This window comes from Erithacus rubecula (genome assembly GCF_903797595.1).
Source record: "Erithacus rubecula genome assembly, chromosome: 9".
Classification (NCBI taxonomy): domain Eukaryota; kingdom Metazoa; phylum Chordata; class Aves; order Passeriformes; family Muscicapidae; genus Erithacus; species Erithacus rubecula.
This window is the reverse complement of record NC_136660.1, coordinates 5393658-5609965: the sequence shown is the minus strand read 5'-3', so window position 1 is coordinate 5609965 and position 216308 is coordinate 5393658. Positions and strand designations below refer to the sequence as shown.

General features: G+C 39.6%; 2 protein-coding genes and 1 long non-coding RNA gene across 18 annotated transcripts; 1 reads left to right on the top strand and 2 right to left on the bottom strand.

The window, feature by feature from the left end:
* Positions 1 to 844: 844 nt before the first annotated feature.
* LOC306805225 lies at positions 845 to 17878 on the bottom strand. The gene is made up of 2 exons (XR_013775157.1): positions 17765 to 17878; positions 845 to 1195 (listed from the first exon to the last, which is right to left on the bottom strand). It is a non-coding gene; the product is annotated as an uncharacterized lncRNA (long non-coding RNA).
* Positions 17879 to 18020: 142 nt separating this feature from the next.
* Positions 18021 to 33617, top strand: NRBF2 (nuclear receptor binding factor 2). Of its 4 annotated transcripts, none has more exons than XM_079313264.1 (4): positions 18021 to 18179; positions 28195 to 28279; positions 29662 to 29702; positions 30600 to 33617. In XM_079313264.1, exons 1-4 carry the CDS (start codon positions 18126 to 18128, stop codon positions 31314 to 31316), a joined length of 897 nt encoding a protein of 298 aa, XP_079169390.1. In that variant the 5' UTR covers positions 18021 to 18125; the 3' UTR covers positions 31317 to 33617. The 4 variants fall into 4 exon arrangements, with proteins under 4 accessions (XP_079169390.1, XP_079169391.1, XP_079169392.1 ...); XM_079313267.1 differs by lacking the exon at positions 18021 to 18179 and adding an exon at positions 26006 to 26028; XM_079313265.1 differs by lacking the exon at positions 29662 to 29702 and having other exon boundaries at positions 18032 to 18179.
* A 4535-nt stretch (positions 33618 to 38152) lies between these two features.
* Positions 38153 to 201356, bottom strand: JMJD1C (jumonji domain containing 1C). Of its 13 annotated transcripts, XM_079312717.1 has the most exons (27): positions 200611 to 201347; positions 148874 to 149038; positions 94185 to 94298; positions 77047 to 77152; positions 72230 to 72354; positions 70842 to 70985; positions 70538 to 70724; positions 69504 to 70450; positions 68787 to 68885; positions 65552 to 65724; positions 63037 to 65234; positions 60236 to 60437; positions 58371 to 58585; positions 57282 to 57434; positions 54439 to 54528; positions 53101 to 53228; positions 52707 to 52920; positions 51181 to 51395; positions 50638 to 50913; positions 50070 to 50238; positions 49579 to 49669; positions 49345 to 49475; positions 48117 to 48239; positions 46935 to 47074; positions 44561 to 44737; positions 39393 to 39524; positions 38153 to 39059 (listed from the first exon to the last, which is right to left on the bottom strand). In XM_079312717.1, exons 1-27 carry the CDS (start codon positions 200749 to 200751, stop codon positions 38970 to 38972), a joined length of 6945 nt encoding a protein of 2314 aa, XP_079168843.1. In that variant the 5' UTR covers positions 200752 to 201347; the 3' UTR covers positions 38153 to 38969. The 13 variants fall into 13 exon arrangements, with proteins under 13 accessions (XP_079168843.1, XP_079168832.1, XP_079168837.1 ...); XM_079312706.1 differs by having other exon boundaries at positions 68787 to 70450; positions 200611 to 201349; XM_079312711.1 differs by lacking the exon at positions 54439 to 54528 and having other exon boundaries at positions 68787 to 70450; positions 200611 to 201352.
* Positions 201357 to 216308: the final 14952 nt, after the last annotated feature.

Below are 216308 nucleotides of genomic sequence, written 5' to 3'. Positions count from 1 at the left end.
CTGAGTATTACAGCAAGGTTGGCACAGGTATTTTGTCAGAGCCTTCAATGCTTTATGCCCTATAATATGTTTATGGCACATACATGCAAGTGTGGCACCACAACTCAGCAATTTGGCAAGAGCTGGGAGAAACTGTCCAGGAGCCCGCTGGTACCCTTCCTCACTTTCCAGCCCAGAGACTGTCAAGTTCTCCCAATGAAAAACAGTTTTTGTGCCACTGGCTTGGCACAGGTGTGAGTATCTGGAGCTGGGTATGGTCTGCAGTGGGTAGGGAGCAATGGTTATCCACATGATTGTGCTACCATGTCCTGTGTTACAGATGCATTTCCGTGTGTACCTGAACATCTATTTAGGTACCACAGCTAGCTTTATTTTACCTTTAGTCCAAAAACCTTTCTGGATTGACACTGGATGCACATTGTTAATGTTGTGGAGGGAAAAGGGGCACCCTAGGTACAAGAGAAGCTTTCAGAATAACAAGGTTATTACTATATATTTGGACACAGCTCAGCTATCAACAGAGTTAAAGCAATTTTATAATTTTAACCTACTACTGATATTTAGCATATTTGCTATAGATATGATTATTGCAATTATCTCTATTTAAAGTGGTCAAGAGGGACCACTGATCATTGGTCTTTCTCCTGCTTCTTTTATTCTGGCATTTCCTTCCTTAAAGCATACTCCAAATAACCTAATGCTAATGGGTGCAAAACAAGTGTGAGGAAGAAATTATTATAACATGTAATAGAGTAATCTATTACAGTGAGTAATCAGAATTTCAATGGATAGTGTCTGAAGCAGGGAACACTGTAAATGACTGAGACTCAGGCTCAGACCAGCAGGGAATTTGAATCATTTATTCAAAGAAACAAGCTGGGTTTATACACTTCTTCAAGATACAATATTTCCCTATACAGCAGTCCTCACTAAGCGACCTATCACACATTGCCATGTCAGCAACACGATTTCATACTGCCCCTATATGGGGTGATCACCCACTAGTCAAGGGTCTATCAGCTTCCAGCAGGCTCCTCTCCACAGTAGTCTGCCACATGACACCTCCTCCCCCCACAGTCAGGTGGAGACAAATTTCTCTGTGCTGCCATGTACTTCTCTAAGCTGCCATGATGTTCTGCAGGTGCACCCCACAGCCTGTAGCTCAATTCTATCCTTACAGAACACCAATAAAACACTATAAAAGAGAAGGAGGATACAAAAAACAGTGATTAACTGACCAAATGGTGCCATTCCAGGATCAGTGACATCTCAAACATACAAAAAACACACAAGGACTTCTAATTGGCTTCAACGCCACAAATATGAAACAAATCATTAACAGAGTACATTTATTAATACCTTGTACATATAGTGAAAATGACTCAATATCATCAATAGGTGTGAAATTACAAATTTCAAGATACATAGCCAAGTACAAATTTGTCTGCACAGGAAACATCTCAGAGTGTAGCAGAGTAAAGCACAGACTAAGCTTTATTTGTAGCTTTTCGTGTACTTCCCCAAAGCCAGAAGCATTTTTGAAGTCAAGGATAATATGATGGGATGAAATTCTTCAATGGATTGACACTTAGATGTATACACTGTGCAAAGGTGCTTATATTAAGACATTTCATATTAAAAAGAGCAAGAGAGAATATACATATTCATCAGGAGAAAAAAAACCAAACAAACCATATCACTTCCTTTTTCTAAGATGGGAACATAACATGGCCAAATCCAAAATGGCAATTCACATTCATCTAGTTCCCCTACTCCATGGCCTATAAGCAGATCATTTCCCATGGAATTCAACCCTTACCAACCACAGGAAAGCAAAATCCCAAATGGGTTTAAGAACATCAACTCCCTGTTACCACATTGCTGATTAAGCAATACCATTTAATCTTCATGCTGTGACTACCACACACAAGACACTCTAATTCTCACTATGGGTTTTTGACCCATTATACAGAGGACTTAGCCTGTATCCTCTCCTATCTGGCCTCATAAAGTCATTATTTAACAGATGCACTAACAAACCTCATATATTTTTCAGTTTTCTGGAAAAAAAAACCCAACTTTGTTTACCGTCTCTAACATCTATTCCTGTCACCTCAGCTAAAAAGGCATGTTTCTGTTACAGTTAGTTCATAATTGTTTTGGGAAAGAAGAAGATATTAATTTCCATGGTGGAAATTTATTAATAAACAGCACCCTCAAGAGGATTAGAACTCATTTCCTCTACTGTTTGGCTTAAAAACCAAATCAAACCAAACCAAAACCAAACCAAACAAAAAAAACACCCCACAACCACAGTTGCCAAGCTACCACTTTTTAATACAGCCAGAATAATAATGGTTATTTAAGGTGTTTAACTACAGAGAGGATAATGTGCAGGAATCCAGGTATGTACTAATATCCCCTCATCACTAGTGCTTCTGTGGTGGCCCCTGAGGTATCTGCATGGTTTAGTGTGAACCATGAGGCTCACCAAGATCAAACAGGAAATCAGGCCCCATTATGAGGTGATCCTTTAAGGAGGTGGCTTTGGAAAGGGATGAGGAGACAGGCAGCTTCAGGGCTCCCTGTTACTCTGCATATTTGGGAAAGTCATTGTGAGAAAAGCTAATGTAAAAGAGCTCTCATGTTTTTGAGGGTGAGGAGTCCCATAGTCATCCTATTTGTGACCTGAAGGAATGGGAGCACACCTGGACTATTTCCTTATGCTACACTGGTATGACACCCAGACACACATTGTGGGACACACATTGTGGGACACATATTTGGGAAGGAAGCATAACCAACTATACCTCAATGTGGGTAATGGAAGGGCTGACTGGAAAGGCACATTGCTAGTGCCCCTCTTCCCCAGGACAGACAGGAGGTCACAAGTTGGGGGCAGCTGCCAGGAAGATTACAGCCCTGTAATTCTCAGCCTAAGCTGAGTCATCTTTAAAAACTTGAAGGAGAGCAACCTTGTGTGAAATGTCTGGATCTAGTAGTGAAAAGATCTTCAAAACTATGACTCAGGACAGAAACTGAATGTGCTGAGGACAACCACAATTTGCATAGCATCAGAAAAATCCACTCTGGTGCTTCATTCTGCCTTTATGACAGAGGGTACATATTTTCTTCGCAGAGGTAACAACTATCCAGATGTCTCTTCCCTCTTCCATATATTCTTTCCAATTGAACACACATCATATCAATACCACTAAAACTGATTTGCTGGCATTATTGTCCTAATTTCACTGAAAAGGAAGACTTTCAAGAATGCCAGAACACTCAATGTTAAATATAGCTGCAATTTATAGTGCGAATAAATTTGATTCTCTCCTGGATGTTTCTCTCCAATGTGTTGCCAATGCTCAGGTAGCAGAAATTAGATCCTTGTTTGTAGGTTTAAAAAGAATCTTGCAACAATAAAATAAAACCTTGAGAATGAAAAGGCAACTAGATAATTCAGAATAGTTATTTTACACTTAATTTAGTAAACCAACTTTCAAGGGGTATGTATTGGATTCTCACTCTGCTGTGAACATATTGGCAAATGCTGTCATTTGGCTTTTTTGTTTTAATAGTTAACATTTTCTATGTGATTATCAGTTTTAGGAGGATACTTACATGTTAAAAAATACCCTTACTTTTTAAAAACTCTCTGTGAGCTAAGGAAGCCTAAGCAAGTATAGCCTTCTGATAAGCAGCCAGATTCATGCCTAATGTTTTAGAAGAGTGCAAATTCCTAGAGATGGAGTACCTAGCCAGAAACAAATGTGACTAGAGAGCACATTTAATCCATATGCCAAAAGGAAGGTGCTTTTTCAATTCAGAAGTATTTTCACAGTTGCACTTTGGTATGAAGAATTATTTTTAAATCACTTTCAAAAGGCCTTTTTACTATGTTTTTAATCTAGATGTTTTTTCTGAAGCTAGACATGAGATGGTAAGTATATACTGAAGAAAACTTCGGCAGAAATAACACACATCTGATCATTATTATTATTCCCTGGAACAGCAATAAACACTTGCTTATCTGTGATTATCCTAATTGGCTGTAGCATGAACGTAGAAATAAAAACTTTCAAATTACATTACTATAAGCTCCACAAATTATCTGTTATACAGACATGAATGGTCCTGGTCCCCTTATTCTGAGATAATTCATTTTCTCCTCTTCTCCCAAGTTTTACTGCCCTTTCTTATAACGTCTGGTCAGTTTTCTCACATGAAAGCCTTACTCAAATATACTGATTGTTTACTTTACTTACCATGTACTGCAATTTTGATTAATTATTTTAAAATCCATGTATGTACAGCTCCATATATAGGCATGAATAATACAGGATAACATATAGAAATTAACTCTATCTTCTAATTGCTTTATTAATTTTATTTTATATAAAGTGGGGAGGGAATTTTTGCATAGCTGTTAATTAAAATTTCTTTTTCACCCTTCCCGAGTAGTATAATATACTGGGGTAGAAATACAGCTTAACATACATTCCATACTCAACCATATTCTTTTTTATGCTACAGTTAAAAACATGTTCATGAATCAGCTGAAAATCTCATTTTATAGCTGGATGACACTTACAATCTTCAGTTACAAATGCCAAACAGGAAAAGCACATCTGTGAAAAACAAGCCTCTTAAACTGAGCAAATGAGTAACAATGACGTGTGGGTTGTGCTTTCTATGCAGCAAACTCTGGGAACACCTTTCTGTGAAGAGCTATCTGAGAACAACTGGAGATACTGGTGTTCCTATTCACCTCCCACAGCCCTTTGTGTCAGCAGCTCAGCAGAGAGAGTCTGATGGCAAGATTCTTTTGTCATTTGAAATCTCAGGTACTGTAAGTCAACTCAGTGCTGCACAAATGAATCTCTACTGAGTGGCTATGCATTTCTACAGAAGAGAGGAATTTCTCAATGAAATTTCTCACTCACAGTGTGCAGCATGAATTGTTATCTACCAGTTATCCCAACTAAATCATTCTCTGTTAAGAAACTTTCCATCACCTTGGTCTTCCTGATTTACACAGAGCAGCACCCTCATTTCCACATAAACAAACTAAAGCTCTACAGCATCTACCTAAAGTCTACCTATGTTGTGCACAAAGACCTATGATGCATGCAGTTTGTCTCCCAGTTAGTTGCAAGGGTGAGGAGAACCTGCACTTAAAGCACCACTAGGTTCTCCAAGACCATGCTGAAAAGGTGCAAGTCCATAAAAATGGAAATTCCAAACTCAAAGTTCATCTTCTTATCCAAATCTTAGTATAAGAGACATTTCCCCATCATTCTCATAAGCCCATCAGAGACACTGGATATGAATATAAAAACACAGAAGCATGAACATGAGCAACTAATTCTCAACTTCCAAGGTGCACTCAGCTGCAAACAATTCCCCATTCCCCCTCCCTTTTTTGTACCCATAATATTAAGGAGTAACTAAAAGTATTTGCAATACTTCAGTCATCATATCAGAGACAGCTGCAGAAAGACAGGGCAAGGACATTAGCATTGGCAAATTCACATTGCCCTTTTTCCTCAAGTCTCACATCAATACTTACATAATTCAGCAACATAAACTCAAGGAACTGTCAGAGTTCATTCCTGAAAAAAACGTCCTTTAACTGCTAGAGGTAGACTTCCCTAGGCCAGAAGAGCAGATTGAAGCCATGTAAATCTTCTTAGATCAAGAACAGGGCTATACATTTTAGATAGACGTAACAAACACTTTCAACTTTGAAGAAAGTTCTCTCCCATCTCAGCAGAAGGCAAGTCCTCAGATACTTCAATGACATGAGAAACAGGCTCTGATCTGCTCAATTTCTTTCTTGCCAAAGCAGACTATGATTTTCAAAATATGTAAGACCATTTTTTTCCCCAATCACATAAAATCCCAGTCACTGGAATCAGAGTCTGACAACAGTTAATTTATTTGGACTCCTTCTACCTCATCAACATGCTAGAGCTTCAGGCTGTAGCATAATCTCAATATTTTCCTCTCCTGAAAACAAGATGCCACTAGGAGGAAATAACTTCGTGCTCTGCATCAATTGTCACATTCCCAAAGACAACTTCTCATGCCTTTCATCAAAAAGAATTACCAAAATAGAATCTTTCTATAGACTCTTAGGAGTTCCCATCCGTGGCTTTCAATACCTACACTTGACACCATTTGCCCAGCTATAACTAAAGATGAAAAGAGGAAACACCATTTAAAAATCACCAAATCTCTGATGGGATTTCTTCTATATGAAATCTGTGAATGTGCAGGAAAAAGAGCCTGCTTTACTGAAAAGATTGGGAATGTATGTTATATTCAATGTGCTGTTTCAGTGATGAACTGCAGTGTCTAAAAGTCAACCACAGGTCTCTGGGGTACAACCCCCTGTTTTATTACTGCTACCTGTATGAGGGACACTTGAATCCTATATTTCTGATTTCCCCACCTGTAAAAAAGTGAACAAAGAACTGCTTAACATGGATGTTTCAACATCCATTGCCTTAGCATTTGCAAGCCTTGACTGGTCCTAGGCTAAAGAACACTCAACAAAAGCTGAAAGTAAAATTAGTTTAGATCATATTTTCTGCATTTTTTTGTCCTACTGTTCTTAATTTTGAAGGACAACTGCAATGGCACTTCATCCATTTAGGCTTATCCTAAAGTCATTATTTGTTATGATGCAGTTCCTGCCTTCAACTACAAAGAAAATTACTATCCCTCCCCCCTCACAGGCAGGATTAACAGCCACAGAAAATGAGTTATGGTTACTCTTGCTGACAGAAACTCAGAAGCAAATTCATTTTCAAAAATCCACCTAAGCCCAAGAAAGAATTCTGCACCCTGTGTCTTCTTAATTCTTCTTCACAGGTACATAAGGAAAGTACACAATGTATTTTTCTTCATCACCAGTCTGCATACTCAAGATATATGCTAAGATTTATTGATGCCAAAGGCAGTATGTGAACTAGGTGGTGTAAAGTAAGTAGTGTAACAAAATACAGAGCCTGTGCTCTCACATCAGTTTTTTTATAAAGCATGTATTTAAAATATTGCAAGCACAGGTAGGTAATTTTATATTTAGATGGAATAATAATTATTTTACTTATGTCTCTGTCAGTCTCCAAGTAAGCAGGTTCTGTATAGTGCTCAGTGAGACTGTTTACAAATACTAAATTGGTAGTAAACAGCCTCAATTTCTCTTTCAATACATAGTTTCACATTTCTTAGCAGAACGGGTACCAGATGCAGGTACATAGGCTTATTTTGCCTGACTTTTGTTTAGAAGAGCCATAGATCCTTTATCAGTTGATTGGCAGGCATGCTCACCCACCTTGCTCAGAACTAAGCTGTTACCCAAGTACCCAGACACTGCTTTTGCCCACTAGACACTACTGAAGAAAGCATCCTTAAATCATTTGAAGACAAGACATTGTAGGATGAAAATATAAACTGGATGCCCCTTATACTGCACAGTGCTTATACAGATCAACACCACACAACAGCCATCTCCAAGCACCCTTCAAAAGAGATAGTATTTCAGTTTAGAGATCAGCATCCAGCTTCTAACCACACATATTTCAAAATCACAGGCCATATTAAAAGACAAATGGCAATAGTGTTCTGAAACTATTCTGAAGACATCTGTTTTTCTGAAGTTGTAGTGTAAACATGTACTTAGCTACCTGCAGCTGTAGTGAAAAAAGTGATTGTGTTCTCTATGATTCACAGTAATCAATACATGAAAATTAAATAAATTGAATTCTCACCAAAAGAGAGACAAGATAAGAGACAAATATCAGATATATAACAGCTGTAGCTTCTCAAACAGTACCTCTAGGACACACTCAAGTGTGCTCCATGCTGTATGCAATGAGGGACATGTGCACTGCAAATCACTGGGAACATTCAGCACTGTTACCAATGAAGCACATGTATTCTAATCTGTTCTGTTTCCAGCCCTGAGTCCAAAAACACATGACTCAAGAGCCACGTGTGCACTGCTGCCATGACAAACAGCCCCAACAAGATCCACCACACAATAAAGAACTTCCTACATGGATCCAGGCTGTAGGATTATTGTTTTAATGGTTTCTTTTCACAAATATCAAGAAAACAATGATATATTTCTCAAAGCTTACCTGAAGAACAGGTCCTAATCCTGCTTCATGAGCTGAAGCCTAAGCATTTCAACTTTTGTTGGGATTTTATTAATCTAAAATGTTTGCATATGTTTAACAAAATAGTTATGAGTATGAGCTCAGGTGTTACAGTTATCAATATCTCCTCTACCAAACTGGAGTAGTTGCTTTGCTAGATTAGCTCATATATAGCTTTGAATATTAAAAAAGTAGATGGAAACACCAACTTACATTTATTTTAATATGATTGTGTAAGTTGAGGTTTATAGAGCCATGCACAAAGCCTTTGTTGTTTCACCTTTAATAAAATTGATCCATTAACTCTGACCATATTTTTAGTACATAGTTTGCTACAAAAACATTAGGACACATTATGAATCATTCTGGCATTATGAGAGTTAATAGAATAGTATATATTTTTCAGGATTATTAATATTTAGTGTCATTCAGTAAATTAAAAAATCAAGTTTAACTAAGGTTAAAAATATCTGATGATACAGTACGTAGATTATTGTAAATGTATATTAATGAAGCTTTACACAATTGACTGGATATCTTTTCGTTAATCACTCACAAACCCATGCCAAACATATATCAAAGACTTCAGCTCCTTTTTCATCCAATCTTCCGACATTTCATTATTATAGTTACCTGATTAATGGATGCAATAATATATGTGGCATGATATGATATGTTCACATTAAATTTTAATCAAATATTACTAAATTCAGAAAACATTAAGTAAATCATGACTGATGAGGCAATATTGCTGTACTGTTGTATTGATGGCTAGAGAAACTCACTATGGAGTTACAGATTAAGGAGGAGAAGTAAATCTTATGAGGAAATAGAAGTATCTCAAGTTTAACTAGTTGGTTCTTTTAAAATTGCCTTCCAGCAAAAGGATAAATATTAGATCCATCAAAAGTATTCCAGTGTCTGTAACTAGATAGCATTCTGGTATCAGTGCTGTGGGTTTTTATATTGCAAGTTGTTTCACTCTTCAAAAAGCACGGATTAACATATACTCTGCACAAGGGCCTTTACCAAAAGATGATATAGGAGAAAATGCATGATTCCCCACTGCAGCTGGGAAGAATTAGTCCAGTTTATTTAAAATCTTGCTCTGACTTGAGCAGCAGAGTGTCAGGCACATGGAATGCACTTGGCCTGTTCATTTTTACCGAAATTACACCTTTGTGGCTTTGCAGGAGGTGTGCAGAGAGACAGATGAGGTTCATGGTGACAGCCTAGATCTACAAATGCAAGATGGTTTCACTCTGGAACACCAGAGAATGTGCCTTTACTGCTGCAGACAGCAGCTTTCTTTTCAGCTTTACACCAGTTGTTAACATGTTCATATGAAAATTCGGTACTAGTATTTGGCCATAATTCTATATTGCACTTTTAACTGACAGACAGGAAATAAAACACTGAGCTGTCTTTTCATTGCTGTGTTTGAAGCTGTGAGAGAACTAATTGTATTCATTTGCTTACATTTCCCATTCTAGCAAAATTTCAGATGGGAACTGCTTTTGTTGTCTTATGTCTGCCTTGAATGTCTGCCTCCCCACTCCAATAACTGAAAGATCCAACTTATGATTTTGAGGATTACTCTTTATAACAAGTTATTTATGCAGAGTAAAACTCCACCTCATGAGAGTTAGATGACCCTTTAGAAGCTAAATGATGAATCCTAAAAACCAATTCCAGAGGGAATAGCTAAAAGACTGCAACAAAACATTTCAAGTATTAACCTGTCCTGAAAAACTTATTCCAAAGAATTTAAAGCTCCTAGAAATAGCTAGTCCGAAGTGCTAAGTAAAAACTTGCAGTATAATAATCTATTACTATTCTTGTGTAGAATTACAGTCCCATGGTACAGACTAAACAGGTCTCTTTCTGTTTATATCTCATGTATAAAAATAAAAGGGAGACAGTTATGATATTACCATCCTTTTGGTAGACTCTTATGCCAAGATATCAGATGTTACTGGATCTAATTTTGATTATGTGAAGTAGCATACAAGTCCTGCTTAACTGCATAATTAATTGTATTCACAAATGAATGCATTGCATAGTACATGCCACAAGACCTTTCCAAAATACTGTTTGCTTCTTTATGTCCTGGTCTCACTTTCAATCTCTTTTCTTGTTTTGAAAGATTACAGGAAATGTAATATTGCCTTGTATTATGCTTACCAGCATGGGAAATCTCAGTGCTACTGAACTGCAAATAAATACTACTCAATTCTGCAGCGATACCCTGAATATTAAGAGCAATAAATATTTAACATACTTAGCTGGATTTTTTTTTTTTTTGACAATTTGCTTTTTGCTAGAAGTCATTCTATATAAAGGGTTTCAAAGAAAAGCATACAGATAATAAAGGCAGAAAAGGAAATTAAAATGCTTGAATGAAATTAAGGACCAAATGGGAAGAAACACACAGTACTGAGGTATCTTAGTAGCTCAGCTGAGCTTATTACTGGTTAGATGTATGCCACAATAATTTCACTTAAACACCTTCTTGCTCTAAAAGTATGTTTGGAAGTTTTTAAGTGTGACTAGCTCATAAAACCTAACATGAACAGCTATGAGAATAATTAAAGCAACTCACTAAAGTTATTCTCTTCCATACCCAGATAAGTTTTGTACAGTTACAAGATTAAAAAGCACAAAATTCCTGTGAGTGTAAGGCCTAATAAAAATGGAAGAATATATCCAAACCCACAGCTCTTACCTCAGGCAAACTCCCACTGGTGTTGGCACCTCATGCAATACAGAGAAGAGTGCAGACACTTCAAACAAAATTGTCTGGAAAGGTTTGATTCACTCTCACTTGATTAATTGAATGAGTATATATAAGCCAGTCTTGCAGCTCTTGCTTTTCTCAGGAATGGAAACATACCAGGGGAAAAAAAAAAAGAAGGTAACTTAAGGTTCTCAGTAAACTTTAGATCAGAGCATGATGTTATGGCTCAGACCATTTAATGACCAAACAGATCTTTGTAGTCTACAGATTTGTGTCAAATACCAGACCTCTTGTCAGAAAGAGAACTTGAAATGGGCCTATTTCTTTGCATTACAGTCTCAGAAAGGAAAAACAAAAGAATCCAGAAATTTTTTTGACTGAGCACTCTGGATACGTGATGTTCACTGTATGTTGAAAACATGTCAATTTCTAAGGGCAAAGAAAGCAATAATGTACTGTCCAGAGAAAAACACAGCTGTGGAGTTAGGATAAGAGAGCCAGTTTGGAGAAACAGAATCAGTGCTAGTGATGCAAGCATACCTTCATACCCTTTAGCAAAGTAAAGCTGCTAAACAAACCTACTTTTGTCCAAACTTTTTAAATCCCAGAAACCAAATCTGAAAGGGTCTTCTATGTTGGTGGATAGGGCCAGCTGAGAGAAGCCTGTGGCAGCATTTAGGAAGGCAGTAACAGAAGCACATATGCAGCTCAGGCCCTTTCAAAGAGGAGTGGAGCAGCAGGTGTGGGTTGAGGAAATAGCGGCACGCCTGTGGGTTGTAGGTGAGAGAAGATGTGTGGCAAGGGTGGGAAAGTGATGAAAGGGACAGTGGTGGCTTTACAATAGAGCTGTATGAGAGAAAATCTATTAAGAAATGTTAGGAAGAGACTTGAAGCAATGAGGCATATGTGAAAAACATGGAGATCCTCACATTTTTACTTGTCATCACTTTCAGATGGCCAGTTCTTTTTGACCCCATTTTTGATGCCAAAAATATGTCAGCCCTATTCAATATAAAAGAAAAAGTCAGTGTATTAACTAATTATCACTATGCTCTCACAAAATACTGAAAACAGGAAGGTTGCTGCTCAGCTTAATACTGAGGGCTTATGAACACAAAGTTTTCCTGGTATTTTGCACCTGGACAAGGTAATGCAAAGGAATACCACTTAACCTTTAACCATTCCCACCATCTCTTTTAACTAAATTAGTTATTCTGAGCAAGAAATCACACTATAAATATAATTAGTTACTTGGAACCTGATCTAAAGTCTAATGAAATCAGCATAAGGCTTACAGAGAGAATGAGCTATAAAGAAAATATTAGTTTGATTGCTGTGGGCAAAACTACTTTCAGATCTAAGCAGAGGATTTAACTATTTTATTCTGTAAGCAATGAGAAAATATCTTCTTGATTCTAAAACTAGAGGCCTAATTAATTCTAGAGCACCACAGCCATATACATTACTTCTTAATATGCATGAATCCAATAGTTTCTTTTTCAAACAGGAATATTTAAGAAGGATTTAGGTGGTTGTGGATCCCCATTTCAGTAAACACATGTGAAGGCATTCATTGTGTTTAAATATAATAAATACAGCTAAAATCATGCATCTGGGTCAATCCTCTGCATGTAATCAGGATTATGAAAATTTAGTTTTTCTTATCTTTCTCAATAAATGGTCTATGTACAGACAACTGGAAATTTATTCAGACATGGTCTTGCTGTGTTCTTGTTTTTAAACTCACCAATTTTTCCTCCCTGCAAATCTGACTAATTTCAAATCCTGTCCGTTGCTCTAGTAGCTAAGAAAAGTGTCAACTGTGGTTGCTGATTTCTAAGCTGTGCTTAAGTTCTTTCAGAGACAAAATTCTCATGCCAAGGCATTGTAATAGCAAGTTCTCCGCTCATTCTAATGACTTGCTCTTTTGGCCACATATAATTATAAAGGAAAAAGTCACTGAGGACCTTGAGAAGGCAAAATCCAAATAGACACAAAAGGGATAAAGGCAACTGGAAAAGGTTTTGATTTAGTTTACACCTTCTTCTCCAAGATTTCCCTGCCCTGAAACTCCCAGCCCTCTGAATGAGGTTCCTTCAGCCCTGGTTGTCAAAGCCCTCCTTCACCCACTGCCTTGCCCACAGCTCCTCTCAGGCATTCCCCAGAGGCAACCCAAAGAGTGTGTACACATCACATGCAGCATCTCCCAGGGAGAAATCCTAAAATCTGATTATTCTGAAAAATCTGGCAAATGGAAGGAGGCCCATCAGTTTGATGGCTCTGTACATGTGTGGTGGGAAAAAAAAATTGTCAGAGGCATAGGGGAATCCCTTTTTGTTTCCAAAGTGCTTCTTCAAAGAAACAGACATCCCTATCTCTCTTTGAGGAAGGCACTGTGTGGGAGGCTCTTTGGGCCCTCCTACAATGCCGTGACTGAGAAGCCTGTCTTTAACTGGAGCTTCACTGAAAATGCACAGTCCAGATAAAATGCAAAGACACAAAGAATAAATAAAGAAGTAGTCAATGCTGAGGAAAGTGTGGGCCGAGGAATTTTGCCTCCTAAGGAGGTGACAGTCAAATGAAGCTGGCTCATCATGTATGTCAAAAGCAGCATCAGACAGGTAAATAGCAATTCTACACTTCCCTCCTACTCTAAAATTCCACCCTTAAAACAGAGGGTATTTTAGGAAGCTTCCTGCTGACAGGCACATCCTGCCTAGAATTACATTTTAATAGTTTTTCTTTTAGACAAACATTTAATTTATACTTATAGTCAACATGCTATTCCCATGCAGTCCCTTGGGAGGAGCAAAACATGCAAAACACAGAAAGGATGATAATGAAAAGAAATAATCAATCTGCATTCATTGATAAATTTGCAGATAATGTAGTAGAGCATTTACGATAGTTTTTGTTTGTTTGGGGGAGTTTTTTGTTTGTTTGGGGGTCTTTTGTTTCTTTGTTTTGGGGGTTTTTTGGAGTTTTTTTTGCAGGGCACATTTTTATCTTTTGGATCAACTCTGTAGGCTCTGTCAGAAAACAGGAGCCATTTTCACTCCAGTGCAGCTGAGGTTGGCATGCCATCTGGAGTGAATATGTGACATTCAGCACTCCAGGATCTTGGGATTTTGGACAAAAATCCACAAAGCACCCCAAGATTATTCTCTAAGTAAAGAAAAACTTCCATATAAATATAGATTTTTTAAAGTAGCAATAACATCATTACATAACATTACATACAAATAATAATTACATTAAAGCTAATTTTACGAAGATGAGGTTACTGGTTTTACTTGCTTTCTGCAGCCACTTCAGGCCATTGCAACATGATGCTTCTAGAAGAACCAGGGAACAATGATATTTTCATTTTTCTAAAGACAAAAAGTACTACCTATCCACACACTGGCTTGATTCAAAAACACAGCCTCTAAAACCTTCTGTTGATAGAGATCCCTTAATCCTTTAGCTCACATTCCACAAGTGGTAAATTGGCCTAGCATCTTTCTCCTTTTTCCACTGAAGATAATGTGACTTGAAATGAACATTGGCTGTCTAAAAATGCAATAAATTAAATTGTCTTTCCTCAGGTAGCAGCAGGAGTAATGGAAAGCATTTCTCAGAAGTAGTTTGTTTGATTTCTACAGAAGTGTTTGACCTAATGATCTGTTTTAGCAAATTGTTATGACTTACAGATAACTGATAAGCACACAGCAAAAACCAGCTATGCAATTATCTGTCACAAGTCAAATATTTTATGCAAAACTAAAGATTATACACAAATAAATCAGGAATACAGTTTGAATAAATAAATTAATTAAAATCTCCAGTTCCCTCACAAAGGATGAAAAAAAAAGTTAGTCAAGCAGCTAGAAATAACAGCTTGACAGTATGCAATTTAACTTCCAGGGCATTGAAAATCTCATTCTATATAGTATTTAACAAGATCATCAACATCTGCCTCTGGATTAATGCAGTATGGAAAAAGATAATCAGCCAGCTAAGTGTTAGATCTGATGTTTAGATGCAAGAAAATCAGTAAATTGTGACACATTTAATTCAGTATAACCTCATTAGCAACTGAGCAACCAAGCCTTATGCTCAAATGTAAAGACCTTCGGCAAACTTTTTTTTTTTTTTTTTTTTTTTTTTTTTTTTTTTTTTTTTTTTTTTTTTTTTGTAGCATTGCCAGAAGAGAGAGGAAAAGACCAGGCTGCAGAGGGCTAAGTATTAGAGAAGGGCTTGTCACTTTGAAGAGGTACAGTGACCAAGTGGGATGGTCAAAAAGGGTACGATACTCCCACAGATAAGAGCCAAATATTGCTTTTTCATATGTGTGTACTCATGAGCTAAAAGGAAGGGAAACACAGTTCAGTGCAATGAAACAATTCAATCTAATCACCTCATGTCTGAGTGTAAGTGCTGACTGTGGAGTGCCAACTACCCTTTCTCCCTCAACCTTTAACAGCTGATACAGACAACTTCACCTATCTCCTATTCAATCAATTGGCTCTTCATCAAAACCCCTCTGGACTACATGGGATCTGACTTGCTGATATATAATGAAACCAAGTGATAGATAAATTCTTGCAAATGAAAATGGGAGCTAGCAAGGTGTCTTTGGGAAACTTTGTGCCAGAAGAGACTATCTTATCTAACCACATATGTTAGAAGGAAAACTCCCCCCAGCACTCCCATGTTGCAGAGCCAGTCCCTACAGCACAGGCATAGTTGAGAGCTATGGCATATCAGGCCATGTGGGCTCCCTCAGAGACCCATGGATGTCACTCACCTTTGAGGATTGCAGCTACAGAGGGCACAAAGGGAACTCTGACTTTCCTTATTTGCTGCTAATTAGCTATTTATTTCACTTCTTATCTTCTGGATGTCTGAGCTTCAACCCTATCTTCTTTTCTCTCTCCCTTTTTTTTTTTCTTGCCTTCTTTCCACTTTCAGACTATTATATGAACTCATGCCACCCTTTGTTCCACTTGACAAAGCTACACACAATCCTTCTCTGGTCTTCACAAAGCACAAAGTTGTGTGGACTACAACTCTCACCATGTTCAGTGGTGCTTTACTGGTCCCCCTCAAGACAGTGATCTTGAATAATTAATCACAGAATCATTGAGGCTGTGGAAAAGGTCAAGTCCAAGCATTACCCTAAAACTGCCAGGTCCATGACTAAACCCCAAGTACCACGTCTACAAATTTTTTTAATAATTCCAGGGACTGATGTTCCATCACTGCCCTGGGCAGCTTGTACCAAATGCCTGACAGCCCTTTCAGTGAATAAATTTTTCCTAATATCAAATCTAATCCTCCCTGGGTGCAATTTGAGGCCATTTCCTCATATTCTATCACTTGCTAAGTGTGAGAATTGACACTACTGTGAAGTTAGAACACACATGGTGACATGGCAATAATAGTACCAACTGCCATTGTCACCTGTTTCCATGCACTCCAATTCCACAATGAAAAGCCATGAGGAGCCTTGCACTTTTACTGCTTCATGAGTCTTCTGGGGAACTTTTCCCCATAGGAATCCCATTTACCCCTCATCACAGCCCTTGGGGTCTGCCCCTTAAGCCTCCACCTTGAACTTTTAAAGTGTCTTTTGGAGGTCCCATGGGATAGAAGTGTTTAGTAGCATGGCCTTTTTTATTACCCTCAAAGTTTGCTCTATTCCCATCAATGAGCACCGTCTGGAAGAAAGAGCTATCACAGTAACTTGAAGCCAGAGAAAAATAGCAAGAATATAGCCAAAAAGTGAGCAAGATAGTTCTCTTTCTAAAGTCTTTCAATTAAACTCACTCAGTGCTGGTCTTCATTTATTAAAGACCTCAAAATGCTGACTTGATACTGCACAGAATACGATGCAACTTGAACACAAGTATTTGTTACTCTTTGAGAGCCATGTCACCTATTCCAAGGCAAGCTTTTGACTAGACATTCATATTTTCATGTGTTTCTTTAAATCTTCTCTGTGCAGCATGGCAAAGGCACTTACTTAACTAGCATTGCACTAAGAACCTCTATGGGCCATGCTAGGGGCACTTTTCCCCACTGACACCCCATTCTTCCCCTCATCAAAGCCCCAGCAGGCTCATCATCAGTATTACTTAATGTCTTCTGCACAGGAGGATGGCACAAGACATTAAGTAATACTGATAATGAAGGCATTAAATAATATTGGACCCAGTATCATATCTTGGGGTATGTCACTAGCCACTGGACACCAGTGAAATTCTGGCACTGGTCATAATGAAAGCAAGCCCTCTGAGCCTGGCAGCTCAGCCAGCTTTCAGTCTATCTCTGCATCTGTTTATCTAGATCATACTTCATCACTTTCAATACAGTTATGTTACAGAAGATAGTCAAAGCTATACTAAAGTTGAGATAAACATGCATACATGGCTAGAAACTTGGATTGGAAATTCTCTGTAAGACTAATCATCCTTACAGAACAACCATTAGCGCTGAAATACTTTAAATGCAGATCATAAACAGCAATGCCCAAGGAGCAGCTGAGGTCACTTGGTTTGTTTAGCCTGAAGGAGACTGAGGGGAGCCCTAATTGCAGCCTGCAACATCCTTATGAGAGGAAACTGAGGAGCTCGAGAAAACAGAGCAGGTTAATTAGGGGAGGTTTAGGTTGGATGTCGGAAAAGGTTCTTCCCCCAGAGGGTGGTCGGGCACTGGAACAGGCTCCCCAGGGAAGTGGTCACAGCCCCAAGCCTGACAGAGCTCTAGGAGCATTTGGACAACGCTCTTGGGCACACGGTGTGATTCTCAGGGTGTCCTGTACAGGGCCAGGAATTGGATTCGATAATCCTGATGGGTCCCTTCCAACTCAACATACCCTACGATTCCAAGATTTTCTTCTCTCTTCTTTTTTTCTTCACCATTTTAGGGCTTAACTACTCCAAGAAGCAAGGAAGGTGATGTTTTTCTTTATTTATCAGCAGCCTCGCTGCCTGGCACACCCTTATGGGAAGGATGAACAAATCCTTCTCTATTCCGCCTTCCCCACAGACACGCCTTTCTGCCGTCAGGGCTGAGGCGCGCCGCCGCCCGTTGCCCCGGCGACGCGGTTCCGTAGTCTCGCGAGGCGGCGCCCGGCTCTCGCGGGCAGGGCGGAAGCGGCCGCCGTGTTTACACCCCGCGCTGGGGCCAGGACGCGCCGGGCCGGGCCGGGCGCACCGGCGGAGTCCCCCTCGCCCATGTGCCCGCAGCCCCCGCCGCCCATGGAAGTGATGGAGGGACCCCTCAACCTGGTGAGTGCGGGGAGTAGAGGGGAAGGGCGGCGCGTCGGGTCAGCCGGTGCCGCCGCTGCTCGCGCCTCTCAGACGGCGGGGAGCGGGTGACACCCTCGGCTCCTACCCCCAGGAGGTAACCAGGCGGAGAGGCAACCTGAACCTGAATTTTGCCGCCCTTCTTTCTCCGCCGCCCCAAGCACCTGTTCACGTCTCGTGTCGGGCCCTGCCCGGGCGGGAGCGGGGCCCGGCTCCGGGAGGGAGGGGAGCGCGGCCGGTGCTGGCCCGCCGAGGCAGCGCCGCTCCGTGCCCGGGAGCGCGGCGGGCGCGGAGCCACCCTGGGCGGCCTGGAGGCGTGTGTGCTTTCGCCCTGCGAAGGCGAGGGACAAGGAAGTTGAGGAAGGAAGCCTCTAGAGGAAAGGTCTAGATGACACAGGCCATGTCCATGAGAGTATCAAGAGTTTTGGAGGCTCGTCAGGGCCCACTACTGGCTAAGTGCTTCCTTGAAATGTTTTGAAACCTTAAATCAGTAATTGCTCTGCTTAAACTAAATTTCTAAGGAACCTGAACTGAAACACAGATGGTCTAAAAAATGCTTCTTCACAAGCTAATTAGATGTTAAACAACCTATGGGTCTGTGTCCCATAGACAAGATCTAGGTCAAGAAGAGTTAATTGTCTGCTACCTTGTGGATTTTACCCAAGCTGTATCTTGGGTATGTGGTGATACACAGAGCATTCCATTCCCTTAGAAAACAAGCTTTGGTCCAACAGTCCAGTTAAACAGAGGCAGCACACTGAAAATACAGCTGCATTGCTTCCAGGAATGAGTTGGATCTAGGAATTGTTTAGACATTGCCATGCAAACCTCAGAGACTTGTAACAGCTTAGGTTTTCATCAAATCTTATTTATGCCAGGATGGCGTCAGCCCTGACAAATTCTTGCCTACAGAATCAGTCAGGTATTACTGGATTGCTCTCCCTAGTTTCAGAAAGACTCTCATTGCAGACCACCTATGGAATTAGGGCTGACAGATGGTCTGTTTAGATCTGTAGATTGTGCAGTGAAGCAGACCTACTCGGGGTGCATTATCATCACACTGTCTCACTCTTTACTCTGTTTACTGAAAGACTAACTGAAATAAGAAACAGCAGGAAATCTCTTGTGAGCTGTTGATATCACGAGGTTCAAGTCAGGCAAACTCACAGCATGGTAATGCAGAACAGCTAAACTATAGCTATTTCATAGACATTGTAAAAACCTTTTAAAAAGTAGGTCTGGTGCATAAGAGTCTAAAGAGAAAATTATAATTGTATATTCACTAGTAAATGTCTGAAAGTAGCAACTTTTTTGGCAATATCACCAGTCAGTAATATTTCTTACTGGGACCACTTTGAAGGATTGTGGGAGTGACATGACTGTGACTAAAGGCTGGTTTATGATCTTGTGACCACAGTAGGAGCATGCAGTTACCATGCCTGTCTAGCTCCAGGCTGACAATAAGGTCAAGACACCTCTTTGTAATGGATGATACAGGAAAAAGAGTTGCTTTACACACTTCATACACAAAATTATGAATTTGACTGTGAATATGTTCCTACTGCCTGAGAATGTCCCAAGTTTTCTTGAAACTGCTGTGCAATATAGTAATGGATCATCATATACAGAAAAGTGACACATCCATTCAGGTTGTGTCAAGCATCATGGAAACTCCTTATGGTAAGAGGGTTGAATGGGTACAGTGTCATGCCTACATTTTTACAAGGATGTAAACAGGAAGGAGTAACTAAAATTTTGCAAAGCTCTTCTGTTTACAGCCCCTCTCTGCTATGGAGCTTTAGATTGACAGCAACATTCAGGGAAGGTGCCAACTTCCAAAATAAGAATGTTCATTTAAGTTTTTGATACTATCCAGTGTTACCTGTTGCACTCTTTTCCCATGAATTTCTTCTCTTACCTAAATGTAGTTCCTGTGAATTGGAAAATCACAACTTTTCCCAAAAATGCCAATGAGGAAAAAAAAAAAATAAAGCTACAAAAAAAAAAAAAAAAACCAAAAAAACAGGAAAACCAACCAAAGCCACCAAATCACCCAACACCTAAACTACAAAGTGATTTTTGGATACAGTGATCATAGTAATTTAATTGCTATCAATGGCTTAAATACAAGATACTTTCTCTCTCCCAATATATCACGGCTTGCCAATTTTCACAAAACTGATTTTTCATCAGTTAAGGCTTTTCATTAGAACTTACCACAGTACTTGAATCTTGTTTTGTCTTGTAAAAATTGTTCATTAATTGTGAATTGGAGCATCTAGTCTTAGTTACTGGAAAGCATGGATAAAGTCCTCATTTTCCTGGCCAGTTGATCTGACCTCAAACCCAAACAAACAAACAAAAGTAAAAAAACACCAAAAGGATAAAACAAAACAAAAAGAAAGCAACCTACATTCCACCCCTTACACTTTAATGCCATATCTTATATTCTCCTGGCTTCAATTATGCTATTTTTCTGAAATTTCTGAATGATACATTTCCCTTAAAATAATATTTTACCTTTTTGGAACTGAGTCTTCTTCAACCTCACAAATAAAATTTTTAGGTTATGCCATGGAACTTAAAACCAGCATGAACTAAGTGCAGTCCTTGTACCAGCAGACAGCCATATAGCAGGTACCTAGCCCAGTTGTTTACTTATTTCACACATAATCCAGATGCAAAGAAACTCAACATTATTTTCACACTGTAAAAGTGTGAAGATAAGTGTTTTTATGAACAATACATGTTTTTACAGAACATCTTGATTACTTCTCTCTGCTGCTTACTGTAGGGGCAATTCCTACTGCTATATGATTTAGGCAAAGAATTTTGATCCCACATCCAGATCTAATTCTACCCTTAGGTGTAGGAGCAAAAGTTACAAGTCAGGAAGCACAATCACATGCTGTTGACTGTCAGAAGCTTGAAAGTAACACAGTAAAAGTGAGGTAAATAGTATTAACCTCAGAAAGAGACTAGAAATTGCTTCTTAAACAGAGTTTGACACCCAGGACTTCATAAATCTGTAGATTCTACTTTAACAGCTCAGAATTGTCTTGTATCTAAGGAACCATACCACCTCTACCTTGTATTCTTCCTGTAAAGTAGTAGTATTTGTATGGTTTATAATAAAATGCAGTCCAAAATCTGGTGAATATTTATCACCTCTAAGTTTGCTGAAGCATAAAGGACCCAGCTTGAAGAGCTGCTGTTTAAGTGAAAACCAGAAAGCATAGACCAATAGCTGGAGTGAGAATAGTGCAAAATGTGTTTTCCAAGAATCTTTATAATGAAAGCTTTTAATATTAATACTGCTAGCCATTGATAGCAACCATTCTAGTGCAAGCCAATCAATGGTTTACTTTAACAAATTATTTCAAAGTGAGCTATTACTACATACACACAAAGGCAAAAGATCAAGCAGAATCAATGTGCAATATGGAAGTGAAAGAGGAGAAAATAACCTATGAAAACACCTATGAAAGTTTATACTGGAGACCAAAGAATTTAAACCACACGTGCTAATGTGTTTGAGATTTAATGCCAGCTACACGTCTGTTATTTTCATTGGAAAACCAGGAATATTATGTTAATCTACAGAAACATCCATGGAACCCCACTTGTTTTCTTGGATTTTTTTTTCAGTCTTAACCTGACAGCTGCTATACTTGATCTTCCAGTGTAAAATGAAACAAAAAAAAAAGGCAGATGCACTCAATTCTGGACTCAAATTAGAGAGAACAAGCTTGTAAGGTAACAAAAGGGGACATATCACTAGGTAGACATGCATAACACAAAGTCTGTTTTTAACGTGGTGGTGGGAGAACCGAAGGGTGTAAATCCATAGACACAGCAGTGTATCTGAGTAAAGGGACTGGAGGTGCTTCAGATACTCAGCTGATCAGCCAGATCAGATTTCCACCTTGGAAAAGCTCGACCATGTTGTTTGCAGGCACGTAACTGCTGTAAAAGCACAACACAAAACTATTCCTTGAGGCACATAAAAAACAACTTGCAGCAGCTCCCAGTCAAGAACATAATTAGCTAAGTGATGGGTGGTTGACAGGTATTATTCCTCACTGTACCTGTACTGTTTGGGTACCTACCAGCAGTGCCTTTCTGTTGTGTCACACTGGCATTATATGCCTGTCATCAGGCCACAGAGTTCAGCTCTGAGTAAGCACGACCTGCAGTTTAAAGGCCCAAATGAAGCTGTCTCAGAGAAGCTTGGTGAGACAGACTGAAGGCGCGGCTGAAGCCTTTCTGCCCCACTTGTTTTGAAACTGTTGCTCTTGGAAGCTTGTTTACTGGACAATTTGTTGTAATAGTTCAGATGCTCCTATTGAGAGATAGCTCAGTTGCTGTAACAGCTTGAGCCTTGTGGTTTAGGGCTATGTACAGAAGCCTAAACTGGTTTTGTTTATCAGGGCAATGGAAGGGTTCTTGCTTAGCTTGTAACCTGCAGTTAGCAAGACTTGTGTAGCACCAGTTGTGACACATTATACATACAGGGATAAGAAGAACATTGCAGAGGCAGCTGAGAACTGTAGGCACACAAACTGTCTACAGGGGGAGGTGATGGAGTCACTGTCCCTGGATAAGGAAAGACTTGACAAAGCTTTTGATAGTCTCAATGCTATGGTCTAGGTGACAAAGTAGTGTTCAGTCATAGACTGAACTCAATCTCACTGTCTTTTCCAAGCTAATTCATTCTGTGAGTCTGAAAATGGCTCTGAAAAACAAGTTGAAGCATTTAGTGCTTTTATCATACTAAGTGGATGAAAAGGAACTGAATGAGCTTGGTTTGACTATGCAGTAGGTAAAGGGAGACAACACCTTACTGAAGGTGCAGGTGACCAGGGAAAGGGCTGCAGCTCTGCCTGTATGGTGTTTTGAAGACTCCAACTAACTTGGGCAGTATGAATGCAAGCTGGGTTCATTCCATATCTTTTAATTACATTTGCATGGTGAGGAACTAATTTTATCTGAAACTTGGAATGTGTTGTTAACACACATGTAGTCAATTAGAGCCATTCAGTCAATTAATGGAAGTTGCCTAAACAACTGGTTGCTTGTCTGCCTCTATATTTAAAGTCTAATACTACTGCTTACCTGCAAGTTAAACTTTAACATCTTTACAATTCAATACAAAGTGAGTGAGGAGTCTGTATTCTCAACATTAATAGTCTCATGAGAGTGTCACATATTTGCTTTGCTCTTTAGGTACACTAACCTATCATTACATAGTTGAGTCACTCTTCTGTCAACCTGGCTACAGGCTTTCATAAACAGAAAATTGAGCTAACGTGCAACTAGTGGTCTTGGTTGAACAGCCACAATGGGTTCTGCCATTTTTTGGTTGATCTTTAATCGTTTTCCTCTACAGAATACAAGTATTTAAAAATGGGGGTTTGCTTCTCTTGGTAAAGCCACACCATTACCATTTCTTCAGTCTTACTGCAAATATATTCTAATTATTTAGCATAAGTTACAGTACAACTCTTTTATTATTTTTACTTTTAGTGCAACTGCCAGTAAATACAAGCATTTTCCATTGTCACCCTGATCAAGGTTGCACTTTTTACAATAAATGGATGGCCATAGTTTATTCTTGGACCTATCACATCAGGTTTTGTACTTGTAGTCTCTCTTCATTACATTTTTTCACTGCATTTGAGGACATACACATTCAAACCTTTCTAAATTCACCATTTCTAGGTAAGAAAGGGTTTGAAAGAGGCTTCTGTCAGTGTAGCCTCTGACAATTGTGTGTGGGATGGGAAGAACCATGGTGCATCACCTCATCCCACCCTTTGTGGGTGCTGCTGTAAACACCCACATGGAAAACACTTAGCACTCTTCTGGATAATAGAGAAGCAATGCAGTGTGCACTTTGACTGTTTAAAATAGAAATCAGACCTATATACCTTAAGGAAACAAATCCTAAAATGGATCCCTCATCTCTCAAAAACCCCTTTCCTCCTTGTTTTCAGCAGTAGGAGAGCACAGGTATTAATATTTTCTGGCAAGAATAACTGGTATGCACAGTCCATAACATGAAATAGATGACAGCAACATCAAACCATGGTTTCATTTAAAACATTTACAAACAGAAACTTCTTTGCACTTTCATCAGGCCCCATCATTTTATCAGCTGTGTTTCTCCTGCCTTTGGCATTTTTAAGTAAAGTGCTGTTATCTGTGCTCCATAATTCCATTAAAATACATCATTTTCTGGTGAGTCCTTTGTAATATACAAAGAAGGCTGTAAGCTTAACATCTTAGGCAAGGCTTTGTCCAGTGAAGAGCTGTTCCCATTAGTGGAACAGAAAAAAACAAAACATGCTTGTCTCAGCTACAGGACCACTGTTGCAAATGACTGCTCTTAGGAGAGGACAGTAGGCTACTCTATTTGCAAATGAGTACTACTAAATCTGCCTTTTAAAAATAGTGTTGAATCAAACAGGCTTTTTCCTGTTATGCTCCTTTCCACAATAGCTAGCCATCAACTAGAATTATGGAAAGAGTGGCAGCTTTCCCTCCTTATCCTTGCAACCTAAGCCAGAATTATACTGTGGTAGTCCATTAAGTCCTAACAGTGTGCTATGTCTAGAAAGAAAACATTGATATTTTTTCCTTTGAGGGAGCAGTAATAAATCTGGCAAGTGGGCCTTGTGGATTTATTTCTCACAGCCTACAGTCACATCATTATTTAATCTATAGTGGGGAAAAAACCAACAAAGAAATGGGGCATTAAATTTTGGTTAAAGAAAGATGAAGGTAAAGATGAGACTCTCATTGCTGTTCTAGAGGTTTGATTGGGGTTTATTCTGCTGTTCAGAGATTACATAGGTAATGGTTTGGGCTAGTCAGGTGGAAAGATCAAATAAGAGCACTTCCCTAGAATAGCAGTACAAACTTACTAAAGTAGGTGTCATCTCTCAGCATCTCAACTGCATTTAGAAAGTGTGTGGGAAAACATCTGCCTTACCTTCTGCAGTTAGTTCAGAATGCTTGTAGTCATACAGCAAGGCTTACACAAATCTCTCAAGTACCAAATATATTGTAGCAGGGTGAGGAAACTTTTTAGCTTGGCCATCCTTTGCTCACACTTGCTTCCTCTTACAAGAGTCAAGTTGTTACACTTGTCCACTGGGCCTGCTGGCAATTCCTGCTCACCAGGGTTGGGAGGGATATTTGAGAGTAGTTGTCAACCTGCTTCCCCTTCTCCATTCTATAGCTTTTTAATAAATTATGATTATTCTTACACTTCATCCTACATCAATTTCCAGCACTGCAAGTAGAAGAGGAAAGAGAAATCAGATCTGTAAACCCACCACAGTCAAGCAGCAGGTGTTTCTGTAATCACAGCAGTGAGACCATAGTCAAAGCAATCCTGCTTGAATCTGCTGGGAACCAGCATTACAACTCCAGCATTGTTGTGTAAATACTTTCCTCTAGCATGACATCAGACCAGGGATAAATTTGAGAGTAATCTTCTCTTTATGACAGAGGACGAGTTCTTCCATTGCCAGTTTTATAATGGGATGCAGACCACTCTAAGTTCAAAATAGATATTCTAACAGTGGTTGGAAGCTGCATGGCTGAGTGTAACTGAGCACTAAGACTAAACCCTCAGAGTAGATAAGATGTAGAAGCTCATCCATGATAATGGCTAGTAAGCATCTACTTCTGTTGCAGCTTCATCACTTACTGCTAGGAAACAGCACTACTACTTTCTTCAAATTGTTTGTTGTTAAATAAGCTACTGTGAAAGTGAAAGAAATTCCTTGGTCCTTCCACAATCAACTGATTGGAATAAACACAGGTTAGAATAAATGAGCAAGTATTTTCTTGTCAACTTGTCAGGAAAAGATAGAAAAATAGGAATTCCTTGCCCATGACTGACTGCAAAACAGCTAGTTTTCTCACAGAGGGCTGTGCTTAAAACTGATATTTTTCTGATATGGCTCCTGTTGTTTCCATTGGGAAATCTGTTGCATCGGAGTAGGATGGGCTGATATGTATATTTTGATGTAAGGGCAAGAAAGGCATTGTGACCTTGTCATTAGAGGACCCTAGGTTTTGGTTTAGCCAACATCTATGGACTGTAGTTTTCCTCATTTTATTCAGAGTTCAGCCCAACTTCTTCAGACTCCTTTCAGCTTCACTGAAAGTTCATTGAGAATGGAAATAATTGCTCAATCAAATAAGAACTAAATGTCCCCAGATGTTCTGCATATGCATAAGTGATTTGAATAAGATCATACTCGAGCTGTTTAAAACATACATTAATAATCTTTGAAAACAATGGGACTCAAATTCTTATATGTAGAAACTAGTAAATGGAACTTTTCCTCTGACTTGTTGAATTGCTTTCTTAGCTCTTCTGTCTCTGGCTATTCTGTTTCCTCTTTCCTTGTTTTTTTTAGACCTGCCCATGCAGTTTGCAGAAGCAGCTGTATCAATACTAATTTACTGAAAAATTGTTTTGCACAGAACTAGCTCAGGTGTTTTTATATCCATGACATAACTATTTGTAATAGGACAAGCTGCCAGGGAATAACCAAGGACATGGCTCTATCTGTGCTGATACTGTTTGTTCTTGTCAACGGGAAATAAGTTATCTTTCTGCCATATGTCATTTGTAGGAGTCCATAGAAAAAGGCCATAAAACAGATGATTTTCCAATAGAAAAACTCTTTCTCTGCTAAGATTATTTAACCTAATGGTAGAAGAAATGGGAAATGATGACAATGCTCTGATAATTCAATGAAAGTGAGGAAGAAGAATACAACAAATTATATTTCTTGTGAAGAATCAAGGAGTTGTGTTTTAGGTTTTTTAAGTACATACCATATTGGCATATGAAATCAGTTTTAGTGAAGCCAAATGTCTTCATGGTGTGATGTAACTTGCAGAGATTGCTTAATGACAGCTGTTGCCCAAACAGGTGTTTTCTCTACAAGTCATTCTCTTCTGTGATGTCAGAGTTGTTAAGATTCTGGTAGAACTCTGGACTTACTATAATACTGTAGAACATAACTCCACTTGTCAGACAAAAATGACAAACTGGCTTGCATTTTGGGATTTGTATTTTAAATGGATGTTAATATCAGTACCATGTAAGTATCAGTACCTGATGTCTGTTTACTTCAAGCTCAACATGTAGTAAAGCAGTCCTGAGCTGTGTGTGTAACTGACAGTCTCACCAGCTAGCACTTGTAGCTTTTCACATTATGCAGCTTGTCGTGGAGGAAGGGACTTAAAATCAACGTCTTGTAGTAATGACAAAGAAGATTTGCTTTCGTGAATGTTGCAGTGCTGGTTATGCAATAGTTTCTCACTGAGCATATGCAAATACTTGCATCAAATGCTTGTTTTCAGCAGCATTAGTCTGTGTTGGTTGTTTACATTAGTGGTTTACAAATACTAGTATAGATTTAACTGTTGTACAGCAGCAACCTGATTTTGATACTTTTTACTGTGGCTGTGCTGCTACCATTAATTTTTGTAAGGTGCAGACAAAAAAAAGCAAGTTATTCACCCGGGGCAAAATGTCTTGGGGCAGCAGAAAATGTCAAATCAGCTCTAAGGTGTAATAGAACAATTCAAATATCTTGCATTCTGCCAGGCAAATTGGTCCAAAATACTTAAAATTCCTCATAACTTCTTTTGGCCTAATATTCTTTTTGCATCACTGTGGTAAATATCTGCCTAGAAAGGCAACATTTGCTTTCTGAGGAGCAGCTTCAAAAGTATTTTGTTGTGTACACAACAGTTTTGCTGCATTAACAAACTTCAATAGACTCTTGTAAGATAGTATTGAAAAAGTTCAATTACAAAACTTGGAAGGGAGTGAAGATCTGAAACTAAAAGCCTGAGAACTGGAATCAGTACAGGTTTTTCAGATATACTGGTTGCTTTTAAGACAGGTATAACTATTTGTCCCTTAACCCTCATAGATGTAATGGTTTTTTTTCTTAATTTTAAGGCTCACCAGCAAAGCAGAAAAGCAGACCGCTTGTTGGCAGCAGGGAAATATGAAGAAGCAATTTCTTGTCACAAAAAAGCTGCTGGTGAGTAGGTTATTTCTCACATTTTAGCTCTAAAAATCAGTTTCTAGATTTGTATGCACCAAGTCTGCCTTGAGTTCAAGAAGTGCTTGTACAATGCTCTCAGGTAGATGGCATTCTTAGGGTGTCCCTCACAGGGCCAGGAGTTAGCCTTGATGGTCCTGCTGTAAGTAGAATGTCTAGTTACTTGCAAAATTTTTATTTTTAAAATGTGAGTTTATTTTTCAGTCCAGATCAAAAATCCATTTGAATTTTTTTTCCTTGTCTGAGCAGCTAAAGTCAGACATTTCCAAAGTTGTTTTGATTGGGGGTGATTATCACTGTGAAGGCAATTTTTGACTGAAGATGAAGCCAGTGCCTTGTGGTATGCACAGGCTGAAGTTGTGTACCTGCTCTAAGCCAGTTTCACTGTATACTTTGCAATTTCTTTACTGCTTTCATGGGCCAGGTCACAGTAGTAAAGGACAAATGTTTGCTTACAAAACTTCCCTTTCCTAATGTCTGCATCAAGGCAGCTAAGAACAGGTGATGAGCTCCCCAGAACTCAAGCAAAGCAGCAGATTGCATCACAGACCTCAACACTGCAGGGACAGTCTGTCCCCTGTGCAATCTTTTGTATTTACCTGTTCATTTAAATATCCTGCTTAATTTTTTGTGCTGGAGTCCTTCAGCTCTCTGACAGTGTGTAGCTACTTGGCAGAAGAATAAAGGAGGTCTGAACTGGTGCAACAAGTAGGACATTTTCAGTGATAGGGCTTGTGTAGAGACAAAGTAAATGGCTGCTCTGAACATGGTAATCTAGAAACCAGGCATTTTCACTCCATTCATAAATACTAGAAAACCCTGTAAGGTGTGAAACTAATAGTTTCTTTGGTATTTATGAATACTTAGAGTGATGAGGGGTTGCACTTACATTCTAAAATGCATACTTTTTGTTTTCTTTCATTTCATATGCCAAGACAAAACCCATAAATACACTGGATATTTCTTGCTTTTCTTTGTCTGGTGGTTCTATGCCATTGTTTTGCATCATTCTAAATTTGGTTGAGAATTTTTCATACGTTGTCATTTTCAGCACTAGTAAGATATGCTCAAAGCTTTTCTGGAAATTGCTGCTGTTCTAAAAACAAACTGGAGTGACCCAAGCCAACAGGATACCATAGGAAAGGTGTAGTTGGTATTACAAGGTCTTACAGTAATTTTTTCAGACTTCTGAAAAACAGCAGGTGTTTCTAGCCACTGTAACTTGGTAAATACTTTCCCTCTAGACTGCTGCCTTTATGTGGGGATTGAGCACACAGGTCTGAAGCCTTTTCTTAGCTTTTCTGGAAGCGTTCAGGTTTTTCAGCCATGCCATAAGTGCTGATGGATGTTCTGTCCCACAGGGTACCTAACAGATGCAATGAAGCTGACCCAGTCGGAGCAGGTGAGACCAGAGCGTGGCAGATGCCAGAACCAGCCACAGCCCCGTGGGCTGCCCATGTGTCCCATTGTGTCTGATCACACCCCTCCTGGGCATTAGCCTCTGCAACATTTTCTGAACCCTTGGCAACTCCACCAGGAGTTTCACAAGTGTGGTAATACTAATCTTCATAGACAGTTTTTCCAAGTTCATGTGGACCACCTTTAGAACAACAGCCCTGATACCTTTTTTTATTCATTGCACAAGTTTTATCCATAGATGTAGTAGTGTGGTCTGCTCACGAGTTCTGTACCAGCAGGCTTTGAATTTAGTCAATATTATGAAATCAAATAACCCTTGGAGATCAGACACCTGTCTTTGCTCTAATGGGTCATTCTTGTAGAAAAATGGTCATTCACCCAGGTGAGTTAATAACTGCTGTGCCACTTCCTTCATTAAATATGGCTGAATCACTTGGGACCATACCTGGCCTTGGTGCAATTTGCTGCTTCATTTTGGGTGTTATTGATATGTCTGCACAGATACCATCGTAGAACCCTACAAAAAGTTAGCATTGTTACATCAGAGTGTGGCTGTGCATGCCAAGTGAATCTCTTCATTCTTGGTGTTGGTCATAGGTCAGTTAAACTCTGGGTGCCTCTGCCCAGAGGAATTGTAGCCTGGTTAATGGTTATACAAACAAAAAGACTAGTAGTTATGCTAAATTTGACATATTTGAATCTGTTGCACTGTACAAGCAGAGAGCACTTCCTGTTGGATTTAATAACAAAAGCTCCCCCCCCTCTGGCATGTGGTGATGCTGTTTATGTAAATATTTGCACACATGTATTTCAGTGTGTGTGAATATGTGGGTGGGATTAGGGATCATTAACTAAATTGTTTAATCTTGTTCTTACTCAGGCTCAGCTATCACTGGAATTACAAAGGGATAGTCATATGAAACAGTTACTGCTCATCCAGGAGAGGTGGAAAAGGGCAAAGAGGGAGGAAAAGCTGAAAGCCCAGCAGAGTGCTGACAAGGAGGCAGTTGCACATCTTCAGACTTCTTACAAGCCATCTGTTGAAGACTCTGATGATCAAAACATACTGGTTCCTGTTGCTCAGAAATATCGCTCTTCCACAGAGAAACATTCACAGGATATTCGGGGTGTCTTTGACAGGGACCCAGATACACTTTTATTTCTGCTTCAGAAAAAAAAGGAGCCAGTGGAAGCATGTATTGGAAGTAAAGCGCCAAAAGATGACAAAACAATAATAGAAGAGCAAGCAACCAAAATTGCAGATTTGAAGCAGCTCATAGAATCTCTTATAGCTGAAAATGAGAGATTAAGGAGAGAGAATAAGCAGTTAAAAGCAGAAAGAGCTAGACTCCAAAAATCTCCAGTAGACAAGGAGTTGGATGTAGACACTGACTTTGTCGAGAAGTCAGAGTTGTGGGGTCTACAGCAGCACTCAGAATCTGCTTCTTCAGCTGCAACTTGGCAGAAGTTTGCAACAACTGCTGGGAAGGCAAAGGACATTCCAATACCCAATCTTCCTCCCCTGGACATCCCGTCCCCTGAACTCCCCCTACTGGAACTCTCTGACGATATACTGAAAGGACTGATGAATAGTTAAAACCCAGGAAAAGTGCTCAGTCTAGTTACCCAAACTTCAGAAAAGGGAAAACCACTAGGACAGTGGTGATCTGAGGGCAGAAACATTTACCACAATCCTACTGTTGGAGAAAAGGCATTAAGCAACTTTGTTACTGTGAAATACACATCATATCTGATTTACTTCATGTAAGTTAAAGGTACCATAGTTGGTATAACATGGTGAGCTCTTTAGTCTTTCTCCCAGTATTTCAAACCAAGTGACTGCCTGGAGAATGTTTCAAGTAACACAAACCTTCAGGGTTTTAAAGTATGCCATAAGTAATAGTTATCTATAATGCCATAAGTCATGGCACAGAACCTAACTGTTATGGTTGCCAGTCGGCCGCCACTTCATATTGATAAATGCTTTCTAGCATGAATTTAAACTGTGCATTTCATTATGCATAACTTTGTTAATTCAGATACAGTGCAATTTATACACCTCCTAGATGGATTTATGTGCCACACTCTGTATTCCTGACCACATTAACCTCAAGTCAGGAGAGATTTTAATTTCCATTCTATGAAGGAACCAACTTATTCATTCTGTCAATGTGGGGTTTTTTTTGGGGGGTATCTGTTTACATAACTAATCAGGGTGCATTGAATCTTGCTATTGGTTTCTGTATAAAGTGACATTGTTTAAAATGAAAAATCTATACTTAAGGTGAAATACCCTTTTTGTTTTCAGTGATGCATGAATGGAGTAATTCTAGCTGGCAGTATTTGATTGAAAAAGAAATTGTTTACAGCTTAACCTGATTCAAAAAGGATAGGAAAATAAAAGCCAGGTGTTTTGACACCGTCTGTTACATCTGTACAAATGTTGCCAAGTATAAAGAACAAATTAAGACTTCTGCTACGTGTTAGGATACATGTACAACTAAGCTTCCATGTTTCTCATCCAGCAAATTCAAGAAAGCTGGGATGAATTCAGAGGACCTTGCCCACCTGTGGAGTGACCTGGCTGACAGCTGTGTTTCAGCCCTGCAGAGTGCTGGAGTGTCAGCTTCATGGGTTTGCTGGGGTGCAGCCCAGCAGGAGCTGTGGGAACAGTGCTGAGGGTGCTGGGTCTGAGCAGAGCCGTGCAGCCTCCTCACACTCTTTCCTTCCAGCATGGCTCAGTTGCTGCCCTGGAGCCCAGCCAGGGCTTTCCCAAGAGGTTCCAGTATATAGTGGAGGCATTAATTACCTTCTGCTATTCCTGATTAGTGAAGTGTTCAGTATTGCAAGCTATGCCATATTAAGTTATACTTGTGATGTTAAATGTGCTTTCTAAGAGTGCATTTTTCTTTCAGAGTAGACTCAAAAGTGCAGCAAGAACATCTTAGTGCTGTGCAAATTCTCCCCTTACCTCTGTATGCATGGTGTCTTCTGTGCTTGAAGGAACATAGGGACTGGAGGTTAGAAACAGAGGTAAGACAACTCCCTTAGAGGAGGTACCTTGTGCCGAATTGTAGCTGGAATCTAATCTTGCTGGGGAAATAAAAAATAAAAAGCTATTTTTCAGTTGGAGCAGCTTAGCAAATAGCTCTCTCTATCTGAGATGAGGTGACCTGTTCCAGGTCAGGCCCAGCTCTCTGCTCCCACCAGTCTCTGCTGGCCCCTACCTGGCTGACTATTCCAGAGGAGCATGGTGTTTCTAGTCATGTAAGTAAAGCAAATAAAATAGCATGTGCTCACAAGATGGAAATAAAATTATTTAAGCACCTACTCATGCTACTTCTGGATTGGTAGCTCAGAGTTAAGTACAAGACTAACATGTTGGTGGTGTCTGCAAATGGCAGCTATAGGAGCTGAAGCAATTTTTAAATCTGTTGAAGTCGGGATTCTTCAGAGGAGGGAGTGTGGGAATTACAAGCTCTACCTTCTTGATTTTAAGACTAAATTGTCCCTTCATGTGTAACTGCATAAACAAAATACCAGATCTGAAAGAAGCTGCTTCTCTGTTGGAAGGATGGCCAAGTAGGGGCAAAACTCCAGACTGCCACTTCTGAAAGTGGTGTTAAAACCTTTCTCCTGCAGTGCAAATGTTTCTTTGCTCTTGCAGTGTGCATACTCAACTGCTGCTGAATCCCAACTCCAGGTAGTAAGGCTGAGCACGGGGCATGTTCCACTCTTGTAAGTAACGCTGAATTTTTTTAAGTAAGGGATTCTTCAGTCTGAATCCAGAGCTAAGCAATTAGTGCATTGGAAGAAAGGTAGGTTGTCCAGAGAATACTCACCACTAGAGGACAGGTTTTACAGATTCATAGCAATAAACCTAAGGAAATTCTTCTCCCATGGCTGTCAGCAATTAATTTGTGTCATTACAATGTAAAACTGTTTCAAGTTTTTAAACCTCCGAGCGGGGTGTGGGCGGGCACGGTTCCACGGTGCCGCAGCCGGTGTCCAGTGTCCCGCCAGATCCCGCAGATCGCTGCAGCCTTTGTCTGCCAGCGGCCGCCACCTGGTGGAATCCAGCGCCTGGCTCGGCTCTGCCACGCCACAGGGACCTCTCTCTCTGGCCATGCCCCCGCTTTTGTCACCCCAAACTGATGGGCTCGGTGCCCAGCCTGGAGAGAGTAAGGAAGAGGTGTGCTGCAGGAATGCAGAAGGCGACCCATGCTCGGAGAGCTGTAGCAGCAGCAACGGAGCCGTGAGACACTGCTTGTCACACGCCGCGTCACCAAAGCCTGGCACAGCACACAAACATTCCCGGGGTGCTGAGTCTGGGCTGCATTGTTTTATAATGGACAGAATTAAGGAATCCTGTGGTCTGTTATTTCCAAGTGTCTCACCAAGAACCAATTTTAAATATATATCCAGACGCTGACTTCTATTCATAGACTTTGCTTTAACCACAGAAACCACCCTTGTCTTGGCACACAGAAATACTGGCCCTGTTGCATATTGCCAACATATGCTATGCCAAAAGAAACTGTAATAATCCATCCAGTCTCTGGCTGTATCACCACAAAAAGAGAAACCAAAGAAAGGCAACTGGGAAGCAATATGGAGTCTCTTGAGAATAAAATGTGCAGACTTCACCACTAGCAGTTGCTACTTAAAATGATGGCTAAAACCAAAATACAGAAGTGTTGGGTTTTACATTTTGCTTTTTTTAAAAGGGGGAAAAAAAGGATTTTTTTGACTGCTTCCTCTGAGAGCATTTCCATGTTCAGGAGCTCGGGTAGCAAACTCCTTCCTACTGTCCTCTCAGCAGCAGCTCTTTAGCCATCTGCAGTTCCTGGTGACCTACTTTCAGTGACAGGAGCTACACCTTACCTAGACTCCCTCCTTTGCCACAAAAGGTTGGATCTTGAGAGATCCCTTCTAACCCAGCACTGTACGTGGAAAAAAGCAAATACAGCCAAAACAGCTAATAACATCCTGAGCTGGGCTAAAAGGAGAGTAGAAAACAAAATCAAACTTCAAAAGCAATCAGAGCAGTGGTGTGGCTGCCAGAAGCCAGGTACAGGCTGGATGTTACTTGCCACACCTTTCTGCCTGAGTATGAGGACTGTGCAATTGACAGTTCAATTGTATAAAAAGTTCATTGTTCCCTAAAGAATCAACAGCAACAGCCATCTTTTCCTCCATATCCTTTCTCTCTCATGTTTGTTTTACCAGAAGTAACTGCAACTCAGTGAGGGCTTTTGTCTTGTATCATTTGAAGTGTTCCCTCAGACTCATTTGGTGCAGGACTTGAGGTATTATTGAGATCAAACAATATGAAATCCTTAGAGCTGTGAGAATGCAGGATTTCCTGCATCAGGACTAAAGCCTACTCTATTTTCACTGAGGTAGCACAGACCCAGGGACTGGAAACAGTCACCTGGGACAAGACTGTATAGCCTTGGCATGGTTGGCAGGTACCAGAACAATTCACTTTGAAACTAACACCAAAAATCCCTCAGGCTACCACTTACCTTTAGAAACTGTAGTGCATGTTTAAAATGCAACTAATTGCACATGACACATCAGGTGAATCACATCTTCAGTTTGCTATGAGGCAAGATTTTCCTACCAGCTATTTATAGATGGTGACTTCCTTTTCAAAACCAATAAGAACAAATGAAAAAAGTACAGAGGTTTGTTTGTGTGTGCTGCTGATGCCACAGGGCATTTGCTCCTTGGGCAGTTTCCTGGGCTACCCTGCTGAAGTGGGAAGAAAAGAACATGGTGGTAGCCACTGCATCTGAAGAACCCCCTGAAGAGCCACTGCATGCTCTGCTGCCTGCTGGGGCACACAGACCATGGCAACACCACAGCAGGAAGGAGATCCAGCACTCCTGCCAACAAAGCACAGGTAAAAGTGTGGAAAGCAGGAGCCCAGTGCAGAGCTGACACTATTTGAAGCAAAGCTGGGGGTTAGGAGGGTAAAAGCACAGCAAAGCTCCACTCCAGGAATCTCAACAGGGTGAGGCAGCTCATCCAGCATGGATGTAGGGGAGAGCACAAACATTCTGCTCTGGAAAGCAGCAGAACAGGCAATGGTAGTTGTAGAAAGAGGAAGGAAGGAAATTTCCAGTTACACGCACAGGGCAGGGAAGGCTGTCAGCTGTGAGAGCAGGAAAGAGCTTGACAGGATGTCACAGGAGAGGGTACAAACACAATTACCACCTACCAAAAAAGTCAGAGAGCATGAGAATGTAGTGCTGATCGCACGGGGGTTAGGCTGCACACACAGATCTAAGTAACTTGCATGAAGCTGGGGGAGTAGAATAAATGGATTTGCAAATCAGACTGTTCTAAACTCCTGTGTCTGACCTCCACCACAGGGACCACTATTTACCTGCCAGCAATTCCAGCTAAACTACAAACAGCAGCCGTCTGTGCTGAAATACTTCAGGTCATCACAGCCCTGCTTCATTTTCTGCTAAAAACTTAAGCACCTCTGCAGTTACAACAGCAAAGAAACTGCTATGGCCATTTACTGTACAGCAGTGCTGAGGATAGAGATGATGATATAAAGAGCTGGAAAGGTGTGGAGAGTAGGGCTTACAGTTTTGATGACTCTTGAGGTATGATATTTTGAAGGACAAGAAAGGAAAAAGGAGTTTCATGGAGAGCAAAGCAGACACATAGAGCTTGTCCTCAATGGGAAGGTGGCAAAAGATGACGCACTGTTTCACATCCATGTTCTTGCAGTTGCATTCCTGCACTCAAACAGATTCAACTGATCCCACTGAATACTTTTGGCTGTATTAAAATAATTAACATCGTAGAACAGAAAACCTAAGAGTTTTTAGCAAAGGAAGATGGGAAAAACGTGCCCAGTAGCACCTCACAGAATGTGAAATGGTCAAGAGGGAAAAAACTGACCTGAAAACAAAATACCTTCCCACAAACCCTTCTCTGGTGTCAGATATTAGTTATGAACACTTCAGGTCATGCTCACAGCCACAAGCACAATGCCAGCCCCACTTCCAGCTCCCATTTCCTGCAGGGGAGCAGGGAGCTTGGCTTTGTTGTAACCGAGCCAAAAACCAAAAACCTTAAGGTACTAAGTAAGCAGAATGTGCTACACTAAGAACTTAAAACAATTTTTTGGTGTCTTTTAGTAGTATTTGGAGAACCTGTGAACTTCAACAATTTCTGGTACTGTTCAGTCACTCTTCCTGATCTCCCTAAAGAGGGAAGAACGTGTTTAGACAGGGATCCCTGGCCAGGTCTCTAAGCACTCTGGGGTGGCTGTCAGTGGGGCCCAAAGGGTGGTTACCAAAGCTCAGACCTCAAGGCACAGGTGCTGTCAGCTGTACAGGCATTGGAGAAGAGGTAGAGCAGGAAACCCACGGCTTTGCTCAGGGCAGACATAGCAACGTGACAGTTTGGGACAGTTACTCAGGGGACACCAACCCTGCCTTCCCACTCAGCTGCCCAAGACACACCAGCACAGGGGTGAGCAGTGAGGGCAACCATGGCCCAGGCACAACAACTGCTCTGAGTTGCAGGAAAAGAACCAAGGGGAATGGGACTCTCTGCAGCGGGAATGATAATTGCAGCATCCCTCAGAAATTTCATGTGTTAAAAGTACCTCACAAAAACTCAACTGAAGACAGAAATACTTAAAGAATAAAAGCATTTACAACTAGAGTCTACTTCTCATTAAGCAAATGTACAGTAGCAGATCCTCCACTTTCAGCCAATGCTCTAAGGCTGCAGGGAATAATAAAGATGATAATGGATGGAACAGGGGACAAAGCTAAGAAGCAATTGCTGAGTGCAGCACCTTTAACTCCCTGGTATTTCTCTGCAACTTGACAAATTTCAAGTTTTCAAGCCAGTTAAATATTTTGACTTTTGGAATGAGAAATTGCCTTCACACTTAACTATTTTGAAAGGTAACTTATATGGGGTTTGGGGTTTTTGGTGACCCCCCCCGTCTAGACGGATGTATCAGACTGGGAGCAGTAACCAGACTACTTACTATTCCCTGCTGGCCCCTGGCTCTGTCTAACATTTGGTAATCAATCTAAGTATTTGAACAGTTTTAATAACTTCAAGCACACTTCTTGTGAAGCTTTTCAAACCCCCTCCAAAATCTAGAATTCTCCTCAACTACTAACATTTATCATTATTAAATAAAAAACCCAAAAAATACATTTTTTAAACATCCATTATTTTGTCGTATTACTTGAACTATTAAAGGCAAGTTGTTAAAAAAATAATAATTCTACAGAAGCCTTTCCCCTTCCTGCAGCAGCAGTTCTGATTCCTAAAGGGCAAGGGGGGAGGGGTTGAGACTCCTGGCAGCACCTCCCTGTAGTCCCAGCTGCGGCCCGCAGAGGGCAGCGCTGGTGCCAGCAGAACGAACAAACCCACACCATGACATCTGACAAAGTCATTTTAATGGAAAATGTAAAACCCCTTTCAACTTCAATGTACAAAGCATGTGTAACACTTGCACTTTTAACAAATTAAAGCAAGCCAATGTTTTAAAAAAATACATCATTGAATGTATATATGTATATATTTACACAGCATATTAAGTTTAATATTTAAGCTTTAAAAGTTCACATAAATTTTACCAAAATGAGACAATTTTTAAATAAATTACACCTTTTGAAAACGTTTAATTGTACACTGAATAGCTTCAATAAAATACTGAAGTGTCTGTATTTAACATCTACTTTATATATTTTATATTTTACAAAGTTTACAATTATTTGGCAGTAATTTTCAGGTTATGACATGACTGCTGTGCGCACTCAGCAAGATCCCAAATGCAGGCAATAGCTGGTGTTTGTGTCCTACTCTCACAGTAACTGTCTCAATGAAGTGAAAAAGATCTGAATTATTTTAGCAAACTGTACAAATCACATTTACATTTGATCAACAATATAGCATAGAATTTTGTTGTTTTTTTCCAAAAATAAATACATCATCTTAAATCTTTTGACATTTCACAAACTTCATGTACATTATAATACAGACAGCAGAACGCTGTTCAACTGTTTGCAAGTGGATGGAACATGGAATCACAGCAGCTGCGATATGAAGCTCTAACCCATTGCAGTGTCATTAACAAGTAAATACAATGACTTTTCTTGGCACTGATGGTTTGTGAAGCTTAAATTAGTGTGTATACCATTCCCAGATCAGGTGAAATAACCTCTGGGTGACGCTACCTCCAAAAAGCAGAGTGGGCTCAGTTCTCATCCGTATCTTCCACTTCACCTTCGTGAATCTTCAAAGCTCTCACCATTTCTTTAACTGCGTGATACAAAATATTTTTAACCTGCAAGAACACGGGACAGATTTTAGTAAGGCCTATGACCTGAGGAACTCTGAAAAATTTAGGACTGAGCCCTAAGCTTAGTGGATAGAAAAAAGAAAGGCTTCATAAAGCCCGTGCAAAAGGAACAGCTTTTTACACATTTTAAAATGTAATGTGAAATAAAGCCAGCAGCTCAAGAGAGAGTCATTTACAGCCCTGGCATCCGTGCTGCTGCTCATTGTTATTCTGTGTGAACAGCAGCAAGGAAGTAGCTCCATGCACTGCTCAGCAATTCAATAAGCCTGAGCACACCCTGCCTTCCCAGCCATTTCCAGAGCAGAATACATTTCCTACCTGCAGTTTATCATCATAATTGATTTCTTCCTTTGACAGCCTCAGCTCCTGCGTTAAGTGAAATGACTGTACAAGATGTTCTGGAGACACAAAGTCTTCTGTTACTTGAACACAGCTGTGAAAATTTTGCACCTATCCAAAATAACAAGAAGAGACTGATAATTAGTATTTGGGGTTATTCTTTGGCAGAGGTACCTGATGAAAGAGTGGTTCTTGAGATCCCTTAACCACAGGCTTATTGGACTAATGGGCATCTTTACAGGTAGAGAGCAATTATGTGTGTTTGACTTATCTAAGCTGGCTTCTGGCAAAAGGCACACTTTCAACGCTGCTCTGGCATTAATCCCACACCGTTGTGTGTTCCTCCCTTTAGCAGCTGCACAGGCACTGCTGCTGCCACTACAGCCTCCCCAGCACTGCACAGACACTGCATCTGCCAGCCCACCTGGGAGCAGCCCTGCCATGCAGAACCTGGTTCCTCTGCTCATGCACATGCACACTGGCACATTCATGGAAAAGGAACTGCCAGTGGAAATACTTGAAAGAAACTATTATGAACAGAGAAAGGGGGAGGCTGAGAACTAGCGGGAAAAGGGCACTTTCTCTGAACATTTATTCTTACTGGTATGAGATAACTACTGAGGAACAGATACCATCTCTGGCCACCCAGGTCATACTTGGAGGACAGGTGAAAGGAAAATTTCTTCCTCACTGTGACCCAACAACCAACTCCAGTTTGTTCCCTTCAGAAACATTTGTGTTTTCACCCCTAAACCCTTACAAATCACATTGTTACTTGTAATTCAGCATGTCAAAACCCCCTTTTCCCCAAACTCCAACAGCTCCTCGCAGGTGTGTAACATCAATTCAAATTCCCAAAGCCTGGGGGTGTGGAGGCAGAGCCTCAGCCATCAAACACCCATCCCACTCTGCTCAGGGTTGACAAAGATCCACGTATTTTAAAGTGAAACCAAGCAAAATCTAGAGTTTTTAAATGCATACTCTAAAATTTCCATTATGGTATCTGATATTGAATTAAACCACTGGGGTCTACACAGTTGAGGAACAAGACTTCATTTAAAAATTACTTTCTTCTTCCAAACCCCTGCCCAAGTCTGATTTTACACAGCAGCTTGCCCCCCCCCCCCCCCAGCTCAGTACTCATGTTACATGCAAGGCTTCTGATGGCTCAGCAGTAGCAGTGCTGGTCCCTCCTAAGAATTAATCAAAATAGAAGCTATTCTGGACATGAGGAGGGTTTGCTGATGCCACACAGTCTACAAACAGCAGAAAGCCTGGGGTGAGGCAGCAGCTGCAAAATGCCACCATGAGGCTCCTACCAGCACTCAGGGAATCTCCTACAGCTTGGGGTGAGGTGCCTCTGCATTGTGCAGCTGGCAGCTCCAGCACCCTCCCCTCCCTCACCAGCTTCTCATCTCTTTCAAGTCTCTACCTGCCCTTGGTTTTCTTGCCAGCCCATGCAAATCCCACACCACTCATTCACTTTGTCCTCACTAAGACAAGCTTTTACTGACTCCCTATCCCTCCATAGCAGAAGAGGAAAAAATTGCTTCCCTCACACCTTTAATTCTGCTGTGCTTTAATCCTTCTTCTTCCTCCCTTACAGAGCCTATCTTATCCGTGTGAAAAGTTTGCAGGGACAGATTTTACCTGACTAGTCTGGTATTTAGCATGGGAATGCCCCACTGACAGGCCCCAGGCAGTTCTATTTATAATATTTATAACACAAGCTGATGCCGTGACACACACAAAAATGTTTAGCAACGATTCCCCTAAGGTTTGTGGGGCAAGAAGTGCAACACTCCCACATGTGCCACTTCCAGCTGAACTGAGAACAGCCCAGCCCATACAGAGAAGATATTCTCCAGCAGGGCCCAGGAGGCAGCTGCAGTGCTGGAAAAGCCTCGGACTTGGCTGGGACAGGGAAAGGTGAGTGGGCAGGGAAGAAAGGGCCACCCACCCATCCTGATGGCTGCAGGATCAGCCACTTCCTGAGCCACTTCCTCAGCCACTAAGGCTGAGCTCTGAGAGCTCTGCATATGGAACACCCAGACCTTTACCCTGCAATCCTTATGGGAACATTGCCAGGATGTCACATTGCCTCCAAGCATGTTATTTTACAATATAATAATCCTGCTGTTAAATCAAGATAATGCCTCTATAAACAACAACATTGTAATAACTTGTTCCACTATGAACAAGTTTTGCAGGGTGCCTGAACACCACATTTCAATTATTGACTCCAGTATTTCTAGCTTTTTATGTTTAGTTTAAGTATTTTACCAATTATGAGCTACCAAGTTAAATCCAGGGAGGCTATCTCTAGAGATGTCTATGATACAGCATAACCCACAGTGGAGCACCAGAAAGAGTGAATCTTTCAAAAGAACAGTACCAACACCCTTTTTTAGCTGGGGAAGTTCCAAGGAGAGCTCAGGGGCTCCCTCTCACAGTGCTCTGTGCCACAGACAGAACAAAGCCAAACCATGAGCAAGGCAGGAACTGCTGAGATCCCAACCAGTACAGCCAAGAACAAAAGAGATGCCGGGAAGCATCTGCAGAGCTGACCAGTCCAACACTATTGCTTTCTTGATTCTTCTCCCAAGAGAGCAATTCCCTCTACAAGAGGAACTGACAAGGCTGCCCTGCCCATCACAGCTCACAGAAGAGGTTTTACCTCCCATCCCACCCGGGAACAGTTTGACTTTGCCTGCTGCAGTCATCACAGGAAAGATGTGACTGCTGTCTTCAAGTACACAGAGAAGGGAGAAAGCTAGGAAGCAAGAGGAATGCTATATGTTTCCAGGGAATATTAAGAATAACTGACTTTAAAAGCCAGACACGAATCCATAGAACCTGGGGGGGTGGGGGGGGCGATGGAAAAACAATATACAGAAGAAATATGCACAACTTTCTCCATGTTAGAACAGTAAATTCTAGACCAGCATGTCAGAAGCAGCAGTGTCCTAACAATCATAACTGGCTCCAGAACTGAGGTGTCACAGGCAGCCAGGCTCCTTGGCTCCAGCCCTCAGTCTGATTTCTTCTGCTTCACAACATTACTCATGAGCAAATAAATACGTTAATTTACCAGCAAATTTAGCATCAACTCTTACCCAGTTTTAATAATTAAAAGGTTCATAATGTGCGTGTAAATCTGAAACACTTAATGTGTAAACTTAACATGGTATGTATTCTTGTGCAGACTTATTTTTGAGTTTTTAAATGTGCTTTGTATCTCTGAAGTGGTGCTGATCCCTAAGGTCAATATTTACACATCTCTAGAGAGAGAGCACTATTCACATACATGAAAGAACATGATGCTTTTATTTCTTCCTACGTTTCAGATTCAAACTTCTTACTGAAAATGAAAAGGTTCTCATCTTCATCCACTAAGGTTTAAAAACATTATGTTATTAACTCATTGATGCCAGAAGCTAGAACATTACCATTTCAAACACAATCTGCAGTTTAAAGCCAAGGAGATAAAGGTAAGACTGGTCTTATTTTTGGTCCTTAAACAGATAAAGTACAGGGAAGCCTGCAACACTTCTACTGCTTCATGTTTTATATTCTATATGCCTTTATATAATGGCACATGCTATATAGAACAGATTCCCCAGTACATTTGTTATTTCCTTTGGGTTCCCTTTCCACTCTTCTATTTGGGATATATCTGTCCTGTTTCATGAGATCAGAATAAGGCTGCTGAAGGACGCAGTACATGACTCTAAGAGTGTCAACCTCTTTAGCCCAACAGGAGCCAAGAACAGCAGCAATGTCAGATGTTCCTCCACATTTGTGAAACAGTATCAGACTGTGAGTTATTGTACAGGAGAAGGCTGTTTGGGGCTGTCTGGGTTTCTTCTTTCCTGTGCCAGAAAACAAATCTGCATAGACCATCCAGATCTATGTAATACCATGTCAAACCCACCCAGAAACTCAGTGGGATGAGGAGGAGCCTAGCCCAAGTAAGGTACCAGTTGTTTTCAATGCCCACCAATAGACACAGCCAGAGACAGAGCAGGGATATAACCCTGTTTTTCACAGAAAAAACCCCACTGCCCCAGCAGTCCCAACAGGGACATTGTGAGCCATTGCTTCCTCTCTGCCACAGCTGGAAGCTGATCTGCAAATTGGAAACCAAACAGCACCTTCTTCAGTAAGACTCAGCCTCACTTGAACCCACACTGTGATCAATGACAGGTCTTCAACCTCCTCATTCCTTGACAGTCAGCACCCTCATTAATGATACCTGACAGCTGGCAAGACAGCAAGCCATCAGGCTCCATTTCCTGCTGGAGCAGTAAAGAAATCTACAATGGCCCAAAAATATCATCCAAACAATTGAGCTTTCTTCCTCTTTTCACCAAGTAGCAGCAGTTTAAAGACTGTGAGGAAAAAAAATAAAAGGCCTAAGGGCAGTAATAAAATCTTTAGTGCCAGGGGTCAACTACGGCTGACTAACACAAATTCATCCTTTTTCTCCAGAACTGCCCCACTGGTAGTACTTTTCTTACCCAACTACAGATTACATCAGGTCAGCTGCTGCAAAGACTGGCATCACCCTCAGAGTAAAAAAAGCTGCTGAAGAGACAGTGATGACTCCCTGTGATTGATGTACCTTCTGTGTTTAAAAGAACTTATATGTGGCATGGGAAAACAACCAAATATCTGTTACAGACACACTAGAACATCCACTACAATTCTCCTACAGCTAAAGACAAAAACAATGGCATCTGACATCCAGGTGTTTTTACCTGCTCAAGTTGCTCTCCCTGCCCCTCCTCAATTAGGTTAACATCTGGCTTTGAAGAAAAAAATTACTAACCTGACTCTGCCATAACTAGACTCAAGTTTGTTTAGAAATTTGCTACAGAAATGAAGTGGAAAACAATGGTTAATAATGATCTCTTCACTTGTAATTGTAAAGCAAAAAAGGAACTAATACTCAAGGCACTTCAATTTGCTGTATGTTAGTCAGCTACGTCAGCAGATGTACCTTATTTTACAGTCCTACATTCCAATAGATACTAATAAAAAAATAAGATGCAATTGAGCACAGATGTATCCATGTCTTTGGAAAAAGTTCTTTTACAGAAAGTGTGCTATTTAATCCTGTACGTCTTTAGCCTAAGGTACATTACCTGATGAAGTGCTCCTGCTGGTAAAATAATAGCATCACCAAGGAACTGAATAACTGTGCAGGTTTTTACTCCATATTCTTCCAGAAGTCTTTGGCGAAGTTTTTTGTTCACATACCAACTCTGATCTCGGATTGGATCGTGCTCTGGTAAAACTTCTAGGCCTTGCTCCTTTGCTATCTGTTAAGTACAGAAAAGATCCCAAATCATTACCAAAATAAATGAACCTTTTGCTGATAAATTTTATGTATACCCACCTCACCAAGCAATGTCACTCAGTTCCCAATACTCAAACAAGAACTCTAGCTAGGGATTCAAAACAATCCTTAAGGATCTGGGAAGTCTCACTGAACTGAAGACATCTGCAATACTCCCACTCCAAAATGCAGAGCTTTAAAGAACTCAGCACAATAATCTATTAATAAGCAACATGCTCTCTGTGTGATTTCTTTCATCCAGAAAACAAAATCTGAGCTCAGGAGTTGCTGCCAATTCCTCAGTCTTACAATCTTCTTCAGTTTTGACACAGACAAGCAACATCACTACCTTAGCTCAAGAGTTGTAGTCCTGGGAAACCTGTTCCAGCTGACTCTGCAAGAGTACAGGACTGGACAGATGGACCTCAAGGGGTCCCTTCCAACCTCAACCACGCTGAGATAAGAAGCTGCTCTCCTACCCTCCTATGAAGGTACTCAGAAAAAAATTATGAATACATAAAAGTACTTCCTGATGTCAGTAAACGGACTTGCAGGGCCATTCTCATCAAGTGAGCCACAGAGGAACAAATATTAATTAACTACTACTTAAATCAATCCTAGCCACTGAAAGAAAAAACAGACAGAACACAGACCTAATTCACCTGTCACAAATCATGAAACAAGTACCTCATTAAAAACAAAGATTTTTTTTTTTTTTGCTTTTATTAACCAAATATAATATGCAATGCAGAGCTTAAAACTCTCCTTGGGTATTATCACCCTCCTAACAAGACACCTAGATTTTATATCTTATCAGCAGCAAAGCAGTCCCAGTGCTTACCCATCAATTAATCTCCAATACAGTGTTTCCCAAATACTACGACTCCTAAAATACACGGAGGTACACAACTCATTTGGGATACCAGGGCAAACTGTGGTAGCAAATGATCAACTTCTTTACACAGCATTCTAATTGCTTTTGTTTTAAACCTGCTGCTCAAATAGTTTCACAGCTACTCACAATAGTTTCACAAGTGCTCTGAAAGAGGAAATGCTGAATACTCCCTACATCCACCTATTCCTTTGCATTCAAGACTCTGTTCCTAACTCTCTTTTTAGAGCTGAAAAGCCACCATCTAACTTATGAGCATCTACTTTTTGAATGAACAAAAAAAGTCTTGCTGTAGAATTCATGATCTCCTGGAACTAGCTTTGTTTTACTTACCAGTGCTCATTTTTCCCCACAGTTCAGCCTGCCAAAGAGCAAATTTTTGAGACACTGGAGGGCAGCTGCCCTGTTACAGAAACACTTCTTTATTGCCAAAGGGAATCGTCACTGCTAAATTTCTTAGGCTTTCCCTGTTCAGCAGAGCCCTTAGCCTCAGGCTTGTTTATGGATTCCTTTGCTGCAGCCAATTAAAACTCATCAGATCACTCCTCACAGAAAAAGAGTAAAGACACCTCCTCAAGCAATCACTTCAGTGATACTTTGGCATTTTTGTGTCATCTGTTAAGGCCACCCTCCAGAATACACAAATGTACTAAGGACAGAGCACAGAAAATTGCTTCCAAGATGTATCCCTACATTGAATGCATTGATGGATATTCATCCTAGGTAACAATCTGAAAGGTTCTAATGTGGCCCTAACTTGGTCACCACATGCTGCTGGAAGGATGATCTGCAACGTGGCCAGGCAAGTTTGCAGCCCTTGGGGACATTATCCCACTGCTTCCACCTTCACCAAGAGCTCAGCCATGTTCCTTGTGCTTATTGATGTGACAGAGTCCTGGGAAAGACTGGTGGCCACCAGGTGGTAAGGTCAGGAGATTTGGCATGGGAAAATTCACCAAAAATACAGCAGCAGTAAAAATGGATCAGCGACAGAAAAACATCATCCCACCAATTATCTTTTGTATTAGAGCAGGGCAAAAGTAAATCTCCATGCCCTCCTAAGCCTTCAGTTACAGGCCACCTGTCACTCTTACAAAGTAGATATATGTGCTACATATTTTATTTGTTAGTAGTGCAGCACATCAAGTATAATGTATGTACTATAAAGGAAACACTTTTGCCTTCCTCCCTACTTTAACATCAAGGTGGGGTTTGTGGTTTTTGCCAGCTCCCTTTGATTTACCAATTACTTAGGTTATATTTATAAATTACATGTAATAAACCTAACCTTTTGCAGAAACTCTCTTATCTTGTCAGCATCTTTGCCAGCATAAATGTGCCATAAAGCACCAGGTAATTCACTTGAATCTTTCAACCGTTTCCTTAAAAGGTCATCCAAATCTTCCTCTTCCAACTTCTTCAAAACTCCTAGGGTTTAAAAAAACATATTCTTTAAATGTGAGAAGGAAAGAAAACGTTGAAACTAAATCCCTTATTTTCAAATTTCTTTAGTGAGACTGAGCAGATAAAAGTTTGCTGAATACAACAGAAGCCACCAGCTGATCTTTCTGTTCAGTTTTTGTAATTTGTTACTAGAACATGAATGCCATGAATGCCTCAAAAATAAGTTTAATTTTTATGTTTAACTTTTTCACATTTCCTGAATTCAACAGAACACAATCTCCTAGCTAAAAAAACCAAACGGGGTTAGTACTAAAAACATGGAACTACAAAAAAGGTGTTTTCCTGCAGCCAGCACAAGCATTTACCATGCTGTTGTTGCAGCCAGAGCTCTCCCAGGATGCTCAAAGTTGGCTGCTAGTAACTCAGTGCACACACAAGTGAAAACAAAGCAAATGAAAGACAAACCTTACTGCAGCTCTTATTAGTCACACCCAAAATCTACATTTGCTGATTACAGAATAAGAGGACGAAAGAAAAAAGGCCAAAGAAACAAAACTCTTTCATTGATTTAAAGACTGTTTCACATAAGCAATAAACCTCATAGATATGACTAACCTACACCAATTTAAGCTCTCCAGTGAAAAATTATATTACAAACCAAATTCAACAGAGTAAGCACAGTGCATCCAGAAGAAGCTGCATAAACAGAAGGTTTGGCAAGTACATCATCCTGACATAACTGCTGGAACTAATACAGCTTCCAGAGAAAATCCTTAACCCTGCACTTTCATTAGCTATGCCAGTCCCAGCACAGGAACAGTGCATCAATTATATGTAATGGCAAAAAAAGTATAAAGAGTGTGAAATACTATTTCATAATTTATGAACTGCAGTATATTTTATATAGAACTAATGTGTGTGCAAACCACTGAAACAAAGAATCTCCCAGCTGTATGAAAGTTCTTATGGACTTATTTCATTGCCTTCTGAAGAACAATCTCAGTTTTAGAAGGGGCAGAACATTCAGTCCATCTACACCACTTACAGTGAGTGAGTTTCACATTACCTGATTTAGAAAGTACTCCATTTCCTTTGGCTATGCCAACATAAACAAGGATGTTCACAATATCAGAAACTTCAATATGGAGATTTGTGGTTCCTATGTCATGGTCTTTAGTAGCAGCCACACCTATGTTACAAGATAAAATTAAGATCTGTTTGTATTGCATATTCAAATCAGAAATGCAACAATGGAAATTTCTGAAATATACTTTGCATCACTGAGATGTACAAAAATGGTTTTAGTTCACCTGCTAAACAAGAAAACATTACTTTTTAACAGTCTTTGAAATTCTCTCTTAGTCCAGGTACCTGTCCCTGCACAGCATCTGTGTCAGAGCAAAACATTTCAGCAGAACAGTCAGAGACACTTCCTGATCACTACATGCCATTCTTCTTCAACCCTTCAGGTTGTTCAGGGCAGAATACAGGTACAATGAATACACAAGATTATCAAATCTGTCACTTTTATGTCTGGCTGTAAGAGTGTTCTTAATCAAAATAACACCCAAAGAAGAAAATTACTTTTAGTTTTAGTAAGTGGAAATGGACATTCTAGAATAAAAAGGTCATTTTGGAACACTAAGCCTTCAAGCAGTATTATCTCAGAGTGGCATTAATGACACAGTTCTCAGACCCATGCCATTATCACCATTGTTAATATGCTTCTTTCATAGGATATTAGGAGAACTTTTCAAATCAAAGCCACTGTGTCACAAATTACTACTGATTTCTTGTCCTATCAGAATAATTTGTAAAACAAAATTGAACAAAATTCTTTGCAAAAGAAGGAGCAGATAGAAGGTGTCTGAGGAAATCAACCTTTTCTAAACAAGCTTTTGAGTGTACAGCACACAAAATAAATTATGAGAAGTATGATAAGAATAATTTATGACCAGAATTATGAACACAATGGTATTTCATGAACTATTTTGTCACATAGCATTACTAAAGACATTTCTACTGCTGTCCATTTATACAGCAGCTAGCCATTTATATGCTTCAGAATACTCGAGCAGCACAAGAAAAGATGGAAAGAAATGGAGAAGCAAATAGACTCTCATGGCCCAGGTGCATGTCAGACCCAGGTGCACGCCAAGTCAGTCAGTATTTCAACTACATTCAGTGAACAATTATCCTTCAAGAAAGCTCAACTTTGTATCAACCATTGTAATGTGTGATATTCTACAAGTTTAAGGGAAGAGGCAAGTGCTGCACTTGTAGGGCAAACTCACCATATGCACTGCATAGCCTGGGTCCCAAATCTGGGCGGACAAAAAATCCTGGCAGATGAGAAGCCAAGTTTAGTTTTCCTTCTGGACTACAATATTCAGGCAAGGGTAAACTTTTTAGTAAGTCCTCATACCTGGAGGAAAAAAGAAAAAAAATGTAATTGAATTTGTGTTTAAACAATAAATAGAATAATATTAATACTGACTTAAGAACATCTAATATTAAACTCAAAATACCTTGCTGGCATCATGGTCTTGAAATCTTCACCAGAAGGCCAGTCTTTCAGTTTTAGTAGAGCTGTTTCTCCATTTTTCACTTTTTGCCGTTCTGTAAGTAAAACAAAAATAACTGAAAAGTAATATACTGTAGGTTTTTTACTTAACTAAAATATAAACTCTAAACCTGCCAACAAACAAAATTTCATGTATAAACAGGAAATAGTTTATTTCAAGACTAGAGAATGGTACAAACCAAACTCAGCTATTTAAGTAAAGAGGACATTTGTCTGGTTTCTTAAGTCAGACCTAGCCAGTATAATCGTGCATTCTCAATTCTGCAGAGATACAAAAGGCAAGTTTCCACCACATTCTCTGGAAACAGATTACCAAGAACTTTTTTTTTTCAAGTTTCTTCAAAGCCTCAAGATACATAATGGTAATTTTTAACTGCAGTTTCTAACACTGATCATGCTCAGAATCAATACCATAGTACATTTTAAGGAACATACTCGAAACATCTTCAAAACCATCCCAGAACTCCTTGACATTGGTGTTTGAGATAATACTGTCTTTGCAATTCAAGATATCGGCTTGCTGGTTTCCAAAATCCAGACTGATTGACTCAGCTTTCCACAGGCTGAAGTTCATTTTCTTATGCATACCAGACACCAAAACAGGCTGTAAAGAGTGAAACAAAATAATTCTTGAAATCAGAACTTATCCTTCTGCATGGAAACAAATTCTTTAACTGAAGTGGAATACAAATGTGTCTGGAACACACATGGAAGACCTTGGCCTTAGTGAGCTGTTAACACTTCCTCCAGCAGCACCCATATCCAAAGGTGTCACCTCTTTTTGGAATCTGAAATTCCACAACAGAAATGTCCTATTTATTACTACTGGTTAACTCAAGTTTAACTACACAAGGTTAGTATCAGGTATATATGAAAGGTACACCTGATAACCTTTTTTTGCCCCCAGTTTCAAACACGGAGTTAGGCATTTCTGTCCTTTAATACACAATTCCCCAGAGCTCATGCGGATGTCACTTCACCGACCAATCTGCTTAACACTTACCCTTCCTTGCTTCCAGCACTCTTTGAAGAGCTTCCAGTTGTTGCTGTTTTTATGGTCTCTGAGCCATAGAACATGCTTATCACAGATCCACGAATACTGGATATCACTGTACCGTTTACTGCAGTCATCCTGAATACATTTATCATCCTTTGGCTCATCTTTTATTTCAGATTTTACATTTATCTTTGGTGCTCTATTTGGTGGAATCTTGTTTTCTACTACTGAAGCAATTATGTCATCAAGAATGTTTGGCATAGTCCTTCCACTCTTTCCACTCTATTAGAAAACAAATGCATGCTTAAAACAATGTAAAAGCAACATAATGCAATTCCTTTTGAATGAGAATAACATTTCTGATGTTGTATCAATTATCATCATATATAAAACCAAAATGTTAATATGTGTGCACATTTGAAGTTTTAATTAGGAATGAGTATTTAAAGCAATATACCTATCTCAGATTGCTCTAATAGTAATGTGCCAGAACAGACTGATAGAGATTTTCAGATCCTAAGAGAAAAACTGCATCTTGTAAATACTTACTGCTGTTCCTGTAGAGTAAACTGGAGCAAAGGCAATGCCAGCATCTGTAGAACCCAGACGCAGTTTGCCTGCTGTTGTAGTTAACAGATCTCGTAAAGTTGAGCCCTGCTCGTTGTTCTGGGATGCAGGAGGGGAACTTTTACAGTTTGGGGACTCCAAATTATCTTGGTCTTTCCCTTCCTTTGAATGTTTTCCAGAAGGACATTCTTTGTTCTCTAAAACAAAAATTATAATTTCAAGTTTACACTGTTGTATCATGGTGCACACATAGAACAGCACCAACATCCTGCATTTCCTAGTGTTGATAACAGACTGTGCAGCACTAGTGCTTTATTCACCTGGAAACACACCAGAGGATGAAATATATCCTTCAAAACACAAACTATGTGACCAAGCAAAGGCCCTTCCTCAGCTTTTAAGACCAGCTGAGTGAGATATGCTGTAGCTGGCAATACTTCCACAGGACACCATGCATTCCACCCTGAGGATCTTAAGACTGACAGATTCTGATGCCACCAGGGAAAGGCATTGCAGTTTCAAGACTGCAATCAGTAGAGAAAAGAACACTATCTTTTCTTTTTGTGAACAGCAAATGGCGTTACTTTGTTTTATTAATTCAATTACAGAATCACATGGAATCACTAGCTTGGAAGAGACCTTTAAGATCAAGTTCAACCCATGCTCTAACACCACCTCAACTAAACCACAGCACTGAGTGCCACATCCAATCTTTTTTTAAACACATCTAGGGATGGTGACTCCACCACCTCCCTAGGCAGACAATTCCAGTTCTTTCCGTATAAAAAATTTTTTTGTAACATCCAACCTAAATTTCCCTTTGTGCAGCTTAAGACTGTATCCTCTCATTCTGTCAGATGTTGCCTGGAAAAAGAGACCAATCCCCACCTGACCACAACCACCTTTCAGGAAGTTGTAGAGAGTGATAAGGTCACCTCTAAGTCTCCTCTTCTCCAGGCTAAACAAGCCCAGCACCCTCAGCTGTTCCTCACAGGGCTTGTGTTCCAAGCCCCTCAGTGCCTCTTTGCCCTCCTTTGGACACGTTCATGTGTCTCAAGGTCCTTCCTAAACTGGGGGGCAGAACTGGACACAGCACTCAAGCTGTGGCCTCAGCAGGGCTGAGTACAGGAGAAGAATGACCTCCCAGGTCCAGCTGGCCACACTGTTCCCGACACAGGCCAGGTGCCCTTGGCCACCAGGGCACACTGCTGGCTCATGTCCAGTGGGCTGCTGACCAGTACCCCAGGTCCCTTCTGCCTGGGCACTGTGCAGACACACTGTCCCCAGCCTATAATGCTGAAGGGGTTATTGTGGCCAAAATGCAGGACTTGGCACTTGTCAAACTTCATCTTGTTGGACTCTGCTCATCCACCCAACTCTTCAGGTCTCTTTGCACAGCCCTCCTACCTTCCAACATATCAACACATGCTCCCAGCTTAGTTTCATCTGCAACATACCAGTAGTGCCCTCAAAGTCACAGACATGATATGACAATGTCAAACACATACCTTTTTTTTCTTCTCTGGCTTTTTGCTCTGCAAGATCAGCCAGCCAATGCAGTGGGGACTGGGATTCAGGTGGTGTTAACTTGCTGTCTGTGCTCACATCACTTCTTGGACTTGTGTTACCATTTGTCTCAGACTTTTGAGGAGTACTCTGCTGTTGAGACTCAGGCATACACAGAGAAATTTTATTACTGTGGTTAAGGACATTCTGCAAAACCTGTAAAGAACAAATTTATTTTTAACTACATAGCTTCACTTTAATGCATTTCAAAGATATGGCCAGCATTTAACCCTCACATACACAAACTAAAATCAACTAGTAGCATTTAAATTCAAAAATCCACTATAACCAGAACACTTGAACAAGATGCAATATATACATACATTTTAGACTCACCTGAGACACACCATTCATTGCAGGGAGCTTGCCAGCTTGTGTGTTTTGCTTGGTGGTACACTGACAATGGGATTTAATTTCAAATTTTTCTCTAATATTGTGCATAGCATCTAAAAGATCTGTCAAAACTGAACACAATTAAGAAGAAAACCATCAGTAGCTGTCAGTCATTCTGTGACTCTCTTTGCAACACACACACACTGTGATGTTTTAAACTATTAAGAATGCTGAATTTACCCCCAAAAACTACTCCAAAATGACTACCCAGTTTATCTTTAAGCTTGTGCAGAGAGACGTTAAATTAAATAATTGCACACTACTCTTCTGAATAATGTAAGCTTTAGTCTGCATTCCCATTGCATGGAATACATCAGGCAAGCCATTAATTATTTACTTCTCATTGTTCAATGGGTATATAATTGCTTCATTCAATAAAACCATCAGCTACAGACAGAAGTGAGCCACGTCTTGACAAAAAAACAGTATGTAAGCATAAACAAAGGCTATTTGGTAATGGGTATGCACAGAAGAACAAAACTGAGGTTAAGTAGACAGTCCTCATTGTGCTGTTTCCAGATGAGTGGTTCACTTTCACAACTTAAAACCAGTTTCAGTCTAGAACTTGTTCTGGGAAATGTCACAATTTGAATTTGTTATGAAATCTACCCAGCCTTTATTTCTATCTGAACTAACATGCAACAACCCATAGAATATTGGTTTAGTACTTTCAGCTTAAAATAACCTGGGAATTTACTTAGTGCATTTAAGGGCACACTTCAGTTTTCTATCTTCTGGTCTATATCAATGCTGACAGAAATTTTGTGCTAACAACCTCTACACCAGACCTAATGGCACTACTTCAGTGAACTTACTTGGCTGTAAGCAGAATTCTGAATCTAGCTGGGTTTATGATTCCTGCTTAGTTTTTTAATTATCATGAGCTCATTCACTGCATTTTGCTCAATCATCTGAATCAAAACCCTTCTTTTCTTTTTGGGTACAGGATAGACAGCAGTAAAAAACAAATACCCAAAAATCTGTTGCCTCAGTAGTACTATTTAAAAATTTTAACAGCTAACATCAGATTTATTAAGTGCATTCTGATTGTTTTATTCTGCTCTGAAAAAAAATCCCATCACGAAAATGGCCCTCAATTTCTTCACTATCCCCAGAACCCCTTTACACATCTGCCAGCACACTCCTCTTCCTCTCATCTGTGCCAACTGCCCAGAACCACTTGCCTTTTGGCAACATTTTAACCCAATTCCCAGGAAAATTAGAAGTTCCAAGAAACAACACTGGCCCCTCTTCACAGAAAGACCTGAGAAATGGTCTTACCAGAGCCTGGAATAATCTGTGTTGGCATCAGGTGCTTGTGATCATGAGGCTGTCCCTTCACACACTTCATCCAGGCATACAACTCCTTATCTGCAAAATAGTACTGCCAATGTTTTACTTCCCTTATGTTACATACAGACAGAGCTAAGGTCTTTCAGACTGGTTTTTGTTAGAAACATTTCTCTGCATACACAGGCCGTCTGTCTGGGTATCCGGTGTGACAAGGACTTGCATTCAACAGCTACTTTTCACATTAACAAAAAGAGTTTTAACAATACTGAAATAGCTGTATCTGTAACACAGGCCCTCGCCAATTACCTCCAAATTTCAAAGTGTATTCCCTTTACCACATTAAGTCAGTTGCCAATTTATCATAGGCTGAAATCCTTTACAGCTGCTATTAAGGCCATGAGCCTCCCTTGATGAATCCTGCCATGGAAAAGAGACATAATTAGGCTGATTGTATGGCTCATCTGATTTGAGACAATCCACACTCCAACTGGAAGTGCCTGTTTTCAACCCAAGTTTGCCAGACAAGCCAAAAAGATGAACTGCTAACCAAGTCATATCTCTGATTCAGCTTACAATGCATCTGCATCAGTGGTATTGGTGGCACAAAGGAGAGGGAAGTTGCATCATGGATTTATGTCACATTAAAGCATCTATGAAACCCTAAAACTGGCTGAAAATCATTTGTGCCAGTGAGAGGGACCTAAATGAAGGGAGAGAGAGGTTTTCTAAAACGTTTAAGGAAGACTCTCCCAAAATATACAGTGTAAAGAAAACACACAAGAGCAAAAAATGTCTGGACAAGCAACTAGTCACCTGCCTGCTATGTGATTTTGGGGTAGAAAGAAAGCAATTTCTCACTCAATCCCCCGTCTTGTGTCCTATCCACTGAACTGCTAATTTTAAGACATTTTCCCAAGCCTTTTACCAGTTTGCTCACTCCAGCAATTTAAACTAAGGAACACACCATAGGAAGCATTTAACACATTTAAGGCAATTTTTTTAACACTGTAGTAGGCACACAATGTTTTCAAATGTTCCTTCAGATAAATACTAAATTTATAAGCTATTCAGTAATTTTTGAAGCACCTAAAACATCTAAATATCCGACTGGTCACAAACATAAGTATATCAAGACAACAAAACAGTATGTATCTACTTAATCTATTTTCTCACAGAACTGTTGTAACATGGCATCCCAATTGATGGTGCCATGAACTGTCTGAAGGTAACAATGATTGCATATTCATTCACATTCCCTCCTATGATCCTGAAGTGATAAGTGAAGTCATGGGTAAGTATCTGAATCTGGAATATTTAAACCTCTAACATTCCTACTGAAGCAGGGAAAAACCAGGGGATTCTCTGTTACATTCAGCAACTGTAAAAACAACTACTGGTTCCAGAAAAAATGGTGCAATATAAAGTCCTCTTTATATAGAGATGGCTGAGTGGTTCAGGATGTTTTTTAAGAGCATGCCAAAGAAGCAACACAGTTTACATGAATCCTACATCATCAGAAACTAAGCCACAGTGAGGGAGGCTCTCGTACTTCTGCTTTCACATGTAGAATTGCAATCAACAGAAAGGAGAAAGTCCTCCTTGTAAGAAAACGGAAGAGAAGCCTCCTTCTTTATATTGCTTGTTCAGACATCTGAGACATTTTACTAAAATTTTCCTGGCTGCTTAACACATACTATAAAAAGCCTCTGACTGTGTGTTCCCACCAGGGTAAATAATGTTTGGCATATATCCCAAGCCATGTCAGATGGATGCACACATATGCGTGCACACAGATTTCAGCCAGTGAAGCGCTGCTGAAGCAGCGTCCAGCATTAACAGCTGTTCTCAGTAAGGGAAAATACTGACATTAGCTCCCTAAAATCTTCAGTGTAGGAGGCTTGTCACTGCAAGTCAGGGACAAAATGGCTAAGTCTATCCATTTGGCAAAGATTTGCCACCTAATAGTTAAACTTGATTTTGCTAATTCTTCCCATCTGTGACATTATGCGACTATGACAAACATGGAACTGCTTTTCAAAACAGCATTATCCTTGCATCACTTCCTGGCACAGCATGTGACTGCAAAACTGTGCCAGGGCACAGTGCCTGCCTCCCAGGGAAGGCAATGCATTCCACCAAGCAGCCTGCACACCAGTGTCACAGCCAAAGGCTCTAAGCCCAAATCAATCCGCCAAGTAACTCCTCCTTTCAATTGCAACTCAGCTGGGTCACCCAGAAATCAGAGGTTTGCAAGCCAGTCCTGTTATACTTCCCTCTCTCCAAACTAAAGTAGACATTCCCATTAGAGCACAGGATAAACCACACATATGTGTAGGCTTATGGATCGTGGAACTTCCATTAATACTCATTTTAAATACCACGCAGATTATTTATCTCCAACTCTCTTTTTTTATGATGAAACTACAAAATAGGATGTTACCTCTTCCAAAGGGAAGACTTCAGAAAGCATTCAAATCAAGGCAAGTCTTAACAGCAACGAGTTACCATAAGCAGGGAGATGTGACTGAGCACTAGTCTCAGAAATAAAGAATAAGATTTAACCCTGAGGAGCAAGGCAGAAGCAATCCACAACAATCCACACAAAAAGACTGAAATGTGGACAAAGAGCTAAAATAGCCCCCACAGCAGTTGCTTTCTGAATGACTAATTATGTATCTACTGATAAAAAAAGGAGGCAAAAAAGATCTAAGAGAAACCAACACACACAAGAAGTAATTTAACACTTTAGAGAAAGACTTCTAGTGGATCAGCAGGCTCTGCAACAAATGAGAATAAACAGCCTATACAACACTAGTTCATAAGGAACTGACCTCTAGAACTTTTCCTTTCCTTTGCTTTGTAACAATCTAGGCAGACCACAAATCCACATTTTTGGCAGACCCAATGAATGTTAAATAATGTGGCTTCACATGCATCACACATCTCACGGACTCCTCTCACTGCTCTCTTCCATGCAATTTTGGCTGAAATACAAAATAAGCAGAATAAAAGGACTGAAATTTAAATGCAAAGCACAAAATTAATAGTCTTTTATAGATGAAGCATTCGTAAGTTTCCCCTCACACTCAGCTGGGTTTTGGGGGAGGAAAGTGATCCATCATGAACAGGCCATCAAAAGCCACCCCCTTGGTTCTATTACAAACCATTATCTTTCAATGTTACTATCAACACATTATAAAGAAATAAAGCATTCAGAAAACACAGACTCAAGTAACACAGGAAAGCTATTGCTGCAAGAATGAAGAACTTTTCTAGCACATACTTTTAACCCCATGCACTCAAGAGGGTTTTTCACCTGACTGCCCACAAAACATGTTTGATCTAAAACAGTGAGCTGGACAGCTGAACCTGAAAGGATGGGAGGCAGGTGCCTGTTCAGGAGACCTGGCTAGTATGTGATTTCTGCTCCACTTCTTCCTCATACAGCCTGGAACTAGTAGAGCCACCAGTCTGTGCCCATCTGCTGTGGGCCAGAAGGATGGACGGTGGCTTTGGTGGGGAGGAGGTGGCAATGTTAGCACATGCTCTGTGGGGCCCACGCTGCTGCACTCTTCTCCTTTGTTTTGGGAAAGAGACACATCAGAAACACACCATTTGTTGGCAGCAGTCAGTACCTGGCTCACCACAGGCCTTGGCTGGGAGCTGGCTGCTCTGGCTGGAGACCAAGTTGGGAATGGAGGCTACTCCAAACCGAACAGGAGCCTGGCCCTGGCTCAGCAGAGCCAGCAGCACAGCAAGGGGATCAGGCTGGCCCACTGAGGAAGGAACCCTTCCCAGAATATCCTCTTACCAAACAGCCTAGAAAAATCCAACAGCCAGGGGAACAGAGCTATGCAAAAGGAAGCAACAATCATCCTAGAAAAACCACAGAACACTTCAGAGCTTTGAGGATTCCTTACCGTCTTTTTTCACCCAGGACATGGCTGTTTTCTCAGATGTTACCAACTGACAAAATTTATCCCCTATGATATCTAGAATGTATTTAGAAGTTTCTAGGTCCAGTTCATCATCTTCATAGTTTTCATGTGTCCATAAACTCAGTGCTTCATCATCATATTGATCAGGAGAGGAGAAACCATCTATTCTAACCACTCCGTTCTTACTAAAAGACAACCTAAAAATGAAAACATAGTTTGACTGCATATATCATTATATTCTGTGACTTCCAATTTACTTGCTACCTTTCCTTGCTGCTTAGATCTTACAACATCGAAGTTTTCTTTTCACCTCATTAACCTACATACTTCTTTAATTTTAAAAAAGTCCTACTGATGAAAAGAGTTTTAAAATTATCAATAAGGAAGCATGACAATTAAAACAGACCTTTTAGGAACTTTTTTGCATCCCATTCACTCATCATTATCACTCTCTAACCTTTATTACTCCTTTAAAATTGCACACAGATTGTTTTGGTGGGTTTTTTTCCCTCAAAGTTTGGTTGTACCTACTTTCCTTCCTCACTTTCAATTTTTGGAATGTCTGTGACAGCAGTCACTCACCCTGACTTACATTTCATAGATTTTTATACCCTACTGCTCTCATACTGAGAAAATATAAACATTACATTTAAAATTTTCTAGGCACAACAAATCACCAATAGAAGCTAACGTTTTTATATCCACTAAACTGACCTGTAAAAGGCTTTCCTGTTACCCTACCCAGGGCCATTCCACTAACCCCAGCTATACTTAGCCTATTTTTAAGTGGTAACAATTGATCATTCCATCTTATCCAAACAGGATAAGTCATTATACAGATATGATTATAACACTTAAGGAATTTATGTCAGCGAAACAGTCCTGAATTCAGAAGTACTAAAAGTAACATTTAGATATGTATTCAAATGAACAAGATGAAATTATCAACTTTCAGCTTTCAAAACATTAACAATTTCCAAAAGAAGCGTAAACTTTTGCAATTTAAGACCTACTATCTAAACACAATGAAAAGAATTAAACTGCTGTAAAATTTCCTACAATTATGATAAAAAAACCCAAGTTTTTTAATTCCATACATTTTTTAAAAAATATTTATGTTTTCTCCTTTATACAGGGGGAAGAAAATCAACTAAAATTCCAACTCTGCTAAATGTGGAGGCAAACACTCTTACAGAGAAGATATTCAGAGTCCAGCCTTGAAATTCCTATACATCTACTAAGTCCTGTAAATAGAGATTCATGACAAAAAATTAAACCCCATTTAGGAAACAGTTTCTTGTCAATAACAAGTTTGATTAATACTGACAGCATGATTCATACATAAATTCAAGTTGTTTTACCCTTTCTTGGCACCTCCTGCACCCCAGGAATTTTTTTCCTTGTGTGTTTCTTTGAGGGGCGATTAATTGCAAAAAATGAGGTCACAACTCCTCTCTTGTCCTCAGAAAACTCCCAGAAAACCCTGAGTAACATTCCCACCATATACTGGCATAAGTGCAACTCTGCGGTTGTATGACTTATCCTGAAAAACTGAAGCTTGCCTTTTAAAAATCCCACTTCAAATGTCAGACACCTGTGTAATGGTGATGTGCAGTATTTTCTGCTTGCCTAAGGTACACCAGGCAGATGTTCTGATGTCTCTGCTATAAAGCTTTAAACAGCAATGAAGTCAATCCACAAAAGAAATGCAAATGTAAATAGATGCTGTCTTTTATCAAGTGGACTGAACCAGAAAAATGAGACATGCTTTCAAGTATGCCAGTCCTTTGTCAATATTATTTTTAAAAGCTGAAGCACCACATTACCAGGAAACTAGGCATACTTACCGCCGAAAGTAGTAAAATCTACAAAATACTGGTGAATGAGTTGGTTCTTCTCCTTTCTTACTTCTTATTAACCTACATTCTCTGCATTTTTGCAAATTTGGTCCTATTTCAGAACAAGAATCATCCTGCAAAAAGGACTCTCCTGTTTGCTTCAGCTTCTTTACTTTGCGCCAGTCTTTTAACACTGAGCGAGGTATACCAGCTGCAAAAATAAGGAGAGTTTCAGATGAGGCACTGGCACTGCTTCCTCACAGACCACAGTCAAGATAGTCAGCACTCAACATTTTTTTTTTCTGGTACATTTGTTACCTGCATAACGTATTTCATTTTTATTTCCACCTGCCTGCCTGTCAGCACCAAAGTTAAAAAAGCAAAGGGACCAATTAAATTTACACAGGCAGGAGCACAGTTAAGTAACTGCTAAGCTGCCAAGACACTACATTTTCCCTTATATTAAGTGTATAATTCACCAGGTATTCTACTAAAACCATCATCAGAATCTCATTCTGACAAGAAGACATACAGTACTGCAATAAAGGTTTGAACTCTGTTTCGAGTGAAGGTACAGTCAAAAAAGGCCACAGTTTAATAAATAAAAAGCAGAGCTTTTAAAAACCACCTTCTAACTCCTTCCAACCAAATTCCAACTCCTTCAATTTTTTTTTTCCTGAAGTTACAGCTCTGACTACAGAATAGCAGCTATATTCACAGAATCCATTTACATCCTGTATGGTTTGTTGGCTTTGCAAGGCCAAAGAGTATAACTCTATTTTTCATGCTGAAGTCAGCAAATCAGACACCAAGTAACAAAAGGAGCAAGTCTACTGAGTAATAAGTGCAATTTTCACATACAGGTTTTGAAACTGAACCCTGTTGCTACTTAACCAAGCTTTCATTTTAAGGAGTCTTGAAAGTAGCACCACCCTTATCTGCAGATAGAGAGAATTATCTGTCATTTCATCTACCACTGCTCTTGAAAGTTCATGCCCTGTAAACAGGGATCTGATGTAGGATGATAAAAGGGTCAGGGTGCTAACTTTGGACTTGGTACCTGAGTTCAGATTGGTATTTTGCCAGACATGACTTGTACAAACTTTGCAAGTGACAGACTACCTATGCCTCAGTTCTTGGCCTAGAAATCCCACACCCAAGGCATGACAGTAACTGTATTAAAACCTATAAAGGCTCAAGTACAGGTTTATTAGTCCAAAACAATGTTTTCTGCCTTAGAAGCAGAGATTCTGGGTGTCATCTGGAAGCTGCTAGACTTCAAGATCTCTGGGTAGGCACTTGGAAGACCCCCAACACTGGCAGAGCTGTGAAATGCTTTGCTTTGCAGGAGGGAGCTTCACAGCCTGGAGCTCTGAGGGCTCTGGCTAGCACAGGAGTTCCCAGGGAGCTTTCTGAAACAGCAGCAGGACAAAGCACTCTTCAACCCTGGCAGAATCCACATATCACCCATGCAGCAAAACTGCCAGGGAACCCCAGACCCTGAAGCAGACTTAGTTATCTTCAGCCACCTACAGAAAACATAGGCAGCTGTTCCAAGGGAACATCATCATTCCTGAAAGCTCCCTCGAGGTTGACTATGATTTTGTGTAAAACTCTGTGGAAAGTTCTTTTTGAAAGCAAAATCTCTGACCAGCTGTCTTGCAGGAATTTACCACAAAAAAAAAAATCCTTTGCAACAACAGAAAGGTCATAAACACTTAACATGTTAATTGTATATGTTCACAGTTTACTTTAAGGGAAACTGAAAAAGATTTTACAGGTATGTTAGCCTTGATCCTCCCTTTACTTGGGAGCAGAAAGAAAAAGTAATACTATTACCACTGGACCAAATATTCAGAATACTTCAGACAGACTACAACACTTTCAGCACCCAGTATAATTCAGGGATCAAGTACTGTCAGGTACCAGAATAACTTTATACACCAGACAGTGAAAAGCCACAGAATGCAATTACAGGCAGTACTGCTCATTTTCTTGCTACCTGCACTTAAAATGTCTTATGGTAGACTCTCTAATACCTAACCAGATCAAAGACAAAGAATAATAAATTGAGATAAAAAACGAGGCAAGTTTTTAAATAAAATCCCTTATGTTGGCAGACCAGTTTCTCATTTCAGATTCATCTAGTTACAATCTGCTACACATTACAGTATTATATTTAAATGGAAATTTGTATTCCCCTCAATCTTTTTATTCCTTAAACAAAGAGGGATGTTAACACCATGTACTACACATGTTAGTTAGGAGTGCGAAATTATTCTCCCTTAAACCTTCCATTAACCAAATTTGGTTCAATTAACCAAATCATAACTGAGTGGCATCAGGGTCTCAAGGAACTGCCTCTGGCTTTCTGATCAAAGGAGAATTAGAATTCAACAACAGAGAATCTTTCCCTCCAGCAGTGCTCTAAAATTAAATGCATTAGATCTTAAAAAAACCCCCAAATATATGTGTGTGCATACATATATATATATATATATATATACAGTTCAATACAAGTGGCACAACTATATGCACCAGCCTGCTCAACTCTGATGGACAGCATAAACAAGATTGTTTATGGCTTATTTTTAGGCGAAAAACCAGTTTGTAAACACATGCACAAATGCTCTATTTCTTACACCAGGATATTTCAAAAGACCTCAAGACAGATAAATCTGGACCTACTCATTTACACAGGCATGTTTTTTAGCTCTTTTCCCAGCTACTGTGCATGACAAACCCTCCAGGATTAACAGTGTTGGACTTCACACACTTCTGCGTCTTCCAAATCAGATTAATATACTCACTGCTGTTACTGCCGCTCTGTAACTTCAGCTTGCTTTTTTCTTTGGCGCTCCTGCTAAGAACACCATTTGGTCTCACTTCTTCCTCAGCATCACCCTTTTTTTTCTGCAAATCATTTTGTTTCTTTTTGTAAGTTGGCTTGGGTTGCCGTTTAGTCCTTTGCTCTGATTTGCTCCCGCTTTCATCAGAATCACCACTTTCAGAGCCAGAGTCGTAAGCTCGTTTTCCTTTTCTCCTTGGGTGCTTATCTTCCTTTACAAACTTATCTGCCAAGATTTTGCTATCTATGTTATTTTGCAAATCATTTGATGTAGAAGCTATTAAATTGACAGTACACGGCTTAATAATTTCTGAAACACTGTTCCCTGAACTCTCTTTTTTATTAGTGTTTTTATCTTCCTCTGAATGCCTTGTTAGCCAAGCCTTTTTCAGTTTAGTGTGGTAGTTTGGCTGACTTGTCTGGGAAGTCTGCCCACTGCCTACAGAGTTCGCTTTGTTTATTGTAGTACAGACGATAGCACTGTCTAGGGAGAGAGAGGTTGAAAATGTCTGATTTTTCACAGAGTTGGACTCTGTCTCAGTGGTGCTACTACTTTTAAACTGAGCTGCAGCCAGCGCTGCCTTGTGCTTTTTCAAATGGACAAAGTCAGTAGAGGTGGAGAATCCCGAGCTGGGCTGAGCAACGCTGCCAGCAGCGGATGTAACCGGAGCTGGAGTGTTGACCTTGCACTCCTGGGGTTGCGCCACTGCCTGGCTGGCCGCTCTTGGGACTGTGCACTCCAGCAGTGGGCAAGACACTGCACTTGAGACCGAGTAAGTCACTTCAGAGCTCCCTTGGCTCGACGTGCTGGTCATCATTGCTGCTGATGCAGTGACTTCCGTTTTGGTGCTACAGATGATAGTTGTGGTAGGGGTGACAGCACGAGGAATGCTGCCTTGCGAGACAGCTGCAAACCTCTTTTCATACTGCGTGCGAGAACTGTCTGAGCTCATATTTGGCAGTATGATTCTTCCAGTCTCCCTGGCTTCCGCCATTTTCAGGCAATCTGCTAGATTTGTCACAGCTGAAGATCTCTCACTAACTCGGTCTTTCGAAGCAGACTGCATTACTGGCACATTCTCATATTTTGTGCTAGAAGGAGGACGCACAATAACAGATGCTGTAGCGGACTGCGACTTTCCACTCATTTTTTCGCTGTGCCAATCCACTTTTTCATTATTTGGGGCATTATTAGACTTCCACATTTCTGACAAATTCTGTTCAGAAGTGCCCTTGTAACCAGTTTGGGCTTCCTTGGGCTCAGGTACTAAAGTTGGCGGTTTCTGTAACTCCTGCATTTTGCCACCACCAGCATTAACAGGTTGAACAGGGGTTAGAGTTGGAGGTGAAAGGCTGCTATAGCTGCTCTCCTTCTTCTCCAGGCTCTGATGCACAGGAGGGTGAAACACGGGGGCCCTATGCAAGGCAGGCATACTCCGGAGTGTATTTGAAGATGAGACTGACAACTGAGTAGGGCTCCTGCTGTCACTTCTGAAAGAATTTACAGAGTGAGACTGCACTGACTGTGAAAGCTGTTCAGGAATCTTGCTCGTAGAGGCTTCGCTCTCTGGTTGGTGCTTAATTAAAGGTGGTGGTTTTGAAAGGGAAGAAATGTAGGAGGGGATAGCCTGAGGACTAGCTGCTGTTGAAGGACAATTAGTTTGCTTATCAACATATACACCTGAAATTTCCTTTGACGGGTATGATCTTGGTGGTTCATTTACTACACTGTTAGACAAGGTAGTGAAATAATTACTCTGTGGCAAACTCTGTGGAACTGAATGCTTAATTTTATACAGTTCTGACACAGAGCGTTCATCATCTTTGTCATATTTCACTAAATGGCTTTTGGGACTTGAAGATAAAGATGTTATCCTGGAGTAGTTCTCTCTCTCTCCCTCCAGTGCCTTGATTTTAGCTGTAAATGGAGCAACTTCAATACTTTCTTGGAGTATCCGTCTGTGTTCTTCTTTGTATTTGCTCAGTCGCTCCCCAGACTCCTGTGGTGGCCTTGGCAGCTGGCTCAACATTGGATCTGCATAATGTCTGTGCATATGGCTCTCCTTTGCTGTCTGCGTTCTGCTGTGCTCCAGCTCACTCTTCACTGGTGCAGTGGTAACAGAACGCAGAGGTTCCACAAAAGCTTTCCTCTCCAGTTCTCTGTTTGAAGAAAGGTTAAACAAACTCAGGTTAGGCTGAATGTAGTACAACATGCTAGACAGAAGACCTTTCTTCCCATGCCCTGAACGAAGTTATCTATTAACACAAAATAAACTTTCCTCTATATTAAGTACAATTTTCAGAAATCTTTAAATGACTCATGAACTCAAGTACCATACCAAGTCAACAAGGCAACACAATGACAAGCCTGCGTCTCCCACAGGCATCCATGTCTACAAATAAACTAAAAGGAAGCTAAAAGGAAACATCACTTGCTGATATGTACCCTCACACACAGAGTTCAACAGCAAACTTACTCTTTGCGATGCTCTACAATGCTTTTGGACAAAGGTGGGCTGGAATGGGTTGTCAGTTTGAGAGGCCGAAGGGGATCTGCGCTGGATGGTCGCACAGGAACGTGACTCCGTAAACCAAGGCTGTCAGCTGAGGTCACTGGGGTGGGCTGGTGTAACCAGGGGCTGGGAGTATTCTGTTGACACCAACCAAAGCAAAAAGTAAAATCAGGCTTCAAAACAATCATGGGACCACAAGAGTAACTCTACCAGGTCCTACCAATGAAGTGAAGTGATGTATTTCAGTATCAAATCATAGATAGTAAATAAAATTTAACATTAAGTTCCTTTTTTTAACCAACAAAAACACAATTGTACTTTCCCTGGATTTCAAGCATACAAAACAGATCACACATTTCAGAAGCATTCTTAAAACAATTTAATTTTCAAGTACCCAGCATGAGCAGTTAATTCTAAAACAGCACCTCAAGCTCATCAAAATTCACAAACCAATGACAACCTGACAATACTTAAATTCAGTTAGCAGTAAAAAGACCATTACCTCTTCAAAAAATTGCAACAAGTATTTCTTTAAAACTACAAATATGGCTTTATATTTCTGCAAGCAATTTTATCGGCAGCCTTATGACAACTCTCAATAAAAGAGATATAAGTATTGCTTTCCTGGATTGTTCTTCTCCTGCCCCAACCAAATGTTTAAGTATGATAATCCTAATTAATCTGCTTTATTTAGTCAGGCACTTTTATTTGGCTTGATCATCATCAAAACACTATCAAAACCCTAAATGCACACATTTGCCATACTGTGCAGCATGACAAACACACAGCCCAATTTTATGCTGTGTACCTAAACACTCCAAAGGTGGATCTCCTCATTTAGACACACTGGTAAATCCTAATCTATGAAACTACTTTTTAATCTACTACTTTGTTAATTTTCTGTTTTCTTATCTTTACTGAAATTTGTGTAACAGCCTGCAGAAAAGACCAGGAGCAGCTCGCTCTCTCCTCTTGCCCTATCTCTTGCTTCTGCTTAGGAGACCTGCTCACAAGAAGTGCACACAGCAGAGTGGAAAAGCAGAACAACTATTCAAGTGGGGCTCAAGTGCTGGACAAACCTGGAAGGGACTGGGGACAAGAGTGAGCTTTTGTGCACACCCTAAAACCCTAGGATTCTTTTCCATTCCTATCTTCTTCCCCTCCCTACACTCCTCACCAGTCCATACCTATTCCTTTTCCCCCAGATTTGGCAACCCCAGTTGGGAACTGCTGCAGTAGAAGGGGAGCCAAGAGCTCTCATGACACACACACACAGCACAGAATAGATCTGCAGGTGCTACAACTTTGAAATTATGATTTCTGTGGTTTTGAATATTTAAAGCAGCTACTTGGGCTTGTGCTCACAGTTTTAGTGCATGTTTCCTAGACCAGGATTTCCCACGCTGTGTAAGTTCCCACAAACAGCCTGTAAGCTGTATTAAAGTATTATGCAAAGAAGGCCTGTCACCTTCTTCCTAGAGGAGCGAGGCAACATCTACCTGAGAAGCCACCATTGCTCAAACAGCTTCATGACTCCACCTGCAATCATCTACTGTCCAGCCCAAATCCAGGAGCTGCCACAGCCACTCAAGGACAATAGGAAAAGGTGGGCTTTGGGCATGCTTCCTTCAGCTCAGAGACATGGCTCAACCATGAGCCAAGGGAGGATGCTGCTGCTGCTCCTACCGCTGAAACACTGATCCCTTTCTGTGATTGTGGCATCCTTGCAAAGCAACCCTGGAAATGCCCACTCCAGGTTTCTAATTAAAAAGGCCTCCAGTGCAAGAGGCAGAAGACAAGTCACCATAAGGCAATTGCCACATATCAATGTAATTAAAAAGTTACACGCCTCAGTATGCAGGGCTGCATTCATCAGGCACTCAAAGTGAAAACAACATCTATCCTGAGTTCTTTTAAAATGGACTTCTGTATGGGGTGAAGCAGGCAGCAACACAAAAAGACAAATCCACCTATCCTTTCCTCTTAGGCTTTTCTTCACTCCTACATTTTGATTTTATCACATTTTAGATCAAACTCACTTCATATTACAAAGGCAACTCAAACTAACTGTTTTGGGAAAGATTTAGCCACAACAGTTTGGCTTTTTTTAATAATGAATCTGAGAAGGGACAGCCTTCCCCATGGTGAAAAAGAAGAGAAAAATCCTTCTTACCATTCAGAACACTGCCAAGCTTTGACACAAAGGCTTGCAATTTGGCAGAAGGACCACTGTAAGTGACATGCCTTTTGTGATCCCTGTGAAAATCTGACCAAATTAGGCCAAGTTGAAAGCCTCTAAAGATCAGTATGCACATGCTCAGTGATGGTTTAATTGCAGCTGGCACTAAAGCTCTCCAAAGTTTCTGTCTGCACTATACACGCTGCATCTTACACTATTCCTCTATAAGGTGCCTGCAATGAGCATGCCATATCCCAAGCCTTCAGGAGCTAAGAAAACTTCTCCTGTAATTGCCACATCTGCCTGTCAAACCACACCACTGCACTGGGCATTAGGCTGAAAAACACAAACCATTTCTCCTGAGACTTCAGTGATTACACTCAGCAAACACACAGAGAAGTCACCCTGACTTGAATACAGAGGAGTAGAAAGCAGATGGGAAGGCAGAGATGAATATCAACAGAAACAGAAGGGGAGAAAACTATATGCCAAGAAAGGGTACACAAATAGGTGTAAAGACAAGAGAAACGGGTATACAGTGTGCATGAAACATTTGTAAATTCAAGAGTACTTCTCTTCAGAACTTCCCACTGGATTTAGTATTCCTTCCTTCTCTGTCTTTCACCAATATTGAGCTAGCATGCACAAAAATCTCACTATGAAGATGACTGTCTTGCCTCTCCTAATATTTCACTTTACACAGTTCGAGGTAGCAAATACCCTGTGAACCTGAGTTGCCAAACAAGCTAGCTGACCTCACTTTTAGTCATAAATTAAAATCAAACATTTCATCTTTCTTTAGAATTCTTAGAAATCGAGGTCTGGAAAAACTCCCTGCACACATCCACCATGAGACAGTGGCTACTGCTGCAGTTCCATTCCTGTTTCTCTGCATGCTCAAAATCCCACCATCACAATACGCTCAGTGTGACACAAACTACCACATCTGTACCTAGGAAATCACTGCTGGGAGACACCAAGCCTAGCTAAATATATAATTAAGAAAGGATCTTAACTTACCCTTCTCAAGGAAGCCTCCGCATTAACAGGAGTTTCTGGGTGAACCCATTTGGAGGAGGGCAGACCAAGTCCTGAGTAAGCATGTGTTCCATTTGGATACTGCCAAATAATTGGATAAAGCCCTAGCTGATTATAGGAAGCAGAAGGATGAGCTTGTCCAAGAAGATGTGGAGACTGGTGTTGTAACATCTGTTGCTGCTGCTGGTGCGCTAATGCCAAATGGCTTAAGCTGCTAGCATGAGCAGTCTCTAGTCGCGGGTGGGCACCCAGCAAGGAGGCAGCAGGCACTCCAGGCAACACTGCAGGAAGTAGATGAGGGTGATGAACAGAATGGTGAGATGCACTACTAAGAGGGTGAGTGTTAATAGCAGACAAGGGAGCCTGAGCTGAAGACCCAGCGAGCAGATGGGATGAACCAGTTAATGCAGGATGATGTGCATTTGGGTTTAAACAGGATCGGTGGGATGAGGAATGCAGAGGATAATTATGCTGATGCAAGTAAGGTGTAATGTGATTAGTTCCTGTTTCTTGTCCAATCAGAGTGGGGTCCCTGTATACTGTGAAATGTTCATTCTTGTCAATGATAAGAGGACTCTTAGTGGCTTCTAGAGCACTAACTCTAGCTGGAACTGGATGAAAACTAGACCTAGGCAAATCATGATCAGTTTTATTGGCTGACCTTGTTAATCCAGTAGCATGGCTGTTTTGGGAACTAACCTTTGACTTCACAGTATCAGAAGATTGGGTGAATTTAGGTTTAGCATCAGGTGACTTTGTTTTAGGATGATCAACTGAAGCACTAGATTTTGCCTTCACAGAATCGGGGACTGGACTTTGTTTACGCAGTTTACTTTCTTCTGCTAGAGAAGCTACATTTAACAAAGACATAAATGAGCCATACTGCACTTTTTCAGAGTTTAAGTGTTCATTTACTGGTAATGGTTTTACAACTCCAGGTTGTACCAAATCCGTTTTACCAACACTGTTAACCCAACTTCGATCAGCTTCCTGTTTTCTTGCTTCAACGAAATTTTCATTTGCAAATTGCTGCTTTAAATCACTGCTGTGAGATTCTATTTTCTGAACTGTTTGCAAACCAAAGGTACTTGCAGCATTATCCTGATTCTCCTTTTCAGAGTTGTTTTTATTAGCAACATCAACAACACACTTAGGAGTAGGAGGTCTGGGTAAAAATTGCTCATTTTTAAACTCCATAGTATGATGTTTTTCTGCATTACACTCTTGAACAGGTGGATCCTTGGCATTCTGCTCATAAAGTGTTGGCTGCTCCGCTGCATGGAGTGAAGACTTGTCCTGATGATCCATGACTGATGACTTCAGTTTTTCTGTCTCTTCATGGTTTTTATCCTGCTGTAATTCATTCCATGGAGACTGTCTATCTGTTAGTGTCTGTTCCACTTCTTCAGTAGTTTGGGATTTTCCTTCTCCATTAACCTTTGAGGAGTTCTTGCTTTTTAACTCATTTTCTGAATTTTGCTCCGAGGATGAATCTGTTATTCTTTTATTTGAAATCTCCGAGTCACTGCTCTCAGAATAATCTGAGATATTGTCTGTCCGCAGTCTCTTCATATTTATTTTTTTTTCATCCAGCTCAGGTTTTCTTCTTTTATTAAGAAAGTGTTTATTTTTGGTTTTGGGATTTTCTGCAGAAGATAAAAACACATCTATCAGATTTTCAGTCTAATACAGTTTTAGGAAGCTCGCCCTCCCTCTTCCTTAACCACTTTTACCTCCTCGACCTATATAATCATATTTTTCATCTTTTATCTTCTCTTCATCAGGCATGCTGCTATCAGAGCCTTTCCTCTTATTTGGTCGAGTATTCCTCTGTTGCTGGTGAGAGTTCTGTCTTGGTGCTGCAGTTTGGGAATTCATTGCTGGTCTGGGACTATTTGCTTGTGCACGAGTATAATGACCCTAAAAATAATTTGTTATTAATAGACTTAAATGCAATATTAATTAGCGTCTTTAAACATGCATTTTTAACATTTGCAATATACAAAAATACTTAGTTAAAAATATAAATGTATCTACATGAACTGTGTTGCTGTTCTGGTTGGAACGAGACCGCCGGCGTGAAGTGATGCCAATATTTTCACCTTTCAACAAAGAGTGAACAACATCATCAAGAAAGGTCATCTGAACCATAGAAGGATCAACATTCTGAGGTTCTAACACCTGGTTAACAAAAAAAAAAAAAAAAAAGAAAAAAAAAGAGAAAAAAATAACAATCCACAGATGTTCAGACAATGCCTAATCTGTATTTTCTGTACCAGTGTTCACCAGTCTATTTTGTGTGCTAAAGACTAATCAGAGAAAAGCTTACTTAATCCTGACAAGCAGAACTGACATATGACACAACAAATGCTGGGATCAGCGTCATAGCAAAGCAAATATGTCTTTACATGTCATTGTAAAAATAATTTTATTTTAAAAGCAAAAAGTACCCCACCACCCATTCATTTCCCCTTCACTGACCTGCAAACTTGAGCTTTAACAAGCAATTAGAATAACCCCTAAGTAGTAATTATAATACACAAATATTTTATAAAGTTAATTTAATACATTATAAATTATACTGCAGAAGCACAAAGTACTGCTTTCAACAGAAGCAAAACTGTTACAAGAAGAGAATCAAAATTACTAGAAAGAAGAATGCTAGAACTGTTGAGTGTTACTAAGTGAGAAATACTTCGTAAAGCAGGAAATACTAACCAAATCTTCAAAGGATACAGCACAAAGTGAGAAAAGTAATATTTGGGGAATATTAATTTGAGCAAATTAAGGAAAAGAACTTATCTGAGTAATAGACTAGTCTTAAATTCCTATTGTCACATGGTTTTGTCAGTCATTTCAAGGCAGATGGTTCATTCACTCTATTATTGTTGAGTCATTACTCTACTCTCTTGAAATAGAATTCATTACTGCCATTAAAAGTACCACTATTAACTCTTCTTGTAACATCAATTTCTGAAATAAAACTAAAACCCACCACAGCAAATATAAATTAGGGCTGCAGTAAATGTTTAATTCAATAAATTGCAGAAAGTGACTAATTCAAGTGCTTGGGAAAAGTAGCCATTATGGCAGTGCTGAAAGATTTCATTATTGTGAAAAGAAATTCTCAACAGGACAGGAAAGACCGGTTTTTCAAACTGGATTGCTTCACTCCAAAGACTTCACTAGTCAAACAGCAACAACAGAACAAACTGTAAGACTAGTATTAACCATATCACTGCACAAATGCTTAGCTTCAGGAGGATTTAACTGATAGTCCAACACAGTTGTGCTGTAGTTTCCGTGCAGTGATACCTTCAGCTTGCTGGAATTGAACCAACCTTCTGATTGCTACCAACAAAAATTAGAACCCCAAGGCATAGTTTACTTGCAGCTTGTTTTCTGAGTATCATCCATCAACTCACCTGGTCATTCATAACCACCATAGTGCGGGTGAAGAGATCATGGTGAGTAATGATGCCAGTGAACCACTGGGTGGCAGAATCCTGTCTGTACACTCTCACCCTATAACCATTTAAGGAGTACGGACCTTTGGAAGGGGAAGAAATAAAAAAGCCATTGAGGAATGCAGGGGAAAAAAAAAAAAAAAAAAAAAAATAGGCATACATGTATTTTCCTGCCTTTTTTTTAAGCTCCTCAAAACATATAGTGCAAATGGCATGGACAGCTAACCACAGATTCAGGAAGACATTCTAAAATGCAAATGGTCCATGTAAGTATGCTTTAAGGTTAATTCTGCTAGTATTTTCAACACACCATTTTCTTATCTAACTAAATCTTTCTGCAACCATGTGCCTCATGTTGGGAAAATTCCTGCCTACAAACAGCAAACACAGAAAAGTAATCTGAAGAAAGTGGCGGCAGCAGCAGGTTATACAAAAGCCATTACACAGGTTACTCACATGCCCAGCTGCTCTGCTGGCTAAAAGATTTACATCTTGGTGGTTAGGTTCTGCATCTGCCAAGTCTTTCCCATAAGTGACCACACAGCTTCTCTCCATTACAACAAGCAGAAAGGCAGTACAATGATCCCATGACTGCTATGGCCACACAGAACATTCAAGCACACACACCATGAAGACTTCAGCTCCTGTTCTCAGACATACCATATCCAAACCTCACAAGTTTTGCAAAGCTCAGTTTAGTTCACCTCCAAAAGCCCATGGGAAGCTATTATGATACAGTACCAATTTCACAGTTTGTTTCAAGACGCAGAAATCAAAACTTAACAGTTTCATTCAAATTCAGTGTCTCACTTCATCACTGGAACTCTTAAGTTTCATTGTACTTGGTGTTTATATAGCATTTTGTATGATCAAACAACACTGCCACCAAGTTCAGTTCCAACTGTGTGGCTTTTGCTACTTCTGCAATCAAATCCCAGGTCCTAGGTAACGGCAAATAGGAAGGGAGGGAAAACCAGCCAGTGACAACCTATAAACTGCCTAACTTAAGTGATTTAAGACTGCTCAGTTACTGAACCAAACAGGCAGGGCCAGAATTCCCCCACCTTTCCTAAAGATCAGTTTTTCCAAGCCCTGCCCAGCACATTAAGCAAGCTCAAACATCTGCAGCAAACAGGGACCTCACAGGTGACAGCTTTCTCTAGTAAAAAATATCCAGGATCACACAACTGGATCTGTGATATCCTCTGCATGTGACAGTGTGCTACTGCAAGCATTATTTTAATGCCAACATTTGAGAGCTCAAGAGAAGTGTAAAAGCAGTAATTATTTAGTAATTTCCAAGTGGCCTCTAGAAATACTTTTTGCATGTGACTACCTCATTTTTAAAACCAGCTGGGAAGAGAAACACCACACCATTGCAGCCTTCTTACCCTCATCCACATCATGGCACAACTGAAATCCCAGACCTCCTGAACCCCCTGAGCCACCAGCTTTACCTCATGCCAGCAGCACAGACAAGGACCAGACGCATGTCAGCACAGGCACTGCCAATCACAGGTATATATGGGCAGAAAAAGAGGAAGAATCTACAAGCTTATGTCTCATATTTCTGGTCTTGGACCAGACAGAGTTCCCATGGGGACACATTTCCTGATGGCTTCTCTCCAACCCCTACTCCACATGCCCCTGCAAAACGCCTCCAGATCAGCTCCCACACTTCTAACTGCCTGACCCAACCACATTCTCCACATCCTGAACTTTTAATGGCTGTCCCAAAGCTCTGCCTTATTCAGACAGACTCAGTAAAAATCTGCCTGTGTCTCTTCGTGCAAGTTTGCCACTCCTACTTTTGTATCCAAGCTCCTGCTCTCTTGAATCCCACTAACTCCACAATGATTTTCAGTCTCTTGCATAAGCAGAGCCAGCATCTCCCCAGCTTCTTGTCTCATTTTAGCATTTCTGTGACTCCAGACCACTAGCTTGTAAGTCCTTTCCTCCAGTCTTCTCAGCTTACAAGTTCCACCCTTCCTTCTCCAACAGCTTCCAGCTTCTCCAACTCTCCCCCATACACTGAAACAGTGCCAATTTCTTTCCTCTTACTCCTTGTTCTAATTTGTGTCTGTCCTTCATCCCAGCTGTTACCCTATCTATTTTTAAAAGATAATTTATCTACCTTTAAAACCAGTGGGTTAGGCTTTTTTCTTACATGATGGGGTGACAAGACAAGGGAGAAAGATTATTCTGCAGTCACACAACACAGACCAGCTCAGCTCCAGCCCAGCCCAGCCACAAGCAGCCATTACAGGAAAAGCCTGGCTTTGTCTCCAGTCCCTGGCTGAATCACGCCAGATACACATTGTTGAACAGTCTGTGCAGTACTATGAAAAATATGTTCAGAGCTGAAGCACACTCAAGTGTTTCAAGAGGATTATACATGCAGCCTGAGATTGCAATGATAAAAAAAATATCTAATTGGAAGAAAGAAATCAAATATTTTAATTGTTAAAAACCAAAGACACTTCACTGTGTTCCTTGAACCAGTTTTATTTGTCCCAAAAGCTTTCAACTTGGCCAAGTTTGGAAGGAGTTTCATTTTTTTATTAAACAAGGAATAAACTAATTTCCTGCCAAAGCTATAATCTCTATTGCAAAGCATGCTGCTGTGACTGCTGGCCAAGGGAAGAGTTAAATGGGCCAGCTTTTTCTTTAGTCTCATTATTGTAAATAAGTGGACTGGTTTTGACTAAAATTCTCTCTCCTCAAATTGGCATGCTTTTTTCCAAATATTTGGAACCAGATTTTAATGCTTCTATCCGATTCTCCTCTTTCTTCAGATAAACTGTGTTTTAACTGCAAGAGTCAAAGTGGAAAATACTAAGTTATGATATGAAGGTTTCAGCATCACAAAAAATAGAAAAGGCTGGATTCTAAAAATGTTGTAGAGGATGAAATATGAGAATGTGTTAAAAACCTTAACAGATGCATCTAGACAAGGCAGAACCAAAAATGTAGCTTAAATTGCAAGGAACAATAAAATGGTAATGGAGAAGGTGAAACAAACCAGAGAAGAGAGAAGAGAAGGAAGAAAACATGACTAGATTAAAGCAGCTAGCACTGCCAGAGGGCTGCCCATAAGCCTCTGGAAGGTTCACATTAAGTCTGTGTGACCAGAAACAGACTGTGCACCTGGAGAATGTGACAGCAGTCTCAGGTGGCTGACCACCATTCTGTGGGGTGGAGGTGGTGGCATTGACACGGCCCCCGTGAGGAAACATGTGTCTCCTCAGATACATCAGGGGAGCAAGTGATCTAAAGCTTCTCCTTAGATGAGGAGAGCTAGCCTTCAAGGACATTGGCATGAGATTCATCTCATTATCTATATTACTCTTCATTTGTGCACTTCTAAGCACAGAAACCTCTGCTCGAGAATTTAGGTCTACAAAAACAAAAATACAACTCCTGGAATGATGGGAGTTGTGTGGGTGATGGGCTGGCAGTCTCATTTAGATGACTATTTCAATATTGCTGGACTTTTGCTCAACTATTGATTCTGTACCAGCTTAGAGAGAGGCTTTTACAACAGCTTTATTATTGTTACTCTAATGAAATACAATAAACAAGCTCAACTTCAGTTTCCGTTTCATATAGCCCTGATTTGATTTGTATTACCTCCCAATCCAGTTTTGCCTGCAAATTTCATCAACAGACTATTAACTTCTATTGCATCTGATGATAACAAAAGTAAAATCTAAAATTACTAACATCAACACATCAACTTACTATCTATGCAATTCCACGTTTGTTTTTTCAGCACTCTTTTTCTGTGGCACATAAGAATCACGTCCAGTCAAATGACAAACTCCACAGAAGGAAAGATACAAGTTTTTTTTAATCTAAGTTCAGTGTTCTACTTACCATATTCCTTTTGTCTTCTGATCTTGGTTTTACCAAAGAGACTAGACAGCAAGGAAACCTCAGAGCCATCCTTAAAATATCTGATTATTTACAGGTTCCCCCCTAATCTTCATTTATAAGATGACTGCTTAAGTATTTTTGTTCTGAAAGTGCTTTCCTGGGGATTTTAGCCCAGACCCGCGGAGGTTGGTTTCTTCCTCTTAGTAATAGGAACTCCTCTGCAGAGCTTCCTGAAACTTAATGAATATACTGCAAATGCATACAGTATTTCTACCATCAGCAAGATAGCAGCAAAATAATTTCTTCAAATTCATACTAGTTTTTTTATAACTTGTACCTACAGTGTAAATATTATTGTACACAGTTTTTCCTGCAACCTTCCCACATTAGAATCAAGTTACAAATTGTAACTGATTTGAAAAGAAATTTTCAGTCAGCGGGTGAGAGCGTTGGGGTGGGCATCTGAAAGTATTCTTCATCTGTGACAGAAGAAGAACTGTGAAGAACTACAAGCACAGACAGGTATCTCAGAAGTTATCACATGTAACAGTAACACTAACAGAGCACAGAACGTTTTAAACATGCCAAAATGTGTGTGGATGCCATCAATACACACTTGTTTTCACAACAAACTTTATAAAATATCTACATTCAGACGAATGATATCCAGCTTTTGCTGTAATCACTAAAACATCAAATAAGAACAGCCTGAAGCAAACACCAACAGCTTCTTACAGTCTTGTTTTCTTGTATTAACAAGTACTTCCAAAAAAACAACTTCCAAGTAAAAAAATATATTCTCCATTGTATCACAAATGCTATGGGATGAGTCCCACACAAGTAATGGCCTTAAACTAGCTAACACAGAATATAAATAACATAATTTCCCACATAATTACCTTGCATAAAAATCTCCTGAACCTTTTGTTCCTTTACCCAGGCTTTTACCTCCTCATGTAACTGCGGGTTATCCCTGAGAACTGGGTTTAGACTGTCTACGTCGTCCTAAAGTAGAGATTAAAAAAAGAACCATATGTTATGTTTACTTGTAACATTTTTATTTATTTTCCTAGATGTATTTTAAAATACAATATTAAGTAGTTAGATGCTAATTTTACTGATTTCCTATAAATCCCTGTACTACTTTTAGAAAAAACTTAAAAGTGTAACATAGTGCTAGAAGTTATTTCATGGGAACACAGCATATCAGATCCCACATGTAGCCAGACTTGTAAGCTATTAATAGGATCACACTTTCATACTGTCTTACTACAAGCTAAAAACACCCTCTAAAGACTTAGATGTTCACAGGTGTGCACAAAAAATTGTTTAAACAATAGTTAGATAAATAAAAAAAATCTGTTTTATTTTCCATATCTGTAAAATGTAAGATGGACATGTTTGAGCATAAACAGGTATCAAACCAACAAATGTAACATATAAGCAGTATTTTAATAGAAACAAGCATTCTGAGATAAATACCATTGCTGATTTTCAAATATGTTGGCCTTTGTCAATGTTTTGGTTTTCATTACAATCAGTTCTCCTGGAAAATATTATTTTCCAGTATTTTGTATGATATAATCTGACAAAATAAGATGCATTCAATGGCTCTGTCTTTCTAACAAGAAAAAAATTAGGCACGGAATCTGTGTATATCCTTGCAAGCATGGCTAAAGAATCACCATTCATCTCTGGACTCCTAGAACACCTATTTCTCTATTTCAGAGCAAACTTGCTATTTCTGTCTTTGAGGCTGTGGCAGAGAAAAAAAGCCTCACACAGAAGATGGCCTTGAAAATCTGTGAACAGCAGCAATATTAATTTATACCAAGAGAACTTCAGATAGCTAAAATAATGAGTGCAATTCTCCACATACAAAATGTAGAATGCTTTCAGTACTGCCATAGAGACAAAGTAATTTCTTTCCTTGATCCAAGTTACTTGATGTTTCACAAGTTATTATGAAGAGCTCCACCCACAGAACACAAAGATACAAGCAACACCCAGTGAACTGTGCATTGCTACCAGGCCCTCCAGTGACACAAGCAATTTCTCTCTGTTCACCTGAATGAGATTATTCCTACTAACCCACTGATCACAGAATATCTATTTCAAATCCAAAAGTCACTTCCTGACACTCAAGAGATCTGCTGTGCTCCACTATGGAGATTGCACCAATCCTTTGGTTATTAGAGAAAATTACTCACTCTATCCTTATGCTTTTACAAAGGATATAGCCTTGGATTGAACAAATGGTCAAGATGACCATTTTAACACATGTAAATTGGAACAAAGTGAAAATTAAGATCAACAGTACCTCTACCACAGAGTTCAAAATACCAACCAGATAAGTATGCTGCTAGCCTTATCAGAGGCACAAGGTCATAACTAATATTTATTCAAAGATGACCTCTCCAAAAGCAGTTTACAAAGGAGTATTAGCTATTCTGTGTATCGTGAAAATCCATTTGTGCAATGAGCACACACGCAGAAACACCACGACCAAAAGAGGAAATTATTTGCCAGGGCAACATAACAGATCCTGGAACTGGAGCTGCGTGATGATCAATCATCTGTCCTCCTTCCCAACCACTTTCTTTCACTTCCACAAGACTCCTGCACCAAATATTTGCCCACTCAGATCCACATGCACAGGATCTAAGCAAGAGATTGAGGACTGCAATACTGAGTTTGGCTGACTTAGAAATGCAGTTAACATGCAAATCCTGTACATTTTGAGTAATCTCTTCAGTCGCATCTAAGAAAATCTTCATTATGAGATTATACACATTAAGTACTACGAAATCAAAACTGTTACTCTTAATATTATACTATTTTCATGAATTCTTAATACAAAGTTTTTGAGTCTCTATGCCACCTTAAGCCACTTTTGATTTGTTTCCTGAAGGAAACACATACTGGTGCTTTTTTTGGTTTTAGATTTCACATCCTTCCTAAGCATCTTGGCCTCCTTTGAACTTGACACTGAAGATACTGTCCATCCTACATATAGTACATTTGAACCTCTACCTCCTATTTAGATATGTGCCATCAGCATCTTTGGCTGAAAGTGCTTCATGTGAAAACTTAAAAAAAAGAGACTTCGAAGTCCATTTTGTATTTATGTCCTCACTCTTGGAAAAAGATAAGCTCAAAGATGAGCTACAAAAGGCCCAAGTTAGGTCAAACACTCATTACACAAACTGCATGCAGGTGTGACTGGGATTATGTGGATGATATCAAACAGAACCCAAAGTTTCTAAATATACACACAATACACATTTAACATATCAAGCACAGGGTAGAGGGAAGATAATAACAGAGCAAGTTTCTGTAATCTCAAAAATTCTGGATTTTTGTGTACATGTATCTATGAAAAACTGCATGCACCATGACTTACCTTTTTCCATCTTTAGTTTTAAATCTGAGTATCTAAAACCCAGGAAATTAATTGCATAATGTGTTAAACTATAAAGCAGTGGCCTTGACCACACTGTTTCAGCACACATCACAAACTCTGGCAAAAGCAGAGAGAAGACAACAGGCAAGGCTGATGACTTGGGATCTCTTCCCTAGTTTAGCACTGAAGACAAGAAGATGACTTCAGTTCCCAGTTCTTTTCCTTACCCTGCGTTTATACTGCTCAACAAACAATTACTGTCTACAGATTCGAACCTTGGCAATTGTAACCCTCAGTTTTCCTCTTCTTGGTTGATGTAGCATGATTGACAGATTAACCTCCAGAAAATTTACACACCCTGCAGGATTTTCCTCCAAACTTTTCCTTATTTGAAATTAGTTTTAAAAACAAAAGTATGGCACCCTCTCCTAGACTAGTTTTTCAACAAGTCCTGGAATACTTCCTCCAGAAGGATGTTAATACTGGTTTGAAATCCTTACGCAAATCAGGATGCAAATCAAATAAAGAAGGCTGCTATATTCTTCTTCATGTCTACTGTAGGAAGCTCTTTATGTACTTCAAATGGCAGTGCTCCCTCCTCCACAACTGACTATACACAACTCTGGGAAGAAAACAAAGGGCCTATGGGCTAGAGAAATATGGTTCAGATTACCCCTCCTGCCCTTCTGGAAAAGAGTCACATGAGGGAATGTGACTACCAGAAGCTTGCCAATCTATGACAAGTTTTTTACATATTTGCTGATACTCATCTTTCTTTCTAGATCATAAGAGGAATTCACTTCTGGACTTTATCCTTAATTATCCAAAGAATTGGGTCAGCTGCATGTCTCTAAGTGATCACTCTTACCTGCTGGGGATGTGCTTAACTCCAAGACGTTCTGAGAAGAATAGAGTATGAAATCTTCCCCCAAGTATCAAAAAGATGCTGTGCTTTTCTGAGTGCATCTTTACAGTACAGTTCCTTATTCTTGTGCAAAACGATACAAGCAGGTTGAAACCATAGACCATCAGGTTAAGATACCACACTGGTCTAACCAGGAAGAAATTTTTGTTCAGAGCAGCATTTTCAGAGTTTATTCAGACAAAAATAATTTATCATACAGAGTCACAGGTGAGCAAGTGTTGTCATGCATCGAAATTCCTTTGAGATTGTTCTGGTTGATGTTGTGACTAGCTCCTCTCCCTGCCCTCGCCATGGAGCTCCCGGGCTGCTTTAGCTAGGCTGCTGTTTCTGCTGGCCCTGCTGCTGCCCCCCACTGCTTTTGCTTGCCCCTGGCTACCCCTCTCTCCCTTCTCTTCATCCCCAAGATTTGCACTGGCTCCAGAGGAGAGGAATCTGAACTTCAGAGACCGCCTCTGGAAATCTGCCAAAGAAGCTCTGCTGCCATTCCCAGCGAAGATCAGCAGAGTTCCTCTCTCTCTCGGTGAAATTTTTTGGTCATCTGGGTCTGTGGTGGGAAGTGTTTCTCTTGTGTTTTTGACAATAAATAAGTTTTTTCCACTTTCCCCTGCAGAAAATTTTTTCTGAGCCCGGTGAAGGAAGGAATTGGGGGGGGAAGGGGGGGGTCCTTTGGAGGTCTTTCCCCAAATTTGTCCTAAACTTGGACAGAGATGAAAAAGTAATTTCAAGATAGTACCCACAGAGAAACAAGTCAAAATCCTAATGAGAATTCTCCTACTCACTCTACATCCACAAAAAATATATTGTCTAAGACACTGAGAGCCATCCCCAGATGTGCTGAACCTACCCATTGCCCAAAGACTATACAAAGTGCTCCGAAAGGCTCAAATGACCAGAAATTCCTTTGCATTTTGGGCAGCCAGGTATGACTGTGCTAGGACAGCCTATATATTTACACAGCTACCTCCTCCACAAGACCTGAACTACTGAAGCAACACATTTCCTCAGCGTTTTAAAATACCCTTCCAAGTCATTGTTGAGAAACTTAAGGGGTAGAAATGAGTTCATTGAGAGACAAAACCCTGGAGCAAAGAGGAACAAAAAAAGTGGATTCCAGTAGCTGCTCCTACCCCCAGTCATACAGCATGCACACTGCTTATGGAAGGGTACACACACAGATCAGCTGTCAGCTCTCCACTATCAGCAGAGAAGAACTGACAATACACATTCCAGGTAAGCCAGTCCTAGAAAAACAGTGGCTTTTGGCATTAAAATGCTTAAATCAGAGCCCTGAAGACTACATCTCAACATGCATCACACATTAGGAACCTTCATTTGGGAAAGCTCCTTCCTTGGTCATAGTGTCTCTGCATTTGGATTCATGCATCAAGAACATCTTTCTAGTATCAGTAGGAATTCATTTCAACTAGTGTTTTCCAGAGAAAGACTAAGTAGATTTTGCAGTCCTCGCAGAGGTCAACGCCACATTAGTCCTCACCATCTGTGGCTTAATTAACTATAGCTTCCTCTGGCTGCTTAGAGGTTTTCTGATAATTTAGGACACGAATTAGATGAAAACTAGTACATAACCAACTTGACAGTCCTGTTTACAATGTCTACACAGTCTGCACTGCACACTGAAATACGTATTTTGTCAGAACTTTAATGGTAGAGGGACCACATTTAAATTCAAACCGTGCAAAAGAAAACCTGAGCGATCAAAGTGCCGTGAACCTTCAGTTCTGTTCTTGTTTCATAAGTGAATATTAGCTTCTATAAAATGAGCCCCCAACCCTTTTCTTTCCTTTTGCAGCAAGTCATTTGGGCAACTGCACTGAACTTCAGCTGCATAGAAATTAGGTATGAGAACTGCAGTGTGAAAACAAGACAACAGTTCCCTACTGATTGCTGCAAGTCTTTAGAGCAGAACAGTGGAAGCAAAAAGCACTTTTTAAAATCTAAACTGCTGAGAATTTATACTAGTCCTCTAATGCAAAATTTTGATTATTTTCTCCCACCCCAAAAAACTAAATATTGTACCTGCAACCCAGCCTCAAACACATTCATGCCAATTTTTGCCTCTCATTTGAAAGCAGGCCTGTACCACTCTCTCCTTATTTTCATTTCTTGATAACCAGCAAAATCCTTTTATTTTTCTTTCATCTTTCACTGATCATGTCACCTGGCATATGTGATTATGTCACTGATCTCCGATCTCTTTCACCTACTGTAATTTTTAAGAAACAAATCTTAACATTTTCCTGCTTGACATCAGAGTAAGGAAAAACACATAACATGCAGACAGGCAGAATACCAAATATCATAACAAGAAAATTAGCTATGAACGTACAGTATCCCTCTGCCCTCCTACCGCTTTTTTTCCACTGGCAAAAGATAAGGATCTAATTAAAACACAGAAAAACTGGCACTAACTGACAGCATTATCAGGCAGGCAATTTGGCTGCCACACAGACCACACCAGAACTTAAGAGGGAAATAACCAAATTTAGATGCATAAATACTAAATACAGATCTTTTGTAACTTCTTTCTAGACACATAGCATGCATAAATCACTGGTAAACAGTATATTCCCAATTTCTCTCTGAGAAGTGAAAGGCTACCCCAGCTGCCGTGCCACTGCAGCTGGCAGGCAGGTTAGAGAGGCACGGCAGGGTTGCAGGGCTGTGCACAGCCAGAGCAGCAACGCCTTTCCAGAGGGGACTGCTCTGGGGAACACAATGACCCCAACAGGGAAACCTCCCTCCCACTCCACACTTCTCACTGAGGGCAATGCCACCCGCAAACACCAAGGCTGGAAAGCTAGAAAGGCTAGAAAGTTTTCTGGGAAGATTGTAACTTCCTAGTTTACCTTAAACGGCTTTGTCTGAGCTGAGAGAAGAGGCTTAGGCTTACCAGGCGACGCCAGTGCTTTCTATGTAAACCCAACCCACACTTGACCTATTTTCTGCTGTTCTGAGCGCAGTCACAACTTACCTCATTCAAACCCAGCAGCTGCTGAGCTACATCTGAACCAGTTAAGTCAAGCTTGAAGGCACAACCCTGACCCCTAAACTAGAAACAAAGTCGAGCCGAGGTCAGTCCTGCTTACACGTGCGCAGAGGCATAGCCACAAGGGGAAAGCAGAGATGGGCAGCGATGCTCGCCCTGCATTCAGGGGCCAGGACAGGCAACTGGGATAACTAATCCCCACCCAGCCAAGGGGCTCTGAATGCACTGCTCAAGGACAAATGTTTATAGATATTTCAGACCACCAACATTTAAAGATTAGGTAAAGATTTGAAGATTATTTTCAGTGTGTAATACGAATGACTACGTTTCTATAAGTAGGAAGTTAAAATTACAAGGGGAACAAAGATGAGGAATTCAAATTTAGTGATTTTCCAACTGTCAGTACAGTTAACATTTCTCAGGAAAAGCTATCAACAATTCTTCTGCTGCTCCCCACTCTTCCCTATGCATGATACTTCTCCCTACACACTCCTACTCCCTTTACTTATTTTACCTCAGCAGTTAAAACTGATTTGAAAAGTTTAAAAATCAGGTTTGAAAATCAGGGTATCAGGGTTACAAATACTACTCCAAGTCCTGATTTCAGGCTTGAAGATGCATTATTACACTGATTTGTTATGCTCCGGAAGCGTAACTGATATACTAACGTTAGGAACATAAATATAAAAGAGGGAAAAAATATGACTTATAGTCTAATAATCTCCATTATTTTAACTTACTAACAAAAATCAACAGAGGTATTTGCCTTTCTGTAAAACTATCAATACCTCGGGTGAAATGGGCATGGTGTAAAGTTTGTATTTTACAAGTCAGTTTATCATTCTCCTATCTGTAGATGACAATCTGGTATGGTAAGGCACAGGGGAAATCAGAACAGCATGAACATACATCAGGAAAGAAAGCAACAACCATTGGATAAGCAAAACCAAACCTGGGCTAGACAAATATTGCTAATAACCAGCCTAAAATCTGCTCTAGTGACACCTAAAACAGCCTTGCACTAGCAAATAGATGTCTCTTATGCTCACAAATTATATTATTCTCTCTCTGAGCAGCTACGACAACATGGGTCAGAAAAGCAGACTTTCCCCCCAAAGTCAGGTATCTTTTAGCATCTAAGACTTCCCCAAAAAAGTGGCTCCTATCCACAAAACAGATGGGCTTTCAGCTTCCATCTAGAACACTGTGGTGACTGTTTGTACTACTTACATTCTCCACATACAGACAAATAAAGGTCAAATGAATTACACTACTCCATGTCCACCTTCTCTCTCATTTTGATGATACAGCTGCAGATATGCTTTTTTTTCATCTTCCACTGAAGCATATTTTCTTCTGCTTCCTCACAGCAGGCTCCACATAATTATCACCACCCCTCTCAGCAATATACGACTTGTACTAATTCGGCATTTTGGTTTTTCTAATTGCAAGAGAAACAGAGAAGGAGTACTGGTCCTAAGTTACTCAGTCATGTGGCAATACTGGAACAAGCCTTTGAGTCACTAAGCAACTCACTGCCATTGTGGGAAAAGAAACCTCAAAGTGCAGAAGCAAGCAATTAGCAGAGGGAAGCTGATGCTAACAAGGAGACCTACTAAGTAAGTAGATCGAAGAAATCCTTTTTGTAAGTTGATACTAAAATTTAAACTGAGATCCAGACATCCTATGAATTGTGAACAGCTTTCAGAAGGTATTCAACACGACCCAAATCACATCAGCTGAAGGGCAAGCAGTATGGATGAAGGCATCTTTAAACAAAAAAGAAAGTACATTCTGTTGATTGCTAGTTGTCTGGATCACTGAGCTGCTAGAAAGGCAGTCAAATCAACCAGAAATCAGGCCAAGACTGCTCAGACACTGCCCATTTTACAACAGACATGTCTTCCTTGCATGAGGGACAGCAGAGGTTATCTGTGGCAGCTGGCAGTGGCAGCTGAAAGGCTGTGTACCATCACCACAGAAAATGACTGACCAGGCAACCCACATCTTAGTTCACAGTAGTCACCTCCAATGAATCTTTTTGCAGTTGCATTACTCAGCAATACCCTATTCCTTTAGAAGACTACTGGTAACTGAGAGCTTACTGAAGAGCAAACGCCTCTCAATTCAGTTCTGCAGAAGAAAACTCTTATGCAGAAAGCTGTCCAATATGTGTCAGTGTGATGACAGATCCTAGAATCAACATTACCTCCTAGAGAGGTAGTCATCAACATATCACTCTGTGAATGACTACCTGCTCTGGACTTTGAACTACCACCAGCAATCATGCAACTACCCAGTCTCTTCTATGGATATCCTCAATCCTATTCACCAAATAGGAACTCTGGAAACATAAACTTTCCAGCTCCTTTCTCTATAGTTCATGAGGATTATGGAAGAAAACAAATAGCTACAAACAACAAAAACATTTTATTTTTTTCTTTTTTAAGGCAGAAAGAATATACCAAATACCATCCAAATGTTCTTGAAACCCAGTGTGTTTTAATCCACTTAATTACATTAATGTTTTATTTTCAAGTGGCTTTCAGGGATTTATTTGATAATGTGTTTCATTAGAATACAAATACATAGATGTTGGCCCACATGCTGGCATTACGAAAGTAGATCAAAACAGAACTCATTTTTCTCACATTTTATAAGTGTCACTGTATCTGCAGAGAACTTTTCAATGTTAATTTCTAATAGGAGTTAAGGTAGCACTGTCCTTTTTTCCTGTACAGAGCTCTGTTATGACCTGCTGGAGCCATTTTAGGAATTTTCCCTATAAATAACAGACCAGCTGGGACATACAGCTGGATTAACACTACAGTTCTCCACAACTCTGGAGAAAGCAGGGGATATGCCTTTTATAGAATTGATGAATAACTGTCTTGCAATGAGGAAAGATTAAATTGCTAATCAGAAAACAGGGATGTTTCAGTTATTGCTGCAATAAATTCCCTGACTTAAGAAAGTAATTCAGAGTTTAAAATTGATACAATAACCTTCTATTTCACAATATTTTTTCATAGATAAATCTCCTAACATGCAGAACCAAAAAAGAAGACATAATTCAAAACTGAACTACATCACTTGGGGAAGCAAAAAAAGGAAAAAAGCTCAAGCCTGTCAAGCACCATAACTTAACCACCAAATCTTATGCATTCTGAAACCTGCTTTAACCTGACTTAATCTGCTGTATACAAAAATGGTGTAACGTGATAAGAAGACAACAAAATGGAAGAAAACATTCAAAGGGGGTAAAAACCCTGCATCTATGCTTGAAATGTAATTTCTAAACTGTTTAAAATTCACAACCAAAATCAAAAAACAAAGTAATCATTAGTGAGATGCACAGAAATTACTATGATTCAAACTCACTTGCTCAGCAAAAACACTAAAATACTGCCCTCAATAATACTAGCAGATACACTCAAGCAGAAGAGGTTACAGGGAAAGAATGGGAATAGTTAATTTAAATTTCATTTGAAAGACAGGAGATGTTTGCTAGATTTAAGGAGGGCGTCAGTATTTACAAATAGTAGTTAAAAGACCTTTTAACACTGATTATTAGTATACTGTTAAAAATAAATAATATTCTGTACACCAAGACCTCTACAAGCCCTTAGTAAAGTTACTACAGTGTCAAAGAAAATAGCAAGATTCATACTTAGTTTTAATTTTAAAACTTCGAGTTGGTATAAAATTACTTGAGTTTCTCCCCAGATGTCTGGCCTGGAAAAAGAATTAGATACACAGACCCAGAACTGCTATAGCTCTCAACCTCTACTAACTGTAGCTTGCTGAAGGCTGTGGAGCAGCTCCCCTGAAGCAGTAAACCTAGACTACAAAACTATTACTTCTAACAGTGTAATTTCAAAAATACATTCTGTAAGAAAAAGATCTAGAGTGGCAGCCAGAACAAAGGGACATTGCATCTAAGGGAGGAACAAAAGCAAACAAACCCATGAGCACTTCACTAAATGAGCTACTGTAATAATCATGTCAAGATAAGGCTTAATTTGGGTAAGAACACATTTTCATGAAACTCAAGATTCCCCCTACCTGAAATGCAGGAATGCCTACTCTCTTCCTGCTCTAGGTACCAACTCCCACCTGCAACATGGCAGAGTTTACTTGTATTCACACTTCTGGGATTCTTAAAGCACCAAGAATTCCCAATCCCAACAAAGAGCAACTTGGGAAACCAAGAACACAGGGGTAAAGCTGCAGCTGGGTATAACATGAAACAGACTTCTCTAGGAGCAGACTTTGAGTCTGGATTACAGAAGCAGGGTTAGTCAAGACTGCCACATAAGAAAAATACCTTAAACTTTCATTTTTAATAGATGAAATGGAAATTTTAAGGACACAGAACCATGAATAAGGCTTCTTCCACTTACTACTGAGTAGTATTTTCCATGAATTTTTACTTGTGAAAAAGTAATCACTAGTGAACAAACACAGGAAATTTTTACCCAGATTTTTAATCTCCGTAATCTCAAGCATGGCTTTTCAGACATACCAAAATACTTTGATATTCACCTTCAAAGAAGAAGCAGGTTTAGTTCCATCTCTTCCTTTCTGAAATCCAAATTTTTAATTAGTTACTTAAATACTACCTCCTAGAGTAGGATTAATGAAATCAAATCATCCAACTGACTGGTTTCTCAGAAATTGTAGGAAGAATATGACTGAGGAAGGAAAACTTTTTCTGTGGACTTGAGTGTCATCTGCATTGTAGTAACCTCAGCTTATCCCAAGGACCTCTCAACTGTTTCCCCCTTCCTCCTTGTGTACCTTCCCACAGCTTCAGCAGCTCCACCTGAACTCCCTCCCATCTGGAGGGGCCACACTATTTGTGGCAGCTACATCACCTTCCTGCTGACTGATGGCCTCCCACATGCTGCTCACTTCCCTAAGGCTTGTCAGATCTGAAGAACTCCACTCCTGCCTCAAACCTTGCTGAGAGACACAAAAAAAAAGTGAGTAGCCCTTACTTCTTAACAGATCAAGGTAAAACAGAAAAGTACCATTTTATTCCACCTCTTTTGAGAAAACAGAGGAAGTTCCCAAACAAGAAGCTCTTTTTCAAAGAGAAGCACAAATAAAGGCTTAGGGCAGATGATCTGCACATCCCTCTGACCACAAATGGAGAGTGCCAATCCCTCCTCCCTTATTCTTCTCCTTTTTCAAGAACTCCAATGAAACTCTTCTGTCCTTGCACACGTTACTGGGAGTGAGGGCTGGAATGAGTCATCTGACCCACTTCTAGAAGCTTTTTGCTTCTCCACATGTTGGAGCTGTACACTTAGATCTGTCGGTAACAAACTGTTTACACCATTACTCTTTACAAGGCTGCCATGGATGCCAGCTGGACTCATAGGTGGTCCAGAGCCATGGGAAAGAATCAAGACAACTCTTCAGCACAATACTGAAAGGAGTTAAAGATGCAGAAAGCTGTGTGTGCCTGGGTTGCCCGTGTAGGAACTGAAAGCAGGAGGGGGAGAACAGAGGTTCCGTGGCTGGCACCCAGAGTTCCCGAGCTGCTTCTGGTAACCTCAAAGGGTGGGACCAACCCCAAAAGCTCCTGCCTGCCTCGTCAGTGGAGACATAAGTTTATGGGAAAAGCAATTTTCAGCTGCAGTAGTTATTTTTAAGCCTGAAACTTAAAATAAAGAGAAGACTGAAAGATGAGCCCACATATAATTATGGGGTGCTTAAAATACAGACAAAAAAATACTATTTTATCCCTCTTTCAAGATGTCTAAAGAATTTTTAATGTGCACATATCATTACTACAAAAGCCCAGCTTACTTGCTCTTACAAGCAACCAAGTCATGGAACCCCAAAGGCATCCAGATCTGAAATATCCAATGTCTGCCCATAATGAACAGAAAAGGAGAGCAGTGGAGATGCCCATAGCCCTTCAGTCAAGTCTTTCTTAATGGCATATATGCCTTGAATTTGTAATAGATCAAGATAAGAGTATATTAGGTCCTGTATCTGATGTACCTGCTTTGTGATTAGTGAGCAAGTTTATTACTTCAACAATCTTTAAGGCGTGTTAGACATTTGACCTGCCAGCACTCAGACGTGCCACACACATTTAGAAAAAGAACTAAGTACAAGCACCTATCACTGTTCATGCAACACCTCCCACGGGGGATTTCTCATTGCCCTATCTTTACATCTGCAACCTTCAGCATAGAGGTAGACAGGCAGACTGTACCATTTTGAAAACTCAAGCAACCACGCTTGCCTTCCAGAAAAAGGAACAAATGAAGTTCTGAGGGAGAGTGTAAGGCCTGAAGAGAGTTTACCATAAACACTCATTCTTAACAAGATTTTTTTAAAAATCAAATAAGCAAGAGGACTTTTTAAAGACTGTTCACCCTTCCATTTTCCTCCCCGAGTGGTAAAATACCCTTTGCATGAAGTTTAATGATTGTGAAGGAAGTTCATTTGAATTCTGTTCTGCCTTCAACTGTGCACATTTGGTCCAGTGCTGTGTGCTCAGAAATCCTTTGGAAATACATTATCACACACAGTATGTACATATTTGGAAGCATATAATCAATCATGCATCCTTGCTCTGCCTGACCCAGACACATAGCTGAAATGCACTCACTGCTTCAGACAAAGCAGCCTTTCCAGATCTTTCCACAAGTGTATCTTACTACGAAAAAACACAATATAAAAGTTTTTTTGTTATTCTTCATATGCTTATCTAAAGTATAATGCAGTTGACTCCAGCTGCTTCAGCCAGCAACAGCAGAATCACACACTTCAGTCCAACATTGTCCATGACAGGCACTGCCAAACACCACCCATACAAAAACACCACTCTGATGAGGTCATGCATACCATATGCTGGGCTTTAATGCTTTACATACCCATCTATATTTCTTCAAGTGAACGACAGTGCTTAAACAAATTAAGGCATGATTAGCTTTGCTGCTGCATAACTTAGTATGTGTACCACCAAACAGTACAAATAACTTATTATAAAAAAACACTTCAGTTCAAAAAGTATGTGATTTAGGTCACACTTGCATGTATAGATTTAACTAACTTTTCCTTGAATTTTTCTCTTCCAAAAAGCTATTTTATTTTCAGACTACAGCAAGAACCATTATTAAACCCACTAACACTTGTGAAGTACATACATGATATATTATAAATGCAAGGTGGAATTCACATTAAGAACCTAATCTACATGTCCATTTCAAGACTACACTTCCTACAGATACTAATTTGACATAAAAAAAAATGCATGTTGTAAACTTTGTTTATTATTTCCTACAAAGAACAGAATTTTCATTCCATTGCTAAGCGAAGTACCACAGCAAACGTTCACATCTGCTTTATTCTCAAGATCCCCTCGTCATCACCATAAAAAGAACTACATGACTAAATGGTCTGACCATCCCAGAATAATGAATGAGTCACTCAGTCACACACTCTTAGGTTTCACATAGAGAATAATACAGTTTACATCCTCCATGAACCAACAGAGATAAAAGCCACCGGAAACAAGTTGTAGGTTGGTGTTCAAGGCACCACACATACAGAATCCAAGCAATTTCTAAAGAGAAGGGCAGGTTTCTAAGCAGTACACACATAAGACAAAAGAAGAATCACATGCACATTTAGGAGTAAAGAGCAAATTCACTGGCAAGCTTTATAGTTGGTATAGCAAGCCTCGTAAACCCATGGAAATGGGCTCATATAATGTAAATGCATACCCAACTTTAATAACGATATTAATCTAGCCCTTATCAAGGTCACTGAATCTTTTAACAATTGAAACATGTTTATTTTTGCAAAGAGCAGACAGGGCACGGGAATGCATGGGTCACAATTCCCCAGAAGTCCTGCCTAAGTCACTTTAATCTTGTTCTGGAAGAACCACTTCTGGTACAACAGTAATTTAGTTCTTTGCCTACTCAAACTTTGTTTTTCCTGCCAAGCCTGAAAGGATGCCAAGTGTGCTGCTTTCCTTGCTTTGAGCAGTTGTCACCTTCACATTGGACAGTAGCACCTTATTCATGAGGCCTTTTGTCCCAAGAGTTATGTGAAACACCACTGTTTCTTGATCAGAACTGATGTGAGCAGAATTATTACCAAATACTCATCTGCTGCCCATTACCAGTATTATGGGTCTATGTAATGATGGGAAAAATTAGTCAGTAGTTAAGAATTGTTATCTATGGAATCTTCCCACACAAATTCAAACTTTGTTTGTTTTGGCAGAAAGATACTGGAATTTTAGGCACTAAGAGCAAAATGCAATATAAAAGTGTTTAGGTCACTATGGTCTCTAAGGACTTCATACTGAAAATGCACAGCAATGTGAGTTTAAACAAAAAATTAAACACGTTTCAGAATACTCAAATTTAACTCATCCCTGCAAAGAATTATTCTTTCAATGATTTCTCTGAAAGTTCTGTCTTCTGCTTACAAGCAGCTCAATGCTATTCCAGACTAAACAAGGGAGCAAAACCACTTTTTATTTGCAAAGCAGATAGTAACAGGTAGTTTACCAAAGAATTATCTGGGACGTGGTATTAGGGCAAAGAAAAGGGAGACCAAAGAAAATGCAGGTCTTCAGAAAAAACATACAAATATAAACTACCTTGCATTAAGTGACTAATGGAAAGGCCTATGATTTCCAGCATTAACAAAAAACAGCATGCAAAAGGAATAGAAGCAATCCTCCAACTCCAGGTAAATAAGTATCAGTAATAAAGCTAATATTTCTGTCTAACATACTGTTAGTACATATAGTTTCTGTTCTCTTGAAGACATTATCATTCAGCAAAGCTCTCTTCTGTACAAATAATTTGTAAAACTTGGCATCAAGATATTGCTAGCCCTGCAAAGAAAAATTCTATGAAAAACATTTCTCAAGCTTTTTATAATCATTCAAATAAAGAAACTTTTGCACTATGTGTCAAAAATAGAGGCCAACAGTTAGGGAGAGCAAGCTTGTGTCTGGAACTATTTTTGACAAGCTACTGCTTTGTAGCAGTTTGTAGAGGTGCATATCTCTTTGAGAAGTGAAATTGCCAACACTGCTAATTTCAGTATTACCAATCAAGATAGTATGAAGCGAGCTGTTCATCTGACACTTTAAAAAATGACACCTTCAACCTGAATGCGCCTTCTCAAATTAAGGTGCTTCCACGTCTAATGCTCTACCAGTTAATATTCTTTCAAGGGCCTAAAATGCATAGAACATTGTTATGTCACTGCCTGGCAATAGCATTGTTTGATAAAAGGCAATCCTCCTATGCTCAGTTTGCTTTGTTCAGATCAGAAATGATCCACTGCCAAAAGGAGATTGATTACTGTTACTGGAATGAGCATCATCAGACACATGAACTTGGCAGATTTCAGGCAAAGGACAGACACTAGCACAAGTATTTGCTTTGTAAAATGAGGGCAAATTTACACTTCACGGCCCAGCTGATTTAAGAGGTTGCTGCTGCCAAACACGGATATCTCACTCTGTGCTGCGTCCTCCTGACCCTCTCCATGGAGGAAGCCACAGCACTAGATGCACCCTGGGCTAATCCAGCTCAGCTCATCAACACCACAGGCTTTTCCCCCGTGCCATGTCCCCCCTCCATGTTCAAAAAACAAGGCTGAGCAAGCTCAGAGGACTGAAAGCACTAGCATGGGGTCTGATAGTAGGAACTGTTGTCTGCAGCAGAGCCAAGCTGTTCTAGCAGCTCCATAACACGTAACCTCACCCTGATGAGAAATGTTCAACTCGTTTGGCCTCCCTACCATAGACACACAAAAGCCACAGCCTTCCATGAACTGAAACTCTCTCTTCTCCTTTCCCTAGGATTCTCTCTCAGCCATTCTCTTTTTCTAGCTCTGTTTGGCATTGAGAAAAAAAAAAACATCTTGGTGAGGCAGGAGGGAAGAAGGGGTGTCAGGACAAAATTACAGCATTTATTCAGGGCCATCTGTTATTCCAAGCCTCTAAGTACTATTTCTGTATCACCACAGTGTACCATCCAAGCCATAAGGAAAAATTTATGGCTATTGTAATTGCAATCAGTTCAGCACAAGTTGATGTATTTTTCTATTTGTCATAAAAGAGATTTTTAGACCTTCTGAAGCAGCAAGAGGGGGATCACTAATTCTCTTGTTCTTTGAATACAGACACATTAATATACTAATGTGTTTCTAATTAATGGAGAGGCATTAAAATCAAGAATGCTGGAAATTTTAGCAGGCTTAAAAACAACAGTAAGAAAAGGGTTTCTTTTTCAAGAAATTAGCATTTTCTGTTGTTCATTTACCAAGAGAACAAAAAAAATCAGTAAGAGGAATATCACTATAATCATGCAAAGACCTGGGAATGAAAAGCTTTAGAAGTAGGGATACCATCTTCTATCTACTCTATAATTAATGGTACTAGTTAACCTTTAAAGGGGTCAAGTATTTTAATGTGAAGTGCTACACTAATATTCGTGGCACAGTACTCCTTGACATGATCAGATTAACTGGAATCATATATAATACCAATATAATCTTTCACAAAACAAGGAACACTCTCTGCCAATAACCAACAGGAAATAATTCCTGTAACACAGAACTTGAACATAAAATGCACTTCAATAATAGTAAAATCATGGTTTTTAAGTTTAATGGATAGTACTTATACACTAGTCAAATTTCTTACCTGATAGGGCTGAAAGGCACTATCTTCAGTTATGAAATCCAGCTGTTTGTCCACAAGGAACTCTACTGCAGTAATTGAACTGTATATACTTTTTCCAACCAAGGGCTTGAACGTCTATCAAGGAAAAAGGAGAAAATTAGGCAACTGAAAAAAACCCTCAGCACATCAAACTGCCAAAACTGTATAAATACTAATGTATTCTTCCATCAAAATAAGCTGAAACAGAATAACAGTTACTAATTATACAAGAAAAGAGGATTTTGTCTTCAGTCGCTTTTTTCCTTTGTGTGGTTGGCAGAAAACCAGCCTAGAAAAGAGAACTACACCATACATACTTCCTTTCCTTCACTATGCTTGAGCAATATTGTTTACCACAGAAGCTCAAAGTACAGGAGCACCATTCCACCCCTGAACACACAGTTCAGCCCACAGATCCTCTCTGTCTGCCTGCAGGACCAGCTAGCACAGCAGTGATTATACTAAGGACAGCTCAAGTGGAAGCAGACGGCAGAGAAATCCCTCCCCCTGCTTCCTGTTCTGAAATCATTCACCTTGCCTCATGTCAACCATCTCATTTCCCTGCCCATGGCTGAACTGTTCTGACTCTGCTGCTGCCGCCTCCGCAGACACTCCTCCCTGCAGCAACCGGCTGCTCCAGCACAACGCCTTCTACAGCGGCAGGCAGGGGCATTTCGCAGCAGGGACAGCAGGTTTCCCAATTCCCCCCGTTTGCTGGGAAAGCAACAAGGAGCTGACCACCCTTGCTGGTAGAGGAAGCAAGAAATCTCCCAGCTCTGCTCCAAAAGCCAGGCACAGAGAAAGGAGAGCAGGGAATCAGAGGCCCCTTGACACCCTGGTACAGTCTTTGCCCAAAGCCCCTGCCCTTATCCAGGCACAGCAGGATGCAGCAGGCCAGCAGGGAGGGTGACACAACTCCAGTGGATCTCCCCTGAGAGGGGACAAGCACAAGGTCCCCTTCCCTGCAGGCTGGGTTTCATGAAACAAAAGCACAAGGAGAGCTGAACTAAGCAGAGATGTACCTACTGGGGATGAGTCAGGTGAAAAGGAAATCCCAGCAGATGGAGGGGAGAGACATGCTCCTCTGAGGACAGACAGGAACAGCAAGAGGAAGACGTCAGTGAGAACAAAAGAAATGACTGGCAGAAAGAGCACACAGAATGAAAGGGGAAAAAACATGGAGGGACAGAAAAAATAAGAGGAAAGTTATTTTACAGAACCAAAAAATAGTAATGAGAGAAAACAGGAAAAGCAAAAAGCCCTCTGAGACCAATTCTAAATTTAAAATGCAGGAGAAAAAGACAAAGAGAAGAAACAAGGGCAGGTCAAACCACATTCAGCACTGCGCAAATGCTACACCAACATCTGTAAAATACTGCTATCACAGCTCACATGCAAAAATCCTGCAGCAACACCCCGCAGCAACAGACCCCAAGTACTTACAAGGAGAAGGCAGGATCACCATGACCTATTTACAGATAGGGAAACTGAGGCACAAAGCAACCCCTTAACTTGACAAAAGCTACTAAGCAGGGCAGCAGCAGAGCCAGTGACCTGCTCTCAGCCAGTCTGCAGGCAGCTCATAAGAGAGCACTCAAGGTTTTATCAGGCTTCATTACCTACTTTCAAAGGTGTTGCCTCGAGATTAAGCTAAATATAACCCAAACGTCTCTGGAGCTTCAGCTTTGGCACTTACTAAACAAATGAGAGACTACTTCATGGGAGATAGATTACAATGTATAATGTATCTATCAAACTTCACAAATGCTCCAACTGAACGCACAGCATTCTTGTTTCCATTTTATTTAACGTTTCACTTTAGCTGTTACTCTCAAACAAGGAAGGAAAAAAAGCCAAACCTCTCCACCAGCTATCTCAATAATAAGTAACTAGATGAAAGGGCTTAAGAAGCAAGAATGTATGATAATATTCCAACTACAGAGTCTAAATAGCAAATAATTATTTAAACTCTAATAATTAAGAAAGGGCCTTTGCTCTTGCGTCACTTTCCTATAATGGATCTTGTATTGCTAATGGTTACAAGAGGGCAGAGTTCACATCACGAAATTGTGAAGTGTTGAGTGTATAAACTCACAAGCAGACAAATTTTGCTTTGCAAAAGCCAACATTTTGGTCTTTCAGCTCTTAATCTGCCCCCATGTCTTTCCTCACTTTTTCCACACTGCCTTCTTTAAAACTTTCTGAGCTCCTATTCAGTCCAAGAAATGAGTTTCCAACTACAAACAACAGGACATACCACATCAGCTGAAATGAAACTGTATGGAATGTGGCTTGCAGTTCTCTCTCAGGATTCAGACAATACTACAGATTAAGGTACATGTGAACCACTGGTTTATCTTTCTACAGGTATTAAAAGAACTAGTTCCAAATATAGATCCGTGCGTGTGATTACTCTGAGAAGAGAAACATAATGCCTTCGCCCTTACTTTCATAGATCTATGCCTCTAGACAAGTCAATGCCCCCAAAATACTCATGTGGAGGATGCAGGCTATCCCACAAGCACAGAGGAAAAATATGTAAATAAATAAAGCAAAACCATGCCAAGTAACACACTTCCTCCTGTGCGAATAGCTGCTCAGCTGCACACAACTTGAGATTTTTCAGACGCTATTAAAAAACATTCCTACTATCAAAGAACAACAAAACGCCTTTAAGTGCCTTCTTGGAAAAGAAAAGTCCAGACTCCATCAATTCCACCAGACAGGCAGGCCACCAAAGCTGGGACAGGTTAGAGATTTAAAAAATTTTAAATGGAAGACATAACTGAATTTCACACTACATATCACACATGCACAAAGAAAAACAGACTGAGAGCACAGTAGACAAGAGTCAGGTATTAGAAGTAAGCATGTGAGGCACATGGTGACATGAAAATCTATATAAGAAGGTCCAACAAGCTCCTCACAGATTTTCAGAGCAAAAGCCCCTGGCAGATGCTCCCTCTTTCCATTCCCAAAGCGGAGGACAACTTTACGGACAACCAAGTGTACTGGCAAAAACCAGAAAAAGCTAAGCCTCTAAATTAAAATCTCCCTATCAAACCTGTAGCTTATAAAAGGAAGCTTTATACATTAACCCAATTCCAAAAAGACCACAATTACTGTCCTAAGTCCTAAGCAAAGGACTTAAGCACTCAATTTTAAGTGACATCTGGCCATACCACTATTCTAACTGGCTGCTTGAAAAAAAACCAAAACAACCAAACAACAAAACCAAAAAAGCAAACAAACAAACAAAAATCTCAAAAAACACCCACACAAAACAACCCCCACTTTTTCCCCCACCAGATTTCCCTGCTTAGCCAAAGGGAGCTCCATGAATGCACACACATTCTCTTCGGTTGCTTTGCTAACAAGTTCCCTGATGCTGAATATAAAGTGCATTTCTTACTCTGCTCTCTTGCCATGATTTTGCCCCAGCTCATGCCAGAAATAACCTGCCTACAAAAGGCAGCTGGCACAGCACTAAGTCTGAGAACTGGATTCTAGACCTTCTAGAAATTCAAATAATTTTTTAGAAGACATAAGTTACCATCACTGCACAGCAAACAACCACAACACTATTCAACAGCATTCATCAAATACCAATACAGCAGATTACTCGGTGACTGCTGTTTCTAACACCCAATAACACAAGTCATCTCTTTATTAATCTTTCCCAAACCCCCACAGTAATCACCCACTTTCCCAAGGAAGCATTAGCGAGCAAGCACATAGCGCATTTTTACCTCTGCCTAGTGCAATTAAGAAGTTGGAGTGATGGTAATCTGCCTTCAGCAGTTCCCTGGCGGCACTGGATAGGGCGCTTCAGGAGCCGCCGCATCTCGACTGCTGCAGCCTCGGCGCTGCCAGGCTGTGACACCCAGAAGGCTCAATGCAGCAAATGCTCGTGTTACAGCTAAGCTCGCAGCTGCTGCCCCTGCTCATCCCGCACGTACCACTGCCTCAGCTGCCTCGCTCAACGCCGAGCTTACCGCCTGCTTAGCCCGGCACTCTCCGCCTCAAGCCTGCTCCCTCACCTCAAAAGCACATCCTACTATGCAGACATACTGCAGTGATCGTTTTTAAAAAAATATATCTTTCTAGAGGAATTTTTGCTGTATGCCCAACACTTTTAAAGAGTTAATGCAATTTAGAAAGCTATTCGTACACTAAAACATTCTATCCTCCTTCCTCTTTAAATTGAAAATGTCAATTAAACCTAATTTTAATGTATTATTCAGCAAACTTTTCCTCTAAACCTTGCTGTTTAGTCTGCAATAGCACAAACACTGGCACCTTTTCATTATGGCACCTCATCATTCCAAACAGCTCTAGCCCTCTTCCAACGCCTGTTTGTTGCTATGGTGTACTCACAGGCAGAATTACCAAGTGGAAAAGAGCGGACAAGCAGTAAAGCAGATCTGACGTTAAAATCGTGCACGGGGTTTCCTCAGTCGCGGACTACCCCGCCTGCAATCCCTATGGAAGCGTCCATTTCCAGGCAAGGCGCTATTCCGGACGGAACTCTCGCAGCTCTTGGCGGGGGGAGGGCAGAAGGAAGTACCCGTCGGGACGCAAGGAGGAGGCAGTGCCAGCCGAGCCCGCTGCCCGCCGGAGCTGCGGCATAGACAGGGCGCACCAACGGCGCCCACGGCTGTTCTAACGGCAGGCTCCATGCCGTTAACGGCCGCCACCGAGTTCTGCCGTTCCCGCACCCCGCCTTAACGGCACTAACTTAACCGAAAAAAGGAAAAAAAAAAAAAAAAAAAAAAAACCACAAAAACCTCAATTTTTTTTTCTGAACTCCCTTTCTCCCATTTCCTGAGGGGTGCTGGACGCCCCGCGCGCCCCCGCGGGTACAAGAGATGCCCGGTACTCACGTCGTTCCGGGGTCGCCGCGTTCCCGTCCCCACCGGGCCGCGCACAAAGCCGCCGTCGCCGGCCGCGTGCCCCCCGCGCGCGCCGCCGCGGGAGCCCGTTCGTCACGTGCGCCGCTCCGCGGGGATAGGGCAGAGAGGGCTTCAGGGCCGCGACAGCCCCGCGGGCCGGGGGCGCGGCCCGTTCCGCCTCAGCAGCCTCGGACGGCAAACAAAGGCGCCCGCCGCAAAGTTAAAGTGTCCGCGCGGGTATGGATCCCACGGGGGTGCCCCCCGCCTCCCCGAACCACAGCGGCAGATTGTCGCCGGCCCCCCACCCCATCGGCCGATACCCACCTCGCCCGGCGGTCCAGCCCGCAGGACCTCCGCGCCCGCCTCCGCCTTTGAACTCACAAGGAAAATGGTTCTCGCCGCGCCGCTTCCGGGTCGGGCCGGGCGGCCGTGCCGGGGGCGGAGACTGCGGAGACGGAGGAGGCGGCGGCGGGGAGGGAGAAGAAGACGACGACGACAACTCACCGCCCGCCCTTAGTGGGGCCGGCGCAGACTATCGCGCAGCTGTGCGCTCTGCGAAAGCCCCGGCGCGTCCCCGCTGCCGGGTCATGGAGCACTGCCGATGCTGCCGCTTACATAAGTGCGGGCGCGCACTGTGCAGTGCTGGGCGGGAGGAGTCGGGCGGGGAAGCACCGGGTTGAGAGTCGGGAGCAGAGAGCACGCCGCGGGAAGAGGCGGCGCTCGGCAGGCGCGGCTCGCGGCCACGTCTCGCGGGGGCGGAGTCCCGGAACCCGTGCGGCGGTGACTCGGGAGCGCGGCCGAGCCACCCGCAGGCGGAGAGCCTCCTGTTGCCGTTGTTCCGCTCTACAATTTCAAAGTTTGTTTATAGCCTCCTCCCCCCGCGAAGCTGAGCCCGGCCTTGCAAAGCTGTTCCCTATCCTTCTCGCGGGTGGGCTTTAGAAAGTTAGCAAGCGAAGGCTGCAGCTCGTCCACGTTCAACCGAGGGAAAAAAAAAAAAGGAATGAAAAGGAAGGGCGAGTCAGGCATGATCTCAGTGGCTGGTTTGGGTCCAGGAGCAGCCGCAGCGGAGGGCGGTGGGTGGCTCCGCTCTCCCCCGCGCTGCCTGCCAGAGCCGGGGTTGCGCTGCCCGAAGCCTTCAACAACAGCACACGGTGCTCAGCGGGGACCCAGAGCCCGGGAGCTCACGGAAAACTCCAAATACAATTTTCTCATTTTTAGTATACAACTTCTTTCTGCCTGACGATGCCCCTCCGCCCCCTTCAAAAAAAAAAAAAAGAAAAAACGAAAACCAAACCCACGTGTTTTCCCACTTTCCAACACTAATGTCACTAACTAGTTGTTTACAGTTCACGTGGAAACTTCAACTGAATAGTCCAGGGGAAAAGTTCAGGGGACAGTTTGCAATGAGAAAATAATTTCCAGAGAGAAATTTAGCAAAAGCACCTGTAATACGCTCCTTGAGCTTAGCTCACATACACAAACGTGGTTAATAAGAGAAAAAAAAAAAATAATCACAATCACAAGCGTGGTTGGGATAGAGACATTTGCTTTCCCCAAATTCTTTAAACGTAAACCACTGTACATTTTTCACTTCATTAAAGAAATAAAAGGTGTGTCATTTGCCAAGAAAGTATAATGGGAAATCAATGCATGACTACATCTCTGTTCTCATCTTCAATTATTCCAAATGATGTAAGCTTAAAGATGCACTGGAATGCTATAACATACTAAGCTCTGAAATAAAATACTTAAGTACAGCTAAACATTAAAGTTAAACTGGAAGGCTCTCTACCCACCACAGACTTTTCTCCAGCAAACTGGCTTTCTTCCATAACATTTCATGACTTTGCATGCACACAAGCAAGGAGAGGAACCAGGCCACCTGCACATGGCTGTTTGTACACCACCCGGCCTATGCTCAAACCACGTAGCTGCAAGACTCCTGGATTTTGCTTGGAAAGGACACTAGCAGAGGCAGTTTATTGTATTGATTTTCCTTTTTTAGTGGTCTTCCATCCTGTCTGGCTCAAGGCAGCTGAGCAGCCTTATATGGCAGCAAGGCTGGAAGGAGGCAGCAGTGCCTTGAGCAGCCTTCATCTATTCCTGACCACCCAGACTGGACAGTTGTTCCTCTGGTTTCTGGCACCCTTGGCACAGCCCCTCACAAGATTCACTCAGGGCTCGCCCCCAGCAGAACATGGCTCACTAACCTTCTTGGTTCCCCCAAAACACACCTCCTGCCCCAGCCATGCCATGGCAGGGCTGCACTGCCTTTTCTGCAGAGAAAAAATTAAACATCTTAGTGACACTATTCTGACCTGATTTCCTTACACTTCCTTTTTCTCCAAACCACTTCTCACTGGTTAGGGGGGAATAACACCTCAGTCACTTTGGTCAGTAATGAGAGGTCATGCAGTAGCAAAGACTAAAACGCAACCTTATTCCAGGTTTGGAGCTGCAATTTGCACTGCTGTTCCCCTTTAGAGTGAAAGTGTGCTTTCTTATCTGCCACCCAACAGCAACAGGGCCACTTGTTAAGTGAGCAGGACAGTCTTTCACAGAATTGGTCCTAGAGAGGCCTCATCACCTCTAAAAAATAAAATTGACCTATCAGTAACAGCTGACACAAGAAAATGTCTTGGAATTCAGACGTTGCCAAGTAATCAATAAAGTATTTTTCCCAAAATTAATTCTGTACTTGTATGATCTTCAATTTCAATTTTAAAGCACATTTTAGATTACCTCCAAGAAGTACTAAGCATCCCAAAGACATACTGCTTCCACCACTAGATTCCCACTTTTCTCATACAATTTTAGGTTTTGTTTTACCATTACTCTTAAGAGCCCAAACACTTAATAGCTATTTCAGGAAGGGCAAACGAATGAAAAATGCCTATTACAGAGCAGAACATACTTCATGCTACTCTTGAACTAATGGTGCTGTGATGGCTGTGTGATATGTAGTGCAACTGTCAAAGCAGGCAATCCTTAATAATATCCAAGACAGGCACTATTAAAATACAAATCACAAGATGGTCTGGAGGACACGCAAGTTTGCCCGTTTGGACAAAGCTTTATTAATAGATTGCAACTTAGTAACAAAGAATATTAATACCCAGCCCAGCACCACCAATTCATTGCCACAGAGGGATTTTGCTAATAATTCTCAAGTTGCATCAGTATGCATGGAATACTAAATCAGCAACTCTATTTCCAAGAGCTTTACTTAAAGACATCCTCAGGAAAAATCCACTATGTGGTAAAACACCTTTTGGAAGTAAAAAAACCTCAAAAAACCAGAAAAAAAAACCAAGGGAAGTTGCTACTGGTACAATCATTAAAAAAAAAAAAAAGTTAAGTACACTAAGGCAATATAAAATGACATTTACATCATTACTATTTACAAAATTTACTACAATATATATATGTATGTTCTTAACAAAACAGAGATTTGCCAAGTAAAGGTATTAACCAATTTTTAATTAAGAATGTTAAAAATTAATGTCTATCCAAGCCTGGTTTTGACATTTGCAAAATACTACTTTAAAAAAGGTTTATTTAATAGTCATATTATTTTAGCACTGTTTTCCACGAGTGTTTGCTTCTTCACACAGTTGGGCCTGAACTCTGTCAAACAAGCCATACTATATGCTTGCAGAACAGAGCTGCCTTTGTTCTTTGGCACTGCCAGTCCCCTATGGAATCAGGCAGCACACTGAACTGCACTCAACAAACAATCCCTGACCTTCAATTACTGGCTTGGCTCACTGCCACAGGGTACATGTATTACTGGTAACACAGCGTGCCCTATTTTGCAGATAATCGCTAGAGCTACAGATAATCATGAAAATTAATGGAAAAATGCAAACATTCCCTTCCTAAAATTGCAGTTGTAACTTCCCCAGTGTACTGCAGCACAGCCCATGCTCAGGCTATGCATGTGAGGATAGCAATACTGCAAGTGTTGTATTTTTAGGGACTGCATGAAAAATTCCAGGTGGTGGATGGCTTTGACATCCTCTGCTGGACATTTTCAGTTTGTTTTTTTATTTGCTTTGACGCAGAAGGCACGCCGTGTTATGCTGGCACAGTTGTGCAAGCGCTGCTCTTTTTTTTCCCCTGCTATTTTTCCCCTTTTGGAGTCTGTCAGGTTTTTCAGTGGAGTGGCGCTAGCCGAGCGGGCAGGGGCTGGTGGCAGCTGCAGCCCTTGCACTTGGGGGCTGGCTGGCAGCCAGCCCAGGTCTTATGGCACCAACCTGGTGGGAGCTACCACCACCAGGAATGCCACACTGGCACTAGGGAAGAGACAGCACACATGGATCAGGCCTTCTGGTGTGACCCCCATTTGTTTCTTGCAGGCAGCAAACCCCTTGAACAACAAACCGTACTCCTTCACACTGTGCCAGAGAAACCCACATGCACAGTGCTGTGGGCCAGGAAAGTGCCCATGCAAATATTGCAAAGGAGTAAATATTTAAAGTTTAAAACAAATAAAGGTTAGTTAAATCGGTCTTCAGCATTTAAATTAGTTTTTTTTTTTTTCCTACTTATCTTCTTCCTGTGTGTGCTGCTGCGCACTTGCTTAGCAAGCAGAACTGTTTCACAGTGATAGTCCTGCAGATATTTCCTGCAGAAATAATGCAGTGTAAGGGCAGAGATACGGTCAGCCTCATGTTAGTGGAGAAATTAATTTTCTCATTACGCATTTGTGCAACCCATCGAGTTCAGACCCTGTACTTCAGTGCAGAAGCCAAAGTCCAAAGGAGGAATTAATGTGTATGAAATAGTCATTACTACTGGAACTGCAACATGTGACATCTAGTAACTGGCATTCAGGTGTCAGTTCATCTGGCAAATTCTTCATTTAACTCTCCTTTTCTGGTTATTGAGGTGGGTACATCAGACATGCAAAAACTTCACCAGGCTATCTTTAGCAATTTTTCAAAACTGAGAAGCTGAGGACAAGAATGTACATGAAGGAACACATGTGACATAATAGTCACAGCAGACCCACCAGATCAGTGCTAAATGATTTACAGTATATTTCAAATTAGTCCAATTTAAGCTTCTATCTTTTTAATGTTTTCAGTCAATGTTTGAAACCAATTTTGTCCTTCCCTGGGCAGGCATCATGGGGTTTAATGCTGCATGCATCAACATGACTGTGCAATTTTCCCTGTAACTGCATCCCCATCTACTTCATCATAACAGTACTGTAAACACAGCTCTGGGAATATGCCCTGTTAGTGATCTGGTGCTATATCTGTGGCTAAATAAGTGTCCCTGCTGCAACAGGAGACCAGTAATTATGGTAAAAGAAAAACCAGATGCATGGCCTTAACATAAATCATCATCATTGTAGTCAATAGTATTGTATGAGTTTTCTTATTTGTTGGACAGTGCTCTACCTCCAGATTTATGTTAAAATACAAAATACTGAGCAGTCTCTCAGGCATCACTTTGTGGATGTCTCATTTTAAGCCCAACATCACTGTAACAGACTTGTGTTTTCCTAAGCCCCCTTCCCTCATTAATTGAGCAAAAATGCTGGGACCCTTGCCACTCACTCAATTGAGTAACATCAATATCACCTTATGTGTGACTTGCTCTCTCACTTCTATGTGCAGGTCTTTGTGCCAAAGCTTATCAATTTTTCTACCCATCCCCATAGTTCGGAGCACCACCATTCGTTCTGCATTTCATTCTGGCCTAATAAATGCACACATATTCCCACCATGCAAAATGCTGTTACAAATACTCCCAGCCCACTCTTTGCCTTCCTTTCCACAGCAGCCTCATCACATTACACTGCACTTTCTGACACAGCATCTTCCAATCCTGGTATCACTTATTTACCAATTTCAGGAACAATTTACTGGCAACACTAGCAAAGTGAATTCACTGACATCTTTCCATTTTCTCCTTAAAACTTTGCCTGCTGTATTGACCTCTGAAACCTTGACAATGACTTGGGCACTGCTTGATGGAAGCCTCATCTTCCCTCATAAGCACTGCCTTCTATTTCCTGTCTGAGACCTCCTGTCTCTGTGTGTCATCTGTTCTTGACTCACTCTCAGATTTTAACTCTGTGTAGAAAGGAAACCTTTTAATTCTATGCTGGTTGTATAATTTATTGGACAAGGGAATACTGGACTTTCATATAAGTTTTTGAGTGCCATGGTAATGTGCCATAACATTCGTTAACCTTGGGACATATTCTGTCTTCTACAAAGCAAGCACAACAGCTTTAAGTTCATAATGTTTCTACCCACATTCTGTCTCTAATATTAATAAAATCCTTTTTAACTTGGGTGCCATCCATGTTTTGCAGTATTCATGCTTTTTCATTTTTCCAGCCTTCTTGCTTCCATCACGGTGATGCCAAACTCCATCCAACTCATTTCTTGGCTTTACTTTCTTCTTCTAACCCTATCTGCGACATTCACAATGTTCTTGCATCCTTTTCCCCTATAATTTACTGGATGTAACATTCATTTAGCTGGCTTTCTTCCAGCCTCACTTCCAGAAAAACAACCTTACTAAGAAAATCAGCCTCAGGCTTCTAAACATCCACCGAATTTCTGCTCTTTGATTCAGCGGCACTGTCGTGTCCCTCTCATTCTTGCCACTAACTGAAGTCCATTACAGAACAGGAGTCCACCTTTTACTCTCCTACTGTTTCCTGTTCCTGTCAGACTACATTCCCAGCTGCCTCTCAGAAGCTCATCTTGCTTCCTGAGTCACCCAGATCTAGCTTTCATAAGGTCTCTTTCTGTTCTTATTCCCCAGAACTTAAATATCTGCCTCACCTTTTTCCATCTTATCCCCTGTATATTTGTTAACTTGGATTTCCAGAGCACCATTTTTTTTTTCCACAATTCTGCTGCTTTTTCAGCTCCTTTGCCCTGCCACTCCCTGTCCCTTGTCTAGTGCATCTTATTCACCAGCTTAGTCATCTTCCTGTCTTTTAAATGGACTGTATTTTATCTTGCATTTTTCTACTTGCTCTTCACCAAAATAACTTGGGAGCATCCTTACCACAGAAAACTCAGCTTCCCACTGAAGTTGAGGCTCCTTGATTGCTGAGGCTTCTGGCAGGCCCTTTGATGCAGGTATGTCTCCTGGAAACAAGCCACTGGCTCCACCGGAGACAAATAACATTGCGCTTCTGAGGGAGCCTCACTCCAGGCATCACTTCCTCTCACAACAGTGGTGAGCAAGCACCCATGCTGGTATTTTCCATTTTCCTATAGCCCCACAGGACTCTTGTAACATCAAATGCTCCCTATATGCCTGATGCTACACCCAGGGCATGCAATGTATTCTTGACACCATGCTATAAAATGGTCATTGGAGTAGTAGGCTGGGACAACTCAGTTAAGTCTCTATGGGGAGTGGAACTGGCTCTTGAAACAGAGCTAGATATGTTTAAACAGGAGCTCCTGTTTGCTATTGCTATTTGCAATAACAAAAGCCTCAAAAACATACAGAAGGTGAAGAAAAATACTGAAAAAATATCAAAACAGAGAGCAGTATTTTAAAAGAACACATATTGTAAAAGCTCAAATAGGGAAATACCTACTTCATGTTACCATGTTATCATGTTATCATGTGAATAAAGTTGCACAAAAAATTTGGATTCAGTTTTTGAGAAACAAAAGACCAGGGCCCTCCTCCAAGTTTACATTTACTCCCATTTACTGATAGCAGTGCATTTCACTGTTTGTCAGACACAATAAGAGCTGTAGAATAAACATATTCAATCTGCAACATACTCTGAAAAGGGGAGAAGTGGACGGTCCAGGGGTGTTGGTGAATAGTTAAAAGGCTGAAACTTCTACTCCTTCCTGCTTTTCTACTTCCACTGTCTCCAGAAAAGCAGGAATCCCATTTGCCAGTTCTTCAGGCTTTCTATGTGCCTGTCTATGGATTCTCATTACAAGAAAAGGCCATTCATGGCAGGAGAAGATTACTCATTCTGGACGCAGTGCCTCTTTGCTCTTAGTCTCAGCTTGTTGGGAGAAAGGTCATACTGGAACATTGGTCTGTGTTTTGCAATATATCTTTTTTATGTTTTTAACATTGCACACTTTACCCATAAGGGCATCTTAAAAGTAGGATTTTCAAATTTCCAAACACTAAGACTTAAGTATTAAGCAACAGTGGTGCATTGAGTTTTAATTATCTTTATAAAAAGCTCCATCTTACTGAGACAATGTGCCAATATATACTCCTCAAATAAAAACACCAGACTGTTCACCTCACCTGTGTGAGGGAGGGAGAGAAACAATCCAATGTCAAGACTACACAGATATGTATTTTAACCTTATTGAGCAGTATTTTCTCTTGCTATGATTATTTTATAATCATACTGTAACTCTGTCAGACCTCCTACACAGATACACTTGATAATACAATGGTTTGATTCCTGAATCTACAGCATAAAAGGCCTGGGAGACCTTCTCAAAAAACCTTCTAGGCATAAGCCACTGAGACGGTGAGGTTAAAAGTTTACATTTGATAATAAAAAGTCTGATGGAACAGACAGGGTTTAAGTCAATATATCCCAGCATCAGGATAATGCTGAAATAAAGTTGAAACACCATCAGTTTATCTAGTAAACAAATCAGAAAATAACCTAAATATCATAATGGATTCTCCTCCCTCACCCAATGATTAGATTCTCACATCTGCCCTACATGCTTGTCCAGTAGCAACCTTGATGGACAAACACTTTTTTCATTCAGGAAAACACAGGACAGATGGTGTTCAAAGTGTTTCCTTCTGAGATAACAAGTTTTCTGCTTTTTATAAATTCACTTATCTTCAAACTGTGACAACTGTGAGTTTAAAAATAAAATCAAAATTATCCAGATCTTGTTCATCTCCTTTCTCTAGGGTCTCTGAAAGGTCACACAAACATGTCTCACTCAGAAATTTTCTACTGAATATGATATGTTTTTCTAAGTTTGAACTTACTGGTATTTTAGAAAGAAGCAATGTATTATTCTGCATTCTTTCCAGGTTATGTCTAAGGTCTGTATTGTGAATTTGGGATCTTCTGGATCTATTTGTATACCATATCAGACAGTAGTTACCTCCAAGATCTATTTATAGCAGTGATTACATTCCCTCATTCCTCCCATCCTAGTATACAAGGCAGTGCTACTAACCTACATTTTCTACTTCCATGTAGGCTCTAATGTTAGATTGTATTCTACTCTTCTGGTTATCCTCATCAAACTCCCCTGTATCCTGTTTGGCTTCAAATTCTCTTTCTCCAGCATGGATGAGAAGAATTATGTCTGTTACTAGAAAAGGGCTCTCAGGGGCAGCTCCAGAGGGACACAAGCTCACACATCCCAAAGTCATACTTGTGATCAGCTCAGCATCACACACCCAGTTCACAGTCCTCCTCTGGCTGGCCAGAGTGCTCAAACCTTGTCCTTGCCAGTGCTTATGCTGGATAAGCTCTCCTCTACATTTGCCATCTGCTCCTAAATCCACCACTTTCTGTTTCATGCAGTGACATTTTGTTCCATTTTTATTACTTTGTTTCTCGAGGATATTAAATTTTAGTTGCATAAAAAACTCTCATCATCTGTGTTAAGGACTTCTCCTGTTCTGCACCGTCTAGTGCTTTAATCAAATAGAATCAATTAATCCAAACATTTTAGTAAAAACGTGAAGCAAGTCATTCCCAAAATGTGATACCAGCTATTGGCAGACAAAATATTTCACCACAACACTCCACCTGTTTCAATACCACATAGCCAGCATCTTACAAACTCATTCCTACCTAATTTACAGTTCACTCTACTAATCCCAGTCGTCCTCTGATTGTTCATTGCTTGACATATGTGGAATGCATTACAAAGTCTAGATGAATGATATTAATTACATTTTCTTGCCTCACAACAAAGCAAACCAAAGTTTTTATTCACGTTAGTCCATGATATAGCATTTCAAGGTGCTGATGGTAAGAGTAGACTGGGATTAAGGGCAGAGGGAGGAAACACAGTAGCTATAATCAGTCTATTTGTGACGACTTTACAGAATACAAGACCATGAGTAAAAGGCAGCATTAAATCAAAAACATCAAAACAAATTTCTTTGCCAAATAGAAGAGCAGACTTGAGAAGCAGATCTATATCCTGATATCCTGTTTGAAGGACAGGTATCTGCCAATAAAGGCAGAAGCTTCTCTTTGAAATGGAGAATGTAAACCCCCTCCCTCCAAATTATTACAGTTTTGAAATTAAGAGGGCTCTCAGACAAAGATATGGGAATTAGGAATAACTAATTTACTAGGAAAATTAAAATAGAAATGTAGTATTACAAAGAACAAACCCAAAACACTGACAGAGTCAGAATCCAAGCTGACACCCTGTCAGTCAGTCAGGGTGGTGGCAGCAGTCCCATTCAATGGTGGCTGCATCCTCCTGCAGTGGCAGATGTGGTTCAGCTGGAACAGTGCTCCTGGAGAAGGTGCAGTTGTCCTCTGAAGGTCCAGGGATGATGTGGAAAGGTCCAGTTTTCCTCTGGAATCCAGTGGAAAGAAGGTACCTTGGTGTCCAACAGCTCCATTTTTATCTAGGTAGGAAAGACTTGGCTCCTCCCTCTGGCTGGAGCATCTCCCAGTGGGATGATGGAATTTTATCAGTCATACAGTGGGATTTAATGGGCCAGCAGCAGATGATATCTCCTGGAGGGAGGATGGGTTGTGGAAAAGATAAAGATGATTGCCTCACCTTATCTTTAAGATGGCCCATTAGCAGATAGTATGTGCCATGGAGATAAGGAAATCACTACCCCACCCAGCTGCAACAAATGGTGATAGAATACAAATTCCTGGCGACATCAACCCAACACACCTGACACTTTGCCTCCTATGATACTTAGGTGTGCAAGCTAAACACATTAGACCCAAATGAAACTAATGGAGATGCATATCAAGAAAAAAGAAGGAACAAACAAAACAAAATAATTCCAACAAAAAAAACCAAACCAAACCAAAACAACAACAAAACCACCTTCAAACATTCAGAGATCACTACTATCTGTCAAAATATGCAAAATATGTATAATGCAGTTCCCGAAGTCACCTACACTGGGTCTGCTCTTACTATATTTATTAGATCCAGATCGTGGAACAGAGACTACATTTACTAAACTGACAACCAGCCAGCTTGATTGGACGGCAAATTATATTAAAGGACAAAAAAACCCCAAAAACTGGACAAGTGGTCTGAGAAAAAAGATGAAATGCAAACACTGCACGAAGGCAGAAGTCAACAGCAAAAACACTGAATGGATAAGGAAGAATTTCACAGAAAAAGAGAGGCTAGGTTCAATTTATGGACTAACAGTATCATGCTATAAAAACAATACTGGAATATATGAATGTTGTACAACCTGTGTTCAGCATTCATAAAGCCTCAGTTATAGCACTATAAAGAGAGCAAAGTTCTGGATATTGCTCTTCAAGATAGTTATGTACAATAAAATGAATATAATTTTGGAAAATATCATAGATGGATACAGACTGAAGAGACAGGGAGGGGAAAACAGCTGGGTGTGTCTCCAGTTATGAAAACAGGATGCTGTAAAAAATAATTTCTTAATCTCTACAGCAGAAACAAGAAGTTTTAATTGCCTTAATTTAGATTAGATGATTTTAAGGTCTTTTTCAATCATACAATTCTAGTGTATCTGCCAAGTTACTTAACTCTCCCAAATCAAACTGCATTAGAAACACATAGCCAAATTAATAATATATGTAAGTCTGCTTTTATTATGCTGTTTTCCTCTCTGCCCAACATCACCTACTTCATGGCTTCTCTCAACAGCAACAAACGATTGTTCCTGGGAGGGCTGTAATGCAAAAAGAGTCTCAAGACCTCACTTCCTGACAGCAGCATTCTGATGCTCTAAAGAACTGGGAGGTACCAGCTTTCCCTTGCTGCACTGATCTCAGCCTCCATATTCCCACCAGTGGAGCTGGAAGATTTACCTGCAGACCTTGGGAAAGGTTCTGGCACATCATGCCTGACCTGAATGCTATAGAGTGGCCTTTCTTGTCTTGAAGATTAATTCTCCCCAAAGACAAGTATAGGGTGAATCAAATTCACTTTCTGAAGTAATATATATTATAGTTTACTTCATCTTCTTTCCCAAATCCTTGACTGCCCCTCACCCACACGCTACAATGTCTTCTAAAGTTTTACATATTGTGAATATAGACTAGGCTTTTAATTGCTTGCCTAATTCTTCCTTTCTCCCTCTTCATGTTGGCACTGCTTTCTCCAATTATTAGCTCCAATTAGCTAAAATAGTTACAATCAACACAAATTTTTTCTTATTGTGAGATGAAAATTTCTCTTGGTCTCTGAGTATTTTACAATCTTAAGTTCCCTCTGGTTGTAGCAATTTCCATTCTCTTATTCTTATACATCTAGTATTTTCCTCTATTTGTCATTATCCTTACTGAATAAGCCAAAATATTTAATGTTTTATTTCTTTATTATGGTTATTCTCTATCCTTCTCACCATACAAAACCTTATTTTTATTTGCTTTCAGAGCATTTGAAAGATCAAGTCTAATTTTTAGAAACAAACCTGAATTAAGTTGTCCTGTCCTCTTCCCCGCCTCTGCTTCCCCTCTCCCCCCACATTGCTTGCACAATTCCTGCATTAATTGTACTATATATTCTCAGGCTGACTATTCATCTATTTTGAACTACAGACCAGGCTGACTTTTTGCTGGGGATTGAGTTTCCAGGCAAGCTTTACATATCTGTAATTTTCAGAAACTGGGTCCTAAGGCTCCTTACACCTGTGACCAGTTTTGCTTATTTAAATTTGCCCCTAAGATTCAAAACATAGATTTCCAAACCAACTTCTCTATATTTTTTTCACATATTTCAAACTGAATCAACCCATGATTACTAAGGGTGCAATTTTACATTCTGTTTCATCTGATGAACTGTAAGCTGCCACCGACTGGGAATGCCTGACTGCCTCACCAGCCTCAAGCAGTGGCTCCAGCTCTCTGGAGGTCTGATCCATCAGAACTCATCCCTGCATCTGACTGACTTATTCCCACTGGAGTCACCTTGCTGATGTAACTGATGTCTTGGCTGGGTGACTGCACAGATGAGCTAGACAGGCAGAGAGAGGGACATCAGCTCTTTCAACAGATGATAAAGCAAAAAGGGAAACTGAATACTCAATCCAAAATTATTTTCTAGAATATCCTCACTGCTTTTCATAGTGAAAGCTAAAATAACACTTTCTTCCTGTTGGTTCAGTGACTAGTATGAGGAAGAAACTTGCCAGCGATCAAATAGTAGCTTGTCCTTATCATTTCCTCTCTTATCTTCACCTGGCAAAATAAACCACCTGATAATAAGGCAGCATTTATCTAATAACACTACATACAAATATCCCTACCCCTACCAGTCTAACCCTGCAGCTAACACAGATTCTTTGCTCCTTTGTCATCTTTATCCAAAGTGATTTTCAACCAAACTGTTTCCAGTCTGACCTTTTTACACCAAAGCCTTTTTTTCTAGTCCATTATATTATTACTACTACACAACTTTTGTTTTTGTTCAGTTATTTCTGAACAGCACAAAGCCTTTTAAACACATCTAGTCCAGTTAGTAAGAGCATTCTACCAATCTTCTGATACTTGGATGTTTTATATCCTGACCTCTATGAGAAGCTCAAATTTCTCCATTTTGTTGTACAGGCTCTCAACATTCCAGTTATTTCATAGTAATCACACACCATTATCCAGTGGAAGTATTTCCCTAGCTGCAATGCCTGCCTATAATTTTCCTTAATCTTGGAACTCTTTTCCTTCTCAGCTGGTACTAGTCTTCTACCCACTGGCACTTTTCCATATGTCAAGAGAGAAACAATGTTTACCCAACAGCTCTCTCCTAAAAACTAAGATCTGAATGGAGGTTGCATTGCTGGTCAAAGCTTTTCCTTACACTGAAGTTCCCAGCCATTGCACTAGCCACTTCTCCAAAGGCAGTTTTTCTAGGTACTTGGGATCAGAGCCTCTCTATGAGTTACCTCTTCAGTGCTCTCTCCACCAGATACCATACTTCCACTTAGGATTGTCAGAGCATCTGCTCTGTCTTCTCCAGGTTGGTATGCACATCTGTAACTCACCACAGCAGAAAATCTACTGTCATTTACACTATCATGAAGGTTAATTATGGAGTCTTTCCTTCCCATTCCAATCCCTTCAGGATCTTAGCTTTCTCCTTCCTCCTTATCTTCTCATTCAGCAACATCAGATGTCCCACCAAGAAATCTGTAGTTCCTCAGCCTTCCCTTAATTGTTGGATCTGGTTTAAGTTCCAGCCTCATTACCAATTGCATCTTGAGCCGCCCTGTTTTTCTGGCTTTTTTTCCTCTTCACTCTTGAACTGTATTAGTAATTTCATGCATACTGTATTTAGCTTTAGTAAATCTGTCATTTTTCAGGTTTTCTCCATTGTTCCCTTGATTATTAACTCTCCTTTGTTTCAAGTCCCTACCTTTAAAAAGGACACACACTAAACTCCCTTGATATACTCACCAGTTACACAGGAACTATTTATCAGCTGCTTGATTTTTGAAGCCTCTTGTCTAAAGAAATTTCAGCCCTTCATTTAGATGAGCAGTGAGTAGCAGCAGGAACCAGTCTTATGCTCAAGTTCAAATGCTGTCCATAAATTACAGTCAAATCAAACACTTGTCACTGGTCCTCAAGAGACAAGATTTGCCTCCTAATGCCTCAGGAGAGGGTGCTCTGTTGGTTTTGCTGACTTCCTCTATAAGCTTGGTGCTTTATAACAAACTAGATGTGTCAAAGATGTCTGCTTTGGTTATTCCCATGGAAGTCTATCCAAATTTAGCCCAGTAAAGACCTTAAAAAAAAAAAAAAAAAAAAAAAAAAAAAGAGTTCACAGATGCGTGACTGAGAAATACTTGCAAGCAAGGTGCTGTTTCCATTCTTGACAATCACTGTTCCTGATTACTGAGGTTTGTGGCCTTAGAGATCAGGACAAAGAGTGCTCCCCATTGCTGGCACCCAGCCTTAAAGAAAAAGGGACACAAAAGTGGAGGAAAAGGCACAGAGGTAGGGAAAGGACCACCAGGTGGGTGAGAAAAAATGAACACACAAAACAACTGCCAATAGATGAATAAGAATAGAAAGCTCTGTGTACTACCACCACACACCCCCCTTTGGAAGCTGGAAGCACACCTAGAAACCCCAGGCAACATTCCTCTGTTCTTGTACAAAAACAACTTACAGCTTCTTTTGTCCCTGGGCCACAAAACCAGCCAGCCAACTGATGTGGAAAATAGCACTTTCCTCTGTAAAATGCTTGCCTACTAAGAGGGATTAAGCTTCTCTCTACCTCATTCCCTTCTCCATCATTCAAAACAGGCATCCTCCAGGGATCCCCCACACCCAAACAGACTGGAAGGAGTGGCTTTTTATTTCTACAAGTACTATCTGCTTGTGACAGTGTCAAAGCAGGTATCATCCACTCTCCTCATACACTGTTCTACTCAACACCTTCCTCTCTTTCCTGGCCTTTGTCACTTCTGAGTATTTTCGCTACTTGCAAGACACTTACATATGTCAGGATAAGAATATTGTCCTTTATTTTGCTTTTTGACTTAGTGTAGTGATTAATTATTTTAAATAATTCTCCTGCTCATGTTCAATTTTTTGTAACAGTATTTCAGTTTACTATTTAAATAAAATTATTCTTTTTTGGTCCAATTAGCCAGGCATAACTGACACAAAACTATCAATAAATCAGATAACAACTTAAAATCTAGAAGTATTCAAAAGTTTGGGGGGTTTACTACTATTTAAGAGAACCTCAAGTTGAGTTTAAAGACATAAACAATGGATAGAAGTTTAAAAACAAAGCTTCCCTTTGCTCTTTATAGTCTCATACCTCTTTATAGTCTCATACCTTTATAGTCTCATGTAAAATGTTTTTAAGAACTTTACTCTCTTTCTCAACCCCACAGTAACAAGACCAGATACTGAGGGAACAGAAGAGTAACTCTCAGTGACAGGTTTTTTTCTCTGAAAGAGAGCTGCATCAGACCAAGACTCACAAATGGAGCTAGACAATAGAGCAAGCACTAAATCTCTAGGACATTTCTTCCCTCACCCCCACAATTTCATAGTGCTGTACCATTGCACATTGAATTACTTCAGGAGACTCTATAAAATAAATTACCCATTTCTGGTCAAAAATCCCTGCTGTGAATCACATAGCCATTTGGCCTATAAAAAGCAAGAAACATAACCTTTCCTGTGCCCCACCACCCCACATCCTCAACCCCCAACCTGTTCTGGTACAGAAAAAAGAAATAAGTGTGATGTTTTCCAATGAATATAAAAGCTGAGAACATTTTAAGAAAGAAGCACAGTTACTTCTAGACTACCTTCCCATATGACAAAATCATACCTGCAGAAAAAAGCTTCAATTCTCTCTCAGTCATTATTCAGCCTCTGAAACATGCTAGGTTTCTCTGTAACTGAGTTATACCTGACTTTCTCTGTAAGATTACTAGTCCTGAAAAGAAAAGGGAAAATGAAAAATACATCCACAGCTTTGAAGTAAAGATAAAGTAAAGATACTTTATACTAAGTGGCTATAATAGTAGTTTTAATAATAGAAGAAACTCCCACACTGGCAACTTTTTGTCTGCCTTCAAGCTAGATAATGGCCAAAGTAACATTATCAATTGACTTCAGCAATAAATACCTCATAAATGTAATGAAAAAGAAATGGTTGTCACAGCAGAATCTAAATTAGGTTTTTGTATTTAGAAGTACCACCTTTCTTTTGAGGATAGTAGTGTGCCTCAGTTGAAGGACAAAAGAACTCACAGGAAGCTAGTGCAGAAGCTCCTGTACATGAGTGAGTAGCAAAAAAAGTACAATCAAAGAAATGTATATGTAACGATGATGCATATGAAATGTAATTATAACACCAGCATTAAAACCAATTTGTAGAAGATGGGAGGCGTATGAAATTGGAAAGTGAAGTTTAATTAGCTGAGTTGTAGATCTTTAAAGAAATTAAAAGGACAAAGCTATTCATTTCATTATCAATTTTTAATTATTTTCAGGAAAAAGAGAAAACCCTCTTGTTTGTTGCATGGTCTGGTAATATCCTGCAGCCCTACTCTCAGATGCAAAAACTTATGATTTATTTTCAGAAGTCATTCCTCTGTGATGCACAGACACACCCCACTGAACTCTAGACTGTAATATGAAATGTATACTTCATTTGAATTGAAATTCTGCTGCACAATCTTACTTTTCCAATCAGAGAACCCTTAGCACTGGGCTAAAAACTATTAAGGATCACAGTAGCTTGTAGCTTGATAAGGATGAGCAAAATATATGGAGAAAAATATGTGTATATGTATATATATAGTGGGTTTTTTTCCCCCATGCAAATTTTGCTGGTGTAGGTTTTGTACCACAGAAGGAAGACCATCATACCTTGACTTGTGGCAGGAAGCAGAGGGCAGAGGCACACCCAGTCTCCCACCTGCTTCTCTGTAGCAGTGTGGTGGAAAGCAGAAGCCAGTCACACCACAGTAACCACGGAGTGCCAGGGTTCCTTTCACCAGTGCTCCTTACTGGAGCATGCCTTCCTAAATAGTCACAGGATATCCACAGGATACCTCTACTGCAGTTTTCAAATTGCAATAAATTAACTTTCTTTTGTTCCTCAGGAACATTTTTAAAACTAAACTCTCATTCAAGAGGAGAATGTTGTGTGCAAGAGGTTGATGCTTATGAATATTTCCTAAAGGATACAGCTCAAATAAATATACTTGAATATATTTTGCCTATCACTAAAAATTAAAAAGCATGGGCATGCCTGTTAGTTTTTCTGCCTATTGCACAAGCAGGCAGTAGAGGAGAGAATGCCTGTGTTTGAAAAGGGAAAGGCTAGTTTCAAGGTCCCTTTCCATCTGCTTCAAAGGAGTTTCTGTTACTCCTTCACTCAGAACCAGAAAGATGAACATCTCTCTCCTACCTCCAATGTCAGCATCAAAACCACTCTCTGGTGGCAAAGGGATTGCTTGACCAAACAACCTTTCCCTAAAAGTTTCCATCAGACATCTCTCTGGTTTAAGAACAGTTTGTTTTATCAAAATGTGCATTTCTCTGTCAACCTCAACCATTTAACAATGATTAATAGTCTAATCCATCTGCTCTGCTTTACTAATTTAAATCAATTTCTCAACTGGTAGTTAAAGCTACTTCGATTTCTACACTGTTATTACAACTGACTACAATTATTGCATTAGAACATTAAATATTATTTTTCACAGCACAACATACTGAATTTTAGAGGGTATCAGCCATCAGCCCTGAAATCTGAACAGTCTTCAGTGGAGGGCAGCATGTAATACAGAGAAAACAGATATTTATACCAAGTTTTGCAAAAGGATTTCAAATGGGCAGTCTGTTTTAACAACAGTTACTACATTGGGACATGTGAAATTACCACAGTTTTTCCCATTCTAAAAGTGGAGCCTGGATGACCATCAGTTTCAGAAGCATTCATGTTTGTTAACTGAATGCTCAAATTATCATATTTACAAAGAAAAGGAGTTAAGTAGGACCAATCAAAACTTACTAAATTAATAATTACATTTATTTTTAAAAATTTAATTATTCCATAATATGTTTTCTTCTAGGTTACACCAAGTTACAGTAAATACTAGCTTTTCAGTGCTTAAAGTAAGAAAAAACTATGCAGATTAATGTGTTTTAGATTTTTGTTCTGTTTTAATAAAAGGCCTACTGTGTTATAGTGTCAATTTAGCTAGCAATAGCTCATGAATGTACATGAGTGGCTCTTTTCTACCCCCCATAATAGATAAAGAAAAAAAGATAGGTTACATTGAAGAATATTAAGTATGATTAAATGCTTTTCAGAAAATTATATACTCCTATACTAAAAGCTGGGCTAACATAGGTCTGGAAAGAAGCAACCAGATTTTTTTTTCCCACATATCCTATGCAACAAAGTTTACCATGTAAATATATTTGAGAATAAATTAGAAATAAACTAACTTCCCTGTCAGATTTGCTTTAACTGTAGGTTATCTACTTTCTTACTCACAAGTGATTTAAACCAATTGTGCCAAGAGTGTCTCAATAAAATTCATCTCTTTGCATCAGAGTTGCTCATGATGCAAAGGTAGCAGCAGCAGCTGGCTTATGTAGCCAACATATTTACAATCCCCTTGTCTGCAAGTCAGGTCTATGAGACTTTGCTAGTTTGGTGACAGAGCATATTCAGGAACAAATTCACCCTGAGAACACAAGCCACACACCCACAGAATATCCACACCAAGCTCCTGAGGAGCTCCCACTGCCACTGGGAGCTCCTACCTGGAAGAAGAGACAACAGCAAGCCAGAGAAAATGCCAGAGCATGCCTTGAGGACATTGCTGTGCTGCTCCACATCACCTGCTCTAGGAGCATTGCCTGTATAACAGCTGGACCCTGATGTTATTGCTTATCCCCACAGGTTCACAAGCTGCTCCAGGTTCCTAAAGCTGTCTTAGCAAGTGTGCTCCTCTCCTATAGAAGCAGAGATAGCATTATGGGGTACACATGTTAAACATGGCAGCATCTCTTTTGTTTGCAGGTAGCAAAAATTCACAGCCTTTTTACCAGCATACTTTTGATGTAAAGAAATCTTAACTTTATGATAAAGCCAGAAATCTTGGGCTAGATTGGTAAGCAATTGGCAAGCAATTGCACCCTTCTTTACCTTACAAGAAGTATCATGTTGGACTGGTACTGGCAAGTTTCCCTGAGAAGTCAGGTGTTTAGGCATTTACTCTTCTAGGGTAGTATATGGTTCCTCTTACAACTTATCAGAAGCAACAAGCAGATGTCCTTGTATTTATTACATTCACACCACATTTCAGGACTTCATTTCCAAACATGAGGTTTCGTGTTTTGTTTCCAAAATTATTAAAGGAAAAAAATTAATTCTGTCTTCCTCAAAACTGCAGGTGTGAGGTAGCAGGCCAAAGCACTACCTGCATCAGCCCTTCACATTTCTCTAGATTTAGAATAGCCTTCTCCAATCATACGAAGATAATCACTCCAGCTGAGAAACCTCAAACAAGGGAACTGCTCCAACTGACAAAAGCAACCCAGGTGAGGCTGATAAAAAGCAGCATTTAATCATAGGTCTCAACATGCAGAGTTGCTATCGCAGCATCCACACTACTATGATAAATCACAAAGCATGCCAGGTGGATGCTTACTTATTTTACCTGTGAAATTCTAGGTATAGTTTATCCAGTGCTGATCCAGTGCATGCACTGCAGCAGCCCACAGATCCACACAAGAATTCTACAGCCCAGTTTCTGGCACAGGAGACAACTTTGGGCTCACTTCAAGAGTTCCATATAAATATCCCTGGAATTGTACCTTGTACCCGAGACAGAAAAAATCTGCCAAGGGTACATGGAGAAACCATGTGCTACCATTCCTTAAAAACAGCTTACAAAAGTATTGTAAGTATTGACAGTAGCATGTACTACCCTTAATTTTGCATTTTTTGCAAAAATAAAAATTGCTTTCTTGTATTAATATCTCAGCACTGAGATTTCAAACCGTCCTTTTGGGAAGGCTTTGTTGCAACTGCTGTGGTGATGAGGTTAGCTGGTACCTCCTCTTCATCTAGAAACCCCACTAATTCTTTTGCTTTTTCTGATGGTTGCAGAAAGATGATTGCACGTCTATTAACTGATGGCAGGAACTCATCTTCAATTCACTCAATTTTTCTGTTCAAGGTACTCAGAGCAGCACTGGAAAATTGTATGTTCCAACCAAATACTCTTTCATAAGAAGTGCTCAGAGCTGACAAGACTCTGTGTGTTCAAGGCCATCAGGGAGCTGGTGAAACACGGGGTTTACCTCTGTATCTCACAACATATGCTAGTAGCCCTCAGCACTGGCTGAGAATGACAGCTTTGAAGCTAAACCTCAGGAACAGCTTTTTGGATTTGTTGGGTGGTTTTGTTTGTTTTTTTTTTTTTTTTGGCATAGACTAATTCAGGCCAGAAAAGTTACCCATTTTCAAAGCCCAAAATGAACCATATCCAAAGATATGGATTACATGGATTTCCTGCAAAAAATAATGACAATCACAAACTGAAAAGTATGGATTATGTTGTCTTGTTGTATGGGTATGTTATTTTTTCCTGGTGAAGTGTACTTCTAACTGGTCAGAGAAGATTTGGATGAGACTTTTATTTACCAGATAGCCACATGCCACGTTTTGAGGTCTTAGGTATGCAGTGCTAATTGACAGGGAGGGAGGGAGGGAGGGAGGGAGGGAGGGAGGGAGGGAGGGAGGGAGGGAGGGAGGAAGGGAGGAAGGGAGGAAGGGAGGAAGGGAGGAAGGGAGGAAGGGAGGAAGGGAGGAAGGGAGGAAGGAAGGAAGGAAGGAAGGAAGGAAGGAAGGAAGGAAGGAAGGAAGGAAGGAAGGAGGGAAGGAAGGAAGGAAGGAAGGAAGGAAGGAAGGAAGGAAGGAAGGAAGGAAGGAAGGAAGGAAGGAAGGAAGGAAGGAAGGAAGGAAGGAAGGAAGGAAGGAAGGAAGGAAGGAAGGAAGGAAGGAAGGAAGGAAGGAAGGAAGGCAGGAAGTAGGAAGTAAGGAAGGAAGGAAGGATAGGAAGAAGGAAGGGAAGGAAGGGAAGGAATGAAGGAAGGAAGGAAGGAAGGAAGGAAGGAAGGAAGGAAGGAAGGAAGGAAGGAAGGGTACAGAGAGAAACTTCCAAGAGGAAAAAAAACAGAAAGAGACTTGGAAAGGCACATCAAACTGGAACAGCATAATCCCTGGCCCCCCTTGCTGACCCCACACAACAGAGCTCCTGGAAGATAACCAAAAACAAAGGATGTTAAAAGGAAAAGAAATCAAAAAGACTAAAAGAGAAAAAAAGAAATATTTCCCAAAGAACTGGTCAAATATTGTCCAAGTGTGTGTATCATAGGAGACAAAACTGCTAACTACTGTTATGTTCCACTCTTTCTCTCACAAGAGCTATGAGCAGTGATACTACGTCACACCAGGTCAGTATCTGGTCTCAGCAATTCCCACACACTCCTCCCCTCCTTGAAACCAGAAAGGGCCATCCAAAATGATCCAGCAGCTCCTGGCAAACAGCAGTTTATGGACTGACTTCCTGAGCAGGAGTCTATTCATTATCCATCACCCTGAGTCTATTCATCCTATTTCATCATCCTCTCCCTGAGTCACCATAACCACTTACCATATCCCTGAACATTTTTTTGCCACTGTGCCACAGCATTCAGCAGCAAGGACATCATGGCAGTAACTATCATTCCCTTTACTGATAAAGTACTTCCTTTTGCTTGTTGTGAACCTGCTGCTCCCACGTTTCACTGGGCATGCATTGGTACTTCCAAGCAGTCATTTCTGATATGCTCCCTCACCAGTATTCATGGCTATACAAAAGGCTACTCTCACCACCAGCCCTCTTCCAAGCCAGAGAACACAAGCCTATTTACAAGTCCTGACAAGAATATTTTCTTCTGGCCTTCTTTACTTCTACAGTTCTAATATACAAGCCTTAAGATAACCTGCATTTGTTATGCCAGGTAGACATGAACTGTTAGTTTCTACTGGAACATGATTTTAAGTTTTGCTTTGTCCTTACACTTAGTCTTTTTCCACTGTTTGTTGTTATTCAGCAGATCACTAGAGCTAAAAACAAGATGGAAAAGGCAAGCCATAATTAAGGCCAACTGAGAACATGTAAACACTATCTGCTCTTTAGAACAATGCTTAAACACTTCATAAACTTGGAGTGAGAATTTAGACATCTCTTTAGGAGGGCTAGTCATATTCTATTACCTAATGTATTTTTTATTTTTTAAAGGCTGCCAACGCATTTCTGAATGAAAGTGTGTCCTGGGGTGACCTTATGATGCTGGATTGTATTCATATGTTTAGCCCAGAAATAAGTTCTGTACCTTTAAAACTAGATCCAAGAGTGAAGGAAAGGGGAAGTGGTGGCACACAGTTTGTGTGCAGTAGCTTCATTCTTGCTCCCCTGGAATTCCTTCTCTCTCCATGCATGCTGTCTGCAGCATGGACAGCAGGAGAAAGCTCTCCATTGCTTTTAGTTTTTCCTAGAGGTAGAGAAGTTCCTTGGACTGTGGCTTTTCTTTTTCTTGGAACTCATCAGCTCTGCTCTGGACAGAAGACCCAGAAGAACAGCAGGAGCTCACACCTGTGACCCACCAGGGCCCAGGACACAGCATTTTCCAGCACAAGGAGAGATTGATAAGAGACTGAGCAAGCCAAGCTACACCCCACAAAAAGGACATCCCTTCAGAACAATGAGAGGTTCCATTGTTTAATGTTATTCATTTTCTCATGTTTTTGAATATTTTGCTTGCTAAATAAACAGTTTTTCCTGCTTTTCTCAAAGGAGATTTGTGTCTCTCAAACCAGTGGGGGGAGGGGCCACTTGAATTTGTTTTCTAGAGGGACCCCTTCAGAGGTTTCCTCCCAAATTTGCCCTAAACCAGGATAAAGAACTTCACAGAGAGGCTTACTTAAAATTGGAGAGTTTGACAAAGAAATTTCTTCACATCGTGGAATTCCAGGGTCATAAAAATTTGAAATTAGAAATAATATTATTTTAGATTAACAGCTGATCTACCAGAATAGTGTATTTCCATTAGTGCTTGACACTGTCAACACCTGTATCAAATAAATGTCTGCCTCACTTGAGAGGTGGGTATGAGCCAAAGTAACAAAACATTTTAAGTTGTCAGTGTTACTCCAGGGTCCTGAAACAATCCTGCTTTTATAAAAACCCATGTTTGAGAAAGAAGGCTACAGTAATGGTTTTGATTCCTTTCTTACTGTCATAATTGAAAAATATGGCTGAGGTAAACACTTTTGATGCATTTATTTGATACATCTCAAAAATATTAAAATTATTTTTGCCATACAAAAACTTTATTAAATTTGTCGTAAAATCTTCATACTGTTACAGACAAAATACTAGGAAAAAGCCCCCAGCTTTAGCAAGACAAGGCTTATAGAGAGAGTATCAAAAGGTGAAACTATAAAAAGACAGTAGACTGAACCTGATGACCCAGAACATCAAGAAAGAATACAGTACCTTTAGACCATCAGAAATCCATACCACTTACCAGAGAAAAAGTAATATTTTTTCCATTTCTGTTACTTTATTTCACAAAGTCTTTGTGGGTTGAAAAATCTTACCTTAGTGTCCTGCACAAACACCAAAACAGCATTTTGAATTATTGCTTTGGGTGAACTTTGCTTGAAAATATTTCCTGAGGCTATTCAAAAGGATGTTTGCCAACAAAGCAGCTTGCACAAATGCAGACTAAGCAGAAGATACTCCGATATTATTTTCAAGATCATACAAAAGACCCATACACACATTAGCCAAGGAAAAGAAAGTTTTGCTTTATATTTCCTGAACATTTAAAGACAGCCACAGGTTCTAGCTGTAAGAGTGCATTCTTAATGGTAGCTACATCCCATTGAGCATCTATCAAAAAATCCCTTTGGATCAAAAGGGGAATCATACATACTTGTCATCAGGTGACTGTATGGTCCTGTATCCCTTTGGTGTGCTTTGTGCACAGGCATGAGTTCTGTAGCTTTAAGCTTGAAAGGGGGGAAGCAGTGAAATTCTTTCAGTGGCTGTATTCAAAACATAGATTACTCAGTCGTCTTTTCCAGCTCTCCCATCCTTCTTTCTCTGGAGAGAGGCACAGAGTTTTTCTTTGCTAGTCTTTTTTCTTTTTTTTTTTTTTTTTAGCTGGTGTTTTAGTTAGTGAGGCAAGAAGCTTTTCCTGGGACTGTGGCTTCTTCTTCTTCTGGAACTGCTCAGCTTTTCTCTGGTCCAAAACACCAGAATGACCCCGAGGGCCCCCTGTGCCAGCCCAGAGACCAGCTCCAGATCCTGGAAAGAGCCGAGCCACACCTGCAGAAAGGACTTGCTTGTTAAATAAACAGGGTTTTTTCACTTTCCTCTAGAGATTCTTTTACAAATCTGTGTGGGGAAGGGGTTGCTGAAATCTGCCTTCTATTAGAGAGACGTTCATTTCAGAACGTTTCCTCCCAATTTGTCTCAAATCAAGACAATACTGCAATTGATTCTCCAACTTAGGTTTTTAGTATAAATATTTTTTTTTTTCTTTTCAGAGCTTAAAATGTGTATGAACTCTACTATACTGGCATAAAAAAAAAATTCAATTAGCCTGATTTCAATTTTATCTGAATACAGCATTACTGATACGAAGTTTATAAAGGATGGCAACAAGGTATAACCATCTTCATAATTAATGCCTTTTAACCAGAAAACTGCTTTGGGCATTGGAAAGTAGAGCAGAAATTATATTTGAGGAGTACTAGGAATAAGCCTTATATAACTCTTGACCTAAAGTAAACATTTTAAAAGTGATGCTTATATTAAAAAGATAACTGACAACTTCTATTTTTATAGCACCAGTGATGGAAGAGATTAATTCCATTCCTGAATAACATTTAATATATCATGTGTTATGATGCTCTCTGCTCAGCTGCCTTTTTTTTGAGTGCAAAAATATAGTCGGAATCCATCCTCTGAATATTTTCAAGTACTTTTATGCAGAACAACTATGAGGCCCTCTAAATTCTATTATGTGTGAAATACTTCAACCAATTATGTCTCAACTAGTCATTAACCTACAACTTATATAATGCTCTCTGATATATTCCCCCATGGAATTTTGTAGAACTCCAGCAAAAATAACTTTTTCATTTGTCTTTTACCCAGCCTAGCTATTAAGTAAACTTTTCAGTTTTTTAGGAACAAGCATGTTCTGGGCAATTCCCATAACTGTGTGCAGGGTAATGGGCAGAAGGAAGAACACATCATCTGCATTATGTACAATTTAAAAAATGCTCGAGAGTTTGACAATTATGGAAAAAGCATAGTGAATCAGTCGGCTTTGGGTAAGGACCATCTTGCACCATTGACAGAAAAACTGATCGATCATCTATCCACTAACTGGTGGATTTTAAGATGACTGAGAAAGAATATTAGAGATAGATACTGTTATCCTTTCATTACATATGCAGCTTTAATTATAATTTTATTCAGCTAAACTGAAACAAAATTCTGAAGTTCAGGAACAGAGGATTGAAGTTTGCACAGACAATTTACATCTCCAGATTCACCCACACATAGGAAAACAGCATTTTCTAGTTTTTCAATGGCTGACTTTGCAACCTGAGCAACAGCTTGAAAAGTACAAGTCTTGGTCTGTGATCTCCTAAACTCAAAATGGAAATTGGTATTACAGAAATTCCATTATATGGGAGCATAGTGATCCCAGAGAGCTCACAATGCTAATTTGAACTTCGTATTTCATTTACTAGCCAAATTAAGTGGATGTGAAGAACAGTAGGAATGGGGCCCCCTGTCTGGAACTACATGTATTCGCCTACTCTAAAATACTCTCTCTTTTAAAACAAAATGACAGCCTGAGATGAGGATCTTCTTCAGCTTCCACAACTTAATACCAAATGTTGTTCTGTTCTGAGCTCTGTTCTTCCCTGTAACTAAGGCACCAGAAATCCCTGGCAGGGTGCCACATAACACAAACCCACAAGACCTTGCTTAAAACCAACCTACGTCGTCAGATGTCTTTTGAGCTAAGGAGCCTGAAAACCTGTGCTGCAAGGCAACCACAGAAGCTGGAAAAGTATTTAAGAGACGACTGTTCAGACCAGTCCCTAGAAGGAGATAAAAGACTATGTAAATGAGTGCCATAATTAACTGGTAGACAAGCTTTGGTACTCAGGATTTGCAGGTTTTATTTTTAGTTCTGAAAGGAAGTATGCTTTTTATGGTCAATCCCAGTTGGCCTCTTTCTGCTTTCCCCGTTCTTACCACTTTAGCAAGAGAAATTACAGTACCTCCCATTCAGCTGCTCATAGGTTTTCCCATAATGGTTATGTGAAATGGGGATAAACTGATACTTGCATTGTTTTACACAGATTTGTACAGCAGAGGTGGCCACAAACAGAATTAATTTCATACTTACGCTTTCTATAAAATTCTGGGGTTTTTTAAGAACAAAATTAGCTCAAGCAGTAAATTCAGATACAGTATTAGGGTTTGTTTTTACATAAAGAAAATGCAAGTTCTACAGAAATGGAGTGGCTAGACTTTGAGCACATTAAGGAAATCTTTCTACCTGCAGACCCTCAGTACCCAGAAATATAACTGACTTAGATTATACGGCTTTTTTTTTCCTCTGCACAACCAGAAATCTTTTTCTTTTCAAGTAATGACACTTCCTTTTTTGTTTTAAATCACTTCCTTACAATCACTCAGAGGTTTGCACTAGAGCCACGTGTCACCTGGCAGAGTGGTGATGAGTGAAGAAGGCACCGCCGTGACTCACTGTACCCTCAAATAACCCCCAGACTGTTCCAACCAGAGCTGCAGCAGAATGCACTGGCTGCTGACTCAAACAGATGCAGTATGGCCTCATTCCCTTGCCAAGCACAGTGCCTTCCCTGTGCCATTAAAAATGATTCATACACAGCACGGTGCCAAAATCAAAAGAACAGATCAACATTAGCAGACAGTAAATTCTAAGTCTGCTCTTCTTTGAATATTACATGTAAATAACCTGGTATAATGCTGCATATAGCAACTTGCCCCTCAACCTCAGTAAGGATGCAACAAATTTACCACCTTTAGTACAAATACACAGTCAGTTTGACCATGGAAGCACCAAAAAGAAATAGAGAAAGAAAAACAAACAGAGATGCCTGACACCAAAGTAAGGTGAATACATGCCAGTGTTTTGCATCAACTGGTATTACAGAATAATAATAATTGTTGGTTGTTAATTAGCAGACAGGTGAAAGCACTAACAGTAAAAGTCCAAAAAATACCTTCAGATTTGAGAGAATCTAGCATTCATCTCTATCCCTCAGAAAAGAAGCCAGTGCCTTTGGATGAAGGGAAGACATGTGACAGAAGAGTTTTTGAGCAATGCTGTCAGACAGCATGGCATGAAGCAGTTCCTGTTTTGACAAAAAAATTAGAGAGAGAGACAGACTTGCCTAGTAATTCCATCCTTTTCAACCAGCCAGGATGTGGTTCTACAATAAAAGAGACATTATTGACTCCATTAACCTACAGTGCTGGAAATAAATAATGAAAAATGCATTAATTTCCACTGCTCATTACCACCCCCAAAACAGCTGCTACAGGCTTACCTATCACTTGCACTATTTTTCCAGAAAATACTGTAATCCAGGGAGAGCAGCATTTCCTAACTCAGTATTTTTTTCTTCAAGAAAGAACACTTCTGTGTGCTAAATCAAGTGTTTTCATCTGCTGATACTCTTATATATGATTAATTAGTCCCTGTATGATGCAGACTCTTAAACCAGAAGAATCCATCTTGTTGCTTAGATTTAAAGGTTTCACTAGCAAGGGGTTTAACTTGCAGTTTTCAGTAATGTAAGCTGAGGGGGGTTCTAGTAAAGCAATTAATAACTTGGTCAGGAAATAAATTTTGAGATTGTTCTTAATATGGAGATCAGCAAGCAACTGTGCATCCATTTTATAAGCTATAATGATTTTGTCCAGAAATACTTGAAATCCATACCATAATTCATGAATATAAATTTACATCTATTCTTTTTTTCCACAGTCAGTCATTGTTAAAAGATCGTGCCAACTGTATGACCAGGACATATAGGTTTTTGCACTCCATGACTTAATAAACAGAAATACCCATTTATTTTCATATCTGTATCCTTCTAGTTTTTTTATTCCTTTCCCCAACTTGGGCTCCATAAAATCAAGATGTGTTAAGGCATTGTGTAGTTTTGGCATTTAGTTCACAGAGCTTTTTCGTGCCTCTGGTTTTACAGATTAATTAATGACAACTTTGCCAATTAGGACAGCCTGCATACTGTAATAAATATCAATTTACAATGGTTTTGCCACTAAAAATACATAACCTGCCAATACTTCACCTTTGTAATGTATTTGTGAGAGCTGATTATACTCATCAAGTAACTTATTCCCTCCAAATCATGATCCTTTCTCTCTCAAACTGAGATGTAAAAGAAGTTCAAACATTGTGTTCAGCATCCTAGGAGCATGATGGGCTTTGTGGTAGTACTCAAGCTCTTAGAAGTTCCCAGGAATGCTCCTCTCAGAGATGTTACTCATTCCTGAGACATGTCAGCACAGCATGTTGGGGATTGCACCACCAGCCCTGAACAGGATTTTGTGAGGAGTTAGCTCCTATCCTGGCAATACCCAAGAACAGCATAGCCACCTGTGACTCTCACTTGACAGCGAGTCATCTCTGCCAGCCTCTCCAGCTATACAGGGACAAGGACACCGACAGGAGAGTTGTTCAACCAGCCACAACCCACTTCCTTTCACTGAAGGTGTTCAAGCAGCTAGCCAAAGTAGCAAAGGAACATGACTAGACATGGGAAAAGCCTTCATTTTAGCCATGGTAACTGCACCCTTGTCAGGTGACTGAACACGAGTTGTCTCATGCAAATGTGCCGTTCATGACTCCAGAGATGCATTTCCTGGAGGCAGCTGCATTCTGTGTGTCCTGTGAAGTGATGTGACTGACCATGTACAGACAATATTGGAACATTCATGCTCCAAAAGGGAGCTGTGGAGAGGAACTGAACAAATCAAACATCCTGTCCTCTGAGAAAAACAAAGACTACATAAAGTACATAAAGGAGATTCTCATTAATAATCCTGTATTCCACAGAAAACAAAAAGCTCTCATTCCACTGTCCTTGGATCAACTCACATGGAAAGCACATCTATAAGAGGGACATGTACCCTATGCAGGAGGCAGGTACCAGCTCCACGAAAACACAGCTGAGGAGCACAAAAGGGGATCAAGGATCCAAGAAAGTGAAGAACTACCAAATGGCTCTCAGCCATTGTAAAGGGAGTAAGAGAAAAGGAACAAATGGCACATTGACACGTTGTGTCTGCATCTGCATGTGAACTTTTTTTTTGTGTGTGTGTCTAGACTATTACGGTTTCAAATTTCTTTTAAAAATTAAGGTTACTGAAGCTGAATTGTTAGCAAACTGCAGAACCTTCCACAAAAGGAGCACTTTTAGAAGGGGAGTTCTGAAACTAGTTAGAAATCTTTAAGAAGAAGAGTCCTAAGAACTGTTTCCAAGACAAAGCTCTAGCAACCAGGACGTGTCACAAGACAAGGTGTCTAACTCTGAGCCTTGGACCTGACCTCAAGAAGCATGTTCTTTACACTGCCCTGAAAAACCAAATTATGGGCACAGGATTCAAAAGTGTGGTCCACAGGGCCTTTTATCTGTTATGGCCACAGGAAGAAACTCTTCACAAGGCTGTTAAATATATCTGTACATTTCCTCAGAATTCTGGTTAGCCTCTTCTAAAACGACTTCAGGAAAAGTTGTGTGGCTGGAAACAAAAAGTTTTCTCTGTGTTACATGGAGAATCGTATCCAGTGTGGCTGAGATGACGTCCCTACGTCATCAGTCTTGTTAAAAAGATCCTTGCACAAGATCTGGCAAAAGGAGGGTGAAAACAGAGGATGAAGAGGAGAATGGACTTGGTCATGTCTCTTACGTGAGGGATTTGTAGGGATCACAGAAAAGGGACCAGTGATTCCTCAAACCTGGATTATATATAACTTCTCTATTATGCAGAAGTGGTGGGAGAGGTTTCCTGCTTTCAGTTTTTCTTTCTAGAGCTATGATGAAAGCTGTAGAAGTACATCACTGGTAATCTGGGGTTCTGCACAAACATATATACCTCTTTCAGTATCCACTCCTCTATTCAACTCGCCACCTGGAATCAAGGCAAGGGATTCTCTCCCATTCTTCCCTCCAAAAATGGCAAAAAGAGACAACATGAAAACATCACTACAAGGAAGCAAAAGGAAAAATGTACTGTACTTCACCCTGTTCTGTTCTTCCATGGCAGCAGTAATTCTCCTTTTGAAGGGAGAATGGATAGAGCGGCTACCACAGGATATTGTATGATTCTATTTATCTTAGCAAGTTGGCTCTATTCTAGTGAAAGAGCAGAATCATTTTAACTACCTTCAGAGAAAACAACAGGGAGAACAAAGACTCCCCCTTTTGACATCAGTGAGCTCCTGCAACAGTTCTCGGACTGGAAGATGATGACCTTATATTCTGACTTACCTGAGAAAGCTGTTTTAGTTTATACCTCATTCTGGCTACTATGGGAACAGAGCAAACCAGCAAAGGCAGGAGACTGAGTCTTTTGTGTTAACAGATTCAATATAGAAAAAAGCTGATGCTGAAACAGAAGGAAAAAGTCAAAACAACCTGAAGAAGTGGTAAATAGCACAAGTACAGAGCATTCTTTCCCCATTACTCCTCACACCCATGGTATTTTTGTTTTTTGACAATGAATTCTAAAATCCCTTTTTTCCTCTGCTAGCAGCCTCCATCCCAGTGCAAGCCCCTCAGACAGCTCTAGAAGAATCAACACTGCTTGAAATGTGATCAAACAGCAGCAGAGAACTAAACAGGCTCCAGTCATAGCTTGGAAACAAAGAGCAGCAGTTTAAGTAGACAACTCCATTGCTTTCACACCTGTTACTGGTGGTATCTCCTTGCAAACAGTGAGATACAATCTCTTGTCTCAAAATATGCAGTGAATCCTTTCTCAGCTGAGCAGCAATCCCAGCAGACAAAGGAATTATAGAACAACACATAGCCAAATTTTTTGCATGACTGCTAAAATCTTACCAAAATTGTAAATCGGACAAATTGTGGGAAAATAATTTATCTTTACTATTTCTGTGCCTCTGAATCATAAGAAATCATAACTGAAGTAATCTCTTGTCACAAAACTACTCAAAAGAATGATTTCTCAAAAATAAAATTATAACTTCAGACTTCATGGTTGAAAGCTAAGCCTTGAACTATGAACAGGCTGCAAATCATTGCTTCATTAATAAGCCAAGCACTACTGAGTCAATGTCCATGAGGTAGGACTCTGGCCTTTCTCGATATACAGTATGAAAAAGAAATTTTGGCTAATGAATTTCATTGCTTGGTGTTTGGGGTTGAGTGTTTTTTTATTACTGTGTCAATTTAAAGAATTTTTCCCATTATCATGCCAATGTAGCTGGCTGGGTTACACCCAGGATCTCTGATGACTCTGGACAAAAGGGCTCCCGGAGGGGCCTCTCGTGTTTCCAGAGGGGGCTCGTGTTTCTGGTGAGCTCGGAGCAGGACGCCCCATCTGCAGCCCCCGCTGTGGAACCCAGGAGAGCCAGAGGGTCTGTGATCACCTGCCCTGCATCTGCCCCGTTCCAGCCTCCTGCCTCTGCGGACACAGCTGATCCCCCGGACACACACGGTGAGCGAGGAGCCGCCGCTCCAGCCCGTTCCCACCGAGACCGGCGTGGCCGCTGCCGCCCCTCCCGCCTGCGCTCCCGCCTGCCCTCGGCAGCTCCGGGCTGGGACCGAGCACAGAGACAGCGTGCCTGCAGCTAAAGAAGGGACTGACACTGAGTTATCTATTCTGTTCTGTTAGCAATTTTAACAACTGCTGTAGTTTTCTGCTTGTACAGTTAGATATATTAGTAAAAGAGCTGTTATTCCCACCCCCTTATCTCTGCCTCAGAGTCCTTGATTCAAACAATTATAATACTTGGGAGGGAGTGGAATTAAAGTCTCTATTTCAAAGGGAAACTTCTGCCTTTACTGGCAGACACCTGTCCTTCAAACCAGTACACTTGGTCTCAGACAGGAACTACATTATTTCCCCCACTCCACAACTGCTCCTACTTGCAAACTCATTCACTCAGAGGGTGACTAATGTGCAGGATAGTTCAATGAGCAGTAAAATGTAAAGAACAAAGTGCACAGGTTTTGTCTGCAAGGCAGAAGACGCAGAAATATGGTCTGGTGAACTCCTCAAAGTCAACAAGGATAGGGAAGGATATCAGAAGATTCAGTGAAGGTGGATCCAAGCTACAGTCTGTGACATGGGACACCCAAAACCCTGCATTAAGAAAACCCAAACAATTCTGTGCACAACAAATTACTTGAAGAGCATGATAAAACCAATGGCCAAGAACTACAAAAGCTGAAAACATGCAGGATTGAAAATCACTTTACATAAGGATTTTTTTTTAACTTCTTTTCACTGCTCTAATGGGCAGACTGCTTGAACACAAGACTGCTTTTAAAAGAAACTCCAATCTTACTAGTCTTACTTATCACAGTTAATTTGTGGGTAATTCATCCCCATCTTCTCATGCCTGCCTTGGAAATTAAAAATAAGGCTCAATTCCTGCTAAATAAAAATTTGTGTTTGCATGCATACATAGTTACCAATATCCTTTGGCTTCTCACAATTTAGAATCACAGTTGGAAACAGAATTTCAAGGGAGAAGCAAGTATCTGCTTTGGCCTAATGACTTACTTTCCATAAGAAATTTGATATAAACATTTACTGGGTTTTCTCCATTTACTATCTATAGTCAAAAAGTTTTTGCTGACCAACATTACAGTATTCATTATTTATTGTGTTTTATAAATCTTGCAATGACTTTCCTGTTATCTCCCATGTTCATCTCACATTCATGAAGATAAACAGATCTTTTAGTTCATTTCAAAGACAAATTCTAAATGTGACCAAAAAAATCTGGCCAACATTAGTTGAAAAATCTATACTGAAACTGTACCAAGAAAGCAAACTGCAGCTTGAGTTTTAAACTCATAATGGAGATGCTAAGACCTTGGTTAACACCAGTGAAAAAGGTACATATTAAAGAGAACCAGTTCCCTGATAGAAAATAACTACCTTTCATAGCATCACCATGCCAGAAACATCCATGGTCAAGTAACAGACCTGTACTTTTCTTTACACAGTTAAATTACACAGCTTAAAAAACAAGCCCATCTGTGTCTCACTGTAAACACATATACTAAAACACATTACAATACCAATAACATATAAAAGGATTGGTTAGAATCCTGTAAAACCAGGGGAAAAGCCAGTCTGTCTTCCCTGCTATCCAAAATTTGATTACAATAACACTAACAGAAAGTCAGTTACTTACAGTTTTCCAGTGTTCTGGGCACATGAGATGTCATCCACACTATCCCCAAAAGCAGGCAAATACAGGAACAGTCAAATGACATCTAATTGCACCAACTTTCCCTGCCTGGATGTTTGGAATGGTTGCTCTTCCTGCTTTCATTTGAACATTGTATGTGCATTTGTAGCATTTTAGGATATGGCACTGGTCATTTTGTCACTGTGAAAGGAAGCTTAGGTTAGATATTCTGAGGAGGGTTTAAACAGCACAATAAAAAGTGCACTGGTTATTCTAATAAATAATCTAGCATACAATCCTATGTGTGCCAATATTGTAATTTGTATTGAAGGAACTCCAAGTACATCTGTCATTAAAAGACCAATTGCAGCAGCCAAAGATGTTGAAAACTTCATTCTACACAGTGGCAGTAATTTCAGAGCTGCGTGCAAAAATGTGATTAATTACAGTTCACTCAGTGTTTTGATAGTAACAAAGGAAAATAGCTTGGCCTAGAAAAAGCACATGATCAATTAAGAATGCCACCAAGCTCCCCTGAAGTATAACCTTCTATTAGTATGTATACACAGCACTTACACAGGTTATCTTCCAAGATACAGTTTTCATATATATAAAGGACAGAAAAATCAAAACTAATAATAAGAGACCTTATGAAAACTGTATAAATTCTTAACAAAAGCTCATCTGAAATTATCCAAGGTGAAACACAAAGTGCTGCATATTCAGATGTACATCAGATCTGCATTTCTGTCATTTCACAATTTTGGAGGAAAAGCAGCAGAGTCACAGCAAGTTCTCTGCATATTGCACAAACTAGTCAATAAAAACCATCCATGATCCCTCCACCTGCAAACTAGATCCAGATAGATTTCTCTCCTGCAAGTGCAGCGAGTCCAGACTGATCAGATACTGCTGTTGCCTGCAGCTACCTTCACCAGCAAAGCTGATAGCACTTGGTGGAGGTTCACACAATTCTGCCTGTCTAGGTGACAGCCTGACATCAGTTTAACAAGAAGTTCAAGAAAAGTTCTGGTGCAATTTCAAAGCTGTAACTGCTTTTTCCACAGGACAGCATCTTACAAAACAGTAGAAAAACATCAATAAGTAAACACACACGGTGATTCTATTTTAGTTTTATCTTATTTTCAAGATGACAGAGTTCTAAAAGACATCTCAGACTTGCTGTAATTCCTCCACAATTATTCATAACTGCCTCAAGTACTGCTCCTATATAAAAGGACCAGGAATCTTAGAAGATGGTGCACACAAATGCCTATCACTCTGCTTGCCAATAAACAATCAATTCATTACCACCTCTCAAACTACCTTGTAAATGTGTCTTACCCAGGAAGTAAAACAGATTTGATTAGGTTTGTCCTAAGTAATCTAACAGGAGATAGTTCAAAAGGGGAGGATGCGGGGGTGATGATGTCCATTTTTCAGAATTAAAAGGATTAGCATCTTGCCTCAAATTTCAATAAAGCATCTGACATCAGCAACATCATATAAGCAGTTTACAGAGGTGTTGATGCTTCTTCATGTACTCTGCAATCATGTACAGTTCACTACTAACAAGATTCCTGAAAGGAAACATCTTATGGTGCATCTTCAAACTCTTTTCTGTAAGCTACGAAGATATAGCTGTCATTTCTGTAGCACTTTATGCAACTACGATGTGAAAAAAAAACCCAGTTGATTTTAAATTTAGAAGCAATGAAAAGAATTAATGAATAATTTGGACTAAAGTACTACAAGTACTAAAAGTACTGTAATTTAGAATAGCAAAAGTACTACTACAAGCAAAAGCATATGTGGAAAAACAGAAATTCTGAAAACAAAACCAACAGGCTTTAGCTTGCTAACTGAGCCTTACAGAACATTGAATCATAGGATCACAGAATATGCTGAGTTGGAAGGGACCTACAAAGATGATTCTATTCCAGCAAATACGCCAAAGCACACAGGAACACAGTTCCCTAAAAAGACAGTTACACTGAAAAAATTGTAGAACTGTCCTACTTTACAATGTAAAGATATGCCCAAAAGTATGTATTCTATCACCATCTGCTGAAACCAGGTGGGGCAGTGATTCTTATCTCTACGGGAGAGTTCCTCTGCTAATGGGTCATCTGTTAAAAACCAGAAGGGGCAATTTTTTTTATCCTTCCCATGACCCATCCTTCCTCCAGGAAGATATCTTCTGTTAACAGGCCATTAAGTCCCACTGCATGACTGATAAAATTACATCATCCCACTGTGAGATGTTCCACCCAGGGGGAGGAGCCAAACATTTCCTACCTTGATAAAAACTGAGATTTGGAACACAAAAGCTGCCCTTACCCACTGGTTTCCAGAAGACAAGAGCTACCAGGATCACTGCTAGGATTTCTATAGGATCACTGCTTCTAGAAGATGCTTCATCTGGCCAGCTACCACCACCCTAACTAGCAGGGTGTCAGGTTGTATTCTGACTCTGTCAGTGTTTTTTCTTTTGTACTATTGCATGTATTTTATTTTTCTTTTTTTTTCCCTATTAAATTGTACTTCTGACTTGGAGTCTTGCATTGGTTTTGCTTTCAAAACTATCACAAGAACACATAAAGAGATTTTGGCTGTATTTATATTAATATAAAGTTCTATTTTTATACTTTCAAAATAACTAAATATATCAGCCAGTGAAAAGAAGTGCTATCACCTAATGTTCCAGTGATTCCAATAACATTCACTCACAAATGGCCCTACTAATCAGTAGTTTATTCCTATTGTGATGGTATTAATACAGTTTGCAGCAATTCAGTATATGCATTTAAAATCTCAGTAGAGCCCTTCAAACAAAATACACAAGAATTTTTCAAAGCCATCTGAAACTAGAGCCAGGAATGGAAATACAATTTTGCATCATTTATTAAAAGGAATTAGGTACTTGCCCAATGCCCTAGTCTCAAAACTAATGAGAAATTTTAAATTAAAATATTCAGTCAGGATTTTTTTCAGAATGATGCATTATATGTAAGAATAAATAATCTTTTTCTTACACAGATCTATTAAAAAATTGGCTAACTAATAGACCAAGACATTTCCATAAAGCAGTCAAAATGGCACACAATAGCAGCTAATAAAAGACCAAAAATTTGAATACAATGCTTTTTCTTTTTTTTTAGCAATGACAGGTGGACCTTCTGAGAGTTGGTAGACAAAAACTAAACACTATATCATTTATTGTGTTAATAATTCACCTATCTGTAAATAAGAAGTCAGATTTGCTCAAGGTTAGATCAGTTCTGCCATATTTCTCTAGTAATGTATTAATTACTGCAAAAGGATATTACTTTCAAACAAAGATCAATTCCCTAATCAGCAGGAGTCTATTTTGATTGCTTACAAAATCACCCTAACGAATACTCTTCTGAAATTGTTTTGGTTCTCCAAGACTTTATATAGCCCTAAATTTATAGTTCTTAACACTCATTCACCTTCTAGTATTAAAGATACTGTATGTAAAAATGTTTAGACATGCAATGTACATTAAATAAGATACAATACCTCAAAGTCTTAATAACAACTATTGTTGAAGTAACCTCGGGCTTTACTGCAAGGAAGTGCAGATTAAGTTAGGGGAAAAAAAAAAAGTCCCAAAACCAAAGTTTCACTGTATGTCCTTCCCCTATGCGTGTGGTGTCACAGCACAACTGGTCTGTAGCTGGGCAAATAATTTGGCCATAAATAAGAAACCCAGTTTAGGTAGCTTGGTCGATAAACAGGTCCCTGGGTGAACAAGGATAGGATATATTCCAACCCAAACAGGGACTTCACCCAATCACATTCTGCCCTAAGATGCAGAGCTCTCACTGGTCAGAGAGCTAGGCAGTCCAAGATCCAACCAAACAGCTGTCTAAACCCAGGAAATTCAAACCCCCTATATAAGAAAGTTCCAAACAATAAAACTGTTTTGTCTCACAATCTTCGGAGTTCATGTCATTTGTCTGTCTCTGATCAACAACCTCATGTAACATATTTACATTAATATATCATGCAGCAGATTCCAGAAAACCAAAAGTGTTCTAAACTCCCAGAAAACAAAGTGGTTTGTTGATATCTGATGATTTTAAAAAAATTAAATGGTTTCAGTGTTGTTTCACTGCTGTTTCAGTGTAGTCCATCTGTTCAGGACAGACATAACCTTAACAGGACAGACTTTGCAAAGAGAAACACAAGCGTCTTCAGTTTAAATTTTTGCTTTTTCTTTCAAGAAGTCATTGGACTTATCTTTGCCATTTCTAGCCCTTGACTTAACTTCCTGATTTAGCCAGCAGCTGGAAGGATGTTAATCCAAAGGTATGAGAAAGGAAGTGGTAAAACAATATGCTCCCAGCCCTGGCCTCTGCATATGCACAGCAAATGGATTTTGAACACACTGCATATAAAAAAAAAAACTGTATTAAGTGAGGACAGGAATATTGCTCAGCAGAAGAAACCAACCTGTGCCTTCAGCAGCTTTCTCCTCTATCCTTCTCTCCCCATCAATACTCCCTCACAATTCCAGGTAATCTGTGATTTGACAGTGACTACATCATAGTCGTCATCATGAATGGTATGACCTGTAGCCAACCAACATTTCCATTCCTCCTGCCCAGCTGGGACAAAGGCAGAGCCACCAAATCCAAGAAGGGCTTTGGAAACAGTAATCATATCTATGCCAACATAAATAGTGCAACAAAAAATTCAGAAAATAATACATGTTCCCATACAAAAATGCACATGGAGGGAACTGGCAAGTACATCAGGAGACTGGTCTTGAGACACTGAAGTCAGGAATAGAGGACATAGAGGGTTTACTACTTCAGGGTTTGTTTTTCAAAAAAAATGCACACGATAGTCACTTTGCTACAAAACTTAAGTTAGCAGAAAGTTTGAGATGCTAAAAATACAAAATACAGATTCCACTCAGCTATTCTCCTCATGCAAATTAAATACTTCAAGACGACAGTCTGTTCCTGAACTTTTCTATGTTCAGTTTTCTCAGTTAAGATAAATTTAAAAAGCAAACATACAAGATGTAAAATGTCAAATTGTTGCTAGAACAACTTCAGCAGTGTATGAGGTTGCTGTGGAAATTTGCCTTTTCCTGTCCTCAAGAAACTGCCATGTACGAAAAAGATTGCTCACGATAAATATATCACTAACAGCCCATTTATAATGCTTCAGCACCTATGATTTTTAACCGAATACTTGATTTAGCCTATTTTAGTGTAGCTGAAGACCTGCAATATCTGTCAGCAAAATAAATTTTTCTTAATGGCAGGTTATTACCAATATCTCATTTCAAAATCTTTTTCAAATGCAGAGCCCTGAGAATGACAAAATGAAGAAAAAAAAATCAGAAGTGATCAAACAATTCAAGTATGGACAATGCATAATAGAAATAAACAATAACACTTCACTCTCACATGTAAGTCTGCTTAGTTCACAAGTGCTTAATGCAAACTAAAAGAAAAAATTCTGTAATGGAAGGGACCGAGATTCTGGATCTGAGACTGTGGTGGGTTTAAGCCACAATGCCAAAAAGGGGAGGTAGCAGCATGGCCCTTTCAGCATTACTAAAAGACCTTAGAAGCAACAGTTGCCTTGACTGCACGTCAATTGTCGAAATACAGGGGGAGCTGAAGGATATGCTTTCTTGGGAATGCCAAAAAGGCCTTCTTCATTTGAAAAATACAGAACTTTTGCCCTAAACTAAGAAAACAGCGTCTGGTCCTGACTGCAACATTTTTACTTTATTTTGACATGAATTTCACTGAAACTCCAATGTCTCAGCTGTATGAGAATGGGAGGAACAGGAATGCACCAGGCCCTATGTATCCACACAGTCATGTAATCTACTGAAGTACCTTTTGCAACAGTACTTCACATTTTGGGTGGGTTTTCCACACTGCTATTTGTGTAAGTTGGATATTGAGACTTCATACAACACATCATAGTATTCACCGTTAAGCACAGAACTGCTGTAATTCTGGGAAAGAAGAATATGAAGCTCATAAAATTCTAATTATGCTTTCCATAACTTATCTTACTCAAGCATAATGAGATCAGTGTTTCACTATTGCACAGCTGACACATTATTAATGCACAGAAACACCAGTGGAGATCTGAAGAGTGGGTGGCTTTTGAAATTAACTGCTAAATGGATCTGATAGTGTAAAGCTCAGCTGCTCCTCCTGCCATCACAAGAGAAACACTGAGCAATATCTGGGGATGAAGGTCTCCTGGCACAACTTTCCTTAAACTGGACAGCCACTGTTGGGATGGAGGACAAGTACCATGCTGACATCTCTCCCTCACTATACAGACTCTCAACAGGTATAGTTCAGAAGATAGACTTTTAAAAATGTTTTTAACATACAGAGACAAAAATTCTGTTTGTGTGCATACCTCATGATCTATACACATGATCTATAAATACACTCTCACACACACATATATATATATATAATGTATAGACTTATAAGTCATAATTTATATAAACAGCAACAAGTAAGACTGAGAGTGATGAGTCTGATGGAGATACACAGTCACCTTCCAAAACTCAAGCTCTGGAAGCTGAATTTCCACAATGCTGTGCTGAAATAACCACCTGCATCCCTCAACCTATATCGTGCTCATTGTCGTATCTTCAAAGAGAGCTTTCTTTCCTTTTTTCACTGAAGAAAGTGCAGATGATCTACACAGCTACAAAGCAATTGGTTTTCTTCAGCACAAGTGAAAATTTTGTTCTCATAAATGCTGTTGGGAAAAAAAAATCAAATACTTAAGTGAATTCCAGAGAATCCAGCATACCTCATGGCTCTTCTACATAAAGAAGCTGTGCAGTAGGTTAACACTGAAGCCATTTTGTGAATACAGTTCAGATACACTGACACTAACTCCTATCCAGCTGACTGGGTTATGAACAGGAGTATAACCAGTCTGGGTTTTAGCAACAGTTATAAATATCAATATGCAAGCAGTCACCCTCCATGAGCTCCCTGCAGCTGTGGCTTCAACTGCTCAGCTTCATTTATTGAGCTTGAATATGGAACCTCAAGATGCTTTATGCCTGTCTTTTACAGAGAGACATGTAAATCATCACCAGCATTTCACTGCTATTTGACTCGGGAACAGGTGCAAGAGACAGAGGCACATAACTGGGAGCATCGCTCAGCTATAGCTGGAGGATGCTAAACATTATCTAAGGTTTTTTAAGTGGCACAACCCTTGAAGAACAAGAAGTGCTTTACAAGCAGGAAAGAACCTGAGCTACAAAGACATCCAGGATGCTGTGACATACTAAAGCAGATTTCTCTGTATGAGCTGCCAAAATGGCAACTCCCAGGCCAGTATAATCAACATGAGTTGTGGTTACAGTTGAAGTCTAGAATATACTCAATTTTGTTTGGAATTCTCTAACTTCTACAAAGGAAATTAACATTAAGAGCTATCCTTAGCACAGCACCTAACTACAAAAAAAATTTTTTTCTTTAATATGCAAGCATGTTTTTACAAAACTAAATCACAAAAAAGCTTACAAGTTTAAAAAGAAAGCCTGCCATTAGCCAACATCTCAAGAGAAAATGCTTTGGAACAACCAATGCAGTAGTGTAAAGTGCACAGAAAGTACCAGGGCCACCTAGGAAACACCACTGCAGTGAGGCTTTCCATCCCATCACTCATTTCCAGAGTGGAAAGCCACAGGGAAACACCCATATTTCATAACAAAGCATCTGGGAAGGTAGTTTATTGCTCTTCATTTGGGACATGTCATGGGAAGGTAATGGCCTCTCCCTAGAAGGTTGCATGGAGAGCAGTGACTCCCAATAAGCAGGAGTTTATAAGAAGCAGGTACCAAAGTACACAGGCGGGATGTGGCACTGCTTGAGATGTTTATGTTCTGTGGGAATATTGCAGTAATGTAATCTCCAACAAAGTAATCTTTGAACCATCTCCAAGTGCTGTTTCTGCATGTTACTGTCTTTCACAACGTAGCAAAAATTGGGTCATTTATGCTCTGCTGAGTCAGTTACTCAAATTTTCTCTTCCCCAAGCATTAAAGTTTTCCATAAGCTGACAGCTTCCAAGCATTTTCTCCTCTATTGCATATATCTCATCTCAAGCACTAGAATTTTGATGCAGAGAATGGAGTACCTGAAAAAAAAACTCACTATCTTTTTTATTGTTTTCCCTGGAAATGACAGTACTTCCTCCCCTCAAATTTGAAATATCTTCGAAGTTTTCACTTATTTTTAGGACTCAGAAGACTGAGTCTTCTCTATGCCTTACTTTGCATATACACAGTAATTCCTTTGTGAATTAATTTCTTTTTACTGCTGGAGTATTTTGAGTGTCTGCTGAAGACTTAATTATAGTATCTAGCAGTGTATATCTCTATTTTTCATTGCACAGAGAGAGAGCAGGCTGCAATGAAGTAACTGAATAGGCAGAGGAACATCAGCAATACCTACAGAAGCTCCTGATTTTGAAAGGGATCCAACTGAGCCATGAGCTCAACATATAAAAGAGAAACTGCAGAGGCCTTGGGGTCTGCCACAGAAATGACAGCTATCATACCTTGGAAGGAGGGACACTGAAGTTGTCGAAGATACACTTAGGGTATGGTGACGAAAGGCTTCTCCCCACAGTCCTTTGCAGGTTTATGTTAATATACCCCAGTTCTGTTCTCTTCACTGGCCCAGACTGGACTGCCCTTATCTCCCCTATACGACCTTTCCCTAGACCGTTCTCCCTTTCCCTGATCCCCACTGGCCTCAGTTTGCTGCAGTATCCCACCCTTATCACCCCATTGGTTTCCCTGGTCCCTTACACTGCATATACACCATTTTCCCCTATTCTCATTGGACCCTGATCCCATTCTCCACCCCTCTTTCCCCATATTGCAACCCAGCCCCTCCCATGCTCCTAGTCTTTTTCCCTAGACCCTTTGCCTGGGTGGAATAAATCTGGCCTTTGGAACCCTATACAAGGACCCTTCCTGCCTCTTCTTCATCTGTTGCCTGAGCTACCTGGTGTGTGGGGTTTTTTTTTTCCCCCTTGTGAGTGAGCCTGTGCCACCAAAGCGACTCTTTCCTTACTGGAGACGCTTTCGGAAGGTTGTGGCACCTCCCCGTCACCTGTTGCAATAAGAAACTTACTCAGAAATGCTAAATTAGATCATGAAGACAAAGAAGAAAATAAATCCTCGAAAGAGTGAAAAACTAGTAGTGTGCCACAGTATAAACAGAAACGAACAAGAAGCCTGTTCTACTTTTCATTATCATACCAAGTATAAAGAATTCTCTCGAGAACCTCTGGAAGCCCTATAGAAGCTTGTTGCACAAACTGCAAACTTTCTTCTTTAATCATGACAGAAATGGCATTAAACTGGCACTTTAAAAGTATTTGCTTCATAGTCCAACACAACCAAGCCATCTGTAGCAGAATGCAGTCTAGCAAAGGGATTCTAACAATTGACAGCTGGAACAGAGGGGCAGAGAGGGAGGAGGGGAAAGGCTACATAAGGTCAAAGGAGTTTTCCATGTATTCAGGAACACTTCTCACATAGTTTATCACTAAGTGCCTTAACATGCAGTCAGCACATGAATATATTTGGCTCATTAACATCTAACCAGAACAAACACATCCACTGCCACCCAAAACAAATGTCATTCAATTCTTCTCTAAGATGATCTCATCATTAGCATGACAGTCAGACTGAAGGCCCACAGTCCCACATGAGCCACTGGCACTGGCCAATGTAAATCAGATTCTCACAACGAAAAAGAGTTCATTATTGCCAGTGAAGATTCAGTCTTTGTTCCTGTTTTTGCTATAAGTCTGGCTAAATCTCTATATTCTTGCAGAACCCCGCTCAGACTCCCAGGAAAGGATGGTTCTTCAAGGTGCTGGTTTAGCAAAGATTTCACTTGTTCCAAGAAAGAGATACATGCAAACAGGCATGCTCTTTATTTTACTGGGGCAGGCGGGACATTGAGTTGTTCTTGCAGCCTTCCTAGCTCAGGAGATATGCACATTCAGGATCTCTTAATGAAAATGTATTTTAGCTTTTATCTATATATTCTTCAGAAACACAGAATTGCAGAAGAACCAGTTCTTGCTATAAACCAGTCCTGAAACTGGGAGTGATAGTTACAGAAGACCTTTGTATTAGTTGAGATCAAAGGGCAAAGTTGTTAGTTTGACAAGGTGAGTACTGTAAAGCTAATGAAGCATTGTCTTCATATTCAGAGCAACAAAATACTATAGGGTTTCTTCTGATTTATTATATATGGATTCATAATGAATTCACAAGCAGCATTAGTTGGTTTACAGGTATTAAAAAAGGCAACACATACTTCACAAACAAGGTATACCCAGAACACATGAAACACTCTGACTCACCATCATGCCAAGCATCAAGTTGTGCGCCTGCCAGCTAAATGTACTATTCCCCAGTCCTGCTTTTCATTATAGAGTCAAATTGTTTCCTCTTTTGACATCTACGCTGCACAAGACCAGTTTCTTCCAAAAGGAAAAGGCCAATATAATACTTTTCTGTTCTACAACAGCTTCTTCCTTTTTTGTTACAGAAGTTTCTCATGCATGCTGTCATTCAATGCATCCACTTTTTCCTATACCCAATTCCAATCCTTTTCTTTCCAACTTCTTGTGTTCTCCTAGATCCATTACCTGAAAGTATAAACTTGCCATAAAAATTACCCACTTTAAACTCATTTAATCATAACTGCATTTTCCATTATTCTTCTTTCCTTCTTTTCTTTCAGGATGATGGAACATGCTTCTTAAAATGCCTGTCTGGAATATCTTTCTTTCATTTTTATCTCTAGACCTTCAACAACAAATTTTCGTTTCAGCGTATCATTCAGGTTTCCAAAACTCTCTTTCCAAAAAAAATTATTAAGAAAAGCCCACACCTTCCTATGCCTAAAACGTGTACAGCTGATGGTGTGAAAAAATGCGAACTGCTATCTGTCCTCGTTTGGAGGACTGGTGTCTGCCAATAAAGGCAGGAGCTTCTCTTTGAAATGGAGACTATAAAATCTCTCCCTCCAAATTATTATAATTTTGACATTTAGGGGCTCTCAGGCAAAGATATGGGAATTTGGAACAACAGTTCTTTACTGTATATATATATACATATATATATACACACATATATATATCTCAAGGCAAACAAAACAGCAACAGCTAGAAAATTAACAGTAAACAGAACAGGAACCCAGTAGCAGTTCTTTCGGCTGTGGGCACCTTTCCCCTGCGGTGCAGTTACCGTCTCGGCTCGCAGGCAGCGCCGCAGCCCCGGTGCGCAGGGGGAGGTGCGGTGATCCCGCAGGGACACGGGGGGTGACGGCGGCTTTGTCCCGCATGGGAAGGGTGGAGGAGAGACGCTGCTCGCGGATCTCAGTGTCGGTCCAGCAGAGTGCGTGGTGGTGGCGGTGGAATGTCCCGGGCAGGGGGTTGCGGGGTCCCCCAGCCGAGGAAAGGCAGCTGCCGGCGTCGGTGTGACAGAGTGCGGTTTTTCCAGCGACCCTTCTCCTCTGAGCCAGGCGAGCAGATGAGCACAACAGCAAGTGCAGCTCCCCGCCACTTCCTTTACCTGCCCGCCCCCCGTCCGTGCTCCTTAGTCAACGGGCCGTCAGCATTACAATAGGAAAAACTCCACAGAGAGAAAAGGGAAAAGGAACCAACCCCCAACACTATCTATGTTTCTACCATAGTGCCATCTGCTAGTAAGTATATCACCTAAAAACTTCTCCTGCACATTATTCTACTATTCTCTAAAATGTCTCTAGCTGCTTCTATTATTTGTCATCTCATTTTCTCTCTCTACGCTTAATTTCTAGATATTTTAATGTGCAATTAGAGAGGCAGTAATTAAATTCAAACTGACAGCTCTCAGAAGCACTCTGTTCAGACCACATTAAAACCTTGGCTCCAATTTGTCACCCTGCCCACACATGTAATTCTATCTCCCCTCTTGGCTGCTGAGGGGATATGACCACATTCCTAAAACTTCAGATTGAATTATATCATGTGCATGATTTTATCACTGATCTCTAACATCACAGTATCCAAATTATTTCTACACAGGTAAATTAATTTACTGTCCCTAAAATACAACTACTCTTTATCTACCTACAGGTAAAAAAATTTCATGTCAATTATTCATCACATCAATTGCTGCAAAGTTATTTCTGAGAATTTCAAAACCCTATTCTGCCTCATTTTGGAAGTATTGATGATTCCCCTAACCCATCACTTCAAGCCTACCACTCCTGTCTTTTTGTATCTTTGGGAAATGCACCGATGCCTTCAATTTCAACCTTATCTTGGCTACTTTTTTAAATCCCTGAAGTGGAAATGCACACCACTCACTTTACTTGCCCATACTTTTTTTTCAGAATCCATACTTCCATTTTTTTCCTATGCTAATGCTTTAGCCAAGAAGTTTTCTCCTCCAGTGACATCTATAAAGCATCTATTACTTTAAGGTAAACAACAAGCACAGTTTACCAAAAATCCTCTTCCCCAACATCCAGGCTACATACACTGACATCGCTTATTGCCATTTCTTTAGGCTTCTTGGCAGTCTTTTCTTCTATGACTGCAAACACCTCACATGCAGGGTGATTTCCAATAATACCAGCTAGGCAGCCAAGACCTCCAGTGCTCCCAGGAAATCATCTCACAGGAAGAAAAAGCATTTGTTTACAGCATGAACAACCTGAGGCACTACAGCTCTTCCCTACTTCTCAGCCTTTGTCAGAGGCAGAGGTTTCCAGTCAAAGTCATCACACGAAGTCATCATAATGAAGCTTATTACTGCAAACAGGGCTCCAGGTTCATTTACAGCCAACTCTTCACCTGAGTGATGAAAGCAATCAGTAACTGTAAAGTACTCAGACACTAGACTGATAACTACCCACAGAAAGCTCCACAGCAGTTGCAGACCTTCTCTTCTGCTCAGGCTTGAATACCATACAGTAAATACAGGGTACATTAATCAAAGAAGAAGAGAAGGTGGTAAGAACCGTATAAATAAACAAGCAGTTTTCATTTACTCCACTGAAGGCAAAGATCCTAGAGAAATACTACATAAAATTTTCTAAAATATTGCTTTGATGCATTTACATTAGCATCCAAAATAAAGCTGTACCAAAAACTTTTATTTTGGCATGATATTTTCATTATCGTTCGCATGCATGGGAATGCTTGACACTCTTCCTTTAAAGGCTACATCAAGACTCCACTTTTTCAAAATGTGCATATTACCATGTCCACACAAAGGATTTCACATAAAAGTGCAAATATTCCTACTGCTGTTTGACAAATCAAAAATTTTTACCACCTTTTTCATGTTTTCTTATTTTTAGCAAGTCTTGTTTTGGAAAATAAACAAACAAAAAAACCCCACAGCCAAAACACACCACACAAACCTTCACGGAGCTCACCCACTCCAACACAGTGTTTTGATAGTCTGGCAACAAAACCCAAAAGTTCCATACCAGTTTGAGCACCCTCATTGTTCCCCATGCCATGGTGTGCTCAGAGTTGCTATTGATACAGAGCAAAACATTGGGAGGTCTCTGTGAAAGGAATCTGCTCTAACTACAGCTAATATCCTGTATCCGAACTTTCCCTCAAACAGGTTTTTTCTGAAATGGATGATTAGAGGGTTTGACTTAGGAAACAACTGCTAGAACATCTGTAGGGAGCCCAAGTACGAATACTGAGAACTTGCCAGCCTTAACATCTGAAAACTGTGACCTGACAAGTGAGTCTCACTTCAGACTATACAATTTCAATGCTTTGTAAAAGCAGGAGGCAGATCTTTTGAAAATCTTCCTTCTCATGCCTATCAGCTGCCTCAAGAATGCAAATATTATTTTTTTTAAAAAAGTAATTTATAAGATAGAGATGGAAGAAAAAAGCTTTTGCCTTTTGCTGGATCAGCACAAGTTTGATAAAGGTGTCTGCTAGGAGAAAGGTTCAACCAAAACACTTTCACACATTAGCAAATACATATTTTCAACTTATGGACAGGATCAGCAGCTAGACTAGAATACTTTATAGAAATATACCCCTCCTAAACCCAAGAAGGATCTCTATCCTAGAGGATGAGATTAAAAGCATGTAAAATAACAGAGTACTTAGATACTAAGATTTTAACAGATTTTAAAATACCTGTCTCAATCAAGGAGAGATGGTGGCTTCAAAGAGCAAATAACATGGCTCTCTAAAACTAAAAATTCTTGCTCAAGGATATACTCACTTGCCTGTACAAGCAAATATATGACTCAGCTTGTACATCCAGAAAGTCAGCTTGCTTTGCTCAAGTACCTTAGCACAAACATACAAGCTGAGTCCCGTAGGAATATTAACTGAAAAGGAGTAAGTGGATCATCTATGCTTTTTTTGACCAGACTGCTTCATGACCTCCAGCATGACTGTTCCCACTTCAGCTTTTTTATTTTTGTTATTTATAATAATAAAAATATTATCCCGCAACAGCATTCCAAGAAATCCATCAGGAGCTCAGAGACAAGAATATGAAGAGTATCTTGAAATGAGACAGATACAGCAAAAGCCAGAGGAAAAAAATATCATCATCTAAATTCATTATGACTGCAAATACCTCAAAAACCAAGAGTAAAGTTACAGATATTAAGCTTATTATCAAATATATCTAAGACTTCCCTTCACCTTTTTCACAAATGTGTTGGAGCCCCCTTTCACCTACCAGTCTGTGAGGAATCTTCCTCAACAGTATACAAAACAAAACCATCCAATACAGTAGGTTCCTAGAATCTCACATCTATTTGAGTCTTTTGAAGACTTTGATAGCACTACTAGTTTATTTGGAGAAAAAATGCATAGATGTTTATTGCTTTTTAGATTATTTCATCAGATATATCTAAAGGCATGTCACACAAAGGCACACAGCCTCCTAGGGGTTATCTTAACAGCTTTAGATGCTTGGGCACCAATCCAGAAAGAATAGAGTCACAAGTATCACCTCATAAACCAGGCAAACAATTACCACTTATGTCATTAATCTTTTCTTATCTTTCTGAACTCTGACCTGAATTTCAGATAACTTGTTTGTGGAAGCTAAGGTTATCACAAGCTTAAGGGTTTATTTTTCACCTTAATTTCAAATCTCCCCAGAGCAGTAAGATGTGTTACTGGTAAGTTTACATAGTCAAAGCATCTTACAAATATAACATAACATTAATCCTATCATGTCACTCAGAGAACACTTCTGCAGTGCTTTAGGTTGATTTAAAAAGGAAGATGGGTGACTATTATCATATCACTCCACTCCTCCAACACAAACAAGCTTTACTAGTTTTTTCTTATCCTTTTCTTACCGTTCTTCCCCTCCATGCTCACCACTTCCCACCATCACTGGAGTAACCTAGACAGTTTCTTAAGGACCAAATTAAAGAGAATTAAATGTTTTAGTAAATGCAATTGTTATAGTATCTTACCAATGCAGGCCATTGAATTTGTTTGATCTTTGATCCCTGAGTCTGGCTTGGATCCTTTCTTTTTGCCCAGACCAGCTGGTACTCCACCAAGAAGGCTGCAAAATCTTCATAAACTTTAACCCATTCTCGCTTTTCCCATTCAAGGTCATCAAATTCCACATATACCTGGGGAAATGTAAGAAAGGAAAGGACATATATTATTGCATATACACAGCATGTGTACATCCACATGTGCTTTTCAATGCATACATTAAAAATTTTAATGCAGGGGGGTTTTTATCACCCATTTTAATGCTATGATTTTGAAATTATATAATCAGTTTCTGCACCACAGAAAACACTTTCATTGGCAGTGCATTTGTGCTGAAGAGAGGAGAGCTAAATTTACTAAAACATTACCACTAAAATTGGGTGTCTTATCTCATGAACATGTGAATTGCAGCAAGTATTTAATAGTTGCATTTAAGCAGTACATACAGCTATCTACATAATCTGTAAGTTTTAAGAATACTTCTCATTTTCAGTTCAAATATATGTCATGCAATACAAACAAACCAACGAAATGGTTTTAAGGGAAAAAGAAGTAAATTGGAACACCACCACAAAGGACATCCTGAGGCTGCAGACCTTGCTACTACAAGCAAGTCCAACACATGGCAGCTCACAGGAGCAGCTCAGTTTCTTGCTGTTTCTGTCTTCCTGCAATCTGGCTCAAAAAACCAAACCAAACAAGAAACAATACCACTACATTTTGTTTCCAGCTATATTAATGTGGATCCACTTTATAACTATTTCATCTTGTGCTATCCCTGTCTCTCCCCAACATAGAACACCTGTACCTTCTTGCCTCATCTGCATTCACTAAACTACTAAGTTAATACACCAAACCTTTTGGCTCGTCTTGTAGAGGGTAGAGGAATCTCAAAGCTATCTAAATACTATCTGCATTACTAAAACACAACTCTGCTAAACCAATTACATTTCAAAGTTACAGAATTTATTTTATATTTAAAAATAACTCAGCATAGCAAGTTGTTCTCTTTGCCCATTTATGAGAAATTTCATAAGAAAAATCTGCTGGCAAAAAACAAAAAGTCACTGCTTGTTACACTAAATGGAGAAGGAGGGAAGTGCTTTCCTGCCCTTCTGAACTTCAGCCCTCATCTGCACCCAAGGCAATTTCCAAAACTGGAGTTTCTTCCTTTATCTGCTTCTGAGAAGTTAAAATCACTGTCACAGAAATATTCTTCTAACTCTGGTTAATTTTAGGTCTATAACATACTTTCTTGTCTAGACTTTCTGTCTCACACTTTCAAACATGTGCTCCTTCTCATCTAGCTCTTCTACCTTCTGAGCACACAACTTAAATTTCCACCAAGGCACTTCTCACTCCCATACCCAAGTTCATCATCCCAGTTTTCCCCCACAGATACTTTAAACCCATATTATCTCCACTCCATTCTCACACACTTTCCTTTTCCTTTCCCTCTTCAAAGCATTGGATCAAGAAGATCCTCTCACCTCCCCTGTTCATTACTACAGCTATCACCTCTTATTTTAACAAAGCAAATAGAAAACAGCAGCAAAAACTGATTTCTAGAGACTAATCCTAAAATATGTACTAAAGTTGCAGAATATTCATTTCTTAATCTAAAGAGTTAAAAGAAACAGTAAACAGAGTAAGACTTTAAAACACTGGCAGGAAAGCACGTCATATCACAAATCATTCTAGAAGCATTAATTATCTTGTATTTGCAGCTACTTTGAACCCTTCTGGAAAAACATTTATTTGTAAATTTTGTCACTTGATCAATTGTAAAGGCAGCCGTCAGTGACAGTTAAAAACCATTCTCTGAATTCACCTTCCTCCTGCCCTCTCCTCCTGCAAATTCCACTCAGTTATTTCAGACTTGTCAAATAATTTTGTTTTAGTATCTGGAAAGACACTTCATGTAGATAGTCTGTAGCAAGACTATAAGAGGTTAAGCACCAGATTTCACACAGCAGCAGATTTTTAAAAAATAGCAGGTGAGGGGAATCAAGTGAATAAATATTTTTGAAAAACACAGATAAGTATAAAGCAAAGTTAGCAGTTTAGAAACAGCCACACTAAAACATACTGTATCTTCTGGACACTGGCCAAAACTTGTGGAAAGCTGTGATACAATCTAGTGTTTGTGTGCAAGTTTTACACCCCAAATAAACCGAAATCCAGTACAGTGAGAGTGGGAGTTATTGCTGAGCTATCTGCAGAGTCTCCTGGCACCATATAATTAGATCTGCAAAGGAGCAGTTCCAAGAAAAGTGGAGAATACAGCGTGGCACAGAGCCAGTCTGTCATTGCTCAGGGCACAATATTTCGCCTCTAGTACGATACACACGCAATACTTGGGAATTACTTCTGCCAGCTTCCACCACTTTCATGTTTCCATGCCAAGACTGCTAACTATCTGCTGGCCTTTTAATGTTTATTTTTGAAAAGCAGAAGCAAGAGAGACAAAATGCAGTGCCCAGTTATTGCACATTGTCTGTTTGCCTGGAAAATTAATTTTTCTAAGGCAACAGTAAAGGCTCTGAAAAATAGAGGCTTCCGCTTTCTCTGCATGCTGACCTCCCACACAGAAACAAGGACTCTCAAACAGCAGAATTTATGAAAGGGAGTAAAAAGGGAAAAAGATGAGGAAAGAAAGAAATGCAGCAACCTATGCCAACAAAATCAAATATAGAGCCAAAGTTAGACCCTCTAAGGAGTGCAAAGCCTAAAAATATTTCATCTTTTTTTCTCCACTGACAGAATTCCATACAGCAAGAAACTCTATGACATTGGCCTCCCTAAGAATGAACGTTCATTTTGAGATTTTTTTGCCAAATTTTGTTTCCTTGCCTTGTCAGCTATTTGTGAATAGATATTTTATGTTTATGTTCCCAGAGTAGCTGAAGTCTTCTCACCACGTATGTGTTCTCTTGAATTAAAAGGAGATACTCCCACTGGTATGATATTGTATTTATAATTGGCATTAATAAGCTTATTTTGTAACTCACTCTATTTTCCAACAGGAAGCAGCACAAGCTTTTAGCATGCTTTTCCAATTACAGCAAGACAACAAATTTATTCCCGGTGGAGTCAGCCAATCAATTGCAACAAAATATTGTTATTTCAAAGCCCAAACACAACAACAATAGTGAAATACTCTACATGCAGTGCTGAGATCCAGAGTTTTCCAGTCACTTCTGGTCCAAATAAATATGCCTGACCAAACAAATTCTGAAATGCTTTAGAACTGTCACAAAACAATGTTGACTTCCAAAAAATTTGACTTAAAATGTTAGAAAGCATAGTCCATGCATCATCCACTTAAATCTTAAAATGACTTGAGTGCATTGTTATCCAAGTTGTTTGCTCTCCTAAGGGAAGACAGCACAGTTTCCCCTTTATCACCTTATAATTGCTACCAAAATGTTTATTTCTAGGAAGAAAAAAAACAAGCAACCTTTCTGAAGATGTTTTCAATAGGGCAAGGAAAACACTACTTCTGTACAATATGAATAGTCTTTCATCAACACCAGTTTGGCTACTGGCTTCAAGGAGAGCCTCAGAGTGCATCACACTGGGTTTCACTCGTAACACTTTTATATTAAAGCAGATAGAATATTATGCCATGCTCATTTATTATACATATATACTTTATAAGCAAATTTTAAGTGTTGAGAATTCCAGACTCAGATGCTAAAAATCCGTGCAATTCAAACTTGTTAGTTATGCAACTTAAGACAGACCTAGACCTCTTAGCATGTAAACAAGATTCAAAAACTAGCTGTCAATTTTCCAACCTTGTGATGTATGGTTAATTAAACATACAAATGTAAACCTTGTATGTAACTTAACAGAAATTTACTAACAAACACACAACTATAGAAAAGCATGTTTCAGTGGCAATAAATAGAGTATTTTCACAATGGGAGGGGTGTTTTACTTTTATAATTTGTGGTACCATCATCAAAGGAAAACAGTTTTCTGTTTGACACCTCCAAGTTATACAGAGTAACCAAAAGAATCAGAAACTACATTACAAGATGTCATGGCAAAATTCAAAATACAAGTCCAAATTAGTTCTTCCCTTTCCATATTCCCCAATGTTAACTGCAACCTGCAAATTTTAATTCTGGGGAACAAACATTCTATGGGATGCTTCAGAAAGGCTTATTCTTGGCCCAGTAAAAAGGGTTCTGGGAGTTTCTTGTTTTTGAAAGAAAAATCTACCTACAGGAAAGAAAATCCAGGCAGCCACGGGAGCAGGCAGTACTTCCTGCTGCTGCCTACAGAGGTGGATGGAAGCAGTGAGTCCAGGGATCCCACACTGAACCACCAGTGGCAGTGATGGAGGTTTGAAATCAGCAGGAATGTTTCTGAGCTCTGAACCCTGGACAAATGTGACACCTATCTTGCTCAGTTCTGGTGTGCTTTCTCAGAATCATGCAGTTGAAAATTAAAACAAAGTACACTAGACTCTGAAAAACTTGTCCATCTCTTGACTGAGATGGATGTGATTGCCAAACATCTAGCTGGTACAAACTAGATATAAGCTAAGGCTAGTTGTAAGTACATAGGGAATGGAGATAGTAAGGATGCTTTTATAAAACTTCATCTTCCCATCCTATTCTCTATATCAAAGACTTCCCAGGTTTTTACAAATTGTTTCTTTCATGAAGATGTCATTGCCCAGCAGTCAAGTCTTTCTGAATATATGTTAACCTAATCAAAAGCACAAGTTACTATAAAGAAAAACAGCTTAATGCACTCTTATGCAAAGGCTACCCATTTTCTCATGGAAAAGTGGTGAAATAGCAACCAAAGGCAGCAGTCAGGATTTTTCTTTAATAAAGTGCTTGCAATATTGCTTTTCGTTACCAAAATTTCCTTAGTATTTCACATTAGCATTTCACAGTTACTCCACAATAAAAAGAGCTCATAAAAAGCATTTTAAAATACATTGGCATTCCCCATATAAGCTAAAAGCAACTGAAATAGCTGAAATAATAGCAATAGATTGGTCGTTAACTAGTCAATATTTTAGTATTAAAAGATGGTGCATACTACCTCCATATATTCTCAAAAATAGCCAGCATTTTTACTGCAGATCAGACATGTCCATTCATTTATATTTGCAGTCAAGAAAGTATCTAGTTTTGATGAAAAGTACTAAACATACCATTTGTTTTTTAGCCCTGGGTGGGTAGATACCCACAATACCACAGAAAGTCTCTAGAAGACCTGAAGATGTTCTTGACAAAACTAGTATTCCACAATTAAAGGAACATAACAGCTTGTCTATAAAATACAAGAGCCCTGCCTCCAACTCTCAAGCACTAAAATAAAAGGTTGTAGAATCAGATGTTGTACAGACATGAACACTGAAAGCTCCTTAGAAAATGGGATAAATTAGTAGTGTGAATTATTTTATGCTATTTCAGCTCTTAAAACATTAAATTGTTTGAAAAAATATTCAAATATGATATCTGTTTTGATTATTTGTGGAGTTTCCAAGAAGTAACAAATTTAAGGGCAGAAGATTTAATTTTCTATTAAATGAGAAGAGAAAGCCCTGTTACTTTCAGATGAGTTGTGGAAATCAAAGGGGCAATTCCTCAAAAATTAAATCCTGCTTGATATACCCTACTACCATGAAACATCATACTGATAATTCTGAAGACTTAAATTCTCTGTTGATTTAAAAGATAATGGAATAAGTATAGTATCCCAGCAGCAGTCCTAAGCTGGAAAGTTGAAGTGTACAAAAAGAGAGGCTGGTTCATTATCTGCAGAGTATTAAGTCTCTATTACTTCAGGATTCACAACTGCTTGGAAACCTCTTGGAAACCTTTTCTTTTTGTAGTACAGCATTATGCAGGAAAGCATCAGGACTTACTTCCTCCCTATGGAGTGAAAGACTACACATAACAGCATCCAGCTACAGCTCCTCAGAAATGCAAGGAGATAATCCCTCCAAAACCACTATTCTCATTACTGGGGGAAGAATAAAATCTGCAGCCACAGGATCATCTGATCAAAACTTGTAAAACTATAGAGGAGCCTGTGTCATTGCCTGAGTCACACAGTGACAGACACACTCAAGCTGAGGCCACATTTTACTGCCAACATTGCTCAATACACTTTTGAGATGGCAGAGTAAGACAACTCTGCTCTCTCAACAGGCTACTGAATAAACCAGAGATACACACTCACTGGAGACATATATGCCATTTGACATATATGTCAAATATATGCCATGTGCAGAAGGGAACAGGGCCAGATGTACCAAATACATGATCCAATAAACATGGATTTTCCAGGTAGCTTCCTTATATTAAGCTTTAAAACAAAAATATCCTACAAATACAGAGAGATCTTTAAACAAAAACAATTATTTATTTCCAGAAAACAGTAGTCTTAAGGTGCATTACAGGGTAAGAAACAATCAACATGTACAATTTATGGTTAATTTTCAAATCTTAATTCTGCATTTCCAAAAATGAATGCTTCAACACTGACAATAAAGTAGCCTCTGCAAAATAAAAATGCAGCAAAAAAAAAGATAGCAAAACTGAAGACAAATAGCAGTACTATTGCAACAGCCTGCTGCAGTCTGTAACTTGAATTGCTAAGCAACAAGCACATTACATAGAACACGAAGTAGATTGCAGAGAAGATGACAACAAAAAAGCATCTTACTTGCATGCCCCAATACCATCCTTTAAAATAAAGAAAACCATCTAACACAAGTATGTGACTTTCATTCCCACAGTTTAAAATGCATATTCTAAACAGAAAGATGAAGGGGGAAAATGTGATCTACATTGAAATAAAAGGAAAAAAAAAAATCCCATGCTTCTTGTATGTGAGTTTTAAACTAATTTCTCAGAAAAAGACTTCCCTCTGATAAAAAGACACCCTACAGGACTGCCAAGTTTTACTTTACAGGCTATCTAAATCATTGTGTTTAAATTATTTGGCATATCTATTTTGCAAATATTTTTTCAAATTCAGATCTTAACAGCAAAGTGAAGTGACACACAAACCAGAAATTAAATCCTGACTCTACTGGACTTAAAAAGAAACCAAAGTCAAGTAGTCCCATTTGAAAGACATTTCCAGACATTTACTGAATTACTTATCCCACGTGAGAAATAGAAATGACTTACTATTTTAAGAAATTACAGTCTACTGAATCATAACTAGGTAAAACATGCACATCACACAAAAACTTCCTGGCCCTTCAGGCTTGAAAAAATCTTCCAAATTCTTTTCACTATTACACAACATAAGAAGCTTTTACTATACTTAAATTTCTACATGATCATGTCTAAATACAGTAGTTAAGAAGCACACATTCTATAGAAAGCCTACACATGCAATTTAAAAATAATTTTTGTTTTCAAATCAGATGTGATTTTAAATAAGGTAAACTAAAAGCCAATTAAAAACTTGAGTGATCTAGATGACTTGTTAAAAGCAATTAATCTGTGCTTATACTTACTTTTGTAATGTCAAGCTAAAAAGACCAATACCTGTTATTTAATAAGGAACCGTTATTGCTATGTTTCAATTTTTAAAATATTATGCTGACTTTAAACTGTATATATCTGTCATTTGAAGATGTGACTAAAACCAACAAAAAAATAACTATCAGACTATACCAAATACTAACTATTAATGTATTTAAGTCAATTTTTACAATGTAATGGCTTATTAATGAAGACACAGCTTGTCTACTAGGCCATCAGCAATCACAATGCATTCCAGGAGGCTAAATTAAAGTGAATGGTGAAAGGAATAGGTCACCTACTAGTCAGAATTCATCAATTGCTATTGTTCCTCATCCCCAATCTGAGATAAAAACAGATATCTGCCTTCCTGAGGCAGGAAACTTAACCAAAACAACCTGGTTGTTGCTTTAGTTAGCAAGGTATGACTACAAAACCACTAATGAGGAAACAGCTCCATTTCAGTCCTGAGAGTCAACATGCACAATCTAAATGCACAAAGCTGGCACTTTTGATCAGGACCTGAGCAGGGAGTCACAGTTACTGGAGTTTTTCTGATGTATCACCCCAGCTGAATAGCCCAAATCTGAAGCACTGCTTAAGAGAATCAAGAGAAGTGTTAAAAGCAGAGGACTTTCCCTATTTCTACCAAGACAATCCAATCAGCCATCTTCAATAGGTGAGGAGCCAAAACAGCAATCTTTCCAATGTTCAAAGGACTGACCCCTAAGGACCTAAAAGTACTTATCAGTACCTACTCAGACAGAGGTTCAACCTGATTTATATGCTGCTAGAAAAAGTGGTGTCCTCCCAAATTCACAATGCAGATACTGATTACACACTGCACTTTGGAGCAAATCTTTATTTGAAGTGAAACAGAAGAGAGACTGTAAGAGAAAAGCAAGGTTTTGAAATGAACTTTTGATACTTCAACTTTGGAAACCAGCCTAGGAAAGATGCCTCTCAGCTGCTCTGCATGCCCATATCATTCTCCAGACAGTAAGCAAAACAAACCAGGAGTGGACTCACAATTTCCTTTTTGTCAGATAAAGCCAGAGATATCAAAAAGACACCAGCAAATCCTTAGCATAGTGACAAATCACCAGAAGAATCTGGCCAGTAGAATTTGTTTGTACTGGAGACATTTTCTCAAGGCCTAGCTCATATCAACAGCAAACATTCCAGCAGACAAATTGACTCAATTCATTGCTTTCTTTGGTCACCTTACAGGTAGTAAGAGAACTACAGAGGACTATTCCACAAGCAACCAGTAAACCAAGAGAAAAATTCAGCAACCAAAAAGAGACATATATTGGAATTTTTATAATTTATTGTCAATTACAAACTGTAATTTTCTGTATTCCAACAACAACAACACAGTATTTGCTCTTGTAACCTAGACTGTTAACCTTAAACAACAAGCCAACCAAATAAATCTTTGCAAGCAGATGAGAAAACAGGAGTAATAGTAACAATAATCATAATCTTCTGAAGCAAGACAAAATGTCAGTGAAATATTTGTCTACTTCATTGACCATCTGCTAAAAATTTTGGAGATATTTTCTAGGCCTCTTTCCCATTATAAGAGGACTAAAATATTTGAGTAGGGAAGTTAGTGTACTATACCAATTACTTTAAAGCTTTATCTCTTATTAGAGGTAAAGTAATTTGCTGTCCTCTTTCCTCCACTTCCCATGCAATCTATAACCACATTCCAAACTGTTTTTTCTAGTCTTGGCAAAACCACATCTAAGTAGAATAATAAAGACAAACAGTTTCTAAGTTCTTCCTATGTTGCGGAGATATCTGACTTAGGTCTTTTTTGCTCAAGTTCTAGTTTTTTTGAAATCTGAATTCTTAAAGTCTTCTCTTGTACTGTTGAGACTATATTCAGTGCTATCTCACAAGCTGAATTACTGTTTTGTTGTTTAAGAGTCAACTTCATGTTCACTCCAGCCTTTGAGTTTCAACCTCCTTTACATGTCATCTTTCAATACTATATCTGTTTCCCTCACACTTATATAGTTCTTCACACTGGAGAGTCATCACTCACTCAAAAAGACTCCCATATCATTTTTCTGATGTAACTAAAAACTTGAAGATACCTGCTAATAAAAGACTAATAAACAAAACTTACTTCTTTCCTATAGGTTAAGTGCAGTATTAGACAGAAAAGTAAAACCTGTACTCAAGAGGTTGAAGCTTCAAAGGGTTAACATAGACTTTTAAGGTCTCTGTGATCTTCCTTTACTTTTCTATCTGATACCAAACTGCAAGGCTAGACTTTACAGAGAAGAACTGGGTCATTACAGTCCATAGTTCACCAGTGCATAAATGTCCACAAACCGGGATCAAAGTTCATTCAACTCTGAATTGAGATATCTACAACCATTACTAAAAGGCCAGAGGACATTAAGAGTGGGCAAACATGACATCAGAAAACAGCCTACCAAAGTTAAGCAACATTTTGGGAGCAAGAAAGGAAATGCAACCACAGCTTCCTAGGGTTTTGGGCAGTCTTAATCATATCCTCAATCTCCTCTTTACCATAATGGCCACTCCTAAGTCACAGATATCTAAGTGTCCGAGCAGAAAAATTACACCTCTGTAAATAATAGGTGAACTATACAGCAATACAGCAGCATGATAAGTAATTTAGGAAATCATCTTTTTCATTTCACAATCTTAAGGAGATGGTTTACATCAGAATGAAGACATTAGCAATATGGACAGTCTGGTCCCCACTTAGTAAAGCACTTATCTTTTGTCTATGTATTTTAAAAGTCTTTTAATAGTAATATGCTTGTGTTTGGCTTTTTTTATAAAAACAAACAAACAAAAACAAACAAAAAACAAACAAAAACTTCATTCACTGATACTGAGTCAGATGCCCTCACTCCATGGCAGCAAGGAAGTGGCAATGTCTGTGCTTCATACCCACCCTCTAGGCCAAGAGTACAATCACTTCAGCCCAGTGTTGCCTCCTCTGACCACAAATTCCTTGGGAACTGAGATTATGTTTACATGACACTGAATGTACTGCAGATCGAATGTTGGTGGGATTTCAGGTGCAACTGAGGTGTTACAAGACAAATCATGCTGGATCATAGAACTACAAAGATAACCAGCTCCTCTGAGCAACTGCCCACTTTGTTGTTGCAGCTGCTAAGGCTACACACAGGAGGAATGGCTTCAAATAGACAGAATTACTAATGCAGAAGAGCTTCAGGAAAACAAGGGTGAAAAGCCCTTAAGGTTACAGAAATCACTCATGACACATACATGAAAATTCAATGTGTTTGTCTACTAGTGTTTTTCCAAAGATAGACTTTTGCTCTGTCATCTAACATCACATTTTGTCCCTGAACAAAATTTCTCAAAAATATGAGGTCATTTAACCTTTTACATCTTGAGCATTAAAAAACTTATTTCAGTATTGCAATTGTCCAAACTACAGAGAAATGTTTGCTTTTTACCTTAATGATTGTTTTATGATTTTTTACCTTTATGATTGTTTTAAAGCTTATAGCATACCTTTTGTTAATTAGCAATTGTCCTAGAAATATCCAAAGTACTTCAACTCAAAAAGTGAAAGCAATGAAACATTATGCCTTTTCAGCTCTCCTAGCTTTCAAAGATCTTTTCAAAGAAGGAAAAATAGATCCATTGATAAGACCAACACAACAACAGATCCAACAGACAGCATAATAAAACCCTTAGTGCTTAAGGCCAGAAGTAAAGACATTAGAACAAAATATTGGTGATGAGTATACATCAAAAGGTGCCTAATGAACCAAATTAATCACCTTAATTACTGCATATCCATCTCTGTGTAACTTTCTAGTGAAAATGTCAGACACTCCTTGTCACAACAAAAAGGGTAATACTTTTGAATAAAGGGCACTTTGAAGAGATTGTGATGATAAATTTAAAAAAAGTTTGTTTATGCATAGTGGTTTTATAGACTGTAACTATCAGGTCTGTGACTAGGATTTAAAAAAAAGTACTCCCTGCAATCAAAAATGCTGCAGAGAAGAGAATAAAAAAGCATTAATTTAGAACTGTACATAATTTTCTTACCATCTGTTCAAGTTTCTGGAACAAAATAAGGTTTACTGTATGTCCAAGACAGCTTTTAGTGCTAGAAATTATACATGCAATAAATGTACCACAAAAGGAGGACTGGCACTCTTTACTTCCTCTTTTCTCTCCTTTATTTCCCCACTATCATCTTGCTTATTTATAATTAAGATATAGAGGTTTTTTTAATTCCCTGAATGAACCATTCCTAGATATAAAAAATGCAGGACAACTTCCCCCAAGTTTTCAGCACCCGTCTGTATTTGCAAGTTTATTTTCTGAGGAGCTTCTTGAATTCCAATAATCACTCACACTCAGAATCTTTAAAAAAAAGTATGAATATAAGCAAGTCCTTTTTTTGTAACAAATGTTAGCACAACTTTATCTTCTCCAAGCTCTTGAATCAGAAAGCATCTTGAAAACAAACAAAACCATCCCACAAACTGCAACTGATTGTGTACCTACAGTTATAGTTACACAGAATACAGACAAGACTTTCTTAAGGACATCAGGAAATTAAGTAGGGCCTTCATGACCTCCAGAGGTAACTCAAGCAACCCCAGCCTTCCTGCAGTGAAGAATTTGACAATTTTACTGCATTATGATAAATCAGTGCAAGAGAAGATAGAGCATAGTCATGTCACATTTGTTCCTACTGCCTTAGGGAATGAGCAATAAAATTACTGCTCAAGTTAAGGGAAATAAGTGTTCCCTTCAGGAAAATGAACACACTGTAAGATGCTATTTTCAACTATAATCATCAGCTGTAGAACTCTTTGTAGTATCAGATAACTGCAGTTTTCATTGACAGTGGTAAAGAAGGTAATCTATTTTCAAAACATATCAGGGAATGACAACTGAGGTTTCTACCTTGCTTTACAAAACACCTTCTGCTTCTCTCTATAAATTGTTTAAAAACTGGATATTATTTCTAAGTCAGTCTCATTTCCTTGTGAATTGTATGCAAAAATACACCTTCCGCTGCAATCAACTTACTGTGTATAAGAAAGGAAGAATTATTCATGCAAAAAACTCCATTTGGCATTCAAGACAAAAATTCAAGACAGAGGTCTGTCTCCTACCCTAAACAAACATTAATACTGGAATACATTAAAGGAATATGCAATAAATACTTTTGAAAGTAATATTCATTATTGGATTCCTTACAGCTTTTTGGTTCATTTATGTCACTGTAATACAAATAACTCACATACCACTATTATGAAGAGTTTTAAGCACAGCCAAGACCCACAACCTTGCAACTGTGATACACCTTGAGTAGACAACAGTTGCTAGCATTTTAGACAAGTACATATACCAATATTAATATTCATACATGCACTGAATAAAAACTGCATGGAGAGGGAGAAGGGGGGGGGAAGGGAGGGAAGAAAAGCAGTGTTTTTTTCCCATGCATTTCACTTGCCACAAAACTAGTAAGATCAAGAGTCTTTCGTCTCTAGCCATTGCATTAAAAATAAAAAAATAAATTAAAAAAAAAGGGGGGGGGGGGGGAATGCCACAGCTAAAACTATTTTCTTAAGTTACCCTCTCAGGGTGAGAAGCAGATCACCACTGATGAACCAGACAAACAAATATTTCACCCACTCGGGGAATCAGTTCAGTTCAGTTCTACTGTCTCCCACTACCTCATGTTTAGATCACAAAATGAAGGCTGAATAAACAAGATGCAGAACCAACATTAAGTGTGCTACATACAAGCAAGGACAGCTTTGTTAGTTTTGCCTACAAAAAGGAATCAGAATATCAGTCATACCCCAAAAAAACTTCATCTGATTTGGTATATAGATTGTTAGATAACAAAATGACCTGCCAAGGAATTTTGGAACAAACTCGTGAGAATCATAAAATAAAGAGACATACCTGACAAGTTCCATAGCACTAGAAAAATAAAGTGTTCTTGAGCACTGAGAGCAAAAAGCAAAGATTTCCAGCCTTTATAATGTGTGTGGCTTCTCTTACCATCACAACCCTTCCCTCCTAATATTCATGTTGAAAAAAAGAACAAAATAAACAACAAAAAAACCCAAACAAACAACTAATCACCATTTCCCCCCCAAAAAAAGAAAAAAAAGATTTCACAGGATATGGATACATTTTGCCCAAGACTGGTTGTCAATACTACCCCTTGCTCTCAATACAGTCTATTTCCTTAATATGTTTTCTGCACCTAAAATGATAATAAAAAACTTTAAAACTCCACACTGTCAAATTTTTTTAAAAAGCACATGTATACAGGATATCTAATGCCAAGACAAGATCAATTCTCTTGTAATTATTTGATTTGTAAATTTAAAACCAGAAATAGACAACCTAGTAATTGTATTTGTCTCATTTTAAAGTTGTAATCCTTTAAGTAATTTTTTTCCACATACATCACACTGAACAACTGTAAAGGTCTGAAGAAAGATAGCACCTGCAAGAAAGGGTTTAATCTGGTAACTGCTGATGTTGTTGAGTTAATCAACATATAAATCTCTTATTAAGTCCCATCTCTTTCCTGTAGTTCTAACCGTTGGAGTTTGAGAAAACAGACCTTGTTTCATGCTAAACTCCCACCACTAAGCAGCTGAATCTCCTACACTGCTTAGGATACTATTCATGAGAGCAGACTTCACATGGAGTCATGCAACATCCTGTTCCAAGCCAAATGCTCCAGATGGGATATCTTTCACTGCTGCCTCCCCAGCCTATTTAAGTTCGCTCTTTTTTCTTTGAAAGCATTTATCCCAAACTGATGCTGTAACAGCATGCTAAAACCGACCTTTTTAAGAAAAATAAAATCTACTTAATAAAAAGTAAAAATAACAAAAAATAAAATCGCACTTAAAATCTAAATGTCTTTAATACAAAAAGAAAAAAAGCCACACCACTTACATTATCAAAATATTTCCATTAGCTAACCAATTACCAAAATGATACATATACAAAAATAAATTACTTGATGCAGCTCTATGCTGCAGGAAAGTTTACTAGTCATTTAAAAGCTTAACATTGTCACACACATTACTAATCTGGCGGAAGTTCTCATCAACATAAGTAAAAAACTGTCTAGTCTTCTGATCACTCTGAATGCTGGCAATTTCTCAAACATCTGCTAAAGGTCAGATTTCTACTGCATGGAACCAATGACTGAAGCTACACAAAAGCCCCAGTGCCATTGGAAGTGCCAAATAAAGACCACTGTTTTACATAAGAAAAAAAACCTCAGCCTGAAATCTTCCAAAACACTAGCAGCGAAGTCTTTGCTCCCATCCCCACATTGTAGTTGTCTACCTGGCAGTGACTGTTAAGATTTATTCTAGTTTTGCTTTTTAGAGCAGAACCAAGTTACTTAATATCACCCTGTTTTTCAACATTATGAAGGGGAAAAAAAGGGGATTTTACTTAAATGCTAACAGAAAAACAAAGTTTCGGAAAACTCAATATTGAAATAATTGGTTTCTTTGTTTCAACTCAGTGACTTCAACAACACCACCCTCCCCGAGTTCTAAAAATGGGATCAAAGTTAAGAAAGTCTGAAATCATAAGTTCTGCCCTAAGATCTTTACAAAGCAACCTCACAAATATAAACCAAATATCCTAACAGATTAGGGAATTGTTGGCTCCTGCTGAAAACAACATGCTCTTTAATTTCAACACCTTATCACATGTCATAAAACCAGTCCTTTAGGAAGAGTCCAAATTATTATTATAATTTTGAAATTAAGGGGCTCTCAGGCAAAGACAGGGGAATTAGGAATAACAGTTCTTTACTAGGAAAATTAAAATAGAAATACAGTATTATAAAGAACAATCCCAAAACACTGACAGTCAGATTACAACCTGACTCCCTGTCAGTCAGTCAGGGTGTTGGCAGCAGTCCCATTCAATGGTGGCTGCATCCTCCTGCAGTGGCAGATGTGGTTCAGCTGGAGCAGTGCTCCTGGAGAAGGTGCAGTTTTCCTCTGAAGGTCCAGGGATGATGTGGAAAGGTCCAGTTTTCCTCTGGAATCCAGTGGAAAGAAGGTTGCCTTGGTGTTCAAAATCTCAGTTTTTATCTAGGTAGGAAAGGCTTGGCTCCTCCTCTGGCTGGAGCATCTCCCAGTAGGATGATGGAATTTTATCAGTCATACAGTGGGATTTAATGGGCCAGCAGCAGATGATATCTCCTGGAGGGAGGATGGGTTGTGGAAAAGATAAAGATGATTGTCCCAGCTGGTTTTAAAGATGGCCCATTAGCAGATAATATGTGCCATGAAGATGAGGATCACTGCCCCACCTGGCTTCAACAGATGGTGATAGAATGCACATTGCTGGCCACATCTTATATTGCAACACAAGACAATAGATAATCTGGCATTGATTTACAAGTAAAGCCTTCTGCACACAGAAGAGAAGGGCCAGTAACAAAGCAATCTGATGGAATTCAGAGCATTACTTTATGTTAGTTATGTGTCGCTAAGTGATCTTTAAACTACAAATTTAGGTTTCTTTTCTAAAATAAGCCCAGTGGTTCTCAGTTAGATCCTAACCCCCAGTCGTCCTTGCTGCAGCTGGGACAGACCTACCAAATGGTCCAAAGTCAGCGCTCAAGGGACACCACACTCCTTAGGGGGCAGCAAGGGCTACTCCCTTGGCAAATTTTAACAAAATCACCATGCCAGGAATCAGGACTATCCATGGGTCAGAGAAGATGTGGTCCTGTGTGAAAGGACACATACAGTGCAGCATGGGAAAAGGGAACAGCACTCCCATAGCAAGACCAGACTCACTGGAAAGAGCTGTTTAACAGCAGAAACAGCAAAACAATGAAGTATAGGCTGATTCTACAGACACCTACCAGAAAGTTTTAATGGTATGATAAAACCTGGTATTATTCAAGACACAAAAATGAAATTATTAAAAATTAATTTAAATACATCTCTCAAATAAAAGACTTGTCAGCCTGCTCTGCTTTACTCTAATGCAACTCACTCATGCTGCTTCCAGAGAATCCACTGAGAAGCAAACTATTTAAGTAGTCAGTAACAACCCTCAACTCCACAAAAGCTGTGTAATGAATGACTAACCCAAGGAAAACTCAAGTAGGTCACCATTAGATATCCTGGCTTCAAGTAGTTGGGAAGGAGTTCATTAATTAAATCTAAGATTTAAAGCTTCTAGTCACCCATAGCTATAGCTATCCTCTACAGAATTACAGCACTTACTTATTCTGTACTGAAAGTTGTTGGGGGTTGGGTTTTGTTCTCTTACTGTCCCAGTTTAAATAATTTTTCCCATTATTATGCTAAGGGAGCCTGCCTGGTTACGCCCAGGCTCTTTCCAGGACTCTAGACAAAGAGGTAGGTGGGGGCTGGCTGCCGGGGGGCTACTTGCTCACCAGCTAGGATGGAGGGGAAGGACTGCCATCTCCAGCCCACACGGGGGGAACGCGGGGGAACCAAGTGCTCTGTGGTAGGACTGCCCATCAGCCATGCTCCAGCCTCCTATCTCAGAGACCACAGCTGACTCAAAGGGTGGGCAGGGAGATTTCCCTCCACCCTGCTCCCACCTGAGACACAGCGCGGCCACTGCTGCTTCCCACCCCTCCTGTCTGCCACCTCCGCAGCTGTGCGGGCCCTGCCACAGTTTCCACCACCAGGAACAGACACAGGCAGAGTGTCTGCAGCTAAGGAAAGGCCTGGAACTGAGTTATTTGCTCTGTTTTGTTGTTAATTTTAATAGCTGCTGTTGTTTCTGTTTGTATGGTTAGATATATTAGTAAAGAGCTGTTATTCCTCCTCCTTATCTCTGCCTTAGAGTTCCTGATTCAAACAATTATAATACTCAGGAAGGAGAGGACTTAAATTCTCTATTTCAAAGAGCAGCTTCTGCCATTATTGGCAGAAACCTGTCCTTCAACTAGGACAAACATATTTTTAAAAAGAATTTGCAGAAGTTCACTAGTTCAAAGGATGTAAAAAGTTCTTTAAATATGTGCTACCAGAATTGCTCCCCAAATAATTTCCATGTATGTATATTTAAGATTAGTATCTTACAGCTTATTAAGTGAAATAGAGAAAATTTTAGATTCAGAAGTAATTTTCTCCCACAGCTCATGAGAGAATGAAGACTAATGCTCTCTAGAGAACCTTTAAAAACAACTGCCCTTTTCCCACAACAGCTGCCATTTACTTACACTCTCAGAAGGATGGATGCCATAGGCTGCCTCTCAGCAAAGAGTAACTTATTTTGCTTTAACATCCTTTCTCAAAGTCATCATCTATATCCCTACTGATAGGAAGCCACTTTCTCCCCTGGGGGCAATTGGCTTAATTCCCAGTTGCAAAAACAGAAGACAAGTAGTGACCATCTGATGGTTCAGGCAGTTGTGGCTTCAGTCAGATTGAAAAATGAGAAGTTGCAGGCACAATGGAGGGAAATGCACTTTTAGTATCCTTTTGCCAAAAATTAATCTCAGTCCTAAACATCCTCAGAGCTCCACATCTGAAATTCGTCAACAAGATGGACACAGAAAAGGGAAAGAGAGATGTATTTGAAGTGGAGGGAGGGGGGAAGGAAATAAGGAAAATTCAAGAGTTACAAAGTATCAAGAACTAAAACTGCAGGTCTTGTTGCCCTGAGTAAGGCCAAGCAGCTGCAAATCTGTCTGAATCAGCTCTGCATTCTCCAGTTACTTTGTAGCTCTAGAATGTACAAAACAACCAGCACATGCCAGTCAATCTGACCCTCTGACTGTGAGAAGTCTACTTTATTTAACACAGATTGACTCTAAAGATTTTCTTTTGTATGAACACCAGATAAGAATGCTGCCTACATGAAGTGTGAAAGATGGATCAAACCAAAGAAAGTGCCACAAGAGAAGTACATAAAGACTGAAGTCAAGTCACTCACTTAGAATCAAAGGGAGCATTTTACTGGGGCAAGACTGAAAAACTGGGGGTCGGGCAAACACCAACATATGGACAAAACAACAAAGACTTACAGAACAACAATTAGATGTTTAAAATATCATCAACTGTGCTTTCCATAATTAACTGCACAGACAGAGAAATGCACACTTTAACAACAGAGATGGCAATTCCACTTTTCTCTAAATTTCTGTTGAAAATTGCCATGCAATTGTCTATGCAAAATACTATTATGAAATTTATGGTTTTAGTATTCCAGTTGTTTGTGTGATTATTACATTCTTCCCCCATCCTAAAATACCAATATAACTCTCTGCCTTAATTTAGCAGCCCTTAAGATTTCACTGAAATGCATAGAACTACAAAGTGTGGCAAGGTAAGTATTATTCCGCCGAGCTGACAGAGCATTACCATTTCCAGATATTCTAGTGCTACATTTTGTAGTCTTTATCTTTAATTGCATTCATATTATTTTATAGTCCTTGTTATTCCAGCGCAAAATGAAATTAAAGCTAAAGACTGATACACTATACTCTTAACTAGATCTGTCAAGATGTTTTTATTATAGAGATGCCTGCAAGACTTTTGCACTTTAATTTCATACCTTCTTGAAAATTTTGAGAAGCATATTAGGCAGCCAGCTAATTTAATGTTCATTAAATATTCTTGCATGTAGCACTTGTGATACTCCCTTCTTCTCCTTACTTGCAAGGACATGAATACTCAGTTATAAGAAAGCTTAATTGAACTAAATCAATTTAGAAAGCATAATTACACTCTGATCTGTGAGCACACAAACACTTAGATTCCTAGTTAAACTCTCAGAAAAGGCAGCAGTCTGTAAAGTTAATCAAGCATGTCATAAAAAGTAATAATTAGACCCATTTACTCCTTCAGAAGACAAAAGAGTAGAATGGGAAAGAAAAAAGAAAAAGAAGCCAAAGTCCCCAGACTAACAAAGAAACTAAGAGAAAGTCCACATTGCATGTCCAACAGCTGGGCAGAATCCAGAAAGCAGAACACGTGCTTGCAACACAAACACCAATGGATACAGCCAAACTGCCATAATACACATGGTGCCTCTTATTTCACTGGAGATAAAATGGGATTAGCATCACATCATCTGCTTACACAGATCAGGAAATTAAATGATCACTCTGTATGGTTCACACAGTACAAAGAATATTTTTACAACAGATGCACAAATGAAATAAATCCAAGTTTATTGCAAGGAAAAAATTTCACCATACACAAGCTTGCAAATGACAAATCTCATCACTGCTCTGGCATAATTATGTGACCAGTAATTCACAGACTCTGCAGGGCCAATTAATTATACAAGTGACAAGTTAACCAACATCCAAGAGGTCTACCACAGCTGAGATACACTCTATGCTATGATACAATCCAAAAACATTAAAATCTTTTTTTTAAATTAGGATAACTTATGCTTAATATATCCAATTATACTCACAATCTATTAGTGATCAACTCCAAGAATTAGAGAACTATCACCTGCAACCCAGTCACTGAGATATCTTAGAGGTCTCTTACCCAGACTCTCACAGACTAAAGGAACAAACTTCAAGATGGCAACTGCTACTTACTTGTACAGCTGCATTGGTTTTTCCACTTCAGTTCTTCATCCCCAGAAAACAAAGGGGAAGCACCTAAACAGCCTCAAGATACCCTGTATCTCTATTCAATTCACTGCTGTTCATCCTGTACCTGTGCAGTACCTCAACATTTCTGGTATGGTAACAATTCCCTTTTTCTAGAAATGCGAGCGTATTCAGGAGTATTTGACAGACAGGCAAAAGTATTGCAATTATCAATTCTGACAAGAAAGCTTATTTTATTCTTGCCTTCCAGAATTAGCATCTTTCCATATTTCTTTACATACCCAGGCAGCATTTAATAACCTCTCAGAAGAGCATCACATAAACTTACAAACTGTAATCATTGATTTCTTATTTAATCCATCTATTAGCTGGCCTGCCTCTTCAGTACAATTTCACTGAAGAAATGAGCGGAGATAAAGAAGCATCATTTGGTCAGATAAATTTCAACGTGTGGAGAGGAAAAAAGGAAGAAAAGAAGCCCGAAGATTAGCACTTCAAGACTTTTTCTAGAGAGCTTTACTGTGATATTTCAAGTCTACCTTCCCAAACAGCATTCAACACTTGATAGAAATAAAGGCATGAATGGAAATACTAAGGTATGCCATTGGCAACAATGAATTGGAAGGTTTGCCTAGCTTGTGTTTGTGCATAGCTCAAGCCTGACAAGCAGTATGGACAAATTCCAAGTCTTTAATTCTTAAAGAAATTAAATTAAATACTTAAATTTCTGTTCCACCTGCAAGAGAAAGCACTAAAGATCTAACAAAAATAATACTCTATATAGAAGGGACTCATGTGCTTATTTAATCACGTTTAGTCCTCAGTTTATACTACCATACATTGAAAAATCATTTGTCATCACCTGACAGCAAAGACTTCAGGAAGTATGAACAAATAATAGTAAAAGAGCTGTTATTCCCACCCCCTTATCTCTGCCTCAGAGTCCTTGATTCAAACAATTATAATACTTGGGGGGAGTGGAATTAAAGTCTCTATTTCAAAGGAAAACTTCTGCCTTTTCTGGCAGACACCTGTCCTTTCAAACCAGGACACTACATTTTCACAGTAGTCACTACCAAGAAAATTTATGGCAGTGCAATTCTGAACCATGTTACCTGAGTGCAGAGTCAGGTAAAAAAAAAAAAAAAAAAAAAAAAATCTCAGTTATATTCTCCACATCATATAAATAAACTACTTCACAAATTTGATCTTGCTTCATTGTTTGCATTGAATAGCAGTACCTTATAAGAGACATCTTTCACATCACTCACTGCCTTCTTACAGTTTTGGTTTTTTAGAACATTTTTTCCCCAGAAGCAGAAGATAACTGTGTGGTCTCATATGTTCCTAAATATATTTTCATTGTATTACTCTGAATTCCCAGGAGTAACAAAACTGAGTTTCCTCCCACAACACATTCCAGTATCTTACTACATCCCAAAGTTTCTTCTTCTCTTATGCTGTGATCTTACCTACACTCCACTATCCTGCAGCTTTATCTGGCCTGGATGCTGGGGATGTGACTGACAGCACATGCTGGGTCATAAGAACATACATGAATGCACAACTGCTTTGTGACCAAACTAAATCACCACCTGCTGAGCTCCCTGTGCTATTGTATGCAAAGTGATCATCTGGACTCTCATTCACTTACTAAACATCAGTTTTCATTGAATTCTCTGTGTGTTTAGTTACCATGGTGTCATGCACCATATATGGCACTGTAAATGGTCAAAGGATTCAAACATCAGCAAGAATGAGGAGAAAAACAAGGCAAAATTATGGAAATGCTTAAGCTTCAACACCCCGTCATAATTTTCTTTGCATCTGTCCTCATACCAGTCTGGAAGAAAAAAAAACAAACCCAAACAACACATACCTGAAATAAACTTATTAAAGCAAACAGCTGGAAACGTTTGCCCTTGAAGCATAAGATAGGACAGGTAGATATGCACACTAACACAGTCCTCCAAAACTACCAGTAAGAGAAGCTGATAGAGCTGGAGTAGAAGGGGCAGAGATTGTGAATCTAAATGTTACAGAAAAAAGGAAATTCTCGTCTATCAAGACAGACAAGCACAGCAAAACAGATTCTTCAAGTACAGATGGTTTTTCCCAGTGAAGTCTAGAAAATTTTCCAATTTTCTACTTTAATCATGGAGAGATGGAATAGTTCTTATTACATATAATAGTCTTAAAGCAGCAACCTCAGAACACACTCTTAGACACCCAGTATCTACTACAGTGTGCAGGCTTTACTTCAAACTGTGCTACTACAAATTGAAATGCCTGTAAAAATGGAAAAAGAAAAGTGAAAAATCGCACAACTGGAGGTCTAAAGCATTATTTTTTATTATTATATAACCATTTTTCAGGACAGTGTATCTACTGTATCTACTGGTTACCTAGTAACCGCCTCCTATCTACCCATGTTAACATTTATAGAGCAGGAAAGAACAGGGTTTCTCTGCATTCTTGACAAACACTTGGCCAACACCCATATAATTTAGAAAGCAGACCTTGAAAATTACATTTTTGCCAATTGAAGGTGAAAAGAAATCTCTTTTCCTCAAATGTGTGACTATGGTACATATAATTAATCACTTTAAGGGGGATGTCTAAGCAGCAATAACACACAAAAATACACTAGGAGAAGAAGCTCCTGGGTGGATGGATGACTATACCTGGCAGGGGAGGCACAAACTCACTTCAAATACCCTTCTTTGAGAAGAATCCAACCTGCAAAACAGCAAAAATCTATACAAAGTCATACATATAAGCAGCATATTGAACATCTTCCCCAATCTCTCACAGACTCCTCTACCCAATAAAATTCAAGTCTGACTTTTCAAGCAGGCAAGAATTCCTGCCAACCAACAGCAACACTGATCCCACAAGGAATTCAAGCAATACAACATTCATAAGTTGACAGCTGCTGGGGGTCAGCTGGAACCAAGATCCTCCATGTGCTGCACTAACACTGGTGATAGAGGCATTCCCAAAGTAATCACAGTCAGTTGTTCTGAAATACTTCCAGGAAAAAACTGAACACAAAAAAGGTAATGATTTAAACGCTTTCATGGAGAAGAAAAATCCTCAACAACAATGAATCCCAACTCCCACATTTAAGACTGGGGTGTTTTTTTTTCAGGAAAAAGGAAAAAAAGACATCTTGTAAAAGCTAAAACATCAAACAGCTAGCTGCTGCCAGGTCACTTCCACATACATATCACACACACACACACACACAAAACAAGACACATTCTTCCCCTTTCAGATACAGCATCCTAAAACATTTTGATATAGGTCAGCATGATGTCTGGGAGAGCCAGAAACTCAAAAAGTAAGGAAAAACAGCAAATCTGGTAACCTAGCAAGTTTCCTTCTGTAAAAGGAAACTTTACATAGGAACACTGTGCCTGCCCAGCAGTACTAGGTATATACTAGGTATATATACAAAAATACTACAGAGCTTGTGGATTTATCTGTGGACAAAGATATTTTCATACAACTGGCAAGTCGGGACCTGCAGTGTAATTTAGCCCTTCTGTGAGACTGCCAAAATGGCAAGAGCCAGGCATCAGATTTCCTCCAACAATTTAATGAGCCAGACAGAAACTACCAATCAACTTCCTCTCAGAGAACAAAAAAAATCCATAAAAGCAGTAGGTTTATGATGAAGAAATGGAATTTACTTTTAGGAGAAACCAGCATTTTAAAGGCAGAACATCATTGCATTAATCTGCAAACTACCATACCTAACAGGTGAAAGCAAAGTCTAAAAAGAGACTCTCCTAATTAATCTCATTTTTCTACTGCTAAGAATCTACATCGGCATGCAACAGCAGTCAATAGGAACAAAATATATGCCTACATGATCAGGAAAATAACAATTAATTCTTTCTTTAAGTGGAAGGAATTAAACACACTTTGGAAAACTCATGCTAGAAGATGGAGTAGTCAAGCAGTAAAAGGAAACAGGTTTTGCATGTGAAAGGCAAGGATTATTTAAGTCTGGTAAGCAAGTTAAACCCACCACACTTGAATGATGTATTTCAGTAAAATCATATATTCCAATGTAACTGGGAAGAACTGGATCATGTAGACATCATAAAAAAGGATTCAATATAGTAACACTATTTTCTTTAGAAAATGCTTGCCAACATTGAGAAGGTGATAAAATGTAGATCTACAAGTGGAGAACAAGAAAAACCACTCTAGTTTAAAATTCATTAGGTTTTCTAACTTTCCTACCAATAAAACTTTGAAGATATTTGCCATCAAATTTGTGAACAAAGCTGTCTACCACTTCTACTAGACAACCTCCAGGGAGCAGATCACAATTCCCTGTCAAAGTCAGTTTAAACTTCTTGAGTAACACAACAAAGATAGCAACAACATTACTTTACTGCAGTAAAGAATATCAGTTGCAGGAAGCTTTTTCAGGTGTGTGTATATATATATTTACTATATTATACTAAATTAATATTCTAGAATTATCTTTAAAAATTACATTAAATCATAAGGATGATTCTGCAGCTTCAGTTAATCTACTTAAAAGCTGAAATAAAAATGTGTATCTGCTTCATCTCTGCCAAAAGCATTCATACCACATTATAATCACCCCAAAGTTATGCTAAAATAGTAACTAAAATTCCAGTTATTTAGTAACTATGGATCCTACACATAACACATGTATGAATTCAATCTAAGTTCAGGCAATTCTCCTCAGCAGCCTCTATTATGGGTCACACAAGCACTCTCCCTCCCCTCAGCTCCCAGGCTCAATCATATAAGGGTCAAGGCAATCCACAAAGCAACCCACGGCAAATAAAACTGAGCTGCATGAGCACAGGGCAAATAGCTGTATCAACAAATACACAACATTTCTAAGCACAATTGTTATATTAAGTAACAGCTTTTTGCTCAAGAATCCGTTCATATGACTCTTACTTAGCAGCTTGGTCATGTAGGAGATGGAAGTTAAAAATTCATCCGAAGGATCAGAGAAGCAACTCTCACTGCATCTGTTCTCAGTGCTTCCATCAGCACATTGTTTGGTTAGTGCACACATGAAGACCACATAGTCTCTCTCCAACCCCTCACGACAGGGAACTCACCAAAATAAGCTAGGAAGGCAGACTGAGACCCAGCTGAATAACTTCCAATATACAGCGGAGTATTTGTTGATTTCATTCTTTGTTATGCCTCAATCCACTTTAGTAGACTATGCCAAAAACTACTCCTTCTACAACCAAAAGAAGCAAAACAATTTAGGCTTCTTTTTTTGTGTGGAGATTCTTCTCCACACAAATCCAGCATTTCAAAAAAATCAGACTATATCACTCTGCTTCATCCTGAAAAGCAAGAGGCAGGCACTTTGTACTGAAGAAAGAGAGGTTCAAAGACAACTTGAGAAATCTTATGTGTGATTACTACAAAAAATAGTAACCACAAACATCTTGCTGTACAAGATCTGATAAACAAAACCAGTGAGGCTGTGCCAGAATTAGTGAGATTACTTGGGCATTTAACAGACACACAACAGTTCAGCCAAGATCCACCACCAACACTGGTCTTTTCTCCTGCCAGAATACAGGCCTTTCGAGAAGCAGCTGACCTACTTAACAAATTACTCATTTGAGGGGCAGCAGGCTCAGAACATTTCTATTTTATGAACCAGAGGTCCTGCTACAAAGAAGACTGGCTCATTTGTCAATCATTCCATAGCTATAAAATGTTGCAGATTTACAACCAACCATTCCCACACCTGGACTGATTTGGACAAGGTATTTGTCTCCCTGTTCAGGTAACACTGACCTAAGCCAGCTGCTTCTCAGAACATCTGTTTTCCACATAGAATCAGACAGAAGGATCTTCGTGTTTACAAGTGATTGTTTTCAAAACAGCCCATGTGAAAGTTAGTAATCACTGATCGAATGACTGTCAGGCAATGCAAGAGTGAATATATTTCTGCAACAAATGTCTTCTCACTTTGTTCAGCACTGAAAAACAACCTCTCATACATTTGCCTTTTTAAAAAAAGGCTGATGCACCAATGCAATCCTTGTGAGCAGTATCATATATGCCCATAAACCAAATGCAGGCAGTGACACCTATTTAGCACTAGTTGCAGGTAGCTTTGTAAGGTTAACATTGCATTTCAAATGTGTCCTGATGGAAATCTTCCATTTTCTGGAACCCCACAACTGCTGCAGAAAATTATGGACTGAGACAGCCTGATTTAACTTTGTAACACTGACCTACAAGTCTCTACAAATTGCAAATTGTGCTGTTTTCTGACTAAGGATGTTTCAGGCATCCTTGTGTCAATAGGATGATAGACTACAGACTTTGCTACCAAAAGACAGCTCATAAAATTTTGTGAACTGCTTAACCACAAAGACATGCAATAAGTGAAATATTTGAGTCTGTAAACCATATCAGTTTTCTCTGTTTTTGCACTAAATGAAAATTTGTTCAAAGGAGAGTTAATGCATTATCATCTAGTATCCTTCGAGGCACAGCAAAGTACTGCAAATTGGAAATCTGTCTTCATAGTAACATCAGTACCTACAACACCATGAAACTGAAACATTGCTCTGGCACACTGTAACTCAAAATAATCTAGAAAAGTTTGCAGTGAAAGCCAATGGGCCTACTACACCTCTGCCCACAGCCCTGCCTTGGAGAGATGTCCCTTGAATGGGCTGTGATTAGCTTATTTCAGCTCTCCTGGAGAGATACCCCTTAGGCGGGCACATCCTTCTTATCATGGTGAGCTACCCCAAAGGCTTTAGTTATCCCGCCATGCCTTAGTACCCATGTCAATCTTTCGTAACACACTGGCCTTTCCCCTTTCACCCTTGCTTTCCCCCATACAAACCTCAGCCTCTGCCCTGTTCAGACAGGGAGCTGTCATCCCTGGCCCCCATCACAGAGCTGCTGGATAATAAAGAGCCTCTCTGGAATTTGCCATACAACGCTTCTGTCTCTCTGTCCCTGTGTTGGCCTGGGATGGCAAGCAGAGATGAAATCACTGAAAGCCAGTACCACTGAGAGCAGATCACTTGCAGCCATGGGCTGCCTGCTTGCTAAGGTTTATCCAGCAGCTAGGAGACCTGCCAGAAGAGCCCCTTAGAAGGTTGTCCCTTGCAGGACCCTCTCTCTGGGAAGGTTGTGGCTTTCCAGGTCAGAGCAACAGACCTGCAAGGACTTCCCCCAGCTGCCACAGTTTGGTATCAAGCTCCCTGTTGGTTTGACAAAAGAACTGGTCAATGTTTCCCCAGTGAATTTTGACAGTGTAACTTAATATTAAACTGTTCTGTCTAGAAAATAAGAGGGGGCGGGGAGGGAAAGAGAAAAAAAAATTGACATGCATTTGCCCATGAGACCAAAGTTCTGCACTATTTTAATTTTTAATTGCCATGACTGTTAGAGAGAATTGGAGAGTACTGTAAAAATACTCCACCCTCTTGGAAGGTATCCAATTTATGTGGTTCATATGGTGTGATGATGTGGCAACAGAAGACAATGTGGCACATAGATTTTGGGCAGGCTTTAAAATAGCATTTTTCATTACTCTGTTTTAAATTACTCTATTTTAAGTGGGTGATTGAAAGGTGCTAATAAGGCATTTGGGCTGATGTCTACTGCTGTGGAGAGAACTGCTGCATTTCTAGAAGAATTTAAAAGATTATTGGCTCTTTTTAATAATTTTTCCAAGTCCTCTATTTAACCTTATCTACCTAGCACAGCAGTTATCTGGACATGGATATCTCTGTTAGGGTAAGGCTAAGAAACAACTTGGATTAACCACCTGTTTACTTCACTGATACCACTCTTTGTACTGGGGCCATAGTGGAGAATAAATGAACAAAGTATTGGTTATCTAGTCAACTTTGAGGGAACCATAAAAAACCTGCTTTAGAAGCTACAGTCTGTCTGGTTTAAAACCTGTAAAAACACGAGGCATTTGGAGATCCTCATCTCCTGAAAGAGTATCAAGGAAAATTAAGATCTTGAGCAGGGTATATTCTAACTCGAGTCACTTAGCTGCACAGTTATTGCTCAAGACAGCACTGCAAACTTGCATTTCCTTCCCTTTCTTTTTTATTAGCTATCTTCAGTTCAGCTTCTTTACCATTTCATCCCTATTACATCCAAAAAGGCGTGAATATAAGCTTTCCCAGACTTTCTACTGCCAGAGATTCCCTCAAGCCACAACTCCTAAGTGAGGGAATACCATTAGCCTGACACTGCCTTGCCTGAAAGCTCACAAAAGCACTGATATAGGTAGGGGACTGCTACAGGTAAAGGTCAGACTGAAAAAGCAGATTACTTTTTTGCCACACATCAAAATCTGAGGTATGAAGAGCTGTTGTACCAATTAAAGCTGCTCAAAGTAAAAAAGCAGCTGCATGCCCTGTTGCTAAATGAAGTCGGTTCAGATTAGGACACAAGTCACAAGCTAATGCACTGCAAATAAGTAAAGACTCTTGCTAGCAATTCCAAATGCACAGTGACTGTAATACTGATGTCTGCAACATCAAAACACATACAATAGCACATGAAAGAACTGTGTTTTCTTTGTCTTAGTCAATGCAAGATGCAATCTGCAATTAAAAGGCCTTTTATTCCTTTGTCCTTGGGACAGAATTCATAACACTGAAGGTTGATTGTCTCCCCTTAAAGCAAAGAGAATCCCTGGTTGCAAAAAACTGATCATGAATCTTATCCATTAAAGCCATCAAATCACTGGTCACAGCCCCCTTTCTTGATGTTTCTGAAAGTTCTACTGATCTGGAAGGGATATGCTGGTTATAGATATCTTGGTTCACCTTAAACAGGCTTTCTGGGACATCTGAATTCTTTCATTTGTATTACTCTTTGAGGTACAGTATCACAGAAGGCTCCCTAGCCTTCTTCATATATTCCATTAGAAATCTGCCTCTGAACTTTGAGTATCCTAATAAAAACATGGAGTCCTACTCAGCAGGAGGAACAGTCTATAAAATCTCACTAAGGGAAGTGATTAGACCTTTCTATCTCTTTTAAGTGGCTCCCAAATGTTCTGACCACTGACAGCATCCAGTGTATCATCCATAGAATACATTAATGAAATTTAAGTATTTTCAAATAGAGAGGCAATGAAGTTTTGCACACATTTTCCTGCTTTCTTGGGGCCCACCACTGATACATATATCTCTCCAGAAGAGAAAATGCCAAACCAGCACACTGTCACATATCAGACAGATGTTTCTAGTTGTTCACATAAAACTACATGAAACACTGTAGCCACAGTTCAAAGGAACAAACCTTCCCAATATAAGACGTAATGAGTTCACTCCAACTCTCTGCCCAAGAACTGTAGGACATACTGACAGCTTAAAGTCCTTTCTGTGTCCTTCTGAACATCACAAGGACCTGACTCCACACACAGTCCTTCATGGGTACTCTTAATGAAAACTTGTCAAACCTCTCATGCACAGGGTGTCTGCCACTATTTTGCACTGCTTCTGGATATAAGAACGAAAATATTTTGAAAATGAAAAATCAAACATCTTTCCACTTGAATTAGTTTTTAAAATGCAAATAAGCAACTGCATCAGTCACCTGAACGCTAACATGAAAGTTATTATCAACTGGTTCCAAAGTTTTGCAAAGTCTTCTCTTCACAAGTTGCTTTTAATATTTTTACTAGGAAAATCTTCTAACTGAAACTACAAACTAAGCTTGTTGAACTGTTGCTGTAACTGAAAACACGTCTTTTTTCTTTAATGTCTGTTTGCAGGAAAAGCTATGAAAAGTCAAAAGTCTTAAAAAGTCTCACTGATGACTCAGTTATAGTTCATATTGTTATGAATACAAGAGTATTGCCAATTCACTGCTATGTGAAGAGTTCAAGTCTTCTCTGTCCCCAGGTCTTGAAAGAGATTACTTACCAGTAAAAGCAGTAACAAAGCTGAAGGTAATCTAAACTGAAGAGATAACAGGCAAGCAGAGAGGAAATGAAAAAGAATGCACTAGCCAAGCAGTTTTTGGTGATATTATTCAATCTGCAAAAAAGAAAATGTGGCAAAACCCAACATTTTCCAAGCTCCAGTTCAGAATTCATTGTTATCTTACTTGTTTCCAAAGCACAAGACATGAAATTGGTGATTTTTTTCTGCAATGTTGCATCTCCTTAAATTATCCTTAAAACAAAACCAGATCACTTTAACAGACCTTCTTCTGTGAAGGAAAAAAAAAAAATCTAAAACAAAAAACCATAACCCAAGAGGCAGTCTCAAATTTTGAATTTATTTCTATTTGTTATTTACAAGTCTTAGAAGAGGACTGTAAATGTAGATTTCTTCCCTGAAATAGTCTTTCCAAAGTCTTTTCTAAGATACACAAATAATTTCTCTTCTTCCACCCCTCTCCTTCCCCCACCATCTCTTGCAAACTGCCTGAAGGCAAATATAATTGCAACCTGTCCCACTGCAGACATGTCATGAACAAGAACATAATCCAGGGTCATCATCAGGCCAGGATACTGCATTGCCCTGCAAGATGATCAGTGTGTGGATGACAAATGTGCCTACAGCCAAGACAAGCCTAGCAGACCTGAGATGGGGCAGCTCACACTGTGCTCCAGCAAAATCTGTCCAGACTACCTACAAAACAGCCCTGATAGCTCTGAAAGCAATTGTACCCATTCTCCCATTTAAGAGGAAAAAACATTAAGGCCTAAGGACTGAGGGAGGGGGAAGTTTGAAAGTAAGGATGTGCTTACAGACAGAGTATCATTAACTATTAATAACAAAAAGGCTGCAATGCAGACAGCTTGAAATCTGGTACAGCTTACTAAATCACAACTGCATGAGACCATTATACTACAGCATACCAGTAATAGCTCCACAGTGCCCTTTCAATGAGAAATTAATACATTTATATGAAGACGACACAGCATGTGTTTCCAGAAATACTGTACTTCTAATGCTGATAGCTGCTTGAAAATTCAGAAAATTCAAAAGGATTTCTTCTAGTTAAAAATTTCATTTTAAAAGTAGGTCTTTCTAAAACAGGATGTTTTATGCCAAACAATTTACAGATGCTATTTAATAAAGCATAAGATCTGAGTGTGTCTAACACTGTGGAGGGAAATGAAATGCACATCATACATACCAAGGTTCATCATCATGACAAAGTTTCTTCACTAGGAAGAAATTACAATTTAGTTTCCTCTGGGAAGAGCCCTATGAAAGCCAACTTCTTATGCCAAGACAGTGCAACTTCTTTGCACCTCACTTCAGAGAACTGGCAATCATTAAGCAGTTCATACTATAACTAGTAAGCAAGGTACAGCAGAGATACTAAGTGCCAGTTGGGGCTGGTTTGCTTTGGTTTTTCTACTTTCAGTATGCTGGTGGCTTAGGTGGAACCCTCTATTCACATCTAAACAAATAAATTTAGCTAATCCTACTTTTTTCCATCCAGACATTTCAAAGAGTATTGATGCGACCTTTCAGGTGCACTCGTCCTAAAGTCACTGCTGTTTTCTGACTGACAGAAGGACAAAGGGCTAAAGGAATGCAGGGAAGACCATCTGCAGGGCAAAAGGTTAGATCCCATTAGAGCTATTGTCAGAGGATAAGACAGGCAATGCCACGGTCTCAGAGCTGTGAGATGGGGAAAGAGCAAATTGGGATGAAGAATGTCTGGGCTGAAGCAAAGTGAGGATGCTCCAGGAAGGGGAGATGCAGCCATTGGAGTGCTTAAGATCTCCTGTTTTCCTCACCACATCCTTCCTACAGTTGGTTCACAGCACTGGAGTTGTGCAGTCCTGTGCCCCTGCTGTCACCCCACTCATCAAGACAGAGCTAAGGAGTCCAGCCCTAGTGCTGGACCTCATCAGTTATGTGCTCTCCTTTCTCAACCAAGGTGGGTCTTGTAGTTTGGAATCTATTTTAGAAAAAGGGTCTATTTGATCACAGCTGCTCCTAGTCTGTCAAGCCTCTCAAAGTGGAGAAAACTGCCCACACAAATGGGTGTTTGCATAAAGATGGAAAATAAGGAGGCAAAGAACCATTAACAGAATATGTTTTGTGAAGTTCTTTAATTCACAAATTATTCAGAAATTTACAACGTGGTTTCAAGCTAACTCATATAAGAAATATGTTGAAGATTCAGAAATAAAACACATGTAGAGAATTAATTACAGAAACACACCAAGAAAAGTCAGCATGGACAGCCAATCAGGGCAGTTCTACAACAAAAACTAGAGACAGTAGGAGGGTGGTCCACTTTCTATAACAGAAGTAGATTAAGAGATAATAAATCTGAAGTCACAACCACATCAAAAAGATATTGACAAGTGTTAGTTTGCTTCTTTCTGGTATTTAATTTTTGTGGATTTGAATGCAGAAATACAGTATCTCTGGGAATAAAAGTAAAAATCCTAGGAAAAAAGTAAATGTAATAAACATATATTAAAAAAAAAAAAAAAAAAAACCAAAACCAACCCAAACAAACCAGAAACTCACAAAAATCCCCTACTTTCTCAGGCTGAGAAACCAGCACAGCTTTCTATCATTTCTTTTTCCATAAGAAAAACTGGAACTTCTTGCAGTGCTTAACAAAGTATTGGTTTTTTCCCTTACACTTGGAGTTAAGCATGCAGGTAACATTCCCTACAAGTTTGGAACCCATCAGGAGCCCAAGGCTCAGCTTTTAGAGACACAAGAGACCAGAAGGCATCAATGATTTATAGCACCTCGCCATAGCGCGAGACAGTGAATTCCTACTCCTTCAATGAAACTCTGAATAACATCAGAGACCAAAAACAACAAAATTATTTTACCCAACATTTTCTGATACTGAAGCTAAAGTACTGCATCTCAGAGATACACATTTTTAGAAGCACACTAAAAAAAAAAAAAAAAATGGAGAATGCAGAAGAGTGCTGAAAAGCTACTGAAAATGAGCAGGAAAATACATTTAGTACTGCATCATAAAATTACTAATAAAGACAGAAAAACCTGACTTTAACTTGCCAAAATTACCACCAGGTATACTTCACAGAAAAACACTAGATAGTAATAGGACACTATGACAATGTCACAACTAGAGTACCTTCAACATTTTTTTACTTCTTGTTATTCTCTGCCTAAAATAATGAATAAATATTGCTATCATCATTAAAATGACTACACAGTCAGCAGCTCTCAAGTTTTTTACATAGATAGGAACTGAAGTTTCACAGAAACTTTTCTTCTCCTTTGCTGCTTGTGAAGGCAAAGTATATTTGTATAACCCAAACAAATCATCTGCTGAGAAGACATCTGCTGAGTGATAATGAGTGATAATGCTGTCTCAGCTGCCAGGATTTGAGACTTTCTAACATGACAAAAACTTAATGCTACACCAGACAGGTTTTCATTAGCAGAATGCTAATAAATTTATATCCCCAAGTCATTAATTATACAGACCAAGCAACAGGAAGTTTCACAACAAACATGTACACTCAATCTTCATAAAGCTGTTTTGTCTACATATGAGCTCCAGTCTGGGGAAGACAGTGCCTAGATAAACTGAGCAAGTGAGTTTCTTTCTAATAGGCTTCAGATTTCTTCCATTACTTCTCAGTTATGCTAAGAAAACCAAGCCAAACATACTAGCAATGATTACTGATGCTTTGTATCTTTCAAAAAGCTTTGTACTTAAATGCCACATTATTCACCTGAAAATTCAGTTATCTGTTTTGCATTCAAATCTTGCCTCTGGACAGCACTGGAGAATTCCAAGATCTCATGGACTTTTCAATTTGTTAAGGCTTCTGCTCAAAGAACTAAATGTGAGAATCACAAAAGCATTAGACAATTTTGGGATCAGGCAGCAGAGCAGTGAGAGGGAAATCATAAGATTTGAAATTCACCCTGTGGTGCTTCTCAATAGGAGATTCAATAGTACTTTAACAACGATTAACTAACAAAGGACAATGCACTCACTACTTAAAGCCATCAAATCAAGCCTAAATGCCCTTTCTGGAAAATACGCTTGCATTAAATGTGCTTTGAAAACCCAGCTAGACAACCTACAGTAAAGCTTCATAGCCTCAATTATTCAAGAGACAATTACTACTAGGTTATTTAAATGGATTACTTTTATTGCCAAGAGTCCTGAACACTATGGCTCAGAATTTTGCTGTGCTATACCACAAATGACAAGTAAATAGCCATTTCTAATGGAAGAAACATAGATTTTCCTTTCTGTGATTAGGTTCATCAATAAACCAGAACAGGATCCACCAGCAATTGCCAATTATAAAGGATCTGCAGGTGCCTGTCATCTAGAGTGCAGCAGTTCATTTGCCTAAGTAAACTCAAGAGTTTTGATACTTAACTGGCAATAGATTCATTAGGCCAGAAAATAACTTAGCAAAACCAACTCCCTAGAAGAAAGGTGGGCAAAGACCAGCTAAGAAAACGTTAGACACAAGTTGGTCAGGGTGATCTGTGAATGCAAACACATGCGATATCTGAGCATTCAAGCCTACAAGTTAGTGCAACCTATGGTTTGTCAGGATTCTCAACCAATGCACAACAACAGGTTAAACTGTTAGAAGGACTGATGGTGAATAAACAGATTATTTTGCACAGAAGATCACGAATCAGTTTACAGTTTTGTTTTAGAGGGTTCTCTTTCACACAAAATACTCAGCTGGCTTCTGTCCCAATGCTTAGCAGCTATTTTAGTGCCAGACAATGACTTACCACCACATCTAATTCCACCACAGTAAACACATTCTATAACACAGACATCAAAATCCTGGGATCTTGCACCTGCACTTCCCAGAATGTAACATTCCTCATCCAATGCACTGTATGCCTAATGGAAGCTAAGAAGCCGCAGTAATAGTGGAGCTCATTAAAGAGAGTCCCGGTTTCAAGGACAGGTGTCTCCCGATAAAGGCAGAAGTTTATCTTTGAAATAGAGACTTTAATTCCACTCCCCCCAAGTATTATAAATGTTTGAATCAAGGACTCTGAGGCAGAGATAAGGGGGTGGGAATAACAGCTCTTTTACTAATATATCTAACCGTACAAGCAGAAACAACAGCAGTTGTTAAAATTGCTAACAGAACAGAATAGATAACTCGGTGTCAGTCCCTTCTTTAGCTGCAGGCACGCTGTCTCTGTGCTCGGTCCCAGCCCGGAGCTGCCGAGGGCAGGCGGGAGCGCAGGCGGGAGGGGCGGCAGCGGCCACGCCGGTCTCGGTGGGAACGGGCTGGAGCGGCGGCTCCTCGCTCACCGTGTGTGTCCGGGGGATCAGCTGTGTCCGCAGAGGCAGGAGGCTGGAACGGGGCAGATGCAGGGCAGGTGATCACAGACCCTCTGGCTCTCCTGGGTTCGGCCGCGCAGGCTGAAGATCCGGGGGTCCTCCTCTCGGCTCCACTCACCAGAAACATGAGTAACCCCTCCAGAAGCTGCTCCCACCAACCCCTTTCGTCTAGAGTCGTCAAAGATCCTGGGTGTAACCCGGCCAGCTTCGTTAGCATGATAATGGCAAAAATTCTTTAAACTGGCACAGTAATAGAAAAACACTCAACCCCCAACAAGAGACATTTACAAAGGACAGAAATACCCAGCTGCCAGAGCAAGACATCATTCAACAAATAACAATCTCGGCCCCCTCTGCTCTTATCCACGAAGGAAGTCTACAAAACTTATTTGAAACAATGAGCCTAGGGACAAAAATTCAACAAATGTCAAAAACCCTAAACTCAGTAAAGTGCCATAAATCCAGTAATTTTACTCCCCTCTTCATGTGTTTTTTGTTGTTTTGTTCATTGGCTTTTTGTCTGGTGAAAAAACTCATTTTAGCACTGCTTTTTCTCCCTTTTCACATCCCCTCAACCCCACTGCTTTTATTTCAAAGACTCAGATGATGAGAAGCGTATCCAGTTTTTTACCCAACACCTACAGCATAACATCTAATAATTGCTGTGCTACCTTTGAAACTTGATTTGCTTGTACTCTAATAGAGTCACACAATAAACCCCCATCTTTTGAGAGCTTCTATTTTTTGTTAACATGTTTGCAAAATCTAGATGACCTCCTTTCTCAGTAGCCATTTTAACTGACATAAACATACCATAAGCCCAGCATACAAAAGCTGCAGATTCACCAAAGTTTTTCCCTTAAATAAAGGGAATCCTCCCATCATAAGGCACAAAAATTTAACCAATTCTCTGGGCAGGGAATTGAAGAAAAGTAGAAACTGGGTCTAGTTACAGAACTAAGTTTTGCTCTCACTCATAGTTCAGCACATCTTCCTCCAGAGACCCAGATGCTGCAAAAGAACTTATTCATACATGCAATTGCTTTGACTGTACTCTTTAACAAAGCCCATAAGCACTGTTTATCACCTACTGGCTCTAACTTGTTTACTAACTGATACTTCAGATTATACTTTCTGGAACCTGTAACCAAACTGATTTCGTATTTTTCTTCAAGTACAATGAGAGAAAGAAGTCCAGAGAATGTCTATTTTAACATCTTGTGGTGATACTTAAAACTATGTTGTTTTTTTCAGGCACACCCATTTTTCAGGACTCCTACATCTCAGTCTAAATGCTTGAACTATTACAACTCATACTTGTGAGTGGGAGCTGAAAACATGGGGAAAAAAATTTAAAAAAATCTTCTTTTGCAACAGCACTCCTGTAAGCTCAATTAAAAACAAAGAAGTTAAGAAAAGCAAAGAAAAAACCCAAAGCACAAGGGATGACAGAGCCACTTGCTTAACAGACTCAAATTCCTTGCCAAGACACAAAATTCTTTCTGCTCCTGCCTATTTTCCCTAGACACCTCCACCTCCTCCTTCCCATTAAACTAAACCAATATGTTCACACAGTTAGCCGTTCCAACAACTTGCTCAATATAAAATATTCGCAGTATTCCCAAATCTATCAAATTAGGATAAATACTCCCTCCGAATTCTAGAAGCATAGTCTCAGGGAACAAGCAGCACACCAATGCTTCTCCTTCCCTTAGCAACTCCCTAAAGTTGTCCCCTTGTAGAAGAATTAAGAAGTTAATTGTGAGGGCATTTAATAACAGCACAGTCCAGATTTCTCCACGTTCTACCACTTTTACACAAGGGCTAAACATTACAAATGTTAACATTGTTTAACGTTGGAGATGTTAAAATAAGAGGGCCTCACAAACCCTACTTAACACATTAAATTTTGTTAGGCAAAACTGAATGAATACAGATCAGAACATATGGAGCACTTCTGCTTTTCTTGATACAACCCACAGAAGTGATAAGCTTGGCTTGTGACCAATTTGACATCTTGACAAATCAAATCAGTTCCTCACACAAAAAGGATCTCAACTGTTATATGTTAAGCCAATCCAGGTTAACTTGATTATTACTCAACTCCTCTGTCACTCCCAATAATTAAAACCTCTACAATAAACTCAAAACCAAGGGGTCTTTGCTGCATCTATAACAAAAAACACAACTAGCATCAGAAGTGATAAATAAAAAAGTCTGCTGGCAACTCAAGCTGCCACCAACCTCTGTCATAAAGATGCCAATGATGGTGGGCCTACTGAATCATCACAAAAACATTCAAATGAAATTATTCCAAAGCCTTTAGGGTTGAAAAAAGTAGCGTCCAAACTTTGAGATCTGTATTCACTTAAACTTATATTAGAAATACCTTGTTTCACTTACCACTTAGTTTTCTACACCACAAATTATAAGCACAGATTCCAAAAGTCATGAGTTTAATCAATTTTTAAAAAATGGTTCCTGAGTTGATACCACAGAAACAAAAGAAGTGTGATAGAAATAAAAAATGCATTCTCTGTGCTGAGGGGAAATAAGTTCAGAATGTACTTACAAAAGGTGCTGAATCAAACTTCTTAGCATAGTCCTATGGTTAGGGTCACAAAATCCATTAAATTCTCCTCAGTGATAGCAACATGCATAGTTTGCACCGCAGGCATACCATGTTACAGACTGTTATTAGATCATTTTTTTCATTTGGACTTGACAGAACTCTGCTCACACACAGCACCTCACAATGCTTTTACACAATTATCGTATAATCATTCATAATGACAGTAACTGTCTTTTCTACATAATTTTGTCTCCTTCCTTTATTAATGCAACTTACTGGGATTTTGGTTTCAAAGACTTCAGACTCAGCTACAAAATGCCAAGTCTCACTTCTGTTGTATACTTAGAACCTGTCACTGGCTATGTTGGGGTTTTTTTTTCTTTTTTCAAAAGAAAAAGGTGGGCAAAAAGAAAAATTCCATTTCAACCTGCTACTTTGGAGTTTTATCCCTGGCTGTCCTTCATGTTTGACAGACAAGTGAGAAACTCCAGTAGAGCTACTTTGCTATACACCTCAATAATGTCTCCTACACTGGCCTGTCAAAAGATTTAACAAAGGTCAGGCAGCAGGACACAAACAACACATCAATATAACCTCATTTCAGCTCCTTCTGAAATCCAGTCAGGATTTCAGAAACTCTGTAGGAGTGACAATTTTAGTTCTGCCTTTGCACAGCACCTACCACAGTAAAGTCTTGGTCAAACAGTGTCTTATAAAGTAAACAGAGTTGCACAGATACAGAAACTCTAATCTCAGCAATTCTAAAACTGAGACTTGGCCAAAGTTTATCATGCAATACACAGTCTATTTACCCTGGAACATCTCAGTCTTATCTTCATCCATTTTTTAAGTTAACCACCCCCAACATGTCAGATCACCTTCAGCAAAAATATACCACTACTAAATCAATTTATTGCCCACAGAAACAAAGAGCCAACAGACCTGTGTAACCATCTACCATTACCGGAAGCAACATTTACGTATTTTAATTTTTAAATGATAAATCAGTAGTTTCAGTAGGTTTGATCTTCACAATAAAAATAAAAGTTATTAGTTAGCTAACCATATTTTATTCCTGAGGGAAGAGAGGTTAATGGAGTCTTCCAACTGTAAGGATGGGACAAGATGATTATGAGAATCCTGAAGTACTCTAACCATAGAATGATGCAATAAAGAGATACAGTCTAAGGGGAAATTAAAATACAGCTCATCATTGGGGTAGGTAGGCTACAAGAAATGCTAAACAGGACATGGTGCTTTGGTGCTAAACAGGATAGCATGTTTTGCACAGGATGAGAGATTAAAAGCAGTGTAAATAATTTTCACTCTTGTATGCATAAAGATCTCAGTCTAATATGCCATTTTAAGACACCTTCTCCCTACATAACACTTTCCATTGCCAGCTTTCTCATGCTAGCTACCTTTAGAAGGTAAGAAAAAAACCACATACAGCAAGATGCATGGAGATATTATTAACCAGCACTCATTTTAAAGCACATCAACAATGCCTTCTAGTTGCAATGACTGTGATGTTAAATGTTCCATGAAAGTGTTTAAAGATTTTTTTTGCGAATTACTTTTATACATTACAACTGTAGAAAGATTTTAATTGTATTATTTTCCCCAGGAGTGCATTTCCCATAATGCACATACACTTTAAGTTACAGACCATTGCAAGCTCAAATCAGTGTCACAGGCTAGCCACCCCTCAAAGTGTTAACTCATTTGGCATCACTACTAAAACAGGATTTCATTTTCTTCCAGATTGTTAGTGAATTAGAGTATTAAGAGTATCTCAGTAAGTACTTTCCATTTTAAATAATGTCAGTAGTGTTGGAAAACAGATAAAAGCAACACAGAAGCAACCAATAGAGAAATATACTTCAAAGCACAATTTAAAGGCATGTATTGCCCCTAGTCCATCATTACTGCTCCCCACATCACCCTTCACCACTACTACAAGTGCCATAGACCACAAACCCCATCCCCTCAGATCTCCTCTCCCAATCAACAATGTCAATAAAACACAGCAAAGGAAAGGCCTGCACGGTCCATTGCACAAGTACTACAGCAGCAATATTCAAGTTCTATTGTAAAGTGGATATATCAATTTTCTTATGAAATAGCTCTACTTTTTATCACCATAAATGCCAATACTAGTAGGCAATACACCATTATCACACAAATGTATTACTTTCTACTATTGTTTTGAGAGCAGGGGGCAGGACATGTATATATACATATACACACATATATATAATTTTTAAGCATGTTTTCCAGTCAAGATTTCCTTATTAGCTACTGACAAATTTCAGAGGATCTGGATGTTTCTGCCCACAAATGAATTTCTTATGAGGCCTGCAAAACAAATAACTTGCAGATCTGTATACTGTACTGTTTGTGAGCTGGCTGCTTGCCTAATAGGCACAACTGCAGTTCCAAACCTCATGCAGCTAACTGCCCAACTGACAGACTCAATAAAGAAAGGTATGGAATATTGATGTGGGGAAAAAAACACCTGGTATTAATTAAAAGTAGCTTTTAGCAAAACACATATTTAAGACATCACTGTCTCCTAAGGCCCAAAGGGGAAAAAAACCAACAACTTGCCCATACTGAAGAAAAAGAGTAATTTTGTTGCCTCACTGGTTCAAACTGTAAGATCACACTTGAATAGCCTGAAGGTGGATAAAGCTGCAGAAAGAGTTTGCACTTGACCAGACATCTGAAAACTAATCCCCTTCAAGGCTACCTGCCTGTTTGAGCTCTCATAACTAAAAAAATTCAACAGCAGCTTTACTTAAAATCTGAGATTTAAAAATCAGCTGAAAGGGAAGCCAATCAAGCAGCAAATATTCAGAGAAAATGTGTGTTCATTAGCACAGACACATTCAGAACCACTTTTCTGTGTGCCATAAGTAGTCCAAACCTACCACAATATCAGGCATCATCTTGCTCCACCACAATATGTTTTAAGGAATCAGTTTCCAAGGCCTAACTTTCCAGAAACTTTCCTAACTCCCAAAATTATGCTACTGTGTTACTAACCATGGTACTTAGATCACCAGCCTATAGCTCTCTACCCCAGAAACCCTTGCAATTCTGAGGTTTGAGCTCAAGCACTCTGTCCTACATATGCAGTCTCAAGGAAGAGCAGCACTTGCCTGCTGTGTTACAAGCGAGTCTCCCTTTGCAGCCAAGAACTGACAAAAAACAAGCAGATACAGCTAAGTCCTGGAAAGGGAAGTAAACAAAGCAACTAAGAACTGCCACAAAACCCCCCAGTTCTACAAGTGACATAAGAAATACCAAACTGACAGCTTTAGGAACAAGAACTGCACATGGCCCAAGCTGTAATTAACTACACAGCAATACCAGCTTCATATCTCTGCTCTGACCTTAAATAATCAACGCTTTTTGAGATTTCCTTTTTTCCTGAGCTTAAGAAACCACTAGGTTTGAGTAAAGCTATAAATTCAGCTGCTGAACTTCAACAGTTAGATTTCCCATGTTTATAAATTTCTTAATCTTTCTTTGTGATAGAGAATGGACCCAGAGAGAATGGACCCAGAGCAGCCACAAGCCTCCCAGGAAGGAATGCTGCCTTTTGTGCTGAGAGGAGGAGCCTTCCTTTTGTCAATTTACATCGAACTACACATGGGTTTCTGCATTCAAGCCATTAGTCCTCTCTTCTTTCCTTGCCTCCTCTGTTGACTGACCTATACATTCTAGTTTCTATATGTGCCTGCCTGGTCTTTTCACAGGAAGTCTTGATTAAAGAAAGCTCAAGAACTGATAAAAACGTTCTCAAAGGAGGTGGGGGGGGGGAAGGGAAAAAGAAAAAAAAAAAAAAAAAAAAAGGGAAAAAAAAAGAGAGGAAGCAAAAATAAAAGTTTTTCCATTCACTCCTGCCTCCAAACACTAGCTAACTCAATCCTGAGATTCCCAAGGGCCATTCTGCATGTCCTTATAATGTCCTCTTCTTAACTGAAGACAGACTTCCTAAAGGGCAGACCAAGATCAAAACCAAACTTCTGTAAAAAAGGAAGGAAAACCACAGACATAGAATGAATTGCTTATGTCAACTGAAGCCTTAAACTCTCTCAAATAAACTAGTAAGCATTCCTGGAACACAGGTTCCAGGTACCTGGAAATGGGTAGCTACAATACAAATTACATCTTAGAAAAGAAAAGAACCTGTGAGGGTATTGAATGCAGTCCTTCTACCTCAGCCAACAAACCTAAGAACCCACTGGAGAGGAAAACTTTCTCCATTTAAGAAGAACTAACTGAAGAGCCCTATTAAGTCCTGCCATTATTCTAGCAGAAAAGTAATATATGAGCAAACTTAACACTTGGATTCTGTGTACCATATTTGAAACTAAGCCACTGAGCAGCATTCAATTTTGCCATGTTATTGAAATATGAGCCATGCTCAAATGCATTTAAAAGTTAAAATAAATTTAAAATCAGATATCAGAAAACTTACTGTCAAAAAAATTTTGACAGGGGAAAATATGCCACAGTGTACACACACATCTCACTTTACCTGAAAAGGCAATATTACAGAATTTAAAAAAAAAAAAAAAAAAAAAAAAATCCCAAATTAAGCAGTATCAGCAAGGCATTTTTCAAGCATCAACAGAAAGCCAAATCTTTTAATTTTAAATCTAAAAATCTTTACAATCATTTACTAAAGTACTATATTCAGTTTTAAAATAAACCATTTGATGGAATCATAAAGTTAGTCAGTGAATAATTTATTAACAAGATTTTTAATTTTTTATAGTCTTACTAACTCACTGACTCACTAAATTGTAGTATCGTAAATAGCAATCAGTTACAGCAGAAACTTATTAACTGTTAATGGGGAAAATACTACAAAGTAGCAACATACTCAAAACATTGTCTATTTATAAAAACAAATTTAACTTCCTTTAAATTAGTCAAAGTGTTACACAGAAAAGCTATCTATTTAATTGAGAAGTGATCATGACATTATCTAAAAATATTCACATATCACATTCTGACCTACATACAAATTTTAAAATACAACAATATACAGGAGGTTAAGATGTATTCAGGACAGCACACTTGTTAGCTGAACACTAGTTAACTGAATTAACTGTTAGCAAGCCAGAAATATTTCATTATCACATCTATATTTTCTTTAAACCTTACTCACTGCTTAACTGCTAGTAAATAGATTACCATCAAGGTTTGACCAACATCTGGGTATATTAAATGCAAACGCACCTGGAATAGACAATTTTGTTACCAAAACAAAAAAGAAAAATCCACTATATACTCCAGTGAAAAAACAGATTACAATTTTTTAAAATTGTCCCTGAGCTCTAAATGCCTATAACAAAACACTGAGGAAGTGCAGCCATATGCTAGAATTGTAGAGCATGACAGCAAAATATCACAACGGCTCTGAAGACCACAGTACCTCATTCCATTCATTCTTTAACTACATCAGCTTTTGTATTTTTGACTAAAAGGTTGGCAACTAAACCACAGTTAGTTCCTAACTCTTCAAATCTCAGCATGGGTCTATAGCCTAAAATTCATTAACCTCCCCTCTAAAAAGTGCTTGCACCATTGTCTTGATTATATTTACTTGCTCCTGTCTTTGATGAATACCAAGGCTGAAAAACTGAAGTCTCCAAGTTACGTTAGCAGGAAGAATTAGGGTGCAAGAAAAAGTACTGATTAATGACAAACGCCAGCCTAAGACTTCAATACTACCTCCTGGTTTTCCTTTTCCAAGATTTTCTATATTGACTGAACAGTTTAGATCACATATTTTCAATTATTACCCCAACAAGCTTCTTTGTCTGCTTGACTTCAAATTTTGGGCTGCTTTGTTTGTTTTTGAAAGGTAGCAAATCTACATTCCATGTTTCAGGAAAGAAGAGAAGCCAAGAAAAGCAAAAATACAAGTAAATTAGCTGGAGGAATATTTCAAAATGAACTGTCCTTGCCAACACTCCTCCAAAATACAGCTTTTCCAGCCCCTCCTCACCAGACACACAGAGATACAACTTAGACCACCTGGCAATGACTCAGCAAGTGTTCTCTTTTTCACAGAGCAATCAAAATTCAGATTTTGAACTATCATTTGATTGAAGAGCCCTGCTACCTTAGTGAAAAACTAAAACCATGGTGAGACAACCCAAATAATGATAGTGGCATCTACTTGAGCTACCTGCAGTGAAGCCTCGCTGCAATAATTTCAATATCTGCATCAGTTATAGTGCTGTTCAGAACACTCAAAAAGATCTTAATTGATGCAAAAGTATCATAGGCAATACTTTACCAAGTCATCAGAAGTTTATGCATTTTAACATAGGGATGCTTAGCTTCCCTGAGCATTTAGTTTCACATCTATTCTTCCAAAACTTGCTTTTGTAAATAAGTCTTGCATCGGCAGACATCAAATGATCATATCATGCGCTATGTGAACATTTATTTCTTTATTCAACTGAAAGAAGAAATTACTCATAATATGTGAATAAGTATCACTAATTCAACTGCAATACAACTAAACACATCTACTAATTACTGGATGCAACCCTCAAATACCCCAAAGGTATTTAAGTCATTTTTCAACTTCATTCAGGCCATTGTCCAGAGACATTTCCCCTAGACACAGTTCCACCTTAAGCTGCTCCTACTCTTGGACTGATCCCATACTACCTCCTCCAGCCTCAGTACAACTGCTTGAAGTGTCATATGCTGAATGGATCAGGAAAATGTTCAGGGTTAAAAAAAAAAAAATTAAGCCAGCAGTGCCACCAAGAGAAATGTCTGTGGAACCACAGTCTCCAAAACTTCTAAAAACACTGCCAATCTAGGATCCAGCTAGGTGCTTTTAATGCTCATGCTGCATCTTTTGTGCCCATGAAGCTCCAAATAGAGTATGTGATTTAGCTCAAAGCCAGTTGCTATATGTACATGAAAGTAACTTCCTCGGAAGCAAATCAAGTTACTTCATTCCACTTAATTCTTAAACATAGCAACAACTGTTTTAGGTAAAATAATATTTTGAAGAAAATTACTAGAAAGCGAAACACAGCAAAATCCTGGAAGCTTCTCTGGATCCCTTGCTCTCATTCTCTTATAACATTAAAAATTATTGGTGCACAGATACAACATCAACTAACAATAGTAACTTTCTAAAGGAATCAATACAATGAAGCAATATAGCATTAGTTTAACTTAGAATTCTCCATCAACTTCCAAGAACAAGCTGGTTACAAGCAGAGTAGTCTCAGTCCCTACTCAGCAGGGTGAGGAGGGAAACTCTCCTCATCATAAAAGCAACATGAGATGTCAATGCCCAGAGCACAACAGTGGACAGTAACAGCACTTCACAGAGGTGTCTTCCGAGGCAAACACTTGCTGCCAACTTCAGCTGAACTTCTTGGATAATCTGTACTTGCCTTTTTTCACCAAAGCAGCACAGTTTACCAAATCCAACTCAACAGGAAAGTCAAGCCTAATCCCTAATTCAAGACCACTGATGGAACTATGCATCTCTACAGTTCACTAATAGTGCGATTAGAAGAAGGCTAAATTGATTTTTGGTCAAATTTCACAAGTACAATGAATTTTAAAATACATTCAATTTGATATTAAGTAACAGTTCTGCTGTTCTCAAGCAGGTTCAGAGATCCTGTAAGGTGCACAAGAAGAATGGCTTCTTTATAAAATAGTTGCTCATTCTTCACAACTCTTTATGATGGATATGCCATGCTTTGAGACAGCTCCAAAGATATACACTAAGTTCCAGAAAAAGAAATATCTGAGGTAAGGCAACAGTGGAATAACATAGTATTTATATGCAAAATATAAAACGCAAAAGAATTTTTTTTTTTATTAATATCTAATATGTCTTCCTAAGAGCCTCATGAAAGATTTAACTATGGAATAAAACCTTTCTTTTTCCATACTTTGTTCATTGCTGCTTGTGTTGCAACTAGGCAACAAATCGATTAAATGAATCATCCCTAGCTCAGGACACCTGAACTCTCTGCAACCTTGACGTTCAAACAAATCTTACTCAAAATCCATCAGTGCAGGTACCTTTACTTACTGAACCACATCATAACTCAGGTTTCTTTTAGCAAAAAGAAGAGAAGAGGGAAAGGCAGTGTATAAAGCACTGAATCCTTGCAGTCAATTTCATAAGAATACCCCTCTGTTTGATCTTTTTGTGAAATTACTATGAAGGATAGTTCAGGAAGGAATATCTCTGGTAGACAGATGATGAAATTTTCACAGACACAGGATGACAATCTCAACCTTACCAGAAACACAAAAGGAAATAGGAAGTTTTCTTTACTGCTTAGCCAAGAAAAGATTCCCCAACTGACATGCTCCAAACTTACAAGACTCCTGTTGGCATCAATACTGATACAGAATAGCAGAAACAAATGAAAATTGTCTAAATCCCTGGCACATTTCGAGCTTCTCCCACTCCTTTCAAAACAGATTCAAAGCACATACAAAACACATCCTACAACAACATTCCTTCATTCAGAGATGGCAGTGATGTGATAATCTCTGACATGTCTTGAGTATCATCTCCAATAGCTGAAGTAAATTATGTGATGGGGATCCTCACCAACAACTTGCTCGTTATCTGGAATTCAGATAGTAGTACAAAAACACATAGAACTTTTAAATTCCCTTAACCACCAACAAGCTGTGCACAACTAGTAGTTTAAAGCATATTTATTTGTTTACTGTCTACATTAATTTTACTGAAGATTTTTATGCGTATTCCATTTTATGCCAAGGCTAACAAGTCAAAGCTGCAAAGCATGTACTTCTAAAATAAGGAATGAAAAAAGAAATTCCATTTTTAAACAGATCAGCTCAAATGTGTTCAAAAAAATTAACACATTTACTTTTTCCTTATAATACAATCTTAGCAAAATGAGAACGGAGGACAGACAACATGAACACACAGCACTAAAAATCAACATATGGCAAAAAAATCAAGTGTAACCTGAAGAAGTGTAATTCTGTGCCTTTATGACAAAGACAGATCGCATTCAGAAACTTTAGGAATGCAGAAGCAGAAAGATTAAAACAATTAAAATTTTAAAAAGACTAGGTAAAAGCAGCTCCACACACAGCAAAGGCAAATTTAACTTCATCATTTAGTGAGAAAATAATCAGCGTATGGAGTACTTGTCTAAAACATCTTTTATTTTCCAATTATCCAAAATTATTTAAAATTATTTTCATGTTAACTGTAACACAGTAGTGGTAAGTTTTTATCACATTTTGCAGACTTCCATTTTAAGTGAAGGCAAATTCAGTTAAAACGGATCCATAATCTGCTGATATTCTCTTCATATGGTTATACCACACTTACTGAATTTTTAGCAATTGCCTGTTTGTAAATTACCAAATATGAGATTCCAAAAAACTACAATTCACCAAAAGTACTAGTGTATTGTTTACACCACTATATCTTACTGACTTTATTGTAAATAATAATCACATAGCTACTTTAAACTATCATTAATATTTAGGCTTTTATGAAGAGTATCTGATATGGTGATTTATTGCCACAATATATTTCCCTATGCACAATTATTAGATATTAGTCTGCCTATCATAATGAATTAAAGACTATCAACTCAATTTTTATGCTGTCTTCCAAATTATGTGAATCATGGCAGAAAAACTCACGCATCAATAAATTTGAACTTAGAAATTACTGAGAATTCAGTATTTTAAAATTAATATGATTTCTTTATTAAGAGTCGCGCACTGTACGTTTAAAAGTTTACTTCCATTTTCTTTCACCGCATCAAGGATTTGCACCCTGTGGCACAGAAAGCAATTCTTATGGAACAGTAAATACCAGGAAAATCATATGGCAATGACTCCACCTCTTTCTTCTTGATCATTTTGTTATTTGCCCAGAGTTATCACTGCAATCAGAGCAGCACACAAGCTTTTCCAGGTACTTAGAAGGAAGGAAAAAGAGAGCGCTCTGTTTCCTCTAACAACGCTTATTGTGAAGCTGAAATATAGTTAGGAATTCTGTCAATGGCTATGGAACACAGGCACACATATACACACAAATACATATAGCAAATTTCTGACCCTTGTTTTTATTTTTAAACAAACACTTTGCATGCAACAGCAATGTCCAAGAAAGAAAGGTCAAGAGGTCTGACTTATAAAGCTGTAACTCAGACCACAAAAATCAGCAAGAATTAGATTTTATTGGATTAGATTTTATACAATGTACACATTATACCTGTATGGCAGGTGTTTACAACATCTGCAAACATTACAGGATGACTAAGAAAGAGGTATGGCTTTCAAATCCTAGCATGGATGGTCTCACATAATGGCAAGAGCATTTATATTCCAGGAGACCATCAGCACTCACAACCAGTGCCAGCTGTTCTCACCATATTCCCTGCTAGTGGCAAATTAATAGGAAAGCTGAATAAGGCAAAATTTCTATAAAGCAATTGGAGAGAAGATACTTTGATAGACTTCTCTTTCTTTATAGACAAATACATTATAAAAAAAAGATACTACATATCAGCAATATTGCAGTCATGAAAAGTATAAGGATAGACTTATTTAATATACTTCCATGGAGTAGAGAAGACCTAGCAGGAAGAAAATACTAGAAAACTGAGTTTTTTCCTATGTTTTCCTACCAGGACAATAATTTCAACTAATAATTAATGATTATCAAAATAATCATTAATTTAGATATAAAAATACAATCATGAAACAAATTTAGCATATAAAGACTGGCCTCTTGATTTCCTTGCTCAAAGGTGGCGAGGAGCTAGTCCAGCCTTCAGGTCTGGAGCTCATAATTTTCTGTTTACAGCAGAACTAATGAAGCTCTGTTTCCTCTGGATTTGCTCCTATAAGCCCTGTGGCCAAGCAACATTAATTATATCTACTGCCTCTAAGCTCACCCATGTCTCCTTGAGCTCCTGCACCCCATAAAACTCCCCATTTGTCCATATATTCCCATATGCACACACTGAGGCTTGCTCTCACACTTTCAGTAAAGCTCAGCTCTTGGTCATGCCCTTAAATCCACCTTCTTATTCCCTCAGTTCCATCATCTATCTCTGACTGGTGCTAAGAAAGACAGCATATACTGTAGCTGATTTGAAGTTGAGTGCATTCTGGCTGGCCAGCTGGAGATTGCCTCTTCACTTCCAGGAGAACATCAAATGCCATGACCTCCTTGCTTTTAAGGATTTTTGGGGAGAGGATTATCAGATGTCAACTAGGGGAAGGCAGCCTTCCTCAAACCTCTCCCTGACACAAAGTCAATGTAAATAGTACTTCCTTTGGAAGCCAAGATTAGGAGCATACTTGCTTCCAGCCACTTGCAATTCACATTGAAAATGCTCACATCTGCCCTCCTCCTGTCCTGTAGTTCAGGGTAGCATGTGCATTTCTCATTCATCCATTCCACTCTTGTGGGATCAGGAAAACACAAAATTGACAAAAAGTAAATTTCAGCATTCTTATACTGCACCCTGTGGGCAGCAATGAAACCGTCAACAAGAATTACCGCTTCACTCAAGTGACAGGGAGCAGAAGGGTCTGGAACTATTCACAGGGATGGCCACCTCTAAACAAAATCCATGGAAGGATAAGAGCAATAGTTACTCCAGCTAGGATAGCGTACATAGAACAGGGCTAACAAAAAAAACATCCCTGTCCTTCGCTGAGCTTAGGAGGGAGAAGATAATCACATTAGCAAATATCAACTAACAAGAAGATTAATGTTAATTATAAATGCAGAAAGAGAGTCTAACATACAAAAACTACCTGTTGCTTAGAGAAACCTTACCATTTTTTCCTCTATCCACTTCTTTGTGCTTTGAGGCCAGAGAACATGTAACACAAACCCCAAATGCTCCCTTTAAAGAGAGCAATGATGTTCCAGTAGTTAAGTACTACTGTGGTACTCTTGAAAACAGAAATTATTTTCAAAATCCTCCCAGGCTTCCAGCACTCATAGGTGACTAGGCGTGTATCTACATAGGATAATGCAGTGCTGTGCAGCTATCTTGAACACCAGAAGGAATATGGCCATGTTAGCACTGCAATGCACCTAGGCTAAGTGCAGAAATGCAGCTGGAGCATCCACCGCCTTCTCAGGTAGTTTGGATCTATCCAAATGATACTTCACTACAACACGTAAGCACACCCTTAGTCATCCTGCCTTAGAAACCAGCTGTAACATGACAGTTCTTCCTTAAATTACCAAGAATTGTAACAAAAGAGCACCTGAAGAGAAAAACAGACACCAAAGTCAAGAAGAGGAGCAAGTTTTTACAATCTGTAGCATGCATCTTTCATTTAACATAACACACAGCCCCTGAAATGCCTTTATGCCAGCTCTGCCCCGAGAGTTTACAAATTATGACTCTGATTTGTAAATCTTAGTAAATACCTCCTTAAACCTTACTCATTGTTTCCATAACTGTCTATAGAGCCTAAAGACTACCCTGCAAGAATAACATCCAAAATAGATTCTAAAAATGAAGCATTCTAGATTATCCTCACATATAGGCAAAGGCTGAAAACACAAACCAATTCATAAAGAAGAGCATTAACTTGAATTCAAGGGCTTCTTGAATTATAGGTGGAGAATAGGAAAAAAATCAATTATAGCTGGAGAATGGGAACAACATGCCAAAAAAAACCCCAAAACCAGGAAAACTAACCCAGAATATAGCAAAAAAGTAGCATCTCAACTCCACTTTCTGTTTTTGAAACAAAGCTTGAAGTCTGGAACGAACGTAAACGAGAGTTCTAAATTCTGTGATTCACACTTCTCAAAGTAAGCAATCGATAATCTCTAATATCAGACAATTGTTTGCCTGGTGAGTTTGTAAAAAAGGCAACATTACAACCCGACCAGTGTCGGGCTGTGAACGCCTCCCCCTTGCCAGCAGCAATACGGATTACCAAGCGCAGTCCGGTGATTCCTTTTTTCAGCCTACGTAATAACCATTTACATAGTCGTGATATTTTTAAATGTGCTTTCAGAAGCACAAAATAACATAACATGGCAAGAGACAAGCACAGCACTCCTCTGACTGCTGAATTCGCGAACAATATAACGACCAAGTCCGAGGAGCACAATAAAACTCCATTTTACAGATTATGTATTCAGAATACAACCCAAGGAAATCCTGGCCGTGTTTCCCCCCATACCGAGAGTGTGTCTAAACACAACAGAGCATATCCTGGCTCCTTCACTAACCTACACGCACATTCCTACACCCCTTAGAAAAACAGTGAGAGCGGGGAAAGAAAGGGAAACAATGACATTCCTTTAATAACAACGTTCACCGGCGCGTTGGACCCAGACGAACAGGGCTACGCGGCGGCAGTTTCCCCTAGATTAGCCGATTCTCCCCTGCTGCTCCAGGGCCAGCCTAATCGCCCCTCGGTGCCCAGGCCAGGCACCGGCCCTCTCTCACTGCGGCTGCACGGCCGGGGCATGGAGCGGCCGCAAACGCCGCGAGGAACCGCACCTGGCGCCAGCCGTGACCCTCGGCTCCACGTCACTGTGCCCGGCCGGGCGCGGGGCTGTGTCACGCCGGGCCCGCCGCCCCCCGCCGCAGCCCCCGGCCCGGCCCAAGCCGCGGCTCTTACCGCCAGATCGGGACTGTGCGAGTTCCGCTGGGACACGGCGCGGATTATCCCAGCCCGCCAGCACCCACTCTCCGGCGGTTCCTCGCCGCCGAGGCACAGGAACCGTTTCCCCACCAGCTCCGGCCGCGTCTCCACCGCCATGGCTGCCGCCGCTGCGCAGAAACCGCACTAGCCGCCGAGCCCACTGCTCTAGGGGCCGCGCATGGCGGGCGTGGGGCGGGGACGGGCGCGGGGCTGTCGGGCTCACAGCGGCGGGAGGGTGAGAGCCCCTCGACCGCGGCGCCGCCGCCGCCACAGCCCGACACAAACACCCAGCGAGGGGCCGGGGCGGACCGGGGGCGCGCGCTCCTTCCCTCACCTCCTCCCTCCCTCTCTCCCGCGCGCGCGCCCGCCCGCCGCGCTGCGGCCCCAACCACTCCGCCCACGCAGTTCTACTGCCATGGAGACGGACGCCGCGCGATGTCTCCCTCCGCCAGGCAGCTCACAGACAGCGGCCGTAGCGCGGCAAAGAGTCCGCGGTGGCTGGGGTGGCACCGGGACCCCGCGGGAGCTCTTCCCGTCGCCTCCTGCCCAGCCCCGGCCGGGGCAACACGACCCTCGCCTGCAGCTCCGCGCTGATTTGACACTGGCAAGGTACCTGCTCCCAGCGTCTGGTGCCAGGGCGGGAGTTCGGCCACAGCCTCTTCGGAGTACTTCCCCTGGCTGGGAGAAGCGGCTGTCCGTCCTCCGCAGGCTCGACTACACCGTCCTAAAGCGCACCGCTCCGAGAGCTCATTAATATATACAAATGTGTGAAGGCGGGTTGGCAGGAAGATGGAACCATGCTCTTCCCGGCGGCACCAGGCAATAGGACACGAAGCAACAGGCAAGGTGTTGCTGTCATGCACTGGAAGTTCCACCAGAAGAAGAACTTCTTCACCGTGCAAATGACACTGGAACCAGATTGTCCAGAGAGGGTGCAGAGTCTCCCTCGCTGCAGATTCTCAAGAACTGTCTGGACACAACCCTGTGCCATGTCGTCTAGGACAAACTAAGCAGGGAGGTTGGTCCCCTGTGGTCCCTTCGAGCCTGACCCATTCTGAGAGCCCAGGCTGGCAAAGGTATCCAGAGAGCCAGGCACCAGCATGCTGATGTCCCAGCCCTCCAGGGTTTGGGAGAGCCAGGACCGGGTCTGCTATCTGCTGTACCTTCCCCTCTAGAATCAGTTTGTTGGGGAGTTCAACAAAGACACCAACCCATCCACCTTTCCCTACTGCAAAGACTACAGAACTCCTTGGGAATGTACTGTCAGTTTAGTCGCTCAGAGGATTTTAGAGACAGAACATTTCAGAGCTAGAAGATACTATTGAATTCTGTTAGATTTCAGCAAACAGTGGATATCCAAGAAGTCAGCTCAGAGACTCACAGGGGCTCCAGCTGAGAGCTTGGGCTGCAACTCCTGAGGAAGCACAGCAGCCACATTCTGTAGCAGTTGCTATCAGTTGCTGTTTGTTGTTCTTTCCGTGGATCCTGTAGTCATGCTGTGGTAATCGCACGTTTGCATTTTAAGAGTTTTTCGTTCACGTTATCTGGAGGTGTAGCTTTCCTAAACTTCTGCCTGCCTTTACTGGTATGCTTGCCCTCAAGACTGCAGGTTAATGATCTCTCATCTAGCACTAAAAGCAAATTTGAATACTGCACTTTTGAAAATAAGATTATGAGGTGAAAGCCATACATCAAGAGTGTCAACTTCCCACATTCCTGCACATTTTAGTAGAGCAAATAACTTCTGGTATAAATTAATTAACAGAAAACAAACAAAAAAAAATAGATCAATTCATCATTCATAACGATAAGTTTGTTCACAGGATTAGAATAACTTACAAGACATTACATTTATACTAGAACCTATAGATGTCAGACATTCCAGGCTAGAATTGTGCTTTTTAGAAACTGCAGAGTCAACTATAATGCATTTGAGCTTGATGAGATCTTCATTCATGTTCCAAGATAATGCTACAACAAAAGTGTAGTGCAGTCCTGCAGAAAGAACAAAAATTATGTAAGTATAGGGCAGTTATCTGTAAAGGGTATAAAGAGAAGTTACAAAACTAACTAAATAAACATTAATCATATCAAAGTTCTTGTATTTGTTCCCTCCTGTTTAATCAAATAGTAATTTGAGATATTACTGAACTCCACAATTAAATTACATTAATGTGCAACAAAATATAAAATATACCCCAAAAAATTAAATTTACATGCTTCTAGTAAATTGAACTTGTGAATTTATCACAGAATACCAAACTATTAAGAATATTTTTAATTTATTCCAAAAACTTACACCAAGGCACTGACATCAGAATAATGTTTTAGTATTGATTAGAATTCACTAAAGGCTATTGTTCAATGCAGAACCATTTTATAGTTGCTAATCACCTAAAAATATAAGTATGATCAAGTAACATCAACATTGAGGTGGCAATTTCCATACTTAGCTGTCAGTTCCCAGTTGATGCCAAGTCAGATGGGCAGGACTTTGCCTTGCTCCCCACAACACCACTGAGCTAGACCAGGAGGAGACAGTTCAAGGGAAAGCCTTAACATATTGCAGGGCAGCTTCACTCCCCAGAAACTCACACCTCAGCTCTTCTTTCTTTCCCTTAGTCATCTTGGAGCAGCTTTTTTAACTCATAGGTGCTTTAGAAAGGTCAAAATTACTATGTTTAGGTAGATCAGCATACAAGATCCACAGGTGCTGAATATTTTCCACCTCCAGCAACTTATTTTCTTGGTGTCTCTTCACTAATTAATTTCTTATTTGCTGCTTCCTTCTCTCCTTGTTTATCTGTGAAGTGGTAGAAATTGGGAGAGCACTAAATGCTCAGGATATGGATAAATCAACTCAGAACTTCTATCTTCAACAAAACAAAGTCATATTGCTGTGGCCCAAGGCCCGAAAACATCTTAGACACTAACTTTTTAAACAGTCCCGTATCACCTCCACTAGGATTTCTTCTTTTTTAAAAAGCCTTTGCAAGCATCAAACCAATATATTAACTCCCCTTTCAAAGCAACACCACCCTTATTTCTACAATAAATATTAAGGAATATTTGAACTGAAAAGTCAAAGGATCAAAATTCAAGGACTGAAAGGATTAGGGATGATATGTCATGCATCTTCTAAAGAAAGTGGCATAAGATTATCGTAAATTACTCTGACAAGACCAGAGTAACCATCTTCTTGGAGCTTACAAGCAACACTCAGAGCCAGATGCCCATAGGGAACAACAAAAGAGAGCTGACGCCTTCAGGCTGGAGAAGTCAAAAAAAAAAAAAAATACAGCAAAAGTGCTCTAGGCTGAGCCCCAGGGAAGGAGAGCTTCTGTTGGGACATTGACTATGGACAAACCCACCTCTTACTCCCTGAAAGTATACACATTGGTTAAGTACAAAATTGAGATATTTGCTGAGAGCTTTTTCTAACTTCCAGATTGAAATGCAGCACAGCATGTAATAGTAGTAATTGCACCCGCTCCATACAGATAAATGCGACATTTAGAAATTCTTATTTCTGTTTTACAGGAAAGAAAATTGAGAGAGAAAGACAAAATGACTTGTCAGCATCACAACTCTTAAGCAGAACTAGCAATGAATGAATTATTTCTAAAATAAATACTTCTAGATCTATCTTACCTTTCCTTGGGATGTAGCATCTGTTTCCTCTGAATTCATAATTCCTTGGAAATTTGGAAAGTCACTTCCTAGGTTTCAATGTAAAGATGTGCCCAAAAGTATGTATTCTATCACCATCTGCTGAAACCAGGTGGGGCAGTGATTCTTGTATCTGTGGGAGATTTTCTCTGCTAATGGGCCATCTGTTAAAAACCAGGTGGTGCAGTGTTCCTAATCTTTTCCATGACCCATCCTTCCTCCAGGAAGATATCTTCTGTTAATGGGCCATTGAGTCCCACTGCATGACTGATAAAATTACATCATCCCATTGGGGAGATGCTCCACCCAGGAGGAGAAGCCAAATATTTCCTACCTTGATAAAAACTGAGATTTGGAACACCAAGGTAGCCCTTACCTACTGGTTTCTAGAGGATGAGCTACCAGACCTTTCTATAGGATCACTTCCTCAACAAGACCACTTTATCTGGACTGCTACCACCATGCTAAACAGCACAATGTCAGGTTATAATCTGCTGCTGTCAGTGTTTTTTCTTTTGTATTGCATGTATTTTATTTTTCTTTCTTTCTTTTCCTATTAAATTGTATTTCTGACTTGGAGTCTTGCACTGGTTTTGCTTTCAAACCATTAGTCACATTTAATATTTTCCAGTGTTCAGCAGCAGAAAATTAGGAATCTATGTTTAATAGGTTGGTTTAGGAGTTTTGTAACTTTAAAATTCATAGTCAAGAGAAAAAATTTTTCATCAAACATCATTGATTTCTAAAATAAAACCAACTTTTAATTTCTGATTGTTTTATCTTCTACAGAGAGTCCATGGGCTTTTCTTAATGCATCCTCCTTGAAAGAACAATTATTTGAGTGGTGAGGCAGTTCTTGAACACTGAAAGGGACATAGAATCAATGGGAAACATGATTCTTTGAAGACAGCTGTTTAATGTAGATATCAAAGCTGCATTAAACACCGGGGGGTACAAAGGTGCATGAGAGTGAAAGTTGTGGTTTGTGGCATTACCTCCCCAGCTCTACCACTAACATCCTATATGGTGACTTATCACATCTCCAACTATCTACAGTCACTCTCCATCTGGGTCTGGCAACTGACCACTCCTAATATTTCCCTGTGTCTTGGCTTTTGCATTTGCAAAAAGGCTGCAATTTTACTGCTACATTCACACTGCAGGTGAATATAGCACCTCACTGTGTCATCCTCAGGACTTCTTTAATACCATCCCGGCTGTTGCTACAGCACACAAAGGAGGAAGATTTAAATTTAGTGCATTTGTGAATCACTCCGACCATATCTGCAAAAGAAAACATTGTCATTCACAGGGTGCCACTCCACCAATGCTGACAACAGCAAGGAGCACTACTGAGCCTTCATGTGATGTTTCAGTCAATTCATAGCCTAGAACAGATGAATATATCATATTCCACTTTCAACATTTCTTTCTGTTCCAGCTTATGAGATAACACCAAAAAATGGTTGAACAAATTGAATAAAAATTGCCATCAATACATTCTGCTCCTTAGGAGTTTGCTGGCATCTTAAGATATCAACCTATACAACTCCTGGCCCCCTTTCCTGCCACCCTTAACCACTGCCTTACACTTGAGTCAGCAAACGGGACTCTGGGGTACCCCTTTTCTGCTTTAAATACAAAGTTGGCCAGCTCAGCCCAATGAAGCTGCAGGGGAGAGTTCTACTGAGACCTGGAACTGCTGAGATGTGCTCACCCCTTAACCCCGCCTTGGGATTGGCTACCTCCCTTCATGTGGGTGTGGCACCACCTTCAACAGTTGCCACTGTTTTCTTCAGTGTTTTAAGTGCAGCTTGAGGGTAAAGCATCATCAGACCAGCTCTAGACCTTGATATCAAACAGTCCCTCCTACTCCTGATGGGTTTACACCTTATAGAGGTAAAATCCAGAGGGTGAGGGAATAGAGATAGCAAGGCTCTCAGTCTCCTCCTTTCCTTGAATACTTCAGGACTTAATTCCTAAGGTAAAACTGCATGGCCCTGCTTTGGCATTATAACATAATATCTCCATCTAAAACAACTTGTTTGAAGGAAAATGCACTCAGTTTCTTCAAGGCACAGATGGAAGATGCCACTTCTACTGGTCACTCAACCCAGGCGACAAGATTTAACAGCAAGGATGATGCACGGTAGCAGCGGTGTAACATTTTTGAGGCCATTCTAGCAATTTTAGATTTCCAGTCAAGTTTCTTTCCTGCTTTTCATCTTGCTGCTGGTGCCAGCTTCAGGCTTGGCACTTCTGAAGAATCAGACTGAACTTTAGGTATATTGGTCAGCCCATAACAGCTTTCCCACAACATACATTGTAATGCCCAGAAGATAGCATATGAGCTGAGAACAAATTTTTATTTAGTTGAGGGGATCCACCTACAGAACAAACCTCTTTGAACTATATGGATTCCCTGAATAGTTTTACCAATTATTTGTAGAATGTAATGGAGGAAACAAGGCACCATGATTAGTATTACTATTACGATAGCTAGAATGCGTAAACTTATTTTTAAAAACTTTTTTACTCATGATGTTAAATTCTATCTATCCAACAGACCATCCAACCTTGATTATTCTGTGACTCATGCCATCTGCAGGCTGCTTGGCCTTTTCTCCCCATTTGGATGGCCCTCTGGTAACAAAGAAGGCCATCCTTCTTATTAAGGACTCTTTTGACTAGCCTAGCAATTAATTATCAAGGTATCAAGAACCTCCATTACCCAAATATTTTTATTTTTGCTCCCTATTGACACAAGAGATCTCTTCCCCACACCATGTCAGGGTGTTGCACAGCAAAGGGATGATGTTGCTTTCTTTTTCTTCCTGGTCCTGTAATGACAACCATGTGTTCCCTTTGCAAACACAGGACAGCTCATTCAACTCCCGTAAGGGAATTTAAAGGTGTTACTAAACTCCAGTGTCTTGGCCAAAACATATAAGATGCTACTCAGAGCCTAAGCAGCCTCAGCAGTGCTGATGGTCCTCCTGAAAGGGCCTACCTTACCTTAGATTGCTCCTAGCTACAATGTGCCTTTCTCCTGTCAATCACTCACACATAAATCCTGAAACCAATCACTGTTAAAATTAATTAATCACCTTCCCATGAACCTTCGCTTCCAGTGGTGCTTCTTCCTCACTCACACCTAAGCTGTATAAAAGCCAATCAGTAAGACATGTTTTGCTGCTGGAGTAGCATTAACTAGAGAGAAAACTGAGTGTATAGAAATGTAGGCTTCTCTCACATGGGATTCCACATGTGGATTAGTCAGTGAATGAGTATTTTTACCTATTGCTAAGTGTTTGTCTGTTGCTATCTCTGTGTATTTTCCAATTAGTGGCCTTTGAAGGTCAGCAGATATCCTAAAAACCCTAATAAGAAAATACCTGAAAATACAAATAGTCATGTGAAAGCAGTTATTGCTTTTATATCAGACTTCTATCTCAGTTTTAAGAGGTACTAAAGTTTCCCAGAATACTGTAGAGGAATTTCTGTGTTGGATGAAAGGTGTTTAAGTAGATCATTTTATGAGTAGACACTGTTACTGATAAAAAGAGCAGGATATATTCAACACTGAAATAACCTTACAGATTTTCTTTGAATTAAGTAGAAGGTGAGTTATTTTCCTCACTGGAGATCACTAGGACACCGTGTAGCAAAGATAAAAGAAGGGAAATAACTAAAAAAAAAAGATGTACAACTATCTGGCTGGAGTCTTCTGACTCCTTAGTTTTTAAAGGTCTTTATAGCACCCCACATAAAGTGCATTGAAGTACTTGGAACAGAAGTTTTCTAATCTTATTAATAGTAATTTCTTCATGTTTACTTTAAAACTTCTTATGCATTTTTTAAAGAAACTATTAAGCTGTGTACAGGTGCTGCAGTGCAGGAAGCTTCCTCCCTTCTGCACCTCTAGCTTCTCTATGTTTTGGGGTGGTGCCCTCTTCAAAAGCAGGGGCTCCTGTTAACAGCAGCTTGGGACTGAAAATGTGAAGGTCAGTGGGCCTCATAAACAAGACTCTTGTAATCCTCCCCTGAAAGGAAGGTCTCTAGGTGATAACCTCCTTTTTTGTGGCAAGAGGGGGTCTGCCAACATACTTTGCTACTTTATGCAGATTCAATTATTCCATTGGCCCTTCCCTTTGTCCTGCCTTTGTACCACCCTCTCTCTATCCCTATATAAACCCTTGCTCCTCCTGACCTCACTGAGTCTTATTTTAACCCTGGACCCCTTTACAGCAGAGGTGTAATAAAGAGTCTCTGTGGAACTCTAAACGAGGATGAGGACTCCATCCCTCCTTCTGCATTGCCCCCTCACAAGAGCTGAAATTGCTAGGCAGGAGCACAGATGTACCTATGCCCTCGAGGTCTTTTTCAAGATGCTTCTTTGGGGAGGTTGCAGCACTCTGTCACAGCAACATGAAATTACTTGGATGTTGGTATTGCTTATCCTGACATAATTAAAATAAGTGATGGTTATGGTAAGGAAATGGTTTCCAATGCTGCTCTACAATATGTACAATGAAAAGCATTTGGGAGACATTGGGGTTTAAGAAGGGTCTAAAGTTGAGGTAAGAAGCAGCTGATTTCAGCTACATTGAAATGTGTGCTAGATGGGGAACATGACAGTCCCTTATGCTTGTCTGGGGAAGAAAAAATATTAACAGGAAGATGGTGGGGCCTTTCTGAAACTGAGGTAGAAAGGAAAACTTTTAATGGCTTAGAAAAAAACAACAAACTAGTCACCTTTTCTTTTTGAAATTTCTGTAACATCCATTCTCAGCCTTACTTGTTACTCACTCTGCTATCCAAATTCCTTTGTATTTTCTTAATGCAACTATAGTATTTCCCTTATATCTTATCAAGTATAATTGATTGACAGTTTTGTCCAAAACAGTAACAGTGCTTATCACGTGGTAAACACTCTTTAACAAACTTGTCTGATGAATATTTTTATGTGATGCTACTTCTTTCTTCCTGCCAGCAAATCATCTGCCAATTGGCTTAAAACTGACACTCAGGCCTCTTTCCTGTATTCCAGCTGCCTGTCTTGTTGATTTTGTGCACCAGGAAAGGCTAACAAATTAGTGTTAACAGTGTTCTGCAATTCAGTAATAGCTATTATTTAAGAATATTTAAGAATATTTATCTCTTTGGTAAGGATTAAGTGTTAATATTTCATAGTGTTGTCTGTCATAGGGTGTAAACAAATTATGTTACAGATTCTGTGCTGATCAGTAGTACTTCTGTATTTTTCCTGCCACTGTTATCTCAATTGAAACTATCACAAATTTTCTACTCAGCCAGTAACTTCTTTGATTCATTTACTCTTCTCACCAGAAGTGTTCCAGGGTCTGTCACATTTGTTCAGGCTACATTAAAAATTGGCACTATCAAGGGAATTGATTTAAGTCTGCCCTTACTACAAGAACTGTAATCAAACATTGCATCTTATAATGACAATCTGGAAAGGAATAAACCTATATAAGCACAGCGGTAAGAAGGGACTTGCATGTCATCTTGGATTTAAGAGCAGTAGATTATGTTTGGCTGTTGCTGTGTCATTTAATTGAATGAGAAGGTTGTCTTGGAGTCACGAATTTGTTGAGGCTAGGAGGAACCTCTGGATATTGTCTAGTCTGACCCCTACCTGCTCAGAGCAGGGCCACCTACAGCAGGATCCTCAGGACATGTCCAGCCAAGATTTAAATATTTCAAAGGTGCAGACTTGAACCTCTCTAGACAATCTATCATAGCAGAAGAAGTATTTTCTTAAATTCAAATGGAATTTCATGTATTTCAGCTTGTGCTTATTGCTTTTTGTCCTTTTTCCAGGCACCCTGTGAAAAGATGGTTCCTCTATTTTGCCTTTGAAAAAAGATTCTAGCAACCACTGCTATTTGTATATAACACCCTGATTAGTTCCAGGTATGTATGACACTTTTGTTATTGATTTTGTGGCACCAAAGGAATCCAGTTCTCCATCTTCCATCTCCCTAAGGTTATCTTCATGGATTTCCATCCCAGAAGTGCCGGACCTGCTTCCGACATTTGTATCCTTGCTGTTGCTCCTGTAGTGCCTCCTGCAAAAGGTGGAAGTAGAAATTGGTTCTTCTTGCCCAGTTAGCTGAAGTTCAGCCAACAGAAAACTCTTTTTTGTTCAGTAAATAAACTCTCTTAATGCAAGCACCAGCTACTCTAGTATACAAGTTAGGGGGATGTTTTTCCCACTGAGGCAAGTCCTAATTACAGGTAAAACTTAGAAAAGCATATACTCTGTAGCTGATGCACCATTGATTGTTAACACAACTGAATCAGGAAAAACAGTTTTGGAAAGGATTTGTGGAGAGAGATGTGCTTAGCCCCCAGTAATTGCAGGTATCTGCATTGCTGTTGTTCCCAGCGTTCAATCATATTTTGTATCATTATTTTCCCATTGCATATAACTTTTGAATCTGAAGCTTCTGCTCAGAAATTAGTATTTTTGAATTTTTATCTATATAGGAAAGTACCTGATCCTGTCCCATACTGTTTTGTAGGATGATATGCAAGAAGCCAAAGGAACAATCTGCTTTAGCATGTGCAGATTTTTAATATTAAAAAAATGCTCATAATACAAAACCTGCTGAAGAAATTTTAGTAAGGTATGTGCAGGTGGTTCCATGCACTATGAACACACTCTAGTGGTCACAGAAGTCCTGTCTCCTTTCAGTGAGTGAAGATGGGCTTGCTCTTGCAGCTGAGTCCTAAACCAAGAACCTACTAGGTCCCAGCAGAAGCACTGTGCCACCCTTTCTAGATACTGATCCTACTTTCTGAGTATGAGACCAAAATACATGTTAGCTTAAATATTAGAAGTAGTTGAAGTGAGGCAAAATTAAAGTAAATGAAGATATATCTTCTTCTTTTGGTCCTCTATTTCCCCCCTCCCTTTCATCTTTTCACTTTTAATCAAAATTATGTTCCCAGAAATTTGTTTTGGCATTACTAAGTTGCAGCAGTAGCAACTTGCAAATAGTCATTATTTGACCATATCTTAAAAAGATGACCCCAAATTACAAAACCTAACCTCCTTCAGGCTACCAGCTCAGAGCAACTGCAAACACAGTGTATTTATGCCTGTCAAACCAGAAGTTCTGCTATAGTTTTTCCTGCCTCCATTACTTTCTACTGCTATACTCCAGCTATTAAATATTCAGCAGCCAGACTGTCTAAAAAGGCTGAAAGACTATGCTCCTTTTCTCAGAGTCAACTTTCCTAAGAACTAAACGGCTGTTTGGAAAGCAAAGGTGGCAGTTTTGAGTATGAGAGAATTTTTCAGGCTGCCTTCTGAGTGGCTAGTAATACACACTGATAGGGATTTCTAACAGTGCACAAAATTCACGTGCAAACTTCCTGCTGCCCCCCAGAGAGGCTTCAAACTTTCGACAGTTATTTTTAATGTATTAAACACCTTACATTTGTATTCTAATGCCACCAGACTACATAGAAACATATTCTGTTAGCTGACAATGTTCTACTTAGGTAACAGAGGAGAAAACTAAAGGGCGACTTCCTTGCTACAGAACATGGGAAAAATATTTTTGAGGCAGAAACAAGTGGTTTCTGTGTAGGGACCTGTGGACCAAGAGAGATGTTTTGTTGTTTATATTTGCTGGTTTTGGCAATTTCAAACAAGAAAGCAAACAGAAGTTCTAACTTTATTTTTCTATGTAATCTTTCTTTTCTTCAGTGCTGACTTGAGTCACTCTGCACAGCAAGAAGCAAGTACTTGTTTCTTGCAGGGTGGAAATGAATATTGCCTCTAGAAGCTTTGCAAATTGGAAGTTCAATACCATATAAGGGCTATTGATCCTGTTGCTGTTAGTCTACGACAAACTCTATATGATTGTGATATATACAAAATACAAACATGCTTTGATTTTGCACCTCAGGATAAGCCTGGGGTGCTTTGTCAGAGGTGGAGAGGAGGGGAGAGCAGTCAGCTGGCATAGCAGGAGTTGTCCTTGTACTTGCAGGAGTGAGGAGCCATGGGTGCTCCTATCCAGCTATGCCTTTGGAGTCTACCCCACTTCCCCTTTGCCTGAAAAGTCTTGGGAAACTTTGTGCTAACTCAATTTCCAGTAAGGCAGAATAGCATCCTGTGGAAGTGTTTAATAACCTGGGCTTTTTGAAAGGAATTTTTCCTGTGTTGGTTGACCACTCCAAAAACAGACATCAACAAAACATTTGGACTGGTAGCTAGGAGTTTGAGAAGCAGCGTGCAAGGAAGGTACCTGGATTAGAGGACAAACAGCTGAATATGAGCATCCAAGAACATTTTGTTTTCTCTATTAATGAGAACAAAAGAGGGTGGCAGATTTATTACACCACTTAAACAGAAAGTTCGTAAAGTTAGCAGGAATTTGGTAACAAAGTTCAGTATATGAAAATGCTGGGGTTAGAGCTAGAAATCTACCATAAAGCATTTAGGGGCTAAAAAAAATTCAAAGAAACTTGCAGTTTAATTTATCAAGAGATTGAAATGTGACTTATGCATGCATAAATCCTTGTGGAGACCTAATGAGTATGAAAGACATCTCTAAACTATCACTTAAAGCATAGTGGGAAACTAAAATGAAAACTAAAAGCAAATTCAAAGTTTAAAACCATGGGCCTAGTTTTTTAGAGGGAGAAAAAATTTACTGACAAAAAAAATTTAAAAATTTATTGTTCTGATGCCTTCAAATAAATATCCCTTGTCAGCAGCACTGCTTCTGGGAAACAAAGATTATCTAACACAACACATCAATTAATGATTCTGTGTCTTGGGTTTAAGTCAGATGAAATGATTTGATATTCCCTTCCAATTTTAAAATCTAAAGAGACCTTTCCCCCAATTCAGGGGAGAATGCAGAGAGATGACACTTCCTGGGGGAAGAAGGAACCCAAGTAATGAGAAGACAGAAAGCATAGCTCCAAGGGAAAAACAAATCAGGATATTGTTTAATGAAACAGCTTCTTTAAATGCATTTGTTGGTCAATAGTTTTGACAAGACCTGTCTTGGAATGAGAAAGCAAGGCATAGTGGGGTCAGCTGGCTAAAGGCTAACATGGGTATGTACATAGGAATTGCCATCCTGCCTCACAGGTTTCTGAGTATTTCTCCCAGCTAATCAGGCTGTGCTGCCCTGAGAGTGTGGGAAATAAGAAAAGGAAACCTGATAGCCCAGTGTCTTTTGCTGACAGCCTTTTGAGTTGCTGGATAATGTCCAATGTAGTTCTTCAGCTCTTGGTGCTGATTATGCTCCTCTCAAGCTCTGTGTATGAGTTTGGGCTTTGCATTTCAAAAAAGTTGGATTAGAAAAGGTGTCAAAAGGACTAGAAAACACCCCATAAGGTGTTTCCATAAGGAATACTTCATTAGAAAGAAGATCTGATAACTTAGGTACTGAATTTATTTTTTTGAAGTTTCTGCAAAGGAAATTAACACATTTCCTTCCACACTTAGGGGAGGCAGGATAAAAACTTCTGGATACTCCTTGACTCAGCTTAACTTTGATACAAGGAAAAGCTTCCCAGTAGGATAATGGACTAGAAAACATAGTTAGGAAAAGCTGTATAGTTGAAAGGCTTCAGCAATAGGTAGGACAAGACATCTGTCCAAATGACATGCAATCCTTATGCAGCAGAAAATCTTTGGGTCCTTTCTGTTTCTAATTTTCTTTTTTCCCACCTCTTTGGTGGTCACAATTTTGAACAAGCACTGCTTATCTGGAGACTATGACATTCTGCAAATAGATACTGTGCTGAACAACATTGCCAAAGAAGGTATATCACCTCTTCACTTTAAGTAAAATCTATCAGCTGGTTCAAAATGCAGTCATTGTTCCCTGATAAAAAGCAGCTGGTGTGTACATGAGCACAGTCAGCAGACTGTAGAATAACATAAGCTTTCCATAGGGATCAGAAACATCAAAAATAGAAAGCATATATAAAAACAATCTCCAACAGATTGCTATAATTATTAAATATGATGCACCACAAGTAGTGACAGACTATAGCTGAGATGATGCTACCCAGACAGAAAGAAATAATATGGTTTTGGTGTCCATCTCTGTATGCAGATTTTAAATACCAGAGAGTGGATCATCAGATGCCAGATTATGTGTAGCCCATAATTTAAAATGGGTCTGTTCTCATGAGGGAGGTGTATATTTACTGAAACATTCAGGTACAGCATTTGAAAAAGCTTTAATGCCACTCTACTTGGGAACATGGGAGAAATAACCATATAAATCTTTTCACTGGGCTGCCCAGGTGGGATGTACAGGCACGCTTACACTTATCTACAGAGTAATATTTGAAGATCCACATCAATACATATCAGACATTTCTGTTTATAGCTTATCAACACAGAAGCAAGGAAGTGACAGGTACACCAGAGTGGCTTTGTGAGAGCCTCTTGAGGTGGAAATGAGCTCCTCTGTTGCCTCAGCTTGCCCTTGTGGGGGTTGCATTTTATATGCTTTCAACTCCAAAGAGAAGCAATAAGGTAGGATGGATGTACAACTGCTGCCAGGAGAAAGTCTCAGATGGAGTTGTTATGAACTTTCCCCTTCCACTTCAGATCAAATTTCCCTTAAGAAAAAAAATCCTAATAGGTTGCTTTTAGGTTTCTGGTAAGAAAGAACTGGAGGCACTTAACCAATTGCAACCCTTAAAAAATTATTAAACCAGTCAGCAGTTGCATGATAAACCTTTTCATAGCATGGTGAAATTTCTTTAAAATAGTAAGTAGAATACCCTTTTAATATTTGTACTTATACCACTTTTTGAATTCTGCTTGAATTGACTGCTGCAGTCAAAAGAGGCAGGTGCTGGAGTGATGAAAATGCTTTGGCTTTATATTGACAGGGCTGTTCTGATTGTTCAGAGTTCTGTCTCAGCCTTATCTGCTTTTTCTGACCTACAACTTACATAATTAACAGTGCTAGACATCATTCTTTCACAGTCTTGAAAAAAAAAGTGTCTGGGCCTGCTGCATTTGCTAACTTCTCTGCTTGCAAGGACTTCCCTCTACACAGTGCAGTCATCCTACAGCTCTAGCTACCTGCCTTTCTAATTCCAAATTTTATTTTGCTTAAAATTCACTCCTAACTGGAATGGTAAGGGCCCTGAAAATCAGGAGAAACTGACATCAAGAAATGCCTTAAACCATGAATTTAACATCATATTGCAGTTTGTGTTTTCAGGTTTTGCATTTGCAGGGGTATCTGTGAACATGAGGTAAAGAAATTATTCAAAACCTAAGGCTTTCATTTATGCATTTGCAGGTATATCTGTGAACATGAGGGCAAGAAATTATTCAAAACCTAAGGTTTTCACTTATTCAAATTGAATCAAGAGCTTTAAAAGGAATGTCAGACTGTAATAAAACCGAGAACAATAGTGGTTAAACCTGCCAAATGAAACAAACAAAAAAAAAAGACAAACCAGAAACATGCATTTGAAAACTTTGCTTTTTCATTAAGTTGTGTGCTTTAAATTCTTAATTTGGAATGATAATAAATGTGACACAAACATTTCTGAAAGAAATAAACTTATGGCCTCTTAGCATTCTGTCTGTGTGCTGGAGTAAAAAAACTTAAGACACAGCTGTATTAGACACCAACTGGTTTTGCCATGTTCCTCAGCAAGATGTTGTGCTGGGAGATTGAAATACAGCTATGAGCAAGAAGTGACATGCCCAGAATTCCATGCAAAAGCTTCAGCTGCTTTGATTTCTTAAAACATCCATAGCATTGCCCAACACTTACTTTCAAATTAAACCCCATTAGGGCAGAAGGGCTTTTTTTTCCAGAGATAAGAGCCTACCTTTGCTGTTGCTTCATGCATAGGAAAGGCAGATGAAGAGTTTAATACTTTTAGATAGTATAAACCATAAATTTCAACCATATTAATTAATAATCAGTTATGGTAACAACATCAGCTTAGAGTAGTCTACAAAATAATTA

Coding starts and splice junctions, on each gene's coding strand:
- JMJD1C (XM_079312706.1), bottom strand. CDS start 200,751: ATGGCGGTGGAGACGCGGCCGGAGCTGGTGGGGAAACGGTTCCTGTGC. Junction 94,299..148,873: donor AAATTCAATGGCCTGCATTG/GTAAGATACTAT, acceptor TTTCCTTGATAG/ACGTTCAAGCCCTTGGTTGG. Junction 39,525..44,560: donor CAGCAGGAGCACTTCATCAG/GTAATGTACCTT, acceptor TATTTTGGATAG/GTGCAAAATTTTCACAGCTG.
- NRBF2 (XM_079313264.1), top strand. CDS start 18,126: ATGTGCCCGCAGCCCCCGCCGCCCATGGAAGTGATGGAGGGACCCCTC. Junction 18,180..28,194: donor TGGAGGGACCCCTCAACCTG/GTGAGTGCGGGG, acceptor CTTAATTTTAAG/GCTCACCAGCAAAGCAGAAA. Junction 29,703..30,599: donor AGCTGACCCAGTCGGAGCAG/GTGAGACCAGAG, acceptor GTTCTTACTCAG/GCTCAGCTATCACTGGAATT.